At 39.3% G+C, this 288,358-nt stretch overlaps 4 protein-coding genes across 12 annotated transcripts; 2 read left to right on the top strand and 2 right to left on the bottom strand.

Moving 5' to 3' along the window:
• Window positions 1-55,500: 55,500 nt before the first annotated feature.
• COL8A1 (collagen type VIII alpha 1 chain) lies at window positions 55,501-162,722 on the top strand. 4 transcript variants are annotated; one of them, XM_083361339.1, is made up of 4 exons: window positions 55,501-55,552; window positions 133,773-133,887; window positions 158,806-159,100; window positions 160,571-162,722. In XM_083361339.1, exons 3-4 carry the CDS (start codon window positions 158,809-158,811, stop codon window positions 162,496-162,498), a joined length of 2,220 nt encoding a protein of 739 aa, XP_083217465.1. In that variant the 5' UTR covers window positions 55,501-55,552; window positions 133,773-133,887; window positions 158,806-158,808; the 3' UTR covers window positions 162,499-162,722. The 4 variants fall into 4 exon arrangements, with proteins under 4 accessions (XP_083217465.1, XP_083217462.1, XP_083217463.1 ...); XM_083361336.1 differs by having other exon boundaries at window positions 160,568-162,722; XM_083361337.1 differs by lacking the exon at window positions 55,501-55,552 and adding an exon at window positions 57,480-57,499 and having other exon boundaries at window positions 160,568-162,722.
• A 5,874-nt stretch (window positions 162,723-168,596) lies between these two features.
• ST3GAL6 (ST3 beta-galactoside alpha-2,3-sialyltransferase 6) lies at window positions 168,597-225,542 on the bottom strand. Of its 6 annotated transcripts, XR_014492349.1 has the most exons (13): window positions 225,345-225,431; window positions 214,473-214,512; window positions 212,029-212,062; window positions 194,909-195,008; window positions 189,212-189,271; window positions 181,077-181,180; window positions 179,937-180,000; window positions 179,048-179,146; window positions 176,375-176,564; window positions 174,389-174,526; window positions 170,848-171,000; window positions 169,155-169,778; window positions 168,597-169,108 (listed from the first exon to the last, which is right to left on the bottom strand). XR_014492349.1 is itself a non-coding variant. In XM_083361341.1 (12 exons), the coding sequence occupies exons 2-12, from the start codon at window positions 214,488-214,490 to the stop codon at window positions 169,686-169,688; spliced, it is 1,050 nt and encodes a 349-aa protein (XP_083217467.1). In that variant the 5' UTR covers window positions 214,491-214,512; window positions 225,345-225,518; the 3' UTR covers window positions 168,597-169,685. The 6 variants fall into 6 exon arrangements, 5 of the variants coding, with proteins under 5 accessions (XP_083217467.1, XP_083217466.1, XP_083217469.1 ...); XM_083361341.1 differs by having other exon boundaries at window positions 168,597-169,778; window positions 179,048-179,143; window positions 225,345-225,518; XM_083361340.1 differs by having other exon boundaries at window positions 168,597-169,778.
• A 9,441-nt stretch (window positions 225,543-234,983) lies between these two features.
• CPOX (coproporphyrinogen oxidase) lies at window positions 234,984-247,086 on the top strand. Its single transcript, XM_083361966.1, has 7 exons — window positions 234,984-235,665; window positions 238,033-238,176; window positions 239,293-239,403; window positions 240,085-240,226; window positions 240,540-240,758; window positions 242,729-242,833; window positions 244,677-247,086. Exons 1-7 carry the CDS (start codon window positions 235,170-235,172, stop codon window positions 244,762-244,764), a joined length of 1,305 nt encoding a protein of 434 aa, XP_083218092.1. The 5' UTR covers window positions 234,984-235,169; the 3' UTR covers window positions 244,765-247,086.
• An 8,225-nt stretch (window positions 247,087-255,311) lies between these two features.
• TTF2 (transcription termination factor 2) lies at window positions 255,312-286,311 on the bottom strand (the record flags this gene model as incomplete). Its single annotated transcript, XM_083361253.1, has 23 exons — window positions 255,312-255,552; window positions 255,828-255,902; window positions 257,137-257,219; window positions 262,648-262,801; window positions 264,941-264,993; window positions 269,905-270,075; window positions 270,171-270,313; window positions 271,380-271,456; window positions 272,733-272,824; window positions 273,913-274,066; window positions 274,500-274,690; window positions 275,305-275,407; window positions 276,042-276,192; window positions 276,557-276,667; window positions 277,815-277,896; window positions 280,109-280,266; window positions 280,578-280,726; window positions 281,074-281,204; window positions 282,094-283,056; window positions 283,798-283,864; window positions 283,969-284,055; window positions 284,634-284,745; window positions 286,284-286,311. The coding sequence occupies 23 exons, from the start codon at window positions 286,309-286,311 to the stop codon at window positions 255,408-255,410; spliced, it is 3,480 nt and encodes a 1,159-aa protein (XP_083217379.1). The 3' UTR covers window positions 255,312-255,407.
• Between the last annotated feature and the right edge of the window lie 2,047 nt (window positions 286,312-288,358).

Below are 288,358 nucleotides of genomic sequence, written 5' to 3'. Positions count from 1 at the left end.
AGCCCTAATAAGCAGGCATATACATAGAATGAAGGCTATTGCTAAGCACATTGATTTGTGCTTCTTAGATTGTAAGCCGCCCTGAGTCTTTGGAGAAGGGCAGGATATAAATGGGATTAAAAAAAAAATACTCCCAAATCAGTCAGCATGATAGTACTTTGTCTCCTACTTTCAGGAAGTAGAATCAGTTAATTTGCAGTGGCACAATAAGAAATAACAAGGAACACATTTCTGATATCAGAGTTCTGAAGCAAGCGGCAGTTTTGAGTCCCAGTTCCTCAGCAGCCTTTCCTTTAACATTAAGTGCAAACACTAGCTTTTAAAGTGAATAGGACCAATAATTTTTAAAAAACCAATTGTTGTTACTTAATCTGGTTGCATAAAGCCAATTTCAACACAATTCTCAGCCATTTACATCCATAAAAAGAAACTAAAATCATCATAAAATGTTAAAAGTAGCCAGATAATTAGTAAAAGCCAATATCACACTCTTCCAAAGAATGATGTGCAAACAGACCATTAAATTCTTGTCATTTTCTCCAATCCTTTGTTATATACAATCCAATGTCTGCTTGCCACAGAGAGAGAAAGAAAAAAGTGGAAAGCATCTGGGAGGAATCTGTAAGAAGTGAGGACCAGCAGAAGGAAATTGGCAAAAGAGATTGTTCAATTTACTCAGAGAAGAAGGGTGAAGGCATTTCCTGAGAAGTCATTGGTGGGGAGAGGGAGAGGGGGGTGGGAGAGAGAGAGAGAGAGAGAGAGAGAGAGAGATTGAGAGAGAGAGAGAGAGAGAGAGAGAGAGAGAGAGAGAGAGAGAGAGAGAGAGAGAGAGAGAGAGAGAGAGAGTGCTTTATTATTTTTCAGCAGAATAATAAAAAGCCAAAAGATGTTGAACAGAGATGAACAATTAAGGAGAAGTGAGAACAGAAGAGATGAACCAAAAGGTCCAGGTTAATAAAGCTCTTGTTAAGTTGAGATAAAACAAATCTCACTAAAGTGAGTTAAATTAAGAAAGAAAAATAACAAATTCTTAGAAATCTAAATGGTTGAGATTCAAATGTGACATTAATAGGAAACAATTACGGTACAGGACGAGAGGCTTGTTAGTGTATGTGGTAAAAAATCAGTAGAGTGTGGTAGCAGTAGTTTTCGGACTACAAATTTTATTAAAAGGCATAAACTTTCTGGAATAGCAGCTCATTTCATCAGATATGTAGAAAATGTAGAATAATAACTGATGTGGGGTGAGGTACAAAAAGGGGAAGTTGGCTGTGAAAGGCAGAAAATATGAATGAATACCGGTTAATAATAATATGTCACCTTGTTTTAAAAATAGGAAACTACAAACTTCAGTATGTGAACATCTATTTTGCATGCATTCATTTTGCAGCATTATTGTTTCACAATAAAAGTTTAACTGAGAATGCCTGTTGAATTTTTAGAGGCAAAGAGATTTCTTCTTTAAAGTTTTTCAGAAAGCATTAGCAGTCAGGACCTTATTTTCAATTTATTCAAATGTAATCATTTTTGTTTAGAGTGGTTCCATTGCACTCATTTTTATTGATTCTATATTTATGTGATTCAGATGATGAAGATCTGATCTGATTTACTTATATAGTTACAATATTTGCAGAACAACTAGGCCAACAAATTATTTTAATAAAATTTAATTAGAATATAATCTCAAATTTATAGAAATGAATTTACCTGCAGTATGAAGTCAATGACTGGATTCAGATTTTTTTCATTCATCAAGCATCTTCACTGAAAGAAGAATTTAAATTAGAATAAAGAAATACATAAGTGTATTATCTCAATTATCATATAGAAAGATACTGAACTCAAGACTGAATTCAAGACATATTGTAAAGCATAAAAACAGTACAGCTACAAACACCAGGTATGGTTGCAGTTAGAAGACATGACAAAACTCCTTCGTCTCATAATACATGGACAGACTGGGTTTCAAATGGGAAACAGTTAGCAGTTGAGATCAAGCCAAAACCAAAAATGCTAGGCAATTCCTTTAGCATTCAGACAAATCAGCCATCAGTAGACACATAGGAATAAACATCATGAACATATCATTCCAAAAAGATAATAGTATAGTTCCTGACTTGTGAGCTTAATTTCTTGTACTAAAGGAATTTTTAGTTTGATTGTAAAGATCTGCTTTCACCATGTCTCTTTTTGCATAAATATGATTCAATGGGAGAGACTCTTGTGAGAAACAAAAACCAAGTTTCTTCTGTTCAGGCATCAGTTATCAGATGCTCCAGGAAGGTATATTGTGCCATATCAAAACTAGGAGTTTTTTCACACCATTTAAGAGACAGTGCACAAATAATTATTCAGTGATGTGTTTTTCTGATTGGTTAACATCAGCTATCTGGGTATCTATCAATATCTATCAATATCAATATCTGGGTATCTATCAATATCTATCAATATCAATATCTGGGTATCAATTAGGAACAGGGCCTTAAGAATAATAGAATATGCTCCTGAAAGAAACACACAAAGCTTCAGCACTGTCTGTGTTTCTAAGCCCTACTTTTGAGTTGAATTATTTGGATAGACTGAGATATGTTGCCTCCTGTGGTGAAGGAAAGCACAGTCTCCCACACATGCAATTGTATAAAACAAAAACCAGCTGGATCAGCATTTAACAGGGCACATTTCTCCTCCACACACCATTGGTGGATTTGTGACCTTTCTTGAACTTGAAGGAAGCAAATCTCTTTAGAGGATGTACTTTGTAAACTGTAATGTAGGCATACAGTAGTCTATTCCTTAATACTCCCTCACCAAATCTAAACATCTGTTGTCTGCTAATCATCACATCTGTTCTTATGATAAGGCTAATCCCTGTTTAGTGTTTTACTATACTTTCGTTTCGATTTTGAACTTCTGTTAGTTTTGAATGTGGTCTTCTATTGTATTGCACTCTGTGTATTTCCCAGTTGTAGAATCTTATGCCTTATTATTTTAATATGTGTCATATTAGCTGTTTTTATTCTTATAATAAAAGAAGAAGCATTTGTTTTTTTAAAAAAGAAAACCAGCTTAAGTTTGATGTTAGCATTTTATTTATTTATTTTCTGCTGTAAGAGAAAGAAATAAGGTACAAGAAAATGAAAAACAGTACAAAACAAATATATGTATTTTAAATAAAGACTAGTTAAAAATAAACATTACCTAAAATAATTAAATGTATAGGTTTGAGTAAAGACAATGATTTTGTCACTTTTCCAAAAGATGGAAAGGGGTGTGTGTGTGTGTGTGTGTAGCTAATCTGATCAATCAGGACAAGAAAAAACTAAGCAAAGTTTAGCAACTGCCTCATTTAGCAATCATTTTCAGGTACAATGGTGATGAAAATGTAATTTACAACCAATGCTCTCATTTATGACCTTTGCCAGTCTGAAAAACCAAGGAAAGCTGAAGTGAAATCATAAGCACAGCAAGTGCTTAATTTAACAACCAAACTGCCAGTCCTCCCATAATGAGGTTTACTTGTAAACTGATAGAAGTTCTTGTCTCATCGGATGTCTGACCACATCCTCAAAACCTGAAAATAATCCAGCCTAGGAGACAAGTAGTAAAGAAATTCTAGAAAACTTCACTAGAAAATATACAATGTTCCACAATACTATGGCCCAACTTTGAAGTCCCAAAGTCATAACCTCATTTTTTAATCATGAGAATAAATAGAATCTGAAAATTCAGTCCTGTACTTGGAGTTGATGGATTGATTCAAGATTATTACAGTGCTATCAAATTGTTTTGGCAATATAAAAGCATTACTGGACATTTACAGCAGTCAAAAAGAGTAGTTAAGGGACTGATCCCCCTTTGTGCTCATTTCCATTCTGAGAGAGAAAGAATGTTCCCCTGGGGTGTGATTTAAGCTTCTTTTGCCTTTTTCCAGACATTAGGTTCAAAGCTGTCTCAAAAAGCTCTGCATAATAAATAAGCTTCTTCTTGCATTTTAATTATCACTTTTGCAAGAAAAGTTGCTGAGTAAAATGGTGAGGGAAACACAGCTTTCAGTAGAGAAACTATGATTAAAGCATCAAATGCAGCTGCTGATGCTCATGGAAGCTGGCAATCATCCTGGCCTTAATTTCTGGACCCATGAAAATAAAATTATTTATAGTAAGCTAGTAATATAGTAATATATAGTATAGTAATCAGGAGAGGCACAGTGAAACATGTCATTCAAATAATTTTTATTACACTAGTTATTTTCTGTTGTTGTGTTTGTTCATATGAGGGAAGTTAGAAAAAAGGAGAGAGAGAGAGAGAGAGAGAGAGAGAGAGAGAGAGAGAGAGAGAGAGAGAGAGAGAGAGAGAGAGAGAGAGAGAGAGAGAGAGAGAGAACATATCTGAATCTTATATGGCTCATCATTTCCAGACTTGCTTTTATTTACATTCATGCTTGTGATTCTGAAAATAGATTGTAGAATCAGTTTTTTGCTTTTGATAAATAAAATGAAATTTACAGAGTTCACAAATCCTAAGGATCAATTTTTGTAAGCTGAAATGTTCACTTTCAAAACTCATTGTCCCCATGTGAATTGCCCAGATAGACTGTGTGGCTTTCCTACTCATCTGTCAAAGCTAGTTATATAGTCAGACAACTTGTACACATTGTTAAATTTATAGGAATAACAATAAATGCATTTCAGACTATTCCTGGCATAATATCCAGACATACTTTGGGGGTTTTTTTATGCTATGCTAAATGGGTTCACTCTTCACCAATTCACAGACTTTACTATGTTACACTTTTTGATACAGTCCACACTTTGTGAGCATTTTAGGGTAATCAGATTCTGGAACACTTGGAGTCAACTTTCCTCCCTCCCATCCATCATGAGTGCGACCACTGTCTAGATCCATATACTCCGGCAGGAACAGAACTATTGTAAAAGAGTGGTCCCCACTTAGAACTTCCTAAGAGGTTGAGAAGAATACTACCTGAGAACTCTAGCAGAACAAGAACATTACCCAAGTCCTACTACTAGTCTTCTGCAGGAGCAACTAGTGCAGTTCTGTCTCATGCCAAGGACTGCAGGCAATTACCATAGATTGAGATAATTGCATCCTCCAGAGATCTTTATAATTTGCAATCCCCCACAACTCAGTAATCTGTTCCAAAAGAGAAAGATGAATATAGAACAGTAATTGTCTGTTAACATTGGATCCAAACAGTCTCTTGACTCTCCAAGGGTCTAAGAGAAAACAAAACCAAATACAAAAACTGAAATTAACCCAATATAAATTTCAAGATTATTTACATAAAGATGGTATTTATATACCAGACTGTTTTACTTTGTCATTAAAAAAACAGAGCACACATGTACAATAATAACATCATTTTTAATATAAGTGCCAATCACAAATTTGTAAGTATTTAATCCATGATCTATTTTAGCATTGCAATAGTTTATGTAGGTAACAGCGTTCCGTGCGCCTTTGGCATCTAGTCATGCCGGCCACATGGCCACGGAGACATCCTCGGACAAGCGCTGGCTCTTCGGCTTTGAAACGGAGATGAGCACCGGCCCCTAGAGTTGGAAATGACTAGCACGTATGTGCGGGGGAACCTTTACCTTTACTTAGTTATGTACCTAGCTAATTTTGACCAAAATCATCGTGCTACATTTCCTGAGAAATATATCTGTATCTGTATAAACCTGGATATTTTCTTGCTATCTTACATGATTTCCTATAGTGCTGAAAACAGTATCTAGACAGTCATGAAGGATTCAATATTGCCACTGAAATGTTGGAGATTACATTTTTATAAGAAATTTGATATCCATTGCTTCTCATACTTATCGGTGATTAAATGTTTTACAAAAAAAACTATTGGGAATACTAATTGGCTTTAAAAATACCATTTATTTGTCTCATACATATTGAATAGGACTAACTAATTAGTATGCAGCCATTGAAAATCTTTCATGTACCATAGTACTTGAAGCATTCTTATTCTTGGAATACTAGAACAGTGAAAGAAGACCACTTTGACAGAGCCATGCTGATCTTTTTTAAGCATCACTTGTTCTTCTATATAATAAATAGGCAATATAATGCTGATCATCATACAGATATGCTTTGGCATATACTAGGCTTCCTATCTCACAAGAGACATTCTCATAAGTTATGTTGATGATAGAAACTTGGCAGCTTCTTATGTACTCTAGAGCTTACCAGCTTCTTATTCTTTAAAAATATTTAACTTATATGTTTTTTTCTATTAATTTTCCCCAGTACTAGTTTTAAAAATATATAAGTGGAACGCTGGAAATCTTCCAGTTCCCAGGTACAGAAGCTGACCTTTAGAACATTATTGTTAAATCAACTATTTCAAATTTCAGTGCTTAAATAATTCTTGAACGGTTGCCATCTGCATATAGTACAATGATTTGTATACTTAATTGGTTGGTTAATGTAAAGACTTCAACTCATATCACTAGGGCTTGCTTCAGCAATTTAGTTTTTTCATTATAAGCCCAGCTATCTGCCGTAATAATAATAATAATAATAATAATAATAATAATAATAATAATAATAAACCTTTATTGTCAAAGTACAACATGTGTACATTGAGATTAGCTGAGCCTCCCCCTGTGCTACCCCATCATCATCATTACCACTACTACTACCACCACCATCATTTTACTTATTATTAGGTTTTATTCAATTTTTTATCCTGTCTTTAATATTTTATAAGCAAATCAAGGCAGTGAACTTTTGTAATTCTTCTTACTATTTTTCTTATAGCAACAACCCTGCAAGGTGGATTGGGATGAGAGAGAGTTACTGGCTCAAAGTCACTCAGCTAGTTTTTCATGACTAGAACTCACAGTCTCCTGGATTCTAGGCCAGCACCTTAATCGCTACATTGAACTGGTAATCAAATAATCTTTATTTATAATGCACTTATCAACAAGATGTGCAAAAAACGCAACAAATTCAGGAAGAAATTTAAAAAATCAGAATGTATAAGCTAATAATTATGCATCTGTATGTAATAAGATTCAAAAAAACTGCAATCTAATAAAAACCAAGTAATACACTATCAATAAAACCAACAAAACCAAAGAAGATATATATGATATGAAGTCAGATACCATAACTAAATAGACAATAACAATTAAAATGAATTTTAAAATTCTGCAAAAAATAAAAAAAATATTCTGTAGTGAGGGATAGACATAGCACCTAAGTTGTGCTTTCTTGTATTCTTACTCTCTGATGATATTTTAATAAGCTTATTATACAGCCATCCTCGTAGTTGGATTCCTCTTCTTCGTCTCACTGACTTTAATGTTTTTAAAACTAAGCTCCTGAAATTCTTTAATTTTCGCATCTCTTATATTGTTATGCAGTGTTTCATCATCATCATCATCATCATCATCATCATCATCATCATCATCATCCTAGCCATTATCTATCCATTGCAGGATGAAGGCCTCTTCCACATTTTTCCAACCTATACAGTCCTGAGCTTTCTTTTGCCAACTGGGCCCGCAATACTTGCTAATGTTGTTTGAGGTCTCTTTCGTGGATGCTTTTTATCCACCTGCCATCAGTTCTTCTTGTGACGAGCCCATTTTTATTTCAATTGTCACTCTTTTAATGATATTGTATACTTTCATTTGTTCTCTAATCGATTTGTAGGTCTTTCTATCTTGTCTTGTAATGCCAAGCATGTATCTTTGTGAGTTTAGTGTTCATGTTTCACTGCTTATGTTAGAACAGGTAACACATACTGACTGAAAACTTTTCACTTCAGGCATAGGGGGAGGTTGTTCTTGAAAATTATGATTAGTTTGTCAAATGCCTGCCAACCACATTTAACACGCCTTTCAATTTCCTTTATTGTATCACCTTCTACTGAGTTCCATTGCCCAGGGTATATGCAGTATTTATTTGCAAAAACTTTTGCTTATTTTTGTTTTTACTTGGCTACTACCTTCATTTTCTGAAATAACTCTTCTTGTCTCATCTCAGCTTCCTAATTAGTTTTGCTAACTAGCAACATGGGTTTCGTACTGGGATTAATATTATCTTGCCTGATACAATATATACGAATTAATAAACTGTGATTTTGAATAACCTTAAGTGTTCCAAAGTGCTTATTACTCACATGTTTTTTTCTTCCTTTTTTATGAAGTGTTCTTAATCTGTATGTGTATATACAAATCTAAGGATAATTAGCAAACTTGATTGCCTTGCTAAAGAGGAAACATTATGTATGCTTTTCATATATGAGTGTACAAATATGTTTTATTTAAAATATTCAAAAGTTAAAATTATAAGCACGATGAAGCTAAATTAATGTAAGGTCACATTGCACAGTCAAGCATTTTCATGGCTAAAATATTATCTGAACTAAAGATTTCCTGTTTCATCGCCATAAGTTCTCTTACTTTTGTGCTTCCTTTCATGACAGCTGTGTAATGGGGTACACAATCAGATTAGTTTATGATGCATGATTTGAAACAGTTAGAAAGCATTGTAGAACAGTTTTCTAGATTTACTTCATATGGTATTCAGCAATAGTAAGGGACTCTTATTGGTAAGAATAAATTAAGGTCAAACTCGCCATCAAAGTGTGTACTCCAGAATTAGGTAAAATAAAAGATGTCTGGCATACACTCTCTATATTTACAGATTTTGCCTCCTCTCTCTGTGTGTCTTTTGGTCCCATACTATGTATGTCACATATACCACATTCGTCCTTCTCTTAGCAGTTATAAGGCAGAACAGATCTCAGATAAGCTTCATATTGGAGAAAAGGGTCAGAGGCTGAAAGAAAGAAAAAAAGCATTGGACCATATTTATCCTAAGGCAAAAATATGCATGACTGAACTTCAGTATGAAAAATAATTAGGAGTATTGTACTTGAAATATCCATGAACTAGTGGAATTTTGTTAGGAGAATGTTTATTCTAAATCAGGGAAAGGGAACATTTTTTATAGATACCCAACAGAGTGTCATATCATGCAAGCATAATGCTTTGCAGCATCACACATTGTAAGTCACTGAATAGATGAAAAAGTGAAAGGTATAATGATAAAAACTATCATTTCTACTGGAAGAGGTTGAATGCAGCTTCTTTGTAGGCATCCAGACTGTGAGCTTTTCCATTCTTCTTTGTCCTGATACAGCTTGAAATCTTGTGCTTTGATCAACAATGCCATATGGCATTAGGAACAATACTCGGGGCTGTTTTTGTAGGACTGATGTAGACATGAATACCAAACAGCTTTAGAAAACCACTAAACCTTTAACCAGATGGTTGTCTACTATAATTATTACTTAAAAGGCCAAAGACAAATGTTTAGGAAATGCATCCATAGCTGTGAATGACTGGTTAATTTCAGTTTTATCATAAGAGGTGCCTTCAGTTATGCTTACGTTGTACAGAACAGCTTCTATAATAATCAACTTTTCTTTAGGCTTGAAAAACTTCTCAGGATGCAATGCTATTTAGGATTCTCTGGCATGTAATGTGCAGACCGTCTGGCCAACTTTAAGTTACTTTCCTGGATATTTGTTCTTCAGAATAATTTACCAGACATCCTTAAAATGGAATCACTAGTATGCCAATTTCCATTTCATGTCCCTTCTTTGCAAAACATAATATTACATCTCAAGAACAGTGGCTAGTTGATGTCTGGTATTCTGAAGACTTGTAATGCATTATAATAATAATTAAATAATTCAGTCATTAACCAAAGCAGAACAGAACAGACATAATTTACACTTACACGAGGTTGGTTTACATCTGTTATGGAAAAACTGGGATCTGAGGGCTATAATTAGCCCATTTTTAATGGGCCCTAGTACCCTTCCTAACAATGAATAATAAAAATTGGAATAAGGCTTCCCACTTCTTGAGAAGGAATTATGCAAGCAAAGCCTAACTTTGTGAAAAAGAAACCTGTGAGTCAACAAGTGACACCAATCCTGCATTATGCCAAATGAAGACTTACCACCTCTAGTTCAATCAATTTATTAAAAAGATAACCAGATATGTGAATACTTTGTTAAACTTTGTTAAACAATTAAGGTCGACTGGCGCCACTCCTGTCCTACAGTATATAACTGGCACAAACTACTTAGAATGAAGTTCTCACTTCATAGATTAGAAGTACATTATGCCCAAATTAAAAAAAGTATATACCTGAAGTCCTCTCAAAATATCTTGCCTGGAACTGCTTATAAAAGCCTGGAAACTTGCCTGGAAATGTTTATAAAACTATTTCTACAGTTTTGGAGATCCACTGGTCTAGAGTCAGACTCATACTCTTGAAATGAAGATGATTTGAGACAAGAATGATTTTTCCCAACAATGGCTATCCTATTAAAATCACTTTAAGAGTTCAGCATACAATTTCTAGGAAATCACAAAGAACTCCAGAACAACGTCTAATGACTTGCAAGCCTCCTTTACTTTGGCAAAAATCAGTGTTTATGATTCTAACTTTAGAAAAGTACTAGTCAAAAATGGATTTCAAGAGAAAATACTAAGAATGAAGCTATTGCTGACAAAAGGGATATTGATGCTTATTCCAAGTTTGTCTAAAAGCACTTAGATTATTCTCTATAGTTCTGCAAGTGTCAGAATCCATTTATATCATATTCATAAATGGAATATTTCAAACATATCCCATGGATTCTGCCATCTCCCAAAGAGAAGAGGATAGATGTGTATTGAACCGGCAATAGGCATTTCAAAGGAAAGGAGAAGCCTTTTGAACTGGGGAAACAAAAGGGGGGGCTAGCATCTGGCTTTTGTCACGGTAGACAGCAATAAACAAAAGGGTCCTAACTTCCTTTTTCCCATGAGATGGATGATACGAGAGGAAGGATGGGGGGACTGACCAAATGGGGATTAAGGGGGGTTAAACCGGGAACTCTTTATAAGGATTTACATCGTGGAACCATTAAGCCCTGTCTCATTTCCTACAACCAAGCATGTCATAGTAAAGATTCCTTTTGGACTAAAAAATTTGACTCCAAGAGTTTTTGTCTTCCTAAGACGTGGTTTGGGGTGGGTCCTGACAGCAAGAATGTTATATGTATAGACGAGTCAGTAGAATTTTTGGGACTACATGCTATTTTTATGCTTAGCATAAACCAAACAGTCCATTCCACATTAGGAACCTCAGTTTAGCCCTCAAGCACAGAGGTGGTACTAGCATAGTTTGATGATGCTTTGCTTTAACAATTCATGTCTTGAACAACTTATGATCCTACATAAGAATACCAGGCTATCTGTTCAGCTGTCTGTCTGACAGCAACAAATGATTTCAAGTATGCAAGCAAGTAGAATGGTTGAAGAACAAATTAAATATGTTGAACGAACCAAATTAAAAGTCCATCCCCAAAAAAAGTCCAGCCATTTTTTTGGAGTGGGGTAGGAGCATATCATGTGTTGTATTTGCTACTGCAACATTTAAGGGTAAAGCTCCATAGATTATATACCTATCCATCTCTCTCTCTCTCTCTCTCTCTCTCTCTCTCTCTCTCTCTCTCTCCCTCCCTCCCTCCCTGCCTCCCTTTCTCTTTCTCTATTTATCTATCTATTATCTATCTATTATCACATTTTGGAACTGCCCACCTCTCTCACAGAGGCACCCTGGACAGTGTATAATAAAATATTAAAACATAGAATCAGTATATAAAACAGTATACAATTTTAAAAGAGACAAAATGATTAAAACATTGTTAAAATGACTGCATTCTCCCTCCCTCAGAGCCATGTTTTCACATCTTTCTGGAAGGTCAGGAGAGTGGAGACCTACCTTTCCTCTGTGGGGAGAATGTTCTACAGGGCAGGGGCAACAGCAGAGAAGGCTCTCTTCCTGGACATGGTCTGAACATGCTTTCCCTGCCTAACAGGGTAGGAAGGACTGATGTAATGAGACAAAGAGGATTCCATAGGTAGCCTGGCCCTATGCCATTTAAGGCTTGTTAGATTTTGTTTTGTTTTGGTACCCTCAAATCATCCTTCTGGTGATTATATGGACATATCCATCTGGTTTTCTTGACATTTTCACAAGTGATTTTCTGCCTTCTTATGGCTGAGAGAAAGTAACTAGCCAGAGTTACCAGCTGCTTAAATCAGTGTTAGAACCTCAATTTCCTGCCTCCCTGCTTTCCCTGTCCAGCACCTAAACCATAGACCAAACAATCCAATATGTACCAAATCTTCAAATCAGGACCACATTGTTGGATAACATATCCGTGAACTTACATATCTCTGAAAAAATAATAAGCCAATCCTCAATGTCTTTGTATAAAATTTCAATTATCTTAATTTTTTACTTTCAAGTCAGCACTTTTTCAGGAAATGTATATGTCAAAAGAAAATTCATAAACAAAGGTTTCAGGTTTTGATTTCCTTGGATTTCAGAACTAGCTGAGTTCTGATTCTTTGTTTAATAGCACTGCCAGAATATATATAACAAAAACGTAGCTATAATGTTATAAATGATAAAGAAGTCTAGTCTGCCTTTAGTCAGTGCTATAAAAACTATTTCCAATGGTGTGTAAAATTAAAAGTGTGCATATTTAACAAATGAAAATATTTATGTACAATTATCCACTGAACATACCCAACCAAGTTCTGTGTAGTTACCAGTCACTTTGTGAATAGTAATAAACAGACAACATGCAAAATTAAAAGCCAACTGTGGGCTGACAAAGAGCACAATGTACAAACAGCTCTTACAGGACTTGTGTTCAATGTAACACAAGTCAGCAGCTCCTTTTCTGTCTGGAAACATATTGTATATATAGTGAATAAGTGTTTTTAGTCACTTCTAAGTTAAATAGAGAGTTATATCTACTTTTACTATAATTTGCAAAGCTATCAATAACACTGAAGAATACTGCTGATATGAAGGATTCATGTACAGTGTACCCTATCCTAGGTATCTTAATATCCCTTCATTCCCATGAAGTTCTTACAATGACAAATTCTTATTTTTTAAAAAATAGTACACAAATACACTTTATTCATGCAGTTTTTCTAATGTGAAGACAAGCTATTCTAATGTAAAAAGAAAACACCATACATACCTTCTGACATTTAGCTGTTAAGCAGGAGAAATCTGATTTTTTTTTTAAAAAAAAAGATGGCAATGCTATTTCAACATCACAATGACTGGTTCATTACATAGAGATTTAAAAGCTAAAGAAATAATCTTCTTTTGGGAATAAATAAACCTAGCGCTTTCAACTTCTTCCACACTCAGTTTAAAAAATTCTAACTCATTTCTAAAGAAATATATGCATGTTGGTAAATAATTATTTAAAAAATTGACTAAAATTCTCCTCCATTCTTGTGAGTGAAAAAGAAAACTGTCAATCAAAATGAACAGTCAGTTCAGAAACTGCTACCATAAAAGTTAAAGAGGTGAGCCAAATAAATATATTCCAAAAGAATCTAAGGTATTCTGGAGTTTGTTTAATCTAAGACTCTGCTTTCTCTTTAGTTACAAATATTCTTTCGACTTTAATATAAAATATTATGGATTTTAATTGTAAATATTTCTGTTGTTTTTCATTCTCTAGCAAAGGTTAATAAGTGAAATTTTGTCCTCAGATTATAGCCAAGTAAATTGGACTGATTCTTTAAAATAACTGGATTAATAGCCAGACCTCTTGAATTGCAACCAAATTATTTCTTTTTCCAAGGAATCAATTCTGTGAGAAGATCAGTGGGTTAATATGTGACTGTGTATATCTGGGTCTATCTCTACTGTGTATCTGGTTAGAAAAATTTCTGATACCTCATTTGATTCAGTTTCCAGAATTCACTGGTAAACATTATAAAGTAAACTGACTACGCAGAAATCCTCTTATTTGCTCTGAAGTCCAGGTCTGATATTCTAGAAATAAACTGCCCCACAGCTCCCAGGATTAGTCCATGATTTAGAAAAACCTGAATTCTGTTTTGGTTGAAAAATTTGCTCAGCAGCATTTTAAGAAATGTGAATATTTCCTGGTTCTTTAACTTAAAAAATAACCAGGACTTAGATTACCATTTTACTGACTAGAAATTGAAAGAAAGACTTCAGATGGTTCCCTCCTACAACTAGGTGAGTCTACTAGCTGCCGCTCACTCTTGAGACAAAAATGGAAAATTCCAAAGTGGCATCACAACCCTTATTTTTGTTGTTTGAGTTTTGCCCATGTACATTCAGACAACTTCTGCAATATTCTAAAAGTTTTCAAGAATCTTCTGCAAACAAAATTTAAATGAAAGCCTCGCCTCTTACTTGATTTCACTTTACTTATATCCAGTGGTGGGATTCAGCCAGTTCACACCAGTTCAGCAGAACTGGTAGCTAATTTTTTGTTGCCCAGGCCCAGAATTGACTTCTGGAAGCAGCATCCACACAGAGAACCAGTTGTTCACATATTTGAATTCCACCACTGCTTATATCATTCGGCTTGAGGGTCCCAGGATTAAGATAAAATCTTAAAATGGGTCCATTATTTTCACTCTCTTCTTGCCATGGTTTGCATATCTTTCTTTTAAAAATATATTTCAATTTTATAATTATTGTTTTATGTTTTATATGATTGTAGTTTAACTGTTTAATATACTCATGGTCTGTATTCTTTTTGACTGTATAAAACTGTAGCTACAGCCTTCTCAATCAGTTTTCCAAAGGGGCACTGCTAGAGAGATATTTTTTGTGGCAGGATTCTAGTCCTCAGGAACTCCTAGATCCAGACACATCCTTTTTCAAAATATAGATGCCAGTAAGTGTTTGTCCTGGAGCAATTTTTAATCACTTGAGTTCTATATGCAGATGAAATACTACAGAAAGTTTGAGAAAATATTTGTGATGAACAGATGAATAAAATGAAGAACATAAACTCAAGAAATATGGGGAAAGAAAAAAAGAAAGTTGCAGTCAGACAGAGTAAAAAATAAAAACCCTAACAGGCACCTATTTGAATTGGCTTCTGTAGATAGCTAATTTTAATGCTTTGCAAAATGCCAGCTATATGAACACTGGCTGATGTTCATATTTTCCTAGCTTGGAGTTTTATTTGACATTTTGAATTGTTGAAAGATGAATAAAATTCTTAAAGAGAACTTTTACTCTAAGTGCTAAATTGAACAGTTTGCTCTTTGAATTGTAGGTTGTCATAGATACTGAAGTTTCAGCAATTGTTTTTCAAACAAAAAGGAGAAAAGAAGAAAAGGAGGGGAAAGGGAGAGGAGAAGAAGAGGGTTGGTAGTTACTCCTGATTCCATCTAATTATAAACTCTCTTCAATCACTTTTGAATTCAATTCAATGTTAATATCTTTTGAAATGAATGAGGTGTAAGCTGTCATTTCTATTTGTCTTTCCTAACTTTTTTCTTTCTTTTAGCACAAAATAGCTTCATCAAGCTGCATGAGGGCCACGTAACTTACATTTTTGATAGACAAAACAATAGAATAAAATAGGTGGTTCTGATTTTAAAAACAGCTTAGTTCTTGTAAACCATTTTGAAAACATCTTGACTGGACTCTGCAAAAGTTTTGGGTCATCAAATCAAGTTAAACTTTTACTTTCCAGCACTACATTTGGCAGATCATTTATTTTGCTCATTGCTAAAACATTGAAATCAAAAAGCAGCGAAAACATTCAATATTTTAAAATTTCATTGATATTTTTTGAAAAGCAATGAATTATAAGTTGAATAAAAACACATGTGATTGTGAACATAAAGTAGGAGAAACTCCAGTTCAGATTTCCAACTGTTCATGTTTGCTAAACACTTATAAAGTTAATAATGGTTGATAGTGAGTTGTGTGATGATTTCTTCTGAAGTCCCCATATAGATCAATACCATATTGATCATTCAACCAATGCATCAGTTTTTTTACTTGGGGTTATTTTTCAAAATTAAAATCAGTTATGATTTGCGTTTCACAAAAACTCCTGTTGGAGCAAATATATAAGTATAAATCCTAATCCTTCACTGATAAATCTTTCACAGAGGCTGCATATCTTTTGAGAAAGCTCTAATTTGGATTCCTGAATTCCACAGAGTTGGATTCTATGGTTAAATGGATTTTGAAAATGCATGGAGATGAATAAAAATGCAGATGCATGAACTCTACGACAGTGTTTATTTAGTTGAAACATTGTTAGGTGAATCAGCTCTAAACTTTAGGATGTAACCCTAAACTTACTGATCTGTCAGTAAACCCTACAAAAACAAGTGAGATATATACTGATACTTCTTCCATTGTCCATAATTGAAATTTCAGGAAGCCACTTGAGAGATATAGAACACATATTTACTTATGCATGTGTGGCTACACATTAAGTATATAAAGCTGTAATTATTTTTTATACTTCTGTTATTTTTTGTATGCAAGTTTTAATATTGGCATAGTAGTTTAAATTGGCATAGTAGTCAACAAATACAGATATGCACACAAATAAGGAGAAAAACGTACATACATTGGACATTGCTACCTCTTATTCTGTTTTAATATTGTGTTTTGCTTAATGTAAAGAATATAATAATATGCAAGAAGAGATCCAGACAATCAAGATAACCCTGTGATCAAAGGCCCAACTCTTTTTATTGAGTCTGGATCTTTTTTGACATGCATGAACATTCACTCACTCACTCGCACACAAACACACACACACAAACACACACAAACATGCTGCAGATACCACTTAGGCACATCATGAAATTAAGGAAGCTGTTAACACCAAGAGAGGTTTTGTCTAAAAACAACAAAAATTAAGGCAAATGTATACACTTACATGTACATATTTTAATATAGCCTTTGTCCAGTTGCATGTAATCAGACAGATTCCATGGCAAATATTCCAAAAATTGATTAATATTCTTCAAACAGATGCTATGTATTTTGATTTCTACCCTCCATGCATTCTTAACATAAACCAGGGAAGCCACAGATAAATGTTTCCCAGGATCTCATAAATCAGGTGTTCTGCATAAAATAAATATTCTATCCGCCATCTTACTGCTTCTTGTGAAGAAAAAGTACAATCTTTTGGTATCAGTTTATAGCCTTTGTCATGTGGGTAGCTGCCATAATTGTCAGATTATATTTTCTATCAGCTCCAACAATAAGAACTAGGGATGATAATCTAATTCTGCACACAAAGCTTCTCCAACTTGGCCCTCTCCAGATTATTTGGAATAAGATTCCTATCTTTACTGTATGCATTTAGCTGATGTATCTTCCTACTATCTCTGTTCTCACTGGATTTTTAATTCAACAGGAATAATGGCCAAATAAGTCCAGTCTTTTAGAAAGCTATTTTATAATTCCAATTTGTTTATTTATTTATTGCAAATGGCTAAACACAAACCACTGCATTAAACACATTACTCTCTCTCTCTCTCTCTCTCTCTCTCTCTCTCTCTCTCTGTGTGTGTGTGTGTGTGTGTGTGTGTGAATGTTTGTGTGTGTATTAACACTTTATATTTAAATTGTTTGTGAAGTGAAGTGGGCCTTAGAAAAGCTGAGCAACAACAAAGCTAGTGGAGGTGACAGTATCCCAGCTGAGCTATTCAAAATCTTAAAAGACGATGCAGTAAAAGTGCTACACTCAATTTGCCAGCAAATTTGGAAAACTCAACAGTGGCCACAGGATTGGAAAAGATCAGTTTACATTCCAATTCCAAAGAAAGGCAGTGCCAAAGAATGTTCAAACTATCGCACCATTGCACTCATTTCTCATGCTAGTAAAGTTATGCTTAAAATTCTACAAGCTAGACTCCAGCAGTATGTGGATCGAGAACTACCAGAAGTACAGGCAGGATTTCGAAGAGGCAGAGGAACCAGACATCAAATTGCCAACATACGTTGGATCATGGAGAAAGCTAGAGAGTTCCAGAAAAACATCTACTTCTGCTTCATTGACTATGCTAAAGCCTTTGATTGTGTGGATCATAACAAACTGTGGCAAGTCCTTAAAGAGATGGGCATACCAGACCATCTTATTTGTCTCTTGAGAAATCTATATGCGGGCCAAGAAGCAACAGTGAGAACTGGACACGGAACCACTGATTGGTTCAAAATTGGGAAAGGAGTCCGGCAAGGCTGTATACTGTTGCCTTGCCTATTTAACTTATATGCAGAGCATATCATGAGAAAGGCAGGGCTAGATGAATCAAAAGTTGGAATTAAGATTGCCGGAAGAAACATCAACAACCTAAGATATGCAGATGATACCACTCTAATGGCAGAAAGTGAAGAAGAACTAAAGAGCCTCTTGTTGCAGGTGAAGAAGGAGAGTGCAAAACTTGGGTTGAAACTAAACATTAAGAAAACCAAGATCATGGCATCTGGCCCTCTCAATTCCTGGCAAATAGATGGGGAAGAAATGGAGGTAGTGACAGATTTTATTTTCCTGGGCTCCAAGATCACTGCAGATGGGGACTGTAGCCAAGAAATTAAAAGACGCTTGCTCCTGGGGAGGAAAGCCATGGCAAATCTAGACAGCACACTAAAAAGCAGAGACATCACCCTGTCAACAAAAGTGCGTATAGTCAAGGCTATGGTCTTCCCAGTTGCAATGTATGGCAGTGAAAGTTGGACCATAAGAAAGGCTGAGCACCAAAAAATTGAGGCCTTTGAACTATGGTGCTGGAGAAGACTCCTGCGAGTCCCTTGGACTGCAAGGCGATCAAACTGGTCAGTCCTAGAGGAGATCAACCCTGACTGCTCTTTAGAAAGCCAGATCCTGAAATTAAAACTCAAATACTTTGGCCACCTAATGAGAAGGAAGGACTCACTGGAGAAGAGCCTAATGCTGGGAAAGATTGAGGGCAATAGAAGAAGGGGAAGACAGAGAATGAGGTGGCTGGATGGAGTCACTGAAGCAGTAGGCATGAGCTTAAATGGACTCCAGAAGATGGTAGAGGACAGGAAGGTCTGGAGGAACATTGTCCATAGGGTCGCAATGGGTCGGACACGACTTCGCAATTAACAACAACAACAAATTTTAATTGTTATGTTGTGGTGAGGGTTTTTTTCCCAACACTGTCAGAGTACAAAGTATAAAGAATCACTACAGGAATTTCTAAAATATTCCTATATGATTAAATTAACAAGTTTGTTAATGGGGAGAAATAAATCCAGGTTTGGCAACTCTACTGATTATACTTTGCTACTGGAAAATGTTTCTATGAAGTTACCTACATGGCCCAATCCATTTTTAAAATGTAACCACCGCTTTGAATAATATAAAGAATAGTTTTGGAGAAGAATCTTGAAACACAAAAAATAAATAAATCTGGAGTTTCCACATGAGGTAGAAATGACTACACTCAAATGATCACATACATTCATCTGCTATTGACCTGGCAAGAAGTAGGATTGAAATCTCTTGAAAAAATGAGCAGAAATATTTCTGAAAATTCTTCTCTTTAATAGAGATCATCCAAGCCAGAAGTATAAAGTTAAATTTATAAAAGTATAAAGTTAAAACTATAAACATTTTCACATTTCAGAATATTTTTTTTAAAGTACAACTTTTCTCCCTCATCTCACTGATATTTTTGAGGGGCCTTAAGACTTATCTTTTTAATCTTCATCATCATCATCTAGATAGTGGGTGTTGCAGTAGCTGGACACAGCAGAATAAAAAAAAAGAACTGGAGAAAATCACAAACTTCAAAGATCTGTAAATAGAAGTTCAATGACTGCAGCAAAAGGAAGCAAAAGTAGTACAAATAATTATAGGTGCCTTGTGTGCAATTCAAAATCTGGAACACCACTTAAACATCATTGGCATTAAAACAAACCCTATTATTCAATTGCAAAAGGTAGCTTTACTTGGAGCAGCTTATATCCTGCAACGATACCTTTAACACTATTAAATAACAACATCTGTCTATCCTTGGGAAGGACTTGATAGGTGAATAAAAATGCTAAAGCCAGTTTAAACACCTGGCTGATTGTGCAGCCAAGTATAATAATAATATTGGTGTTGCTTTCATGTTGCAAGCCCCAAGATACTTCTGGGTTGAAAGGATTAAATGGTGACATCACTGTTGCCCAGGGGATGCCTGGTTGGGAGCTCCTTACATGTCCCTGTTAATTGCCCACCAATGTGGTACCTATTTATCTACTTGCAATTACTTGTTTTCAAACTGCAATGTGAGCAAGAGCTGGAGTGGATGATAGGAGCTCACTCCATCATACAGCAGCACTAGGGTCTCAAATGCAGGCTTGCTGATTGTCAGCCCAGTGTTCTAACTGCATGAGCCACTCTGCTCTTAATAATAGTATTGAATAATAATGTTCAATACTATTTTAAATAACATTTGAAATTAACTTATTTTATTTATTTTATTTTATTTTATTAAATATTATAAATAATAATAAAAATAATTTCTAAATGTTTAAGTTTATTTTTTTAAAATAATACATAATTAAACTTATTTTATTAATAATTAATTAATAATTTTCAGTAATTGTTATAACAGGCATTTTGTTTATAACATGGCTGATGTAATAGTTATTGAAAAGAAGAATGCTCAAGTGATGCATGGGAAACTTGCAGATAGAAGTTGAACACTTATGGAAAAGAAATCCATTGGTATACCAATCACATTACCTAAAGGATTTCCTAGGATATCTGGAAATACTGAATTTATCAGACCTTTACAAAAAAAAATTACTCTGCTTGAAATAGCCTATATTCTTAGATGCTACATTAAAAATTGATAGACCCTCCTGACATGAATTATTAAGTTTCCACTAGACTTAGACTGTGAATCTAACTTTATAATACCCACACTTAACAATGAATTTACAACATCATAGGTTCTTGGGAAGAACTCGCAAATGAAGTCAATACTAGCTGAGGAACTGATAGCTTTGATTTCACATTTTTGTGCATAAAATAATAGTATTAAGCCACATTTGCTATCAAGTACATTTCCAGCTCCCTACTTGGTCTGCAGTGAGTAAAGCATCCTGTGAGTTTTCAGGGGCTGCTGAGAACTGAGGAACCGTCTCCATACCAAAACAATCAAGCTAAAGACATTTAAGCCACTATGACCACCACTAGTTGGAAGCCCCAGGGGGTCCAACCAGATGTTCACCTGCAGAATACAAATCAAATATCTAATTTTATTGTTGTTCCCAGCGCATCCATCCTGCCAACTATCTTTATAGAATTGTATTCTCTACTTTCTCCTCACAGTTTTCCATGTGAGAGAAAAAGATTAAATGTACCATTCTTGGCAGATCTAGAGGTGGTGGGGGGAAAAAATCACAGAACAATGTTTAGGTCATTAAATACAATCCACTGCTTCATGCAGAAATCCAAATAAAGCATTTGTAACAGATCATTATTTAGCCTCCACTAAATTGAGTGAAGGGAACCACCATTTTTCTGGGTATTGCTTTATTTCTTAGGTTATTTGTTTTCCTAACATTCAGTTGGAATCCTCTAACATGAATCCATTAGTCTGAGTCAATAGATCTTGGCTTCCTTTGGGGCAGCTTCCAGATATTTGAATGCTATAATATCACCCTTAACAGGAAGAGATAGTAAAAAAAAAAAGTAAAGATGATTGTGCAAAGCCACTCTTTTGAGCTTTTTACCGCCACCACTGGGATCCCCTGGGCCTCAGGTGTCTCTTTTGAAGGCTAAACAGTTATTGTTTTTTTATTCTTATTATTTCCTATCCAAATACGTTGTTCCATGACCAACCTAGTTACTCTGCTCTGAGCTTGCTCCAACTTGTTTAAATCCTTCTTAAATGACAGAATTTGACTAAAGCAATGATTTCGCTAGAGAGCTAGAATAATCAGATTTTAATGAAATTAGGTTTATTCAAGACATTTATTTAAACACTCTTTTTAGTTGGGAAGAAAGTTAAGCAAGAAAATTGTGTTGTCATCAACGTCTACTGCCAAATTTAAGGAGCACAATGCTATGGACTGTAGGCCACAGAATGCCCATTGATGATGGCTAGCTCTCCTAAGTGTGCCTTGTGCCTTGTGCCTTGCAGTTTAGATTTTGCAATGACCAATACACCAAGATTTGCCACCAAACCACCTTTATATGATATTTAGCTCTGATGGAACACAATTTCCATTCAGCTTCTTTGGAAAGAAGGCCAAATATTGTTATATGCATTTGAAGGTAGAATATAAAGCAGAGAAAAACCAACTTCTTTATCGGTGTTGGCTTAGCAAACCAAAGACACAGTAAAAGTATACATTGCACATCTGACTCCTATTTCTTGCTTTTCACCGCCTGGCTGCATCAATTTGCTAAATTCCCTGAGTGTGTTGCTTTGAGCCACTCAGGAGTTTTATACATTCAGTGGTAATGAGCAGTAAAGCATTTTTCCCTCTATGGTCTAGACACAGAAAATCCAGATTTTGTTTCTCTTGAAAGGCGGCCATCCTTGAGAATGTACTTGATTGCCCATTGCCATGTGTTTCTAAGGCCAGATGAGGCTAAACATGATTTGAAGATTTTTTTATTCAGTAATTATTCTTTTCCTTTCTCTACTGACTAGCAGTTTGTTTGCTTTGTTCTGAGGAGGATGCCAACCATATTAAATGAAAAAAAAAACCAACAAAGAGGTAATTGCCAAAGTGGGAAAAAGAAAAAAGAGTGCCAAGAAGCAGAGACAGTGCTGTAGTTAGAACTGTGCCTAAAGGAAGTAAAGAGATGTATTAAGGTCTACCCAGGCTACCCATTGATAGTGCAATTCATGGGACAATTGTTCCTCCTGTTTGTGGCAAAAGAGTTTCTTCAAGCCAACATTTGGTTGTGTTCAAACTGCAGTATGTCATTTTTGGACAATACAGAGCATGGCAAAGCACTACATTAGCTGTTTTACTTTATTAAAGGGAAGGGGGAATATCCAGTATGCTCTGTTAGTGTTACAGTTGTGCTATTGAGAGCCCAGCATTAACAAATATGAACATGTAAACACTTGGAAAAAGTCTTCCTGAATGTTTATTGGAAAGCTCCAATATTCCCTATCTAATTGTCACTCAGCCTAGCAGAATTAAATACAATGAAAAAGTGACTTATAACTGCTTTTCACACTTACAACCATTGCAACATCCCCATTATCAAAATTTGGGCATTTGGCACTTAGATTTAAGTATTTATGACAGTTGCATTGTTAAGGGCTCATAAAATCTCCATTTGTTACCTTCCCAGCTGGCTTCCAACAAGCAAAGTCAATGGGGAATGTCAGATTTACTTAACAACCTCATGACCAAAGAATAACATGTGTGTGTTTTATCGATTACAAAAAAAGCTTTTGACTGTGTAGAACACAATAAGCTATGGGCAGCTTTGCATGATCTTGATGTCCCAATCCACCTGATCAGACTTATCAGATCATTGTACACTGATCAAGAGTCAACAGTGAGAGCATTCTATGGTGACACAGTTAGGTTCAGGATCAATAAGGGAGTTAAAGAGGAAGTATTTTATCACCATTTTTGTTCAATCTTTATGCTGAAGTGATCATGCAGACATTAGACCTGGAATTACCTGATTTGAGAATAAAGATTGGAGGAAACCATAAATAAATTGAGGTACACATATGACTCAACACTATTGGCTGAAAATAAGGAAGACCTGGAAAAATGTTCTGGAAAATTGAGAATGAAAGGGAAAAGGTAGGATTGAGTCTTATCATCAAGAAAACAATGATAATGACAACAGCTGCAAATGAACATGAGATGTTTAAACTCAATGAGGAACTTGAAATAATTTAAAAATTATCTTCCTTGGATCAAAAATTGTTCAAGGTAGAAATTCTACACTTGAAATCAAACACAGGATAACCTTAGGCTGCACTGCAATTGTTAACATGAATACAACATGGAAAAACAGAGATATAGATATAAATACAAAAAACAGGCTACTTAGAGCAATAGTTTTCCCTACAATGATGTATGGGTGTGAGAGTTGAACACTAAAAATGGCTGATCGAAAAATTGGTGCCTTTGAACCATGGTGCTGGCATAAAATATTGTATATACCATGGACAGCCAGAACCACCAACAGACATATGGTGAATTGTATAAAATCAGAAACATAACTAGAAGCCAAAATCACAAGACTACATCTGATTTACTCTGGCCATATCATGCGTGCAAATTCATTGGCAAAGTCAATGATGATAGGAATGGTTAGTGGATCAAAAAGAAGGGCAAGGAAAGAACTCACTGTCTTGATACCATCAAAGCTGATACAAAGATGAAGAGCCAACAACTGAAAGAAGCTTTGTCCAGCATATATGAGAACAGTCCTGTCTTTAAATTAAAGATTGATTCAGAAGGAATGCTTATGGAAGATAATGCCATTGGAACTAAGAATTTAATATTGTTTATGCCACTTGTTATGATTTACTTTCAATTCTCATTCAAGTTCTCTAGGGTTATAATGCTTGCATACTTACTTAGATTAAGAGATTAAAATTTTGATTTATTTTATCTTTCAATCTGTGTAGGACTGTTTCTTTTCCACTACAAGTAAATCTGTCATTTTTATGACTATTGCTTGAAGCTCATAAATGAGATGTTACCCAACAAATATCAGGACCACAACAGATTTATTTGTTTAAAAATGGGCCATGGGAGATTAACTCTGCAATCTTAAATATGCCTATTCAGAAATAAAGCTCCAGAGGTTTGTGCTGCCAATTTTTCCACCGGTATAAATCAGTTCTTGGATTGAAGATGTAGCTGAGTCTTTGGGAAAGTTCAACACAAAAATGTGGCTGGAAGTTCTTTGAAGTAAGATTCTAATACATCTGGATGACACCACTTTGGTAACAAGTATGGGACTGAGATGGAACTGCGTATTTTTAACATCATTCCTTGATTATATTAAATCCTTAGTTTTCGGATTGTAAACAATAAAAGTATTTACTGAAGGCATTCATCCTATGTTCCAATTATATTTATAAACCAGACATTTTCTTTTCTAAAAACAATATAATACTCTTTATTTGGAAAAATGAAATATCAATATTGCCATGTATTCCAGAATGCGTTGGGAGTTTGTAAGCTCTTTGTTGTGTATGCCACCCTACACCTGGTGGCATAAGTCAGGCGTCCGATTGGTTCACCTGTCCGGTGGGAAAAGTAGGACACCGGGTTGGGTGTCACCTGTCTGGCGGAAAAATAGAGCCAGCGGATTGGCTGACTGAGGGGATGTGGAAAAGCTATAAGAGGGCACCTGGGGAAGAAGGACTCAGTTCCATCTTGTATTCAATAAAGATATTAACCCTGACTGCTGTCTCCTGGTCATGACATGTGGCACCCACTACAGAACAGTGGCGACGAAGGTGGGATTCTCGCAAAGCGAGTAATCAGAACCCGGGGAGCCGGAGAGCATCTGCCGCATAAGCCTAGCAGAAGACAGCGCACAACACGGGAAATTTGAAAAGCCGTCATCGCCTGCCACCGAAACTAAAGACAGCGTGGAACGCAGAAAGATTCAGAAAATGGCACAGCTGGGCATAGTGAGGGACACCCCAGACACCCTGAAGATTGGGAAGAACATGTGGGCCAAGTGGAAGCCTACATGCTGGTCAAAGGCATCACAGATGACCGTAAGAAAGCAGCTGCACTATTGTCCCTCAGCGGGCCAGCCGTTTACCGGGCGGCTGTGGGGCTGTGCCAACCTGATCCAATCACCAGCGTATCGTATGCGGAGCTCACTAAGAAACTGAGAGAACACTATATGCCAAAACGTTCAGAGCTGTTCTGGAGGTGCATATTTGAACGGAGGAACCAGAAACAGGGTGAGTCCATTACCAACGTTGTGGCTGCAGTGAGAGAAGCTGCGTACCGCTGCAAATATGACAATCTAGATGTGCGGATACAGGACAGAGTGGTTTTGGGGCTCAGAGACGAACGCCTCCAAAACAGGGTAATCGCAAAGCCCACGGGGTCCCTCCAAGAAGTATTGGATGAGCTGTTAACCTATGAGGACGCCAGCCATCGCGACTCCCCCCACAATAGCAACAGTGCAATAGGGGTCAATCCACCAAGAGAGCCTTGTGGACGGTGGGGTGAGAGACTATGACTTTGAGGAGGAGATAGACGAAATTACACAAAAGGTTGAGAGAACAGCTGTTAAGAATGACCAGCGTGACAACACAGGCAGGCAAAGGAGACCGGCACCATTCAGACCACAACAAGAGGGAAACAGCAGGTGCAGAGAGATGGAACAAAAATGCGGCAGCTGCGGAGGAAACCACCCCAGAGCGGCATGCAGGTTCCAAAACGCTAAATGCAGAAACTGTGGCAAGATGGGCCACATCCAGGTCATCTGCAGGAGCCAAGTCCAGGACAGCCTACACGACCTGGAAGCATGGGTACCAGGTACTGTAACCCCTTCGAGTCGCGGCACCGAGTCCCTTTGGCCTCAGGCACGAACTTCTAACCCGGGGGAGGGGGTAAAATTCAGACACTCCGGGATCAATCAAGTGATAAGCCCAAAGATTAAAATCGATGTCCGGTTGCAGGGAATCCCCTGCAAGATGGAGATCGATTCCGGGGCTTCCGTTTCAATAATTTCAGAGGAAACCTCGGAAAAAATTGAGAGAAGGAGTGGCAAACAGATTCACCTCAATCCTACCCCCATTCAGCTAACAGACTTCCAAAGGGCACCAATTAAAATAAAAGGTAAAGCCATCATGGAAGTTTCTTTTAATAAATTTAAAGGCCCATTGGAAGTACTGGTAATGGAGGGGAGGAGAGCTAGCTTGGTAGGGCTAAACTGGTTTGGGGCACTAGGAATCTGGGTAGGGGGAGTTAACACGATCCAAAATAAAAACCTGGAATCCGTTTGCAGGAAATTTGCAGACGTATTCGATGGATCGTTAGGAAAATACAGGGGCTCCCCAATTAAATTTAATTTAAACCCCACAGTACTTCCCATAAGAATCAAAGCTAGGAGAGTCCCGTTCGCTCTCAGACAAAAAAAATTAGAATGATCTGGACAAGTTAGTGGGCCAGGGAGTACTGGAACCGGTGGAAGGGGAACCCTGGGAGACACCCATCGTTACCCCCCTCAAACCCAAAGGCGAAATTAGAATCTGCGCTGATTATATGGCAACCACAAATAAAGCTTTAAAACAGCATGCTTACCCCGTTCCGACGGAGAAGCAGGTCCTCGCCGCCATTCAGAAGGGCGCCATCTTTGCTAAACTGGATTTAACTCAAGCTTACCAACAATTGCCAGTGGCTAGAGAGTCCACGGATGCACAATCGTCACCCACAAGGGGGCATTCCGAGTCAACAGATTGCAATTTGGCATAGCAGCAGCTCCAGGCATCTTTCAAGAGGTGATGGAGAGAACAGTAAAAGGTATACCTGGGGTGTGCCCTTACTTTGATGATGTGTTAATTGCAGGTGAGGATGAAGAAATTTTGGCTGACAGGCTAGAGAGGGTACTGGAGAGGTTAAGAGAAGCAGGGTTGAAATTAAAAAAAGGAAAAGTGCTCTATAGGAGTGACATCCACAGAGTTCTTGGGCTATAAAATTGATGCTCAGGGCATTCACCCCACAGAATCAAAAATAAAGGCAATTAAATCAGCTCCAGCACCAAAGAATAAGGTTGAACTGCAAGCATTCTTGGGATTAATAAATTTTTATCACACGTTCTTGCCACATAAGGCTGCAATAGCAGAACCTTTGCACAGATTGCTGCTGCACATCTCCCAGGAAGAGGATCAACAATAACAACAACAACAACGCACGGTCCAACGACAACGGTAGCAAAAAATGACACAGTACCAGCGGGACTTACCTCAGCCAAATCTACCTCAGAGCAGTTGCGGGGAGAACATCAGGCAATGCCGAGGGAAGCAACTCAGGGTTGCGAAGTAGGGTCGGAAACGCAACAGGGAAGGTACCTGGCCAGGACTCACAAAACCCCGGCTTACCTGAGGGATTATGTGGAAAAGTAAAAGTAGTAGTTAGAAAATTGTAGTGTAGCATCATTCACATTGGGGGGGAGGGGTGTTGTGTATGCCACCCTACACCTGGTGGCATAAGTCAGGCATCTGATTGGTTCACCTGTCCGGCGGGAAAAGTAGGACACTGGGTTGGGTGTCACCTGTCTGGCAGGAAAATAGAGCCAGCAGATTAGCTGACTGAGGGGATGTGGAAAAGCTATAAGAGGGCACCTGGGGAAGAAGGACTCAGTTCCATCTTGTATTCAGTAAAGATATTAACCCTGACTGCTGTCTCCTGGTCATGACACGTGGCACCCACTACAGAACACTCTTAGTGTGCTGATTCAGTTTAATGTTCATTGCCAGAGAAATAAGACACTTCACATTGATTATGTTCATACACAGAGTCACAATAAAACAAAGGATAAGATATGTAATCATGCAAAACAACCTGAGTTGTCAAGGTAGCCTTAGTGTGGACCTGAAATGCCCTGTCATATTGTTGCTAAAATTTAGCAACATGTCCCAAATTCTGAAAAGCTGATAAAAATCACTGGGGTCTTTATGTACTTGTTTATTTTACTGTTTTATAGTTAACACAAATCAAAAGACTGGACCTGTTATTAAATGCTTAACACAACAACAATAATAGTTAAACTTCCTCAACGGTAAATGCCAATAACATTTAGTTAGAAAAAAAGGTTCTATGAAAAAACTGTCTTTGTTTATATTTCAAATACCATTAAAAAGAACTTTATAAATGTCCAAAATATGTGGGCCACCACAGAGAAGGACTGTCATTTTAACCATCTCCCCCTAACTAGAGAGGAATTACTTGATCAGTTTTTCAGGATTGTAACTCTAGATGGTTTACAATATAGTAAAAACAAGGTAAAGCATTAAAATATTAAAATCATAAACATTGATATTAAAAATTAGCATTAAAATTGTTAGCCGCCCTGAGTCCTTCGGGAGATAGGGCGGCATACAAGTCCCATAATTAAATTAAATTAAATTAAATTAAATTAAATTAAATTAAATTAAATTAAATTAAATTAAATTAAATTAAATTAAATTAAATTAAATTAAATTAAATTAAATTAAATTAAATTAAATAATTAAATTAAATTAAATATGGCAAGGAATGGAGCAAGGTACAGAGGAGAAGGTGGGTGGATGTAAAATCGTCTATCAGCCCGTTAACCTCCTCCAATATGACACACCTTCCTGGCCAATTAGCAGAGCCAGGTTTTAAGCCCCTATAGCCAAGAAGGTGGATAGAGATCTCACCTTAAGGGCCACGATGTTCCAGAGGGAGGGAGTCACAGCAGAAACACTCTTCTCTGGACTCTGCCAGCAGGAATTCCTTGACTAATTGTGTCTGCAGCATGCCCCCTTGAAAGGTCTTGGGATTATCCCCTTCTGAAGGAAAATTTTATATATTTTGATTAGGCAATATTTCCAGTTTTTTTCTGCTTTACCTGCCTTTCTGTGCAATGGGTTTTCTCCCCACAATTTCTTTCTTGGCTGTGAGTCAGTTGCATTATTAATCAGAAAGATCCTCAGTTCTTTCTCAATCTGAGTACCATCTAAAGGCCCATCATTCTGCATTGTAATATCAAACACTGTATCTTATGGTGGTTTGATAAAATATAGGAACAGTTATCATTGCCTTCTCTCATGTGGTATGAAATGATGCCTTTGCCATTGTCCCTACTTGTGTCCATCATCTTTATCAATGCTGCCCTACAGTAGGCTTTAGTTGGGCAATTGGGATCATATTTATGGCTGAGTATCCCTTCTGGGGGATAGTTTACACTAACAATGTTCTTCACGTATGCCTCCCAGGAACATCACCCTGCCAGAATGAGGCAGCATAGCAGGAAGAAGGGAAATATATAAATATATATCCACACATATGAATGTATGTATTGTACATAATGCATTAAACTGTGGTACCTGAGTGTTTTAATTGATTACTTAAACAGATGACTGGATTAAGTTGCACCTCTCCTGTAATGTATTGGGCTTTGTTTTACTGAGTGTATCACATGGGTTGGATTGCTGGAAGGTTGCTTAAGCAGGGAGCTGGCTAACGGCTCCCAATTCCTCAGACAACCCGTCTCCAGCGCCGCCATTGGCTGCTTATAGGGTGGCAATAGGTTGCTTTAAACCTATTGGCCGCCACCTAGAGGCCAGGGTATAAATAGCTGCATTCACAGCCCTGTTCCCCAGTTTGGTTCCTGCAAGCAAATAAAGAATGTTCCTGACTGAACTCACTCGCCTCATCTCTTATTTCAAGCAATATCTCCTGCCTTCAGAATCACTGACCCACTGTAAAGCGTAACCCTTAGTAACAAGAGCGACTTTTTGAGTATCAGCAGCCTACTAAAAAGGCTGCCTACTCTTTTAATACACCCACATATTTCATGAATCAAAGGAAAGTGTTCTTCTATACTCTCCTTATTCGTAATACATTAAACAATAGTCCTTTTTCCCGTTAATGTTAAAAATTCCAGTGTCTGCCTAACATTATTTGGAAGCATTCTTAAAATTTTTCATTCATTAGACTGTAATATTTTCACTTATAAAAAGGACTAACACAGTAATGTTAAAAATTACCAGAAAGGAATCACTGACATTTTTTAAATGCCCATATTTGTCCCTTTTCAAGTAAATGATAATATCTCAGTGACATATTCAAATTCCTTTGAGAAAAAAAATACTGTTTGTTTCACATGCCACGCAGGCTGGATAGGAATACCAGTTCTTACTTCTTTTGTCTCTTCTCATAGCTTACTGAGAAGAATTTTTACTCAGGATCCTATTTGAATATGTTACTGATTGATTTAACACCAAGAGATTAGAATTTCCAAGCAGGCTCTTTGACTGGATCTAAAATATTGATTTTACAATAATTTACAATACAATTACTTCCACATGCAAATCTGAGAAATTGTGATTTGCTGATGAATTTAGGCAGTGTGATTTTGAAATTCACCAGCAAATTATAGTCTTCAAAGGCCACTAAGAAAAGGAGCTATTCTAGGGATAAAATAAGTTCTGAAAGTTGGATAAACAGTATGGTCCATGGGAACTGTAGATTAACTTTTTCCCTGTAAGTTGTGAGAATTTAGTTATTTATTGCTTGCCCTCTGGGTTCTAAAACTTTTCTTTATTCTTAGAAATATGATCTAGACTGATAAGAAGAGTTTCCCTAATAGGCAACTGGTTGGTGGAATTATATTTAAGCATCTTCTTTTGTTTATATTGCTTTATTACTTCATTCACCTTTAATTTGAAGGATGTATCCTCAGTGTTCAATACATGTTTATAGTTTAGTTGTTAATTAAAATAACAACTATATACAGAGATATTAAGGTCTGATTCTGGAAAGTGTACTGTAGCTCCCAGAACTGTACAGAATATGGAAAGGCCTCACATTAAATCCTATACCTTTCCAACCAGAGCTGTCTATAAAACCGCAACATGCAATAGTTCCTCGAGGTGTCTACTTTCAAGCTAAAGCCTGCAATACTGAAAGGAACCATGGAATATCACAGGGTTGATTAGCAGTCTTGGAGGCAGGGCTTTTTTTGTCATAGAACGCTCAGAACGGAGTTCCAACACCTTTTTTGGACGGAACCTTGTAGGGTAGGCAAGGCGAGTTGTATGGCATGTGTGAGTTCCGGCACCTTTTTCTTTTACAAAAAAAGCACTGCTTGGAGGGCACAGAAAAATGACTCCCAGAAATATTTCTCTGGGTTTAGCAATAGGTTAATAAAATAAATAAGGTATGGCCAGGTTCAAGAAAATATTCTTCAATGTTTTATATAGGTACAACAAAGAACATGCAGTACTACTTGGGCCACTGTGCTCTGGCTCAGTTGTAGTTTACAAATGCTGTTCAAGAATAGTCCCATATCCAATCAGGAGATGACTAAGGCATTAGCAACTGTGAATACAGCCCGACATTCCGGAAGGAATCAAAACTAAAACAACATATGGAGTTCTGCAAAGGCCACTTACCCCATTACAGACATAGCTGCAAACTGCTCCATGAACAAATGCTGTGGGTCTGGAGGATTCCCAAGTTACAAGAGCCTTCGGCATAGTGAGTCTAACAATGGAATCTCTTTGGAATTAGATGGCACATTGATAGGGGACATTCTTACATTCAGTCTTTGAACTGAATGTAATGCATATAGTATATTAAAAATAAAAACAACTTAAATCCTTGAATTGCAAATTAATACTGAGGAGCAATTTTTGGAGCTTTTGCCATAGCAGCACAAATTGGATACTTACAGCCTTATATGTAGAACAGGTTCATTATCTGGTAAATGTCATTTGCAGGCAGATGTTGGTCATTCTTCAGTCAAATTGAAAGCAGATACTGTATATTTGCTGTTCTTTTCCAACATAAATCACTGAATGCTAACTGTCTTATGAAATGATTCCTGTGTGTAAGGGGCTCTCTAATTAAAAGAAATGCTATATTCATCCAGTTCAGCACTTTTCATGAAAAAAGAGATCTGCAAGAGGAGATGTGGCTTCCAGCCTTTAATTTACAGCTGCTATATCACCAAGAAATTTCCTGAGCAAATAAATATCCTGGTGCATATAACAGACTCTGTTTTATGTGGTGGTTTGAACCTTGCCAAGAGTGTTCTGCAAGATCATCTGATTGTGGTTTATTCAATGGTATATGGTTAAACAAACAATCATTTGTTTCTTGTGTGTATCCTACTTTTTCCCCATACCGATTACTATATTACATTATATGTAGACTAGCTGTGATTACTTCAGAATAGATTATCCTAAACAGTAGTTTGCTTACTTCCATAGTATTCTTCCAAATCAAAAACAAATGAAACAATTATTTGAAGAAATATTTTCTCACATGCTAACCTGACCATAACCAAAGTTGATGACTGCGTTCTCCTCCACTAGAAGTGTGGTCTATTACAACAAGGTAGTATGATTTTTAAAAATAATGTTCATGGAGGTAATTTTAAACCTCACTTTTGATTATTTATAGTTATTATTTATAGTATTTTAAAATTATTGAGTTTAATTTTCCTTCTTTTAAAAGTCAACTAGCTCTTTAGATAAAAGTAGTGCTTTTCTTAATCTCATTTAAAAAATTTTTTTGAAAGCACAAAGTCTTTGCTCATTTGTTATTTATGATGAACCTGGGATGGTCTGGAAAGCTCCACTTAACAATCAGTTTCCATGATGCTGGTTTTATCTTGTCTCCAGCTGGCCATAATTTATGCAGTCTTATCCTGTTGTGTTTTGATATACCACAAAATTCCAACCAGTCAAGAAAATAGTGAAGAGTAAAGTTTCTAGGGAAAATGTATACTGTATAATATTAGCAACTATACATTACCCCAGCAATAGCTAATTTTTGCTACATATATCTAAAGAAAAGCTCATATACAGGTTTGTCAATATTCACCTCTGAATATTGAAGCTGTTTCAATATTTCAACTTTCTAAGTATTGGTCTGAAATACTCTAAGGTTTGTATTGAAATCAAATTAACTTTAAGATTAAGAATTGACTTTGCTTGTGGGAAGTTGACAGGGATGGTAACCACTGGTAATCATGAGACATGGCTCACAATTATGACAAGTTGTCACAAGTTGCTCCAGTAAGTCATTCCCAGTGCTTTGTCTGGTGGATGGAATGTGCAGATGTTCTAACAATTATACTTCAGAAATGTCTTTGAAAACTGTAGTTACAAACAGAGATTAGACAACTGAAGCAACCATTGATGAAGCTCAGGGTGGGGAGGATTCCCATCCACTGCGTGGAGTAGCCACTTGGGTGCAAGGGGTTGGCTAGAAGAAAGTAAATATATACCAGCAATGCTTGAACCAGAAAAAGCTTGGAAACACTGTTTTCAACATCAAACAGAAAAGCACAAATGGAAGATGCATTCATAGTGGGATTGGAATGAACAATGCATGGCATCATTGTTTCCTGCCTCCATAAATAGGTGGTGACCAAGATCATTAAATATAATCTTTAACATTTGCTCATATATTAAATATCAACTGCTTTCCAAGAATTATAACTGGTTGCAGATGTATGGTAACAAGTTTTAAAAAAATAATCTTACCATCTGATTAGTTGCATTCCAGTAACAAATAGTGATAGCAATTTAGTACTGGACAAGACCTTTTAAGACATCTTGTCCAGTCTCTGCTTTACATAAGAGTCTCTTAGCATTCCTGCTGGTTGACTATCCAGCTATGTAAATAGACCAATAAACAATCTTCTGATTATAAAGTAGTCCTTGGTAGAAAAAACAAGATCTAGTTTTCTCTAATTCTTATCAGTCTTTAGCAATATGCCCAACATCCTTTTGGTTATTAGTACTGTCCTCTTCTTCTGTAACTTCTCTTAATCCTATTATTGTAAATGTGGAGTTAATATTAGTTAATATTAGTACCTTGCTTGATTTACACATAGAATGCTTTTGTTAAACTGGAAATGGATACTGGTGTCCAAATTAGGAGATTCATAGTTCAAACAGCATTTATGGGAAATTGTTGGGAAGCAGTACATATACTATAGCGTGTGCCTATCAAAATAGGAATGATTAATATATTTTACTAACAGAACCTCAGGCTCACTTTCACAGTAATATTGTAAATAAACATGCAATAAATTGTACTTTGTCACCCCACACATACTTACAGCTCACTTTGATTCATGGATCATGGAGGATGCTGTCTGATTGCTGGATCTGCATTTGATTTAAATTCATATAGTCATTAGAGTTTGATGAAGAGTTATTAAGACCTAAGCTTGCCTGTTATGGAATGTTTTCTTATACGGGATTTTAAATCTTACTATAAACGTGGTAAAAATTCTAAGGTCTGGCCCAGATTTGCTGATATGGTAGAGCAAAGCAAAATCTTTGAATTCTGCAGAATACACCCAAAGTATGCTTCCTTTCTGCTCCTCTATCATCTGCACAAATTCTTACTCTGCAAAAGTCAGCCCACTTGGGCACTCTCAAAGGAAGAAATTGTCTAAAACTCCTGCAGCTTAAACCTGTCAAGTAGCAATGTCTGAGGCATTGAAAAAGGCAATGATTTTTTTAAAAAGAAATTCTAATCAATTCATTTTTCTTTTTTCCATCAGTATTCCCATCACACTAAGGAATCAGGTTGATAATAGTTATTAAAATATACAAATGGAGTAATTTGGTACATATTTACCAAAAGGTCATCTTGATTGGAAATAGAACTATTGGACTTGAAAGGTTTGCTCAAAATTAATGCCAAGAAATTTTAAAGAATAGCAAAGCAAAGTTGCAAAAATTAATTTGCAAACCTCTAAATAATGTGTGAATATTCAGAGTAAATGATTATGACATAAAGTAAAATGTTCCACTTAAATAAAAATACATCAGGAAAAAACAAAATAGACTGAGGCTGCAGTTTGTTTAGGCATCTATTCTACCAAAATATAAGCAAAAGCTTAAGAAAAAAAATAATATTTTTAATAAACCCGCAGCATATTTCAAGCTGAGATAAGAAGAGAATGACTATTAACATTTCATGAGTTTTGCAACAACAACTCTCCATTATAGTTTTGGGGGACGTCAATCTACCATCCCTGGGAGGTTCATCTGAGCTTGCTCGGGAGTTCATGGCTTCCATGACGGCCATGGACCTGACGCAGGTAATTTCTGAACCAACTCATGAGGGAGGCCACACCCTTGACCTGATTTTCTTATCTGGACGGTGGTTGGATGATCTTGGTGGGGGCTTTCCATTTATTATGCCCCTGTCATGGACCGATCATCACCTCCTGCGGCTGGTCTTCCATTTTGCCACCCCCCGCCGTGGGGGTACGGAGCCAACTAGATGGTACCGCCCCAGACGCCTAATGGATCCTGATAGATTCCAAGCGGCGCTGGGGTCCCCACCTGCCTCCATTGCTCACAACTCGGCGGATGCCTTAGTGGAAGCCTGGGAAAGGGCAGCCACTGAGGCACTCGACCGGGTTGTACCCTTGCGGCCCCTGACCCGGCGCAGATCCCAGCAAGCTCCATGGTTCTCCGCGGAGCTCCGGGAGATGAAGCGTCGGAAACGGGGCCTAGAGAGCTGCTGGAGGTCCAGCCGATCTGAACCCGACCGATTGCGGTTAAGAACCTACATTAGGTCTTATCTCGCTGCGATGAGGGAGGCGAGGTGTAATTACTTCTCCACCCTCATCGCGTCCGCAGATAATCGCCCGGCCGCCTTGTTTAGGGTGACTCGCTCCCTTCTTAATCAGGAGGTGAGGGAGGATCCCTTGCAGGGTCGTGCCGAGGAGTTTAGTCAACATCTGTCGGATAAAATCGCTCGGATTCGGACCGGTTTGGACTCCAGCTGGGCAGAGTCTGGCGATCAGGACACGGGCGGTCTTGTCAATGTTATCTGGGAGGAGTTTGATTCTGTGACCCCTGATGAAGTGGACAGGATTATGGGGAAGCTGAGTTTCACCACATGTTTATTGGATCCGTGCCCTTCTTGGCTGGTTTATGCAGCTAGGGAGAGGACACGAGGCTGGCTCCAGGCGGTTATATCTGCTTCTTTGAGCGAGGGTTATTTCCCCACCATCTTGAAGGAGGCGGTGGTGAGACCTCTCCTCAAGAAGCCTGCCTTGGACCCAGCTGTATTGAACAACTTTCGTCCAGTCTCCAACCTTCGCTTTCTTGCGAAGGTTGTTGAGAGTGTGGTGGCGCATCAGCTCCCTCTGGTCCTGGATGAAGCGGATTATCTGGACCCTTACCAATCGGGTTTCAGGCCCGGGCACAGCACGGAGACGGCATTGGTCGCTCTGGTGAATGATCTCTGGAGGGCTCGGGATAGGGGATATTCCTCTGTCCTAGTCCTATTAGACCTCTCGGCGGCTTTCGATACCATCGACCATGGTATCCTGCTGCGGCGTCTCAGGGGACTGGGAGTGGGAGGCACGGTTTTTCAGTGGTTCTCCTCCTATCTCCTGGGACGCTCGCAGTCGGTGTTGGCAGGGGGGCAGAGGTCGACCCCTAGGACTCTCGCTTGTGGAGTTCCTCAGGGGTCGGTCCTCTCGCCTCTCCTGTTCAACATCTATATGAAACCGCTGGGTGAGATCATTCGTGGTTTTGGAGTTGGGTATCATCAATATGCTGATGATACCCAACTTTTCTTTTCGACCCCAAACCACCCCAGTGATGCCCTCGCTGTGATGTCCCGTTGCCTGGAGGCGGTTCGGGTCTGGATGGGGAGGAACAGACTTCAACTCAACCCTGACAAGACTGAGTGGCTGTACATTCCGGCTTCCCGGGACACCTGGGATGTTCCATCGCTTTCTATGGGGGGTGAGTTTTTACCCCCTGTGGATAGGGCTCGCAACTTGGGAGTCCTCCTAGATTCACGACTCACTTTGGAGGATCATGTAGTGGCCGTGACTAGGGGGGCTTTTGTCCAGGTTCGCCTGGTGCGCCAGTTGCGGCCCTATCTGGACCGGGAGGCCTTATGTACGGTCACTCATGCGCTCGTGACCTCTCACCTAGACTACTGTAATGCTCTCTACATGGGGCTTCCCTTGAAGACTACTCGGAGGCTCCAACTGGTACAGAATGCAGCCGCGAGAGTTGTCTTGGGAGTTTCCCGGTACTCCCATGTTACACCTTTGCTCCGTGAGCTGCATTGGTTACCAGTTGTCTTCCGGGTAAGGTTCAAGGTTTTGGTTATGATCTTTAAGTCCCTACATGGCATGGGTCCGCGATACCTCGTGGACCACCTGCTGCCGGCGTCGACTCCCCTCCGCCCTGTGCGCGCCCACAGAGAGGGCCTCCTCAGGGTGCCTCCTGTCAAGGAATGTCGACTGGTGGCTCCCAGGGGGAGGGCCTTCTCTGTGGGTGCTCCGGCATTATGGAACCAACTGCCGGTTGAGCTCCGGACGGCATCAGACCTCCGATCCTTCCGTCGCGGGTTGAAGACCCATTTATTTGAACTAGCGGGTCTGGCCTGATGGGGGTACATGGGTTTTTTATAGGTTTGTTTTATTATTCTTGTTTTAACTTGGGCATCGATTTAATTGTCTTTTAATTTTTGTATTGTCATTTATATTTATGCCCTGTGAACCGCCCTGAGTCCCTTTGGGAGAAGGGCGGTATAGAAATCTCAATAAATTAAATTAATTAAATTAAATTAACAACCAGACATGTATTGTGCTTGTCTGAAGGCAAGACTAAGCTTTCTCTTCCACCCATCTATCCAGTTCACATGGCTGCCCATCCCAACCTCAGGAATCCAACAACCAGCATTAAAAATATAAAATAACAATATCATCATAAAAAAACTTAATAACCATCACTACACCCTTCTCAAGAGCTCTATCACATATTCTGACCACCATGCCTGAGTACATAACTAGGTCTTTAAAGCTCCTGAATAGGCTACCAAGGTTGAGTGTAATCTAATCTCCAAGAGACAAAATTCTGAACAGCGGGTGCCCTGATGGAAGAGGCTCTGTTCCTGGGTCCTGCCAGTGGGCGCTCTTTAATGGGCAGAAAGAAATGCTTACTTCATTCTTACTTTCTAAAAAAATATAAGTTTCATTGACATGCGTTAATGGAGGCATTTTTCCTTTATCTTTTGGGAGGGGCATTTTCAGAATTCACGGTTATATTCCTAAAGGGCAGAGAGTTTAATAGAGCATTATCAAAACACTTTTTTTTATCAGAGTACATCTGAGATTTGAAGAAGTTTGAGATTTCTCATAGACTGTCTCTACAACTGAATATGATGAGTTAGCTTAGGGAGAAAGGATGACTTTTCTGGACTTGTTTTTCTTCCCGAGGAATAGGATTTAAGCAGGGAGAGGATAAGGTGCTGCCATGCCAAACTATTCCTCTTGTTCATTGTGACACAAGAGCCTTCCTTTCAAATGACCAAACAATGGAGCCTTTGGATGTACAAAGAGTTTGGTTTGAAGCCACTGATGGCAAAAGGACAGCATGCATATGCCTGGACAAGCACACTAAGGAGAAAAAGGGAAAGAAAAAAAAAAGACAAAAGGCAACCTTGTATAAACTACTTCAAAATAGTGAAAATCTTCCCTTTATAGCTTCGATTTCAATAGCTCTTGTTACCAATCTCCATATCTGTATAAATGATTTTGAATTATTGCCAACACTTTTTATGCTATACTATTTGAAAACATTTATAAGTCTCAATCTTAAGGACAAAAGATGGGATTTCCACTGGAATATCATTCATGTGTGAAACACAGTAAGGCCACTAATTTTCCAATTGTTGCTCAGTTGGGATCTGATAAACAGCTTTGCAAACAATCCACTGGATTAGAACATGAGTATAATTTACACATGCTGAAAAATGGGGAAAATAAGAGGTGCTAGAAAAGCAATTTATTTTGGCAGTGAAAATGTCCCTAGATTCCAGTTACTGCTGTTTGCCTTAGTTCAGTTTTCTGCCTGCACATGATTTATTCAATATTTAAACATTTTGGGTAGTTATTAAAAGAAACTGATCCCTATCTTGCCCACAAATATTTGGGATTCATGGGCACACTTTATTTCCTACCATCTCCTTTGTGTCTTGACCACTTATCAGAGAACCAAAGTTAATACGTTTCCTAATCTTTTAATTTCACAATGTTCATAAAAAATTTGCTGGTGTGATTTCTTCATATTTCTGAACTAGGTTGCATCTACTTTAAGCAATGTTCAATAAATAAAATGGCTGTTCCACAGTTACATAGCATAGTAAGTAGTACACGGAAGCCAAGATCCTGGAAGACCTTGGGAAAAATCACTCAAGGAAAAAAAAATCCACAATTTAAGAGAATATTATGTCAGAAAGATTAATTGGAGCATGTGGTAAGTGAGAATGAAGCACATTGATAGGATTTATTGCTAGGAAGGAACCACCTAAGTGTCATATTCACAGATTCCAAATTGCCAGAAGACACTCAACTAAGATGATCAAAGGCCTGGAGACTTAAACATATGGAGAAAGGCTGGGGGACTTGGGTTTGGCTGGCCTAAAGAAAAGAAGAAATAAGGGAGACATGATAGCAATGTTCCAGTATCTGAGGGGCTGCCACAAGGCAGAGGGTTGTTCACCAAAGCACCAGAGGGAAAGACGAGAAACAATGGTTGGAATTGATCAAAGAGAGAAGCAACCTGGAATTAAGGAGAAATTTCCTGACAGTGAGGACAATCAACCAGTGAAACAGCTTACCCCCAGAAATAGTGGGCACTCCATCACTGGAGATTTTCAAGAACAGACTAGACATTCACCTGTCTGAGACAGTATACATTTTCCTGCTTGAGCAGGGGGCTGGACTAGAAGACCTCCAAGTCCCTTCCAATTCTATTCTATTCTATTCTATTCTATTCTATTCTAGTCTAGTCTAGTCTAGTCTAGTCTAGTCTAGTCTAGTCTAGTCTATGAAAATGTAGGAATGCTTATTGTATATTAGAATGAAACCATTTAAAGTTGACCACTATCAACATGAAAGTGAATTCTCTTCTTTTGTCCATTGCAGTTTAAACTGTATGTATGTGGGGTTTTTTTTTCTTGTTCACCATTTCAACAGTTTAACCTTTAATGCCTTTTATTTTTCAGGCTTAGTGTTAGATGATAATTATTGACATAATTGGCATTTCTAGTCCTTAGAAACTCTAGTTTTGAAGTATACTGTATTGTCTACATTGGTATCATTCCTTTTATTTAATGGTTTTATGACCCAACAATTTTTACCCAAACATTCTTTTTAAAAGCTTGGGATTTCCCCAAATCCACTGATACATCCTTCTAATGCATAAATTCCAATAGTTTCACCAGTGCTTTTTTTGTAAAAGAAAAAGGTGCTGGAACTCTCACATGTCATACAACCCGCCTTGCCTACCGTACAAGGTTCCATCCAAAAAAGGTGCCGGAACTCCGTTCTGAGCGTTCTATGAGAAAAAAAGTCCTGAATTTCACTATGTAATAGGCACTAAAGAAACTAAGTTTGCATATAACTTACATATAATTTTGAATATTTCTATTTTATTTTGATACTGTATGTAATATCGAGATTATTGACTTTTAGTTCTTTTGTCTATAATCATACTCTGCAATTTTTTTAAAAAAAATATGGATTAGATATTATACCATATTAGATTATAATACTTTATCAATATTAACCTTTTGGGGTCCAGTTAGAATGAATAATCAGATTCAAGACTACTTTCATGCTCTTATATGAAGAAAATCAGCCAAATATTCCCATTCTTGAAGATTAAATCTATATAGTACTAAAATTCTGCCCCCACCGCACGCCAGTTAATTAACTGTACCAAATGGTGCATTATGCCAGAACAATTTTTAAATCAAGGTACCTCAAATCTGCTAACCTAAAAATAAAAAATCTTGGATCCATTACTGCTGGGGAATTGAAATTTCCACAATGTCCACAGCCCTTTTATTTGCAAAGTTCTGGCTGTTGCGGCATCCCCATCTTCATGTCATCATGATTTCCTATGCTCCTTGCCAGCTTCCCACATGCAAAGTCAATGGGGAGGCTTGCAGATAGTTGGAACTTGTTCACACTCCTGGTGCATTACACCGCAACAGTTTTTGAATCAAGGTACCTCAAGTTAAAGAATGCATAAAAATCTGGAACACCTGACTCTTGTGGTACTGAAATTTCAAACAGTCAAGACAAATAACATGAGAGAAGGAGAGGCAGAGGAGAAGAAACATGCATGTCTCCAGAAAAACAACAGGCACAAAAGGAGAAGAGAGGAAGAGACAAAAGAGCAGAGAAATGCACGTTTCCTGGATCAGAGATAAAGAATAAAAGCAAAAGAGAAGAAGAAGCAGAGGATAAAGGCTTGTATGTCTCCAGAATTACAACAAAAGGCACAGAATGAGAGAGAAGAGGCAGAGGAGGAAAAGGAAGATTGACCCAAGAATATGTGGCAAATGGTAATTTATGGTCTACCCAGGAGTCATAGGTTGTCTAGTAATCCACAGATTTCTGACATAAAAAATAAAATATATACTGTACAGGTGAAACTCGAAAAATTAGAATATCGTACAAAAGTTCATTTATTTCAGTAATGCAACTTAAAAGGGGAAACTAATATATGAGATAGACTCATTACATGCAAAGCAAGATAGTTCAAGCCGTGATTTGTCATAATTGTGATGTTTATGGCTTACAGCTCATGAAAACCCCAAATCCACAATCTCAGAAAATTAGAATATTGTGAAAAGGTACAATATTCTAGGCTCAAAGTGTCCCACTCTAATCAGCTAATTAAGCCATAACACCTGCAAAGGGTTCCTGAAACTTTAAATGGTCTCTCAGTCTGGTTCAGTAGGAATCACAATCATGGGGAAGACTGCTGACCTGACAGTTGTGCAGAAAACCATCACTGACACCCTCCATAAGGAGGGAAAGCCTCAAAAGGTAATTGCAAAAGAAGTTGGATGTTCCCAAAGTGCTGTATCAAAGCACATTAATAGAAAGTTATGTGGAAGGGAAAAGTGTGGAAGAAAAAGGTGCACAAGCAGCAGGGATGACCGCAGCCTGGAAAGGATTATCAGGAAAAGGCCATTCAAAAGTGTTGGGGACTTTCACAAGGAGTGGACTGAGGCTGGAGACAGTGCATCAAGAGCCACCACACAGAGACAGATCCTGGACATGGGCTTCAAATGTCGTATTCCTCTTGTCAAGCCGCTCCTGAACAACAAACAACGTCTTATCTGGACTAAAGAAAAACAGACCTGGTCTGTTGCTCAGTGGTCCAAAGTCCTCTTTTCTGATGAGAGCAACTTTTGCATCTCATTTGGAAACCAAGGACCCAGAGTCTGGAGGAAGAGTGGAGAGGCACACACTGCAAGATGCTTGAAGTCCAGTGTGAAGTTTCCACAGTCTGTGTTGATTTGGGGAGCCATGTCATCTGCTGGTGTTGGTCCACTGTGCTTCATTAAGTCCAGGGTCAATGCAGCCGTCTACCAGGAGATTTTGGAGCACTTCATGCTTTCTTCCACAGACAAGCTTTATGGGGATACTGACTTCATTTTCCAGCAGGACCTGGCACCTGCCCACACTGCCAAAAGCACCAAAACCTGGTTCAATGACCGTGGGATTACTGTGCTTGATTGGCCAGCAAACTCACCTGACCTGAACCCCATAGAGAATGTATGGGGCATTGCCAAGAGAAAGATGAGAGACATGAGACCGAACAATGCAGAAGAGCTGAAGGCTGCTATTGAAGCATCCTGGTCTTCCATAACACCTCAGCACTGCCACAGGCTGATAGCTTCCATGCCACGCCGCATTGAGGCAGTAATTGCTGCAAAAGGGACCCAAACCAAGTACTGAGTACATATGCATGCTTATACTTTTTAGAAGTCCGATATTGTTCTATGTACACTCCTTGTTTTATTGATTGCATGTAATATTCTAATTTTCTGAGATTGTGGATCTGGGGTTTTCATGAGCTGTATGCCATAATCATCACAATGAGGGCTTTTTTTGTCATAGAACGCTCAGAACGGAGTTCCAGCACCTTTTTTGGATGGAACCTTGTAGGGTAGGCAAGGTGGGTTGTATGACATATATGAGTTCTGGCACCTTTTTCTTTTACAAAAAAAAAGCACTGATCACAATTATGACAAATCACGGCTTGAACTATCTTGCTTTGCATGTAATGAGTCTATCTCATATATTAGTTTCCTCTTTTAAGTTGCATTACTGAAATAAATGAACTTTTGCACGATATTCTAATTTTTCGAGTTTCATCTGTACAACTCTCAGGAAGATCAAGGTCAGTTATTTAAGTGAGGGATCTGAGAGATCAGGGTATACAGTATAGTTGGATAATGTTGATGTTAAGGCCAATGCAGTGTAACCAGACTGCCTCTTGTATTGCATGACATTAACCCCTCAAAGAATGATCTATGTATGAGAATGCCTGTAGGCTGTAAAACAACAACAACCCTATTATACCTACAGCATATGAGAAGTCAATGCATTAAAAACACCTTTAGAAAATCAGGTATTTGTAAGCCAGTTACCTTATGACTTTGCATGATTTTCATAAACACATCTAATACAAAAGGAAACAATGTTTTGGAAGATGTGAGGCTTCATATAATTTGAGGGTGGGGAGGGTGGATGACCACTGTGAATAGTGTAACAGTGCAAACTGACTATAAACTGGCATCATCTTAGGGAATGTCATGGATCCCCCCCTGTTGTGTATGTAAATAGTTAGCAATAAGCCATGAAAGAGATTGCAAACACAGTGCAGCTTTGCAAGGTTTAAAGCGGGAAAATAAGGTGCAATCATTGGACGCCACAACCAAGGAGCGGGAAAACAGACTGTTTGTATTGGTTACAGTTCAAACGCTTTCTCTATAAAAGGGTTGCAACATTTGACATTTGACAGTTGACTTTGTGTATTCAATAAACTCGTTCAGTGTTAACCACTCTGAGTCCTCGTCAATTCGAACCAAACAACTGGCGACGAAGGTGGGATTGACAGAAGACCAGAGATTAGGAAGAATTGTCGTGAAGGCGGCAAAGTCAGAGCGAGTCACAGTCAACCGAGCGGCCGCGGCAGAATAGGAAAAAAAATTCTCCGAATGGCGCAAATCGGGTCACTGAAGGAATTTGACCCTAACTTCCCCGAAGATTGGGAAGAATACATTGGTCAGGTCGAAGGATTCCTGTTAGTGAACGGAATCACTGACGACCGGAAAAAAGCGGCGGCACTTTTGACAATTTGCGGCACACCGGTCTACAGAGTCGCTGTCGGGCTGTGCCAGCCACAACCAGTCTCCAGCGTGCCCTATGCCGACCTCCTTGCAAAACTAAAGGTTCACTTTACTCCCCGAAGGTCCGAACTTTTTTGGCGGCGCATCTTCGAGAAGAGAAATCAGAGACCGGGGGAGTCCATACAGAAATTCGTCGCTGCCGTCAGGGAAGCCGCAGTACGTTGCAAATACGATAATTTAGAAATTAGGATTCGGGACAGAGTCGTGCTGGGCTTACGCGATGAACAATTACAAAATAGAATAATCGCCAAACCTACCGGCGATTTACAGGAAGTGCTCGACGAACTCCTAACGTATGAGTCAACCGGGTATCGCGACCCCCCCCGCAGTAGCATGGCGACAGCACCTGAAATTAACCAAGAGGGCTATGTGGACTGCGGGGAGGTGGATCAGCAGTGGGAGGAAGAGATCGCCGAAGTCTCCAGGCGATTTGGAAAGATGGCACCCAGACAACTTAGAAGCGAGGGGCCTGAACCCGGCCGCCGGCAACAACCCGCAACACCGCAAAGACCACCGACCGGGGCACAACGACCGTGGCGGGACACCGCAACCAGACCGCGCGACAACGACACCCAGAACCGATGTGGCAGCTGTGGCGGCAACCATCCCCGCGCTTCCTGCCGATTCCGCACCGCCAAGTGCAGGGCTTGCGGCAAGACCGGCCACATCCAGGCCATCTGCAGAAACCGCGTTCGGGACTCCCGTCTGAATGAAGTCGATGTGTGGCCAGAGGGTAAGGTAACCCCCAATGCTAGTGGCAAGGAGACCCCTAGATCCCGGGCGAAATTTCCAAACCTAAGGGAGGTGGCCCGAGTCAATCGGAGACGGCAGGGAAGGGGGCACAATTTTCCGGACGGAAAATTAAAAATCACAGTCCTTCTGCAAGGGGTTCCTTGCAGAATGGAAATCGACTCTGGGGCTTCAGTGTCGATAATTTCCACTGAAACCCTTGAGAAAATTGAACAACTAAGCGGAAAAAGAATTCCACTTAGTCCAACAAATATTCAATTAATGGACTTCCAAAAAAGTCCAATAATCGTAAAAGGAAAGACCAGCCTTAGAGTAAATTTTAAGGGGTTTAAGGGGGTCTTAGATTTGGTAGTTACGGAGGGGAATAGGACTAGCTTAATAGGGCTTAATTGGTTTCCTGCCCTGGGAATTTGGATAGGGGGAATAAATTCTGTGATTAGAAATAAGACCCTCGAATCCGTCTGCAAAGAATTTGCAGACGTATTCGATGGATCTCTAGGCAAGTACAAAGGGCCCCCCATTAATTTTAACCTAGACCCCTCAGTAAATCCAATCAGGCTAAAGGCCCGGAGGGTACCTTTTGCCTTAAAAGAAAAAATCGAGGCCGAGCTCGACCGGCTTGTAGGCCTCGGAGTTTTAGAACCTGTTGAGGGCGGTTTGTGGGAGACGCCGATCGTCACACCCCTCAAACCCAATGGGGATGTGAGGATCTGCGCCGACTACAAAGCGACCCTCAACATTGGAATGAAAAAGCATGCTTACCCGGTCCCGACGGTGAAGCAGGTCCTCGCCACGATCCAGGACGCCGCCATCTTCGCCAAGCTCGACTTGGCGCATGCGTACTTACAGTTGACTGTTTCCAAAGAGGCGGCAGAGGCACAGACAATTGTTACCCACAAGGGGGCGTTCCGAGTCCACAGACTGCAATTTGGAATTGCAGCAGCTCCAGGCATCTTTCAAGAAGTGATGGAGAGGACCTTAAAGGGCATACCTGGAGTATGCCCTTACTTTGATGATGTCCTAATAGCTGGCAAAGATGAAGGAATGTTAGTAGAGCGACTGGAACAGGTACTGGGTAGATTTAGAAAGGCTGGATTAAAATTAAAAAAGGAAAAATGTAGCATAGGGGTTAAATCCACTGATTTTTTGGGGTTCAGGATTGACAAAAGCGGAGTCCACCCTACCCCTGAAAAAATTAAAGCAATAAAAGGGGCGCCTGAACCAAGGAACAAGGCTGAGCTACAGGCCTTCCTAGGCTTGGTAAATTTTTATCACACTTTTGTGCCACATAAGGCTGCCATTGCAGAACCACTGCACAGGCTTTTAGATAAGAAGACCCCTTGGCATTGGCAAGACAAGCACAAAGCGAGTTTCCAGACCTTAAAAGATATCCTTTCCAGTAGCTCAACTGTAACCCACTTTATAGAAAACAGACCAATCTACCTGGCGTGCGATGCTTCGCCTTATGGCGTTGGGGCAGTAATCAGCCATTTAGACACCCAGGGAATGCAAAGACCCATTGCTTACTACTCCCGCACACTAACCAAGGCAGAGCGGAACTATGCTCAAATTGACCGGGAAGCTTTAGCCATAGTGGCAGGAGTTAAAAAGTTCCACGACTACCTGTATGGCAGGAACTTTACAATACTGACAGACCACAAACCCCTGCTGGGACTGTTTACCACAGATAAACAGACTCCCCAAATTATGTCTCCCAGGATGCTGAGATGGTCCATTTTCCTCTCAGCATATTCATTTTCCCTCCAATACCGACCAGGTAAGGACATGGGTCATGCAGACGCTCTTAGCAGATTGCCCCTTAGCACAACAGAGGAGGACCCTGCCCCAGTGGGACAAGTAATGTCCCTACAAGATATTCCTGATCTGCCCCTAACTGCTAAAGACATAGCTGAGGCAACCAATAAGGACCTCATCTTAAGGAGAGTAATGGCCTGGGTCATGAGCGGTTGGCCCAACGCCAACCCGGACGTAAAATACAGTCCATTTTTCAGAAGGAAAGATGAACTATCAGTTCATATGGGTTGCTTACTTTGGGGAACTCGTGTAGTAATTCCAGAAATCCACAAATCAGCTATTCTATTTGAATTGCATGAGGGACACCCCGGAATAGTAAGGATGAAGGCCCTGGCTAGGAGTCACTTGTGGTGGCCAGGATTGGACCAAGACATTGAGGAATGCGTTGCCAATTGCCATCTGTGCCAACGTTCCAGGCCTGAACAACAACACATCCGCACACATAAATGGGAGCTAGCTAGGAATCCTTGGTCCAGGATTCATATTGACTTCGCTGGACCTTTCCAGGGGTTAACGTTCCTTGTAGCGGTCGACAGCTACTCTAGATGGCTAGAAGTAGTACCGGTCAGTTCAGTAACGGCAGGCAGAACAATACAGGCATTAAGGGGCCTCTTTGCCACTCATGGGTTGCCGGATTTAATAGTGTCTGATAACGGGCCACAATTCACATCTATTGAATTTCAGGATTTCCTCAAGGCCAACTCGATTAAGCATAAGACTTCTGCACCCTTCCACCCCTCCACCAACGGATTGGCTGAAAGGAACGTGAGGACCACGAAGGACGCGCTTAAAAGAATCATTCGAGGTGACTGGCATCAGAGACTAGCTGAGTTCTTGTTGGCTCAACACACAACCCCTTGTTCGGCTACAGGGAAAAGTCCAGCTGAAATGAGGTGGGGAAGGAAAATCTTGACCAAGTTGGACAGACTACACCCTGACCGACTCCAACCAAACATTGAATTAGACATTCCTAACAGAACATTTGAAGTGGGGGACTTGATTTGGGCCAGGAACTACGCCCAAGGGGATAAATGGATTCCTGGGGTGGTAACTGAAATCTTAGGTCATACATCATTGAGGGGGAAGGGAATAGGATCTGTAAAAGACACATAGACCAGCTGAGGAAAAGATCTAGTGGGTGTGTGCCAGCTGAGGGGGACCAAAGCTCAGTAAGGGCAAACAGTACAGATAACATTAGGCCAGAAAGTGGTGTAGTGGTTGGGCAAGATGACATATTTCCTGATGCCCATCAACAACAATTCAGTCCAATTGATTGGGAAATACCCCTGCGAAGTAGGCCAGTGACAACTGAATCCCAAACACAACCTAATACACAAGGCAGTACATCTGAAGCCAGTAACCCTGAGCCCAGGTCTAGTAGTAACCAGCATAGTAACCAGCAGCCAAGCAGTCAACCAGGAAGAAGGGTCCCTAGCAGCCAAAGTAACAGATACCCTTCTAGAATACATAGGCCACCAAAATACCTAATGGATTTTGTAAAGAAATGACACCAACTGGGGGGTAAGGGGTGTTGTGTATGTAAATAGTTAGCAATAAGCCATGAAAGAGATTGCAAACACAGTGCAGCTTTGCAAGGTTTAAAGCGGGAAAATAAGGTGCAATCATTGGACGCCACAACCAAGGAGCGGGAAAACAGACTGTTTGTATTGGTTACAGTTCAAACGCTTTCTCTATAAAAGGGTTGCAACATTTGACATTTGACAGTTGACTTTGTGTATTCAATAAACTCGTTCAGTGTTAACCACTCTGAGTCCTCGTCAATTCGAACCAAACACCCCCAGTTAAGGGTGTTGATATAGTAACTGGCTTGAATGTGGTCTATATATTTAGAGCACGGGTGTCAAACTCACCACGTCACGTGACATGTCACGACATATCATGACTCTTTTTGCATTGCCGGCAATGGGGTGGGCACGGCTTCGATAAGATGAAACCGGCCTGTGGGCCGGCAGTTTGACACCCCTGATTTAGAGTAAAGAAAGCTGAGGTTTATGTTTTCATTAACGATTAAATATAAGGGGTAAAAATTCATTAGTTGGTCTCAGGTGAGAACTCAACATTTCTTGTCTATTACAAAATATGGCAAATACATGAAACGTTTTCGCAAGGGCAAATTCCCAGGACAGGAAACATCAAGGCTGTATTTTCAACTGCCACATTTCTATGTCAGAGCAAGTGCTGAGTGATCACATTAATCATAGAAGCCACAGTCACAGCATGACATTTGCTTTTGGCAAAAGAGAAATCACTTCATGTGAAATAATAGTTTCTCACACGAGTGTTTTCAATTCAAACCAAGGAATAAGAAACAAGGATTAAGTGGAGTCCTCAAACCCAGGGCCTGGCTGGAAGGCCAGAAGTCAGAACAAAGAATCAGTTCCCTTTTGATGTGAAGAAAATCAGAATCCAGTTTAGTAGATAAGATCAAATTCATCTGGTGCAGGATACCAGTTAAGGCTTTTATTTTGTAATCCCCCTGTTATATTTATGGAAGTTTAGTGGGAGAATCCCATGAAACCATTCATATTGAATAAATAAATAAATATATGTAGAAAATATCCCTCTAAAATAATTGTCTTAATTGTTTTTTGTTTTATAGAGTTCCAAATGTATTCATTATCTATGCACTTTCCCCTCGATGTTTTGACTACTTTCCCCCTCCTCCAATATAGAGAATGTGATTATTCTGAGAGTGATGGAAGGACTTATTAAAGGTGCTATGACTTGACCTGTGTAGTTACTCATTTAACTTTAGAACAGTTTACAATTCATGAATACTCTCTGAAATTACAGCAGATCTCTGCAATGTGCTTCCTGCTGGGGAGAAAAATAACCCTTTGGGTGAATTTTTAAATGTTTTGAAAACATGTACCTAAGATTGCCCCTTAATGCCATATATTTCCTAATTTTCCTATTTTAGGGGCTGTTTTACAATTTGTAAATGTTTATAAATAAGTTATATACTTTAAAAATCTCCAGAAAAATTTCTGGGGAAGAGAAATTTCTGGGGAAGACAAATAATAGTGGTTTCTTTCCTAGTATTATCTGAAACAGCAATAGAGCCCCTACTGTTTTATAAGCACAGTGGATTTTTAAAAGTTAATGGAACATAACTGTGACTCTCCATTCAAATCATACATTTAGGAAGTAAGTGAAACTCCCTCTGCTGTCACCACTGATATTTTTCAGGGATAGATAAATGCTAACCTGACAGATCTATTTATCGGCAACGATAAGAGACAGAGCATTTTCTATAGCACCTGCTTTTCTTACAAAATTAATATCAAAGCATGTCTGTCTGGCCTCATCCATAATTATTTCTAAAAGAGTCCTAACTGCTTGAATTTTCAGACAGTTTTTTTAACTGATGAGACCCAAGGTTTATTTTATATACTGCTGTACTCACTATTGCTATTAATTTTAATATTTTATGTGGTTACATTTAGTTGCTTGCGTGCTCCATTCAATTATCTTACATTTTTATCTTGCACGTGACCCTGAAATAAAGGTGACATGAAATATGGTATAGATATACTTTAAATGATAAATAAATAAGGGGGAATTTCTGCCTGTTTTGCAAGTTCATTAAAATTTTTCAACATTCACTCTTAGTTGGGCAAAGTAAATTGTAGGGCCTAGTTGCCTGTTCCTTCTTTGAAACTAAAAGTCTAAAAGGCAATTTTTCCTTTACTACATCAATGCAAATAACGATTGTGAAATTAATGACAATTAATTAAAAGGGAAAAGAGTACCACATTTTGTGTTGTATTCATCTATTTATCTTTCTCTTTATGAATTTATAAACTAAATATTACCCGAAATAATTGGAAGACTCACCAGTGATTTCTTTCCATAGTCAAAGAATAAAATGAAAGAAATAATTTCAAAATGCAGAACATCAAAAACATCCTTGCATGTCTTTTAGAATACTCTATGCTATTATATAATAATAACAAAAAAATAATACAGAAGGCTTTTGGTTACTCTCTCAGGGTTATTCTTTTAAGTGATGAAGTCCAAGAATAATTGCTACTTACAGTGGATATAGTTTATTACTGTCATTCCCCAAACTCATTTATGATGTTATCGAGCAGCAGAGCTAGTGCCAGAGGGCAGCAAATTTTTCTAAGGCTCGTAATGTAAACGCCTTTACCTTGCGCTATTCTCAGAGTACCTAAACAGAAATAAATTTACTACCTGAGAATATTTTAAGCGCATATTCTCCCTTTTTCAAATTATGGCTGCTGGGCTGAAATCCAGAGAACCACGAAGCCAACATTGTTAGGGGATTATTAGAACACCATATTAATTTTCTTTCCTCTTTTATGTCACCACATTAGCCCAGACATTTTTTGTCTCAAAGATCCCTTCAACTTTCTTTGTCACCCAGTGTCTTCTTCATCTTGCTTGATATTCTTAGAATATCCAAAAAAAGCTTTAAATCTTATTTATTTATTTATTTATTTATTTATTTATTTATTTATTTATTTATTTATTTATTTATTACTTCTCTGGTTTCTTAGCATACATTCTTTCTACTTCAGGCAGTCATGACCATCTTTTGAAATATGTCTCCACTTTTCAACTCACCCTCGGTTTTGAGCAAGTCTGTGAATTAACTTTCATTTAACAGAGCACAAATATTGTTAACTCTTCCATCATGGATAAGGTCATTCGGCTTAATTTCTCCATCAACTTTCATTAATATAATGACTAATTAAAAAAGCAATTCGGCAACAAAGGAATATATTTTGACATATGAAAAATATACAGCCACACTGTTTTTTAAAATTATGGTTAGAGATACAAAATAAAGAATAAAGAAACAAGCAAAACCAGAAATAAATATAATAAATACAACATTTCTCCAATATAATAAATACCACCTCAATTTAACTGTAGCTAGGAATCAGGAGAGGTCTAGTAGCAACATTTTGGATGAACAAACTTTACAATATCGCACACATTTGTATGCGTTACAGCCCAATTGATCAGATGTATAAAGTATCTAAATTGATGTAATAATAACTTGGGATGGGGGCGGAGAAAGGAAAAGGCTGGTTGGGTACAGAGATGCATATTACATTGAGTGACATTATAAAAACCTTACAGATTAATAATTGTGCTTATTGAGATTTTCTGAAATTGTATGTATGTGAATTCACCACTTTGTCACTGTGTAAAATCTCGTTGTTCTAAAACAATTACTTTGAGGTATGTCATAGAGCATCTTGTGAGGCTGAAATATTCTGATTGTAGTTTTTTCATATGTTGTGTCCATTGGATTTGTGTCCACTAATTATTTTATGCAAAATCAATCCCATTTTTCCTATGCATAATCCAGAGAGGACATTGTTGGCAGATGACGGCATATATCACAGTATATGAAAAGCTGGTAAAAGCAGCTTTAATTTTCTGAAGTTGCTGGAGATTGGTTACTGACATCTGTACAAAACCCAAGCTGAAGTAAGTTATGGAACTAAAATACTAGGACAAAATTTCAGCATGAGAAAAATGTCAAATGGCTGTGCTTTATTATATCATCTCTGCAGTTAGAGATGTAGAGACATTTTTTTATCAGAACTGCATTAGCTATTTAGGAATGACTTAATTGTTTCTGGCCACAGCAGAAGAGAGAAGGATTAAGTGCACATTGCTCCATTAAGTGCACATTGTATTTCTAATTTTAATAAGCATCTATAATAAAATAAGGAAAATAACAAAACACTCAGAAGCATCTTTGGAAATAAAAATACTTTCCTTCCCCTTTTCTTTCTCTCCCTCCCCACTAGTATTTTGGTCACTATTTTTCTAATACACTTTCTTAGAACACAAAAGTAACAAGTGGTTGTGGCTGTGAAAAGGATAGAGGATAGACACAGTAGAGGCAATAATTGTAGATGAAAGAGGATTAGAATTTGTGTCAGAAAGCATTCTGATAAATTGTAACTTTGGAACTGGTATTTCCTACATGCCAGTTTATGAATGGGCAATCCCCTAACCTACCATTTTGCAAGAGTGCCCTTAGTTCATTCTTCACAATCGACATGTTCTCATCAGTTCAGAAAGATTGTATTAGATAATCTGTAGATAGTACGAAAACTATTTAGTGTAGTCATTTAGGAAATTTCCAAGGACACAAACAGAAAAACATTCCGAGACCAGTTGTGACAAATCCTTTCATTGAAAATGTTAAGGATGGAAGATGTTAAACTTCAGTGTCTGCACTGAAAGTTCTGGCATAGGATACTGCTGGACACCTTTGCTGTGCACCTGAGTTGGCAGCATCTCTCTTAGGATTTCTTTCAAGGCTTCTTTCAATGTAGACCACTTAGCCGTTTTGACATGTGTTAAGTTCTCCATATAATAGATGTTATTTCACATTACAAATATAACCAATAATAAAGATAATATGGTAAGGATAGTTGTAAGTTTCCAGCTGGTCTGGAAAATACTTAGCTATAATTTAAAATTAACAGAATCAATTTAATTTTTATGTTTTCTTTCTCTTCCTCCAATATAATTCCATCCTATTCTCCTTTTGTATGCCACAAGGAGTACTTTGAAAAGTGTTGCTTTGATTTGTGATTAAGCAGTTTTCCTGTTGCCTGAATTTAAATAAATTGTGATTACCTATGACTAGTGAAAACAAGCCAAATTTTATCTACTGTTTGGTCCTTACAAGATTAAGAAGGACTTACACTGTAATTAATCTAAAAAAAGATTAACCTTATGGAGACTAGGAAAGAGAAGGAGAAAGGAAAGGATGAACTTTGGAAGAAGCTAGAATAATGTTTGCAGCAAAAACCATTATTAAAGGCATAGGTGATGAGAAACTGGGCCCACACAACCCAGAAGCCATGTGTTATGGTGTAAGGATTCTGCTGGATAAGGTAACAACTATTTTCTTGACTGTCCTCCAGACATTGCTCCTTTTGTCAAAAGCACCATCAGGTTGTTGTGCTGCAAGGTCTACTCCTTTCATATTTGTCATAATTAAAGGGCTATGGCTTATGTTACAATGGGCAAGGTGGTTTTTATCATTCTGTACCTCACTCCCCCACCCACCTACACAAACATTGTGATCCACATCGGTTCGGCACTTTGTTTCTAAAGTGCTCAACCGGTCTCTAGGAAATTCACATGTATGCAAAAAAAGACATACCCTTCTGAAAACAGATAACATTTAGTTTTCAATAGCCCTATAAGACATGTTCTCCAAGAATTTAACTACTTCCCTTTTATACCAACTCAAAATGATGGTAACATGGTAATGAATCTTGTCACAATGAGGCACATTGTTCTCTGTGAAGGTTCACACAGGTTAATTCTGTGTGAAGGGTTTGGGCAGAGGGGTGTCAGCTTTAAATCTCCTCCCAGTTAGCGTCATTCATCAGCCTTGGAACAAGTAATTTGAGAAAGGGAGAAATCTCCCTAATTTCTCCATGTCACGCATAATTCCTCAGTCTCCTTTTTACAAACTACTGAAAAATATTCTAGCAAGGCAAGGAATATGTTTGAGTCAGTTTATCATTTTAGCTTTCTTTGGTTGCATTTCATTGAACAAACCATAGTGGCTTGGTTCTCAACAATCTGAGTTGTGAATCATAGTTCACAAATCACAGCTGCCAGGGGCTATACTTTATACTATGCCAAAGCCACCATTATAATTTAGTGTTACATGCAAACACAGCCAGTACTGTGTCTGGTAAGTCAGAGACTATAATAAAGGTCCTCTGACAAAAACAACTTGCTTTGAGCATCCCTAATTATTTTCTACCTCATATTTCCCTCCAACCCAAAGAATGGAGACTTGATATCATTGTAACTCTACACTGTCCTCATTTCAAAACAACAACTGAATCCAACTCTCATAATATCCTGGAGAATCTGAACCAAAGCAGGGTCCTGTATTCATGTATTTTCCATTGCCATGTCCTGAAAGACAGCAGCATCTGCTTGTCCTGGTGGCCTCTGGCTACTGTCTGCCTACTCACCAACAATGAACAGCAGCTCCTCCCTCCTGACCATAAAAGTCAACGGCATGCTACCGGCAGCTGATCAGAGCACTTTCTTCCTTTTCTACTGATCTGTTCTCTCTGGATTTTGCATGCTCAAGGTAAGAAATCACTGGCTCTCTCTCTCTCTCTCTTAGTTACTCTCTCAAATCCTTCAATTATATGCCATGAGTGCCCAAGCAGCCATCCTGATCTGCTGTTACTTTTTGAGGTACTGTTCAGTGGACGGGTCTTTTTCAATGGCAAGTAGCAAGCTGTTGTTTTAACAATGAAAGAGGATTGCTTAATTTACTGGAAAATATGTAACATCTGTGGCTACAAAAAACTGTTTTTCCTTTCAGTAATAAGAAAAAAAAGGGGTGGGGGGAAATCCTGAAATTGTTATTTAAGATTTTCAATTTTGCCTATAGTTTAATAAGAGCAAGAGTACACCTAGAAAAAGTCATGAAACATATGTACCATAAAGGACATTAATATTTTTCCTCTTCATATCAGAAAGGGCCTTATTATTGTTTTCTGAAATTTTCATTATAAGTTTGGGAAAGCACAACTTTCTGCATTTTATTGCTTTGCAAGACAGAAGGACTGTTCTGATGTCTCACTCAAAGCACACTAATTAGATAGATGTTTGTTGGGATAAAGTTTGTTGAACTGAACACCTTGATTGAGCCTGTGTTTGAAAAGCAGTATACGACTTTTGAAAAACAAGAATATTATACATATTACCCCTTGGATCTTATCCTCTCTTTCTTGCACTTTATAATATTCTGCTAACCAGAAGACTGTTATGTTTATAAATGACAGACTCAATATTAAAAGTGCTGGCATAAAATCAGAGACATTAAAAGGAAAAGATACTGGAAACAGTTTTTAAAATATACAACTCTGCCTTCTGTTCACAAGAATATATTCAATGGTGTTTTTATGCCAATGCACTCAATCAATTTGTCCCATGGCATTTAACCACAAAGTCCACTTTTAAAAGGAATGCAAATCCTAATCCAGGAATGCCTGCACAAAGTTCTGAAATGCAAGCAATCAGGAATTAGTGCAGTACAAAAAGTCACTGTTAATTGTGGTGCTGCATAGCTTGATACACACAGACACACATATACACACACACATATGTTAACATAAACATTGCATTTATGCACATTAAATATTAATATTTGGTTTGTTTAAATACAGAAACATAATCTTAAAATTAAATGTGGGTTGTCCCAAAATTACTATTACTTTAGCCAGTTTTCAATCATGTAAACATTTTTTAATATCTGAAATTATATCTCAATAGTAATAGCAGGAAAAAAATATAACAAGAAGTTACATATATGTCTGATATCTTTGAAATTGCTATTAAAGTAGAGAACATTTTGCTAAGCCTTGTGCTTTTTAAAGAAACTTGGATGGAGAAAATCTGATCCCTTTATTGAAAAACAAATGTACGTAATTTTTGGATCAAGAAAACCTTGTATGTTTTGCACTCAACTAGTATTTTAGAAGTCCTTTGCAAATATCATTTATCAAATTATAGTTATTAATACCGCCCACTCACCCATTTACCATAGTTAAGTAGTTGTAATTTAAGGAATGCACTGTCTGAAGAGTTCAGATTAAAATAATATTCTACTGTGAAATTCCAATTATTGTGCAAGTTCTTTTTAACAAAATACTTTTGAAAATGTGTCAACCATTACTTCAGAAAAAACAGTTCACAAAATGTACTTAAAACAGAATAACTGCATGTATCAAAAATGAAAGCTAAATAAATTAGGATTTTAAAAAATCTTAATTTCAGCTTTTCAACATAGTACTAATTCTCCTGCAAATTAATCTTCTTTCCTAGTGAAACAAATCACAAGTTTAATCAAATATTAGATAATCAGGTAAAAGTACAACTGAGCCACAACATTGTTAATATATCTTAGTTTTTAAGGGATGTGTTACAAAATCAGATGCAGTTTTTATTATTTATCTACAATAAATAGTTATCAATCAAATGTGCAATGGTGATGCATCCAGCTACAACAAAACCAAAGAACGGTTTGGTAAGTATGTATGACTTTAACAATTTCTAAGAATATATGACTGTTCAAAAAGTTAAATTTTGGCTTAATAAAAAAATCTTCCACATGTACAAGCCAAGGCTTTTAGTTTTTTCTGCAAATGCTGGTAACGTTCACCCTTCCTATAAATTGCATTTTTTTTCTTCTCTGGAGGTACTTTAACTTGGAAGATGGATTTAATGAGTAGATGGAATGGATCAAAGATGAGCACCTTCAGTTGTTCAAGAGGAAGGGTATTTTCTTATTCTTATGCTTCTAGACACTAGACACTAAGAAACAAAATCTTAGTGTCTTGTATTTAAAACATCAGCCTTAAGGAAATCTCTTTTCAAAACCTTCCTTATCTGTCTTGTTCTCCAGATATCATAATAGGATGCATTTGATGATTCTCAAATTTTTTGTAAGAATTCATTCAAGAAAAGTTACTATTTTGTTTTATTTCATTGTGCCATATAAACTCTTAGCTGAAAGTGAAAGGATGTTGCCACAACCAAATTCATAGCAAAATTGCTGATTTTTTATTTGTTATGCACTCTCTTGTGTTCTTGTATAATGTTCTGAACACCAGAATATGACTGCTACTGCCAGGTGGAAAGTTAAGTATCAGTAAAATAATAAAGGAAGTATGCAATAATTTTCAAAAAAAATATGATCATTACTTTTGCTCAGTAGGTATTCCAATCTTTGGTTCATATTAGTGTAATTAATTGCTGTAAGCAAAAAATCCTTTCAGCTTGACTGAAAAAAATGATTCGGCTTTTCCAGGGTTTTATTTATATGTGTCAAGACCTAAACTATGGTTTAGGAAAACAATGAGTGATGAGCTCATTGACTTTTAGAATAGCTTCAAGAGGATCACATGTTTTCATGACTATTTTTTAAATGACTGCAATTTATTTTTGTTCAAAACTAGAAAAAAATGTGAATCTATGTGTTTTGAAGGAAGCTAGCTTCAAGTTGGTGTATGAAGCTGGCTTGTTTTCTTAAACCATAATTAAGCTTAGAGTTTATCTGAAGATTGAGATTAAATTCTGGTTAATTAACAGAATTAAAAGTTTCTGGATCTCCTTGCAGCAACAACAGATGAGAAAGTATGTTTGACTTGAGCATGAAATTCTAAATCATTATACTGCGTTTCAGTACAGTATACCTTTATAATCTAGACATGAATGTATTCTGATCATATTTTTCATCAGTGGAAAGTTTAATGAGTAAGATTTGTGGGGGAGCAGAGGAGAAGAATCTGAATGTTTCTAGTAAGGATTATTGCCCCAGGTAAAATGGATGGTTTATTGCTTTTAGTAAGGTTTGCTTTCCTAAATTAATTTCTTCTTCAGTGATACTTGTCTGGAAGAATTCTTTGATTGTGGCTTTACTTTCTTAACTTGCTAGTTGTGCAATGAAAGTGCTTTAGAATGAAAATAATAGGTCCTTATTTAGATAATTAGAAACTTAATCTAATTTCTTCTTTGCCGAAATACTAAAGTTACAGCAACAATTTCTTCTCAGAAATTTCTGCAATTTGCTCAAGCTCACAATTCACCCTTATAATGCTTTTATAGGTCAATTGACGAGAGTACACGTGTGCTTTTTAAATCAACTGATTATTTGGCTGTATCACACGATAGTCTTCCATGCCATCTATTCACATGGTTTCATCAATCTTATTGTGAGTTCAGTGAAAATTTGAATTGGATTCTTCCTAGTCCCAATATTGTAGCTCTTAGATTATAGTTGACTAAAGAATCAAGCTATTAATATTTTTGAATTACCACTGTGCAACATTGTACAATATTCAATTTAAAGTAATTCATAAAGGATTTTGCTTGACTATTATACGTGAAAGTATTATTAGGTGAAGAAAAGAATGTTGTTTAACACTGCCTAAAGTTCTGTTCACCTGCAGAAGGAATATGATGCTTTGGATGTGTAACATAACTGTTCTTTGTTAAAAATCTATTCCTATATTTATATATATCTAAGAGTTTTCCCAGATCTGATACCCTCTATATAATTTTGGACTTCAACTCCCAGAATTCCTAGCCAGCCATTTGAAGGGTAATCCCAAGACATCTGGAGGAGAGCTTATATATCACCAGTGATTTACAATTTTTTAAAGGTTAGGAAAACATTTTAAATGCTACTTCCCACTGATTTTTCAGTAGTAAATTAAACTGAAAAGAAAAAGACAATGTTATCCAATGCTTCAGAAATCTCAGTGATACACATTTTAGTGACAGTGTTGCATTATCTCACTACAGCTAATAATAGTAAAGAATTTTGTGCGCAGCGTGACATTCATTTTTTGTAACTTGAAAAGCACTTGTTACATTTAAATCCTTAACAACTTTATAATTGTTCCAGCTGCTGTGCACAATTTCTGGGGTTCTAATGAGACTTTTCATGCTGCAAAAAAAATTCCACCTAGAAATTCAATAAATTTCCAGAATCTGAGATTATTGGTTTATATCTGGATTTGTGGATGGAATGTGTGTATGGCAGAATTAAAACATAATACAAAGTTATAAAGAGTTTGTTGGGATATGCAAATTAATTCCATGAAAGAAACCTTTTGTTGTTGGTAGTTTTTTTTCCTAAAGATGCCACAATTTAGAACTATGGTTTGTTGATTTTAAGCCTGACTTGAGATATAATTTATCTATTAGGCTAGTCCAGGTTTTATGCTTTCTCCATTCCTTTCAATACTGGCAGATGAAATGGAAAAAGCAAATAGGAATTGGCTAAATAATTCAGGGTTACGTTGCTTCTCTGCAAGATTGACTGACTTTTTCTTTTTTGGCTGATATTATCTATGAAAGCAGCATGTATGTGTTTTAACTTAACAGAGAACCACTCTATAATATTAACAAACAGTCATTTTATTTTCATGACAGTTGGAATCATTGTTGACTTTAATCTATATATTGCAGTGCCTTGACATTCTCAACCCATCCATCAAAAACATTTTCAGTGACCTTGGCTGACACATGTGTAGGGCATTCTTCATATGTTTGTATTTCTGAAATATAATTTTGTATACCACTGCTACTCACCTATAAGAGGAAGGCAAAAATGATAATACTAGTGACCAGGCCAGGACCTAAACTTGGTACAGGTGGAGTTGTCCTGATTCATCACAATTAGATCTCCAGAACAACAAAATAGGCATTGTGAATAGTAACTTCATTTTAAGACCTTATTTCTCTAGTGGATGATAAACCTCCCATGATAAATATGATGGCAGCAAGTTCAATAAGGTAGGAAAAAGAAGAATGAATTACAACCTACATCCTGAAGCATAAAGGGCATGAAGCAAAAGGTAGTCTTGAACATTCATATTACTGCACTATCAATTTATTTTTAAATAGGAATTTCTTATTTTAGGAGAGGTAAATCTCGGTTCACTGGACAACAATATGTCCAGTATTATTCTTGAATAATAGCCTGGGATACCCCCTCCTTCAAATTTTCAGAATCTTTTGAGATTCTGTATAAAATCTCATGACGTTTCAAACAAAATAAGCTATTTCTCTTGAGATATTGGCATTCTTCATCACATTTTAAGAAGAAGTGACTGAGGGAGTGATTGAGGAAAATGTCTTGTTCTAAATATTTCTTCCATAAAACCATCTCCTCCTCCTCCTCCTCCTCCTCCTCCTCCTCCTTCTTTGCAAAGGCTGTATATCTGACAATCTGCAGTCAAAATAAGGAACTCTGGTTCAGGAAAATAATGTCCCTAATTCATAGCTGTGGGTATAATCTGATATTATTTGATAGTCTGAACTTGTTTAAAGTAAGTATCTCCCAGTGTATTGTATTTCATCATTCTACATTTGTTTTGTAAAATCACTTGTCCTTTATATGTTACAAATACATCCTTGCCATCCATAAAGTAAGGCTTACCAAAAAATTACTGTGAAAGTAAAGATAGAAATGTTCCACTAAGAATAACTGCTAAATAGTTATTTAGTTATTTAATATTTATTCCACAATTCTCTCTTTTTATATAAATAATGCAAAATAGTGAACATACCTAATATTTCTTCTTCTTCCTGTTTTCCACACAACAACAACAACCCTGAGAGGAGGAGAGAGTGATTGTCCAAAGTCACCCAGCTGGCTTTCATTCCTAATGCGGGACTAGAATTCACAGTCTCCTGGTTTCTAGCCTGGTGCCTTAACCACTAGACCAAACTGGATAACTGGCTATTATATAATATGAACTGCTTTAGCTCAGGTAAAGTATTTATTAATTCTTCCCTTAGATTGGTATTCCATCTTTCCTCTTGGAGCACCCCCTCTTCTATTTCCCCACCCACATAGCCTGCCAGTAACATAGACTGGCGGAAAGAAAGTGGTTAACTAAGAGTTACTCACTGAGTTTCCCTTGAAGAATATGGACTCGAATCTGAATTCCCACAATTATAACACTACATTCACAAGGATAGGCAACTGTTTTGGATCCAAGAGTTGCAATGGTTGCTCATTTAGGGGCCATGCATTGCCAAGATAAACACAAATGTAAACTAAATATATATTTTCCTGTTTTTCTCTTACACTTTCCTTATAGTAACTTTCAACAGCAGGGAAGGAGAACAAAATCATGTAGCTTTTCCTCCAGGTAAGTAAGAGGAAAGAGAAAATCTAGTCATTTGCCATCTGGTGATTTTTTTAAAAAAAAATCCCTGATGTTCCACTGTTAACTAAGAGTGGGAAAATTATAATCTGCCTCCTGATAACCAACTGATCGTGTCTGATCTCTTGGCTGGTGGGAATGTGCTACATATTTTGCATCTGAAGGCCACTTTTGCCACCTGTGATAATTTTGAATGTCCAGCTTCATGTGACTAGGGACAAATCACTATGTGTCTCACAGGCTTGACAACTTCCTTAATCTTCCCAGCCTAAGCACTTTCAGGAAATTTATGGCATTGAATTAAGTAAAAAGTGGCAATAGGAATTGAAACATTGCTCATTTTCCTGCTTCTGAACCTTGCCATTGCTCAACCTGAAGCCTCAGCCCAGGTAACTGAAAATAGCTACCCCTTTTAGGGTTTCTCCATGATAGATCAGATAGAGGTGAGATAGATGATAGATAGATAGATTAGCAACTTCACTCTCCCCAATGATATGCTAATATATATGCAATTCTAATGACTATGCATCACAGAAGTGCCTTTTAAAGTTTATATTTAAGTTGTCTGCAATATAAATAGAATGCTTAATGGCTAGAACACATGTAAATGTTCAGATAGCTTTCTTTTACAATCCAGTCCATCATGAACTTCATAAACTGCTAGAAAAATATATATTTTAGCTTAAAGGGAGCAAAACCTTCTTGAATCAGAACTGAAATGATTTGCACATGATTCATTTGGGCATGATTCATCATCAAGGGCAAAGGTGATTTTGTTCACAGGATTGATATAAGGTCCTTTTTTAGCAAGTAAATGCTCTATTATTAATCAACATGTAAATGCAGGGTTTTTTTCATGTTAAGACCACGTTTTATAAATGGCTTTGTTTGCACAAGCCATATTGCATCAATTGGTATACTGCTCAGTTATAGTAGGCATTAAAAGATAATTTTCTATTTGCTATGTTTGGGATTAATGAATTGTTCATGTTATATAAATCCAAATAATAAATAAATAAATAAATAATTGGGTTTGAAGCTAATGCAGTTATTTTCCAGACAATAATTAAAATCAACACATGTAAGATTTGATATTTCATTTGATTGTTAAAATCAAATAAATGGATATTCTTGGATGGTACACAAATTGAACCATCTACATTACACAGTTATCTCACAATATCATTTATTTGTGGGTTTATTAGTTTCTTGATAAATGGAGTCTGCAAAATAGAAAGGGACATAGCACAACCCGAAAAACCTTTGATGTAGATCCTTTCAAGGCGTAACTGCCAAATTGATGATTAAAGTAATACAAAGGAAAATACACAAAGGGATTTAATTTCAGGCAAATTAAATTAAATCATATGTAGAGGCTATAATAACTCTGCATACTTTTTCAACTATGCCACTGAACCTCTACATGCAATTGGTTCAAAAATGTGAATTCCTGATTTAGAAATATGAATACCTGCCTTTGATTTGATTTGTACACAGGAAAAATTACAACAGTGTAATCACAGACGTAGACAATTCCATACAATTGTAGAAGGTAGTGCTTAGGAATCTGCTTCTCTTGGGCAACCTGCACTAAAATTACGGCTAACTTTTATGGTGGTGAGAGAAGAGAAGCAAGTTATACGCAACCATTCCTTGCTATGCCAACAGAGAGCTCTATATTGGTGTCACATGTGCTTGAAGAGATTTTTATTTTTATTTTGTGAAAAAGTAAAAACTCACCTAAAAAGCAAAATGAGGGTGTTACTTAATTCTCCAGAATTGTAAGTCAACAGTTACTCTCATAACTAGAATTGCTTTTGCAATATTTATCTGGGTGTGCAGGAGAGGAGAAACCAGTGTTAGGCATTAAGAAGTCTCATGTTTCTTCTATTATTTAAGCCTAGTTTGGGCATCAGTCTTTAAGCCTTAGGTTGAATAAGATTTCCCTTCTCCTCAAAAGCTTTGATGATACACTGATAATGGTGTGCATTGAAATAATTATTAGCTGAAGATATTCCCAAAGCATGTATTATTTTAAGCCAATGAGTCAAAACATTTTTTGCAGCAAGTCAAAACAAAATATATTTAAAATAAATGTCTAAACAAAACAACACATTTTATATATGCTTAAAAAAGCCATAATGGAATGTTTCATCTGCATTGTTTCTGAAATGTTAAGGTTTAATACAGAACTATTAGATTAATTTTTTTCAGCTAAATTCATTTAATGGAATGTAAAATATTATTTTCACCTTCACATACAGCGCAAGTGTTGGCCGCAAGGCATTTAATACATGAAGAATGCCCATTTATAGCTGCCAATTCTTCAAAAGAAGAAGAGTTCTCAACTGGTATTCAAAGCAACAGAATTTAGTGAAAGCCAAAATACTGTCTGTCTGTCTATGTCTGTCTAGCTCTATCTGTCTGTCTGTCTGTCTGTCTAAAAAGGAAGATAAAAACTAATATAAACAAATTTAAAGTAATAAAAGGAACTGTTATGTACTGGGCTCATTAGTAATACCACATGGGTTGGTGGAGCAGCTAACGGCTCTCCAGCAACCCAGACTACAAGTCTCCAGTGCTGCTATTGGCTTTCCCTAGGTGGCAATGGTAGCTTCAAACCTATTGGCTGCCACCTAGGGGCTAGACTATATATTGCGGCTAGTTGCAGCCATTTCCCCAGTTCTGACTCTGCACGAAATAAATCATGAGTTTTCCTGTACTCCGTTATCTTGTCTTCATTCCTGTGCCAAAGAACCTGCTACACAACAGGAACAGAGAAATAAATCAAAGATAAAGCTAAAAGTACAAAAAAAGAAAAACTAAAGGAAAAGAAAAATAGAAAAGAAAAAAGATACAAAGAAGTAGCTTCCAATCTTCTTTACAGCAGTTATAATTATAATTATAAAGTTAACTCTTGCTCAATGTTACAGCATAACTCTCTTCTTTCTATAATCTATCCTGTGTAATCATCAAACCATAAATCATATGTTCATTTTTTTCTGTTTTATACAAAAAGCCTATTAGGGATTTCTAGTCAGTTTTCAGACAAATGTTTTCTCTGATCAAAAAAGTCAATTTAGCCATTTCAGCACATTCCATCATCTTCACCAACCATTCCTTTATGGTCGGTAGGACCAAATCTTTCCATCTTTGTGCATATAATAATCTTGCTGGAGTTATCATATGTGAAAGCAAAGTCCCATGACTTTGTTTCAAACTGTTTACTCATCAGTCCAAGCTAAAAGTTCTGGTATATTAATCTTTAAAATCGTCTGAATCAGTGTGTGTATTTGAATCCAACATGTTGATGCTTATTATAGATGTATTGTTCTGTTATATTTTGTGGCAGAATTCTGTTTTCCAAGACCTGTTTAAATCACATGAATCCTGAAACTTTAAATAGTTTATCTTTTGTGGTTTCTACCAAAGAACTGGGTGTATATTTTCAGCAAAATAAGGATAATCTTATCCTTCACTCCTTCCAAAGATCTGAACCAACTAAATGTTAGAATTTATTATCAAGTTAGATTCTAACCAAATTAAAGAATTAAGCACACATACATACCTACTCACAAAGATATATATATTTTATATATAACTACATTCTAGCTGAAGACTTTGAACAATTTTTTCTCATTTTTGTGCATTTGCCCTAAATTTTGTGAATGATTGCTTGTTTCTAATGAGGATCATTAATTTGGACATATTTGTGATGCTACTAAAATTCCTTGCTAGACAGCAGAATTCCAGGGCCAAATCATTGCTCTGAAAATTAATGTGGGAAAAATAGAAATAGAATGGTTAGGCCACACATAGTTAGTTTATATAAAGTGAGTGAGGTTGTTACTGTTTGGAGCCATAGCAATTTAACTGTCGTGATGGCATACAGTATGAAAAATTCTTCAATCTGCTCCAAGGGTATTCAGTTATATTTCCCAACAAGCAATAGTGAGTGATGTTAATGATTCTTAGCGTTCTTCCTTTGATATCATGTGTCCTTTATTGTCTAGGTGGCTAACAGCTTGTAACCCTAATCAAGTAATCAGTAAGATGCTGGGTATTTTGCTTTTCTGTGTCTTTGTGGATCATTCTTTACAGGGTCTTGCCTATAATGGTACAGAGGTAATCAAACAACTTTTCCTTTACAGAGGATTTCTGGAGTTCAGAAGCATTCAGCTCAATTGACAGGCCTTGCCTGTTTTGTAACCAAATCAGCTTTTTGTTAATATTAATAGTGTTGAGCCTGTTTGCCACCTCTAGAAAGCCAGTGTAAAATAATTTATTATATCACTTGCTATGAATTTGTTTCTACTGTGCCTACTGTGCCTATTAACATTTCAGCCTGTAATGTATAAGTTTCTGCATTATGTCTTCTTCCTTGGATCTTATATTCTGATGCCTTTGTTGGCAGCTTTAGAACATAGATCATTATGACAAATGGCTTACAGTCACTCCCTGTTGCCACTGATCTACCATTCAAATTAAAAATAAAGACCCAGCAGACACCTGGGGTGGTACAATCCTTTCTCCAACACAGACTCTGTTGTACCAATTCTCTAGTTTAGGAGTTTAAAAACATGTCAAAAGAGGAGGAGAAGGATGAGGAGGAGATGATGATGATAACAATGAAAGCAGTATCAGATTGTAATGATTTTGGGACTTATAGAAATATATTTAATTTAATATAGGAAGAGGCAGTGGGATGCCTATCAGCATCAATGTGTTTGCAAATACATCCTTTAGTGTTGATCAGTGTCCATATCCCACTTGACTTTCTTACTGTACTGTCTCCAGCGCCGCCATTGGCTGCCTCTAGGGTGGCAATAGGTTGCATTCGCAGCCCTGTTTCTCAGTTCAGTTCCTGTAACCAAATAAAGAATGATTCTTGCTGAACTCACTCGCCTCATCTCGTCAATCAAGCAAGAAACCCAGTATATAACACTGGTGACGAAGGTGGGATCCTGCTTCTCCAACAGAGCTGAGATTCACTAGGGGAGAGGCCGAATGCACCTGGTGAGAAAAGCAATCCCCCCCTACGGTCAGCCTAGCACAGCTACGCTAGCGACCACACGCCCAGAGGACCAGTCCCTGGGCATACGAAGGAACAGGATAAGAAGATGAGTCCCAGCTGCGAAGACCAGCAGAAATGGCAAAGGTCGGAAAGCTGGAAGAATTTGATATAGCTCACCCGGAAAGATGGTCTTCGTATCTATCCAGGGTCGAGAACTATCTACGCATGAATCAAGTTGCCAAAGACGGCCTGAAGGCTGCTACACTCCTGTGTGTGTGCACCCCAGCCATGTTCGACATCGTGGAGAACTTGTTCGCGCCAACGCCATTGGAGTCCATAATGTTCACAGACTTGAAGAAACGGCTCAGCGACCATTTCCAGCCCAAGCTGTCAGTAATTGCTTGGCGCCACACATTCGAGCAGAGGGTTCAGCAACAAAGTGAAACAGCGCCTGAATTCATCGCGGCCTTGAGGCAGGCCGCACGCCTGTGCCAGTTCTCCGATGTAGAGAAGAGGCTTCGAGACCGGCTTGTCTGCGGTCTCCGGAATTGAGAGTTACAGCAAAAACTCTTCACCAAAGAGAGTCAGATATTCCAATTAGGAGAGGTACCTATAGCGTAGGGTTTTGCTCCAGCCACAGAAGTATTTGCCTCACAGGAGCTTGCCGCCCTATTAAGCCAAAGTTTAGACTTCAGGTGGAACTGCAAGGGGTCCATTGCAAGATGGAGCTGAACACAGGCTCAGCCATATCCATTATTTCACTTGAGACATTTAATTTTGTCTGCAATTGAAGCAAGAGATGGGCCAAGCTGAGGATATCTGACATTATACTAACCGACTTCCAAAATGCCAGAGTCGCAGTCAAGGGTGAGGCCACACTGGCCATCAAATTTAAGGGGTTTTCTGCACACCTGGACGTTGTCGTAGTAGGGGTTCAGCGAACAAGCCTGATCGGGCTTGACTGGTTTGATGCACTAGGCATCCAAGTAACCGGAATCAACTGGATGCAAGTCGCAAGTCTAGCGACAGTATGCGAGGAATTTGCAAATGTGTTTGACTCAGGTTTGGGGATGTACATGTGCCCAATAACATTTAAACTAGATCCTACTGTAGTGCCGGTCAGGATTAAACCTCATGGAGTGCCATTTGCTCTTAAACACAAGATAGACGCTGAGTTAGATAAACTTGTAGAACAGGGGGTACTGCAGCCCATAGATGGGGGTGAATGGGAGACCCAAATCGTCACACCACTAAAAGCCAATGGGGAGGTCAGGATCTGTGCCGATTACAAATGCACAATTAATCGTGCACTCAAACATCATGCGTACCTAGTACCAGTAGTAAGCCACATTTTGACATACTCATTGCTGGTGAGTCCACTGAGGTGCTGGCAAGGAGGCTTAGAGCCATCCTCCAAAGGCTGCGTGAAGCAGGCCTTAAGCTTAAGAAGAATAAGTGTAGTATTGAAGTCCCTTCAACTGAGTTCTTAGGGTTCCGTATCGATGCCGATGGCATCCACCCTGCTGAGTCAAAAGTAAAAGCCATTCAGATGGCACCCAGCCCTGAAGGCATTCCTAGGCCTCCTAAATTTTTACCATGTGTTCCTTCCTAACAAGGCCATGATGGCAGAGCTGTTACACTGGCTCTTGAACAAAAATACTGTGTGGAAGTGGACTTGTGTTCATGAAAGAAGCTTTCAGGAATTGAAGGATCTACTGTCGGTCAGTACAACAATAACTCACTTTAAGAAATTGATGCCGGTATGCCTTGCATGTGATGCGTCCCCATACAGGGTAGAGGCTGTCCTATGTCACTTGGAGAGAGATGGGACTCAAGTCCTGATTGCTTTTTATTCCAGGACACTGTCCTCTGCAGAACATAATTACGCACAAATTGCTAAGGAGGCATTGGCCATAGTAGCTGGAGTAAAAAAATTCCACGACTACTTATACAGCAGGGACTTCACGGTCTTCACAGACCATAAACTGCTATTGGGGTTATTCACTACAGACAAACAGACACCCCACATCTTATCCCCTAGAATGTTAAGATGGTCCATTGTTTTATCAGTTTACAGCTTTAAGCTAATTCACAAACCTGGCAAGGATATGGGCCATGCAGATGGCCTGAGCAAGCTTCCACTGCCTCAAATTGAGCCAGATCCGGTCCCAGTGGCCCACGTTTTGTCCTTTCAGGACTTGCTGGAGTTTCCCCTTCACGCAGGGGACATAGCCGCAGAAACGGCGGCAGACAAGACTCTAAGCAGAGTGCTATCTTGGGTCCACATGGGCTGGCTAGAGAAAAGCCCGGGTCCTGAGTTCCAGAGCTACTTCACAAGGAGACATGAGCTTTCAGCTCATAAGGGTTGTATTCTATGGGGGAACAGGGTCATTGTTCCCACCTCATTAAGGGACAGGGTATTGCAATCGCTTCATGAATGTCATCAGATATTGTTTGTATGAAAGCTTTGGCACAAAGCTATTTATGGTGGCCAGGATTAGATAAAGCCATTGAAGCTCAAGTACACAGGTGTTACACATGTCAGCAGTCTAGGCCTGAAATGCCGCATGCTCCTGTGCATAGATGGGAGGAGACACACACCCCCTGGTCAAGGATTCATATAGACTTCGCTGGGCCCTTTCAAGGACAGTTATTTCTTATAGTGGTCAACAGCCAATCTAAATGGCTGGAAGTTATACCAATCGCAAATATGATTACTGCTAGGACCATCCAGGTGCTTAGGAAACTCTTTGCAAAGCATGGGCTACTGGACGTCGTAGTGTCCGATAATGGGGCCCAATTTACTGCAGCAGAATTTCAGGTTTTCCTGAGGGCAAACCTCATTAGGCATGCAACATCAGCTCCATTTCATCCATCTAGTAATGGGCAAGCCGAACGAATGGTGTGCAGCACGAAAGAATCACTGAAGCGCATAGTGACTGGGGATTGGCACCACAGACTGGCTGATTTTTTGCTCTGCCAACATTCCACACCATGCACAGCAACAGGCAAAAGCCCAGCAGAGCTGCGCTGGGGGAGGCGAGTAATCACAAAACTGGACAGGTTGCACCCAGACCGGGTGGCAGCAGAGGCCTCTCGCCCAAAACCCCTGAGGGGGTTGCAAGTGGGTGACGGGGTGTGGGCCCGGAACTATGGGCATAGGAACTTGTGGGTACCAGGGAAAAATCACCAAAACATCGGGCCCTCTCTCATACAAAGTGGGCCTAGAGGATGGGTGAGTCATTCATCGCCATATCGATCAGCTTAGAAAGTGTTTTCCAGAACGGCCACAAAGCGATGACTTTGTCCCAGGTCCCTTCCATGGACTTCAAGCCAGCAGGCAGGCCAATCAATCTATATGCTCTGAGGCCCCAAACAGTCAGAACAATGGGGAGATGGTCATAGAGGGGCAAAGCCCAGAGTGCAACATGGGGCCCCTGATGGAGAAAGTCAACCAGAACACTACAGCCACTGTGCTAACTCTGCAGAAGGATTAGACTCTGGGGTGGGCCTACCTGGAATGGTCAGCCAGAGAATTCCGAGTCAGCCAGACTCTCTTGAATTTATGGACCCTGGTCTACCTAGCCCAGCAGGCAAGCTGGTGGACTGAGGAATGCCTGGCTCTCCCAGGCGTTTCACGAGGGTTCGCAAGCCTCCTGCGTATTTACAAGATTTTGTTCCAAAATAACTGAGCTATAATGTTGTGTCATTGAATTGCTACTAGCCAGGAGAGTCCCTGTATCAGCAAACAGAAAAGGTGTACTTTTGCATACTTCTTTGTATCTCTGTAAAACTTGTAATTGCTGTAATCATCCCTTTTGTTATTATAATGTGTGTACATTCTAGGGGGGAGGGGTGTAATGTATTGGGTTTTTGTCTTATTAAAGAGTATCACATGGGGTTAATTGCTGGAAGGTTGTTTAAGCAGGGAAGCTGGCTAACGGCTTCCAGCTCCTCAGACAACCCATCTCCAGCGCCGCCATTGGCTGCCTCTAGGGCGGCAATAGGTTGCTTTAAACCTATTGGCCGCCACCTAGAGGCCAGGGTATAAATAGCTACATTCACAGCCCTGTTCCTCAGTTCAGTTCCTGTAACCAAATAAAGAATGATTCTTGCTGAACTCACTCACCTCATCTTGTCAATCAAGCAACGAACCCAGTATATAACAGTTTATTTAAATGTTTGCTGACTTGCTGACTGAACCAAGAACTTAACAGTGGTATAATAGGAGACTGAGAGAGCACTTATATTAATTAATTAAAGAAATAATAATTCATTCAAACAGATAAAATTACAATAATAGAGTTGTAGCCACTACAATGTCTGAGGACCATTGAGACTTGTGTTAATAGAACTTTATTTATTTATTTATCAAATTTATAGCCACACGTCTTATGAAAGTGGCACAAACTACAATCAGGGGTCTACAACAAAGTTAAAAAATAAGTTTTAACTATTTTTGTTTAAACAAAAGTTAAAAAACAATAGTACAGAAAAAATATGCTTATTAAAATATTAGAAACTATAAGACACTGCTAAAAAATTAATGGGCAAAGAGATGTTAATAATAATGCAGCCAATGGTTTTCATTCCTCAAATTCAAATTCCATCTAGTATTTCTAAATTACTGAATTCCTTTCTTTTTTTCCCTAGTCCTTGATGGCATAATAGAATTTCCTTGATTTACTGAATTGCTGAAAATTTTTATTTACAAGTTTTTCTTATTAAAAATAATAAAAACATTTGCTAGTTTTAGCTCAGATTTCTTCTTGATTAGTTTTTATTGATTAAGTTTAAGATGACATACTTTGGTGGTTACTCCCATCAATTATCTCAGTCTAAATGTTTTCAGTCATATTCTACTGAAACAAAAAACCTCTGTTTCATTGCCACAAACTTGATTCAAAACTTTTGTTCTTCTGTTCTCATAATCTTGAATTTATGTCAGCACTCAAGTTCCACATGATGTTATGTTCAGACAGAAGAAAAGAAGCTGGCTTTTTGCCTCAGCTGGAAAATAAGCAAAAGTATTCAATGGTCAATGTTTTGCATGGAACTCAAGCGATGTCACTGAAATAAATAAGCCAGTAATGATTTCAAGCCTTACATGCTATAGAAGCCCTGGGCAGATTCTTGAAGTTGTTCTATCTCAATGTATGTAAAAGTGGACATCAAGGTTAGAACTCAAAAAAATGACAAGGCAATGAAAGCAGCTCATATTGCCAGTTCTTTTAATGAAAGGATGGGGAACATAAGGCCTTCCAGATGTTGCTAAAGTGCTATTCTGCATGCCTCAGCCAGCATGGCCAATGGGAAGATATGCTGGGAGTTATAGTTCAGCAACATCTAGAGAACCATCAAATCCCCACCCGTGCTTTGACTTCACTGCTTTGCGTGGTGGCATATCTTCACCTATTGGCAAAATTAGGCTTATTTGTTTCCTAAATCTTCATCCTTACTAGGGAATTTAAAGCTTTAGTATTAAATATCAATTTGCCACTTAGACAGCCTTTACCACAAATCTTTCAGTTCATTTACATTTATTACTTAGATGAGTTTCAAGTAGAATAATTTAATTGAAAATGTTATAAGCTGTTTTGGACAGGGTTTTGGCTACATTTATTTCTATTCTACTTTAGAACAGTTAACAGTTAGCCAATCCCTTCCATTGGCATCCAACTCTTATAAAACATATGCTTTAAAAGAGGAAAGAAATAATTCATTGCTCATTTCCACTTGGCCAGGGGATAAAATGTATCATTGTAGCATTCTTGTTGTTTGTTGCAGAAAACGTTAATTTGAACTTTTAGGAATACATCTTTCACATTTTAGCTGTTCCAGAAATACTAATACTTGTCAATGTTGGAAATTAAACCTCGAGCAATATTTTAGCATAAATTTTCCAAAGCAGCTTGGGCCAAAGCTGATTCTTTGACTTTTCATAAGTAATAAATTGTATCTGTAACTTCAAAGAGGCCATGGCCTCAATCACAAACAGAAATACTCAGGATATCAAAGAACTTTAAGTTCTTCATTAAATGTTCCAACTTTGTCCAGCCATGCTGAAAAAATATACAAGAAAATTTCTCCACCCTTGAAGAAGGATCTGGATTTTCTTAGGACATATAAGCCACGGTCAGAGAAGGTGTGAATTTTCCCAGGCCATTCCTTGGGTGAACTTTGATCAAGTCATATGGCATTTTGCAGCCCTGCATTTCTGTACCCAATCCCAACATGAAGAAGGTTTTTCTCCACTGCTTATGCTATCAGCATTAAACTATTGTGAGCAAGCTTATTATTTGTAAAAAAACTATCAGCAGATGTGTTCGGTAGGAATTGAAAATCTATAGCATCTCCCTTTCTGTAGCCCTCAAGCATTTTTCCTATTTCTATTTTTCCCACACCATGGGTAGAAAACAGATGGAAATTGTACAGTAGGCATATGACAATCATTTTTTAAAGATTCCCCCCCAACCTAACCTTGCCTGCCTATGTGGTATATCCTCACCCACTTTACAATCTGATCTCCTTAAAAGCTGGACCACTTACTCACCAAAGGTTTAGTACAGAAGTATAACATTGTTTTTTTTCTCATGACAAAGATTGGTTGAGTTTCTTATAGAATCAAAATGCACATAATAGACAAGATTACTATTTGGCTGATAGCAACAATTAGATTTGGGAAGGGAGTTCCAAGAGCAGTAGTGTAAAATAAATAATGTATATCACACTAGGATTTTCTCTTTTTTATTTGTTTCATCATCTTACTAGAGGCGTGGTGACACAGTGGCTGAATGACACTAGAGAGGTCTCAGCTCCAGTGAATCAAGTCCTAGCACTGCATGACGGAGTGACCTCCTGTCACTCACCTCAGCTTCTGCCCACCTAGCAATTCAAAAGCATGTTCTATGTCAGTAGATAAATAGGTACCATTTCAGTGGGGAAACAAGCCAATGCTATATGCAGCAGTTAGAATCCTGCCGGCACTGAATCTTTCCAGTCACAACACCCATTTGTGAGGTTGCTTTGGTGGAGGGAGAGGCCTTGGATGATGCTTCAGGAAAAGCCACTCATCTTTCTGGTATGAAACTAACATGCCCTCCTGTGGTGCACCTTGGGAAGCATGCAAGTTTGTACCTAAAAGAACTGGTAAACAGGCAAGTACTGCTATAACTATTAGCATTGTAGTTTCCTGATTAATGTAACAACACCATACGCAGAAAATAAATAAATAAATAAATAATTGTCCTACTAAGATTTTCTTCTTTTTTATGCGTTCTTGGAGCCTGTGGAGTGGGAGCAGTGCTGGGATTCAGCCAGTTCGCACCAGTTCGGCAGAACCGATAGCTATTTTTTTGTTGCCCAAGCCCAGAATGGACTTCCAGAAGCAGCATCCACACTGAGAACCGGTTGTTCACATATTTGAACCCCACCACTGGGTGGGAGTAGCTTTTCTTTGTTCTAAAGGTTATATGTATAAGATCAAAGCTTTGCTTATGCTACTGTTTCCTATATTGTAAAATCTCTCGGATGTAACGTGCTTCTGTACATGATTCTTAGCACATCCCAATTTAAACCCTGTATCAGTTTAGCCATGCAAGTGATGAAGTGGGCTGCAACTTATGGAAGTTTGTGTATTTTAAATACAATGTTATGAACTAGCACCTTCTGGTTTTCTGTGGATATAGTGGAGACAAATGTGTTGAGCAGATTCGATTTCACAGAAACCTCAATTCAAGGTTGGTTCCTGGAATGTTTGTATATCTAGGTTAAACCCTGTGTTTGCAAAAAGCAAGAAAAATACATGTTGAAACAGATGGGCCCAAGCGTTTATATGGTTGCTTTGTAGATGGTAATTGTCCATGGTCCCCTGCCAGCTTGCTAGCTGCACCCATCTATAAAAACATTTGTATAACTAAAGTATATAAATGGGAAGCTTTCATGCCTCCCGCAATTATACCCCATCTACATACCTTTAAAAAAGTGATTAGTGAAGATAGCTAAAGTTTATTTGGAATAGGGCTACCTGATCAAGGCCTGGAGAATTCCAGATGTCCAGCAGATAATAATTCTAAATTGTTGTTTCCATCTAGTGGTCATCTGGATTTTTGCAGCACAGACCTGATTGTTTTCTTAGAAAGTATATTGGGGAGTTAGAAAAAACATCAGGGAGCAGGCTCAGTAGTTTTCTTTTTGGGAAATGAATATTTTCTGATATGTGCCTCTACTACCAGAGAGAACTTCACTCACAAAAGGCATCGATCTAAAACAGAGGTGTCAAACTCAATTTCATTGAGGGCCACATCAGCATTGCAGTTGCCCTCAGGGAGCCGGGTGGATATGGCCAGGGTGGGCGTGGCCTACTGGGTGGGCGTGGCCAGCTCTACATCATTCGCATCAAGGGTGCCTATGGGGGGCCTGGGCAGGAGTGGGACAGATCTGAGGGTCTCTGGCAGAAGGAGGGTCTCTGGGCCAGGGCCAAGGCAGTGGGGGCCGTTCCCTCACTGTTTCCAGGATGGCTTCGCGGGCCACATGAAACCACTTCGCGGGCTGCATCCGGCCCCCGGGTCTTGTGTTTGACATGTCTGATCTAAAAGATTTGACTAAGAAGTATGAAAAACTACAGGCTTCACAGATACAAATGTAACCAGTTAAACCCTCTCTTGGTGTCTTAAGACTAAGTCTATGCTTTTTCCTGGAAACAAGTGGAAAGGCTAGGCATAGGCAAAAAGTAAATCTTCGATTAAATACAGATATCTCAATCGGCCAAGGAAAAGTTCAGATGCATGTAGGTAAGTCAGTACAATGACTAAAAACATTGTGTTATTTCAAGTTGCCTGTTCCTTTTTGTGCTCAGTATCGTAGCAATAGACCAGTCTTCCCCAAGCACATCGGGTGTCTTCCAGATGTGTTGGATAGCTATGATGTGTGGGAATTCTGGAAGACAGAGTTCAACACATCTGGAAGGCACCAAGTTGAGAAAACTTTAATACAATATACATTATATAATACAAGGAATCAGTAAATTTGGATGGTCTAAAACCATGATTCATGTTTCGCCAACTTTTTAAATTCTCTATAAAATCCAAGTGCTTTACTTATCCACTTTAAAAACAGGTGGATAACTAATTAATAGGTTTTCTTCATGGTTTCTTTTGAGAGGAAAGTCAGTGCTTCTAGTTCTCAGTATAAAAAAACTGGGACAGGATGTATTGCTGGCCTGCCTACGTACATAGTTTACAAAAGACAGATTATTAGTTGAAGGCGGGTCCAGTTTGCACTCTCTTTAAAGTTAAGAACCATGAAAAAAACAGAGCAAGACCATCAGCCAGCAGCATCATTTAGACAATAGATTGAGTAGATATGCAAGTCCCAGATTGTCACATTTTGAACTGCTCAAATGGATTTCTATTTAATTTTTTATAATTTGTAGCATATGAAAATTCTTATGTCAATCTATTTTTTAAATCTTCCTTCCTTCCTTCCTTCCTTCCTTCCTTCCTTCCTTCCTTCCTTCCTTCCTCAATGGTACTACATCCACATGGAGAAAAGTAAGCAGTGGGGTATCACAAGGTTCCATCCCAGGCCCAGTACTCTTTAATATCTTCATAAATGACTTAAATGAGGGAATAGAAGGGGAACTCATCAAATTTGCAGATCACACTAAACTAGCAGTAATAGCCAATACCCCAGAAGACAAGCTTAGGATCCAAAAAGATCTTGACAAACTGGAACAATGGTCCCTATCTAACAAAATGAATTTTAATGTGGAGAAAAGCAAAGTTTTACACTTAGGCAGGAAAAATCAAAGGTACAAGTACAGATTAGGCGAGACCTGGCTTAAAAACAGTAACTGTGAGAGGAACCTTGGAGTCCTAGTGGACTATAACTTGACTATGAGCCGGTAGTGTGCAGCAGCAGCCAAAAAAGCTAATACAATCCTGGGTTGTATAAAAAGAGGCATAGAATCAATATCATGCAAAGTATTAGTACCGCTTTATAAAACCCTAGTAAGACCACACCTGGAATAATGCAACAATTTTGGTCACCATACTACAAAAAAGATGTTGAGACTTTGGAAAAAGTTTAGAGAAGAGCAACTAAAATGATCCAAGGCCTGGAGACTAAAACAAGAACAGCTGCAGGACTTGGGTTTGGCTAGTCTAAAGAAAAGAAGAAACAGGGGCTTCATGATAGCAGTATTCTAGTATTCAAGGGGCTGCCACAAAGAAGAGGGGGTCAAATTATTTTCCAGAACACCAGAGGGCAGGACAAGAAACAATGGTTGGAAACTGAACAGAGAGAAGCAACCTGGAATTAAGGAGAAACTTCATAACAGTGCGGACAATTAACCAGTGGAACAGCTTGCCTTCAGATGTTGTGGGTGCTTCATCACTGGAGGTCTTTAAAAGGAGACTAGACAGTCACTTGCCTGAAATGGTATAGGTCAGTGATGGCAAACGTTTTAGAGACCGAGTGCCCAAAGTGGAATCCAAAACTCACTTATGTATTGTTGGGTGCCGGGGAGCATGGCCCATTGGGTGGGCATGGGGAATTGGGTGAGCATGGCCAATTGGGTGGGTGTGGCCAATTGGGTGGGCATGGCTAAAGTGGTAACGGCAGACTGGGTGGGACTGAAAAGTTCAATCAATCAATTCGAACATTGCGAGATCTTTTTTTTTCTCGCAAGAAGTTGAAATTGATTGATTGAACCTTTTTTTTTTTTTTGCATACGGCGGCAGGGGCCTAAAGCAAAAAGGGTTTATAAAACCCAGCTGAAGCCTAGGACTGGAGTGACGGCACATGTACCCACAGAGAGGGCTCTGCATGCCACCTGTGACACATGTGCCATAGGTTCGCCACTACGGGTTTAGGTTCTCCTGCTTGAGCAGGGCGTTGGACTAGAATACTTCCAAGATCCCTTCCAGCTCTATTCTATTCTAGTAGATTCTTTCCTTCCTCCCTCCCTCCCTTCCACCCTCCCTCCCACATTCCTCCCTACTTTTGCTACACAAAACCTCTTAGCTGCATAGTATATCTTCTTTTCTGTTCTGTTTGACTAGAATAATTTTAAGAAGGAAAGTAGCTGAGAGACGGATTTCTAAAGCAACAGCAGAAGTGAATCCATCCTCAGCAAATCATGCCAGGGCTAAATACGAGAGAGCTAAATGAAATAATTTACAGTACACTACTGAATTATAGGCACCTAACAGAAGTCCTGAACAGTGTAAACAGGAATAATTTTAAGCAACGTATGTTTGCAGTCGGGTCAATGTCAATAGCTCTATTTGAAAGATTTTATCCCTTCAATGGTATGGGAAAAGATCAAACAATGCTAAGGATGCATTGGAGCAACAGTTGAAAAACAAGGAGGAAAATTCAAGAATAGAACAAGAGGGAAGAAAATATGCAGGCACAAAAATGGTTAAAAAATAAAAGAGAGTTTTCTTCTTTCAGCTACAATAGCAAAAATGTAAATAATATACTAACAGTTTTTGATCTGGTGCTAAATAATTATTACCATGCTGGAATTTTCTTGATTTCGTTTTAGGATAAGATGTGATATGCAGGATAGTCATCTGATTAGGTAACATAATCTGTTTCAACAATAACTACATGATCTAAGATATCCATGTACTATAACAGATTGTGGAAACAGCAAATAATATTTTAAAAATTAAAATATGCAGACAAAGATTTATCTATTAGGATGAGTAAGTAAAAAATGCTGAAACTGATAAAATGATAAGAAAGGCATTGGCATTTCAAAGTTATATTTTACTTTTAATACAATTTCACTTCCCAAACATTTTATGGTGAAGCTTGAAATGAATGTAATCACTTTCATAGAAGACAGCCATTGAGAACAATAACATTACTTCTTTTTGCAATAGGCCTTGACATTAATCTTGTAGAAAGGCAAAAGGAAGGATTTGTTTAGTTGTATACTTTCTAGAATTTTGCTAGCTGGGGTCATAGGTGTCTTCCTTGTTTCTGTAACTGGAATCAAATCAAAACCATCTTTATTATGGTCATAAACTAGCAGAGATGTAGCAATTGGGTAGAAATAAAACTGTCAATGAGCATCCTTGTTGGAAATAAGGCCACTGGTGGTGGACTGTTGCACCAAACACCTGTTCTGCTCCATTGCTCTTCCTGAGCTTAAAAATGGACTGCAGCTGCAGTTAGCTGGCCCCAATGGAGATCAAAATATAACACTAGAATGATCTAACAAAAATACAGTATTATGCTTCTGTTAGTTCTAGAATAAGAGCAGCAAAGATAAATGGAATTTGCTAGTGCATCTTAGGATAATTTGCTTGAGATCAACATGTGTATACTTGCTCAACAATAATAACATCAAGACTTTTGGTGTGGATTTTGTTATATTGAATTCTTTTACTAGAACATTTTGAGGAATGACTCTAAGTATTAAATTAAATCTGGGATGATTTTTAGTATTACCCAGATATTTCTTGAGTTTTGATTTGTTCTGTTCTATTTGTAATATACCTGAATAAGCAATGTTAGCAATGAAAACCTTTGTCACGTGATGATGTAGTTTTATTAGTGTATTGCAACTTAGATACACTCCATGGACTGCAGCTGAACTTCTTATACACATTCAAAACACTTGAATTAAAAAAGATAAGCTTTTCATTATTTCAAATACCTTTTTATTAGTACTTTATTAGTAATTTATAAACAGAAAGTATCCTGGACTCATGATTTCTGTATGGTGAAGAAACACAACTCTGCGAATTGATAGATCTCCTTAATAACAATTATTACATTTTGTGGTACTTTAAGACCGCTGGGCTTATTGTTCTTGTCTGGAATGTGTGCTTCCTTTTCTATGGGGATGTATATGTATAGCCTGGTTTTTTAATTTCTTAAAACTTGCAAAGACAATCAAGTTGGCACTATCTATTTTGCAAATTGTGTGTGTAAATCAATATTGAAATAATATAGCTGGAGTGTCTCTTGCAGAAGTGTTGTGCTACATATTTGGGACATTATTTGGGTTGTGCATGTACAGTATGTGTGATTCAGGAAAGAAAATCCATGGTAATGTCTACAAACCATTACTCACCTTGTACACAGGTTTTTAAAACCTCAGTAAGTAGATGCAACATTTCTAAACTCAAGAAAGCTGAATTTGTTCCTTAAGCAAAGACCTTATTTGTTTTGTTTGACTTTGATATGTCAGCCAATCAGTTATAGATTGTAAAACATATTGATTGAATTTAGCCTATTGTGTTGGTTTCAAACCATGCTTAAGAAAACTATGGCATAGTGCAATCTTAGACACAGATCTTCATCAATGTACACACTAGGAGCTGAAGATCAAATTTCAAAATGGGAAGATTGCCTTAAAATTATTTTCTGATGATCTTCAAACAATATTTTCAATTCTCAGCAATATAGTTGGATTATAATGTTGTACATATTGTATGCAGCAAAATATCTAGGCCACTTTAGCTTGTTCACTGCCTTGCTGTTCAGTAATACCAAATGTTAAATGTATTATTAACCAAATCATTTAAAAAGTGATGTAATTACATATGAGTCAATGTGTTTACAAATCACTTCCCAGAGTATATAGAAATTGGCTATATTGCTCTACAAGTTCAGCTGGACCTTGTCTTATCACAGTTTCAGATAGTTAAGTTTATTTTGTTGTTTTGCAACGAAAAACTAAATTCAAATCGGCAGCAATTGAGTTATTTCAATTTACGCTAAGTATTCCCATGTCCTGCAGTAAGCACTGTCATTTCCCAGCATTTCTTAATATGTTGTTTCATGCTCAATTGATGGTTTTCCCCACCTGAATACTTTCCTTTGAATTGTATCACTTCCATGCAGCACAAAGGATATTTTCAAGACATCTGCGCAAGACATTGTTGAGCACCATTTGGCACTGTCCAAACCAGTTATAACTCATTTTTATATAAATGGAAAAATGTGTGAGCCTTCAAAAAAACTTTTCATTCCAGTTGTTATCATGGTGTGTTCTTTAGTAAAAGAAAAGGAAAATTATTAAATGCATGACTAAGCTATATTTTTAATTTAAATATGTAATTTGTCCTATGCTCTTTAATAGTTTATAATCCTATCCTATGGGTATAATTTGATGTGAGATTCAATAGCAAGGCTGGTGGCAAGGAGGGGAGTAACAAACTTGCCTTTGGCCTTAGGAAGCAAAATGTCAGATACTAATTGTCTACTATTACTACTGAGATGAAGAACTTCTGGTGAGGTTCTGTAGAACCATGGCTGTTTAGGACACTGATCATTTTAACATAATGTGGCTGAATTATAAATCCTTCCCAACCTTTGAAGATCTTGGCTAATGTTTAATAGATCTATGCCTTTCTGCCTGCCTGCTGGTCTGTCTGTCTGTTTGTCTGTCTATCATTTATGATCTATCTATTGTTATTGTGCCAGATAGTAAAAAAAAAACAACGGTTTGTTTAGGATAGTACCTCCCAAACTTGAAATGGCTGAGTAAATACAAACATAGTTTTCAAGTAGACAGTTATTTGAAGTTACAACTGCCAAAACATCTTAGGGAGATATTTACGTGAGCAAGATTCAAACAGCTTGATACAATGGTCAGATATGGGAGATTTCATGCTATACCCTACAATGAGCCTCTCTGCATTTGCGGAGCGGCAGAGGTAGAGGACCTGGCTCACATCCTATTTGACTGTTGCCTGTATAAGAGGGTGAGAGACAGGTATCTTGGTCTATATACCAAACGAATGACCCATTGGCATCCCCATATCAAAACAACTTATGTCCAGCCAGAACTTGAAAATAACATTTAACGCAGCACAGTACTTAAACAAAATGTTTTGGTTGAGATCTGCATATGTGGGACTGATTGGGGTAGATTGCAAGGGTGACTCCAAAATATAATTTTATCATATTTTATCTATATCTTAAATTATTGTACACTACTACAATATTCATTTTAGATTGTATTTTATTCCCATTTCATTTTAAATTGTATTTTATTCTAATTCCATTTTAAATTGTATTTTATCAAATTCCATTTCAAATTGCTTTTATCAAATTTTAGTAACAATTTGTTGCTGGAACTTTGCACTTTGATATGGCCCAAGGGCTAATCAATAAAGACTTATTATCTTTCACAGCCCAATGGAACATGTTTTGCAAAAAGGAAATCTATGAGAACCATTAAAGTGGGTGGGTTTAGGAATTTTTAAAATGTTTTTTGTCATTGAACATATCTCTACTGTCATCGTTAGATTAGATTTTTTTATAAAATTAGAATCCAAAATATAATTTATTGCTTAGGTGTTGCTACTGGACTTAAGGAAGTGCTCAGGCTGTCTTCTTTTACTGAAGACAAAACATGTGTTATGAGAAATAAATACAGCCAGCATATTAGGAACAAAGGAAAAGAACAGAGGAATTGTTTGATATCCTGGATCTGCCCAAAACCTGAATTTGATGCTTTTACAAATTTTCTCTTGTTTTATCTTCCATCTAGCTTCGGTTCAAATGAAATTGCTTAAAATTTCTTCTTTATAAATTTTATATCCATAGTAATTGTAATGTATTGGGATTTTTACTCGTACTGATTCACGTGTCTGTTTGAATGCTGCTTAGAGGTTGCTCAATGGTGTGTCTGTGTAATGCTCAATGACTAAGCCAGACTTGCTGTCTCCAAGAAGATCGTTGGTTGATTTGGGGTGGGAATGGGTTCCTTTAAACCTATTGGCCACCACCTAGTAGCCAACCATATAAGTAGCTGTACAGCAGCCACGGTTTCAGTTCTGTTCCTGTTTGCCTCAATAAAGCATGTTCCTGTTTGCAACCTTCCTTCTCGTTTATTGCCTGCAAAGAAGCGGCTACACAACAGCGACAAAGGTGGGATGCTGCTTCTTCGAAAGAGCCTGAAGTCACTAGGGGGTGAGGCCAACACAGTGCCTGGCAGGGACCGCGTTCCCCCCCCCTCGGTCTGCCTAGCAAGCTACACTAGAGACCAAACCGCTCTGAGGACCAGTCCCAGGGCCTACGAAGAAGCAAGCAGCATGAGGCAACATGAGACACAAGCCGCAAAGACTTCTCACCATGTCAAAGGTCAGAAAGCTGGAAGAATTCAATGTCATGCACCTGGAGAGATGGTCGTCCTACATCTCAAGAGCAGAGAACTACCTCTGAGCAAATCAAGTGGCCAAAGATGGCCTGAAGGCCGCAACACTCCTCTGTGTGTGTGTGGGCCTGCAACATTCAGCATCGCCGAGAACTTAGTTGCACCAGCACAGCTGGAGTCTGTTACGTGGACCTGAAGAAACGGCTCGGTGACCATTTCCAACCAAAGCTGTGGTGATTGTGTGGAGGCATGCTTTCAAACAGTGAGAACTACAACCCAGTGAGACAGCCACAGAGTTTATCGCAGCGCTGAGACAAGCATCACATCTTTGCCAGTTCATGGACTTGAAAGAAAGGCTTTGAGATCGCCTCTTCTGTGGACTAAGGAGTAGAGAGTTCCAACAAAAACTTTTTGTGAAGCTACAAGAAGCTTTAAAAGAAGTTATGGCAGATGAAGCCACAGTCAGGGCCATGAAGGCTTTGCAGCCCGCCAAAAAATACTCCATACGAAGAAGCTGTCCACCACGAGGATGCCGAGCAATGAGAAGATGTTGATTTTGACCACGAAGTTGACAAGATTCAATGGCACCAAGACAAAGAACAGAAGCCTCTTTACAAGGCAGTTCTCTTCCTTTAATGTTTCGAATGTGGCAGCCGCCACCAATGAGCAGACTGCCGATTCAGGGTAGCCACATGTCGGGCCTGTGCAAAATCCAGCCACATCGCAGCCATCTGTAGAGGTCGCCAGAAGGTGTTGTGATTCAGTGTCAGCCTGTGGTTTCGGCAGCTGTCTGATGATTCTGAAGAGGAGGAGGGGTTTGGAGAGCCTTTGGTGTCAGAGGAAGGTTCTGATGCACTGCAGGACTCTCAGCCTGGCCCCTCCCATCTTGTTCCTCTTCAGATTCAGCCGTGTGAGCATGAGGAATTGGAAGAAGACAATCCACAGCTGGCTCTGTTCAGGGACGCTAGGAGCAGGAGGCAATCCAGCAGAGCAGAACAGAAGAAGGCAATGAGGCAACTCGGCAGAAGGCAATGAGAAGCCACGCCTTGGGACTGCTGATAAAAGGGGAAGGTGTGGGAGGTGCTGGTTGCTGAAGGGAACCATTTGAAGATCTTCTGCTAGAGTCCTGGTCTGTTATTCTTGTTTAACTCTTGTTTGAACTTTTCGTTTAACTTTTGTTTGAACTCTTTGTAAATAAATTTGGTTGAGTTTTTTCCAACCTGTTGACTATAAAAAGGGGTTGTCCCTGACATTCAAACAGGGTCATAGGCTGGAACAGAACAGAAGGACCGCCAACTGGATGAGCCATTCAGGAGAGGTACCGGGGCCTCAGGGCAGCATAGAGTAAGGTTCTGCTCCAGCCGCAGGAATGTCTACCGCACAGGAGCTTGACGTCCCCTTAAACAAAAACTTTGGCTTCAAGTCAAGCTGCAAGGCATTCCTTGTAGGATGGAACTGGACACTGGTTCAGCTGTATCCATTATTTCACTTGAGACTTTCTGGTTTGTGTGCAACTGCAGCAAAAGATGGGCCAAGCTTAGGCCGTCCAACATCATTCTAACTGATTTCCAGAATTCCTGAGTAGCCGTCAAGGGTGAGGCCACTTTGGCCGTAAAATTCAAGGGGTTTTCAGGGCCCCTAGACATAATTGTGGTGGAGGGCCAGCAAACAAGCCTAATTGGGCTTGATTGGTTTGATGCACTGAGCATTCAAGTAACCGGGATCCACTGGACACAAGTGGCAAACTTTGAGTCAGTATACAAGGAATTCGCAGATGTTCTTGACACAAGCCTGACAGAGTACAAGGGCCCTCCGATAGCCTTTAAGCTTAATCCTACCGTAAAACCCATTAGGATCAAGCCCCGTAGAGTGTCTTTTGCACTAAAACACAAAATCGATGCAGAGCTGGACAAGCTAGTCAGTCAGGGGGTACTACAGCCCATAGATGGGAGTGAGTGGGAAACTCCCATTGTCACGCCACTTAAGGCCAATGGTGAGATCAGGATTTGCGCTGATTACAAGTGCACCATTAACTGGGCACTGCAGCAGCACGCATACCCAGTGCTAGTCGTTAGCCACATTTTGGGATTGCTGCAAGGGGGTACTGTGTTTGGTAAGTTAGATTTGGCACAGGCCTATCAGCAGTTACCAGTGGATGAGGCCACAGCAGCCGCACAAACAATTGTCACACATAGGGAGACTTTTAGGGTCAAGCCCCTCCAATTCAGAGTTAGCATAGCCCCAGGCATCTTTCAGGGAATCAAAGGTATTCTGGGGGTGTGCCCCTATTTTGATGATGTACTCATCGCCGGTGAATCCACTGAGGTGCTAGCAAGGCGGCTAAAAGTTGTCCTTCAGCAGGACTCAGGCTAAAGCGGGACAAGTGTAAGATTGGGATCCCTTCCACTGAATTCCTGGAGTTCTGTATTGATGCTGAAGGCATCCATCCTGCAGAGTCCAAGCTGAAGGCAATTCAGCTGGCACCCAGCCCCAGATCCAAAGGAGAATTCCAGGCATTCCTGGGTCTTCTGAATGTTTACCATGCGTTCCTTCCTAACAAGGCCACAGTGGCAGAGCTGTTATACCGGCTCTTAGACAAGAACACCCCGTGGAAGTGGACCAAGATCCAGGGAAATAGTTTTAAGGCAGTAAAATCACTACTGTCCTCAAATTCAGTGCTTATGCACTTTAATGAAAACTTGCCAGTCTGTATTGCATGTGACACATTCTCTTATGGGGTGGAGCCTGTACTAAGCCATTTGTCAGATGATGGGACTCAAGTCCCCATTGCTTATTATTCAAGGACATTGTCCTTGGCTGAGTGCAATTATGCTCAGATTGACAAAGTCAATTTGACTCACGTGAACCCAAGAGTCCTGGTCTACCCAGCCCGGCTGACAAGCTGGTAGACCAGGAGTTGCCTGGAACCCTCAGGCATTCTGAGCAGTCGCATAGACCACCAAAATATCTTCAAGATTATGTTATGAAATAATGTGTGTACATTCTAGGGAGGAGGGGTGTAATGTATTGGGATTTTTACTTGTACTGATTCACGTGTCTGTTTGAATGCTGCTTAGAGTTTGCTCAATGGTGTGTCTGTGTAACACTCAATGACTAAGCCAGACTTGCTGTCTCCAAGAAGATTATTGGTTGATTTGGGGCAGGAATGGGTTTCTTTAAACCTGTTGGCCGCCGCCTAGTGGCTAACCATATAAGTAGCTGCACAGCAGCCACTGTTTCAGTTCTGTTCCTGTTTGCCTCAATAAAGCATGTTGCTGTGTGCAACCGTCCATCTCGTTTATTGCCTGCAAAGAACCGGCTACACAACAGTAATTTTCCTGAAATTGATGGAGAAATGTTGTCATTCTCATAAAATAAAGAGGAAATATATCATGTATGTAAATTTCTTTTCCAAATAAAGTAGACTATGATAAGTTATTAATTTTGATTTTTTTCAAATCTGGTTTCGTTTCTGTCATTTAGATCTGATTGCAGAGTAACTTGGGTCATATCAGTAAGTACATAAATGTCTTTCTCTTGTCATTCAGCTGTTTAGTTTTACATTTAGTTTGTTAACTACCGGTAGTTGTTAGAAATTTCCAGCAACTTTAGCAATTAGTAGTCTTAATCACAAGTACATAAGTACATACATGGTCTTAGCAACCAGTGTGAAGATAATATCTAAAAAAAATACAGAAGCCCAAGCTACCAAGTTCTCATACAACCAGTGGTGGGATTCAGCTGGTTTGCACCACTTCAGCAGAACCGGTAGCTAATTTTTTGTTGCCCAGGCCCAGAACGGACTTCCGGAAGTGGCATCCACAAAGAGAACCGGTTGTTCACATATTTGAATCCCACCACTGCATACAACTGAAAGATATGAGTCTTAATATTTGATTTCAGTAGGATTTTTTGAATATAGGCTGTATTTGAATAGTTTACAAATATACTAATAACTAACTGACAAAATAAGTATAAGGAATGAGAACAAAAGTGGGCACAGGAAAATCTTAGTCATATTCACCACCATCACCACCACCATGCCCGTCTTCTCTTTCTTCCCTGTCCCTTTCCTCCTTGTCTAGTGTGGTATCATGGGAAAGAGCTCTCTGTCCTTTCTGGACTTTGGCCAAGGAATATGGCTTGTTTTCCTGGTATATAGACTACTCTGATGTTCTGTATAATATATTACCATTTTCCTCTATAAACATGATGCTACACAGTAATCACAAGAGATGCAGAAAAATATGGCTTGGAAAATAGGGTTCATTGATCATCCCACACATTATTTGTACTCATAGTGAGATTTTTTTAAAAGTATCTAACACTATACTTTAAACAGACATATAGAAATCATAAAAGAAACAGTGTATAAGTTCCTCAACAATAATCCTCAAGAAATAGTTCTAAGATGCATGATAAAGAGAATGTAATGGGGTCTTGGTTGGAAATATAGGTGCTAAGAAAAGTTAGTCCTGGAATCTCTATATATTGCATACCCATTAATGACACACAGTCTCTGACAGAAAAGCACATGCGGATTTGTGCTACCACGTTCCTACCATGCTGTGACAAAATATTGTTCCCAATAACTTTAAGGCCCAAAAGTAGACATCCAAATGTCATGCACAAAATTCTACTCATAGAAAAGGGCAAAGAACACTTTCTGACAAAAAGAGTTTTGGTTGTAAACCTTTCTAAATATGACTTACGCCTCAGGAGCCAGGAGGGATTCTGAACTATTCTGATAATTGGGCATATCTACACTGCATTCTTCAGCTACTCTTTTCCTATCTTGTCTTTAAACCTGTTTAGAAATCCTGTCTAGACTGCAATACTTTAGCAACAATTTGCAGGATATTCAGTCTGAGCAACAGACTAAAATGTTCTTCCATTGGATACTTCCCTTGCTACTGCTCCCATTTATTGTGAATGGCTCTGACTTCTGGAAGATGAAATGATAGATGATAAGTGATAGATAGATAGATAGATAGATAGAGAGAGAGAGAGAGAGAGAGAGAGAGAGAGATACAAGCACACAAAGTTGCAAACATATACACAAGTTTAAAGCTATAAAAAGTATTTATATGCATGTGGAATAATTAATTTAAAACAAAAAATCTTTTCTTACTGTCTGGTTGATTACTAATAACCTCTAATCTAGCATTACCAGGGAATGTTATAATAGCATAATGAGTAAAATATTGGGTTAGTAAAAAAATTGTTAATAGCTTGAAATCTAAAAAAAATGTTTTTAAAGTTACTATTAATTAAATTAATTAACCGTTACAAATTATTGATTAAATTACTATTAAATTGAAATTACTGTTTCTGATTCATTATTAGACTGAAATCATAATTTGGAAGAGTCTTAATATTAAACAATTCCTTCCAGCTTTAGCTCATTGAAATTTTGACTTTGCCTCCACCATGGGCTCCAGGTGATTGGTACAGAATAGCAAAGGGGACTGCAGTCAACAGGAAAACCACCAAAGAATTTCTTTTACTTGCTTCATTTTATGGAATCCTTTACTGGTTATCCTCGTACCAATGCAATTTATGATGTAACTTTTTTTTGTAGATTAGGCTAAACACATAAATATGTATGTATGCCAACTTCCCTTTCCTTGGGGTGGCCTCCAGGTGTGTTGTCCATGGACTGGAATTCTAGAAACTGTAATCTAACACATTAGGGCACCAAGTTGAGATTTTTTGATGGTGTTCAAATGATTTCTTGGATCAGAGTTTGCATTTCTAAGGAAAAAAGGATTTAAATCCTTCTTACAAATAAGTTTATGTGCTAAATAAGTTTAACATTCCACTTATCTCAACTAACCAACCACTTATATAGATTTATGCTCCAAGTTTTTCATATCAAATTTATTGCTTGATGACAAGAAATAGTTTAGCTTTGAACTTTAAGTTTTTGGAAATATGAATATGAAAAAGTGTTTCAAGAAGATTGAGCATTTTGGACCCATTTGTTTTACGTATAGAGAAAAAAAGATTTAGAAGCAGGTATTTGTTAATATTCAGTATGGTGTGTAACAAAACTACCATAAATTCTAGTCTTTTCCAGTGCTCAATCATATTGTGGAATGTTTGCAAAGTTTTGGATGATTGTAAAAAAGTCCTACAATACAGCAATTAAATTGTGTCTCTTTGTTTCATAGATTTTTTAAAAAAGAAATGTATTGCTTTTCTTGTTTATGGATTCTATCCAACCTATTGTAAATAGCAAGTTGATAAAGCTGCTAGGAATTCTGTTTGGAATCGTCTGAAAAAGGCTGATGAGGAAATAGTGAACATAGCTAGCCTAGCACAGCAATGAACAAAGGGAAGATCTGAATTATATTAAAAGTTCACTGGGTAGACAATCTACTAGCAGAAAATTGTGAAAAATTTCTGTCTCCTAATTTCTTAAAAATATCAGAAAGAAAGTAATTCTCCTTTAGCATACATTATACTGCAGAAATGAAAAAGCATTAAATAAGAAGAAATAAGGTTTAATATGTATGGGACAGGACAATTGTTCAGTTCCTAGCATTCAATAATCTGCCTAACATTCTTCCTCAAGTTTAAATAAATATTGTTTTTAAATATTGTTTTCAAAGAACTAAACATGTGTATATGAAAGCAGTGAAACTACTTATTTACCCAACTTAAAATCACTGAGGTGTCCAAAATTGCTAGATAACAACAATAGTTATAAATTTGGTGGCTCTTCTGGAAATATCTGGAAACCTGTCAGCTTAGAACAGGAAAACTGATAATGGATCGGATGACATACTACTAGGTCAAATTCCTTGTTGTACTGAAGGGGCAGCAGAAAAGCTTCAGAAAGCTTTCTGTTCATGGATGTTATTAAATTCATCTTATACCTGTTATACATAAACATAAACATGCTTCCATGAAACAGATAAAGAATACTTACTTAGTACTTTGTATATTACAAAGGACTCCTGTGCTGATTATATGCATGGATAGAGACTTACTTGAAACTTACTTAAATTGTCCTGGCCCTTTGTTTCCATTTGCACCATGTTCTCTCAAAACCAGATTAAGCCTTAATGGGCTAATAGATTATCATACTGTAGATCTGTAGATCAAAAGTTTGGATTTCAGAGGCACTTACAGAAAATACTGGCAATTTTCTTGTTCTCTCAGTCAAACTAGCAGGTTGCTTTTTTCTGGTTAATAAAGCCTTTGATTTTCTTTCCTTATGTTATCTTTTGGCATCCAACTATGCCTCTGCATTGATTTGTTACTGTTCCTTTAGTTTCTTCAATCTCTTGTAGTCTTCAGCTTTTTTGGACTCTTTGGTTAGCACTTCAAATCCTGTCCATTCTAGATCAGGATGACTAATTATCACTCGTCTTTCCCAAAAACCACCAACCCATATTCAGTAAACATTGTTGTATGTTCTGTTTTAGTTCTAGCCATTTTCTCCAAAATACCATTTCCAGGGATTTTAAAATAATAATAATAATAATAATAATAATAATAATAATAATAATAATAATAATAATAATAATAATAATAATAATAATAATAATTTTATTTATATACCGCCCTTCTCCCGAAGGACTCAGGGCGGTGAACAGGGCAGATATATAAAAAATACAAAAATACAAAAGTTAAAAGAAAATTAAACATATGCCCAGCTAAAATACAGATATTAAAAATGACATAAAAACCCAACCCATCCCCCTTCAGGCCAGGCCGGCTTGTTCAAATAAGAATGTCTTCAGATCACGACAGAAGGAGCGAAGGTCGGGCGCCATCCAGAGCTCAACCGGCAACCGATTCCATAGCTCCGGGGCGCCCACAGAGAAGGACCTCCCCCTGGGGGCCACCAATCGACATTCTCTGATTGGTGGCACCCTGAGGAGGCCCTCTCTGTGGGAGCGCACAGGGCAGAGGGAAGTTGATGCCGGCAGCAGGTGCTCCCTAAGGTACTCCTAAATCTCCTAAAAGAAAGAAAAATATTTTGAGAGACACCCTAGAAATTTATCTTGTAGACAAAACAACTCAAGAAAATATAAATTGTTCAAAAGGTCTATCCTTCCCTTCCAAAAAGGACTAGAATTGAAGAGCCAGTAAAGAGCATTTATTTGCCACTACTGCAGCAAAATAAGAATCTTGAAGTAAATATATGATTGAATTAGACAATAGTTCATAGGTTTTTGTTGTTATGCCATCGTTTATTCCTTCACAGTGAATGTGAAGGGCAGGATAATATAGATGAACAGCTGTGAAAGATACCATTAATTCCAATTCTAGTTTGAGGAATTTACTTATTAAAACCCAAACACTTGGAAGAGAATTATAATGAAAGTAAACTTGCAAATAATTCAGCAATAGAATTTGGATAAGTGCTACTGATCTCTATATACTTGTTCAAGACTTGGCATAATATCTGCAGAGATGTTTTAGGAAAACTTGCTTGTATGCTCTTTTCTACAACTTATCTATTATTTCATCATTCTTGAAAAGTTTTTCCTAAATGCTGTATATGGCATCATCTAAATGGAGATCATAATTGTCATAATCTTCATGCACCACTAGGTGTCAGCATCTATTTAGTTTTCAATATGAACAATGGTCTTTAATATGAGAGTCTTAACCATTCAACAATTTTAAACTTGTCCAAAATTAAATTTTAGCTTTCAAGTTTAAAATTTATTTCACTACCATATATTTTGATCCTCCATGGAAATTTTAATTCGCCGCTTCCGTTAGTATAAGGGTGGGGCAGAAGTTCCCCCTCCTTCACTTTCGGAAGTATTTAACTTCTTGGGGATCTTTTCAAGAAAATTAAGTGTAAAATAGAAAAGGAAAAATCAGATTCGTCATCCAGTTTCAAGCATGCTGTTTACTGTTGTGCTGGTTAGTTCTTTTGGACTTCGGTTGCAAGTAGCTTGGGCTGATCGGTGAAATACAGCCTTTCTCCTGTCGGGTTAGAAGGCTTTCCCCAAGATGAACAGAATGACCGCTATCATTCCAGAGTCACAGGGGCACCCTTCTTTCTTTGCCACCTCTCTGGGGTGGCTTGGACCCATTAGGGTCTCCAGGCAGGATGAATATTAGCTGCAGAGGTGTGGCAGTCCACAAGCCCACAAACAGTTGCTACTGCACAGGACCGGAAGTCCCTATATCTGACTTTTTCAAATTTGGTTTAAATTAAGTGTAATTGAAAACATGTTTTTGCAACTGTGCAGACAGAAAGGCAGGGAATCCAGCAGAACATGTTCAGAGCTGCATTCTTTGTGAAACTTCAAATAAAGTGTAGTTTCACATCCAAACTTTAAAAAAAATCCTCTGGATTAATATAAAATACAAAATTGAATGGCATACTATCCCCATCTCTAATAGCTTTTAGGAAACAACAAAAATTTAAATGTTCTTAACTTAAACATATTACCACCTTTTTTGTTGTTCTTGTTTGTTGCTTTTTCTGTCTTTTTTGGAGGTGTTGCGTTGTTATTATTACTTTTAATCATACCATGATGTTTTATTTATTGTATAGTCTTCAAGCCATCAAGAGTTATTAGAAGAGGGAGGGAGGGAGGGAAGGAGGGAGGAAGGAAGGAAGGAAGGAAGGAAGGAAGGAAGGAAGGAAGGAAGGAAGGACAAAACCCTATGCCAGTTTTGATTATAAATGTTATATAGTTTGTACCAGGAAATTTGGCAGAATTAAATAAACAGAATTATAGAGAAACTGACTATGGAAGAGTAACCCCCAAATTATCAGATTTTGTTCCCTATAAAACTTGATTTAAAGTTGTAATAACATTTCACTCTCATTTAATTTTTTACTTTTCATTTTGGTCAATATTTCTGAAAAGGTGAGGGGAATGTATGCTTATGAAGGAAAGGATAGAAAATAAAATAGCTTTCACTCTGAAATATTCCCAACTCCAAATATTCAGTATCAAAACTGGCTTATTTTATATGCTTAGAAATTCATTTCTCCTCTTTTTGTTTAGATTTGGTGCCTGAAAATTCACTGTCATTTTTTAATTTTCCCCTTTGAAATATAATGGCCAAGAACTCAGTTGAACATTTGATAGAGTTGATATGTGTAAGATTAAGAAACAGCTGCCAATTTTCTACTGGAAAAAAATCCATACTATCTACTTTAAATATTGTGATGTTGTTGTTAGTTGTGAAGTCATGTCTGACCAATCACGACCCCATGGACAATGTTCCTCCAGGCCTTCCTGTCCTCTACCATCTTCTGGAGTACATTTAGGCTCATGCCTACTGCTTCAGTGACTCCAGCCAGCCACCTCATTCTCTGTCATCCCCATTTTAAATATTAATGGCATTTAATTCCATTCTTTCTACAGTATTCTTCCTTCTTTCCATTTAGCTTCAAGTCAATCTCAGATTAAACTGAGATCTAGTAATTGGGCTAAGAAGCTTCATGATTGAAAAGGATTTGAATATTTTCCTTAGTCTGAGCTTTACACTTTATCTAATATAGCACTGTTCTCTAATTCTGTTCTACCAAAAAAAACCCCACTATACTGAGGCATAAATTTTGCATATTTTCTTTCAATTCTTGCTTTTTGAAATTGACATCAGAGGTACTGGAATTGTACTGTTGCAGTGAGCAATTCCAAAATTTTAGTAGACCAGTAATAGCAATAAGGTATTAGTATGTTTGCAAGGGACGCGGTGGCTCAGTGGGTTAGGACGCTGAGCTTGTCGATCAGATGGTCGGCAGTTTGGCGGGTCAAATCCCGAGTGCCGCGTAGCAGAGTGAGCACCTGTTGCTCGTCCCAGCTTCTGCCAACCTAGCAGTTCGATTCCAGGAGACAGAAAATTGTGAGGAAATCCTGGCTGTGATTCTGCTGTTCATTCACTGTACCTTATACATATTAAAATAAACCAACCGTATTAAGAGTATTTAGAGAGAGATGCTTAGACAGATAACACTTTTTATTAATATTACATGGTATGCATCACTGACTCAACTGTCCTCACAATAAAGAAAGAGAAAGAATGAAACACTGTGTATCTGTCTCCAATCAGGAAAAAACAGGTAAGTAACAAAGAAAGGACCAAAGAAGTCCATTGGTTGCTGATGATACTCCTAATAATCTTAGTGGTTAATATGATAAATTATATCATATTTGTGGTGATCAAAGCATTGGTTCGAGACCAGGAGCCATGAATGCTAGCCGTACTTTAGGCACAAAGCCAGCTGGGTGACTTTGAGCTAGTCACTTTCTCTCAGCCCTAAGAAGGAAATAAGAGCAAACCACTTTTGAGGAACCTAGCCAAGAAAAGTGCAAAGATTTGTGTAGGCAGTGTCCGAAAATCAGGCACAATTAAACAGAAGATTAAAAAACTGACACGACATAATACCATCAATATCCACCTCCTACATTACAATATAACCTGATTGATCAGAGAGCATGGTATTTGAATGTACCCTTTAAATTTAACCACATGTACCCATTTCAGCTTTTTGCTTTATACATTAAAACTGTGAATATGGATTTTTAGAAAATCTGTGTTTTATTCATTTATATGTTTTAAAAAGTAAACCATGCTCAGCTAAAAACGCAAGACTTCCTAAAATACTTCCAATTTGTATTGTTATAATTAGCTTTCATTTTCCTGTTTTTTTTCTTTAAAATCCTCCTATATAGAATATCTGTCTGGTCTTGCTGTCTTGCTGTTCATGTTTCCGGTTTGTCGGCAAAAAAAATGGAAGCATCCTGGTAAAGTGTTAACTTATTCCTTTGGGCTACATAGACTTATTTGTACTTTGGCAGTTAGGTAGCTCAACTACCTTTAGTCTGCCCAAGTCCTTTTTTTCTCAAACAGATAATTCCACAACAAGAAGGATTTCTACATGCAGCTGTACTTCACAGTGTTTAAACATTTCTAAAGAGGGGAGGCATTGAGTCACTCTAAATTGAAATTAAAGCACAAGTTTATAGACTGCTGTATCAAATAATTATATTGGTATAATATCCAGGTTCACTTCCCAAAATCTTAACTATACAGATACCCTAATGGGATTTATTAATAATCTCACTGTTTAGAAGTTTATAACACAGCATGTAGAGACATAAAAATGATTTCCTTTAGTTTTTCTCTTTCTTCTATCTTCAAAGACGAATCTCTGCAGGACCAGATGTTTAGTTTTATTTGTTTATAAATCCAGAACATCATGATGCCTCTTCCTTTGTTTGCTTAAAAACTGATAATTACCCTAAAAAGAGTCTTCTCATGGTCAATGGAGTGGAGTTATACAGTAAACCATTTACATAATTATTTATTAGCATATTTCAAACCTGTTGCTTTTAGATCAGTTGGGCTATAACTCTACACATTAATTTCTAAAACAGTATTTCTTCAAACAATCTCAAGCACCTCTCATCCGTGATCTGATTGAGGAGGAGCATGCGGACCTGGCTTGCATCACGGAGACCTGGTTGGGCCCAGAGGGCGGAGTCCCCTTGGTTGATCTTAGCCCATCAGGTTTCCGGGTGCTGCACCAGCCTAGGGCTCAGGGTAGGGGCGGTGGAGTGGCAGTTGTTGTGAGGGAGACCCTATGTCCGCGGGAGGCCACCACAGTCCAGATAGCCGGGTGTGAGTCCCTCCTCCTGAGATGTGGTCCCAGAGCTCAGTTGGGCTTGCTGCTGGTGTACGTTTCACCTAGACACGTGGCAGCAGCCCTGCCTGAGCTTCTCGATATCCTCTCAGGGTTGGTGGTTGAGTTCCCCAAACTTATTGTTTTGGGTGACTTCAACCTACCATCCCTGGGGGGATCATCTGAGTTAGCTCGGGAGTTCATGGCTTCCATGACGGCCATGGACCTGAAGCAGGTTATTCTGGGCCCAACTCACGGGGGGGTGTCACACGCTCGATCTGGTTTTTCTATCCGGATGGTGGTTAGATGATCTTGGGGGGGTTTCCCCAATTAATTCACCCCTGTCATGGACCGATCATCATCTCCTGTGGATGGTCTTCCGTTTTGCCACTCCCTGTCGTGGGGTTGCTGAACCAACAAGATGGTTCCGCCCTAGGTGCCTTATGGACCCTGAGCGGTTCCAAACGGCACTTGGGCCCCCACCTGCCTCCTTTGCTCACAGCTCGGTCGATGCCTTAGTGGAAGCCTGGGAAAGGGCAGCCACAGAGGCACTCGACCAAGTTGTACCCATGCGGCCCTTGACCCGACGCAGATCCCAACGGGCCCCATGGTTCTCCATGGAGCTCCGTGAGATGAAGCGTCGGAGACGGGGCCTAGAGAGCTGTTGGAGGTCCAGCCGATCCAAATCCGACCGGTTACGACTAAGGTCGTTTACGAGAACTTATCTCGCAGCGTTGAGGGTGGCTATGTCTAACCACTTTGCCACCCTCATCGCATCCGCAGATAATCGCCCAGCCGCCCTGTTTAGGGTAACTCGCTCTCTTCTTAATCAGGAGGTGAGGGAGGAACCCTTGCAGGGTCGAGCCGAGGAATTTAGCCGATTTCTGTCAGACAAAATCGCTCGGATCCGGACCGGTTTGGACTCCGACTGGGCAGAGTCTGACGAAGAGGATACGGGTGGCCTTGTCGATTTAATCTGGGAAGAGTTCGATCCTGTGACTCCTGAAGAAGTGGACAAGATCATGGGGAAGCTGAGCTCCACCACGTGTTTGTTGGACCCGTGCCCATCCTGGCTGACTTATGTAGCTCGGGATGGGACACGAGGCTGGCTCCAGGCAGTGATTACTGCCTCTTTGAGTCAGGGTAGTTTTCCCTCCGCCTTGAAGGAGGCGGTGGTGAGACCCCTCCTCAAGAAGCCTGCCTTGGACCCAGCAATTTTAAACAACTATCGTCCGGTCTCCAACCTTCGCTTTTTGGCGAAGGTTGTTGAGAGCGTGGTGGCGCAGCAGCTCCCTTTGTTCTTGGATGAAGCTGACTACCTAGACCCGTACCAATCGGGTTTCAGGCCCGGGTACAGCACAGAGACGGCATTGGTCGCGCTGGCGAATGATCTCTGGCGGGCTCGGGACAGAGGTTGCTCCTCTGTCCTAGTCCTTTTAGACCTCTCAGCGGCTTTTGATACCATCGACCATGGTATCCTGCTGCGGCGTCTCAGAGGGTTAGGAGTGGGAGGCACAGTTCTCCAGTGGTTCTCCTCTTACCTTCTGGGACGTTCGCAGTCGGTGTTGGCAGGGGGGCAGAAATCGACCTTGAGACCTCTCATTTGTGGAGTTCCTCAGGGATCGGTTCTCTCGCCTCTCCTGTTCAACATCTATATGAAGCCGCTGGGTGAGATCATTCGTGGTTTTGGAGTTGGGTATCACCAATATGCTGATGATACCCAACTTTTTATTTCTACCCCAAACCACCCCAGCGATGCCCTCGACGTGATGTCCCGTTGCCTGGAGGTGGTCCGGGTCTGGATGGGGAGGAACAGGCTTCGACTCAACCCTGACAAGACTGAGTGGCTGTTCGTGCCGGCATCCCGGGAAATTCCGATTATCCCATCATTGGCCATGGGGGGTGAGTTATTACCCCCCGTAGATAGGGCCCGCAACTTGGGGGTCCTTCTAGATTCACAGCTCTCTTTGGAAGAGCATATTGGAGCTGTGACTAGGGGGGCCTTTGCCCAGGTTCGCCTGGTGCGCCAGTTGCGGCCCTATCTAGACCGGGATGCCTTGCGCACAGTCACTCATGCGCTTGTGACCTCTCGTCTAGACTACTGTAATGCTCTCTACATGGTGCTGCCCTTGAGGTCCACCCGGAGACTCCAGCTGGTGCAGAATGAGGCCGCGCGAGTTGTCTTGGGAGTTTCCTGATACTCCCATGTTACACCTTTGCTCTGCGAGCTGCATTGGCTACCGGTTGCTCTCCGGGTGAGGTTCAAGGTGTTAGTGATGACTTACAAAGCCCTTCATGGCATGGGTCTGGATTACCTACGGCAACACCTGCGGCCGGCGTCAACTTCCCTCCGTCCAGTGCACTCCCACAGAGAGGGCCTCCTCAGGGTGCCACCGATCAAAGAATGCCGATTGGTGACCCCCAGGGGGAGAGCGTTCTCTGTGGGCGCGCCAGACCTTTGGAACAGCTTACCGGTTGAGCTCCGGATGGCCCCCGACCTTCGCTCCTTCCGGCGCGATCTCAAAACTTTCTTTTTCGAACAAGCTGGCCTGGTCTGATGGGATGGGGTTGGGTTTTTATAAATAGTTTTAATTGTAATATGTATTAATTTTAAGGGCATAATGTTTAATGACTTTTTAATTTTTGTATAATATTTTTATTGTGTATTGCCCTGTTCACCGCCCTGAGTCCTTCGGGAGAAGGGCGGTATAGAAATCAAATTATTAAATTAAATTAAATTAAATTAAGTTGTTCCTTCAGCTGATACCAAGTTCCAAGACAGCATTTATGTATGTTTTGAACCCACTGTTTTACTAATCTAACAATACCTTTTCTTCAGGGAATAATGGCAAAGTTTTCCTTAGAAATTGTTTTGAAACAATCAGAAGAAAATATCATTAGAATATTTCACAAAAAACTTCACAGAAAATAGGAGATTTTAACAAAAAGTCATTGAAGATTCTGTGTTCAATATACAGTCTAATTGAGACCAAATAATGAAGTGAATACAGATATTAACTTTGTTTCCATATACAAATTTATATATCTCGTAATTGATAGCAGACCAGAAAAGGAAGGAAGGGCTGTTATGTATTAGGCTTAAAGGAACATCTAAAGCACTTGTATAAGACTCACCAGCAGGAGGCGTTGAACTGTAACTGTTTTGGCGGGAAGCAGTTTCGGCGGGAAACAGAGGTTCAATCCGATTGGTTGGCTGTGTACCTGGCCAGGTACTGGCCAAGTATATAAAGAGTGCTGGTAACCCCTATTCCCCAGTACAGTCACTTCCACCTAATGAGCTGTTATGTTGTACTCATCGGCCTGGCGTCCTTCCTGCTCTCCAGAACCCACTACACAACAAGGGCAAAAACCTGTCCTGACTATAAACGTTACATAGTTTGATCTGGAAGGCACCAAGATGGGGGTAAGGGATATAAGTTTGTCTTTGTTCTTAGATGTATCTAAATTGAATCTATTTTTTGCCCTTTTGGGGGAATAAGGGTTGTTTTTGCTCAGAAATAATTCCTTATGGAGTTGACTTATTTCTAAACTTATGTATCAGCAATTCAAAGTCTCTCAACCTAGAGCCCACAACCTTTAAAAAAAAATCAAACAAACCATTGCACTGCATATCCTATTCTAAGTTATTTGAAGCTCAGTGCTCATCAATCACTACAAATGATTAGCAAACATGAAATTATGTTTTTAGGGTATCAAACCTTACTCCATCTCAGTACCAGATTCCAAATTAAAACATCCCCACCAGCCTCTGCTTGAACACTTGTGAGGAAGTAGAGCCACTTACTCCCTAGTATTTAATGTTATTCCCTAGTATTTAATGGGATTTTTTCCTAGCATTCAACCAGACCATTATACTCTGCCTTATACTTCGAGATGATAAGAACAGATATCAGCCCTTCAACTACTTAAAAAACAGTCACAACACACAAACACAAAACAGCCATTTCTCTTCATGTCTTTGCATAACACTTACAGAAATAGGTATTCTGTGAACACTCCAATTAGTAAATGATTTTATTGGAGATAAAATAAAACCAAAACAGCAATAACATTTTTATTAAATATATCTGATAGAAATTATAGGAGTTATAGTCTAGTACATTTAGAAAGCATCCAACTGGAGAAAGATAGGGTAGATTTTCCAACTGGGGAAATTCAAATTTCATTTAGCCATGAACCTTCCTAGTTGGTTGTTGACTAGTAGCCATCTGTCAATTTAGCCAATCTCTCAAGAGATGATGAAATGGAGTTTAAAAAACAATATATTAAGTTCTCTTAGGGATGTGTATTTATGTGTGAGAGAGGATAAGATATAAATGATTTCATTACTGTTGGATTTGTTGCAAAATACAACTACATTCAGAATATTAAATTCCAACTTTGATTATTCTAGGCAGAAAGAAAATAGATTCCTTCTTATCTTATTTTCCCCTTCCTAGCTCCTTATATAAGACAGTGAGAAAAGGTCTTCATGTTCACACAGCTGCCCTCCCCACCCCCTCTCCTTTATATGGAATTTGTTTTTAGACGGAGCCATGACAAATTCCTAGCCATTTTTTTCTCAGAAATCTGTCCAGGAGAAATTATTAGTGAGGTCAAATTTGCTCATGAACTGTGAGACTGAAAGATGAAAAAGGCACATGAGATCATATCACCTCCCTGCCAGAGAGACATTGTTCCTTGCAGTACGTTTTCTGGTGCTAAATTTTATGAGTCCTAAGAAATGGAGAGAGATTCTCATTTCCTTTGGAAGACAATTGCACAGCCTAACACCATCCAGGGACTTTCCTTGGCCCTTAGTCTAATATTTCATTCAGATCACCTTTTAGTACGCCCACTGATAAATGATGACCTCTTCTTTCCATTCAAATAGAAATATATATATAAGTGACCACAAATGCATCTACCAATACCTGTTAGTTAAATCCTAGAGGGCCATGGGGAAAAAAGAGAAAATCCCAATTTCAATATACCATATTAAATTAATTACATTTTAAACATGACTAAAGAAATCTCATTTCCTGTATGTGTGCATATTCTTTAAAACCTTGCTATCTTCATCCAACACTTACATCAATGACAAATAAATACAAAACCAGCCCATATAAACAACAACAATTCTGATTTTCAGTCATTGTCCTATTGTACTCCCCACATTCTCTCAGCAATTCCTTTACCTTAATCTCAAGAAGGTCCACAAATTGAAAGTACTGTATAACGAGTTATAGATAATTCAGTTTTCAAAAAATGAGTTATGTAATAAACAGATAAATGGCTACTAGAACCAAACTAGAACCAAATTCTGTGTTGGCTTGTTCCAGCTTCTGATTTTGCTTAATTAATTATAAACGTTTAAATGTTGAAACTTGCACATGGAGTGAGAATTCTAATCGTTTGCTTTCGTCCTTTTAGCAGAAGCTTTATAAAAGATAGTTTAGAAGGAAGAAAATCCTTCCTCAACATTATAACATATGAGATACTTGTGGTTTCTGGATCAAGGTGTAGATTAATGTAATAGCCATAGCAGCAAATTAGAATAACACCTAAAATAAAATATGATATGTATATGTATATACATATCATAGTTATATGTATATGTATACATTATTCTATCAAACGTTGGCTGAGATATAAATAATTTAATAATTTGGTGAAGTATACCAGGTAATCCTATAATTTACTAAGCCGCCCTGAGTCTTCAGAGAAGGGCGGGATATAAATGGGATTAAAAAAAAACCAGCTTGATTAAAATAGCTTTCACCACTAGGAGTGTTTCCACAGTGCTGTGTTATCTACCTGCTCTTCAGCTGGCAGAAAACTATGCTGAAATTGACTGGCCCTGTTACCATCCTCAGTTGCCTCTGTTTCAATTTCATAGCTCTTCAGGTAGTCCTCGACTTACGATCACAGCTGAGACCAAAATTTATGTTGTTAAGCAAGATAGTTGTTAAGTGAATTACTTCAGTTGCTAAATTAGTAACACAGTTGTAAGTAAATCAGGCTTCCCCATTGACTTTGCTTGTCAGAAGGTTGCAAAAGGTGATCACATGACCCCAGGACATTGCAAATGACATACATATGAGTCAGTTGCCAAGTGTCTGAATATTGGTCATGTGACTGTCAGGATGCTGCAATGGTTGTAAGTATGGAAAATAGTCACAAGTCACTTTTTTCATTGCCGTTGTAACTTTGAACGGTCAGTAAATGAATTGTTGTAAGTCAAGGACTACCTGTATTTGCAGCTATGGGAACATGTGAAGGAAGAGTCATAATGACAGACAGCAACATTATTGTGTATGTCTGTAGCATATAAAGTTACTAAATTTAAGAATGATTTAGTCTCATTTTAAAGTTTTCAAAACAGTTGTGTATTGTGAACTGCAGTCAGACTGTCAGATTTCCCATTCACAGTACTCTCCTTATTTTTCTCCCCTTCTCCCCTTCCTATATATTTTTCCTCTGAATCAACTTTTCTCACAGTTTTAAAAAGATGTTTGTTCTCATCATCAATTAACATTTAGTTTTGACATGTAAGGCTGGAAAAAACTACAGATACTCTTGTTTTTAATCTATGACATATTTTTCCCCAAATAGAACACTTGTCATCATTACATAGATGAAAGGGGAAAATATCAGCAAAAGAATTTGAAAACTGTGTCCATATAACTATTAATCTTTTCACATTTAATCCCAAGGATTAAGGAATAACCATGATTAGGAGGCTGGCTGAGAGATGGATGATTTGATTGTCAAAGTTTTATCACTGAACTAGACGGTTATTTAGGCTGGATTCAAACACTGCACTAAACTGTAGTATGATTTATTTGGTTTTCTATTAATACATAATGTGAACCCGGCTATTGAATCTGTAGATTATTTTTAAGATTTAGCACAAGATTTGAGTAGAGCTAGTTGTGGTTTATTCAAGAGAAATTGATAAAGCAATTAGCATGTTATTATGTAGTAATTCTTACAAAACTTCCTTTCCAGCTAAAAAAAATTGACATTCTTAATAAAAAATGCAATACAATACAATAGCAGCATTGCTTTAATTATTTATGTTACTTTGGTGTTTCTATGTAGACTTATTCAAAGAAAAGTTTCTTGGTTAAATGGAGTTATTTCCAAATAACTGTGATCTGTTTATAATAGAAAACATACAGATAGGCACAATATAGTAAGAAGAAATTCTGAATTCAGTGCAATTTTTTTGTTTTACTCAACAGACATAAAACTGTATTGTGTGGTATAGGCACATATACCAGAGATTAAAGTGTATGGAATTTATAACACTTATTTCTGAACAAACACTGCTGAGAATTACCGCTTTAGTACTATTGTTGTTTCTTGCCAATTTACAACTTTATGCACTTTGCCTGAGTTCAAAGTGGGCTAGTATATGTGTTTCAAGATTACAACAAAGTTTCTTTGTTGAAGTTAAGAAAAACCACAGGTTTTACAGCTCGTAGTCCACCAAAGTTTATGCCATTCAAAAGTGTTTAAGATGTTACAAGACTTTTTATTGTTTTGTTATTGTCGCTGCCACAGTTGCTGTGGGCAATTTTGGAAATAACTGAAATTTAAGGGCACCAATATAGATAGATAGATAGATAGATAGATAGATAGATAGATAGATAGATAGATAGATAGATAGATGATAGATAGATAGATAGATAGATAGATAGATAGATAGTTAAATAAGCCTTTTCTTCTTTAAAAATACCATAGATCTAAGAAATTAATTTATTAAAATTACTGAAATTATTTGATTAATTAGAGCTACCATATCTGGGCTATGGACATCTGGAATAATACTTTATAGTCATAAAAAGACACAGGAAAAAATAATTATAATTCTTCACAATTACAATTTCTTACTTAAGTGATAACTTGGCATTTATTATACTGTAATTCAGATCATGATCTCTACATAGGTCAGCAGAAGTCTGTTTCTTGTTAGATTTTCCCTTTATTTTTGTAAGACATTTAGTTAATATCCTGAGAACTGCATTGTTCTTCCGATGTTTTTCTCTCAATTAACAACATTCTCCTGTCTGTGGGTGGGTGTGTATCCCTCTCTTCCAATGTTTAGACTATTAGTGCCATTGCATTTCTAGCCAAAATAGCAACATTCACACATAACAAGTCTTGCAATAGGGGCAGTATACAAAACCTGTAATAAATAAATAAAATAAAAATGTCATCAGGCTGGACATAAACGTTGGAGAAAATCACAGGAACAAACAAGTTTCCACAGAATGCAATATAACTCCATAAAAATTCAACATATTCAATAACCTTGGAATGCTGTCTGTTGCAGGGAGAATGTAAATGACAGGATAGCAAGGCCAGAATCCTGAACAGCAACCCTGTACACTAAACTTTTGATTCCAAATCCTACTGATGTTTTCTAACTGTTTGCAATAGTAAAACATAGTTCCCTAGTCTGTTTCTAATCAGCATCACTGAAGGTGGAGGATGAAATAATCTAATTATCTTGAAAAGGCATAGAGCAGATTCAGATTGCAAAGGAGTTCAATCCTCATTCTAGCCAGAGCAAAACCACATGGGCAGCCAGATGGCTTGCAATATATATTTCCTATTCCAGACTGAAGCCAAGAACCACATGGTAGCATTTTCTAAAGGAGTGCAATCCACCTTGAGTGTGGGAGGCTTGCATTAAGCAATCTTTCTCATGCCATAACCTTGCCAAGGGAAACCGCCTATTTTTAAAATACTTCCTCTCAGCTATCAATCAGCTTCTCTTGCATTCCAATTAGTTTCTATTCCCCAGAAGAAAATCATCAGAAATTGCCTCTCCCAGAATGATGGTGAAAACACCTCTATCAATATTGACAAGAATCACTAGACTTTACCAGGATCTTAGCCTCAGCGAACCAAAGAGGTCTTTAGAACTCAGATGAAGTAAATTACTATTTGTAATAGTAATTTTTATTTATTAAATTTATATGCTGCCCATCTCAAGTCCAATGCAACTTTGGGAAGCCTACAGTGAAGTAAAAATAGAAATATAAAAAATATAAATATACACCCAATTAAAATTGCAAAGGCTTAAATACAATAAAAAATGCCAAACATGACTAAAGGTGGAGCGGGGTAATGCCTTCTCTGTCACTGCACAAACCACCCCAATCTACAGCTTCCAATCCATGTCAAGCAGCAGATTTCACCTTTGGTGGTAAGATGTTCCAAAGGGCCATGGCAGAAAAAGGTCTTGGCTGATGAGGTCCTGACTGAAAATTCTTTGGCTGATGGGGTCCACAATAGGCCCATTCTGCCAGAATAACTGGAGCAGGCCAACTCCACTGAAGCAAGATGGTTCCTCAGTTTAATCACTGAGAAACTATATATTTAGAAAAGTACATTTTCTACATATGAAAGTCAAATTTAACTCACACTTATTAATTCACTAAATTTCATCCTGTTATCAGGCTTTATTAATAGTCAGTTGAGCAATGCAACTTGAACCAGGTACAGTATATCTACCCATCTGTCCCTTTCTCAAAAGTGCTTTTTCAAAAGGCAGCTGGACAGTTTTTCCTTGAGGATTAAGATGTTCCACTTTTCATTTTCATCTTCTTTTTTTCTTCCTCAAAGAAAAAAAGATTCAGTTGCCTTTTGAAAAAAGCACCTTTGACACAACTGTGGTCTGGATGACTGAGAATCTCCATAGACATTCATCCATCCTTTGTTTTTAATCACTATCATCTGATTGTGAGATAGCAACAGCACTTAGACTTATGTACTGCTTCACAGTGCTTTACAGCCTGCTCTAAGCAGTTTACATAGTCAGCACATTGCCCCCAATAATCTGGGTCTTCATCGTACCTACCTCAGAAGGATGGAAGGCTAAGTCAACCTTGAGCCAGTGAAAATCGAACTGCCAAACTGCTGGCAGCCAGCAGCAGAAAAAAGTAGCCTGCAATAATGCATTCTAACCACTGTGCCACCATGGCTGATGGGCAGATGGGCAGCGATGTAAATTTGCTAAATAAATAATCAATTCTTCCTCTAGGATTTGATAGTTTCACTCAATTTAAAAAAAATAGAAGAAAGGAAGAGAGAACTAATGCATGAATCCCTATGTATTACTATGTACACAACTGCTCACTAGTTATTGTCTATCTGGAATTGCTGGATCAGGCATCTGTTGTTGCTTAAATGGGGTCAGTTCCAAGTTGAAAAGAGCTTGGGCAAAATGTCTTCATAACCATTCTATCATCAGTGTGTTGGGTCAAAACAAGCCTTTTCACTGCATGCACTAAAGATACATAAGGAACATTATGGGCAATTAAGCTGGGCTTAAAGAAGATGACAGCAAGAATCATCAGTGAGCCAGACTGGCTCAAGACATTTTTCTGAGGGAATCAAAGGTTTATTAGATTTACAAGAATTTAAGGTAATATTAATAGCACTGTGTTTTCCCATTTCCTCCAAATAACAAACCTGTGAGGTAGGTTAGGCTGAGAGTATCTGCTTGCTTATTCAGTGAGTTTTTGCGACTGGTAATGGACGAGAAATGGGGTTTCCATTGCAAAATCAGCATCCCAACTACTAGACCATACAGGTTCTGTTAAGGGTACTTCAATGACCATACAGGTTCTCTTAGGTAAAGTTAAAGGTTCCCCCGCACATGCGTGCTAGTCATTTCTGACTCTAGGGGCCGGTGCTCATCTCCGTTTCAAAGCCGAAGAGCCAGCGCTTGTCCGAGGACGTCTCCGTGGTCATGTGGCCGGCATGACTAGATGCCAAAGGCGCATGGAACGCTGTTACCTTTCCACCGTAGTGGTCCCTATTTTTCTACTTGCATTTTTACGTGCTTTCAAACTGCTAGGTTGGCAGAAGCTGGGATGAGTAACAGGCGCTCACTCTGCTACACGGCACTTGGGATTCGACCCGCCAAACTGCCGACCATCTTGATCGACAAGCTCAGTGTCCTAACCCACTGAGCCACCGCGTCCCTTACAGGTTCTCTTAAGGGTACTTCAAATACAATGGACTAGGTCTTGCTACAGGCTAGTTTGGAGAGTGTAGATGAGCGGGCAGTGTAATATCCTTACCTCTGTCTCCAAGAGATGGGAATGTATGAGGAACTGAGATGGCTTCTACCTTGCTTTACTTTGTCTAATGATAAGGCCTAGTCCTGTTAGGAAGAAAAATGTTCCACCTGATCAGAGCTATGGATCAGAGCCACATTCATGCAACCATTTTCTGCTATTGGAGCTCAGATGCTGCAACATTAAAATTATGATCTGGAGCTTCTCTTGCTTAAATCTTGCCCTTGCCATTTTCCAGCATCTGTGCCAGAGCCAGCGGCTTCCCTCTGCTTAATGACAGAATCAGTTCTGAAAATGCAGTGAGCTTAGAGGCTTTCCTTCCTCAAAGATGCTGAATTTGAAATATGACTATTCTACAATGGAGTGTAATTTCCAATTAAGGACTGGATTGCAACAAAGCTCCACTATTTGTATTTTGAACAAAAGTATGCAGCATGTTGTAACAAATTTGTCCCTCAAGGCCTGGAAGCCTAAGATTTGGGAAAGTGTAACAAGTGGCAAGTAAATTGCAGAAAATTGTTGAGGAGTACATTTCGTAATCTACTGTTAATGCAAAAATTCGATTTATTAAAGGAAATAAACACATAGCCCAGTGTTATGCCAATATCATAATACAATTTCAAAGATTGACTGCTCCCACTGAATTTTTATAGCCTGAGGATTATGTCTAAAATCCAGACAGATTCTGTTTCTGATTTGGAGCTAATCATAAAAATGAAGTAAGCATTTAAATGAGTCACATTTAGAGAAAGGCATGCATACAAAATCTACAAAAGTTACATTAAGTCGTGCTGGATTTTTTTAAAACAGCAAAATCCTATTAAAAACAAGCAGTCTGGTTCCTTTCAAACACTTTCTACATTTTAATGCAAAAACTATATATTTGGTACTATCTGTTTCTTTATGTGCCCCTCTCTGGATTCTTAAATGACACAGATAATCCTAAAGATCCGTAGAAAGAAACTTTTAAAAATCTTTCAGGAAAAAATTCCGATAATGTTCTGAACAAGGCCAAGAATTCTTAATGCTTACAGAATGTCACTGGGAGGGGGGGGGGGCTTGAAAAAAATGGAATAAAAAGTCAGAAAATGAACTGGTTGGCTGGTTAGTTGGCACTCAGGACAGCATCTTTTGTGTCCACAAATGAACCTTTTCGTGGGCCCTGGTTGTTCTGTTAACTTTTTATGATTAAAAATATGAGCTTGTTTTTAGGGGTTTTATATGCCAACACATGTTACCAGTTGTAACACTGACTAGACTGCTGCATCAAATCTGGCCCCAAAGAAATCTGGCCTGAAAGAAAGCGCAGCAGCCTATTAATCTTGTATCCAGCCACTTTCATGGTATTAGTGTTAGAGTACAAAGCCTTCAATAGCTCCAGTTCTTTAAGGAAAGACCTCCAGTTATACCAAGCTCCAAGGGATAGTGGTCGCCTCCAGATCTCCTGATTTTAGTAGCTATGCAGAGTTGTGCTTCTTCCCAGAGAGATCTTTCTGGCAAAATGATTTTCCACTTCTTTGCTCTCCCCACACTTATTTTCTATTATTGTTTTAAATCTATTTCTATTTTGAAATGTTTAAGGCACTAAGGATTTTTTAATTAAAAGTATATACCATAAGTGATCTTAATAAATAACAGTAAGAATAAGTTAGGCACCATAGAATCTCTCACTCTGCTTGTTATGGGTCCTGATCCCAGATGAGCTGCCAAGTTGTCCACTCCTAGTCTTCTTCTGGGTAAATGCCAAGTACACAAGCTTGGAGTGTTGAGACAAACAAGACCATTTGCCAACTCCTTGATAATTAGAATAACAGAGTTGGAAAGGACCTTGGAGTCTTCTAGTCCAACTCCCTGCTCAAGCAGGAAACCCTATACCATTTCAGACAAATAGTTGTCCAGTCTCTTCATGAAAACCTCCAGTGTTGGAGCACCCACAACTTCTGGAGGCAAGTCTTAATTGTTCTAACTGTACAGCTGTCTAACAGTCAGGAAATTTCTCCTTAGTTCTAGGTTGGTTCTCTCCTTGATTAGTTTCCATCCGTTGCTTCTTGTCCTACCTTTGGGTGCTTTGGATAATAGGTTGATCCCCTCTTCTTTGTGCAGCCACTTAGATATTGAAATAATCAGGCAATATATGCAGTAATGATTCTGTTCAATCTTTCTTATTTCTAACAAGTTTATTCTTCTTGGTCTCAGCAAGTAAGAGACACCTGTCAGGCATGATTTCAGACGATGCCTGCTAATTTCAGTTTTGAAACACAACAAACAAGAATTTGGCTTTTGTTGTGAGCATGGAACCTACTTTAATGCAGGCTTCTGAATTTGCCCTGATAGCTTGACTGAGAGAGTATGGATAATTATTACTGAAAGCTGCCATTTTCTGAGTTAGCCTATTGTCCACTGTGCTGTATATTGTATACTGTACTATAGCCTATTGTCTGTTGTGCTGACAATAAATTTCCAAGAGACTTCCATCTAGATTTCATGGAATCTTCTTCCCAGAATTCCCAAGAAATCCAAAAGTGAATCTAGGTCCTTCAGGAAGCAAGTAATGGCATACCACAAAACTAAGGCTTTCCCAACTACTGCAATTGATTTACTTTCACTGAGAAAACCATTATTCTGGATATGTGGTTTGGCAGTGCTGTTCTAGAGAAAAGTGTCTGTGCTATTATAAAAAAGAGAGAGAGAGAGAAAGAGCTAAAATAATTATTTCAATGTTGAGTATCCAGAAGTCTCTTCTGCAAAAGAAGCACATACAGCCATAGATTATATAATAATGGATATACAGCAATTTTTGATCATTCTGTAACCAGTTGAGCAGAACAGAAGGCATGTTTGGTGAGATGAGAAACAGGGCAAAATGAAAGTGCCAGAATAAACCTCCTCTAGGAATGCCTCATGGGAAGCCTCTCATCAAACGATATTAGTTAATGCATGAGAAAGACAATTAAGCAGTCACAACAAATTTCTCCAGTATGCATGATTTAGATATGAACAGCTAAAGAGGTCTTTACTGAATGGAAATCTTATTTTTCTTCTATCAACCCCAAAGTAGATCGTAAAGTAATGGAGAGGGAACATAACCAGGCATAACCAGTAAAAGAGCTACTTTTCTTAAAATGAATCATAGCATACAGGGGATCAGTCATTTTAGGACATCCTGTTTGCTCCATTCCCATTTGAAATTAGTTTAAGTTAAAGGAGTGTGTACAACTAAAGTGAAAATTCTTTGAAAAGCTGCTGTTACACTCTGTAAGCAGTCAGATAATCACCCTCATGTACTGCCAGAACCTGGTGGGAGAGAAAATGGCATTTCCTTCAGGATATTGTCCATATTGTAGTTTGGTTTTACACATACACATTTGCTTTCAAACTTGTGTGAAATTTTATATTGATGTACCGTATACCTCACATTCATAGTTTGTGAAAACCAGATGCTCCTGGAAAAGTTTATGGACATGACCTTTTCACATGTAGATATTAAATAGTTATGTGTGAAGCAATGTGTCACATGACATTCCATTAATACATATTTATGAAAATCACTCTTGAACCAAAGCTTTAGAAGAAATTTTTGTGCATGCAGGAAACTGTGTTCCAAGTTAGCAATATTGGGAATTTATACTTTCCTTTTTTCTGTCTCAGTCCTGCACATTAAGTCCACCTCTACATTATTGTATAGAGTTCTAGCCATCATACCTTTTATGTAAGAATACTATGCAGCTTGAGAACATGAAGAAAAAAACAACAACTTTATTTGGAGCAGTTTCCTATAGAAAAAACTATAGCCAGTGAGGGGGTTTAACTCTGTTTGAAAGCTAGTGCTGGAAATATATAATACTGTTCATAAAAATTATCAAAACATTAGATCTAAGGTTTATTGAGATGAAAAGGAGAAAAATTTTAGACTAATAAAAGTCTTTGTTTACAAAGTTCCTAGATAGGCTATGGATTTTGTTGCCATCTGATATTGGTGACAGCTAAAACATTGGATGGTTTTAAAACAGCTAAATAAATTCATGGGCAACAGGTCAACTAATAGTATAAATAGTTATATACAACAGTCTAAATCAGGGGTGTTCAACTGCTGGCCTACAGGCCAGATGCATCTCATGGAAGCTGAGCCTGCCCCATTGCCGACAATGGCAAAACAGTCCTGATACATTGAGCGACGTCATGTGACATTGCGAGTTTGACATGTCTGGTCTAAATGATGGACTTGATCTGTCAGGGCTTTTCTGATGTTCATTATATCTTTGGGGAAAAGGAAATCTTTGAGGCAAAGAGAACTGCTGCTGTGACATATTTGTGTTAACTCGGATGTGCCTATTACATTATTTCTTGATCTATTATTCCATTTGAAAATCTCAGCTTTTATGACCTTGCCAAATACTGCATTATTTTGTTCTAGACTGCAGTTACCCAGAATTTCTAAGGAAACTAGATCTTTCCCCATATGTTTTTTTTTTTGTAAGTGCTGTATATGAAGAATCTCCAACCTTGGCAACTTTACAAATTTTGGGCTTCAACTCCCAGAATTCCTCACCCACCATGGCTGGCTGAGGAATTTTGTGAATTAAAATCCACAAGTCTTAAAGCTGCCAAGGTTGGAGACCCCTGTCATATATAGCAGAGGTATTATATCACAAATAATTAACTTCAGTGATACTAAAACACTGAATCCTGAAATTACCTACGTAGACCTTTGTTCTAGGACTAATTTTCAGAGTCAGAAGTCAGGTGCCCCTTGTTTAGTTATTTATTATATTTTTATATGCTGCCTTTATTTTTATTTTTTCCTATCATGAAACCATTATCCTTAGCCAAACACATGCTGAAGAACTATGTCTTGTTCACAGCTACTTTTCTTTAGCTAGGGTGTTTTCAAAGTTTTCCACATGGCATCAGAGAGTAAGTATTCAAATGGAAGCCAAGTGTTAAAATGGTATTGAATTTATTTTGTGTAAAGCTCTTCCAAGTGCAAAGGGAGCCAGCTAAGTAAGTCTATATTGACATGTAGGGACAAAAATGCAACTTTAATGCGAAGGTCAAATAGGAACAAGTGATTTCAGGGATACTTTGTGACTAAAACGAATGGCAGATTCTGAAGTCTAAAGAACAGGAAAACCAAAATGGACCTCCAGGCCACGCATTTAATAGAACTCTTCTTTGGTTCTGGATTTTTTGAAAAGTTCCACTAGAAACAGGAATTGGGGAACATCCTGCGAAGAAGGCTGACAGCTTTGGATGGTGGCCTAAAGAAACAAAGAGGGACACTCAATTCTCAATTCTGGTGCAGCAATTCAAATACCAACACATATTACCTCTATGGAATTCTTTATTTTTGTCCCTGTATGTTAAATTTAAGGGATGCAGTGGCTCAGTGGGTTAGGATGCTGAGCTTGTCAATCAAATGGTCGGCAGTTTGGCGGGTCAAATCCCAAGTGCCGCGTAACAGAGTGAGTGCCTGTTACCCATCCCAGCTTCTGCCAACCTAGCAGTTCGAAAGCACGTAAAAAATGCAAGTAGAAAAATAGGGACCACTACGGTGGGAAGGTAACAGCGTTCCGTACACCTTTGGTGTCTAGTCATGCCGGCCACATGACCATGGAGACATCCTCGGACAAGCGCTGGCTCTTCGGCTTTGAAATGGAGATGAGCACTGGTCCCTAGAGTTGGAAACGACTAGCACGCATGTGTGGGGGAACCTTTACCTTTACATATATGTTAAATTTAAAAGCAATTTAAAAACAACAATAGCATGTTTTGGGATTCCAAACATTAACTGCTGTAGGATAAATATATTGCATGTGTGTTGGGGGAGGTAGCATCATTTAATTTCCAAAAGAATTATGATGAGTATTCCAGATTGTATATGTGGGGATCCAAATGGAGAAGTACACTCATATTCTTGGTATTATATTCTTTTGTTGATAAACACAATGAAGATATGGACATCTTTTAGATTTACGAATGTTAGCTGAGTTAGAGCCTTTCCACATCATCACTATAATGATTTGTTGTGATACCTTTAATTATGCACTGGGAAATATGTTCCCTTTTATCATAGGAGAAAAGAGAAGATTTGCTGAGAAACAATAAGTGCCACACAAAGAATATTATATAAGCAACATTATAGAGAAAAACTAAATTAAAACATGTACATATTAATCGTAGGATACCTTCTTAGATCTAACCTTTCAAATCTTGGGCATTACTTGCTATAATTGATTATAACTGGACTTGAAATCATTTATTGCAATATCATTTACAATAATAGGAAGGGCTATTTGCTTACAATGTATCCAAACAGTTCAGGAACAAGAACTATTTTAGAAATATAGCTAATACTTATGAGATTCAGAGTTGTCTTTTTCCAGAAATCCTTGGAGAGTGCCTAATGTAGGGTATTAGAATTCTGAATAGCATAGATGGTTGTGTCTATTTGCCACTTTAGAATCTTATATGCACCAATGATACTATGAGAAATTAAAATGGCAGTTAGAAAGGGGAGATAGGGCAGGCAACAATAACAGACCCATTTAGATATCTAATGTTGATAAATGCTCAGATATATATACAATAAAACTTAAATGAGTGAGAATCTCTTCTGTTACATCAAGCAGGAAGAACTGAATGGGGCAAAACCCAACAAAAGGAGATGTTAAAATGCTCTGGGGTTTTTTCCTTCCCGCTTCCAAATGAAAGCTGGTTATTTAAAACAAAAACCCCAGAGTTGTTGTCATGCACATCTGCAAAAGTTTTGTCAGTTCCAGGTTCCCAATCTGGTCTAGATCCAAGCTGGATGAGATTTCTTAGCAAAAAAGCTAAGCCTTGCCAACCCAACTGAGGTGACCTCACATCTAAAAGGTTCAATAAAGCAATCAATGTCACAGCATTAAAACTTGGAAGGAGGGGTGGACTTCCCTAAGAAATAGCTTATAAATAATAGAGAATAGTGATAGCAAATGAAGAATTTCAAAATATATTGTGAATCATAATTGAAGTCTACAAGAGGTAGCCTACAGCCTTCTTAATAGTTTTCTTCCTCGTGCATGGAGTGCAATGTGGAGATGTGTTATTCTTGTATTTTGATTATTTATTGCAATTTTACTATAAAAGGAAAAATCCCAAAGGACATGGAAGTACAAATCATTTTTCATAGACTATTCATGTAGTGAAATTATGTTCGAATATTTCTTTATGGCTATCAAGCATTGTTTCTTAATCTCAGCAACTTTAAGATGTGTGGACTTCATGATGGATGGGAAATTCTGGGACTGAGATCCACACATCTTAGAGTTTCTGAGGCTGAGACATTGCTTTATACAATGATTATACTGGTATTTAACATAAAATATAAAAGCACACTATACACTGTATATCTCTAATGCAGTGGTTTTCAACCTTTTCTTCACCATGGACTCCCTTTAAATACTTTTTGTGGCCATGGATCATGGGCATGGGCCCCCAAGACTTAACTCAATATTTAAATCATCACTTTTCTTCAAGCCTTTGCAGACCCCCTGTGATGACATTGTGGGTCCCCAGGGATCCACGGACCACAGGTTGAGAACCACTGCTCTAATATATAATTAGGATACTTCTGTACTTTTGAGCTAGAGTTCTATAGTATTTAGGAAACAGGAGTGATCCTTTTATAAAGAGCAGAAACATCAAAAGGAGAGCAATTTCTTTTTTCTTTTTTTTATTGAAAAGTTTTAAAATACATTTTATCTTTCACAATCCCCCCTCCCCCCACCCCTACCTATCCCTCCCTGCCCCTCCCCCCATTTCCCCCTCCCCCCCGACTTCCCAGAGAGAAAGACATTTCTTTCCAAGCTTAAAATCTCCTTATACGTAGTCACATCATGTTTGAAACCAACATTTATGTTTTCTATTGCGTGTTTTGGAATTGCCCACAACGGCATATTGTAACCTAACTTATGTCTATACTTCTTCCAGACTCTCAACAATGCCTGTCTTAAAATATGCACTTTAAACACATTATCTACCTTCTTATCATACAACAAATATGCATGCCAGCCAAATAACAAGTCATGGCCCTCAAGATTTAATAATCTCTCTTGTGTCAAATTAATCCAATCACTTATTCCTGATAACGCAGCAGCCTCATAATATAATTTAAGATTAGGCATTTTAAGACCACCTCTTTCACGAGTATCCTGCATAATCTTAAGTTTAACTCATGGCCTTTTCCCTGCCCAAACAAATTTATTGATACCCCGTTGCCATTCTTCCAAATTAGAATCTTTTTTAAGGACCGGTATCATTTGAAATAAAAATAAAAATTTAGGCAGGACATTCATTTTCACTGCTGCAATTCTTCCCAGCAAAGACAATTGCAATTTTTCCCAACTCTCCATTTCTTTTTGAATTTTTCCCCATAACTTTTCATAGTTATTTTTATATAACTTTATATTAGAGGGTGACAAAAACACCCCCAAATATTTAACCCTTTTAACAATCTCAAATCCAGTTAATCTTTCTAAAAGGGCCTTTTGCGATACTGTCATATTTTTGGCCAGAATTTTAGTTTTTTTGTGCATTAACTTTAAATCCAGAAACCTTCCCATATTGCATTATTATCAAAGGAGAGCAATTTCTACCCTTACTGGCATATTTGTCCTAGCACTGCACAACGCAAGAATAGAGCCACTGCAGAACAGAGAAGGTTTATGGCAAGAACTATGAGAAATATAAAAATGAAAAACATAATTAAATTTTAAAAATTGCAATTGAAAACAAATAGCATTTTGCAACTATATTTTTAATTACAGTGTCTAGTTTGTACTCATGTTGTAGAATTATACAGTTAGAAGATGCCATGTAAACCATAAAGCTGGCTCTAATTATCCAGTTCAGTGCTACCCAGCCTCTGCTAGAATCCATTAACTGAAATGGAAGCACAAACATTCTTGATAACTGACTTAATGTTCAACTGTTATTATTATTATTAGGGAGGATTTTTTAAAATATTTAAACATAAAATTTTGAAATTTAAAAAATGATTATGACTGTGTAGCAAAAGAACATGCTTTGAAAAAATACTGTAGCAAACTATTTCCTTATCAGGAAGGCTTCATGTAAGTGAAATCCCAAGGATTTTTCAACTCAAAGATTACTTAATTTTTATATTTGCGTTGTTAACAGTGCCATTGGAAATGTCATTATAAGAGGCATCAGGGATTACATAACATTTCTAGGTGACATTTGCAACAGCCACAAAATATTTCTTAATTTTAAAAAATGATTTAAATTTTGTAATTCAGTATTTTCAGTATTTAGTATTTCAGATTTCAACTCATAAAACTTTGGAGCAAGGGTACTGGCATTTCATATAAAATCATGTGATAAAATCCAGCTGCTTTCTAAGATGGCTGGGCTAATTTAAAAAAAAAGGCCATTCTTAACTACTACAGTTAAAATATAGTGTTATTTGCAAGACAAACATGTTATGTCAATTAAATGTCATAAATACCTATAAGAATCCAAGAAACTGGAGGCCATAGAGATAATGAGAACACTTTTGTCAGGATCCCTAGATATAGTATCTGCTCTTCCTCTGAACTGTAATTGTTAGAATTCTCTGAGGAAAAGAAAAGAATTGGCTATAAAACCAGTCTACATCTATATCACGATTAAGTCATTAAATGGCGGTTAACCATGCAGTTTACTTCCACAGGATTTTAACTGACATAATTATTTTAAGTATCTTTCCAAATGTCCCATATAAACAAACATTTAAGTCATTTGAGTAGGTTATTCAACCCTTTCCTGACTTACTCATAATAAAATTCTTGAAAGTTTAATCAGTGTTTTTAATGGAAAATAGATAGGTCAGTGCATATTCATATTCATATTTCAACACATCATTTTATTTTTATTTCTTTTTCTCATGTTTGTATTAAGGTTACATAGAACAAATGCCATATTTTTTCCTCATTATTGACTCCAACATTCAAGAAAAAATGCAGACTGACAAATATACAGCTGTAGAAAAACAAGTTTAAGCAAAGTGTGTTAGGCCCACAGAAATTTCTAACTAAAATAGATTACAATTTCATTTGTTGTATCTTTCTATTGTATGCATGCTAAAATATTTTGTTTTACATGAATATAAATTAGAATTATTGGTTGAAAATGCAAAATAGTAATAAAAAGATTTAACATTTTATTTTTAATTTTATATATATATTGTGTTGTTGTTTACATTTTACATTTTTACAGTGGCGTAGCGTGGGTTGTCAGCACCCGGGGCAAGGCAAGTAATTTGCGCCCCCTAACCCGTGGATTTTAGCACTCGAGTCTCTTCCACTAGCTCAGGAATTCTGGGAGTTGAAGTCCATGAGTCATAAAAGAGCCAAGGTTGCCTACCCTTGAGTTAGGTTCAAGGCAAAAAAGGGTCTCTGGAGAAGAGGGAAAATGCTAGTTTAAAACTGAAACAAGGCAACTTTAAGATGCCTCAGCTGTGATTTAGGATGAGACAAAGAGAGGACATGGCGTTGAAAATGGTTAATGGGGCATGTTTGTTCCACTCTTAGTGGATGTCAAGATAAACCCCACGAGAGAATGACCTTACAACAGATGTGAATAGGCTTGGACTACGTTTGTAGATTGAGTGCATACAGCACATGGAGCGATGATGGGCTTCATCAAGATTTATGATCCCACAATTGGCTAGTTTTCTCCATCTTGTCCTAAACCCTGGATACCAACCACGGTTTATGGCTTAGCATGTGGTGTGGGGTGACCCAACATGTTAGGCAACAAACAATGACTTCCAACTTACAATGCCTCAGCTTCCCAAGGTTATTCCAAAGCCGGAAAAGCCAACCAACCCACCCTGCAGCTTTGCCTGCTTAGGCTGAACCCCAGGAGTTCATACTTGCTGTGGCGCCTGACCTATTTTCTGCCCAGACGCTGCTTATCCAAGCCAAGCCGCCTCCTTCTCTTTGGCACCTCGCCCCAAAGATTCGCCGGACTGGCTGGAAACTCTCGCTGCTGGCGACGTGTGTCGGGGGGCGTCCCGATCGCCTCCTGCAGGGGGAACCGAGTGGCCACAGAGAGTCAATACGGCAGGAGGAGGAGGAGAAGGAGGAGGAGGAGGAGCAGCAACCTGCCGCAGGTGCGGCGACTGCAGTTGTTACCTTTACCTCCGGGAAAGGAGGAGATGGGGGCGGGAGCTAGGTCGGGGGGGCCGGGCTTGCAGGTTGAGAGCCAAGCGGAGGAGAGCTGCGGCGGGAGAAAGAGAGGGAGGCGAGATGCCGCCAAGCCTCCCCACCCCCACCCGAGAAAGGAGGCGATCCGCAGCCGCGAGAGGACGGGATCCCGCTCTGGCTGGGCGCAGCGAATGCGGTTGCTTTCTACGCTCCTCCCACTCGCTCGCTCCTCCGACCCTCGGCGAAGCAGAATCGTCCCCCTCCGGCGAGCTTAATGGGCGCCCCCCCAGATGTTGCGCCCGGTGCGGCCGCCCCCCCTGCACCCCCCACGCTACGCCACTGCATTTTTATATTTTATATATAGTATATTGCATATTTCAAATAGTAAGTAAAAATAATTTATTGGAACTCAAGTAAACATGCATTTGAAAAATCCTTAGTTTGGCCTGAAAATTCCCCATTGCTATTGGTAAACTTAATAGTAACTGATCAAAAATTTCTTTATATAATAATTATGAAGATTATGTCTGTGCAGAACTTTGTATATTTATGTTGCAATTATAACATTCATACTAACATATCCCGTATTTAATTTTTTAAAAAATATCTCAAGGTGGCAAACATCCTTATACTCCTTCCTCCTCCTATTTTTCCCATAACCATGTGGGCTGAATTGGGCTAACAGAGAGAGTGACTGGCCCAAAGTCACCCAGCGGGCTTTCACAACCTAATGCAGGACTAGAACTCACAATCTCCTGTTTACATGCCTGCTGCCTTAACAATCAAACCATCTGTTATACAGTATATCTAAATAGGACAGACACAGATGCATATTCTATTACTGATCATTACCCTAACATTCCCCAAATGTTATTTCCTTCTAATTCCAAATTAAACCTTGCCAAATATTTTGATATGAGGAAGCTTTTAATGATTGTACCCCCTTCATCTGGACTACAACTTTTTCATCACTTTTACCTCCCATTTCCATGTGTCGTGAGACTTTTCCTCTCTAATTTTCTATTATTGCATCTTGCCAATTGGTTATCTTTGTTGTTAATCTACAATGGGCTATTGCAGGGAATAAAATGGCAACTTGTTTACTTCTTTAGTGCTGTTCATTGTGTTCCAGATGTTTAAAAGAGCCAGACACTCAATAGTCATAGTTGTATTCAGGAATTATGCCTGAGCAGGAATCCATGCAAAAAGGGACAGGCCTACACACATGAATATCATGCCCAACGTTCCTATCTTGAACAGCCCCAAAAGATGGCTGCTAAACCTCTGCTGGAACACATATGAGGAAAGAGACCCCATCTTCTCCCTGAGTAACTGATGTCACTGTCACACTGATTTCCCAATTATGAAGGTTTCACCCCCAACATTCTGAATGTATAGGTAGTCCTCAACCTATTACCACAATTGGAACCAGAATTTCTATTGCTAAGTAAGGCAGTTAAATGAGTTACATCCAATTTTATGTCCATTTTTGCCACTGTTGTTAAGTGAATCAATGCAGTTGTTAAATGAATCATATGGTTGTTAAACAAATCCAGCTTCCCCCATTGACTTTGCTTGTCGGAAGCCAGCTGGGAAGCTCACAAATGGTGATCACATGATCCCAGGTATTGCAACCATCATAAATATGTGCCAGTTGTCTAAGCGCCCAAATTTTGATAATTTGACCATGGGAAATGCTGCAATGGTTGTAAGGGCAAAAATTGGCCATAAGTCATTTTTTTCAATGCCTTGTAACTTCAAACAGTCGATAAACAGATGGTTGTAAATTGTGAACCACCTATAGCCATCCTACAACTTAAATCCATTATTTTGTGTCCCTCTACTTACTATGTGGTCACAGAGAGCAGATTTTAATCTGTTGTGACATACTTTATGATAACATATCGCCACAAACTTTTCTTCTTAAGAATAAATCTTCTCAACTATTTGAGTACTTCTTTCTATGACTTTTAATTCCATGGCCATCCTCATTGGTCTTCACTGAACCTGCTTCTTAAAGTATGATGCTCACAACTGAACATAACACTCAAGGTGCGATGCAAAATAAAATTGAATGTTTTATAAGTGATAGTTCTAATGGTGCAGCCTAAAATTGTCTTTTCTCTAGTCACCTTATACAGATCATCCATTTTCAGTTTCTTCAAAATCTTTTTCATGAAAATCATTATCAAGACAGGTATTTCCCCTTAATATATCTGTGCAGTTGATTTTTTTTGCTTGTTTCCTATATGAAGAACTTCACATTTGTTTTTGTGCAGCCTGTGATAGCTTCTTCTACTGTGTCGACTTTTTTTACCCATTGAACTTCTTTGCAAATGTACTTTGAGTGTTTCCATTTGTTTCCCATTCCCATTCCCATGCTTTCCACTGACTTTTTTTTTTTTGTAGAACATAGAATAACAGGGCTGGATGCCCCCTGCTCAGGCAGACCTTATACCACTCCGGACAAATCAGAGGCATACACTGATGTAATATCACAATATAAACTACAAATGAAATCATAACCTCATGTTTTATTGGCTTTTTTAAAAAAAATCATTCGCTCCCTTTGGAAATTCACAGGAGACCTTTATTAAGTCACGTGTGGAAGTTGAATATGTCCTTTCTAAATGCAACACCCGCCTTCTCGTTCCAAGCCCTGCCTTTGCAACGCACGCAGCTCTTTTCCGGAAAACTTGACTTTTGTTGAAATGAATCCTGTTTATCATGCCCTAAGTTTAGTAAAATATTTCATTACAGTATCCTAACCCTGCTTTAAAATCTATTTCTCCTCTTTCTCTTCTTCCTAATATTCTTTCTACTATCTTCCCCATGGATTAACATCAAGTTTTCCTTCATGCAGTTCAAGAATTTCTTTGAAGGACTATACTAAGATGATCTTGTCTTCCAACAAATGTCTGGTAATTATTATTCCCTGTTCCTACTGCTCTTATCATGAAATTGTCCAATTTGTCTCTATGACCTTCTGAAGCCAAATCAAAATGATGGTTCACCATGCCAAAACAATTTGCCAGATAAATTTGCCAAACTAGAGTTTCCTGTTGTCATTTTATGTAGATAATTTTCTTTTTTACTCTATTTGGTAGATTTTCACTTAAAAACCATGACAACTTGAGTTTAGAGGATTCTATTTTATAGTTATTTTTTTCTGAAACATAATTGTTTTGGTTTTAGCTAATTAGTATAATGCAGAATTCAGATTTATATAAAATTGCATATGTTTGATTTCTCTGTTGATATTTTTAAAGTAGTTCCAGCAATGTAATTTATAATATACTTCAGAAGAATGGAGAAAGCTGGTCTATATTTTTATGACTAATTAAGAGTACAGTCCTTAAACCAAACATAGTCTTTCCTGCAGACTATCCTCTGAAGTGAGTCACATATAATGATAGATACAAGTTCTTTTTTCAAGGATTGTTACATGTATTAAAAGCCTGATTTACTTTCTATATCATTCATAGTACATAGTCTAAAACATTAAAATTTTGTGTTCTAATGTTCCAAACATTCTTTAGTGATTTACTTTACTAGATTTACTTTCTAGCAAGCACATTTAGAATTGACCAGTACAAAGTCAATTCTGCTATTGGCTGTTGTTTAACTCCTTCCCCCAAACCCAGAAAAACAGAAATATTTGTGTTTATAAAGTACCTACTGTAACAGATTTGCTGATAGGTAAAGAACATTGCAAACTCCAGAGGTATTTCTAGGAAATAAACATCATAGAATACTGTCAAAAATTCAAAAGTTGAACGCAGAAACCATAATCAGTCATGATGATGTGATAAGGGGAAAACAAAATGATTTTATGAAAATGTCTGTCTGAAGTAAATGCATTTAATTGCATTCAGAATTAGTGTAGCAAGATCAGTTTCCATATGTTCATAGCTCCCAATGTCCTTTTTATTGTTTGATTAAGTCTATAGCAAACAATTCTCTATTTTTATTTGAGAATAAGCGGCAGTATTTACACAGTAATATTTGAACTCTGAGACAGGAGAAGGTCAACATCTGTCTATTTATTAACCTCATCTTTAGTAGCTAGTCCCTACATATAAAGGTAAGTGCAAAGACTATCAAAATACAGCATAGCTGTGAAATGTCATATAAAATACAAAGTGAAGATGTGGACCACCTGTTTTATTTTATTTTTTAATAAGTAGCTTACGTTCAGTTTGTGATGGCTCTCAAATTGCTTTGCATGGTGTATCTAGCTTTCAGTTGCCAAATGACCATCTAGGCTGGGGTGGACAATATCAAAAACAACTACCTGTGTGATTTAGTGGCTAACCTAATTGATTAGGGAAAATCAGTTTCCGGCCTCCACTCTAGAGCTATTGTTTAATGCGTTGTTTCTTTCTGGATCTGAAACTGTCTTTGAGGGGACATAGTCGAAGATAATTTATTAGGCATGGGCACCAGTTCCAATCATATTTCTATACTGAACCCTGGAATCTATTAGCATTTAGAAGGTATAAAATCTATCTTGGTAGAGAGGCATAGGCATCTGGAGGAGGAATAAATGTGATAAAGGAAGAAAAGATATGACAATACAAGTTCTATCTCTTATAGACTTGTGTGTGACATAGTGAAACAAAAAGAAAAGGACTGATCTTGCATTATAAAGTTAAAATGCACCTTTTGGCATTAACAACAACAACACCAACAAGAAGAAGAACAACAACAATAAAAGTTGGAAGGGACCTTGGAGATCATCTAGCCAATCCTGCTCAGGCAGGAAATCCTACACCATTTCAGACAAATGGCTGTCCAGTCTCTTCTTAAAAACTTCCAGTATTGGAGCATTCACAACTTCTGGAGGCAAGCTGTTCCACTGATTAATTGTTTTAACTGTCAGAAAATTTCCCCCTAGTACTAGGTTGCTTCTTATCCTGCTTTCAGGTGCTTTGGAGAATAGCTTGACTCCCCCTTCTTTGTGGCAACCCCTGAGATATTGAAACACTGCTATCATAGAGATAGATTGAAAGGTAAATAAATGTCAGGCTCAAGGCACCAAGTATGATACAATGAGTTGTTCAAGTAATTTTTTATTGCTGTTCGCCCATAGACATAAATCTTGCCAGACTAAAGCACATTCTGTAGAACTACTGGATAAATTCTGTGAAAGGTTTAAGGAAGGATCCCTTCTGGGCCTCTTTCTGAATACCAAGGACTCAAGGCTGATTTGTGTCTTAGCTCCCTGAGAAAGAGCCTCTCCCTCCTCCAACCAAGTGCCAGAATCCACCACAATAAATGTTTAAACCTATTTATTTCTTACTCTTCAATGTACCATACTAATCAAGAACACAATAAGGTGAAATCAGACTGCATTCTCAACATGGGCAAGTATTAAGAAATGTTAATAAGATACTGCTCTGATTCCTTTATCAAAATCTGCACAAAGCACAGGAGACTGAAAAATTTTCTCTGGTAATTGGTTGTTCATGGCTTTCAGTAATAAGAAGTTATCTTTGGCAACAAAATCCTGGTAAAAATTGTATGTAATTTAATGCATATTCCCATGAATGTATAAATAGGTATAGTCCAGTGGTGGGATTCAAATATGTGAACAACCGGTTGTCTGTGTCGATACCACTTCTGGAAGTCCATTCTGGGCCTGGGCAACAAAAAATTAGCTACCAGTTCTGCCAAAGTTGTGCGAACCAGCTGAATCCCACCACTGGTACAGTCTAATGGCTGCAATATCAATTCAGTTACCAAAGTGTAATAAGAAATTGTCCTCAGCAGGCATGTGCTTCCCTCCTTCTCTAACAACCATAATTCTTGGCTCCTTAATCATTTATATTACTAATATGCAGTATGAAAGGGTCTCAGAACAAAGGTGGGATTCATTCTAAGGGCAATATAGGTCAGTGAATTAAAATTCAACTACTTAGTTTCCTATTCCTTGCCTGTAGCCAACTTAGCAGATTCATTTTGATAGGAATTGTATTCATCTATCACTACAGTTCTTTGAAGCAAAGCAACTAGATGTGACATTTGGTTTATCTTTCTCCAAATATTCTAATTCAGAGAACTTTACATGCATCCAACACCAGGAACCCCCCTTAATTCATCATCTGAAGAATGTAATCATGATTTGAGTCATCCCAAATGTGACTTCTATTATCCCACTTACTTGGTCTCTCTCTATATATATAATTTCTGTTCAGTCATGCCCAAGTCTCGAAGACTACCTGGACAAGCACCCACAGTTTTCTTGGCAAGTTTATTTCAAAAGTGGTTTGCCATTCCTTTCTTCCTAGGCCTGAGAGAGAATGATCTACTCAAGGTCACCCAGCTGGCTTTGGCCTAAGAGAGGACTAAAACTCACAGTCTCCCAGTTTTTAGTCTAATGCTTTAACTACTATACCAAAGTGTCTCTCAAACATGCATACATGCATACATATACATTGTTGTTGTTAGATGCAAAGTCGTGTCTGATCGATTGTGACCCCATGGGCAACATTCCTCCAGGCCTTCCTGTCCTCTACCATCTTCTGGAGTCCATTTAACTCACACCTACTGCTTCAGTGACTCCATCCAGCCACCTCATTCTCTGTCGTCCCCTTCTTCTATTGCCCTCAATCTTTCCCAGCATTAGGCTCTTTCCCAGTGAGTCCTTCCTTCTCATTAGGTGGCCAAAGTATTTGAGTTTCAACTTCAGGATCTGGCTTTCTAAAGAGCAGTCAGGGTTGATCTCCTCTAGGACTGACCGGTTTGATCACCTTGCAGTCCAAGGGACTCGCAGGAGTCTTCTCCAGCAGCATAGTTCTCAGTTCTTTGGCACTCAGCCTTTCTTATGGTCCAACTTTCACAGCCATACATTGCAACTAGGAAGACCATAGCCTTGACTATACGCACTTTTGTTGGCAGGGTGATTTCTTTGCTTTATAGTGTGCTGTCTAGATTTGCCATGGCTTTCCTCCCCAGGAGAAAGCGTCTTTTAATTTCTTGGCTGCAGTCCCTATCTGCAGTGATCTTGGAGCCAAGGAAAATAAAATCTGTCACTACCTCCATTTCTTCCCCATCTATTTGCCAGGAATTGAGAGGGCCAGATGCCATGATCTTGTTTTTTTAATGTTAAGTTTCAACCCAACTTTTGCACTCTCCTTCTTTACCCGCAACAAGAGGCTCTTTAGTTCCTCTTCACTTTCTGCCATTAGAGTGGTATCATCTGCATATCTTAGGTTGTTGATTTTTCTCCCAGCAATCTTAATTCCAACTTTTGATTCATCTAGCCCTGCCTTTCTCATGATGTGCTCTGCATATAAGTTAAAAAGGCAGGGCAACAGTATACAGCCTTGCTGGACTCCTTTCCCAATTTTGAACCAATCAGTGGTTCCGTGTCCAGTTCTCACTGTTGCTTCTTGAGCCACATATAGGTTTCTCAAGAGACAAATAAGATGGTCTGGTACTCCCATCTCTTTAAGAACTTGCCACAGTTTGTTGTGATCCACACAATGAAAGGCTTTAGCATAGTCAATGAAGCAGAAGTAAATGTTTTTCTGGAACTACCTAGCTTTCTCCAGCTTGGCAATTTGATCTCTAGTTCCTCTGCCTGTTCGAAATCCTGCCTGTACTTCTGGTAGTTCTCGAGCCACATACTGCTAGAGACTAGCTTGTAGGATTTTAAGCATAACTTTACTAGCATGGGAAATGAGTGCAATGGTGCGATAGTTTGAACATTCTTTGGCACTGCCTTTCTTTGGAATTGGGATGTAAACTGATCTTTTCCAAGCCTTTAGCCACTGTTGAGTTTTCCAAATTTGCTGGCAAATTGAGGGCAGCACTTTTACTGCATCATCTTTTAAGATTTTGAATAGCTCAGCTGGAATACTGTCACCTCCACTAGCTTTGTTGTTGCTCAGCTTTCCTAAGGCCCACTTCACTTCACATTCTAGGATGTCTGGCTCGAGGTCAGTGACCACCTCATCGTGGTTATCAGGGATGCGAAGCTCATTCTTGTATAGTTCTGTGTAATTTTGCCACCTCTTCTTAATCTCTTCTGCCTCTGTTAGGTCCCTGCCATTTTGGTTCTTTATCATGCCCATTTTTGCATGAAACGTTCCCTTCATCTCTCCAATTTTCTTGAAGAGATCTCTGGTCCTCCCTATTCTATTGTTTTCTTCTATTTCTTTGCACTGTTCATTTAAGAAGGCATTCTTATCTCTTCAAGCTATTCTTTGGAATTCTGCATTCAATTGGGTGTATCTTTCTTTTTCTCCCTTGCCTTTCGCTTCCCTCCTTTCCTCAGCTATTTGCAAAGCTTCCGCAGACAGACATTTTGCTTTCTTGCATTTCTTTTTCTTTGGGATGGTTTTGGTTGCTACCTCTTGTACAATGTTGCAAACCTCTGTCCATAGTTCTTCAGGCACTCTGTCTATCAGATCTAATTCCTTAAATCTATTTGTAACCTCTACTGTATATTCATCAGGGATATGATTTAGTTCATATCTGAGTGGCCTAGTGTTTTTCCTTACTTTCTTCAGTTTAAGCCTAAATTTTGCAACAAGAAGCTCATGGTCTGAACCATAGTCAGCTCCTGGTCTTGTTTTTACTGACTGTATAGAACGTCTCCATCTTTGGCTGCAGAACACATAGTCAATCTGATTTCTGTGTTGACCGTCTGGTGATGTCCATGTGTAGAGCCGTCTCTTGGGTTGTTGGAAAAGAGTGTTTGCTATGACCATTGTATTCTCTTGACAAAATTCTATCATCCTGTGCCCTGCTTCATTTTGTACTCCAAGGCCAAACTTGCCTGTTATTCCGGTTATCTTTTGGCTTCCTACTTTAGCATTCCAATCCCCCATGATGATAAGGACATCATTTTTTGGTGTTAGTTCTATAAGGTGCTGTAGGGCTTCATAGAACCGGTCAATTTCATCCTCTTCAGCACCGGTGGTTGGGGCATAGACTTGGACTACTGTGATATTGAATGGTTTGCCTTGGATTCAAATTGAGATCATTCTGTCATTTTGGGGATTGTATCCCACTATTGCTTTTCCTATTCTTTTATTGACTATGAAGGCTATTCCATTTCTTCTGAGGGATTATTGCCCGCAGTAGTATACCTGATGGTCATCTGAATTAAATTCACCCATTCCTGTCCATTTTAGTTCACTGATTCCTAAGATGTCGATGTTCAGTCTTGTCATCTCTTGTTTGACCACGTCCAGCTTTCCTTGATTCATGGATGTTACATTCCAGGTTCCTATGGAGAAAAATCTTTACAGCATCTGACTTTGCTTTCACCACCAGATACAACCACAGCTGAGCGTCCTTTTGGCTTTGGCCCAGTCGCTTCATTCTTTCTGGCGCTACTAGTACTAGCCCTCTGCTCTTCCCCAGTAGCATATTGGATGGCTTCTGACCTGAGAGGCTCATCTTCCAGCGTCATATCTTTTTGCCTTTTGGTGCTGTCCATGGAGTTTTCATAGCAAAGATACTGGAGTGGGCTGCCATTTCCTTCTCCAGTGCATCACGTTTTGTCAGAACTCTCTGCTATGACCTGTCCTACTTGGGTGCCCCTGCACAGCATAGCTCATAGCTTCATTGCATTATGCAAGCCCCTTTACCATGACAAGGCAGTAATCCATGAAGGGGTACATATACATATATAGTACAAAATAATGGAAAGCAATATTCTGTAAATTTATGATTTAAGATAATACTATACAAATAATAAAAAGTAGCGCAACAAAACTATGTCTGTCCTTTCTCTCTTTCAGTTAGTCCATGCTGTGGAATGTAAATCTCAAGTCAAGCTCCATCTCATGTGGTTAATTGATCCATTCATATTGAATTCTATCAGGGTGCCAGGGGTTGTGGGAAGGGTAAACAGGTAAAGATAGAATGTGCATTTACTGTAGATCTAGTCCTGTCTAGTACTTGAAGATCAACCATGGTTGACTAGATGCTGTCTTTATTAATAGTTTATATCAATAATAGTTTATATACCATGAGAACAAATGCAATTGAAATATGGAACAAACTGATGTTAAGTACTATGAACTATTAGTTTACAGAATGGATGATTTCAATTATTTGCTACAATTACCCTAGATTTGAATCTTTAAATTCACCCATTCACAGTCATGTTGCTTCTAATATCATAACATTTTGCAGTGTAATGTGTGTTTAAATTATGAATGTTGAATAAATAATATGCAAAAATAAGGTGTGAAAGTTTGAGGCTAACATTACTTCCTGCAAATACATAATTTTTGATTGCATATGGCAGGAAATGGATTACATAAAAACTTTGGGTCAAATTATATTTGGTAAATGCTCAGATACTTTTATTCTGAAACTTAATAATTAGCAGGGTAAGTAGGAATGGACTTTATGAACTAAATAAAAAGATTATTTAAAAAAACTGTTGCAGAAAACTATCAGTTTAAAATATTAACAATTTGTATTACTTACAGAATACTGTTTGTAATTGATTTCTGGGTGCAATTCAAGATGCAGATTATTTCCTTTAAAGCTCTAAATCACATGGGGCCAGGTTATTTCACTGCCACTCCCTGAGGTTATCAACAAATCCCACCCAATGAGATACAGTTTTTGTGCTCCATAGCTCTTCCCATCTGATGGGATCTTGGAGACAGCTTTATCTGTGGATGCCCCAGCTCTTTGGAACAGTCTGTATCCTGAGATTCAGATGCCCCCACCCTATTGGTTTCCAGAAGGCTATGAAAACCTCCATAGCCTACATAGAAGCATTTTACGATGCCTCTTCAATCCAGGCATTGGACTGTGGAAGTGAAAAATGTAAATGTAGAGTCAGTGATACGTTGAAGCACTCTGATGAGATATACTATATTGTTATGGGGGTTGGGGGTTATATTTAATCTGATTTTATGGAAGGTTCTTGTGAACCACCCAGTATTGTCATAAATAAGAAATAATTTTAATTAATAAATAAGAAAAGAAAGGGCAAGAAAAAAAGACAGGATACCCCAGTAGAATGAGCTAACTAAAGAAACATTGCAGGATTGTTCCCCTAACCAGAAAAATTCTAAGTGATCCAAACCAGTGCAAAAGATGGGTACTTTTGCTACAGACTTGAAATATCTGGTGATCTTAAGCAGTGATTTAAACAGGGTATTCAAAATTTTGCAGTCTGGTTCAGATTTTATAAAATTAACCATCAAAAATGGGATTGTCCTGCTAACTCTTTATAGGCTGAATTATTTCCAAAATCGTCTGACAATGTTTCCATCCCAAGTATTATTTTCTCTCTAAACAGTTTAATTTAGAAAGGAACCTATTGTATTTTGTTGTATTAAAGATGACTGTTTTGATGATTAAATGCGTTACTTGTAGAAATTGCTAGCATTTTCTATTTGCCAGATTATTTTATTAATTGTGAATATGACCCAACAGAGTTTAAACAGTTTACTAAGCTGCTATGAATATCACTTTATCTACAAGCTACATAATTGCAAACAGTCCATCTGTTATTTGTGTCGATTTATTATAGAATAACTAATGAACATAGTGTTCTCAGACAACAATCCTAAAGTTGCTAGTAATGTCTCACTACATGTGATGGGACATAGTTTTGAGTTCTGGACTGCACAGAATTCAGTTCATACTTGCAGAAATCACTGTGTGCTCACACTCCTGAATCTGAGAAATAAAATGAAAAAGAGCTGATACTAGGAAGATAACCTCCTCGATGCAAGACACAATTCTGTGTTATATTATAATAAGTCTTTGCAGACTATTTAAATAAAATTATAATATGTTGGCAATTTATCAAGAAGACACATTACTTAATAGCTGTAATGATTCCATGACAATAAAGGAAGAGATAATGTTTTCTAGAAACAGAATGATATTCTATGGAAGAAGAAGTAACAATGGTTCTTAATCTAGGTTTTGGGAGGTGGGGTGAAGAAATTATCCCTATTGGCAATGAAAAGCATCAGGAATATTAAAAGGGAAACCTAGCTTTGCTCAGATTTTGAGTAAGCTAATGCAGAGCCAAAAATAAATAAACAAGCCTTTCCTATAAGACAGATCAAGGGATGATTCTGAAATGAGACAAAGCTTCCTCGTAGAATTACTTTGACCATGCTGAATGGATTACAAAGTATTTCTACTTGGATCCCATTGAATCAAAGTAAAGATTTAAACAAGACATACTACTTTCAATGGTAATAATATTTACCAAGTTAGTTTACCTAATCAATTGCTTTTTAAAAAAAAATGATGCCAGGAGATGCAACAACCTCCTTGTATTTGTTGCCCTGTGATATTCTTTGTTTGATATATTTAATACTGCAAGTAAGAGGCCAAGCTTATGAATCTCACTGGGATTCACTTCTGAGGAGAAATGTTTAAAATCTGTTTATATTATTTGTACACAATACAATTGGCTTGTGAATGAAGACTGGCTTAACTAGCTATCTCACCAGCTGCAAAGTACACAATGACATTAATTCATTACTTTGCTTTAAAAAACCAACAGACTCAAAATAATGTAGCATTTGTATCTCTGGGTGGGTCTACATGGTGTTATGAACTATAGTGTAATTTGTTTGGTTTTGTCTTTGGTTTTGTGTATTTTATAAACAATGGTTTACAGCTTAGCAAAATTAAGCTATAGAGGTGAAGTAAAGAATTAACAAAATAAAATGCTTTGTTCTCTCTGACTGACTAAAACTTTTATATAAATTACATTTGAAATATTAGACAGGATTCTAATTAAATAATACTTCTGGATATCCTTCTTATGTTCACATTCTGAACTTTATAATAAGGTCTTCTGTCAGACAGAATACACAATTACAAATGTTTTTCTGGATTAAGAAAACCTCACATATGCATAGTACTGGCCAATGGATCAGAGTAATATTTCATTATTATAAACAATAAAACAGCACACGTTTTTCTGGTATACATGTTCCTTTTACTGTTACAATACTCCACAACTTTGTACAGGCAAGGGAGCATAATAAGAAATATACCAACTCTGAGGGGATAGAGCAGGGGTAGGCAACCTTGGCTCTTTTATGACTTGTGGACTTCAATGCTCAGAATTCCTGAACCAGCCATGCTGACTCAGGAATTCTGGGAGTTGAAGTCCACAAGTCAGTATCATGTCTTCTCAGAATTATGTGGTACAATTCTTCCTGTGCTCCAGGAAATATCAGGATCTCTTACCACAGCCTCTGAAACATGGAGGCTATTTCAGTGACTCCATATGCTTCTAAGATATTTGCATTCCTCCTTGGAAGGATCCCTATCAACAAGATATACATAATAAACACAAGAGGAAATATGCCCCCCCCCAGACAATCATCTAATTTGACTGAATGTTGGACTTGCTTTCTGTAAGATATGAAGCCGTCATAACAGTATTTTTCTAAACATATTTATATAATTATTTTAGCTCAGTGTTTACTTTTTAGGTAGTACTTAAGATTCCTGCCTTTTACATATAAGTGTGTTAGTATAATTACATTCAATGGAATTTTTCTTCATAAAAGTTTCAATAAACTAATTTTGAAGATAATTTACACATAGCCATTTCTACAACAGTTTGTACATGCAAACTTAATATAGTTCATTCTTTAAATCTCTGTGTCTACTCTCCTCCTTTTCTGCAGAAAGCAAAAGAAAGGTAATTGTTTGAGTTCAAAAACTGACACGTTTTCTCTTGCAAAATGATGCCATTATGGACATCAACAAATGATTAAGAATTACAGGTTTACATAGAAATCCAGGCATCCATCAATCTTGTCTCAATAATTTGAATAAAACAGGGTATATGAAAAGTGAATATTTATAAAATACTACATTACTGAGTGCATTATGCAGTAAATGAATATATTATATAAGTTGAAGACAACAGAGTATGTTGGGCATGCATAAAAACTATATATTTAGGAAGAGTGCTATTTAACAATATATTTTTTAAATCTTAAAAAGGCAAAAAAAACCTGATGTATTCTTTAACATCCTCCAGCATCTGCAAGCAGGGGGCTCTAAGAGCAGTTGCAGGATTGCAAATGAAGAGCTATCCTTTTGTACATGCTTTCGATATCAACAATGGTTAAAAAACAAAGCAGAACTTTGCACTGTCACAACTGCCATACTGCTTTGCCACCAACATGGATGCTGCTGGATGTAAAAAAATAATCAATTATTTTATATGATCCTGACACAGACCTCATTTAATTTAATTTCTACATTTCTACATTCATGCTATTATACTGTTCAAACTGAAATTGTGCACACATCATTTTATGTTTATCTGCACAGTTGTAACTATCTGATAGCCAGCTTCTACACTCACTTGAACAGTTCTTCATCTGAGTGATTCCTTCTTCTGACTGCTAAATTTACCTTCCAATGTTTTATTTATTTATTTATTTATTTATTTAATTGGATTTGTATACCGCCCTATTCCCGTAGGACTCAGGGCGGTTTACAGGGCAGTTAAAACCATGAATACAAAAAATTAAAAACAAATAAAACAATTAAATTAAATTCAAGCCCCAAGAGTAAATCTAAAACCCAGTTAAATTAACAACCCCACAGTCTGGACCAAACAGATCGAAGAGCCAAGTTTTCAGGTCCCGGCGAAATGAGCGAAGGTCGGGGGCAGTCCTAAGTTCTGTGGGTAGTTGGTTCCATAGGGCAGGCGCACCCACAGAGAACGCCCTTCCCCTGGGAATAACCCGCCAGCATTCATTAACCAGCGGTACCCTGAGAAGGCCCTCCCTGTGGGGGCGCACAGGTGTTCCCTTAGATAGTCCGGACCCAAGCCATTTAGGGCTTTATAGGTCATTACCAGCACCTTGAATCTCACCCGGAGGGCAACCGGAAGCCACATGTTTTTTTCCAGGCATGGAACAAAGCACAGGCATGTCAAGAGTTTTGATACAACCTCATACCTTTGTTTTGTTTTTGGAATCAAGTGGATAGTTATGCTTGGTGTAGACTAGCTGAGATGGTGTGGGAATTGCATGTTAAATAAATGGGTAGTGAGGAGACTGTTCTCAATTGCATGCCTACCAGTCTAACTAATAAATTAGTGGCCTTTTAAAAAAATACTTTCATTGGGAAAGTTAAAGTTTATCTGGATGGCAGGTTGTAGTTGATTCTCTGTATTGTACTTCTAATTGGCAGGCATAGCCTTATCTATAAAAGAAAGCAAGAAAAGTTTGTGAATGATGTTAGAATTGTGAACACAAAAGCTAATCATGGCTACTAGTGCTGGTGAGAATTTAAGTGTGAACATTTGCTGTCACAATGTTGACCTTTTAGAACACATTTAAAGTACAAAATCTCTATATTGGTTTGTTGAACTTCTTTGGAAGATTTTTTCCCCTTTTTTAGGATTTACCATATAATGTTGATTTCAGTATGCTGTGATCTGCTTTCTACATTACTTAATGGTTTTGATAATTTTTTTCACTTCATCTTAATTATAAATAATTAAATAAAATAATTTTAGCAATTTCTGGTTGGACATACTAATGTTTTAAAATTGACCATAATTTTATTTCTAATTTTCAATTTATTTATTTTTTTCAAAGGTAGTGGTGATAAAAATACCTTTCCTTGCTTATCAGAATCTAACAAAAGAAGCCAGACCTCTGAAAATCCTAGTGCACTGATCCATATCTCAATCCATTTCACCAAAGTTATAAAGTAAGTATATCCAAAAACTTTTAAAATACAAAATGTAAATGTAATTGGAAATTTATAAATAAATATAATGTACAAATATGATTTGTACAACTTCCAAATTTGACCTGGCAGCAGAACCTATTAATAAACATAAAGAAATTTGAATGAAATAGTTCATTGCTCAAAAGGCTTTTATAATCTTCATTCCATCTCCAAAATAGAAAACATGAAAATAATTCTTGAAAACCTGATTCCCATGAGGGAAACTACTTTTAATCAAGACAAGGGTACACAACATGTAAAATAGGGCTGTATACTCTCAAATACAAAGCTGTTATCTAATTGATTTAGTCTAGTTGATGCAAACCAATTGTTACCTTTTTTTTTAACAATGCCATCTGATCATACAGGGGTATGTCCAGATCCACTGTACTTCCAGTGATCGGCTGCCTGGTTATTTCTGGGCAGTCATCACCATACACAGAGGATGTTATAGGTCCTGGCAAGCCCAGGTGTCTGCAAAGTCCGGGACAGCCAATAATACTGCTTTTTTCCTCCTCATCCTGAAGATCTCATCCAGCAGCTATAACTGGACAATTCTGTACTGTAGTCTTTCTTATGGTGGGGCATGGTGGCTGCTCCCTCTGTTTCTCCTTTAGCTTTTTTTCTAATCTAGTTCTCCATAGTTCTCCAGATGATGGAGCCACCTTCTCAGCTCACACTTGCATTGTGTCTCTAAATAACCAAGCCTTATGACTATAGAAAGTCCAGAAACTATTGCTTTTGCCACTACCATCTTCATTCCTGAAACCACAGCTCTTCCTATCACTCACTTTGGCTACTAGTTTTCCCTAATTTAGTTAATACTTATACCCAAACCCTTTTTTATTACACAAACACACAGAGAGAGAGCTCATGTCTGTTGAATTGTTACACTTCTGTTTTGAAAATCGGCAACACATATTTCCTGCTTTCTTGAGTGACCCTATAAAACTATAGGCCTGAAATCTATTTACACGGGAGCTAAGAATGAAAAACAATTCAATGGCTCATCATCATCATCATCAATCATCATCATCATCATCATCATCACAGGATTAAGACAAAACAAAAACAAAAACACCTCTATCCCGTCCCTCAACAGCTCCATAAGTTTTTTTTAAAAAATATTCATTGCTGCTGTTTTGAATGAATGAAGATTAAACTGAAAAACAAAAACATGGAAATAAGGGTGAATGGATTTAGTAGAAGGGAATTATGGTTGGATGGAAGCAATAAAGCTGATGAAGAACAAAAGGCAAAGGATGAAGCAGTCCATGAAAGTGTGGGGAAGCAAAGCTGTCTTGCAATGTTAAACAAGTGTGCAGAAATACAAGCGACAGTGTTGGTGTAATTTTATTTTCTTTTATTTACTATTTGCCACTCAGTTTCTGCATTCTGTAAAACATGGCTTATTCCAAAATGGAATTTGGGTGTGTGTGTGAATATGTAATATAGGCACAGTATTTAGAGCAAAGAGAAAGAAAACAAGTTTTATTAGGCTTCTAAACAATATTGAACATAACGATTAGTAGCATTGAGTGGATAAGGAGCACTTACTTTACCAAAGTTTATTGTTGCTCAATTTTTTATTTTGTACTTAAGATGTAATAAACTGACAATTTTATAACTTGCTGGCTATTTGGAGAAAATAAGTACAGTGAAATTTAGTTTTGCAAGGCATTGGAGGAATTCTAGTATACAAATGTATGGAACTTATTTCTATGAAGTTGATTTTGTTCTATTTATACAAATACCATTTAGCTAAATGGGTCAACCTACCATATATGATGCAAGTCTTCTTTTTAAAAAAATATGATCCTGAATTATAAAGTTTATTTTATGAGCCATAATTTTTGAGATTTGATGAATCACTGTGCTTTTTATGTAGAACAGAAGAAATATCACAAACCATAATTACTTTTTTAAAAAAATTGTAATTGGAATACTTTAAATAAATAGACATTAGCTCATAGTGTCCGTAGTCTTTATAAACCTATGACTATTGTCTGGTCCTAAGTGAGACTTTTGGAAGAAACATTTATTTTGCTAAGAAAACACTTCCTATATTCTGTATCAGAGAGAGAGGGAACTAGAATATGTTGGAAGAAAAATACATATAATTTTCTTTTTCAGATACTGTACATTTCCTGCTTAATTTTATAAAGTCAAGCCTAAATACCAAGTAAGTTTGATGCACCTTGCTCCAAATAAGTGACACGAGCTATACATTTTATTAAAAAAAAACTTTTGTAAATTAAAACTGAAGATTGCAAATAATAACAGAAAACAAAATAAATGTTAGGCAACAATGCTACAAAGAATAAACTCCAGTGACCATGAGGGGTTCTTGGTGCTCTCTGAGCTTGGTTGTTTTCTTGCAGACATGTCATCACCCAAACTAGATGACATCAACTAGGGACCATATGAAGTCACCCTGTTCACATAGAAGGGAAGATCCTCCAACATTTGTCACCTTCCTGCAATTCCAAAAGTTATGCTTCTCACTTCCATACAGTGAACCAAAACAGGTCTTAGATAATTAAGGTGTTGGTGTTTTATTAGAGGTCTATTAGTGTGAACATGTGTTTATATGGAGGTAAATCTGTGTCCTGGTTGATAAAGAAAAATGCTGGTATGATACATTGTTTTAATCATCTGTAAAACCAATAGAACTCCACAATAATCTGAGCTATTTTTCTCTGATTGGGATTGTTTGATGGTATGCAAGAAGCAGATAACCAGCTGAGTTCCAGCAGTTAAATTACAATCATTTATTTGGCTTTATCCAAGGGCGTTACCATATTGTCACAGCTTCTCCTTCTTAATTCCTTAAAAGCTATTTAATTTTTTATTTTGTGCCCACCATAGACTTCTATAATATGTATATAAACCATACAATAAAAAGCCCACAGAATACTAAATTAAAAAAAACCATGAAAACACAATAAAACACTCATAATAAAGCGATTAAACGAAGATAAGCACTCAGCAATTAACATATACTGTAACCAATTACAGAACCAATAAAATAGATGCCAATATGTCCCACCCAAAACACTTTCTAGAATTCTGTTTTTAAATAATAATTCTGTTTTTAAATAATAATTCTGTTTTTAAATAATAATTCTGTTTTTAAATAATAATTCTGTTTTTAAATAATAATTCTGTTTTTAAAACATGAGGAAAGTCAGAAATATATATTTTACTGTTTGGATGAAGAGACATCCAGTTGACTAGGGTAGAAGCTAATTGTATAAATTGATAATTTAAACAACTGCAATGAAATGACTAGTATAACTGACATTGCAAGGCACTTAAAAGAAATTTCCAACTTTATACTACTGCAGGGCAGGCTGCCATAGGAAAAAAATCCAAAGGAAGTCTCCAGAGTGCCTTAGGATTTAATAAGGATAAGCTTTGAATCCCTGAATCAAAAACTCATTCCTTCATAGACACATCTCTGGAATGAGAGAAATATGTGTATTAAAATCAGCCTTAAGAAATTGAGAACATGCTGTTGATAGGAATTTATCCTCAAACCAAATCTTATAAAGCAAGCTGTATCTTCTAATCTTCCACAGTTCTTTTAGTGTTTTGGCTTAATAGTTTCTGCCAAGTGCATTTGTATCCAATCAAAATTCTGATCTTTAACCAAAAGCAACACTCAATTTGTCTCTGCCAAAAACAGGAGACTGCTCTTTTTGGATTTCCTGCATGTAAATCCCACCAACTTCCCTCAGAAGCAGACATTGCTGTGCTGTGCTTGATAAATAATTACAAGGGTGTGTTAAAACACCCACCTCCAATTTAGTGCCCTCCAGATATGTTGGACTGAAACTCTTATCAATTGTCAACTGATGGCTTAAGAATTATGGGAGCCAAACTCCAACCCAACCTTGAGGACAAAGGGTGTGAAAGGCAGCAGAGGAAATTGACAGACACAGAAAAATTAATTAGGAAATAAAACTGTCTGAAAGTAGGCACTGTGGCAAAATTAGGATGGTTTAACAGTTCTTAAAAGCCTAACACTTTTTTAAAAAAACCTCCATTGTGTGAAAATATTAGTCTAAGTGAAGGATTTAGATTTTTTACTAGAACAATGAAGTATTTTAAGAATGTGCTTGTATGAGTATCCATTTTTCCTGTCCATTTTTCCTGGATTCCTTTGCTGCAATCCAGGTTAGAACTAGCCCTACTTTACGTTATTAAATGGCTGTAAAGGTACTTTGTGGGAAAATACATGTTTTAGAAATTATTGAAACCAGCGGAAAAAGAAATATATTCAAGTACATTATAAATAAAGGAATATTTGTGATGTGCACTCCTGTTTCAACCACAATATGAAGGGAAATACTTATGGGAAACTCAAGGGTGCTTATTCAACAGGTTGGTTTTAATTATGGTATAATAAGGACAAGAATTTGTCTGTTTGGTTTCAACTATCAGTATTCTGTCATAATTTCTGATGTATCATAGCTTAAAGGTAAAGGTTCCCCCGCACATGCGTGCTAGTCATTTCCGACTCTAGGGGCCGGTGCTCATTTCCGTTTCAAAGCCGAAGAGCCAGCACTTGTCCAAGGACGTCTCCGTGGTCATGTGGCCGGCATGACTAGACGCCAAAGGCGCACGGAACGCTGTTACCTTCCCACCGTAGTGGTCCCTATTTTTCTACTTGCATTTTACGTGCTTTCGAACTGCTAGGTTGGCAGAAGCTGGGACGAGTAACAGGCGCTCACTCTGTTACGCGGCACTCTGGATATGACCCGCCAAACTGCCGACCTTCTGATCGACAAGCTCAGCATCCCAACCCATTGAGCCACCACGTCCCTGCTAAAGTTGGTTTAGAAACCTCAATTAATATAGAGGGTCATGTCAACCTGAAATCACAGTGAATGTAATGAGTCTCTTAAAGAATATTTAATTATAAATGGCTGGTTTACACAAATTTTTCTGTTGCCTGGATTTCTACTTGAGTAAAATCTCATGATGTAGGATAGAAGATTTGTTTCAGGCTAATATTCATCAGATTTAAATTTGAAAAAAAGAGGTTTGAAATGTCCAGTCTGCAGAATAATCCTTGAATTTATGTCAAATTTCTAAGCTTAATTTATTTCTTAACCCCAAGATTCTGTTTGACTCAAAAGTCAAGAGGAATTTGAATTAAGCCTAATAATGTGTTGTAACATGAATTTTGGACTAAAAAGGCAGTAATAGTTGTGCCTGCCTAGATGGGCGGTAGACACAAATTCCACTTTCCCTCTCCTACAAACAGCAATGTTCTCCCTTGAGCTTCCCCATGAACTTAGAGGTGACAGTTTCAAGAAAAGAGCTCAAAGTTTACTTAAGCAGTTTCTTTCATTCCTCACTTTGAGAAATGTTGCTAAATAAGTAATGGCCAAGAAAAAGTCCTGGCTAAGAGCCTGAGTAATGATGCCTAAGTATGCATCATGGGTAGTGAACAAAGTTCACAGTTTGCAGTGAAAGGTCATCAGGCATTCATACATTCTTAACATCCTTCTTCAATCAAGAGAAATGCATCAGACTTGGTGCCTGATATATCTATTCCAAAGCTCATGAAGAATAGGAGGATAAAGCAGATGACAGCAGTATTAAGTCTTTTTATATAGTCTGTATCATGGCAGCCAGTCAAACAATTATATTGAAAGAAACACCAAGGGACCATTCATTTTTATTACAGTACTTTATTCAGTCATTTGAAGGGCACTTTGGTTAAAAATGCTACCCTTCTTTCTAGCAACCTTTTAAAATGTTTAAACTAACACATGCATTTAGCATGCAGGCATAGTGGCAATGCTGCTGTGATTTAAATGAGTTTAAAAGGCAAAAGTACAGATTTTCAGAGAAAGTTTATCAGACTGGCAAGCAGGATTTCCCAAATGATAGAATAGGGCAGGAGGAACAAATTAAATGGAATATAAGACCTGTAATCTTCCTTGGCTAAGAAACAGAGATAAGCACCATCCCCTAGAGTCGGACACAAGTGGACATGAGAAACCTTTAGCTTTAACCTGAAGGCGAAGTGCTGAACTTTCTTAGATATACCAAATCTGGACTGCAAAAATCTAGACTATTAGGCAGTAACATAAAAATACAGAAATTGTAACCATTTGTAATCCTAATTTGGTAGTCCTAGTTTCCCAGTAAGTATGGTTAATAGTAAGGAAATGGATTCTTAATATGTTTACATACTGTATTGGAGAAAGATATTTCTCTTTGCATACTACTTGAGTCCCTGCTACTATCCATGGCAATCCCACTGTTGATGCTCACTAGCATTAATAATGCCTGCCCAGGTTTAATTTTACTTTTTTACTATTATGTTCATTGAAGGACCAGCCTTAAACATAATAGGTCAGTGATGATGAACCTTTTAGAGACCGAATGCCCAAACTGCAACCCAAAACCCACTTATGTATCGTCGGGTGCCGGGTGGGCATGGCCCATTGGGTGGGCGTGGCCCATCGAGTGGGCATGACTGCGGTGGTGATTGCAGATTGGGTGGGACTAAAAATTTCAATCAATCAATTCCAACTTTGCGAGACCTTTTTTTTCCCCATGAGAAGTTGAAATTGATTGATTGATTGAACCTCTTTTTTTTTGCACATGGCGGCAGAGGCCTAAAGCGAAAAGGTTTTATAAAACCCAGCTGAAGGCCTAGGACTAGGGGGATGGTGTGCGTGCCCGCAGAGAGGGCTCTGCGTGCCACCTGTGGCACGCGTGCCATAGGTTCACCACCACAGTAATAGGTACTTCCAATAATGCCTATGGATGTCCATCTTGGAAAATGAAATGGTGGGAAGCTGCAACCTTATTTGGAAGTATGTCTAACTGTCAGAAAAAAGACAGCTGAAGACAGCTTCCTAGGAATCTAGAGAAGTTAATAGTGAGGAATCTTACTACTTTTTCTTTTGATAAAAGCAGCATTATACGATTGGCCATATGTATCATGTTAACACATGGAGTACACCACCTGGAATACTGCACCCAGTTCTGATCACTACGATACAGAAAAGATGTTGCTACTCTAAACTGTACAATGAACAGTTGCAGGAATTAAGGATGCCTAGTCTAATGAAGAAAAGGACAATGGATGACATGGTAGCAGTCTTCCAATAGATGAGGAGCTGTCACTAGGAAGAGGAGGTCAACCTATTTTTCAAAACACCTAAAGGTGGGACAAGCAGTAACGTATGGAAGATTTTCAAAGAGAGACCCAACATAAGATTAGGGAGAAATTTTCTGACAGTGAGAACAATTAATCAATGGAATGGCTTGCTTCCAGAAGTTGGAGGGTGCTCCATCACTGGAGATTCTTAAGAAGAAATTGGACAGCCATTTTTTTTGCAATGGTATAGAGTCTCCTGCTCAAGCAAAGGGTTGGACTTGAAGACCTCCAAGGTTCCTTCCAACTCTGTTATTCTGTTAATGTGCACGAAAATGGTAATAATATCCTCAAATTTGCCCATAGGCAGTGCTTTTTTTGTAAAAGAAAAAGGTGCCGGAACTCACACATGTCATACAACCCACCTTGCCTACCCTACAAGGTTCCATCCAAAAAAGGTGCCGGAACTCAGTTCTGAGCGTTCTATGAGAAAAAAAGCCCTGCCCATAGGTACAAAAAAAAAATTGAGGAACTCAAGCTTCTAACAGGACCAATGCAGATGGGAAACATGCAGGGACTTAAAATAAGAGTGAAGCATTTTTTTCCTGTTACACTGTCCCCTGGGCAGCCTGGTCTGTGCTTATGGAAAGACTGTAAGTCTGAATTGACTAAGTACAGGAGGGCTGTTACATTCAATTTATTTTAAGTAGCACAATTGTTTAACTACAAGGTCATAAAAATGTCTTGAGATGTTTCTAAAACAGTATACTGGGATGTGATCAGCTGTAAACTTGACGTCTGTTTGGAGCATTAACAAAGATAATTCCCATGCCAAAAAGATGAGGTAATGACGGCTCTGCTCAATAGTCATTGCTTTAAAAAATGGTCCTGTGAATTTGCCCTCAGGGTCCTTCCCGCATTACACAATCCTTTAAAGAAAAGAATTATTTTTCTTAAAAAAAGAAAAGAAGCAACACGGTGTATAGTATTCACATTATGTTTTCAGTGTAGCAATCTTGTAATGTCTAATGTAACCAAGGGAGACTCAAACAATTATTTATTTGACTTAAGTTAGGGTCTTCCAGATGTTTTTGAGCATCAATTCCCAGAATTCTCGGCCATCATGGGAATTGGATGAAGACATCTGGAGGGTACTAGGGCTGAGCAAGGCAGCTCTATGACCATATTATAGAAGTCATTTCAAGCAATGTCTATGTGAAATTGAGTGGACCACAGCTACCATCTAGTGATCAGATTTCTGAAATTCAGTAAGGAGAACACCTGCCAGCAGTATACTCCACCTATTGGTGCAGTAGTTTCATAACAAGGAAATCATCCTGTAGTGCTAGGCTGCATTAACAGAGGGATAGAATCAAGATCACATGAAGTACTAATACCACTTTACAATGCTTTGGTAAGGCCACACCTGGAATACTGCATCCAGTTTTGGTCACCACGATGTAAAAAAGATGTTGAGACTCTAGAAAGAGTACAGAGAAAAGCAACAAAGATGATTGGGGGACTGGAGGCTAAAACATATAGGGAACGGTTGCTGGAATTGGGTATGTGTAGTTTAATGAAGAGAAGGGTGAGGGGTGACATGATAGCAGTGTTCCAATATCTCAGGGGCTGCCACAAAGAAGAGGGAGTCAAGCTATTCTCCAAAGCACCTGAAGGCAGGACACTGGAAGTTTTTAAGAAGAGACTGGACAGCCATTTGTCTGAAATGGTATAGGGTTTCCTGCCTGAGCAAGGGGTTGGACTAGATGACCTCCAAGGTCCCTTCCAACTTCTTCTTCTTCTTCATATTATTATTATTATTATTATTATTATTATTATTATTATTATTATTATTATTATTATTATTATTATTATTACCAACCTTTGTGTTCCTGTTTTCTGTGTTTCATTCCTTTCCATTGTAATGTTACCAAGACTGTTATGGCAGGAACTTCAACTTCAATCCATGCAGATGGTCTATTTTCAGTTCTATCTCTTCACATTTATGCTCAGCATCAGTACTTTATTTCAGTTGAAAATTAGGACACTGACATTGTGCACTTCTGTCCCTATTGCCTTTGGAGTTTAATATGTGTTCATGAACCATTCAACATCCTGGTGTTTGTGTTTGCTTTGCTTAGAAAGGATTTTTCTTCACACACTCTCCTCTTTATACTACCTGTTTGACAAAAAAATCTGTGCAACCTCAGAAGTCCTAGAAGTAAGAAGTATGGACGGGACAGTTACTCATAAGCTTAGAAGTCACACAGTTTTGATTGTGATCAAATATATGTAACTATTAAGGACTTCAATCAATCCACCACAGAATGAAAGCTTCATTACTGAATGTTATGGATCATCATCCACCATGCTAGTCATGTCCATGTTCATAGATACTTTTTAAAAAAAAAAAAAAAAACTTCCCTGGCTAGGACTAAAAAGAATGACAGGCCCAAAGTAATCCAGCCAGTTTTTTGTGCTCAAGGGAGGACTAAATTTAGATTTAGACTCAGAACAATTTTAAACAGGAGAAAACAATAGTATGACATGGAGAACAATAAACTGGCAAACTATTTAAATGTCTGTAGAAAAATATTTATGCATTCATGTCTGTCTGGAAGTCAGCTGGGCATATCTCTAAAAGGGGCACTTTCAGCCAGGTCTCTGTAATTCATGGCAGGTCAACTTTCTCATCCATGATGAAGTTACATTCCATGTGTGCAGCGTTCTACTCATCTCCAGATATATCTTCCCATACCTGTCACAACTGGGATGATCTAGTTCTCAAAACCTTGGCCATTTTTTTACAAATAACTCAAAGTAGTAAACATAGCTAATGCTCTTTCTTCCTATTTCCCCCAAAATCACAACCCTGTGAGGTGTATGGGGCTGAGAGTGGCTGGCCCAAATTCACCCAACCAGCATTGCATTCACATCTGTTTATTGCATCTTGAGGAACCCATTCATCCCTTTTATTCTGTGATTTAATAAAAAAATTGGCATCCTTTCCATTACTCAAAAGATTCAAATGAAAATGTCTGCAGATATTCTCTGTCATTCAGGCCATGGTTGTCCCTAAGGTGCTTTTTCAAGAGGCAACTGGACTTTTTTGTTTTTCTTTGAAGACTTCTCATCCAAGAAGCTTCTTCAACTCTGACTGGATGGTGGGGATTGGAAGGATTTATATTCCTTGCAGACATCTGGTCATTTGCATTCTTTTAGAGCAGGCATGTCAAACTCGCGATGTCACATGACGTTCCATAACATATTGCGACTTTATCCCCATTACCAGCAATGGGATGGGTTCCGTTTCTGCATGATTGCATCCAGCCCACAGGCCAGCAGTTTGACATGCCTGTTTTAGAGAGTCATTGAAGCCCCTTTGAGGTTTATCTGTGTCCTCAGGGTCACCTGAGCAGTGCAAATGTTTGTGGAGCCTTCTTGAAACTGCTGAAAGGACTGTGTTGTAGACTGGAGATTGATGATGTTGTATCCCTCCCCCTCTGTTGAGAGAGGGCTGCTCAGTTGTGACATAGATGGCCTCTTTGACCCCCTCATTCAAACCAGTCCAAAATGTGGACTTTGCAGTCTTTGAAAGAGTGGCATTTATATTTTAAATGCAGATGGACTGCTGAATCTTGTCCTGATGGGTTTGTTCTCCTATGTTGTGCCTTGTGTTTATGAAGTGGTTGTTTTGTTTCCCCAATGTTGAGATACCGTATTTTCCGGCGTATAAGACGACTTTTTAACCCATGAAAATCTTCCCAAAAGTTGGGGGGTCATCTTATACGCCGGGTCGTCTTATACGCTGGGAAAAAAAAACAAATCAGTCGAGCGTCCCCATTCTTGCAAAGCCGGGCCACCCCACGCAACCGAGCTATCTCCGGCACAGCTCCGGGACACGGCTGGGCGGGAGCGTCGGGCGGCTCTCCCCACACGAAGGCGGCGCTGCCCGTCGGCTCTTGGCCCAAGGGGAGAGCCTTGCGCCCGCCGGACTCACCTGTCACCAGCACCGCTCTCCCCCTGCGGGGATGCGCTTCCGCCAGGTGGTGCTGGCCGAGACGAGCCAGCAGGCAGCCGCCATGAGCGTGGCACTGAGGGGCAGTGGCAGGATGGCCTGGCCCAGCACCTGCAGGACGGCCAGCAGCCCCACACGCAGCAGCAGCCACCGGCTCAGCAACAGGTCTGAGTGCAGGAGCCGCACTGCCAGGCTGCCCAGGAAAAGCAGCCACAGCGAGAGGCTGCATGCCCAGTCCAGCTCCATGAGGGGCAGGGCGGGAAGCTGGCCGGGAAGAGGGACTGGGAGCCCGGGCCAAGCGCGCCTCGGCCGACAGTGAGAGGGAAGCGGCACATGAGTTCTAAAAAAGAGGCTTCGGGCAGAGCTGCCCTGCCCTGCGCCCAATGGGAGAAGTTCAATGCCTGGGGGAGAAGCAGGAGGGGCGCCGGCCATGGCGGGGTGGGAAACGCTGCGCCTCGGGGGCCGGCAGAAGCGTGGGAGCAGCGCGAGGGCCGGCGGGGCCAGTTGGGCCTTCGCCTCCTCTGCAACGGACAGGGAGGGCAGGGCATGTAAGTATTTTCCGGTGTATAAGACGAAAAACCTTGAAAATCTTCTTAAAAGTCGGGGGTCGTCTTATACGCCGGGTCGTCTTATACGCCGGAAAATACGGTATTCTTGCTTCTTCCATATCACCTGATTTTTTTTGTAACAGAGTTCCTGATTTTAAAAACAAAAACAAAAAATAAAGCATTATTTTTGATCACATTGGTGTCCCCAACAGAGGGAATATCTAGCTTTGGTGTTTGGTCCTTTCTGATGTTCATAATGGCTCTGCCAATATGAGATCAGTAGAAATATTTACTACATCTTATGTTTCCTTTTTCTCATCATATATAATTATATTTGGATTAATCATAAACCTGACAAAATGGATTACATCTTGTAACAAAACTGTTGTTTAAAAAGATTAGCACTATGCTTGAAAAAGGCAATTTACAAGATTATATGTCACAGAACATAATCAAATAGCTTATTTTAGTAATTTAGTAGAGTGTTTATTTTAAAAATGTGCAAAAACTTTAAATGTAATCTGAAATCCATCAAGTAAACAAATAATGGTATTATTTTCATGAAATTTTCAAGGCAGCTCTTGGAATAATCAAGTCAAAAATGATGTTCCCTTAAGCCAAGCCCTTTATGTATTTATATAGCTTGCAAGGCTGGGCTTTGAAAAAACCTTGTCCAATAAACAGCATTTTGTCTGAAGCAATTCTCTCTCAGAAATGTGTTTTATGAGAATTGTAATCCCTTTGAAGCTGAGAGAATCTGAAAAGCACATTTTTCATAATATTGACTAGTTTTTGCTTGAACTGTGGTTTTATTTGTAGGATTTTTGACTCCAGTGGTCCCTATTGACTGGATGGGTTTGAAAGCAGTAAAAAAAGTCAAAGAAAAAAGACATATTAGTTGAACAAAAAATAATGCATATCATGTTCAGCTAGGCAAACACAGAAGCATCAAATCTTCCTCAGCAAACCTTTTGGTTTTAGGGAAGATTTGGCAGGACTAGTTGTTGGTTTGACATTTCTTCACATACAGAGGGAATAGTTTCTCCATTCATTTCAGTCATTCTCTCTCTTTTCTGTTCTGTTAGAACATTCTTGCTAGATTAAACAAAATGCCCTCTCATTTGGCTTTCATCTTGACAATGGATTGTGCCCAGTATCCTCTGGGGAGCCCCCCTTTCTTGAAGAACTTTGGGAAGGCTTCTGGATCAAGAGCAGCAATAGACAGATGAGCTATAATTGGTTCCTTACTCTAGATAAGAGGCCATTCAACCCATTTTGTATGAAGTTGTATGCCTTGGGAGAAGGGGTGATCCTGGAACTGCCACTAGCATTTAAGGTTTCAGTGGCTTATAATGAGAAGCACTATTGTGAGATTCAAGATACTGGTAATGGTGTTTAAGGCCCTACATGGCATGGGTCCGGAGTACCTTAGGGAGCACCTGCTGCCGGCATCAACTTCCCTCCGCCCTGTGCGCTCCCACAGAGCGGGCCTCCTCAGGGTGCCACCGATCAGAGAATGTTGGTTGGTGGCCCCCAGGGGGAGGTCCTTCTCTGTGGGCGCCCTGGAACTATGGAATCGGTTGCCGGTTGAGCTCCGGATGGCGCCCGACCTTCGCTCCTTCCATCGCGAGTTGAAGACACATTTATTTGAACAAGCTGGCTTGGCCTGATGGGGGATGGGTTGGGTTTTTTATTGTTATTTTTAATATATGTATTTACTGTTTTTAGCTTGGGCATATGTTTAATTATTTTTTTAACTTTTGTATTTTTGTATTTTTTATATGTCTGCCCTGTTCACCGCCCTGAGTCCTTTGGGAGAAGGGCGGTATATAAATAAAATTATTATTATTATTATTATTATTATTATTATTGTCAGCTTCAGCCTTTTATGCAGAACAGTCAGGCCATCCAGAACTACTGGTATGTACAGAGGAACTCTCTGGGATCTTGCAGTGCATCAGTGGCCCCGGGTACCTCTATGACCATCCCATGGCAATTCATTGGCAAATTGTTAATTTTTCTTCCATTTTTTTATTTTGCAAAAAAATCTAAAAGTAAAATTTTTTAGCATGGCTTAATGCATTTCTAATTCCTATTCCTTTGGAATCATCATCATCTTCATTATATAATAACAGATTTCTTGCAGCCTTTGACTGTTCTATATAAAGAATTATAAATGTGCTCCTTCTCATGCAGAAAACATTAATAATAACAATAACAATAACAACAATAACAATAATGATAAAGTTGGAAGGGACCTTGGAGTTCATCTAGTCCAATATCCTGCTCGGGCAGGAAATCCTATACCATTTCAGACAAATGGCTGTCCAGTCTCTTCTTAAAAACTTCCAGTGTTGGAGCATTCACAGCTTCTGGAGGAAGGTTGTTCCACTGATTAATTGTTCTGTCAAAAATTTCTCCTTAGTTCTAGGTTGCTTCTCTGTTTGGTTAGTTTCCATCTGTTGCTTCTTGTCCTGCCTTCAGGTGCTTTGGAGAATAGCTTGACTCCCTCTTCTTTGTGGCAGCCCCTGAGATATTGGAACACAGCTATCATGTCCCCCCTCATCCTTCTGTTCATTAAACTAGACAGGGGTAGGCAACCTCGGCTCTTTTATGACTCATGGACTTCAACTTCCAGAAATCATGAGTCAGCTATGCTATGCAATGCTGACTCAGGAATTCTGGGAGTTGAAGTCCATGAGTCATAAAAGAGCCGAGGTTGCCTACCCCTGAACTAGACATACCCAATTTCAGCAACCGTTCCTTATATATTTTAGCCTCCAGTCCACTAATCATCTTTGTTGCTCTTGCTCTTTCTAGAGACTCTTTCTAGAGTCTCAACATTTTTACATCGTGGTGACCAAAACTGGATGCAGTATTCCAAGTGTGGCCTTACCAAGGCATTGTAACAAATCACTTGTACTAATTTGTTGTATCTGTTAGTGCAGAAGAAGCAACAAAAGATCTAACTGCAGTGAGCTATTATGAATATATGACAATTACAATGATGTTCTGTTCCCAATTCGCTTCCCTGAATTTCCATCTGTGTTTTAACTGCTTGTCTGATGGTTGCTTAATCTTGTCAACTGCATTGTACTTGACAGTGTACCACTGGTGTTTGTTTACCCAGCCTTCCAGATTTTGTTATAATATTATTGTATGATTATCATGGATTCATCACTGCATGTGCCATATTCAATTATGCAGCATGACATACTGTAAATATAAAAAAAATGTGTTTAATATTCTACCCCGTTCCAAAATGATGACAAGTCAGGGAGCATATGAGAAACTGAAATGATATTTAAACTCATCTGCTAATTGGGCTAAATGTTCTGAACTGAAAATAAGTAAATTAAATCCAGGGCAGGGCATGTGTCAGCAGGGAATCTTCTTTAGGATGCTAAGGGCATTGCATGATGTAGTTTTAAGTCTTCCCAGGAAACAAACTAAACACACAAAATCGCACTGCCACTGCCAAGTGCTTTTGCGTTTTTCATCACTCCAGGCTCTCTTGCTGGGATAGAGACACTTTGTGCAAAGTAGCTAATGGGAATGGCATTATTAAGTGATTAGCAGGGGGCTCAGTTAATTTCCTGAGTGCTGTTGAAGTCATGTCTGGTAATGCCTAAGGACTCTATAAATTAAGTGAGGATGCTGAGTACTGATTCTCCCCTTGTAGTTATGTCAATAAATGTGGGTATAAAATGTCATCGTTATACGACTCAGCACAATTTAGATTTTCGTTTTATCACAGGCCCTGGATTGGGATTTAGAAGAAATTAAATTTTGCATTAATTCCAAAGATTCCAAATTAGCACAGATTTGTTTTTACTCTGTGAATTAATTAGATTTCAGTGGAGAAATTTTATTATAGGTAGCTGCTTTATTTGACACCAAAATTAGTTCTTATCTATTGAATGACAGTTTTTCCTATAAGTACCTTACGTCTTTTAATCTTACCAAAGTAATGCAATGCTTTTGTTTCTACAGGCCTTGAAGCCCTACAGGTTCTTTGAGACCTAGAATGAGATTAGAGTATAATTGGAAAGTTCAGTTCAAAGTAGCCTAATCTACCTTAGGATGCGGAGTTGGGCTGAATCCATTGGTGACCTCTCATTGACAATACCAAAAATGTAATATACTTAGTAATTGTGGCTAATTTATAGTATTGACTAAAATCCGCTTTATTTGACTTACATTGTTTTGGCAAAGGAAGGATTCAATTATTAAACCACACAAAATATATGGAAAACATTTGTGTCTGATTCCTTTTCAACTTTATTTTCAATTACAAAACAGTAAAAGAGCTTGAAAAGAAAACTCATTGGAATTCTTGAAGCCCCATTATCCTCTCATCAGAACAGCAGGAGAAATTCCAAATAAAAGAATCTCAGCAATTTATAGTGTTGGTACTTGACTGATAATGCTCTTTCAAAAACCAAACAGGAAAAGCCTGTTCTTCAGGTATGGAATAGTCTGGCTACTATCATAATTCAATGAATTATGTGAAGAAAACTTTGCTTTGACGTTTTCAGTTCTAGGTACTAGTCCCATGAACTGTGATCAACTGCTTATAAAAAATATATTAAAACTATATATTGAGCTGAAGACATGTGGATGCCTGAGGCAAAAGACAAGATCGCATCGCTTTTCATTCCACATGCAGAAGTCTATTGGACTGGTAGACAGATTTCACTTCAACACTTGTATTGGGACAGTGTTCTTTTTTCACACTTGACAACAGTATCTTAGTATAGGATTGTAAAGCTACGTGGCATTCATAACTCTATCTTCTGAAAATTAAAAGCACACAGAATGCCTTAAAATATGTAGGGTATTCTTCTTTCTGTCCAGCAGTAGGGCGGTATAGGAAATAGCATCTGTGCATCTCCCCCCACCAGTTTTCTTTGCAAAGTAAGAATCAGTTATAAATCAGTTCTGAATGACACTTTTTGGCTCATTCACGGCTTCCTTTACCATTAAGTAAAAATTGGAAAAACCTTTCCAGGTCAAACACCGCACTTGGAGCAATTTCCTGGGAATTCCACTGCAAATATTTGCAGGGTCAGGACAACATAGTGGAAGAGGCAATGGTGAAACAGAATTTGCTTGAATTACATTTAAACGTAATTAATTGAAATAACCTAATATAGAAGATTATTATTTCTCATGTATTAAGTGATTTACACTTTTATATTTATGAATTACTATAAAATTATTAGCAACATTGAGAGGCTCCAGGGAGTGGGTATTTTTTGTGGTTTGGTGGCTATATACTGTATATCCCTGGAGCAGAAGATAGTGCTATTCTAGAACTAAGAAGGAACAGGGCGGGGGAACGTTTATGTAACTGAAATAATACATGAACAATTTTCATAGAAGCAGCATATTAAATCTTTGGTTTAATGGACCTCAATTTCATGGATTTAAGGTACAAACAAGATAATTTTTCTCTAAGTTCACCTCATTTAGTAGATTGCCCATTGAATTAAGAGTGGTTTGTTAAATCAAAGTTTTATTAATTTATTTATTTATTCTATCTATTTTTATAGTGGTTCATCTTATGAATGGCTTTATAGATGATAAGCAGCACTTTAAATTGCATTCAGTTTTTAAACTCACCGCTACCTCTACCCTTATATTCTGGGCCAGCTGTAGTGTCCAAGTAAGTGCATTACAGTAATTCATTCATGATCCAAGGCATAAATAATGAATAATGCTTCCCAATCCATGAAATTGGTACCCAAGACACAAAAACCCTCCTGGACACAGCTATCACTTGTTCCTCAAATAAGACCCATAAGTCCAGGAAGTTCTTTAAAGTGTGCACTAATTCTGTGTGGGGCACTGAGCGCCCAATGAAAGCAAAAGAAAGAAAATCTCCAAATCCAGGAGAGTTTAAAACCCAAAGCTTCATGGTCTTGCTAGGGTTGAGCTGAAACCTGTTTTCCCAATCCAAACCAGGAGTCTCCTGTATTTGGAGCATAGAAGTATACTGATGATACCAAACCCCATCCTGGCAAATGACCTCAACCAGAGGATCCATACAGAGGTTAAACACGACTGTTAGAGTTGTATTTGGATTTTCTTTTCTCTATCTTCTTTTGCTTACCGTTCCTTCATTTTTTTTCTTGCACTATGTGGATGACAATCGGAACTTGGGATTGCAGGGACAACAGATATGAATAGAAAAAGAGGCAAAAGACACTTTGGTGGGACCCCATTGCTTTTGCAGAATCCGCTCTGGCATCTGTTCTGGGTGATTCCAAATCACGTGGTCTTAGCAAAAGGTATCCCCAAAAACTGGAGCTTGCCCTAACCCAGCTATTGGGAAAGGGCAGTTTTCCCATACCTCTTCCTCTTGGTATCTGGTAAGGTCAAGCATGAGAACAATTTAGAGCAGGAGTGGTTCAGGAATTCTGGGAGTTGAAGTCCACAAGTTGTAAAATTGCCATAATTGCCACCCCTGCTTTAGAGCATCTTTCTATAATGTAATGCTCTCCATATGGGTTTGACTTTAATTCCCTTTATTCCCCAACCATCTTAACCTACAGTCTTGTGTTAGAGGATATGGTTTTCCTGTGTATGTGGACTCTGACTGAGGGAAGAATGACTTAGATTAGAACAAGGGTGTCAAATTGCCGGCTGGCCAGCCGGTTACATCATGCTGAGGCCGCACCCATCCCAGCTCTGGCAATGCAAAAAAAGTCAATATGTCGTGACACATCATGTCATGTGGCGAGTTTGACACCCATGCCTTAGAAGAAAGTGAAGAAGAGAGCAACAAATTGAGACTTAACAACAACAACAACAACCTATTCTGTATTGTTTTCTGCCAAGTAAATCATCACATTTCATTCGTTATTTGGGTAGACATAGATTATTCCAGAACTGGAAGGAGCTTATAGGCATGAGAATCAATCAATTTATTTATTGTTTTTATCACCAGTCACAGCAAATTATAGAAAGATTCTGTCTTTGCAATGGAAAAAAAAACAACCCTTCCAATGAAAATGGTCTAACTACAGGAGACATTTTCAAGAAAAATATTGTAAAAACATTTTTCATGGTTTAAATATCTCCGTTGGATTAGGATCCTGGGTTTCTAAAGAGCTATAAAATTAATACAAAGCAAAGAAAATAAGAGATGCTATTGTTTTGCATTCCCACTTGGAAAGGATAATCAAAGTACAGTGTAGTGAAATACTGTACATGGCAGAGAATCAGGCTTAAGATACAAACTTTAAGACAGCTTTAGTTTTTGAAGACAAATCGCCCATAAAGCAGCATGGTGGCAAGAGCTAAGAAAACACAGTGTGCATTGCATCAAAGTGAGAAGATGAAAGACCAATAACATATTTCTAGTTTTTAGAAAGCACAGGGAAAGACAATGTTTTCAAAGTGGGGGGAAAGCTTTTTTCCCCCCTTTTCTTTCTTTCTCTTTTGTCTTCTTTACTTTATATTAGTTTTTATCTTCTTGTTTAAACATTTCAATAAAAATTATATTAAAAAAAGGAAGAAGTCTTTTATGACAAAGCATCAGGCCATAAAACCACAGCAGACAGTCATAAAAAAGAGCAATATTAAATAATTCTAATCTAGCCTTATACATTGTATTTAAAAACTTGCTTCTGTGATAAATTTTGGATACAGGGAAGTTGAATGAATGAATGAACCTTTATTGTCAAAGTCCAACCATGTATACATTGAGATTGGCTATGTCTCCCTTCATGCCCCATCCCACAACTCACAGTGACAACAAACCCACCATCTTGTTACACCATGTGAGCTAATCGCACAACACACCGGCCTCACAAGTCAATCATACATACGTTATTTCCCATTCAAGAGCCTGACAGCCCATGGATAGAAGCTGTTCTTCAGCTTGTTGGTACGGCTGGCTATACTCCTATATCTACTACCTGATGGTAAGGGAGTAAAGAGGTACTGACCAGGGTGTGGTCAGTACCTCTTTACTCTATCAAGTTCCTTGATAGAATACAATATGGATTATGAAAATTATTTTCAATATACTTCCAAGTGATGAAGCTTGTAGCTGCAGCACAAATATTTAACTTTTTTCAATAAGGCATGAGCTCTGGAAACTTCAGATCTTCTACAACAAAAGAGGATTTCATTTCCCTGTGGGGTTTTTTTAAAGGATAGTGATATTGACACGGAAGGGGGAAAAAAACAATGTAAGCTCTAGGAGAGATGGATTGGATTGGACTGAATACTTCATTTGGCCAAGTGTGATTAGATATACAGGGAATTTTTTGCAAAGAGAAAAATAAAGTATAAGCTTTATATAGATTTCCCCAAAAATGTTAATATGTGTTAGGACATGCTTTGAAATTATTTACACCGCGTTTTACTCTGGAACTAACAGAGTAGACTTTATGATTCGGATTAAGTGTCATGTAGTCACAGAGCACACATATCTTCTGAATTTGCTTTTTTGCTCCTAGGGTACATTCATTTCACAATTACTATTTATTTAAATATGTTTTAATATGCAAAACAACCTACTGCCTGCAAATGAAACATTGAGCATGGAAATCAAATATGTGAACTGCCCTGATTATCTTTACTGTACGCTTCTTATTTTGTAAAGAGTTTCAGATTAGGAACAGATTAATGAATAGCCCTTTTTAAGGTCTCTGCATACTTTGGATTGAAAGCAAACATGTGCTTCCATGTGTGTAATAGCACCTGCCTGCAAATATAACACCTGCCTGTAAATCTTTAAATCAAGCACATTTTCCCAAGACTGTATGATAGCCATACAAACTTGAGAAAAGCTTCTACTTCTACTTTAAGGATTTGCAAAATGATGCTGTCTTCTTTCACAATACACTCCAAAATGCTGGTCAGTTATATTGCAAATATATGTTTTAAATGGCCAATCTATTATCATGCTAATATTATACTACACCCACCTGGATAACAAAGAATTTGTTTAAAAGGAATAATAGCTGGAAATGTAAATATCAAATGCATTTTCATGAGATATTCTAATTAAATTGTAATTTGCGCACATTTCTGACCACCTTTGCTTAGTAACTTACTAGCTGACTTTAAAGGTTTCCCTGCACATGTGTGGTAGTCATTTCCAACTCTAGGGGCCAGTGCTCATCTCCATTTCAAAACCAAAGAGCCAGCGCTTGTCCGAGGACGTCTCCATGGTCATGTGGTCGGCATGACTAGGCGCCAAAGGCGCACGGAAATAGTGGTCCCTATTTTTCTACTTGCATTTTTACATGCTTTCGAACTGCTAGGTTGGTAGAAGCTGGGACGAGTAACAGGCGCTCACTCTGTTACATGGCACTCGGGATTCGACCTGCCAAACTGCCGACCTTCTGATTGACAAGCTCAGCGTCCTAACCCACTGAGCCACCGCGTCCCTAGCTGACTTTAAACTGTTGACTAAAACCAAAGAATGAAAGCTGGGTGTAATTATGGATTTGCACAGTATGTGCTTCTCAGCTATTTTAATATGATATATGTGGGCCTCCAAATCCCAAGTTGCTTGTTCTTAACTTTCACATTTATAGAAAAATATGTGCCAAAAATGAATCTAAATTCCTGAGGTTTTAGTGCCCTGCCCATTGCAATTCATTGAAGAACATGATTTATTTGAAGTAAAACTATTCTGTTTGAAGCTTTGCAGTTTTTCCAGCTGTGTGATAAGAGGCTGTAATAATTGCAGAACAATATTTCACATAATCAAGTACTGAAATTTGAATGCTGAAGAAAATATTATTTTCTTGGAAAGGAAGTTTACCTTGAAGGAAGATATTGGAATGTTAGGCAGTTGGTAACAATTTCATTGTTATTATTCCATAAGCACACCTTGTTTTGAAATGAATGTTTGTTAAATAAAGGGATTTCGGGGATCTTGAAACAAACACTCCATCTAGTGTACAATTACCAATATTGCTTCTTAGTTTCTATTTTCTGCTGTCCATGAATTGTGAAAGATTCATAATCGTTTCTGTGTGGGATGTGGGCAGCTTATATTATCTGTATGTAGTATTTCACACGCAGGCCAGTTTTCGTTCAGAGGAAATAATTATTTCTGCTGAGTTTTACTGACCCTCTTGATAAGTGCTGAAACAAGATCTCTGTGTAGTTATCTGAGCTCCTGCAGGCAAAAAGAGTGTCTATTTAGAAAGTTGGTGACAACATAGAATGTATTCACAAGCCATGCTTAGTGATTACTTTAAACCAGTGCTTTTTTTTGTAAAAGAAAAAGGTGCCGGAACTCACACACGTCATACAACCCGCCTTGTCTACCCTACAAGGTTACATCCAAAAAAGGTGCTGGAACTCCATTCTGAGCGTTCTATGACAAAAAAAAGCCCTGATTTAAACTATATTTTGTAATAGCAGTTATCTGAGTTCATATACTGCACTAAGCCAACCACTGTGATTTAGTACCGTGTCTGAAGCCAGCCTTTCACATAGTAATTATTATTATACTTTAGAAATAATTCCATGTACCCTTTTCCTGAATATTTTTAAGGAGAGAGTTAGACACTAGGACAGATTAGAAAGACATGAAGCTTCAAAGAAGAGTTCCTCATATATTCCTGGTTAAAGTCTTCCTCACCAGGAAGGGTGAGTCTTCATATAGGAAGCTGTTCATGAATAAGCTTATTGTCATCACCAAGCAGTTAGGGAATAATCTAAGACTATTTAACACACGCCAAGGGACGCGGTGGCTCAGTGGGTTAGGACGCTGAGCTTGTCGATCAGAAGGTCGGCAGTTTGGCGGGTCGAATCCTGAGTGCCGCGTAACAGAGTGAGTGCCTGTTACTCGTCCCAGCTTCTGTCAACCTAGCAGTTCGAAAGCATGTAAAAATGCAAGTAGAAAAATAGGGACCACTACGGTGGGAAGGTAACAGCGTTCCGTGTGCCTTTGGCATCTAGTCATGCCGGCCACATGACCACGGAGACGTCCTCGGACAAGCGCTGGCTCTTCGGCTTTGAAATGGAGATGAGCACCAGCCCCTAGAGTCGGAAACAACTAGCATGCACATGCGGGGGAACCTTTACCTTTACCTTTATTTAACACACACACACAAGTTATGTACTACTAAATTATTTAAATTTACTGAGGATTTAGACAGGTTTAGGGGTGAATACAATTAATGGAGTCGTTTGCTGAAACACTGCAGCAGAAAAAGATGAGAAGCAAAGGGCTCCTGAAATGTCTTCGAGGAGTACCATAAGTGAACATTAAAAATGTTAAAGCAAATGCTTGAATTTATGACTGTTATAACTGGTGGTATACAAATCTCTGAATGCTTTTCAAATAACAAAAATTAGTTTTATTAGTCATCACTGTTTTTTGATTTTCATTAGTTTCAAACAGGGAACTATGGAATAAAATAAGCATGTTATGCCAGGAATGCCTGGCATAGTCTCTATGGTAGTTTGGCATGTTTTTTTCCAAGTGCCATTTTGAGACCTTTATCAGTTGTCATTTTGGTAATTCTAATGATCTTTTTCAGGGCCACAGGTCTATTAGAAGGGTATGCTTACTTGGGAGCAGACCAGATGTTCAAATGTTCAAAGTTTGGACAAACAAGCATGAGGCTGAAAACATAATATTCAGAGACTTCCTCTCTTTCAGAAAACAAAAAAGCAGTGCAAAAACATCCAGAAATATGTTTGCAGTGAAGGCAAAAATACTATTAATGGGACTGAAGATTAGTAACATTTATTACATGGGCTAATTCATGTTGTTTTGTGACAAGAAAGCCCTGTCTGATGATGCTAATATTGGTGTTCAAATATCAAATACTCATAATTTAGATGTGTAATGGCTTGTGTATCAGTTTTCAGTTATACATGTATATGTATAAGATTTGATGAAAACTGATTCACAAGCCATTACAAATTAAATTATTTGAACATACTAGACAGCTGGTCCTAAATGCTTGGTTTAATAAGAAGAGATCAACTTGTAGGACTGCCAGTGAAAATAACTCAACACAAACCCAATTCTTGTAGACCAATGAAGGGTAAGAACAACTCTTTATAAAAGCAGATTAACCAAAGTATTTATGTAATAGTTCATGACAATAGTATACCATTTTCTGAGACCATGTAAAATGAAATATGTATTTCTATAGTATAACAGTGACTTTGTAAAACAGACTAGATTTCCTGAATAATCTTACCATTTCTTCTTTGAAATTTTGGTCCTTTATCAAATTTACAAACATCAATACAGAAAACAAGACTTTAAGGGAATTTTTCTTACAAATACTGGCCCTTTATATTTTGTACTACCACATTTAGGCTCCAATCATAGGTATTCTTGGATAAATTGGAGAAAACTCATCTTCACAAGATGGTGTGTGCCTGTGATCTAGATGATGTATTTTTATTTTCCCTCACTTAAACATGGCCTCTCAATCTTGTAGGGCATCAGACCTGGGATGACAATTTCTGAAAGCCCTGAACTCTTCAGCTATACCTTATGGTTTCTTGAAACTGTTGTTATCCTGGGACAACAAAGTCTTCAGGAGAAAGGGCTCTCTCAGTGAAGAATTGTCCAGGAAAAAAATAACACAGGGATCCTTAAACAGAGATTCTTACTGCCATATACTCAGCCCCTAATAGATTCAACACGTGCTGCCATTTCAAATTTGTCAGTATATTCATACTTTCTTTTAATTTTATCTTATTTCATAATTTCTTTTAATGTTTTGTTATATTACTACACAAACCTTTCTATGAAATATCTGTATTTATAATTTCTAGGCATTTGTCTTTTCTGTCCCTTTTTTTCAAAATAACTACCGTACATTTTAACAAAAATCTTGAAAGCCCCTCCCCCTATTTTTTTCATCAAAACATCTTTGAAAGCACTGTTGTAAACACAAATTATATATTTCCACTGCAAAACATCATTTTACTATTCTGCAATGTAGTGGAACAATTTGTCCAAACCAATATTATAAATATAATTAGCAGTTGGTAGTTATCTTTATGCTTCCAAAGCTAAAATGTCAGAAATAGTATAGGGACCCATAAAAACTACAACCACCTCTGTTTGCTTTAATACTGAAGGAAAGATCCTTTTACCCATGATTTTTTTTGGGGGGGGAAAATAATTTTCATTGTCCAAGATTAAGTTTCTCACGTTTGTTCTTGCTGTTATTCTATTCAGAATGATTTATTTGTTGTTGCAGATTATGGCTCTATTGGTAGCAACTACATGGCTAATCATTTACCTTGGGCTACTAAGATCTATCCAAGCTGGTGCTTATTATGGGATGAAGCAGATGCCTCCTCAAGTGCCACAGTACCCACCCCTTGGACAACAAGTACCTCACATGCCATTGGGTAAAGATGGAGTACCAATGCAGCACATGGGAAAGGAGGGGTCACACCTATCATATGGAAAAGAATATATACCTCAGTATATAAAAGAAATTCCACAGATTCCCATGCTTGGCAAGGAGAGGATTTCAAAGAAACAGAAAGGTAATATGGGCAAGATTGAAGGTAGGTTGGGTTTCATGACTGGACCAAGGTGATGAGCTGATGAGCTTCCATAGCTGAAGCTAGATTTGAAAATGAGTTTTTCGGGTCCTAGTTCAGAATCCTAATTATTATATTATACAGAATGGAAGAGAAGGCAAGTTTCATATATTCAATATTACTTTGCCCGAATGCGTAGAATATATTGCAAAAATAAAAAATCAATGTATGTGAAGAATATTTTTTGAGCTTTTTTTTAGTTTTGGGAAAAGGGAAAACTGCTTGTGCATTTATTCTGAAACAGCTATAAGCTCAAGTTGGAGTTGGCAACAAGCCCAGATGCTTAAACATTCCCTTTTTTTCAGCTCCCTATTTCTAGTTGTGCCACCAAAATTGGTCATTTCCCTCATTCATTTCCAAATGTAAAGTTTATTCTACCCTGTCACCAAAATGTTCTTATACCTGCCTTAGGCAGAGTGAGATGGCTGCCTCAGACGCAGATTGTGCCAGGAAAATATGGAATCCCAAGACAGTCAGGCATGTCCCCCAGGTGGAAAAGGTGAACAAGGCTTGTCAGGTTTACCAGGACCCCCTGGTGCTCCTGGGATTGGAAAACCAGGTTTCCCTGGTCTTAAAAGTGAGAGGCCATTGGCAAGCAAATCCTTATGTGTGTCCCATAGCCTATACAGCTTGTTGTCTTTAGTGCAATAGAAGACATGGCCACTTTCACTAGAAAACTTTAGTGAAATACTGAGAGTGGCAGGGGAGTGCATCTCATCCATTCCCATTTTCATATCCTTATCTTCCAGATTTGGAGAAGTTACAAAGTGATCCTTTCCAATGTCATTTTTCTTTACTTTCTAGACTTTGCTGCAGAAAAACACATGAAAATGTCAACTTGAATATGGGTATAATTCATTAGGAACAATTTAGGAGAACAAAATAAAATGGGGGCCAGGAGCATTGATCACAAAATTGGTACTCTTTGAAAGGAGGTAGTCCATCTTTCCTTTTGAACATCAACTAGAGCCTTGGTGGAGCAGTGGGCTAATGCCTCCTTAAGTAACACCAGCTGCCTGCAATTAGTGCAGGTTCGCATCCCACCAGGCTCAAGGTTGACTCAGCCTTCCATCCTTCCGAGGTAGGTAAAATGAGGACCCAGATTGTTGGGGGCAATTAAGCTGACTTTGTAATAATGCCGCTTGGGGGTGTGTGAAAGCCCTAATAAGCAGGCATATACATAGAATGAAGGCTACTGCTAAGCTTGTAAGCTGCCCTGAGTCTTCGGAGAAGGGCGGGATATAAATGGAATTAAAATAAAAAAATAAAAATAAAACTATTCTGTAAAAATAATCCAACCAGTAAGTTGATACTGTACATCAATTCTTCTTGAAGCATATTGGTGACATTTAAGCAGTCAAGATGAAAGTTAATATTCCTTTATTTCTTTCTCTTCCTCTCTTTAAAAAGCAGAATTGCCATTGGCCAGTTTGAGAGGTGAACAGGGTCCTCCTGGAGAGCCTGGAGCAAGAGGCCCTCCAGGAGCTCCAGGGCTGCCAGGACATGGAGTACCAGGAGCTAAAGGAAAACCAGGACCACAAGGATACCCAGGAATTGGAAAACCAGGCATGCCGGGAATGCCGGGAAAGCCAGGAGCAATGGGGGCTCCAGGATCAAGAGGTGAAATGGGGCCAAAGGGCGAGAGTGGACCTATGGGAATTCCAGGACCCCAAGGACCACCAGGACCTCAAGGACTGCCTGGAATAGGAAAACTAGGTGACAGAGGATTACCGGGACAACCAGGAGCGAAGGGTGAGCCAGGAATGAAAGGGCAACCTGGGGTACCAGGCCCCCAAGGTCCAAAAGGAGATAAAGGTGTGGGGATTCCAGGGTTACCAGGGCTAAAAGGGCCACCTGGTTTATCAGGTCCCCCTGGTCCTGTTGGACTTCCTGGGATAGGCAAACCAGGAATGATAGGGTTTCCAGGCCCTCAGGGAGCTGTAGGCAAGCCAGGAATTCCAGGGGAACCAGGGCCACGGGGTTTAGCTGGGGTTCCAGGAATTCAAGGTCCTCCTGGTCTTCCAGGTATAGGGAAGCCAGGACAAGATGGAATCCCAGGACAGTCAGGCATGCCAGGTGGGAAAGGAGAACAAGGCTTGCCAGGTTTACCAGGACCACCTGGTACTCCTGGGATTGGAAAGCCAGGTTTCCCTGGTCTTAAAGGTGATCGAGGCATGGGTGGTGCTCCAGGCCCACTGGGACCTAAGGGTGAAAAAGGTCACATGGGCCCACCTGGCATGGCTGGGCCTCCAGGGGAACCAGGCCAACCAGGCCAGCCTGGATTAATGGGGCCCTCAGGTGTGATGGGATTCCCAGGTCCAAAAGGAGAAGCTGGAGCTGTTGGGCCTCCAGGACCTATTGGTCCCAAAGGAGGCCTTGGTTTGCAAGGTTTCCCAGGGAAACCTGGTTTCCCAGGAGAGGTGGGCCCATCAGGTCTGAGAGGCTTGCCTGGTCCAATTGGACCAAAAGGAGAAGCTGGTCACAAAGGTTTACCAGGCTTGCCTGGTGCTCATGGGCTGATGGGCCCCAAGGGAGAACCTGGAAAGCCAGGAACTCAAGGCCATCAGGGCCCTACTGGAATCCCAGGTATTACAGGACCAAGTGGCCCAATTGGACCCCCTGGACTACCTGGAGTTAAAGGTGAAAGGGGTTTGCCAGGCCCACCAGGTTTTCCAGGAATGGGGAAACCTGGTATCGCAGGTATGCCTGGACCACCAGGGAAACCTGGATCACTTGGTGCTCCTGGTCAGCCAGGTCTCCAAGGACCTCCTGGCCCCCCTGGCCCCCCTGGCCCACCAGTAATAATGCAACCCACACCGCCAGCAATGGGACAGTATTTGCCAGAGGTGGGGCCAGGAGTTGATGGAATAAAGACTCCATATGGTTATAAGGGGAAGAAAAGCAAAAACAGTGCTGCCGCCGCTGCCGCTGCCACCGCTGCCTATGAAATGCCAGCTTTCACAGCTGAGCTCACCACTCCTTTTCCACGGGTCAGGGTTCCTGTGATGTTTGACAAGCTCCTTTATAATGGCAGGCAGAATTATAATCCACAGACTGGTGTCTTTACCTGTGAAATCCCTGGGATCTACTACTTCGCTTACCACATACACTGCAAAGGGGGAAATGTCTGGGTGGCATTATTTAAAAACAATGAGCCGTTGATGTACACGTATGATGAATACAAGAAAGGTTTCCTGGACCAAGCTTCCGGAAGTGCCGTTGTCCAGCTGATGCACGGTGACAGAGTTTATATCCAGATGCCATCTGAACAGGCTGCAGGACTTTATGCTGGGCAATACGTTCACTCATCTTTTTCTGGATATTTATTGTATCCAATGTAAACTGCACACTCAGACGAAATGAAAGTTCTTTTTGTGTGTGTTTCCAAATCTATACCATTGAAAGGTGCATTTATTGATCATTTTTGGACCAACATGTACAATATTAAAATAAAATTACAAATTTAAACATTATATGTACAGCTCATTATAAGGAAGAACTATTGATAAGCCCAGTGTTAATTGGCTTGCTGCTGAACAAAGAATCTTTTCAACATTTGTCTGCTTCTTTGCATTAAAAATTATGTCATGTCAGGGTTTACATAAAGTGCTTACTGATCACTTGCTTCTAGGGTGAAACTTCCAAATGGAAGGCGACAGGCCAAGAAACAAAAGTTTATTCTATAATACCACTATAAAGATTCGTTTATAACAAAAACTGCAATGACTTAAGGAAGACTCCGTAATCATGTACCAACTTCTCTTTACCAAAATTTCTGTTTTTATGTGAAGATTTTAATCTGGTCATAGTGACAAAAATTGTAGAAAAGGACAAATCTGTGTTAGAAAGCAATTTAATTATTAGCAAATTGACTGAAATCCATGGCATTGCTTTTTTTCCCCAGCAAGCAATAGGTCATATTTATATTGCAAGCAAATGTTTACAGTATATTTCCAGATTGGTTTATGGAATATTGTAAATCAATGACTTAAGAGGTAAAAGGGTATTTACAAACCAAGTAATGTTAGTGCAGCACAGTTTAACAGTTGCATATTTGACTTATGGATCACAGAAAATAAATATAGAAAATGGCAAGATGCATTTGAAATCAGGTAAGGCTGAATTATCTGGTACACAAATAAGTGATCATTTTTCATTTGGAAAGCATTGTTGATCAAGAAATGATAGGACTGGATGTTTGATATGCTCAAAGTGGAAGCTTATTCATTGTTCATTTTCCTTTGTCCTTTAACAAAGGTGGCTACCAATGACTGAGAATAGCACAGTCCTTTAGTTTTGTAAATTTTGTAATCCATACGAGTTGCATAAAAGCAATGCCATATAATAGAATAACTATTTTCATTTCATCTATCTTATGGAGTATTCCTAAATGCCTATTTTGGCTTTTAAATATATGGAGATTAGAAATTCATATGTATGTGGGAGCAGCAAAATACTGTGACTATTATTATTTCATCCTGAATAAATCTATCTGGTTGCCAAGAATTGACACCAACTTAATATTACGTACATAATAACTTGTATTATTAGTGCCACACATATATTATGCCAATAATTATGACATCCTGGGTTCTTAAGAAGAACTCAGTGTGTATGAATGCCAACACAGCTAAAGAACTGGGATCTCACACTGTTGTGTACATAATAATAATAATAAAAAGAGACATGGCATGGCAAAGTATTATATTGCCAGTACATTAAAAAAATGGCAGACAAAGCAAAGAAGAGTAGGAAAGCTGAAGAAAGAGACACGGGGGTTAATTCTGACTTCGCAAGAACAAATCCATGCAATACTAAAATTGAGAAGCCAGCAACAGAAAGCAAATGTCACCTCTGCAAAGAACCTGAAGAAAGAGTGTATCTCTTAGTAAACTCCTAAACAGTTCACACAGGCTAACAACAAACAATGGCCTAACAAAATAGCAACAATGGTGCTTTGGAACATCTGCAAGAAATGCCACTTGCCTGTACACAAGAACTGATAAGAATCACAAAATACTAGTAATAAAATGTGAAGAAGCGTCTGAGATTTTAGAATTCAAATATGCAAACATACTTGCCCCAGTCACAACTGTTGATAAGACAAAACAGTCTGGATAGTAGATATTGCCCAGCAGAACAGAAGAGAAAGAACTGGAGAAAATAAAAAAAGAAGGATTTCCATAACTGTTTCAAAGTATTAGTAAATCCCAGTAGAAAATACTCCCAATTACCATTTTCAGTTAAGCTTTTCAGTTAAAACAGACTCTAGAAGGATACTTGAATGACATAGATGTACCTGAACAGATCATGCTGAAATCCTGTGCCTCTACTGAACAATATTTGCATGTGTAAGAACTGGAACTGGGATTATTCTGTTGATCAAGAAATTATCATGTGGATTGTTAACAGGAGGAAGTGCAAGGGACTAAATTCATCCTTTCTTCTGCTTAACAGAAATCTTGTGATGAAAACTATCCAAATTTCAAAAACATTATATGCAGTGCCACCTGTTTGATCCACATCAAACAGGTGCATGTGTAGGGCTGCTCAGATCTCATCGATTGCATGTATTCAAGAAGTGCAAGGACTCCTGGGGAGACTTTGTTAGAATGGGAATGTCTAATCTCCACTCAGGATTTAACCAAGTTAATCTCTGCTCTTGTTACTTGAAAAGTTATAGACAAAGGATAGCTTGAAACCTAACAAAACTAACTTTTATTCATGGCAGCCATATAGCTAGAGTAGCCCTTCATGGATAAAACACTCACTTGCACACCTTAGTCCTCATTCAGATTTTTGTTGTTGTTGTTGTTGTGAGCAGAAGCATCTATGGTAAAGAAGTTACTTCTAGCTGTATAGGAGTTGGGGAATTAATGAATTTGGCCCTTCTAGTTCCTTTGATAGCTTATGATTTCTCCTTGACAGGGGTGTTCATAGGAAAAGTAATCTACGAGTTATTTAACTTCCATGTGCTTTTTCAGCGTTGCATAACATATTTGTTTTAAACATTCCAACTAGACTAATCCTTATTGTTCCTACATCTTAAATGAAATTTTCATGCTTAACTGAAAGATTATCCTAATATAGAGGATGTATACAAATCAGAAGGGGAATTTCCATTATTTAAATCTTAATGCATTACAGCACAAACTATTTGAGAACAACGGGCAATTTAAAGATTTTTAGGCCGGATTACTAGGGTGAAGAAATAAAAAATGAAAATAGTTTTGTATTTAAGTTTTTGTATTGATTGCAAAAGATCTCATTAAATAATTTTTACAACATTCCAGTGTTTTATTTCAATTATTCCAGACATGCACAACAATACGTTTTCTGAAATGTGTTACTTGTGGCTCCTGAAAATTATCCTCTACAATTATTGACTGCACTAGTTTGGATTGCTCACATTACATACAAATAGCAATTATGTAGGGAGGATGAGGGTTGCATTAATTGACCTAACTACTCTGCCTGGCTATACCCAATGCAGTGCAGGTTCTGGGGAAAAAAAGAACAAATACAGTATTTTAAACGGTTAATTTCCCCATGAATGGAGTTTCTGCTTGTAGAAAACAGCAGATACTGCTCAGTTTAGAACACACAAACAGGTCAAAAATACTAGACAACAATAAGGATGCTAATTGTTATCTGCTGTGACAAATCAATAATAAATCAGTTGTGCTGGAAAACCTAGAAAAACCATGTTTTTCTTTCCATAAAGCACTCATTCAGCAGCCTGTCTCTGCCATCATCATAAGGGACACACAAACAAACAAAACAATAATCCTCATAAAAAATAATGTATGGGACAGTGAAACTGCTTGAAAAATGCATTTTTCTCTCAGGAATAAGATTGGATCCTTGAAACTGTATACTGGAGTTTCAGATCAGATGTTATTTATGTCATACGCAATTAAACTATAGAATTCACTAGCACAAGTAGGACTCACGAGTTCATTTTTAAAACTCACATTTTAAATAGCACAAAATTGCTTTATTTTAATTAAAATAGCATTATCAATCAATGTTCTAGCCTATTAAACATTTTAAAAGGCCTTTTTACAAAACTGTTTATTTTTGCAAAATCTTATAATGCTAATTTTAATTGTAATTCAAAACAAAGCTGTTTTGATTATTACCAAAAACCCCTTTGCTATAAAACTGTAAACGGGGTAATTTCTTCATAATTACCCAAGAAATATATTATGGGATATAGAATGTGAATATTATTGGGATATTATAGTAGAGATAATATTGTATTGGGGAGTACTACTGTGGGATAGTATAGTACTGACATAGTGTGAAAACTGTATTCATGTGGGGGATGCCCAATACTGGGTAACTTATGAGTTATCAACAGTGTAAATTCATCTATATTGATCTGCACAGTATTTCAAAAAAGTAATAAACACAAGCATATATTTTAACATATTTATTATAACAAAAATAAGTCTCTTTCACGTTAAGCTACTATTTTACACAAATAATTACAATGGGCTTTGAAATTTGCCTTTGGATATAAAAACAAAACAAAGTTGAATAGCCACTTAACATTATGTTACTCCGAAAGCATTTTCAGAAAGTAGAAATGGTTATTTAACTGTTAAGAAAGTTAAGGCCTTTGGGGAATACAAACAGCAAATATTTAATGTAACAAAAGTAATAATACTACTTTTAATTTTCAAATTAAATCATAACATTTTAGAGGATAATAAAAATTCAATATTAGCAAAAATATGATTCAGGCTAGTGAAAAGTTCAAGGGTGTAAATCTTCCATAGTTTGTTTCCAGTCTCATATATATATACTATTAAATTATAAAATAAAGAAAAAGTGAAGCTACTTTCAAAAAGAGTGAGACCTATATCCTTACTTCAATTTTAAATTATCAGTCAGAATCTTTAATATTTGTTTTTAATCTAGATAAAAACAAAAGTTAACCTTTCACGTAGTACTGTGAGATGATAAACAAGATTATAGAAGTATGGCTGATCACGTAACATAGAAAATAGGGAATGTACGGTAGCTGAATCCAAGGGGCAAAAGAAAAGAGAGGACTATATGAATGTGTGCAGAATTAACCCTGTGAAGGGATATGCAAAAGTGGGAAATGCAGCAAGTCTTGCTTGTTATGCATGATACACCAGCTGAAATGTCCTTTTCTTAACAACATTGAGTTTTATTTTGCATCAATCCTGAGACCACAGTGTTCTACATGTGGAATTTATAAAGCAGAATAAAAATAGAAATAAGCCTCAACATTGTAGGCCAAGTGCACAAGAAACTTTTGGAAAGACAGTCTATAGATTTGATGAACGTGCAAAGTAGCTCTATATCAGGAACAATTTATTGTTTTTAACACATTTCATAGGTCTATATCATAAGACCAAAGATATTCAAATCATTTAATGATGATAAATTATTTATTTTTAATAGAAATAAAGAAATTGATCTGTAAAACATAAAACCATGTTGTTGCGTATGTCAACTAAGTGGCTTTCCAATATTTAGGGCTATAATGTCTGAAATTGCTCTTTGATATTTATAAGAACTGTAGCTCAACACCTTTGAAACATATCCAATTTAGCTACCTCAAGAAGCTTCAGAAACACAAGTCATCTGCAGCAATACATTAAGCAAAATTAACAAGTTAAGAAACTATGTTTTCTAAAGAGCTAAATATTAAATTAAATAGGATAAAATAAAATCCAAATTAAACTCAAAGATTTAGGAAGACTGTTCTACTAGAAGAATACTATCATCTTTTATTTAAAGGGACTTTGGACCATTTGAATTAGCAAACTAAAGAATGTCAAATAGTTTTGATGAAAATATTATGAAAGCATAATATTTGCCATTTAAAGGTGAACAAGTAAAATAAGAATTTGATATCCTTTAGCTAAGCTATTCTTTTAAATAAAGACTGTTTTTGAAAAATGCAGATGTCTAGCTCTAGACTGCTGTAGGGATTCCACTTCTACTGACTCTCTGCTGTGTCTTTGACAAGAGTGCAATGTTGACCTTACAGGTAAAAATTGAGAGCAAAAAATACAATAAAAGTAAAAAAAAAACTGAATCTGAACAAGATCCAAGAGTAACCTTCTACAGTATGCTCCTTCTACAGTAACCTTCGCTCCTTCCGGCGCGGGCTGAAGACCCACTTATTTGAACTAGCTGGTCTGGCCTGATGGGGAACATTAGGGTTTTTTTAATGGGTTTTTACTGTTTTTATTGTTATTGTAATTTTTAATTGGGCATTTGTTTAATTTCTTTTTAATTTTTGTATTGTTATTTATATATGCCCTGTTAACCGCCCTGAGTCCTTCGGGAGAAGGGCGGTATACAAATTGAATTAATAATAATAATAATAATAATAATAATAATAATAATAATAATAATAATAATAATAATAATAATAATAATAATAATAATATTTTAAGGAGGGATATCCACTGGGAGAAGGCAGGAAGAGTGATAAAATATTTTGCATTTACAGAATTGCACTGTATATTTAAAAAATGCTCGTGGAATTTTGATCATATAATCACGGTCACCATTATAACTTTTTTTAAATCCTCCCTGTAGATACCCCTGATTTAAACATCTATTGGAACATCTTGAATAAAGGTAAAGGTTCCCCCGCACATGCGTGCTAGTCGTTTCCGACTCTAGGGGCCGGTGCTCATCTCCGTTTCAAAGCCGAAGAGCCAGCGCTTGTCCGAGGACGTCTCCGTGGTCATGTGGCCGGCATGACTAGACGCCAAAGGCGCACGGAACGCTGTTACCTTCCCACCGTAGTGGTCCCTATTTTTCTACTTGCATTTTTACATGCTTTCGAACTGCTAGGTTGGCAGAAGCTGGGACGAGTAACAGGCGCTCACTCTGTTACGCGGCACTCGGGATTTGACCCGCCAAACTGCCGACCTTCTGATCGACAAGCTCAGCATCCTAACCCACTGAGCCACCGTGTCCCTTTTACATCTTGAATACATACTAATTAATTCAAAGAAATTCAGAACAGAGTGACTGCTTTAGTTTTGCTGTTCCATTATTTAAAGTGAAAATTGCCTTACTCATAAGCCATTTTTTTGCATTGTTTGGTAGTTATCACTGTGTCACTTTAATCCATGCACACATCACCTTACTGAAAACATCATAGTTTGCAGTCTCATTTTAAACAAGATTTAAAAACTATATGCATTTCCAGCACCCTGTTATGGAGACCAAGTGTATAAATTTTTTAGCACTTCACTTTTTTTACTCATGATTGAAACTCAAAAGGACATTTTATATTGTTGCCTTAACATTTTATCTTGACTTCTAAATTAAATTAACATGTTTGTGTAAATGACTATGATAGTTACTTTCTGGGAAAACACTAACAGTATGGCAAAGACATTCTTAGAAGATATGTGAGATAATTTTTTTAAAAAAAATTGGCAAATTTCTATAAATACTTTATTAAAAAAATAATTGAAATAAAAATAATTCCCCATTCACTTTTACAAAAAATAGTGATTGTTCATTAATTTGGTTCTTCTGTGAGATTGATAACAATTTGGTGCTCTATAAGTTTCTTCAAAAATCTCTGCTCTGCATCAATGTCATGGTATTCATTCTGCAAAGAACAATAAAGGAAAAATACAAAACTCAGAACTAAAAACAGAAAAAAATAAACTTTAAATCAGGGTTTTAATCATGATTTATGACTGCAATTTCAGTCGTAAATCATGATAATCATAAAGCAGGTCACCACATGACTGGATACAATTTTGCAATCAAAATCCTAAAAACATTTTAAAACAAAAAAAAACCAATAAAAAAACATTAAAAAACTGAAAATGCTTGAGTACATACAAAGCAAGACATCAGGCCTTGTTTACAATATACCAGGAGGCAGGGCCCTTGGCACATGCAGCACCCTAGGCTTGGGAGTTCAGCCAGGCCTTTAAAACTTTATGGAAGGCTAAGAGGGTTGGGGTCCTTCTAATCTCCAAAGGGAGGATGTTCCACAGAGCAGGGGCTGCTGCAGAAAAAGCTCATCTTCTAGCCCCTGTCAATTGACATTCTTTGGCTGACAGGATCTGTAGCAGTAAATGAATGCTGCAGTCATTAAGTGAACCCATGTTCACTATGGGACAGTTTTTTGCCATATACTGAAAACAAATGCTGTTTTCCAGAAGAAGAAAAAACATTATAAATTACATTTACATGACCATGGAGGGGGGGGGGAACAGCAGAACTTCAAAACCAGGTCACCATAAGCTTTTTCGGGGCCCATTATAACTTTGAACAGTCACTAAGCAACTGGTTGTTAAGTCAAGAACTACCTGTATTATGTTCAAACTATGTTTTCAGAGCTTGATTTGTTGACTCTAAATAAAGCAGTTCATTGGTGTGCTAACTCTAATATGGACATAACAATAAATATCACACTGAGTAATGACCAATGATAGCTCAGAATGGTTCTGTCTCTTAAATTTCCTTTAAGTCCTGTTGCCCCTCCTCCCATCCGAAGCTGATCTGTAATATGAGATACAGCCTTGAGGACAGTATGAAAGAAGGGGTGGATATCTAATATCAGATCCCCAGAAAATGCTTCCTGCTACTACAAGCTGACATTTGATACAACCCAGTGAAAAGGAAATACATTACATGCATATAAAAGAAAGAAAATAGGGTATTACCTTAATCATCAAAGACATGGTGTCATTACCATAATAGTGCAAAGAACTGCTGTGATCCTGCAGGTTGTATTTGAAGCCTGTCACGTGAACTTCAGTACATATATCAAAGGCAAATGCAATGGCAATTAACCCTGTGGTGGGATGTTTTGGTCTCTAAAAAATCAAATTATAAATATATTTGATTTTTAAACAGATTCATATATGCCAAGCCACATTTGCATTTATAGGAAATAGGGCAAATTCTATACCAATGTCTGTATGCTTCTCTGTCTAGTGTTTATTTTAGTTGTTCTGTACCAGCCTGCTACCGGCCCTGCAGAAAAGGCAGGGACAACCCCTTTTACAAGAAGGCAAGAGGCTGGAATTACGCCTGCCAAATTTATTGCTACAAAAACAAATAGAACAAGACACGAACCAAGAAACAGGAGCTTTTCAAGTGGTTGCCTTCAGCAAACCAGCCCTCCCACGCATTCCCCCTTAAATACAGTTCAGGGCGTGGCTTCTCTCTGCCTCCTTCCGAGGAGCCCCATTGCCTTCCTCTGTTTACTCCTGATTGACTGCCTCCTGCGTCGGGCGTCCTTGAACAGGGCCAGCTGTGGGTCATCTTCATCCACGCTGTCAGGCTCACACAGCTGGGTCTGCGTCGTGACCAGGTGGGAGGGGCCTGGCTGGGGGTTCTCATCAAGCTGTCCAATCCCCTCAGCAAGCTCTTCAACACCCCCCTCCTCCTACTCCTCTGAGTCGTCCGACCCAACTGCCGAACCCACAGGCTGACCCTGAATCACAACATTAGTAAACCAGGCATAGGCCACCCTTTTGATGGGCAGATACTGTATTTTTTTAATTTTTGAGGCTGAGGGCAAAATAGGGAAGGAAAACAATGCTAAATGGATGAAAGCTCATTATGTAGTGGATTGACTGATAGCCTATTTAGGAAGCAGGTGTTAAGAGGGAAAAGAGTAGGTGTTTGTTTTTAATACACTTCAGTCTTTGATACCTACACAACACTTTTTATACGGTTGTTATTTCAAAATGGTAAAAGACTTCAATTTGGTAACTGAGAGGTCTTTGAAAGCCACAAATGAGAAGGAATAAAATGCTGCAGAGTTTGCTCCCCTGTAGTACACAGAAAGTAAAAAGTGTTGCGTAGGCATCAGCATTGTGCCTGAAACAGCTGCTTGTGTGGAAGTCTCAATGAAGTGCAATTGTTGGGCATTTCCCATTTTGCTTACAGTTTAACAGTTAGACGGCATAGCTGAGATGCCTCTGGGAGAGGCTTTCTGGGTGCTGAGACCTTTCCTAGCCTACTGTCTCTTTCAAGTGCCTTCAACGGTTTTCCTGTTTGCCTTGTTGATATCAGTGCCACCTGGCCATTTATGCACACCAGCAATGGTGGGATTCAAATATGTGAACAAGCGGTTCTTTGTATAGATGCCGCTTGTGGGAGTCCATTCTGGACCTGGGCAACAAAAAATCAGCTACCGGTTCTGCCAAAGTGGTGAGAACTGGCTGAATCCAATCATTGCACACCAATCTACCTGGTTATTGTTCCTGCAGCTTTCATTACTTTTGCACACTGTGAAGGGGCTTGCTTGCTGATCTGCAGAGCACTGCTGCTATTCCAGGTCCTAACCATGGCTAACAATCTTTGCTAGATGCTCAGGCATTGCTATAACTAAGCTGCAGCAACCAGGACACTCTTTTCCTGATGTTTCCCCACCCCCTCTATTGGCTGTGGGCCTCATTCAGACTGCTTTCTCAGCCTAATCCAGGGGTAGGCAACCTCGGCTCTTTTATGACTCATGAACAATAAAGCTATGCTGACTGAGGAATTCTGGGAGTTGAAGTCCATGAGTCATAAAAGAGCCGAGGTTGCCTACCCCTGGTCTAATCTAATGAGATATGATAATAAAGAAAAAATGGGTTGAAGAAAAATGGAAAAAGAAGCACTTTTTAACATAGGAAAAAAATGATACCCTAACCTTGAATCAGCAGATTATTGAAGCCATATTCAGTTGTTTTTTTCCTCTGGTCTTTTCCACGGAAGAATCATATTATCCCTCTAAACTAAAGCTACCTCACCTAGGCTGCAAAAATCTGGATGACTACTAGATAATAGCAGAAAATTTGGTTGAAGAATCTACATCAGGCATGTCAAACTCGCAACGTGTGTTGCGTGACGTATCGGAACTTCTTCCCCATTGCCAGCAATGGGGTGGGTGCGGTTCCAGCCCGCAAGCTGGCAGTTTGACATGCCTGATCTACATTGTCTGGATTACTTTGCAGAATTTTAAAAAATGTGGAAAAATGCATTACTCATTACACCAGTAGTCCCAATCTTATGTTCAATTCTGGGACAGTGATATATTGGAACAATTTTAGAGGAGGGCTATCAAAGATGTTGAGGGCTTTGGAAACAGAACCCTATGAGGAAAGGCTAACGGGCTATAGCCATCTTTAGATATTTCAAGGTTGTGGCACAGTAAAGGTAACAGGCGTTCTCTTATTATTTCAGAACCAATAGGTTAAACTATTAGGACCCAGATTCAAGCTAAACTTCAGAAAGACCTTCCTGACATAAACTACCAACTAGTAGAATAGCTTGCCACATGGGGTGATGAATCCTACTTTGGATGGTTGTCTGTGGATTCTGCACTAAGCAGGATCTTGGACTAGGTAACCTGTTTACTAAGGTTCACAAGCTAACTAACGACAGTGGAAAAGCATTAAGATTATCTGCTTGCGCTAAATGACCATTAACCACCAGTTACAGTTTTTTCCATCTAGCAGAGTAGCAGCACTGAATTTATTTTAGAGCTGGTTCAGAACATTGAGTTCACATAAAGAAAAAAAAACAGAATTGATTACATTCCTTGATTCCACTTTTAAAGTAGCCAATTATTATTTAGTATGGATCATGATTTCATCTATAATTTGATTTAATGTGTTAGTATTAAATGAACTGATCCCATTAAAGTTCAGTTCATTTTGTTATTCTACAAGCATCTCATTTAAAATGAAAACAATTATGTAAAACACATAAACCAAGCTAGCATTTAAAAATACAAATATATACTTTTCAGGGATTCCTGTTTTTTTTAAAACTAAAAGGTTCTGAAACCTGAAAGTGCTTGAAACCTTCTACTTTATATAACAATTAAAAGCTCTATTAAATTATAATTATATATTTATATTATATTACATATAATTATATATTACATTGAAATTATACTTCAAGGTTCTAATGAAAACCAATGAGATGTGCAAGTCTGAACATCAACAAGAAATATCAAGTTAAAATATCTTGAGCCAATATCCCACACTTTCTTTCAGACTACCCAATTTCCCAAGGTTAAGAGCACAGGGTAAAAATAAGACAATATTCACCATTCTCAACTTTTGGGAGCAAAAAGCAATATAGAAATATAGTAATGTCCTAATTTTGTTATAATAGGCAAGCTACAGGAAGCTTTGTGATTCAGTATTGGCGATTACAATTTCTTAACCAATATTACTGAAATTGTCACAATAAAATACTTACTCCTCGTCTAGGATATTTTCTGGGGAAATGAAGCAATTCATATGCTGTTTTTTTAATAATAAATGGATCAAGGATTCTGATTTGGTTAGGCTTATAAATCATCTTCATTGCTGGTTTCTTCCAGAAGACATCAGTTGCCTATGGAACAAAAAGTGTGCCTTTAATAGGTTAAAGCCATACTTCTAGTGGTGGGATTCAGCCGGTTTGCACTGGTTCGGCAGAACCATTGCCTACTTTCTCTTGAGTTTGGGGAACCGATTGTTAAAATGGCACTTGAAAAAAGTGGAGTTTGTATGCGCACCTGCCTCGTACTCACCCTGCGTCCGCCATGCTCTCCATGGTGTGCAGCAGCTGACCCAAGGCAGCCGGCCAGGCACAGGAAACAGTGGAGTCTGGGTGCACACCTGCCTTGCCTACATCAGCCATGCTCTCCACAGTGTGCTGCAGCTGATCCGAGGCCTGTAGAGCACAGCTGACAGGTGAGTGTGCAGCAGGCGCACAGACTCTGCTGTTTTCAGTGGCGCTTCGCTGCCTGGCCAGCTGTCTCGGGTCAGCTGCGGCATGCCACGGAGAGCATGGCAGACGTGGGGTGAGTGCAAGGCTTTTTTGGGTGCCCTCCCAAGAAGTGGCATGGCGATTGTTCAGCAGACACGCCACGAATGGGGATTTACCATCCCCCAAGCCCTGTCATTGCCAAAGTGGATCCCAGGCTGCAATGTAGATGGAAAGTGGAGCAGCAGGTGCGAGGGAAGGAGGAGGAGGGAGAAGAAAGAGGAAAAGCAGCCAAGAAGCGGGGCGTCCCGGCATCCAATCACTGCTGAAAACAGCAGAGTCTGTGTGTGTACCAGCTACACGTTCGCCCCGCATCAGCCATGCTCTCCACCCCTTGGATCAGCTGCAGCACACCGTGGAGAGCATGCCTAATGCGGGGTGAGAATGTGGCAGGCAGGCACACGGACTTCCTACTTCTTGTTTGCACTCTAAATTTCCATCTTAGCTCTGAGGCTACTCCTCCAAAGACATGTAACGCCATTCTGCCAGTTCCAGCTAATTCCATTCCACTATAAAAATTACGTACAGTATAAATCTTTGGATTTCCAAAAAATTATTTCTAGTAACATTAATTCTGATATAAATCTCACAATCTAGCACAGAAGCAGTTTATCAATATCTGAAGCACCCTGCTTTCAACAGAGGCAAGAAAGGGGATTTTTAAGGAATCTGCTCAAATGTTCTACAGTTTATAATTAGATTTACACCCCATCTCTATTTTATTCAACGCAAAGTGGCATGCATAATATTCCCACTTATTTTTTCCCTAACAACTCTGCAAGATTGGTTGAAAGCCCATCCAACCAGCTTTTTTGATAGCAGAGAACTTGAACTCTTGCTCTCCCACTTTCTAATCCAACACCTTAACCTTTACATCAGAATGATTTGTTCAAAGCTACCTTGTTTGTGAGCAAACCAGTCTTTTTTCTTCTTCCTCACCCCACCTTTTAAAAAAATATTCTTACATTGTAAGTGGATTTTTATAATATTAATTATAAAAATAAGAGTTATTACTATTTTATTTGGGGAAAGGGTAACATCATTATTATTATGAGATTTTTTAACCTACGTTTTTTAAAATATATTTGGTAAACTCAAGGACACATTATCAATATTATACACAATGTTTTTGTTTCACTCAGTAATTTCATCTATGTGTCACAACAAGTATGTTTAATTAATGCAGGAAGCAGAGATAAAATAATTGAAATTAAAAAAAACCCTGAACTTGCTGGCCAATTTATAGATATAAATTTGAAGGGAAGGTCAAAAATATATTCCAAAAATACCAACCTAAAAGAGATCATTCTTACTTAGGACAATTCCTCATGGTCGTACACAACAGTATATTCACAACCAGTACACACTGCGAAGTGCTGTTCCCCTTTCTGGTAAGGAGAAAAATTAGACACATTGCTAGCACACACGACTTACCATTACATTGTGGCCACTTAATAGATTTGAAAGCCATTTTAAGTCATGGTGCTTGAAGACAATAAAAACTGCAATTGTTTTAGGATCATAGTGAAGTGGATCTGAAAAAATTGACTCTGGATAGAAAAGTCGGAATGTCGTTCTCCTTCCAACATCATCTTCATAGCCTATAACAGGTCCATTATTCATTCTATTGAAGAAAAATATTAATAGTTACGAAAAATCCCGTTTTTATTTGTGAAGTACAACTTCAAGACAGTGCATTCAAAAGCAGAATTTGTTCCAATAAGGCTGCATATATGCAGATTTCACCTCTAAATACATAATAAATGCAATATGACAACAGGGAAGTTTGATTGAAATAATATTAGGTTACATGCCTTAACTCAACTGTTGGAACCTTTTGCTGTTATTTTGAGGAACACTTCCTGTGAGAGAAATTTGTCAAGAGACTTAGAAGAACCGAAATCCCCCTCTTTTCTCAACATTTCCTGCTCTTCCACTTTTTGTCTTCCTACCAAGCAGATTGCTAGAAGAGTAGACTATCTTTGTCAGAAGTCAAAACTGATACCACGCACAAGGTGTTTGAAATAGAAGCAAAACATTGCATGAAACTGCTGAAGAGTGCACATGATGCAAAATCTGGCAAGACACTCATCCTTGAATTTAGTTTCTATTTGTTTCAGAAGAGTCAGCATATAGATGAAGTTCTTCTGCAGAAGTTTTTCAGAAGCATGTAAGCTATTCTGTCTGAGCAATAAAAACAGAGAAAAGTTCCCCTTCAACTATGATACAGGAATATGGCAACATGCAGTTTCCTACTTCTTCTTTAGCTTTGACTTGGGAGACCGGTGTGTGGTGTAGTTGGTTCACATGGTGTGGTAGGATGGAGGGTTTGTTGTCACTGTGTGTTGGGGGGAGAGAGCACGGGGGGGGAGGCTCAGTTAATCTCAATGTACACATGTTGTACTTTGACAATAAAAGTTTATTTTATTTTATTTTTATTTTATTTTATTTATCTGAATCAGCTGTACTTTCTCATAATTTCTTCCTAAAATATTATGGAAAGTATTGAATATACAATCTTGGGAGTTATTTCTCCTACATAAACTTTTTAGTATGTCTTTTGCTTCACACCTGCCCCTTAAAACGATATTTTCCCTAGTGTATATTTCAATTAAGTTACGCATTATAACCAAATGTATGAGTCTGATTATACCTTTAAGGCAACAGCTGCTCATGAAAACATATCTCTATTAAACCTCGTTAATTTTGAAGGTACAGCCAGGCTCCATGTTTACTATTTTGCTACAGGCTAACATAGCTCTGTACTTTGCTTGTAGCTCCTTTAAAAATAAAATAAAAATAAAACAAAAGAAGTGGAGCAGGAAGGAGCAACCTAGGATGTCATCAAACATAAATGAACTACATTTAAAAAGTAATATTCTATTTTGTATAATAAAGTATCAGTTCTTAAATTTATCCATGAATTTATTACACAGTGTGCCATTACAGATAGTTCTTCTTGTCAGAAGCTGGGATAGAGTTCAAAAGTACTATATGAGTTTATATTATGCTGTTTACACAAGAATCTGTTTTACTAATGGTCAAGGCAAACTTCATGTTAGACAGTGCTTTTTTTGTAAAAGAAAAAGGTGCCGGAACTCACACATTTATTTTATTATTTATTTATTTAGATTTATATACTGCCCTTTCCCGAAGGACTCAGGGCAGTTTACAGGGTATTTAAAAGAAAATCAATACAAAAGTTAAAACAAATTAAAAAAGATTAAATGAAACCCTGAGAAAAAATAAAAACCCAGTTAAAATTAAAAATTAAAAAATTCTCAGCCTGGGCCAGAGAGCTCGAAGAGCCAGGTCTTCAGGTCCCGGCGGAATGAACGGAGGTCGGGGGCAGTCCTAAGCTCCGCGGGCAGCTGGTTCCAAAGGGCAGGCGCGCCCACTGAGAAGGCCCTACCCCTGGGTGTTACCCGCCGGCAATCTTCATGACACATGTCATACAACCCACCTTGCCTACTCTGCAAGGTTCCATCCAAAAAAGGTGCTGGAACTCCATTCTGAGCATTCTATGAGAAAAAAAAAAGCCCTGATGCTAGATAAGAGTCAATGGAATTCATGGGGGCTGGACTTAGATCTCTTGTGAGAGCAAAGTGGCTCCAAAAATAGTTTGACTCTGCCCTCGTTTCCTACACTTGCTTAATGACTACAACTGGGACAGTAACCCCACTGCTAATTACCCATCTGTAATTAAGTGAGACATCATATGTCTGCAATGGTCTTGCAACCTCACTTCCACTGTAATTGTTAATCAAATCACCCACAGTCATTAAATAAGACACCTCATAACTGCTCCTTGCAATTTTATTCCTGACTTCTCCATTGACTCTGCTTGTTCGAAGTCAGCTGTGAAGTGTGAAAATTGTGATCACCTGACTGTGAGAACAATGTAACAATTGTAAATGTGAAGACAGATCATAAAGTTACTTTTTCAGTATCTGTGTGCATTGCCTTCTGCTATATATCAGTATGCCATTTTCTGCCTCTTTTCCTCATAATTATAGGGGCCTATATGCATAATCATCAGGATGATGATGATACCCAAAAGAAAGCTAATGACAAAATACTTGGTTTCACAACAGAAAGTTTCTTTACCTAATTATCACATCGTAAGCATCAATTTTTTGACCCAGGTTCTTGTTTCGAAGAATTCCTCCATTGCCAACCACAATACATTTTTTACAGGATGAGCTGCTGAAGGATAAAAACACATCTATTAAGCACTATACAATAAATGTGTCTTTACAAACAGAAGGGCGATGTTAAATGTAATCCACTGAAAATATTACCATCAGTGTTCATATTCAGATGCCCTGAAGATGAGGAAGGAGACAAAGGGATTCTCTCTAAACTTAAAGGATAGAAAATCAACCTATTGCTGCAGATTAAGTCTATTGGATTTGAAATGGGTTTTCAAGCAGGAGGCAGAGCTCCCCAACCAACATCATTCCTGACAGTTTCTCATTTGTAAGCACAGTTTCCGAAGCTATTTTTCAGTTAAACTAGAGCAAAAAGGAAATGGAAAAGAGACAGAGGACACTTTGCTTCAGCTGCAAAAGATGTGCAATCACAAGATCCATTTTATTTCATTTTAGATTTTTGTTCATCTTGCACAATAGATAAAGATGATAGGCAAAAATTAGCTACTTTTAAAATTACATTTTCATGTCACTTAATTCACAGAGAGAGAAGGAAGAGGCATTATATAAGAAAGACTGCCAAAGCTTCTCTTTAGAAGTCTGCAGCTTTGGAAAGCCCCATAAACTGGCTTGCTAAGTAGTTTTCAATTAGGTCATCATTTTAAGTTTGACTGATTATACTATCAACTCAAGAACTGTCAAAAGCATCAAAACAATGCTTCTGTTAATGAAAAAAATCTGCTATTAGAATTCTATTAAGAAATACAAAAAGCAGTATTATATCATAAGATGCATGGGTTTTCTTACAAAGCTCTCTAACATCAGATAAAAGATACAATCTTCACCTGTTATCTTCTGGGAACAGGTCACAGCTTTCAAGTTTTGAAAGTGCTTGTTGAAAATAGATTTCTGTAACACAAACATTTTATTTAAAAAAAGAACCAGCATTTTATTGTCCCAACAAAATTTATCACAATTGATTTGAGTATAATTTATTGTTGCTGTAAAATTAAAGCGCATGCAGAACAGAGTTATGTGCAGGAACGTTTTTGGGGGATTTTTGGACCTAACACAAAGTAAGGCCACCTCAATCTAGATACCTGCATGAACATGACTTGCAAGCAGAATTTAAGCACCACATTCAACAATAAGGAATGTTATCCTGAGGCAACTCTCATTGCATCATATAAAAGACAGAAGCAGAATAATCTCTAGATATTTAATTACATTCCTAAACATATAATTGCAATCAGACCAAACACATTCTAAACATTTTATCCCCTTCTCAGCGAGTTTGATCTGCTGCTCAAATATATTTAGTAGAAGCACTTCATACGTCCTCAATTTGTTGACTCAGCCTTCCATCCTTCCGAGGTAGGTAAAATGAGGACCCAGATTGTTGGGGGTAATAAGCTGACTTTGTAAAAATGCCGCTTGGCGGGGGCCGAAAGCCCTAATAAGCAGGCATATACATAGAATGAAGGCTATTGCTAAGCACATTGATTTGTGCTTCTTAGATTGTAAGCCGCCCTGAGTCTTCGGAGAAGGGCGGGATATAAATGGGATTTTAAAAAAATATGTGCAAGTTCTCAGTGTTGGGGTAATGGTCTTGTTCAGATACATATGGTTTATCCTCAGTATACAGTATACAGATATAGGAAGGCCTTACCCAGTATTACAAATGAAGGGAGTACAAGAAAGCAGATCCTGCATCTTTTAATTTTACTGCCAAAGCATATTGTTAATTTATGTTTCATTCTATTTCTATGCAACACTTCTGAAAACACTATGCCACTGAATAAAATAAAGAACACATCTTACATAACTGAAGCTTAACCATATGCTATTCATGTTATACAATGGTATCTGCAGTGGTTCCCAACTTTTAAGGCAGCAGGCACCCGTTTCGTGGAAGACACTTTTTCCATGGACTGAGGGCGGGGGTGTTTTTCCCATGCACCATTAACATACCAACATTTACTTACCTGCATTCTTCACTCCATAAGGTAATTCAAACTTATTACTTCCACGATTTGCAGATATATCAATAAAATTATTTTTGCACAAGAAAGGACAGACGTTATCCACCCTAAAGAGAAGGGGAAAATGCCTATTTGTATTTATGTGGTTACTTTACGCTGCTTTTCAGACTACCCTATTTCTCACCAACTAAACTCTTAATTTAATATAATTAAACAACCCAAAAAAGGGAAATAACAATTGTAATAGATTCTTGACAGACATAAATACAAAAAATTACTGAAATAACAACAAAACTAAGATTTTCTGTAAGAACAGAGACACATTTTTGAAAGACTTATTCCAGAAATATAGCGTGAAAATTGAAAAAGGCCTTTTCTCTGATATCCATACTGTCTAATGAAATGTGATGAGTAAGATGGCCAGGCATCTTACTAGGATTTCAGTATAATGAAGCAGACCATCACATAAACATATGAATGTGCTTATTTGAATTAGCAGATCAAAGGAGAAATATAGTCCTTAAAACTGAAAAACAAAAGTTGTTCCACTGCTAATCAGAAAAAAGTGAAACCATCATAGAGAAATAGCTCATTAATCAGAAAAGACTAAAATAAGACATTTCAATCAGGAATTTATTAAAAACAAATCAATATAATTTCCAAAAGGTAGACTGAGCTGGGACACCATATCATGTCAGTTCACTAAAAGATTCTGGCAAAATTTCCATTGAGCATAGTTTAAAAGTCATAGCATCTCTAAACCAGTTTTTGAAAAATCCTACTGAATCTTGTATCATAGCTTCTCTTTGAAGATTTAGGATAGCATACTTTCAGTGCCCTATATCTTCTAATTCTCTTTCCTCAGAAAGTAAGAGAGTCCAGAAGGACCAATGAAAGGTCTAGGAGAATCAATAGAATCAATCTTCATATCACTGACAAGAACTATTTTTGTCACTAAACCAGACATGAACTATGGAATGGATCCAAATAAACAATTTCCTTTGAAACAGCATTGTATTAAGAAGATATTGACTGGTCTAAGAATTTGCTCAAAAATAGTACACCAGCTCCTGGGTAATACTTGTTCTGGTCAATTGTACAAATTAGGAATTCATTATTTCCACCTTCAAGACAAACAGATTCCTGAATGAAGCATATGAAATGCCCCACACTTGTAAGCAGTTTGTTCACATCCTCAGATGTACAATGTGAAATATATCTATAACCAGACCAGCTATTTTATCTCTGGCCCTCAGATAATATATATACATATATGCACACTTTTGAATGAGTGTTACTCATTATGACTGCCTCAATTAGTCTCTGCAGTTATCTTGGCAAGATCAAGCAATGTCAAGTGATTTGCCACTACCTTCTTCCTAGAACCGAGATCACCCTTCATGACTAATGCAGAATTAGAACATACTGTCTCCTGGTTTCTAGTCTGTACCTTAACTACTTCACCAAACTAGCTCTTATACGTTGGATACAACTATAAAATAGCTTTATTTCTATAAACTGAAGATGGACTTTTAGAACATTGTTGTTATATCAATAACTATGTCAGCTTATTGTTTGGGAAGTTGGTGACTTCCCAAAAAAAATTAAAAAATATTTTTTCAGAATAGGGAACACCCAATATACGATAAAGTAAGCATTTTCCAAACAGTTTCCTACTCTGATACAAAGTAAGAAGTAAGAAGTAAGTAGGAAGTCCACAGAGGCTTCAATATATGTTAAGAAAATAACTACAACTTCAAGATAAATATATTCAATGAAAACAATGCTAAAATTGTGAACATGTGTTTATTTAATTTATTTAGAAGATTAAGTATTAGGCTTTATTTCAGTACAATTATGTTTGCAATAAGCAGATGTAATAATATGGGATCTATGACAATTCACCATGGCCAACTCACTACGGGATAACTTTATTTATTTTAAATAATTAAATGGAATTGTTCCGCAGTGAGTTGTCCCATGGCAAGTTGGCCATGGTGAGTTGGCTGCAGCAAATTGGCCATGACAAGTTGTCCCATTCCCAATAATGCATTACGATATGCCCATGACAAAATAATGTGCACAAAGATTTGGGATTAAGGGGCAGAATTAAGAGTATATCTGGGCATGTCTGGCTTCTTTAACTATTTAAGGAGTTGACCAAATGTATGCAATTGCCAGTATTGGTGGCTCATTTTGCAGTATTAGCTGTTCAGTATTAGGACATTTTTATTCTGCAAAATTCAGTTTGTAAAATCATAGAAATATTTAGAAACTTACATTTCATCAGAACTTTTAATGTACATACCATACACATGTCTAGGGTGACAAATCAGATTTTAAAACATATTTTTTGTCACTGCTTATTTGTGTTTATTAGAACCCATATTTGAAATTATATTTCTAAACAGACGGTCCCTTTACTTTGAAGAAGAGTAGGCATTCTGTGGAAAAAACATGTTCTTATATCACTTACATAATGCAGGGTCCCTTTTTCTCTTGAATTAGAACTTCTTTCCTGAAATTGATTCTCTGACACTGATGTCTTTTCACCCTGACTTTTACTGCTGCTAATAGAACAATGGCACAATCTTCCTATCCAACTAATCTTCTATGTTTTTGATTTCATAGTGACTTGACACATATTTGCAATTTAAATCTGCATTTAATGTATCTTCTTTTTACTATGAAAAAGCAAATTCATTTGGAAATAAAATATTTCAGTACAGTAGTAGCAATATAAATAGTAAGAGATAACACAACCACTTTAAGTAATATGACATAGAAAGCCCTATCCCAATCAAGCCCAATAGTAAAATTAGAACATTTGCTTTATATGCACAAAGGGTAACATTTGATGTCCCATATCTTCAGGAAGACAGAAAAGATTTGCTATCTGAAATACTAAAAAAATTTCCCCTCGCCCCCCCTCCTCAACAATTTGCATTTTAGAAATGCATAAACCAAATTATCAATTAAAAAAATAAACTAAAAATGCACTCCTACAGGTGAGAAAAGTCTGCGGATGTAAAAAAACATTTGTACTATTAAAAGTCAGAAGTTAAACCTAGCAGTTACATATTCAAACCTTATTTCTAATACCGTATATACTTGAGTATAAGCCGAATTTTTCAGCCCACTTTTTGGGCTGAAAAATTCCACTTCGGCTTATACTCCAGTCAACAAAAAAAACTTACCAAGGACTTGTGCGCGGCCGAGGCTTTGGTGCTTCCGGGATCGCCCGCACCTCTCCCAAGCCACCGCCGTCCGAGACCTGCCGAAGTTTGGGGAGGTTTGGGGAGGTGCGCGCGCACCTCCCCAAACTCCGCGCCTTGCCTGCCTGCTTCTTTCCGCAGCGGAAAGAAGCAGGCAGGCAGGGCGCGGAGGAACGGAGACTTGCCGACGTTTGGGGAGGTTTGGGCGTCTCCCCAAACCTCGGCAGGTCTCCGTTCCTCCGCGCAGACCTGCCGACGTTTGGGGAGGTTTGGGCGCCTCCCCAAACCTCCCCAAACCTCGGCAGGTCTCCGTTCCTCCTGCCGACCTTTGGGGAGGTTTGGGCGCCTCCCCAAACCTCCCCAAACCTCCCCAAACCTCGGCAGGTCTCCGTTCCTCCTGCCGACCTTTGGGGAGGTTTGGGCGCCTCCCCAAACCTCCCCAAACCTCGGCAGGTCTCCGTTCCTCCTGCCGACCTTTGGGGAGGTTTGGGCGCCTCCCCAAACCTCGGCAGGTCTCCGTTCCTCCGCGCAGACCTGCCGACGTTTGGGAAGGTTTGGGCGCCTCCCCAAACCTCCCCAGGTCTCCGTTCCTGTTTGGGGAGGTTTGGGCGCCTCCCCAAACGTCCCCAAACCTCGGCAGGTCTCCGTTCCTGTTTGGGGAGGTTTGGGCGCCTCCCCAAACCTCCCCAAACCTCGGCAGGTCTCCGTTCCTCCGCGCAGACCTGCCGACCTTTGGGGAGGTTTGGGCGCCTCCCCAAACGTCCCCAAACCTCGGCAGGTCTCCGTTCCTGTTTGGGGAGGTTTGGGCGCCTCCCCAAACGTCCCCAAACCTCGGCAGGTCTCCGTTCCTCCGCGCAGACCTGCCGACGTTTGGGGAGGTTTGGGCGCCTCCCCAAACGTCCCCAAACCTCGGCAGGTCTCCGTTCCTCCGCGCAGACCTGCCGACCTTTGGGGAGGTTTGGGCGCCTCCCCAAACGTCCCCAAACCTCGGCAGGTCTCCGTTCCTGTTTGGGGAGGTTTGGGCGCCTCCCCAAACGTCCCCAAACCTCGGCAGGTCTCCGTTCCTCCGCGCAGACCTGCCGACCTTTGGGGAGGTTTGGGCGCCTCCCCAAACGTCCCCAAACCTCGGCAGGTCTCCGTTCCTGTTTGGGGAGCTTTGGGCGCCTCCCCAAACCTCCCCAAACCTCGGCAGGTCTCCGTTCCTCCGCGCAGACCTGCCGACCTTTGGGGAGGTTTGGGCGCCTCCCCAAACCTCCCCAAACCTCCCCAAACCTCGGCAGGTCTCCGTTCCTGTTTGGGGAGGTTTGGGCGCCTCCCCAAACCTCCCCAAACCTCGGCAGGTCTCCGTTCCTCCGCGCAGACCTGCCGACCTTTGGGGAGGTTTGGGCGCCTCCCCAAACGTCCCCAAACCTCGGCAGGTCTCCGTTCCTGTTTGGGGAGGTTTGGGCGCCTCCCCAAACGTCCCCAAACCTCGGCAGGTCTCCGTTCCTCCGCGCAGACCTGCCGACCTTTGAGGAGGTTTGGGCGCCTCCCCAAACGTCCCCAAACCTCGGCAGGTCTCCGTTCCTGTTTGGGGAGGTTTGGGCGCCTCCCCAAACCTCCCCAAACCTCGGCAGGTCTCCGTTCCTCCGCGCAGACCTGCCGACCTTTGGGGAGGTTTGGGCGCCTCCCCAAACGTCCCCAAACCTCGGCAGGTCTCCGTTCCTGTTTGGGGAGGTTTGGGCGCCTCCCCAAACCTCCCCAAACCTCGGCAGGTCTCCGTTCCTCCGTGCAGACCTGCCGACCTTTGGGGAGGTTTGGGCGCCTCCCCAAACGTCCCCAAACCTCGGCAGGTCTCCGTTCCTGTTTGGGGAGGTTTGGGCGCCTCCCCAAACGTCCCCAAACCTCGGCAGGTCTCCGTTCCTCCGCGCAGACCTGCCGACCTTTGGGGAGGTTTGGGCGCCTCCCCAAACGTCCCCAAACCTCGGCAGGTCTCCGTTCCTGTTTGGGGAGGTTTGGGCGCCTCCCCAAACCTCCCCAAACCTCGGCAGGTCTCCGTTCCTCCGCGCAGACCTGCCGACCTTTGGGGAGGTTTGGGCGCCTCCCCAAACGTCCCCAAACCTCGGCAGGTCTCCGTTCCTGTTTGGGGAGGTTTGGGCGCCTCCCCAAACGTCCCCAAACCTCGGCAGGTCTCCGTTCCTGTTTGGGGAGGTTTGGGCGCCTCCCCAAACCTCGGCATGTCTCCGTTCCTCCGCGCAGACCTGCCGACCTTTGGGGAGGTTTGGGCGCCTCCCCAAACCTCCCCAAACCTCGGCAGGTCTCCGTTCTTCCTGCCGACCTTTGGGGAGGTTTGGGCGCCTCCCCAAACCTCCCCAAACCTCGGCAGGTCTGCGCGGAGGAACGGAGACCTGCCGAGGTTTGGGGAGGTTTGGGGAGGTTTGGGGAGGCGCCCAAACCTCCCCAAACAGGAACGGAGACCTGCCGAGGTTTGGGGAGGCGCCCAAACCTCCCCAAACAGGAACGGAGACCTGCCGAGGTTTGGGGACGTTTGGGGAGGCGCCCAAACCTCCCCAAAGGTCGGCAGGTCTGCGCGGAGGAACGGAGACCTGCCGAGGTTTGGGGAGGTTTGGGGAGGCGCCCAAACCTCCCCAAACAGGAACGGAGACCTGCCGAGGTTTGGGGAGGTTTGGGGAGGCGCCCAAACCTCCCCAAACAGGAACGGAGACCTGCCGAGGTTTGGGGACGTTTGGGGAGGCGCCCAAACCTCCCCAAAGGTCGGCAGGTCTGCACGGAGGAACGGAGACCTGCCGAGGTTTGGGGAGGTTTGGGGAGGCGCCCAAACCTCCCCAAACAGGAACGGAGACCTGCCGAGGTTTGGGGACGTTTGGGGAGGCGCCCAAACCTCCCCAAAGGTCGGCAGGTCTGTGCGGAGGAACGGAGACCTGCCGAGGTTTGGGGACGTTTGGGGAGGCGCCCAAACCTCCCCAAACAGGAACGGAGACCTGCCGAGGTTTGGGGACGTTTGGGGAGGCGCCCAAACCTCCCCAAAGGTCGGCAGGTCTGCGCGGAGGAACGGAGACCTGCCGAGGTTTGGGGACGTTTGGGGAGGCGCCCAAACCTCCCCAAACAGGAACGGAGACCTGCCGAGGTTTGGGGACGTTTGGGGAGGCGCCCAAACCTCCCCAAAGGTCGGCAGGTCTGCGCGGAGGAACGGAGACCTGCCGAGGTTTGGGGAGGCGCCCAAACCTCCCCAAACAGGAACGGAGACCTGCCGAGGTTTGGGGAGGTTTGGGGAGGCGCCCAAACCTCCCCAAACAGGAACGGAGACCTGCCGAGGTTTGGGGACGTTTGGGGAGGCGCCCAAACCTCCCCAAAGGTCGGCAGGTCTGCGCGGAGGAACGGAGACCTGCCGAGGTTTGGGGACGTTTGGGGAGGCGCCCAAACCTCCCCAAACAGGAACGGAGACCTGCCGAGGTTTGGGGACGTTTGGGGAGGCGCCCAAACCTCCCCAAAGGTCGGCAGGTCTGCGCGGAGGAACGGAGACCTGCCGAGGCTTGGGGAGGTTTGGGGAGGCGCCCAAACCTCCCCAAACAGGAACGGAGACCTGCCGAGGTTTGGGGACGTTTGGGGAGGCGCCCAAACCTCCCCAAACAGGAACGGAGACCTGCCGAGGTTTGGGGACGTTTGGGGAGGCGCCCAAACCTCCCCAAAGGTCGGCAGGTCTGCGCGAAGGAACGGAGACCTGCCGAGGTTTGGGGACGTTTGGGGAGGCGCCCAAACCTCCCCAAACAGGAACGGAGACCTGCCGAGGTTTGGGGACGTTTGGGGAGGCGCCCAAACCTCCCCAAAGGTCGGCAGGTCTGCGCGGAGGAACGGAGACCTGCCGAGGCTTGGGGAGGTTTGGGGAGGCGCCCAAACCTCCCCAAACAGGAACGGAGACCTGCCGAGGTTTGGGGACGTTTGGGGAGGCGCCCAAACCTCCCCAAACAGGAACGGAGACCTGCCGAGGTTTGGGGACGTTTGGGGAGGCGCCCAAACCTCCCCAAAGGTCGGCAGGTCTGCGCGGAGGAACGGAGACCTGCCGAGGTTTGGGGACGTTTGGGGAGGCGCCCAAACCTCCCCAAACAGGAACGGAGACCTGCCGAGGTTTGGGGACGTTTGGGGAGGCGCCCAAACCTCCCCAAAGGTCGGCAGGTCTGCGCGGAGGAACGGAGACCTGCCGAGGTTTGGGGAGGTTTGGGGAGGCGCCCAAACCTCCCCAAAGGTCGGCAGGAGGAACGGAGACCTGCCAAGGTTTGGGGAGGTTTGGGGAGGCGCCCAAACCTCCCCAAAGGTCGGCAGGAGGAACGGAGACCTGCCGACGAGCCGCGGCTACACAGGGTATTCCTGTGTATTCAGGCTTGCAAAATGGCGGATCGAGCCTCTGCTGGCGGCAGAGGCTTGCAGAACGGCGGATCGGCTTATACTCGAGTCAATAACTTTTTCCAGTTTTTGGGGGTGAAATTGGGGGTCTCGGCTTATACTCGAGTCGGCTTATACTCAAGTATATACGGTAATAAGAGGTTCTTGTAGCCATTTCTGCAGAAAATGCACTTGGAATGTACTCTGTCAATATTATATTGGTTTAGGCATGGCACAGTTCAATTGATATTGGTGCTTTTTTAGATTATAGTAATCTATACTCTAGAACAGGGATCTCCAAACCTGCTGACTGAGGAATTCTGGGAGTTGAAGTCCACAAGACTTAAAACTGGCAAGTTTGGAGACCCCTGCTCTAGAATTTTAAGTTGCTAGGCCTTTGGATAAGTCTTCATTAGTAGGCAATTGAATTTAAACTCTCTGTGACTTGATAAGGGTCATGTGGATGGTTCTGAGCTTGTTCTTCAAGAGAATGTAGCCCTATCACTAATCTAAATATTTTCATCATTTTCTTTTCTTACTCACATTTTGAAAATAGAAACATTGGTTTTGAAACTGCAACGTTTTCTATCCAGAAGGGACAATCTAGAAAAGGAAGAAGAGATTGTATTAAAATAGACTGACAGAAGGTGATGATTCCAGTTTATATAAAATTTGATAGTTTAACCTGCTAATGCTTTTTAAAAAGGTAAAGGTAAAGGTAAAGGTGCTAGTTGTTTCCAACCCTAGGGGCCGGTGCTCATCTCTGTTTCAAAGCCAAAGAGCCAGCGCTTTGTCTGAGGACGTCTCCGTGGTCATGTGGCCGGCATGACTAGATGCCAAAGGCGCACAGAAGGCTGTTACCTTCCCACCATAGTGGTCCCTATTTTTCTACTTGCATTTTTACGTGCTTTTGAACTGCTAGGTTGGCAGAAGCTGGGACGAGTAACCTGCGCTCACTCTGTTACGCAGCACTCGGGATTCGACCCGCCAAACTGCCAACCTTCTGATCGACAAGCTCAGCGTCCTAACCCACTGAGCCACTGCGTCCCTTTTTAGAAATAGGTAATTGCACTGGTAAAATATAAAGAGCAAATTACCAGTTACAAACAATACTACTTATTTCTCCTAGGTCAGGGCTTTTCAACCTTTTCAGCCATTGTACCACTTTTAGGATATGGCAACATCCAAGTACCACCAGTCACCTAGCAAGGTGTTAAAAACTTGATGACCAAAAAAAAAAGAGGAAAAAAGTGATAAAGTACAGGTAGTCCTCGACTTACAACATTCGCTTAGTGACTGTTCAAAGTTACAATGGCACTGAAAAAGTGCCCCCCAAGCCACAGCCGAGCAAGACACCTGCCTGCCCACGTAGCATGCTTTTCCTCCTGTCCGAGGTTTTCATTGTTGTGAGCATTTCTGTTGAGGATTGGCAGTGGGGATGGGGTGGGGGGGAGTTTGGTTTTTATTCCTCCCCATCTGCTGGATGGTTGCAGCAGGTTTTGGTCACTTCACATGACCCTGGGACACTGTGACCGTCATAAATACGAAACAGTTGCCAAGCATCTGAATGTAAATCAGAAGATCCTGGAGATGCTGCAACATTCCAGCTGATCTGTGCTTCTTCAGGGCTCAGCAGAAGCGCCAGGATCAGCGCCGAGCTCCAGCTGGAGCCTGGCACTGATCCTGCTGCTTACACTGAGCCCTGACAGCCACAAAGAAGCGCCAATCAGCTGGAAAGCAGGACTGATCCTGGCGCTTCCACTGAGCCTTGACAGCCCTGCAGCTCCAGCCATTTCTCATTCAGGCTTGTGCGGTGCTGCCACCAGTTCACCTCATGCCCCTCCCCCACTACCACTTTTCTAGGATGGCCACGTATCACCTGCCAGGTGCCAATGTACCACAGGTGGTACCCAAAGCCCTGTCCTAGGCTACCAAGTGCAATGATCTCAGTTGGAAAAATTATACTTAAAATTAATTATCAATTTGGAAAGGACTGTAGAAATCATCTATTCAAACCTCTTGCTCAGGGGCAGGATTTGCTAAAGCATCTCTTATAGATAACAATCCGGCCTTTGTTTCAATACCCTTGGTGCTATTATTTAAAAGTGTTTATTTAAAAGTATTTATTTATATACCACATAATCCGATGGTCCTAGAAGACTCAAAAAATGCAACTGGAGCTATAATGTTTATTTACTATACTTGCCTGCTACTCATTCCTGAAGGCCCCAAGTGGCTAATGACAAAAAATCCCTCAAGTAAAAATAAAGCCATTATTAAAACTCTCAGCATCATCAGATAGGACCAAGGAAAAATATATAAAGTCATGGGTTCACCACTACACCCTAACTTTCACAGCATGCCTTCTACTTGGCCAGGTGGGAAAGTTGGGCATAAAATGCTCCTCTGAAACCTGGGGAAAGGACAGATCCTAGACAATTTCATTCATGATCTGCTGAAACTGGTGTGCAACCACATTTTCCACCATTTTCCCTAAGAAAGGGAGATTGGATGCTGGATAAAGATTGTCTAGCAATGGCATCTTACAAAGGGGACAAACCAACACCTCTTTAAGAGGCGAAGAAACAATCCCCTCTCTAGGAAGTTTGCCATCACCAGAACTCAACCACATGTCACTTCCTGGGCATCTTTAGCTAGTCAGGAGAGACATGGATATAATGAGCAAGTGGCCAAGCTCACAATTGCAAGGTACCTGTCCAGTTCCTTAGGCCCACAACTTCAAACCATTCCCAAATAACATGGAAGACTATGCCAAAGTATCTCCACAGGACCTCCACCAAGGCTGACATCTACTTGGGAATGAATCCAAGCAATTTTGTCTCATAGATGCCTTGCAAATTCCTTTGCATATCTGTGCAGGTAAATCTCCAAGTGACCTCTACCCAAGACCGCTTGGGTTAAACAGAGGCAGCAGACAGCTATCTGTGAACACAATAAGGATGAAGAAGTACTGATGCTTCACTGCCCTGATCTCAAGACCAAGACAGTTCTAACCCATGTTCAATTGAGTTCATCCTTCACTGATCTCCAGTGTCACTCTAGATGGTTCTTCTCCCATTTCCTTTGCCTCAACTATTTTATAAACCAGGAAGTGTGACGAGAACCCATAGGAGGAAAGCGGTTGCAGGGGTGCAAACCAATTCAAAGCTTTGTTACCCTCTCATGCCAAGTGATGATCAAGGCCAAACCTCATTTAGACCATACAGCAGACCATCAGGAACAACTCCCAGCTCTCTCTGGAGCACATCTGGGACCGTAAGTCACCAAGGGTGGACCAATTCAATAGGCCCCAGCACCCTATGGCAGGGGGCAGTGCAAGAGAATCTCATGGTTACCAGTGAATAACTGGACCATAACAAATGCAGTTTTGCCCCAATCCATCTTATACACTGGGTGCAGCTTAGTATGCTGACATAACTCTACTACTTTGGGAGATGTACCCACTCTCTAAAGACTTCTGGGTACAATTCAGGGGACTGGTTATCACCTATAAAATTCTCCCAAGTACAAGACTGAGTTATTTGTGGAGCTTCCCGTTTCCAATTGCCTCTGGTGGTCCCATAAGATCTAGCAGAACTGGACATTTCGGTTCCTTGGTGAGACCCCAGGAAGCATGCCTTTTCTGTCGCAGTGCTTTCCCTGTGGAACACCATTTCCTCTAATATCCAGATGGTCCCAACTCTAATGGCATTCCAGAAGGCCCTGAAGACCTGTTTTCAGGGATATTGGTCAGAGTGTGGGATCAGCCCGTTTAGAAATGTTGAATGTTCAATGCATATTGAATAGAATATGCAATGCCCGGCCTTGGATATTGTTACTGTTTTTCTCTTCTTGATATTTTTTTGTTTTTTTGTTTTTAATACCCTTATCTTTGTAAGCCACCCAGAGTTGGTTTTACAAATTGAGCAACTATATATAACCAAATGAAATGTCATTCATTTCTAAAAGGTGTTTCTGTCAAAGTCAGGCACCTGAAAGGAGGAGGAAAATCTCTGAGTTGGTACTACCTAGCACCTGATAAACAAATATAAGGAATTATGCGGGAATGGAGTTGCTGTCTGCGCTTGGGAAAAACAGCTGCAGCAAGGCAGGAACACCTCCCACTCCCAATTCAACAAAGCTAAGCTCATGCTTTCCCCCCCCCACAAAGGGCTGTAAAAGTTTAAAGCCCCAGAAACATGACAGGATATGGGATCAATGCATTCCCCCATTCAGTTTACTCACAAGCATCCATGCTGGTGTCCAAGCTGCCTGGCATATTGAGACAAACCCTGGTGTTTCAGGGACTTTTTGAGGTCCAAAGGCAGTTTCATACTACACAGCCCCTCTAGTCTACAAAAGCTCCTGGAAGGAGATAACTATCTATGAGCCTTGGGGTTTGTGTCATTGAGAAAGGAATACAGGTAGTCCTCAAGTTATAACCACAACTGACTCCCAAATTTACGTTGCTGAGTGAAACATTTAAGTGAGTTTGCCCATTTTATGACTTTTCTCGCCATAGTTGTTAAGTGAATTATTGCATTTGTTAAGTTAGTAGCATGGTTGTTAAGTGAATCTGGATTCTCCACTGACTTTGCTTGTCAGAAGGTCACAGCTTTTGTGAAATTCTGACAAGCAAAATCAATGGAGAATCCAGATTCACTTAACAACCATGTTACTAACTTAACAAATGCAATAATTCAAGAAAAGTCATAAAATGGGCAAAGGAGCCCAGAACACTACAGCCGTCATAAATATGAACCACTTGCCAAGCATCTGAATTTTGATCATGTGACCATGGGGGTGGTGCAATTGCCTAAGTGTGAAAAATGGTCATAAGTCTTTTTTTTTCAGTGCCATTGTAACTTTGAATGGTCACTAAATGAACCGTTGTAAGTCAAGGACTATCTGTACTTGGCAGGAGAAGAGATCTATAGTTATTTTTAGCTCCACATCAATCTTCTTTACATTTTTTAACTAGAGCTTTTGATTTCCATTAACTTATTTAATAAATCACTTTAGCTTTCCTTTCATTTATATGTTCATTGCCTCCTAGTCCCTGAATCTACTGTGGCAAAACAATGAGGCACTTGTTGTTTACTGCTAAGTCATGTCCAACTCTTCACAACCCATGGACCATAGCACGCCAGGCCCCCATGTCCTCCACTGTCATCCCAGTGTCCAAATTCATGTTCATTGGGTCAATGACACTAGCTAACCATCTCATCCTCTGCAATCCCCTTTTCCTTATGCCTTCAATCTTTCTCAACATCGGGGTCTTTTCCAATATGTCCTCTCGTTATTAAGTGCTCAAAGTATTTGAACTTCAGCTTAAGTATCTGACCTTCCAAAGAACAATCAGGGTTGATTTCCTTTAGGATAACTGATTTAATTTATTTTCAGTCTAAAGGACTCTCAAAAATCTTTTCCAGCATCTCAATTTGAAAGTATCAATTCTTTGGTGCTCAGCTTTCCTTACAGGCCAACTCTCACAGTCATACATTATTCCTGGGCAAACCATAGCTTTGACTGTATTGACTTTTGTCATTGAGGTGATGTATCTGCTTTTTAATAGGCTCTCTAGATCTGCCATAGCCTTTTTCCCAAGAAGCAAGCATCTTTTAGTTTCATCACTGCAAACTGCCATCTGCACTGATCTTGGAGTCCAAAAAATAAAATAAAATCTGTTAACTGTTTCTATTTCTTCCCTTTATACTTGCCAGGAAGTGAAGGGATGTGATACCATGATCTTAGTTTTTTAATGTTTACTTTCAAGACAGCTTTTCCACTCTCCTCCTTTACTGTCATCAAGAGGGTTTTTAGTTCCTCTTCACTTTCTGCCATTAAAGTATATCATCTGCATATCTGTGGTGTTATTTCTCCCGGCAATCTTAATTCTGGCTTGCGATTCCTCCAGCCCGGCATTTTACGTGATGTACTCTGCACATAAGTTAAATAAGCAGGGTGAAAATATATGGCCTTGTCGTATTTTGAACCAATCAATTGTTCCAGGTCCGTCTTCTTGACCTGCATACACTTGGCACTTAGAACAGCAGTAATTCTGCACTAAGTTGCATTTCATTTTTGTTCTACCCTTCCAACAGCTTTGCTTCCTAAACATAGCAACCTGCTTTCTAGCTCCTGAATGTCACAGGGATTACAGAAGTCTTTCACGTAATTTAGCCACATGTACAAATAATCAGGACAAAGATGGCTTATCTAGGAATATATTGACATTACCCCAAGCTGTTGGTCTTCCACAGGTTGCTGTGTAATACAGCATACATCACTCCAGCACCCAGGAGAATCATGAATAAGATCTGCTTCATGACCAGCATGCCTGAAACACAAATATTAAATGAGGCTTTTATCTCTAAAAGTTAATTGTAGGCATGAGTACAGTACGTAGAAAAGAACTCTTAATTTATACGATTCACTAGTTATTTACTGATGAATAATTTCTTTCTCAGACTTTCAAGTATAAGCAAATAATCTTTATTTCTATAGGGCTTCCATTATATAATGGTGTTTATTTACTCTTTGATTATGACTATGCTGTGCCATTAGTTATACTTACTGAGATTTTAAATCAAACACTTTTTTAAAAATGAATTTTCTCATGGGGGGAGGGGGGAGAGGGTAGGATCCCGAACACACTGCTGATCTATTATGTATTATGTTCAACCACAGCATATTATCCTATCCCATAATCATCTGTTCATGGACATCTTTTAACACAGAAACACCTTTTTCACATTTCTACTTACTCCATGGATTTAAGCATTAATTAATTTCTTAAATATGTTAACACTTAGAAAAATTTTCAGGATTCAGGGATATCTGGGTGGGTCTAAAAAAAGCCAAGATAGCATTATAATTGTGTTTTGCCTCCGTTGCAATGTAATAAAGAAGGTGGGTCTTTAACTACTGAGTTGCAGCCACTGTTTTGACTATTTTTTGATTCAGAATCAAATTATAATCATACTCAGCGTTTTTGTAGCGCTCTTGACTATCAAAAGCGTGTTATATGCATTGTTCTAAGATTCATTTAATCTAATGCAGGAAAAGGGTAAGAAACTTTGCAAAGTATTTGAGTCATTAATTATTGCAGCTATGTTGTATCTTTTTGTGAACAATCTTGGCAATCGAACTGTGGATACTGTCAGGACCCACCCCAAACCACGTCTTAGGAAAACAAAATTCTTGGAGCCAAATCTTAGTCCAAAAGGAATCTTTACTATGACATGCTTGGTTATAGGAATACAAGACAGGACTTAATATTGTTCTACAAACTAAACCCTTATAAAGAGTTCCCGGTTCAACCCCCCCTTAACCCCATTTGGTCAGTCCCCCATCATTTACCTCGTATCATCCCTCTCGTGGGAAAAAGGAACTTAGGACCTTTTATGTTTATTGCTCTCTTCTGTGACACAAGCCAGATGCTCCTACCCTAACCCCCCCTTTTGTTCCCCCAGTTCAAAAGGCTTCTCTTTTCCTTTGAAATGCCTAATACAGGCTCAATACAAATTCGTTCCCTCCTCCTCGGGAGATGGCAGAATCCATGGAATAATGTTTTAAACATACATTTATGAATATGATATAAATGGATTCTGACAGATACAACACTTACAATGGTTAGTCATTCTGTGATCATGTGATTGCCATGATTTGCTTAATGACTACAACCAGAATTGCCAGACCTGTCATCTTAAGTTAGCATGGTATGTGATTTTTTTTGTTTTAAAACCAGATCGCATAGCAATGGCCTCAATTATGATCATTAACGGAGGACTATCTGTATGAAGAAACTAGTGAGGGATGGTCTTATATTTGTATTGCCACAGGTGGATCTCCACTCTATAAAGAAGCAATATGAAAAGAAGTATTCTTGGATAAATAATGAAACAGAAAGATTAATTATCAAGCATGTTCAATATAACACGTCTCATTTAATAGAACATTCATACAGTCATGTCTCAGATAACAGAAAATGAATAGAAAAATTGTGTAGTAATTGATACATACTGCAATAGACTAAAAATAATAAGAAAATGTAGGGGGGGTTTCCATTTGAAGGAGGAGGAAAAGGAGAAAAAAAATTCAACTACAAGAATGATGTAACTACAGAAGTGACAACAATCTGTAAATACCACAATTATCCCAACCAAGATTTGAATTAATTTCACTATTTAATGAAAAGGTACTGGTATGAGTATTGAGAATACTAGAATAGACTAAGAGGATTGAAAGCAGAACATCTTATGCTAGTGGCAATAGAAAGAAACACGAGATACAATCAGTACACAAATTTCCAAATAAAAAGAAAAAGTAACTAATGTTGAAGCAGAGTAAAAGGGAACAGGTTTTTTGTTTTGCTTTATTTAAGGCGGGGTGGGCTCGGGGTAAAAGAGTATAAACTTCCTAAAATGGGAAGGAAACTTTAGTACTATAATGTGTCAAAGGCATTAGCTAAAAAAAAAGAAAAAATGCTAATGCTGCTCTTTCTGTATTTCAAATAATGAAAATAATGCAATATTACCTTTTCACCAGTTTTCCATCAGGCCTAAGCCTTCTTTTGCATCACAACACTCCCTATCCATTTGTCTAACAGCATGTTACCATTTGTGTATTTCATTTTTGTTAACAGTTGCAGCCAATTCACATATAATAAGTAGAATATTACCCAGATGTTCTACATACATGACATACAACCTTTTTTCCCTTCCATTGCCACTATGTTCATCAGGCTCCAGAATACAACAATGAATAATGTGTAAGCATGCGGGGCTTTTGTACACCTGAGTCTGCATTTTTTTTTAGTTTTATTCACATTTCAGCTATGGAATTTGAGTCAAAATCACAATATCAGTTTCCTGTGTTTTATAACCACGAAAGAAACCCTATTATCATCATACCAGTATTCTAATACTTCCTAATACTGGATGAAGTTGGCATTATTTAAATGCCATATTGTAACTTGAGCTATGGTAAACTAGTGATTTCAACATTATATTCTAAGTAGGCTGATAATAGCTTAAAATACCTGCCAATTGCCAATTAATTGCCCAGAGTCACTTGTCTGAGATGGGTAGCCATATAAATGAACAATAAATAAAATCTAGAAGCTTACTAAAGTAACTTTTTTCATTAAAAGTATTCATTTTGGAGGACTAAAAACAGAAGTGTTGAACTAGTTTCTAAACTTGATGTCTGAAATTCCTGAATTCCAGTGTTTTGGAAAAACATTTTAAAAAGTAAAATCAGGTATGTAGAATTCTCATATGCCTGCTTGCAATCACTGGGGTGTTTTAGAAAGAAACAGAAAAAGTGCTGTGAAGATTCTCACTAAAAGTGAACCAGTCCCACATTGGGGAAAAATTATTCTATGATACCCATATCTTACCTTGATATTGTCCAATGTGTGGAATTTCAACTCATAAAATAATGACAATATCTGGACAACATAGATGTCCATAATAGACAACACCTATTAATTTGCTGCAATTAATATTACATAGTATTGAACACTAAAAAGTCTACCTGAAAACAGTTTTGGCATCTTAATCGAATAGGCACCAATACAACACCCCAATCGTTTTTATGTTTAAAAGCAGCACAATTTCTATTTCCCATGACTGCAGCAACACCGAAGTTATATCTTAACTCTGGACTGATTTATTTAAAATACTTTTATTCCACATTTTAATAAAAGTATTCCCCAAATAACCACACCAAAATAATGTTATGCATTATATAATAAAAACATTATTAATATATATAATCTCACATATGGTGAGATGGGTGGCTCTATAAATTTCATTATTAAATTTGATTATTAAAACATTTATAGTTTTGGTAGTCTTTAAAGCAGGCATGTTAAACTTGCGATGTATTGCGACTTTTTCCCCATTGCAAGCAATGGGGTGGGCGCGGTTTCAGTACCATGCATCTGGCCTGTGGGCCGGCAGTTTGACATGCCTGCTTTAAAGGAATACAAATACATCAAATTACCAATTAGTATGAGATCACTAATTATTTTAGAAACGAAAGATGACCATGTAGTGTTTATCCAGGGGTGAGCTTAATAATAACAAATCCCTTTAGAGCTCATCAAAAATCTCTTTCAAGAAACAGCATTAGTCTTTTCTCCCAACCAAAGCATTAGTGGATTCAGAAACAGAACTCCTGTCACAATTCCACTTCCTGAACAAACTCATGTGGATATACTCACCTATCTTAAAGGTCAACACAACTATTTTTTTAAACATTAGAAGAGAACAGGCAGGTAGTGTAGCCGTTACAGGACTGGAATACTGCAGAATGGTCCATGCGCAACAATTTCTAGTCAGTTGCATTCTACTCTACCAGAAATTATTACCAAATTACTTTTAGACAGCTCAATAAATCATGTTACAAGTGACTTGATGTACCAAAGCATGTGCAATTGAGACAAACACTGCCAAACCATAAAAGGGTGACATCGAGTTTATTAATCTAAACTGGCAAAAACACTTTTTAGCAACAGCCACCACTGCCATCTACCTGGACAGCACAAATTCTATGAGAAAAATCTAAGCTGTGAATTTAGTGTTCAAAATAAAAATAGCTTTGTCCAGAATTATTCAAATGCTTCCAACCAATTTAACTTCCCTATCTATCTTCCAGTTTGCCTGAGATTAAATTTCAATATATTTATCCTCCTTCAATTTAGAACAGGGGTCCCCAAACTTTTTGGATTGGCAACCCGGTGGGAGAGGGAGGGGCGGGCTCCTTATGCATGTATGTGCAAACGTGAATGTGGCCACATGTGCGTGCATGCATACAAACAGGCTGCGAGCATGCGCACCATGCGAACGGGACTGTGAGCATGCGTGCGATGCTTTCAATGATGGCAGTGCCCGTTTGAGGCTTGTGGCGCTGCCGCTTGCAGCGATGCTACCATCAACGCGAGGCTTGTGCCACGGCCCGCAGAAATGCTGCCCCTAGCGTAAGGTTCACACTGCCGCCCCACATGATTGAGCCATGTCCTGCAGCAATGCCACCTCAGCATGAGCCTCGCGATGCCGCCCCCATGCAAGGATCACGCTCCAGCCCACAATGATCCCACCCCAGTGCAAAACTCATGCTGCCAATCCTGTGCAAGGATCGTGCTGCGGCACACCTGCCGCTTGCGGTGCTGCCACCACCCACACAAGGTTCATGGTAATGCCGCCACCTGTGTGTGGCACACCACTGCCCACCTGCCACTTGTGGCACTGCTGCTCCCTGTGCAAGGTTCATGGCAATACTGCTGCCCAGGCAATACTAGCGGTGCTGCCACTACTTGCACAACATTCGCAGCAACGGTGGCATGAGGGGGGTGAGCACGTGCACACATGTGTGCACTTCCCAGCTACTCACGTGGCCCGGTGTCCAAGAGGCCACAGCCTGTTAGAGGGCCATGGCCCATAGGTTGGGGACCTCTGTTTTAGAACATGAATAACCCTTTATATGATCTATAAAGAAGTATTACCTGCTCCTGAGTCCAGTGATGCACCTCAATCCACTAGTCAACCTTTTATATTATTAAGAAGTAAGTCAAAGCCCGGGATTCTTACCCCCATCAGTAATTTACTAGAATCAGGTACAACCTTTGTACTGCAATTACAAAGTTAAATTCATAGACACACAAGCAAGGCAAATGGGTGGGCAGAACTCTTTGTCAAACATGATACTTCAAGCAAAGTAATTATTTATTCAGAGCCAAATTGCTGACATTGCTTCCATTTATCGCTGTAAACTGGACAATGATGGTTGATGCTAATAACCAATGATTTCTTTGGATTTCTAAAATATTTTTGTGCATAGAGCAAAACAAACAATGCTGCCAGTTTATCTATAGAACACTGAAGTAGTTTGTGAGTTCAGCAGCAGCAACAATAGCAAACCATAGTATCTTTCTCTTGATTCCTAAAAGGAAGTCAGCAAGTTTCTGCATGTTTGGTTTGGTTTGTTAAGTGGCTTTGGATGAATGGGTGGAGAGACCGCCTGAGATTAAATCAGCCATTCTATAAAGAAGGACAAGAAACAGAGAAATCCAAAAGATCTTTAGAGAACAGCCAGGAACAGAAATAATAGGGTTTTTTAAAATTTTGTTTGAATATGTGTATTTGTTTGTCCATCAAATAATGGTTATGGAAGAAGGGAAAATAAGACCTGATTTAAGGCAAAGAATTAGCTTTAAACTGCAAACATGGGGATACTAAAGCTATTTCACTCATGAAAATCTATTTTTCTTTCTTAAATCTAAAGAACTGTGTCTTTTTTACCTATTTGTAGCAAACATTAAACAAATTCAAGGGCTACTTCTGAGTGTGTGTGTGTGTGTCAAAAAGCTTCCTCCGATATTTTTATTTGTCGGAAACAAAACCTGTACGCCAATTTTGGAAGAAAGATACTAATAATGTATTTATTGTCCCCTTAGGGCTCCTTGAAAAATGGCTAATAGAAAGAAAATCAGAGGAAGGTGGCTCTGCCTCATCAGCAGATGTGGATGCTTGCTGCTGTTACTCTTAATATGATTAGAGGTAGTCCTCGACTTACAACTGTAATGGAATCTGTCCAATTTTATGTATTTTTTGGTGGTCATCAAGTGAATCACCATGGCTGTTGAGTTAATCCAGTCATTAAATGTCACACTTATTAAGCAAACCCATTGTTCACTGTGGGGCATTTTTGACGACAACTAGAAGCAAATATCGGTTTTCAGCAAAAACTATAAATTACAGTCATGTGATCATGGAATGATGCAAATGGCTGTAAGTGCAGGCCGATTGCTAAGCCCATGAAATATGGTCATGTGACCATGGGAGTGTAGGAACTTTGGACCTGGGTGGTACCTTTGGGGGGGGTTGCATCATAATTTTAAACAGTCTCTAAGTGATAATTTATAAATGGAAGATTACATGTATGCTTTGTCACTATAACCCAGCCAACAAAGTTTCAATACATTCTTGGCACTTCCATTCAACAGGACTACTTCATAATCCGTTTCACTCAAAACTGTCAAGCTAGAAGTAGAGCTGAACCTGAATTTCTGGCTTCCTTGGATAGTCAATTGCTTTTAGCTAAAGCACATTATTTCAAAAGTCAAAGGCATTATTTATTGGTACTCTCCCCCCCCCCAAATATACTTCAATACAATTCTGTGTTTGTAAACATGTAAATCATATGTAAATCATATGTAAGCCGCCCTGAGTCTTCGGAGAAGGGTGGGATATAAATGGAATTAAAATAAAATAAAATAAATAAAAAATGTATTTCAAATACGCCAGAAGAAAATTCCATTCTGTGAGATAATTACCTACAGAAAAATTCATATACATCAGGGATGTCAAACTGCCATCCACGGGCCAGTTGCATCATATGGAGGACGCACTCGCCCCAGCTCCAGCAATGCAAAAGTAGTCACGATATGTCGTGACACATCACGTGATGTGGTGAATTTGACACCCATGATAGACAGCATTGCAATGAAGAAAGCCTTACTTACATATATATTTCAATACTCACATAAATACGATAGTTATAATTAAATATACACTGGTGTGTCCAAGTTCATTGAAGTCAATAGTATAAATATCCTTAATTTAGTATATTAACTTTAATTAAATTTAATCTTTACAGAAGCATGACTGTTATATAATACATCTACTTGATATCAGCTTCTGTTCTGTTGGTTTACATGTCTAGACACATAACTATAATCCTAAAAATTATGCAAACTGAGAGTTTTTTATTTTTTTTTTGTATTAAGCCTATTGTACATACATGCTCAAGCTTTTCTGAACAAGTAGGTTTTTGTCTCTTTAATAAAAGGTACAATTCTTACATCGTCATACAGGGCTGTAATAGTTTTTCTTAAGCATGTGTGTGTGTGTGTGTGTGTGTCTATAAAAGATGTGCAAATAACGTTTTCTTACCCAGTCTTGTATTCAGTGCAAGAAGCATGGGAAGTAGAAGGCACACCATGGACCAGCAATACATGGTGGTGATTGTCAACTTTAAAACTTGCATGGCATGGTTTCTGCTAATCCTTATGCTCGGGGAACCCTCAGTGAAGCAGTATGGTCTGGTGGGGGGGCTTCTGAAACACACCTTCTTCTGTCATGGTGTCTACCTTTTGAATAGTCTGTCCTCAGAGATGGCCCTGATCCTATTGGCCTTCAGAAAAGATGTAAAGACCCGACTTTTCCTCCAGACACTGGAATCAGGATGTTGACAGAGCTGGCATGGGGAGTTCTTGGATGATTGTAAGCTTTTACTGGAGCCTCAACAGCATTTATTGCTTTAAGTAGTTTTAACGTATTTGGCTTTTGTTTGCTCTTAGATTGCTAGATGGGTAGATAACGTATATATTGTACATCAGTTTTGAGTTTAATAAAATAAACTGTTGGCCTGGACTTAGGGTACCATATCAATTGTGAATATGTGCAGATGGCAACGCTATCTCTGGCCACTTGCAGAACCATGAACGCAAGGTCATAAAAGGACAGCAAAGGAAACACCCAATATCCTAACCCACCCGGAAACATATGATGTCTTGGGGAAACACCCAAAAGGGAACATTTTTAGCTACTACTGCTTTCTTCCTTCTTATCTACAGTGTGCCGCCCTTAAAGGGCAAAATCTTTATCTTGTGTGTGGGTGAATTGCTTATGTAATCAAAGAAGGTATAAAAATAAGGCTTTTGTGATATCCGGGATTTTTTCTGTCTTTTAGAGAAGCCTGTCTTTGTTCAGCTGAATAAAAACACAAAACTTGAAAGCAACTTCTGGTTTCCTGTATTTTTTTATCGAGCAAAACAAGAAGTAAACTTAATAGCTTGTGCCATCAGTAACCCTTTCTATGCCTGAAAATAATCTGAAAATTTTGAATTTTGTACTGAAAAAATTACAAGTTTGGTTGATTTTTGCTTAAATATTTACAATGTTTTAACTATAAGATTTGGGATTTATTCCATTTTTATTGATTCTAACCAATGTGTCTTTTGCTATTATGCTTTAATATTTTATTTTCATTTATTATACTATAATCATAATATAATCAGCATAATCATTACATTGCAATTCCTGTATTCAATTTTATATTGTAACTTTCACTTATTATAGTTTAATCATTATTTAAAGAATGAATTATCTTATAGCATGTTTTAGTGTTTTTCTATGACCTCACCAATTTGCTTGTGTGAATACATAATAAATTCACTCTTCTTGATCAGTTTTGATTCAATAGTTACCCTCCCCTCAGAAGAATCCAGAATAAAAGGATTAAAGTTTTCAGTTATACAAACACCATATATCAGGGAAGAAACTGATCATTTATTAAATAGTCTATCAAGTTTTCTTCCTTGTTAAAGAGGGTAAAAACAACAAAATGTAATTTTTTCAATTGTGGTTTGCTTCATACATTGTGCTATACAGTAGGCTGGGATTTTCAAACTTTTAGGTAATAGAATCTCCTGGAACTCCTCAAAAGGCAAAACTCTAGTAATAGAAAATTGGCTGTATTCAAATGAACTGGGGGAGGGGCACTTTATCACCTACAGTAATTCTCAGAAAACCATAGGCTTCTGTGAAACACTATGAAAATTCTTGCTATAGTGTAAGATTGTTGGATTCAGGCTCAGTATAAATTCAATCATGTATTCATGAATTCATGTAAATTCATGAATTCATGTAAATTCAATCTCAAAATCCATTTAAGGTCATGAAAGACATATTAAATCATGCCTTCAGGTTTTATGCCAAATTGCACTAAGACAATAATCATTATAAACTATACATGACTGTATCTTTTTCTGAAAGGAGAAATTCCAGGTGGCAGCTATGGCTGGGTGGGGGAGATGCTTTGTACAATATCATCTACCAAGAGCATATACCAATTATGCCCTTGCTAAAAGCCATGCTTATGATCATTTCAGCCCCATTTTATGGAATGACCATCGTCCTGATGCACAATTGGCCCTGACACAGCTGGTCTTTAAAAACACTGCCAAAACCTGGCACTTTTCCTAGACATTTGAGCCACAAACTTTTAAAGCCCCGATTGGTTTTGCGGTAATATTGCTGCTTAAACCAACATTTTGTTTTGTTTGTTGGCGTATGTATTAGAGTTCTGTTGATAGGCTTTGATGTTTTTTTTTTATTATAAATTGCCCAGAGTCAGTTTGGTTGATTTAGGCTGGCCCATAAATGCTTTAAATAAATAAATAAGATACCATATTTTTTATTTCAGATTGGTGTAGAACAGGGGTGTCAAACTACCGGCCCGTTGGCCCTGTTGCATCATGCGGAGGCCACACCCACCTCTGGCAATGAGAAAAAGGCCGCGATACGTTGCGACGTCATGTGATGAATTTGACACCCATGGTCTAGAATATGGATTTTCAACAATAAATCCTACCGTAAAATTAAAGCTGTCTGAATGGGTTATGATCCAATAGAGAGGAACTCCAGCACCAAAGATCATACCTGCTTCAAAGACCATGACAAAATAGGTGGAAAATTCCACACACGCTTCCTCATATGGTAAATCCCCAAATGCAGTGTTCCAGAGTGTGGCAGAGGATCAGAGTTCTTGTGAGAACAGCCTGGGTTGAGCCTTTCAGCTACAGTGCCTCAGAACTGACATGCAAATTTCCTCTCCCCATCATTTCAATGCAGAGAAACATTAGAAGAGTAACATCTGCCAAGCAACAAAGTATGATAAATTTACAGCCCACTTCCTTCCTTAGGGCCCAGTGTGAACTAGCTAGGCTCTGCAACTAGTAAATACAGGTAGTCATTGACTTACAACCACAATTGAGCCCAAAATTTCTGTTGCTGACACATTTGATAAGTGAGTTTTGCCTTATTTTACAACCTATCTCGCCACAGTTGTTAAGTGAATCACCACAGCTGAAAAGTTAGTAACCCAATTGTTAAGTGAATCTGGCTCCCCCATTGACTTTGCTTGTCAGAAGGTTGCAAAAGGGGATCACATGACCTTTGGACACAGCAACGGTCATAAATATGAACCAGTTGCCAAGTGACTGAATTTTGATCAGGTGTCCATAGGAATGCTGCAAAGGTCATAACTGTGAAAAACGGTCATAAGTCATTTTTTTCAGTGCCATTGTAATTTTGAACTGTCACTAAACAAACTGTTGTAAGTCGAGGACTACCTGTATTCTCAGGTTTTGTATTCCCTAACAGATTCCTTTTCTGCTTCAAAAGAAACACCACCTGTGTAGTAAACCATAGGCAAGAAAGATTTATGACTTGCAGAAAAGGCCATCCTTATCTTTTGTACAAACAGAATTCATCTCAAGTTGAGCAGAGATTGGTCAGAGAACCTTTAATTATACAAAATGGGAGGCATACAGATGCTGAATTTTATTTGATGTTACACTAAAAAAAATAACCCCTCTGTTCCAAAGAAGAGGGAGCCAAGCTATTCTCCAAAGCACCTGAAAGCAGGACAAGAAGCAACGGATGGAAACAAGTCAAGGAGAGAAGCAACCTAGAACTAAGGAGAAATTTCCTGACAGTTAGAACAATTAACCAGTGGAACAACCTGCCTCCAGAAGCTGTGAATGCTCCAACACTGGAAGTTTTTAAGAAGAGACTGGACAGCCATTTGTCTGAAATGGTATAGGGTTTCCTGCCTGAGCAGGGGGTTGGACTAGATGACCTCCAAGGTCCCTTCCAACTACTACTACTACTAATTATTATTATTATTATTATTATTATTATTATTATTATTATTATTATTAATAATAATAATAATAATAATAATAATAATAATAATAATAATAATAATAATAATAATATTAATATTATTATTATTATCCCCTCTTTAAATTCACTGCATAAGCTCAACTAAGGACTTAGGGAAAGAAAATGATGAAGAACCCAAAAGGAAAAAGACAGCAATTGCATGTATCTGAAAGGATGACTTAGGTTTTTTCCCCCCCAAAATTATTTTCTAAAACGGGAAGATCGCCTTAGACTCGCTGAGGATCGCACTGCGCGAAACTGGTCAAGGCGGGGGGGAGGAGTTATGGTAGCACATTATTTCCGTCTGGGAGGGGAGAGAGGTCTTTAACTTTTCGACTGGCGGGGGATTTTGGGGTTTCGACAAACTGGCCTTTTTTTAAGATAGTAATCGAAGAACTCCAAGGGAATAAACTCACCCCAGGATCAGGTGTGTTTCGTGCGAAAGTCTCGGAGCATTTGACCAACATAGAAGCGTACCCAAAATAGGAAAGCCCGCCGTATGCCTGGCACATATAGAAAACTACCCGAGCTACCGAACTACCCAACCACGTCGTCGGCTGCTGCATCTGCTTCCAAAGGAGGCTCCGCGGAAGTCTTCCTTGCCTAAGGGTGACAAGTCAGAGGCGCCGCAGAGTTTACGTGGGCGTTCGGGCAACAGGGGGAAAAACCCAAGGAAGCCGATAAAGCCTTCGCCAGCCAAGCAAAGTCCTTGGTAAGTTTAATGCAACTTACTTCCCAAGAAACAAGAACCGTAGCGCCGCAAAGCCAGACAAACATCTCAGTACGCGGCTCGGCCGAGATCCACCCAGCGCTTCCTCCCGCTCGCCTTCCACCGCGTGCCTTTGACCGGAAAACGCAGCGCCGCCTGACAAGCCGCGACGGGGCCACCCCCGGAGAGAACAATCTGGGGTCCCGTCGATTGGGCGAAGGGAGTCTCTCGGGCCCCAGCCGATTGGCTGAGCTGGAAAAGTCCCCCGGGAACTTTACCAAGATTTCCCCGGGTCGACGGGGCAGGCGGCTTTAAAACGCGGGCAGGGCGCCCACCTTTTCGGGGCCGATTGCCTATCCTGGCCGTTTCCGCCTGCAGCTGCACTTACCGTAGCTCCGCGCCCAGCCCTTTTCCTCCAATAGCCCTGCTTGGAAGCGCCGGACCTTCCCTCTAGTCTCTAGTTCTTCCACGTTCCTTCCTGGGCGACGGCCTTTCTGCTTTTGCTGGGGCGCCCCTTCTCCCGACCCTGCAATTCAGGCCTGTCTACAGGGAAGGGAGCAGGATCTATCTCATCGGACAGGCAGGGAGGCCGGTCGAGGGGAGCAGGAAGTTTTCACATGGAGGAAGGCGTCTGTCAGTCGCAGCTGGAAGCAGACGGCCAGAGAGGCAGCGGGGAAACTTAGTAAGAGCAACCCAGGCTTCGCCTGGTGGCCGCTGCTCAAACCTTTCCGCTAGGTGAGAAGAGAGGAAACTTTTTACTCGGGGCGACTCCTCCCCCTGCCTAGTCATTTCCCTGCAAATTGCCACAGCTGGATCAAAAGAGGGGAAGCGCGGCTGCATTAGGATACACGAGGCAATCTAGCAGCCTTACAATGAGATTGCTTGTCACCTGGCAGGTTTCTAGAACCGGAAGGAGGAGAGAAGGCAGCCTTTCCTTTCAGTTAATTTATTTTTATTTTATTCATATCCCCGCCCTTCTCCGAAGATTCAGGGCAGCTTACAATCTAGGAAGCACAAATCAATGTGCTTAGCAATAGCCTTCATTCTATGTATACGCCTGCTTATTAGGGCTTGGGGGGGGCCCAAGCGGCATCCCTACAGTCTGCATAAAGGCAGAGTTCTTGTTCTAGGGGTTCTCACAGAAACCCACTGTTTTATTTGAATCTTATATATAATGGAGTGTTGCCTTAACTGCCCTTAGAATTATTTAACAAGAATTTCTTAAACTTGTATATCACCTGGCTCTCAGCCACTCTGAGCAGCAGGCAAAGATAAAAAAATGCAATAAAAGATAAGCACGATGAAGCTCTCATTATCCTTGCCAAAAGCCTGGGTGAAGAGGCATATCTTAACAGCTCCTAGTCTAGAGAACATGGGGGGGTGGGCGCAGATCTGGATCTTGGAAGAGGGGTTCTCTGGATGCTTAAGCTCTTAAGGTGCCATAAGCAATTCAGAGCAGAGCCACCAATTAAATAAAAAATTTGAGAAGGTTTTCAGAATCAAAGTGGATGGTATTGTCAAAATTCATCCCTAAATTGTGTGGGCAAGCCCACAGCAGCATTCAGCAAACAGAGAGAATGGACAATGAATATTTATGCCAGTTGCCTCCCATGTTATGTAAACCATTGGGTGGTTTGTTTGGTTTTGGTTTAACAGTGTCATGTTAAACCCATCAATTGTAGCTTAATTCTACATGTGAATCAGGCCTCGGTTTTCCAAACATGCACTGACAAGATTTCAAATATTAGCCTTCCCCAGCTTTCTTCTGTTATAGAGGGTGGGGTGACTGGGAAGATAGGGTCATGAGCCACCCATCTGGTAGATATCACATTGATGATGGCTTGCATTTGTGCTGTGTAAAATTGGTGCTCCCAGATTTTTCAGCATTGCTTCAGCATTCCTTGTCTGAAAACAAGGGAAGTTTGTTTCTCTAATCTCACAATCTTATAAATGTTGTAATTCCTGTATTAACAATATAAAAATTAAGCAAGTGGATTTGGATTTATATTCCTTTTGCTATTTATTTGCTTTATTATTACAGCTGAAGCATGCAGCCTCCTTCCTGGAAAGGGTTGAATGGAAAATTACAGGCTTATCTTCATGTTTTACCAGTTGTGGCATAAAAACATGTTACTAACCATTTTTAATGATGTGTCGTCATCTTATCCCAGTCTGCTCCTAAGGCAGCCTAGAGTCATCTATAATTATTGTGCTGCTAAGCGGTGTTTCTCTTCTTCTTTTTTCATCACAAATCTTGCCACACAAACATTCTGCTGCATTTTGGTGATGATGAGGACAAGAGGTGACAACAACTCAGATCCTAGTGCCTGCTTAAGTCTGTTATGGGCATGCTTCAGTCAGCAAATAATACTCTCAATTACCAGTTTGCTTTGAATGAGAAAGAAATCAGACAAGTCTGTTTCGTTGGGGGAATGTGGATATAATACATGCAGGTCTTTCTGGAGACCAATATTCCCTCATCTACCCCTCTCCCCAAAATGGGATTTGAACTTAATAAATTGGTAGTCAGAGAAGGGTGCATGATGAACCTGGAATAAGTTCACATACAAATGGAGGTCTCCACCTTCTATTACTTAGGCTCCCATCTCTGGGAGTTTAGAAGATTAGAAAGGTGAGACTCAGTTCTTCCACCCCATTCCCCCCCCCCAAGCTTCAGTTGGCAGGCCTTGGAGAATGTTTATAAGGAGATGTCAGGCATCTTGTGTTCCCCACCCCAATTCCGTGAGAGAGCAGAAGGACACTGCTGCTTCCCAGTATACATACTGTATTTACATAATGTTGAGGCCACGAACTCCGTTCAATTCTGTATGGCTTATACTTTAAATGCAGGGATATTTTTTTTAAAAAAATAAGGAACAAATTATAGACATCAAAAAGAGAAAACTGAACAAAAACTACCCATAGGGGCTCAGCAGCACCCTACTGCAAACCTGGGAGAACAATCAAGATTTCAAAGGTTTTCAGTGTGATTTTTCTCCTGAGATAGTAAATTAATAGTCCTTTAAAAGAAAGGAAAAAGAAAAAAAAGAAAGGAAATGGTTTCTGACTGACACAGATATAATTAATCACTGCATCTTGCCTTACTCCGGGTTTTCTGCCCTCCTAATTTCAGTGTGGTTAGGAATGGGAAATATTTTTATTTATTTATTTATTTATTAAATTTTTAGACCGCCCTTCTCCCGAAGGACTCAGGGCGGTGTACAGGGCAATAAATATCAGAATATAAATACAAAAGTTAAAAGAAGTTAAAAGAATTTAATAATCATGCCCAATATAATACAATGATTAAAACTATATTAAAATTAGAGCCAACCCTAAACCCATCAAACCAGGCCAGATTGTTCAAATAAATAAGTTTTTAAATCGCGCCGGAAGCCAACTTGAGTGAGAGGAACTGAGGGGCAGATAAACTATTAAATTTGGTCATCTTAAGTAAAAGGAAGGAGTGGCACTGCCTTTTGTTCTCCCACCCATCTTGCAGTGGGCAGTGACAGGTGAAATAATCATAAATCCCAAGGTGAGGTGGCAATTCTCTCTTATTAGCAGAGTTTTAGAACAAAGAATCAGCCCCCAGAACCAAATTGCGTTATAAGTTGGGAAAGAATAACAAAGAGTTTCAGCTTGTAAACAAACTTATTTATCTCCCCATGTTAACTAGTAAAAATATGTTGGAGGTCAGAATATCCCTTCCAAAGGTTTCTTAGAAAACATCAACCTCTGTTGATGGCCCAGGTAGTCTAAACACTTGACTATCTCTTGCTTTCCCTCATTTCTGACATGCAGCCATTGAGTTATCATTTATCAACCAACCTGATGATTCTGAAATCAGTAAACATTAGCTGACATAAACCAAAGCCATGTTTAGGGTGCATAACAGAATAAGGAAGTACAATATCGGGTAAGCTGCACAAAACAAAATGCTGTAGTGGCCGAGAAGGGAGTAAGTATTGAGGACACAGGATATATTACAATTAAAAACAAGGTTTCTTTGTTGAAATTTCAATCTTACACAATTCCCAGGAAAAATAAGCCAGTTAGAAATAACTATGAGCAGGGACAATTGAGTTCTTTTCCTAAATCAGCTGCTATTTGTATCTAATAAAGTAAGCAGGAAAGTGATGCGTCTGATCACTTTTTGATAAAAATACTTACCTGTCTGGCACTTTTTTCTTCAAAGAGAACATCCCTTTAGCAACAGATCAATAAAACTTCTAAGTACGCTTATTGTTGCAAAACAGGTTGTATTACCTATAAATTGGGATCAGGAGGGAAAAAAAATCTATTCCAGTGATGGGAAAAGGAGACGGGTCTGATAAACGTGACGTGGTGGCTCAGTGGGTTAGGAAGCTAAGCTTGTTGATCAGAAGGTCGGCAGTTTGGCGGGTCGAATCCCGAGTGCCGCGTAACAGAGTGAGCACCTGTTACTCGTCCCAGCTTCTGCCAACCTAGCAGTTCGAAAGCACATAAAAATGCAAGTAGAAAAATAGGGACCACTACGGTGGGAAGGTAACAGCGTTCCGTGCGCCTTTGGCGTCTAGTCATGCCGGCCACATGACCACGGAGACGTCCTCGGGACAAGCGCTGGCTCTTCGGCCTTGAAACGGAGATGAGCCAAAGGCCTCTAGAGTCGGAAACAACTAGCACACATGTGCGGGGGAACCTTTACCTTTACCTGATAAACAACTTCCATTAAATAGCTAAACTCTGTTAGCTTTTATCTCTGAAATGCATAGCATCGGATTAAAATGCTTTCAAACACTGCTTAAATAATCAGCACAGAATCCCTGGTGTTAAAAATATGCTAAAGAATACATGAATTGGAGATTGCTCACCTATCATTTTGTATTGATTCCTAGCCTTTCGATACTGTGAATGACAAATCTTGTATTTAGCAGAGATTACGTTGTTGTCATCAGCTTTGCACATGAATCTTGGTTTCCAGGCCTTGAAGCACAACTGATTGTGTCTCGCGTTCCATTGAAGTAAAACGAGAAACCACCTACGCAATACTGAATGCTGCTGTAGGAAGCATCATATATAGATAGGGCAATGCGTATTAACAAATGAAATACAGTGCTGTAGATACTCCTTAATTTAGAAAAATAATCCTAGAAACAACTTTCATCTTATCATTTCTTTTTAAATGATAATAGTAAAAAGGATCGTAGTTACTATTATAATAGTAAAAGAATGTGGCAATGCAATTGACTAAAAACTAATCATATTCATTAGGGCATATTCCAAGTAAATAGGTATAGGATTACACTGAACAATGAGAAAAGAAACAAAACAAGATACAATAAAGTGCACTATGTATATGAGCAATATATTATATAAATCACAATGGCTTAATGACATAGCATTCTAAGGCAAAATCAAACACATTTGGGGTCACATAATAGGTGAATATTTTGATAATGAGTTCTAGTCTTGCTGTAGGCATGAAAATTATTGCATGACTTTGGGCCAGTCACTTTCTCTCAAACCACCCCACCCCACACGGTTGTTGTGGGAAAACAGGAGGACAAAGGAATACTAGTATGGTCACTGCCTTACTTATAGAAGTAATAAAGGTGAAATAAAAATCTAATAAAGAAATGAATATTTTTATTTTTAAAAGTTTGCTGCCTATTGTAAAGATGCTGGGACAAAACTGATTTGAGGGCCTTCCTGAATACAAAAAAGATGCTTGTGTCCCACTAAAAAGATCTGTCTTATAATCCAACTCCATGTATTATTATTTTTTTGCAGCGGGGGGAGAATTCGGAGCAGGCCTTCCTTTGGTGGTTGAACCAAAGGAATAGAATCATGCTAAGCAAACCATCCCCTGACACAACCTGGGTTGCACTTATAGGAGCTTCATATTATTACTATAATGGTGCCTACATAGGGTTGCCTTTTGAGGATACTAACAAACAGTTGATTCAAAAGGTGGTTGCCTGCTTGTTGACAAGTTAGAAGACAGATTAGAAATGATTTAGCAGGAGAACGCTATCTAGAAACACCATTACTAGCCAATAGGTTTCAGATTTAATGTGCTGGTAACATTATATAAAATCGTCTATGGTCCAGGTCTTGCTGCCTACAGGACCATTTGCTCAGTCCAGATTGGCATACTTCTGATTGCCTCCCTGTGAGATGTTAATTAGATTCCAGCTGTATGGAGCACGTTTCTTGCCAAGTCATGATGGCCCCTTCTCTATTATTTTTTAGAAAAGAAGTCGAAAATAACACCATTCTATTAGATTTATGGGACGCGGTGGCTCAGTGAGTTAGGATGCTGAGCTTGCCGATCAGAAGGTCGGCAGTTTGGCGGGTCGAATCCCGAGTGCCGCGTAACAGAGTGAGCTCCTGTTACTCGTCCCAGCTTCTGCCAACCTAGCAGTTCGAAAGCACGTAAAAATGCAAGTAGAAAAATAGGGACCACTACGGTGGGAAGGTAACAGCATTCCGTGCGCCTTTGGCGTCTAGTCATGCCGGCCACATGACCACAGAGATGTCCTTGGACAAGCGCTGGCTCTTCGGCTTTGAAACGGAGATGAGCACTGGCCCCTAGAGTCGGAAACGACTAGCACGCATGTGCGGGGGAACCTTTACCTTTACCTTTATTAGATTTTTAGAATACACAGGTAGTTCTCAATTTACAACCGTAATTGACCCCTTATTTGAAATCATAAAGCAGATCATCATGTGACTGACCAGTTTTATGACCTTTTTTCTGGTGGTTGTTAAGGAACACCCAGGTCATTTAGAGAACCGTTCTCTATGTTGCATTTTTTCCCCCAGAAACCAGAAGTAAATGGCAATTTCTGGAAGAAATATAAATCATGGACATGTGCTGCAAAAGGTTGCAAATGCAGGCTGGTTACCAAAATGCTGTCACATTGCCGCAAGGGGAAGGTGGATGGTGGAACTTTGAATGGAATTAATTGTAAGTCCATTTTGGACTGTCTGTTGTATCTTCAAATGGTTGTCAACTGACTGGTCTTAAGTCAAGGACCACCTAGTTGTTAAAGCTGATAACTGCTGTTTTACTAGGTGCTGGTTTTTTTTATGTATCATTTACTAGAGTAGAATAAATTTTCACCAGAATGAAAAATGAAAAAAATAAAACTTTTAAATCTAGGGTAATATGTCTACTCTTATGGTATATGTAGTTTTATTTGGATATGATATGCTATTGGTAAACTAGGAGTTTGACTTTATTTCTAGTCGAGGGAAATCACTGAATTCTTTTAGAATTTCATAAGAATAAAAATTAGGAACTGGGACCTACTTGTAGCCTTAGATGCATCAGAAGGGAAGAAATTCTGGACCTATTAGTAAAAAGAAGAAAAGAAAAGAAAAATCATGACATTAATAACAGTGTGTTAGCATTAAAATGTTAAAACTGATCTCTACCCTGCCTGTTAATTTATGGTTCTGTCTCTCTTCTTTCCTGTCCCTCTTTTCCTATTCCATATGCTGGTTTTTACTGCTACAAGCAAGTAGCAGTTACTATGCAATTGTTAAGAGAACTGCAGACATTCTGTCCAAGTGTGACCTTTGCAATCTAGAAAAAAAGATAACTGATCCATGTGACAGTACTGAATACTCAGCTTTAATTTTATATCCTTGATAATATGGTTTCATGATACTTGGAGCAAATCCCTATTTGCAATAGGTTTAGTTTATTTATTTATTTAGCAAATTAATATAGCCACTATCTCATAAAAAGTGTTTCTGGGTGGCATACAAGAGTTAAATAAAAATAATAATAATGTTTTAAAACAGGATTTTTAAGAATGCAAACCACCAGGCACAGGAGGGATTATATATTAACAGTGATGAAGCCATTTTGAAATGTCACTTGTCAAGATGCCAAAATGTTGCTTATCAATATTTCCATAAGCTTATTGCCTGGGTTCACAGAGCTCTGTGCTTGCCAAAAGTTTATTTAATGAAGGATTACTATTTGTTTAAAAAAAAACCATGTCAAACCAATTTATTATTTAGTACAGTGCTTTGATCTCCAGTTCATTATAGCTTACAATGCTTTTCTTACTCTTTTAAAAATAGCGTCCCAAATATATTTATAGAAATATTGGCATGGTCTACTCATAAAACTAAAGTCAAGGTTAAGTTTGGCATTCTGTGTCATAAGCAACCAAGCAGATGTATTTAGAAAATATACAAACATGGACAGAAAGGTAGCAATCCTGTTCCTAATAGCAAGTATCTTGCTCTCAGAATCTCCAATTTCCAAACCCCACTCTCAATACAGTAACAGCTGAGTCTTATTTCTGCAAACAGATAATATTGTTCTTCTGGCAAAGAGATATTGCTGATATCTCTGACATAAAGAAATTAGGAGAGTAGGTAGCAGACTGTCAGTACCACTTCGCTCAGCATCTGTTTCTTAATTTACTTTGCGGAACAATAGGGCCCAGCTTGCAATTTTCCACTCCCTCACAGAGATTAATAGTCACATTTGACAAACAGCCAGGGAAATCCACTCATACGTGACTTACTTTACATTTTCCACTAAAGTTAAACTATAATGGGATGTGTGAATTCAGCCATAAATTGTTATTGGCCCCAGGCGTGAAGGTATGATCCAAATGTACTTTAAATGAAAGTTTTGCCACAGTCATGAGATTTCACAATAGAGGGCAGGAAAAGTACATCTAAGAATATCATGTGAGTTCTACTTTGCCTCAAGTACTCTGTAGGCAAACTTTTTCGTGGTATTATTTAAATATTTGTTTACTTCATTATTTAACCTGAGATTCTACAAAAAAGTATTTGAAAAGCCTGACAAATTATTTTTAAAAGTTATTAAGATTTATGTGAGGCCTCCGTTGGAGCCTGAATCTGTGAAGAAAATGAGCTGGAACAGGATGCTATGGAGGTCGAGGGAGAGGTGTCTGGGGCTTCAGAGAAATGTGGCAGGCGAGGGCCCTTCAAGATTGGGACAGGATGAACAGGAGAGACAGAGTTCAGGCGATGAGCAAGGGCCACCCCCACCTGATCCTAGAGCACGGAGAGTGGAGAGAAGGAGAGAACAACGCAGGCAGGCTCAACTACTCAGGAGAGTGGCCTGCCCCTCTCCACAAGGCATACCTGGAGACTCAGATTTAAGGAGATGCTGTGGGGAGAGGCATTTGTCGGGAACAAATGCCGATTCCTTGGAGTTTTGTGTGTTGTTGTTGATCGCTTGTTCTGTGACTTCTGCTTGGAAACCCGGAAACTCTGGCCATTGGACTGACTGACAACGTTGCTTGGATGTTCAAAGACCTCAGACTGTATTTTGGCTTCTCTTCTGAAACTGTTCAGGCAAGCTTGTATTCACACAGACTCCTTAGGTTTATGATGTATGTGTCATTCCTTGTTATCTCCATGGCCTTGAGTAAATTCCCGTTCTAATCAGACTGTATGTGAAACTACTTGCAGCCAGAAAATTTGGAGCAATTAAAGGGCGGTTTGAATTGCCAGCTGACTGCATTGCCTCTGTGCTGTGCCCTTGGTCATCACATTTTAATTGAAAGAATCTGAACCAAACAACCACCAATAGTATTTGTATATTGTATAATACTTTGTAATAGCACAAAGCAAAGAAAACTCTTATTACCAAGCAAACTGTTTACTGTGATAATATACATACTTTGTTATATACTTTGTTAGCTCAGTAACAAGTTAATACAGTAAGTCAATATCAAGTTCTGTGTATTCAAAGTACACTGAATAGCTTTGTAAATAAAGAAATGGAGAAATATAATACCTATTACAGAACAATATATCTTTGCTGTGCCAAAAGATCCTGTCATGTTTTTGCTTCTAATGCTAACTCATTATTTGAATTTATTCCTAAACTAAATAACATGTTATTGTAAAATAAATGATCTGCATGATTTAACGTACCGTATATCAAACTTGGTTATTATGCTGCAAAAATACTTCTTGTAGAGTAAGAGTCCCTAACCCCAGGTCTGTGGACCGATAACGGTCTGCGGACTGTTGGAAACTGGGCCATGCAAGCGATGAGCTTCCCATTTCAGTGGGAAGCATGCGCAACCATCCCTTCCCCCACACACACACTGCTGCTTCATGGAGCCAGAAAGGTTGGGACCTGCTGTTCTAGAGGAGAAGTAAGGAATGGATGCTATGTTGGGGGGGGGGGATCAGTTTTACTAGGCTGTTATTATCTGAGTTATAAAAATCCTAATGGAGCTAAGGAAATCATGTAAAGTGACTTGCTGCCATCTAGTGGTTGTCAGAATGTTTGCAACCCAGATATGACAGCTTTAGCTCACACAATGGTAAAACTAACTTAGATCTTGGGAGTCCTACCTTATTCACTGGTTTCTATGCATTTTTAAGTAAAATAGCATTTTCATTCTTCTGAAGTTTTTAAAAGCTTGTTCTGTATCCTAGGATGTGTGTTTTGTACATTTTTTAAAAAGAATAATTATGAATATTGTAAAAACATCAATAAATCATATAAAATACTATTTGGAATATATACACTAATAAATATTAAAATATACCTTAAACTTCCAATTAATGCTAATTGGGAAGGGCAGCCACTCAAGCTGCCCACAACACACAAAAGTATCTCCCAATGGTTAGGGACTATGTTGTAGTGGGATTATAATGGCAGGTTTTATATTCTAGTCATCCAGTCGTCATGGCTTTAGAATGTAAAATGCTAAAAATTTTAAGTTTTTTCAAAACCAATAGCATTTGGTAACTCAAATAAATCTGAATGGAGCAAACCAAAGTTAAACTCCTAGGCTGGGTTAATTGATTGCACTAAGCCTTTGCTTGGATTTGGTTTAATGCATTGTTTGAATGAAGCCATTGAAGTTTCTAACCCATGATGTATGGCTTTGTGTGTTATGTGAACTGTGGCTTATTTCAACATAGAAAAATAAAACATAGCTTATTGCAATAGGTCAGGGGTGTCAAACTGCCGGCCCGCGGGCCGCATGTGCCACGCCTAAAGTGCGCCCACCCCATTGCCGGCAATGGGAAAAAAGTCACGATATGTCATGACACATCACGTGACGTAGCGAGTTTGACACCCGTGCAATAGGTGAACAAACCCTAAGCCTTTAATGTCTGTCATAAAGTTTACATAAGAAATAGGATCTTAAAAATAATTGAAAAAGTAATATCACATTTACATTGCAATGTTAGTGCATTTATATATTTTGCAATAAATTAACTATGAAGCTGATTTACAGTTAAAACTGTATGCAGTTAATACTGTACGACTTAGTATGTGCCTTTTATTCTTATTCAAATAAAGATTAACAAACAGCAAAATCCATATTAAAGTATTAAGAATAATTTGGAAGATCTAAACGCTCTAGGCAAAAAAGAATGACTTCGTCCTGAAAAAGTATCCAACTTGATTCCAAGCAGAATTCCCTAGACAGAATATATCAACCTTTGGTATCTGTCCCAGAGCCTTTTCTTTAGTTATCCTCCATCTCATCTTCAGGAGACTGGGTAAGGAAGAGAATTTAAACAGTAGTCACCAGAGAAAATCTTGAAGTCTATGCCTACTATCATGCTTGTTTCAACACAAAAACTTTTAATGATGTATAATTATTTAGTGTCTGTTATTCTAACAAGCTTAATATTGTCTGGAAATTCCACTTCTGTCTTACTGATACTTTGAGGGAATTGTTTTGGCTCACCTTACTCTGAAGACATTACAAAGACACATTGACCAAGATCTAATATAGTGTGATTTGTAAAAACCACCCTTTCTTATTCTAGCCTTCGATAAAATATTAGTGGATTGTACAGTAGGCAGAAGGTCTGGAAGTTAGATATTGGAGCAGATAACGCTAACTTTTTCCATCTTTACTGTATTAGAATTGAATCATTTTAACTCTCCAGACTCTTCCTTTCCCCCCCCCCAAGACTATACATGCTCCACATAAGAGGCCTTTTCCACTGCTCAGGTTGATGTGTTAGTCGGGGTAATAGTTGGAAGATATTATTTCCAATAAGAAAATTGTGCCTAAATTTGTTCAAGTGTAGAGTTCAAATCTGTATCACGTGTCTTCCCATTGTGCATAACCCTCTTAAAAGAAGGAAAATCATTGGTAAACGTATGACAAGAAACCAAAAAGTAGGGTTTTGCACATAACGCGCAGCTGAGGGATTGCAGAGCTCTGCACCCCAGGGCTGGTTTTGCCCTGCCAGGGGACCATAAATGGGTCTAAAGTCGCCCCAGAGAGACAACGAAGGAGGAGCCCCCTGTGGATCATGGAAAGACGGCAGTCAATCTGTTTGATCTGGGGGAAGCCCTACAACCCGACAGGAGAATGGATAGCTGCACACCAATGACTAGCCCAAGCAACCAGCAATCGAAGTCCAAAAGCACTAACTAGGACAGGGGTCGGCAATCTTAAACACTCAGACAGACATTTGAACCCATTTCCCACAGAAAAGAAAACCCTGGGAGCCACAAAACCCTTTTGACATTTAAAATGAAGATAACGCTGCATATATCATTTTTACCTTTATGTTGTGTATAAAAAAACCTATAGTGTGTTGCATTTATGAAACCAATGAACTGCTACAAAGAAAACAAATTTTTATTTCTGCATGCAACAAAAACATTTTGAACTCCAAGAAAAAGACGCTGAGTCAAAGGTTACTTTCAAATAAAATGCTCATAATAAAATTATCACCATACCTCATCTCTTAATTTTTAAAAAAATCAAAATATTTCATTAAACGTTCTTTACTAAAAGTCTAATAAGGACAACCACATATATTCATATTTTCCCTCTCTCCTTCCCTCCCTCCCTCCCTCTCTCTCCCTCTCCCTCCCTTTCTCCCTCTCCCTCCCTTCTCTCTCTCTCTCTCTCTCTCTCTTTCCTCTGCCTTGAGAAGAAACTGATTCACAGGCTGAGAAATTTCATTCAGCCAATTTTGGGGGTCTGGGAGAAAGCCCCCCTTGAAACCCCCTTTTTGGCAATAGACTCAGCTTCACCTGCAGCCAAATTGCTTCCCTTTTCACACCAGGGAAGGTTCCTGATTTGGAGGAGGGAGTCCAAAAACACCCATAAACCTTAAAACTAAAGTTCGGGTCATAAGAAACACATCCTGCTGCAAGTTGTCCGGCATTGAGTTGGCTGTGGCAAGTTGGGTCCCCCTGCCCCCCCATCCAGGGCACAACTTGCCATCAGGTAGTGGGACCCCTCCCCACCTCCTTCCTCAGGAATGGCCGGTTCCTGAGGCTGGGAAGGTGGCTGGCTGGCTGCAGGCAGAGGGTGGTCTGGGTGGGGATCTCCCACCGAATCCCCCCAAAGGACCCCCTTGAGGTCCCGCAAAATCTCTTCTGTCTACCTTGCTCCGAAAGGGGGATTTGGGGTTTGTCAGTCTTCAGTTGGGGGGAGAAGCTCTTCCTTCAGGGGATTCTGGCAGTGATGAGGAGCAAATGGCTGCCCCTCATTGGGGTCCTTTGCTCTTTCCTTAAAAATGTCTTTTTGTGTTGAAGCTGCCTAAAATTGTTGGGTTTTGCAGCCACCTCACACTTTGCACTTTTCCCCCTTGAATCTTCTGCTGGATTTTGCTTATTTGTGTATATTGTGGGTCACAAAGGCAAAAAAAAGGGCAAGTGAAAAGGAGAAATTTTCTTTCTCCAAATAAAACTTTTTGAAAAGTGATTGAAACACAGGAGAAAATTTGGAGAAAGATGTGCCTTGGTTTGAACCAATCAAGCTGTTCTTTTTCTTTTAATTTTCTTTCTTTCTCTATGTATTTAAAACAGTGTTTTTATTATTATTTTTCAAAAAAAGATATCTGTGAATTAACACGGTATTATGGAAGGCATAGCATTCTTTCTTCCAGCATTCTACAGAGTTTGTCCTCGCAGCCTTCAGCTTGCACCTTTATCAATTGATGTGAGCCTTCAGCTTGCACCTTTATCAATTGATGTGAGCCTTCAGCTTGCACCTTCATCAATTGATGTGAGCCCCGGGGAGGGGAGGTGGAAAGGCAGTGGTCATCTCAGAACCCCTCTTGCCACTCAGGGGCTTTGCTTCCCCCTGAGTTTCTGTGTCTGAGGCTCCTGGGGTGAGCCAGGAGTGAGGCTGCTGAACCAGCCTCTGCCAACCATCCGGTCGGTTTCAAGAGCGAAAGAAACTCTTGGGACTTTGTTTCTCCCAGAGCGGAACTGGACTGAGATTAAATCCACAGAGGCACAGAAGCAGCAGAGCTGGTTCTGGAGTTTTCGTGTGAAAACAGCCTGGCTGAAATCCCCTTTTTCCCTCAGACCTCTGTCTGCTCATCGTCCACCAATCAATTGCCTTCATTTCATTTTGGGAAGGATCAGAGGACTTCGAAGTTTCCCTGCATTTGGCCTGGGTGTGTCTGTTGTGTCCCAGGCTGGGTGGGCTCACATGCCTCCTTCCCTCCCAAAACTCTCTTCCTGTCTGAAATCTGGGATCCCTTTGATACCCCCCCCCAAAATCACCCCCATATGAGTTTGGGGGTTGGAATGAGAATCCAGACAGGTCTCTCTCTCTCTCTCTGATCTTCTCCTCACCTGGCCAGCCGGACCCATGTTCTCCGACAAGCTGACACCAGAGACATTCTTATTCGGCTGGAGTTGCTGGAAGGAGAGGGGGGAGAGCGCAAGTGCCTCTCTGTCTCTGTCTCCCTCTCTCTGCAAATGGCAGAGGAGAACTGGGAGCTACAGTAGAAGGTTAAAAGAGCAGCATGCGGCTCCAAAGCTGCAGGTTGCCGACCCATGAACTAGAACAACCGTGAACAACATGCTTGGAACTGGGTGAGAATATTGATCTTCTCTCTTCTATTTTATAACTGATTTCCTGGAAAAGATCCCCAAGAAGCAAAAAATCCTCTGAAAGTGAGAAGGGAGGGGATCACACCCCCACCCTTCCATAGACAGAAGCGGAGACTTAATAAAAATTTAGGGGGTACAGAAATATATTGAAATGAACTTAATAATACTACAATCTGGATAAATCTGAAAATCATGAAACCTGTTAAGACTTTACATCTGAAAGAGTATTAATGAAATTACAAAAAAATAACTTTTTGTTTTAAAAGTTGGAAAATGAATGGCTACTGACATCTAGTGGAGATTAGAATATAGAACAGCTGCATTGACTCAAAAATTGACAAGATGCCCAGAAATAAAGAACAACTTGTTCCTTTGAACCTCAGTGGTTTTTTGCCAAATAGACAACAGCTGGGAACAGAGGAAAGAAAACACACTGGGCTACCCACTATAGAGTGAAAACTATGTTTTAAAAACTGCTGACCTTCTGGGATTATAAATACTTAACTGAGCTGTGATTTCTAAGCTCAAGAATTGTTTGCAGAAAAAGAAAAACCTTGACTTTGGCTAATCTTCTAGGGGGGAATTTATTGGAAAGCTCCTAGGTGGTTAATCATTCTGGACTCGTAAATCTGACTGGCTGATAATTATAAGACTCCTGAATGGAAGAACTATTATAAACTACTGCTTTTAACGTGCTTTGATAATTGGAAACACATTGGATTATAAAAACCATATACGGTATAAAGATAAGAACTCACTAAGATTTGGTTGTTTGGACTTTAAGATTGGCTGGTTTGACAAGGCTAATTACAGAGACGAGGGTGGAGACAAAATGGATGTTACATACCTATTAAAAAGTGGCAGGAAACCACACCTAATATATCCTTCTGAAGACCCTAGCCTGGAACATCAAAGATCTGTAGGAGCAATACTTCAAGACAAGGCAAATATTTTCCAGGAGGAAATGTATGCATTGCTGAGATTCAAATGACAATGTTTCAAATTATGATGAGATTAAAAACAACTTTGACAACATAAATGAACACATCTTTAACTTAAATCTATAATTAAAAAATCTCAAAAAATAACAAAGAATAAACAAACCAGATAACAGAATACAAACTAGAGGACAGGGACCCAAAGAGGGAAGCTACAAATGAAGAGAACTACAGTCTAATAAAAACAAAAGAAAACTTGCAAGATTTTCCCACAACAGTGGAAATGGAAAAGATACCTTATTTTTCAAACCATCAAAATAAACTTGAAGATAGGAAAGATCTTACAAAATGGATTATAGAGCACCCAGGAGAATTATTAGAGTTTGGGAGACAAAAATGCATATTCTACCTAACTTGTCTTTTCTGTTCCCAACAACATTCACAAAAATACAGGAATAATCCCCTAGCAAGCTGAATACACTGACTTGGAAAACTACTTTGCAAAAGAAGAAAGGTAGAGTTAGATTCAGGAGATTTGATTTGACCTGCCAGATGTAGTACTATATGATTAAACGCTTGTTTTAATATGGTTAAAAGAATAGATAAATCATGGATATAAAGGGGCCCTACAGTAAGAGGGATAAAATAGATAAGTAGTATTCTTTATAATATATGAAATATAAAAATATTTCGATGGTATATGTGAATGAAGTTTGGATATTAAAAGGTAATTAATATTGAAAAGATTATGACTGATAAGAATGGTTTGAATATAGAGGAGAAATTAAGCTTAAATAAGAATCTTGCAAACAGGATATATAGTGACTTAATAAGATGAATTTTATGAATATAATTGAAACATAAGCGGATCAGAAAAGATGTTATATGCTGATATTACTGTTATTTGTACAAACACAAGAAAAATATTTATATTCAACTGTGTATGTATTGAAAGTATTAAGAACTATATTTGCTTAATGCTGATAAAAGGAGAATACTATTGGAAGAAGAGAAGATCAAAGAAATATATCATTAATAGATTAATTATGGAATTATAGAAATTATTGTTTTTCAAACATATGAACCCAGACAACACACTGTTCACTAAGCACTAAAGATTGTTATTGTAAAAAATTAATAAAATATATTTAAAAAACCAAAAAGTAATGTCATACAATTATAATTATGTTCTTGAGGCTAATATCCATACTTGAGGAAGGCTAAAACTATAGTTTATTTAGCAACAAGGAAAACATTTCCTGAAAGTAAGACCTACCCCCGAAAACAAGCTCTAGCTTGATTTTTAGGGATGGGCCTAATATAAGCCCTACCCCCAAAATAAGTCCTAGTTTTGGGGTAAGGCGCACACCTAAAAATCAAGCTAAGGTGGGGGGTGGAGCTGCCCCACACGCCCTGCACCCAGGCCTCCCATGAATCGACACCTGCCTCGCTGGCCTACTTCTTCTGCAGCTGCTCACCGCCGCTCGTGCGGGTCGCCCTCAGCCACCATTTCGCCATCAGAGGCATTTCCTGAAGGCTTCTGATGACGCAGAAGTGACCGGCTGGGCAGGGCTGTCATTTAACCTGCATCTTAATTCAATGCTTATTTTCAGATTATTTCATTTCTCTTAACTATCTTTTATAATTTTACTTAAAAAATATATTGCTAATATTGAATTAAGCCTTTACAGAAAGTGCATTTGCACTGTGGTCATGGGGAAAAGATAGCAGATACCTTCTACAATTTATTCCTCGTCTAAACCTCTGAAACAACAGAAAGTTGACAGATTTATAAGCAAGCAAGCAAGCGTCTTCAGCAGGTAATGCCACCTCTCTTCATCTATCCAGTAGATATGACACCTTAGTGTGGGGATTTACAGGCTGAGATCGAGAGTCAGCAACTTTTAAAGCTTTCCTCCTCTCTGATAGAGAATGCTCCCTTCCCCCCACGGGCTGTTGCTGTTTGCTCTGCCACACCGAATGGTTCATCCAGGAGGGATATGAGGACTGTGCTTTCAGTCTTCGTCTTACTGATTATATGTTAAAAATAAATTAGATTCTCTAAAATAATCCTTTGGAAAATTGAGAGTCAATCAAATAAAATAGCTCGCTCTACCAAAGCAAACGGTTTGGGTCTAAATTGTGCCCTGCAAACAGTGGCAGAGGAAAAGGAAACAATTCACCCCCAAATTCAGCCTTCTAAGGAAAAGTGATAGCAACAAACAAAAGGGATGAGTAAACAAGAAGTTTGTAAAAGGCAAATGTATCTTACAAACTAGTAAGATAAGTCTGCAAATCCTAAGCAATAGAGTAAACAGAGGCAGATGTGGGTCTAAAAAAGCCATCACCAAATCCTTAAGCCAGCTACTACATTGTGAAACATAACCAATAGACTTACAAAATATAGAATGGCTTCCTCTTAGAGGCAGTTACAGTCAGGTCCTGAACAGTCTGTAGTCCCCAGCATGTTCTTTAAAATGAAACCTTCCCAACTCATGCTTTCCATTCTGAGCAAGTCAGTCCATTTTTAATTCAGTGCAGCCATAAAGGTACTGTCATTTTAGTACACACTCAGACAACTTCAAGGACACCTTATCAACAAAGCCTCTGCAATGGAAAGATTTAAATAAACAACCTATCCAACTGCAGTAACACAGCTGTCTAATGAACCAGTACAAGAAAGTATAATTAACTCTTTCAGTGCCTTGTCAGAACACACCAGGCTGACATCATTACAAGATTGGACGACCTGTGAGAATCCTTAATGACAGCCTAAAAACAGCCAAACCACTAATAAATTTAGCTCTATTAACTACTCAGGATAATAAATTTCACCTTGAGAAACAATATGATTGTGCTTCTGAGGAGGAATAATTTAACTGCATCCTGACAGCTGCCTTGAAGAATTCAGATTCACAAAAATCCATGCAGAGCTTGATATTGACAATGTAAGACTCCTCTCTTTTTAATTCATGCTCCAAAATGCTCTGAAACAACTAGAATTTTCAAAATTATTTTTTTATATATATAGTTTCTCAGGCTGATGAGCAGTCGGAACTCTGAATCTTCAGAAGCTATGCTTATTGGTGGAACTCATCAGGTCCATAAAGTGGGCATTGATAGGTCAGAACTCATAATGCAGAAGACATGACAGCATGCAGGCCAGTACAAGATCAATACTTTAAACATTCTAACATGGAATCTTGCTTCTGGTAATAGAGGCTCCAATTTTTCTGTCCCCTATATGGCAAAAATATACACAATTCTGGTACAAGAAACATGGACAGTTGACCTCTTACTTAATGGGTACCACTCATATAAAATTGAGGCAGCTCAAGGCCAGGGGACAGAGTGGCTAAAAGGCTATTTGGGTATCTTCATTCCTACCTCTTTAAAGAGTAGTAGCTACAACCATCCCTGTTTTAAAGCAAACGACTATCACACTATTTCTCAGTTTGGTACCAGCTCATAGTTAATGTTCCTCCTTGGTATATTTTTATATACAGTCTAGGCACAAATTAATAACTGAGAAAACAACAACAACAATAATAATGTTGGAAAGGACCTTGGAGGTCATCTAGTCCAACCCTCTTAATCATTTAAATAATCTGAGGTGTGGGTATTTCAAATTTCCTATAGTTAAAGTAATCCTCTCCCCTCCCCTCATCTCTTCTCCTCTTTCCCTTCCCTTCCTCTTTCCCCTTCCTCTTGTTACAAGACTTACAAGACCATATATTTCATATAAGAGCCAGTTTGATCTAAATGTTAAGATACAAAGGCTAGAAAATGGTAAACGATGAGTTTTAGCCTTGGCCATGAAAGCCAGCTGGGTGACTTTAAATAAACATTTTAAATTAAATAAACATTAAACTAAATAACCATTTGGGTGCCTAGCAGCCTTGACTGTAGTTACAACTGCAGGGGTGCTTCAACTCTTCCCAGCTACCCATCCATCCATCTCCTCTCCCACTAAGCCCTTTGGGGCCCTGCCACCCTGTGCCCTATATCACCCCATCTTTGCCATCTTCTTGCTCTCACTACTGCATGCCAATCCTGGTGGCTGGGCTGGGCTGGCTTGGGCTTGAGCTTTGCACTGTGAATGAAAAAAACAAACAAAACCAAAACATAGACCCCAGAGCCACAGTGTTTCAAAAAGTCCCTTTGTAAAAAGCTGGGGTAGTCAAAGCTGGGCTTCTCATTCCATCAGCACCCCTAAAAAGAAGCCAAAAGCAACTCCTCTGCAAAGATCTCCTGGCTGACATTGGGCTGGAGCAGCTGTGGATTCCCTGGGTGTGGCCTCTAATCACAGAGTCCCAGGCAGCCAAAAGGGCAAAGATGGTGGGGGATAGGCAGGAGATGGGAGTTGGAAGTAGTCTTTTACCTTACTGAGGTTTGGAACTTGGAGGGATCAAACCCAGAAATGGCTTAGAGTGGTGGTGAACCTTTTGGAGACCGAGTGCCTAAACTGCAACCCAAAACCCACTTATGTATCTTCAGGTGCCGGGTGGGTGTGGCCTATCGGCTGGGTGTAGCCCATTGGGTGGGTGTGGCCCATTGTGTCAAGATAAAAATCACCTTTGTAGAGGGCGACGGACCGTGCTTCAGAGAATGCATGATACACTTGCAGGAAGGCAAGAAAAACACGACGCATAATCTTACTAAATACCTTTTACTAAATATATATTATACAGAGCTAGCTCACTACATCCTAACGTAACAGACAGTAACAGCAAAGAGAATAAAACAATACAGATAATAACTCTTGGAACTTTTTCTAGACATGCGCACTAAACAGACTGAAACCATAACATAACTAGTCATATGGGATTCACTATGGTTACCAGATAAGTTATCACAACAGGTGCAGAGAGCAGGGGAAATGTACAGTTAGAAATGAACTTTTCTGACGAACATAAAAAAACGTGCAGTGACATTCCCCTTCTTTCGTCAGCAAAGTGAAGACTCAAGTAAGGCACATCTTCTCACGCAGATACTCATGCTGGGCTGTAGGAAGTGGTTTGTTCAGCATGTCAGCGATTTGATCACGTTTAGGCACATACTGTAATGTCACAAAACCTTGTTTCACCAGTTGCCTTATGTTTTGATATCGGATGTCAATGTGTCTGGACCTTGAACCTGTAAAACGTGTTTCAGAAATATAAACCACAGATTCATTATCTTCCATCACTGTGATCGGTCGAATCGGATGTGTCCAGATATCTGTGACTAAAGCATCAAACCAGGTTAAAGAATTGCATGCATCAGACACACAAGCATACTCAGCTTCTGTAGAGGAACAAGAAACAAGATTCTGTTTACGCACATGCCAGTAAACAGGACATCCATTTAAGAACATCATGTAACCTGATGTACTTTTCCGTGACTTCTTATCACTCGCCCAATCTGAATCTGCATAACAACATAACTCTGCATAGTCAGTATGTGTTGGTTCCAACAACAACTTCATGTCTTTAGTGTGTTTTAGATACCTCAATAACATTTTAACACATGTCCAATGAAACTGTTTTGCCTTGCCTACGTGTCGTGATAAAAGATTAACACTAAGTGCAATGTCGGGTCTAGTCCAACTACTAATATACAGCAGCGACCCAACGACTGAGCGATATAGTGTTTGATCTTCGAACTCAGGACTTGGTTCGTGTGCCAAAATGTGAAAGTCAGTTTGCATGGGTATACTCACAGGCTTAGCGTCCTCCATGTTGCAGTAATATAACAGTTGTTCAATCTTCTCTTCTTGTGTGAGACTAAACCCCTTCTGAGTCTTGGCAATTTGAACACCTAAATAAGTGTTAATACACCCTAAAGACTTCAAAGTAAAAAACTTTTGTAAAGCTTTAGCAAAAACCTCACTCATCTGCTTATTTGGACCAATATAAACAATGTCATCGACATAAACAAGAATTATCTCATACCTATTACCGGATCTTTAAGTAAACACGCATTCATCTGTTTCGGACTTAATAAAGCCCATTGAATTTAGTTTGTCAGAAAGACATAAGTACCACATTAAACCAGACTGTTTCAGACCATAAAGACTTTTGTGTAGAAACCAGGTATCTCCTTCTTGCTGTCTGAAACCTGGAGGACCTTTCACGTAGATGTCCTCGTCAAGATCAGCGTGTAGATAAGCCGTTTCAACGTCGAACTGGAAAACCTATAGGCCAAGGATAGTTGCAGTGGCTAAAGCAATTTTCACAATTTCAGTCCGCACTGTGGGTGAGTATGTATTTGTATAGTCCTCAGGATAACGTTGAGCGAAACCCTGGGCTACGAGTCTGGCCTTGTACAACGACTCACCATTCGGCTTCTTTTTGATCCTGTAGACCCATCGAGTACCAATAACTTTCTTGTTTGCTGGAGGGCTTACAGGCGTAAACACTTGGAGCTTCTTTAGACTGTCCATTTCAGCCTGCATCGCCTCAAACCATTTATCTTGTTCTGATTCAGGAAGATGTTTGATCTGTGTGAACTTCTCAGGTGGAAGTGTAACATTACAAATCAAAGGTACAGGTGTTTTTGTTACTTGCCACGAATACCGTTTTGGAGGAATTCCCTTTGTGGACCTCTTGGAACGCCTCAGGCCAACCGTCCATTCTTCTTCCGTGTTGTCCTCGTCTTCATCATCGTCGCCAGCAGCAACATCGGCGGCTTGCGAAGACGGAACAGTAGGTTGAGAAGAACTCGTGGAAGGAACAATATCCTGTGAATCTTGATCATCAGGTTGCGTGGCATCAGCAACATCATCTCTAGGAAAATAAACTCCAGGATCGTTAGAATGAATCCTGGACCAGTCAGCATCTTCCTCAAAAGTAGCAGATTGTGAAACCACAATAACATGATGAGAGTCAATGTATTTGCTCCATTTTGAATTATCATCAATGCCCATAAATCTCATCCTTTTTGCTGCAGGACCCCCTTTCTTTCTTTGGGCTAAAGGAATATTCACCATAGCATATGAACCAAAAATATGGAGATGTGAGAGATCAGGCTTGTGTCCATACAACATGAAATAAGGGGTCTGATTTATCACACTACTCCAAGTGCGGTTGATGATATGGTTAGCATATTTGATAGCTTCACCCCAGTATGGAAGACTGAGGTTAGCATCTTCAAGGAGGCAACGCATCATGGTTTGCAGAACTCCATTTCTGCGTTCTGCCACTCCATTTTCAGCTGGAGTATAAGGAACGGATGTCTGATGTACTATCCCATTCTCACGCATCCAGTCCTGGAAACGCTGAGACATGAATTCAGCACCGCGATCACTCTGGATTCTGGCAATGTTGACCTCGAATTGGGTATAGACAAGACTAGCAAAGTCTTTAAAGATCTGAAAGGTCTCAGATTTTTCTTTCATAGGATATACATATCCATATCTAGAGTAATTATCAACGATTGTCAAGAAATATCTTTTACCACCAAGTGTTGGTGCAAAAGGACCAACTATGTCAGTGTGTACCAAATCAAAAATGCGTGTTGACAGGCGTGTAGCGCGTTTTGGAATTGCTGCTGCCTTAGATTTGGCTTTCTTGCAGACAGCATAGTCCAAGAACACCTTACACCCCTTTAGATCCAAACCTCTTGCGAACTCTGGCATCTTCTTCAGAACACGGAAACTGGCATGACCCAATCTTCTGTGCCACTTATGGATACACCTGGAATGCAAAGGTTTACCTGTTAGTGAATTCTCAACATTAGCATTTTTATTAGGAACCCCAGGCTTGCTGTGAGCAACCTGTGTCTTTTTTGTATTTTTATCATTATTAGGAACCTTTGGAGTAGCAACAGGATCTCTCTCTGGGACGTCTCTCTCTGGGCCTGTGCTCTTTGGAACGTGTATACTTGCCTGCTCTTGCTGCTTAGGCTTTGGTTTTAAGTAATAAACACCACCAATCAACATGGTTTCAGCAACAATATCTCCGTCTTTGACTATATAACTTGCTTTTTCAAGATGGTGGACCTGAAAATGAGAAAACCTAGACAAATGACTCTGACTAAGCAAATTACTACTGGCAGACGGAACATAGTAAACGTTTGGAATGAGAGCATCAAGCTCTTCAATGTAGACAGTTCCTTTTCCCATGACCTGAACAGGATGATTGGAAAAAGAGTAAAGTTCACGAAGTTCAGGTTCAGGCTCGTGCATCTCAGTGTAAAGCTCTTTTCTGTAGGTAACATGTAATGCTGCTCCACTGTCCAAAGTCCAAAGAAGTCGTCTGTCGTACTCTGGTTGAGGCTGTGGATCGTTGGTCAAAACCAATGTGGCAAGTGCAGCTTGTGGATCACGCCTGGAACCACGACCACGACCTTGTCGTCCGCCTCTACCTCTGCCTCCTCTGGAATCTGTTCCTCTGGGCTGGTATGTGACGGGCGCTGGAACTCGTTGGGGACAATCCCGGGTGGCATGTCCCACACGATTGCAGATGTAGCATCTTGGCATCCTTGGAACGTAGGTCCTTCCACGGAAGGCACGCCTCGCTGAAGCTCTTGATGCAGGTGGTTCCCTTAAATGTGGCGCAGCTTGCATAACTGCCTCTTCTTCAGCTAAAATTCTGCATACATGATCCACTGTGCGTTGAGCAATAGGCACTTGATTGATCTTGGAAATAGCATCTTTCCACTCATGATTCAAAGAATTGATGATAATGCTGATCATTTGAAAATCATCAATAGGATAGCCTTTTTCACCCAGTTCTTTTCTAATACCTTTCATTTTAGTCAAATGTGCTCCAATATGTTCACCAGGTTTTAATCTGGAACCATGGAACTCAGACAAAAGTAAACATGTAGACTCAATTGATGTAGGCCGATAACATGTCTCTAACTGAGTCCAAATTTGTTGGGCAGTTGCATCTTGTGAAAACGTGAGCTGCAATTCAGTGTCCATTGACATCAATAATGTTGTGCATGCTCTATTATCCAAGTCCCATATGTCAGGAGTCCATGGCTGGGCAGGAGGATTAAACACCATCATGTGAGTACCTTCTCTGCGTAGCAAAAGTCCAACCTCACTGACCCATGCCCTGTAATTCTGTCCTGACTTCTTTAATTTTGAATCACCAGCCAGTGGTACAATGGAAGGTGTTTGATGAGGAAAATACAATTGAGGTACTGGCTGTGCAGGTTGTGCAATCCGACCATAACCTGCAGGGGGCACCAGTGGCGTCTGTGCCTGGACATGCGGCAGTTGCATTGAAGCTGCCAGTAGTCTTGGTGCTGGCTGTGCCTTTGAGCTGCTATTCCACCCTGGCCAGCATGAGGCGCTGGCACTGGGGCTGGTGCAGTAGCATAACCTGCAGATGACACTGGCCTTCGCATATAAGAACCCGGTGGCAATTGCATGTGGGTTAAATATGGCTGTGCTCTGCCAGGTAGAGGGATTTGCATAGAAGCAATATTAACAGGAGAAGCAATAGTAACAGGAATCCTAGCACCATCAGGGACTGGAGCCTCAGATGATGGCAGAAATCTTGTATCTCTGAGCAAAGACTCCTCCATAGACAATTGCGAGAGTGAGAGCTCCAATTCATGTTTTAATGCAGCTTCACCAGTAGATGGTGCTATAACATTTGCTTCAGGCATCACTGTGGCTCTGTATGGCCTTTGAGACAGCCCATAATCATGTGACATAGGAGCCTCCGGTTCCCATTCGTCTTGCATGACACTCAATGATGGGCGTGACTTTGGCTTTGGGGAAGAAGGAGGCAATATGGCTTCTCCTTGTGGGTGTGGCAATATGGCCGGTTCATGCTCATAATTCCTCTCATATTGCTGAACCATTGACACATATTTCTTTGCCTGGTGCAAACGCCTTTCAAAAACCCCAATTTGTTCACAGTAGCCTTGCATAGCCCTATCTCGCATAGTTTGCTTGAGGCTTGAAGGAGCAGAAGAAATTTTCTTTGGCTGAACTTTAGGTTTCACTCCAAGCCTTTGAAATTCATCGTGAGCCCCTGGAGTGTGAACATTTCCAAAAGCAGCTGCCAGGGAGCTTGGAAAAGTAGAAAAAGGAGTGACTGACCTTGCATCGTCAACAGGAGCAGGTGCGTCTTCTCCAAGGCGTGTGGCCGAAGCTATCGGAGTTCTTAAAGTAGAAGGGAGCTGCCCCACAGAAAGACTCCTTTTCAGCCGTGGCTTCCTTCCTGACATGTTTCAGCAGTTAATCACCGCTGCCCCACTAGCACTAACTAACTGATAACAGCCGCAGAAACATGCATCTCCAAAAACATAAATCAAACCATCCTCGATACCAAAATGTCAAGGTAAAAATCACCTTTGTAGAGGGCGACGGACCGTGCTTCAGAGAATGCATGATACACTTGCAGGAAGGCAAGAAAAACACGACGCATAATCTTACTAAATACCTTTTACTAAATATATATTATACAGAGCTAGCTCACTACATCCTAACGTAACAGACAGTAACAGCAAAGAGAATAAAACAATACAGATAATAACTCTGGGAACTTTTTCTAGACATGCGCACTAAACAGACTGAAACCATAACATAACTAGTCATATGGGATTCACTATGGTTACCAGATAAGTTATCACAACAGGTGCAGAGAGCAGGGGAAATGTACAGTTAGAAATGAACTTTTCTGACGAACATAAAAAAACGTGCAGTGACACATTGGGTGGGTGTGGCTGCAGTGGTAATGGCAGACTGGGTGGGACTAAAAAGTTCAATCAATTCCAACTTTGCGAGATCATTTTTTTCCCCGCGAGAAGTTGAAATTGATTGATTGAACCTTTTTTTTGCACATGGCAGCAGAGGCCTAAAGCGAAAAGGTTTTATAAAACCCAGCTGAAGGCCTAGGACTGAGGTGACGGCATGCGTGCCCACAGAGAGGGCTCTGCGTGCCACCTGTGGCACACGAGCCATGGGTTCGCCATAGGTTCGCCACCACGGCCTTAGACTGAGATGGATACTTACTTGCCTTTTGCTGTAATGCAAAATTTGAGCAGCTATTTCCATTCTTTTTCAAGCACAAATGAAAATTGTAAGCATTTTAACTCTGACATAAAATCATTTTTTAAAAAAAAGCTAATTGTAGTTTCTAATGATGATAATAGTCATGATAATGGTAATAATACATTAGAACTTTTATTTTAATCAGATCAACCTATTTCAGTATGCTAGAATACCACCAAAGCTATGTTTTTTGTTTTCTCTTTAGGAATGACAATAGGAATTCACCTTTATTTTGCAATAAACTTACATAAAATTACATTCCAAATGGCTGTACAAATTTATTATAACTGGAAAACTATAAGCATATCTCCCATTAGGCAAAGGTATTAATCACAATTATTTCTTTTTTGCCCCTTACTTTTGATGTTTAACATTGCCATATTATTTTATTTTTTTTTTAAAAAGGCATTGAAGAGATTGTCTCTTAACAGTTTTGCCCTGCCTGGAGAAGGAGAGGTTAGCAGTTGGGAAGTTAATTCCCTTTGCCGCCCTTTATTACTTCTTGTCTGCTGTTTTTCTCTCGAGCGGGATTACACGCTCGATTCCAAATAAAATGTTCGGTCTCATTCAACTCTGAATCAAAGCAAAATTGCACAACTACAATTGTGTTTCACCAGGTAGAAGGGTGGAGAGAATTAATAAATACATTGTAGTCTTCTATTTGTTGCAACTAGGCTCCGCGCGATAAGGTTAAGCATTTTTGATGACGAGTCACACGCGGCTGAATTTGACAATCCTCGCTGTCGTTTCCCCGCCTCCTCCCCCCCCCCCCGGTAAAAGGTTAAGAAAACAGCCTGTTCATTTTTACGCCACGACGCTGCAATCTCCTCTTACGACGTGCCTCCGTCTCACGCCTCAAGCTCTTTCTTGCTGCTTTTTTTTTCCCACGGGCGCTGCTGGGAGTTGTAGTCTAAGGGCAACGTTCGAGATAGGCGCGATTGCCAGTGAAACTGTACTCCACGGGGTCTTCAAACTTGGCTCTTTTATGACTCGTGGACTTCAACTCCCAGAATTCCTCAGCCAGCCATGCTGGCTGAGGAATTCTGGGAGTTGAAGTCCACGAGTCATAAAAGGGCCAAGTTTGAAGACCCCTGCTTAACTCCCCACGAGCTATTGCTCCGCATTCCCCACCTCTTCCGGGACTGCAGCCGAAGGGGCGTGCGCAACGCGCTTTCCTAGCTCGGCGGCGATCTGGACTGCCGCTGAAGGAACTGGCCGCTCGCTGTCATGTCCTTTCTGCTGTGCGGGGTTCGCCACCTGGGCGCCCGGGGTTTCGTGCTCCGATCCGGGCCGCGCTGCTCCAGGCTGTTCGGTTCCGGCTCCTTGGAATCGCCGCCTGGCCCTTCTTCCCATTGGCGTGATGGTCGGTGGCAGCGATCGGCATTCGCCTGGACTGCGGGAGCCACGGTGGTGCTGGCCGGGCTGGGACTGGTCCGACGGGCGGAGATGAAGGAGCAGCCTCGGCGGCAGCAGCAGCAGCAACAACCACAACCGCAACTGGAAAAGCCGTGGGGAAAGGAGAACGAGGAAGATCTGGCAAGGCTGTGCGAGAGCTTCATGGCTCCTCCGGTGAGCGGACTGCGAGAGCTGCGCGACCGGCGCGCAGACCTGCGAAGTCGCATGGAGCTGCTCATCATGGAGACGCAGAGCCAGGTGTGCAACGCGCTGGCCCAGGTCGACCGCGGCGCCGCTTTCACCGTGGACCGCTGGGAAAGGAAGGAAGGTGACCCGAATTCCGGGGTAGAGTGGGGACCCGTTCCTTTCTCCGGGGCCGCGCAGTCGCACCTCTGCAGGTTGGAACTAATCCGGAGTAATTGCCCCGCCTGCCGATGTGGGACTGATCTGAAAATTGGCTTTTTTACTCCCTCCCAAGTTTCCCTGAATAGAATAGCATTCTTATTTTCTCTTTAGTGTGTTTGAGATCGTAATAAACATCTCAAAGGTGTTGGTTATTTAGAAACTTCCTTTTTTCCGGTTTTAAAAACAAGCAAGCAAGCACAAATGGAAGTGTCCAAGATTCTGCATGACCGAGAGATAGGTGTCAAAATGGCTAAGGGCTTGGAGGATAGTAAAAGCTGCTTCAAGAATCTTCAGGAATACAAAATATGTATTACCTACCATAGCTGATCCAGGAAGCCATACAGAGTGGCACTTAGTTAATACTTGGATAAGAGGTAACTAGGTAACCTCAAGTCTAAATATTTTTTAAAGCCTTGCGGAAAAAATAGCAAAACATTTATGTATTTTGTAGGTGGAGAACCATGTTGGTTTATGATGCCAAAAAAAACCCCCAGGAAAATTCTGGTAACACCTTTACAAATTACACATTTAATTTAAAAGGCATAGGTGCAACTCATAAAAGCATATGCCTTTCAATATTTTTTTAGTTGGAAAAGGTGATACCAGAAATTGGTATTGTTACTAAGAAAACTACATGGTCTGTCCCACAGAACCTAACGTCCTTTCTTTAACCTATATCAAGTGATTAAATCTAGATTGATGTAACTAATTTGTCAGATTCATGCTCTGACAAGATCGTATACATCAGGGGTGTCAGACTGCTGGCCTGTGGGCCGGATGTATCATAGCAAAACCACGCCCACCCCATTGCCGGCAATGGCAAAAAAGTCATGATATGTCGTGACATGTGATGTTGCGAGTTTGACACCCCTGGTATACATGGTACTCCTTCATCCAGTTCTTGTTCATAACGGCAGGTAAGCTGGGCTTCCTGGATCAACTGGTTCAAAATCATCCAGTGAACTTTTGTGGCTGAAAGTGAAGGTCCATCACCACACCTACCACACCAAACTGGTTCTACATGGAATTGTGTGCCTTTGTATCTGTAATGCAAAATTAGCTGCAGGGATCTGTTTGTGTCCTGAAATACCACAGTGATACTTTCATTGTGTGGTGTGGATTGCAACATTGCCTCTACACTCTTTTACCTGCCAAGTAAAGGTAAAAGGTACAGTGTCATTCCCCTACTTTTTTACAGATGAGTAAAGGAATCAGTGATATGTCATAGTTCAGGAAACCCAATTGATTTACTTAGACCAGGGGTGTCAAACTGCAGGCCCGCAGGCCAGTATCATCATACCGAAGCCGCGCCCACCCCATTGCTGGCAATGCAAAAAGAGTCACGTCATGTCACGTGGCGAGTTTGACACCCATGACTTAGACATTTAAATAGTATGTGTTTGATCAACAAAATTTATTATGTCCAGTATTTTTTACTAAGCATAATTTTATCTCTCTTAATATACAGCTTTAATGAGCCAGTTTGGTGTAGTGGTTAAGGCACCAGGTTAAAGATCAGAAGACCATTAGGAACCAAGCCACTTGGTGATCTTGAGCCTCTCTCTCTCTCTCCCCCCCCCCCAGGAAGGAGGCAGTGGCAAACAACTTCTGAAATCTTGCCAAAAGACAATAAACCGAAAAGAGTGACAGTGGTAGACTTTGAGAAGTAGATTATTCCGTATATATGTAAGAACTGCTGTATTACAAAAAAGAAAGGATGTCTGTTTCAGGGTATCAGCTCATACAATGTTATTGCTAAATAAAATATATAAACAACTGGTCCTTTGAGTAATTAACAGAAAGATTATGATTTATAACTTGTCTTATGCCTCAGTGGTTATGCTGTTAGGAAAAGAGCTGAATAGAATATGTCTGACCTCTACTTTTATTATTTTGACATTTTGGCACAGAAATTTTCAACTATGCTTGCTTTTCGCCCAAAAGAAGCAAAGAAAAGGTTTTGTTGGTTCTGAACAAATGAACCAGGCCTTGCCACAGACACTGCAAATGTAATCCATACTTTTACCTTCATCAGTTCCTAACAGCCTTCTAAAATTAGTTGCTGGGAGGCCATAGCAAAGAGTAACAGAATTTGATAAGGGATTTTCTAATTAGAGTTTTCTCTAATTCAATTACTAATCCTGGCAAAACTATGCTGGCTGCTGAATGCAACTGCCTGCATTCAAAAACAAAGGATCCTAGATAACTATCTGAACAGTTTCATAATTGAAAAATGTTCTAAACTTTGTAAATCGCTGTTGAAATAATTGCTGGTTTGTTTATTTAACAGGTGGCGGAGGCATCAGCTGTGTACTTCAAGATGGTGAAATCTTTGAGAAGGCTGGTGTCAATGTATCAGTTGTTTTTGGACATCTTTCTGAAGAAGCAGCTCAGCAGATGAGAAGTAGAGGGAAAACTCTGAAAACCAAAAATGGTAAGGGTTCATACATGAAATCTGCTAAAGAATCTAACAACTTCTGTTGGATTAAACAAAAGGTGAATCTAATCCATCATCCAGCTTCCCATAGGAGCCAGGAACAAATCCACTAAAGTCAACCCTACTTAGCTCGGTGTTATTTGTTCTGGTTAATGAGGACCATAGAAAAAATCTTGACACAAAAATAGGAAGTTTCCACAGGTCTTCTCCAGGCCTTATATATTCTGAATAGTGAGACATATTAACTTCTTTCTTGCACAATCTTAAATAGCAAATATGTCTTTTCTCTTAGAGATTGCAGATCTAGAGGTGCTTCTGGAGTGTAAAATGCAGAGTTGAGAGAACATTTAGAAAGCTTACAATTTTGTTTTTAATTGCTTTGATATTATTTATTATTATTGTTGTTGTTATTATTATTATTGTTGTTGTTGTTATTATTATCAGTGCTTTTTTTGTAAAAGAAAAAGGTGCCGGAACTCATACATGTCATGCAACCCGCCTTGCCTATCCTACAAGGTTCCATCCAAAAAAGGTGCCGGAACTCCGTTCTGAGCGTTCTATGAGAAAAAAATCCCTGATTATTATTATTATTAATCATCACACAGTCAGCCACATGTTCAGACTGGATTTGCATTTTTGTCTACCTATCGAGTCCTTACCAAGGACCTGGGATAGGCAGATGTGGATGTTTGATGGTATTATAGATATTGTCGCAGGATGGAAGCAGTTCCTAGTAAGGCCGCCTTTTGCAATTGACTAATGGTGAATTTGTCAGTGCCGATGATGGTGTTCAAGTGGTGCTCCAGTTGTTTTGGGATTGCACCCAAGGTGCCTATTACTATTGGTACTACCCTTGCTTGCCTTTGCCACAGTCTTTCTATTTCTATTTGTAGGTCTTTGTATTTTGTTATCTTCTCCAGTTCTTTCTTATCTATTCTGTGTCCAGGCACTGCCATGTCCAGTATCCACAATTTCTTATCGACAATTGTTAAGTCCGGAGTGTGATGATGATGATGATGATGATTATTACATTTATATGCTGTTTGATTTGCAGCAGCTCTGGACTTACGTTTTCATTGTTGACTAAGATATCCTTTCTTCATTGCTATTTAGGAAAATTGCCCTTTTGTGCTATGGGAGTGAGTTCTGTCATTCATCCAAAGAATCCTTACATTCCCACTATACACTTTAATTACAGATACTTTGAAATTGAAGATGCAGATGGTAAGTGCTATACCTTGACCTAGAATTATATAAATTATGCAAGGGAGAAGTTGAGTGTTTGAACCATCTTCTTTTCTGTGTACAGTGACATTGCATGCATGCTCAAACAGGGCTGAGGCTGCAGCTTGATGCTGCTGTTATCACTTTGTTGAAAGTACTGAGAGTCTGCAGATATCCCTGACATGTTGGTAATAGTAGAGACAGACAGGAGAATCTTTTTGAGTCAACAATAACCTGACAAATTTGAATGAACCTCTGTAATTCGTGTCATATTCACACACTCACAATTTCCAGAAAGTCTAGTACTATAGGGAAAAAAATTAAGGAAGTAGTTGTTGAGCATAAGATTTTATAATTAAGGTCTTATTTTAATAAGAGCCTTTTTTTTGTAGAGAGATAAATTGTGTGTCCAAGAAACAGAACTAGCAATTTGCTTTTTATATGCATGCTGTACTTGTTTGACTTTGTATAACATTAAACCTGAGGAGATCTAATATATTAAGTAACCATGCATGAAATGAGTCTCTTCAGTTAAATTACTTTAAGTCCTTAAGATCATAATAGCCCCTTTTCTATATTAGAGATGAATTGTAACTAAATGAACATGATGTTTCTTATTTTACAAGAGTATCTACAAAAAATTCAACAAAAAGAAATGATGGCTCTTTTGTATTCTCTTAGGTGCTAAACAGTGGTGGTTTGGTGGTGGAACAGACCTTACACCAACTTACTTGAATGAAGAAGATGCTATTCATTTTCATAAAACTCTAAAGGACGCTTGTGATCAGCATAATCCTGAACTATATCCTAAGTTCAAGAAATGGTACGTAGGAATTTCATATCAGAATATTTTTTTTGAATGGTTGCTGTCATTCTTGAAACTGATGGAAATAAATGTATGTTTATCTCTTGAAATTAATAGGCCTCTCTTCATTCTAGCCAGGAAAGTGATTGCAGGTCTTTCTCTTTTTAAAACGGTTTTAGAATATATTGCAATATTTTCTATTTAGTAATTATAGAATGTTTACTTTAGAAACGAAAGCGGTCACACTAGGTTGTTTTCTCATCTTCTGACTCAGTGTTTCAGACTTCTGTGTCTGCGTTACCCTTTTAACCAGCAATGTTGGGGTTAACAGGTGTGATGAATATTTTTACATCAAGCACCGTGGAGAACGGCGGGGAATAGGAGGCATCTTCTTTGATGACTTGGACTCGCCTTCAAAAGAAGAAGTTTTCCAGTTTGTGCAGAGTTGTGCCAAAGCTATTGTGCCTTGTTACATTCCCATTGTGAAGAAACACTCACAGGACAAGTTCTCACCAAAAGAAAAATTATGGCAGCAGATCCGCAGGGGGAGGTGAGTAAGAGGATCTTTATGAGTATCAGGATGGATGATCAGTATACCCTTTGGGGCCACTAGCCCAAACATTCTGGCTCTTTGTTTAGTCCATATTTTCCTGACTTAGTGTCTTGATTTTCTATTACTGTATTATGGGTTTTGGAAGACTCAGATCTAATAACTGCCATACAAATGCCCCCATCTTTTATTTTCAAGGCTAAATATTATAGAACACTTTTAAATTAATCCGTAACAGTTTAATATGATTTTGGAAAAAGTTTGAAAACTTTTAATGCAGTCAAAATATATATTCCACTTAAACAGCGTATTTTAAGATTTCTCTGTTCCCAAACTGCTTTATTTCACTTTTTTGAGTATTGGAACTAGTCACTAATCCCAAGCTAAGTAAGCATCTTCTTCTGATGATATGACAATTGTTGGTGTTACCAATTCAATTTAGATGGAGTAGATTTTTTTTTTTCTGGATTGGACTTCGTTTTTTTTAAAAATGGGATCTTTTGTGTCTTCTGATAAACCATGTAGGTTCTAACTGTTTTAGCCCCACCTCCACCCACTGTCATTTCTTATGGCTGGTCTGGAAGATAAGAATGAGGTTTTTGAAATGAAGTAACTCTCCAACATTTCATTTTCTGAAACAGATGCTGTATCATGTCATACTTAGTCTTTCTATGGCTAACCATAGAAATAACAATAAAACAGAAAAGAAGTTGGTAGAAAACTCCATAGGTCAAAATTGTACAAATAACATTCTATTTCTACCGCCATCAGTTCTTTATCTTCTTCCCAAATTTTAAGTTGCTGATTCTGATCTTTATGACAGACACCAATTTTTGCCATATATGAAGAAATTAATTGTGACTGCAATATCCTCTCCACTCTCCCTTTGATTTCTAGTTTTTTTAAAATACTAGAGAAATTATAATTGCTTAAATGTTATTAGGTTAGGGCAGGGGTAGGCAACCTCGGCTCTTTTATGACTCATGGACTTCAACTCCCAGAATTCTATGCTGACGCAGGAATTCTGGGAGTTGAAGTCAATGAGTCATAAAAGAGCCGAGGTTGCCTACCCCTGGGTTAGGGTGTAGTTCTTGCATAGAATTTATTTAAGAAATATCCCAGCCTTATACATTATTTCTGATTTATTTGTTTACTTATTAATTTTTTTATCCAGTCTTTCCACCAAACATGTTATTTCCTCCTTATGATTAACTGCTCTTTACCCTATATGATGATTAAACAATATTTTATAATTTTGGTAAGCTATAGAAATATATGCAGTAGAGTGAAAGGACCAGTAGGTATTATAGAAAATTGTGTTAAGTTCAAACACCTTACTAAATAATAGATTTAATATTTGTTCCAGTGAAGAAGATAAATGAAGATTTTTTTTAAAAAAATAGTGAAATATGTGCAATAGTTAAACTAAGGACTTTCTACAGAAGAGACAAGATGTATTCCCCTTATCCTCTTTTCAGAATTGTATAAATGGCAAAAGATAGGTAATTTACTTTGTAAGAATATAATACATTCCCCATACTTTTAGAAAGATGCTGTCTGAGCCATTATTGATATACAAATGCTACTGTAAGTTTCAGTGATGTTTCTGTTTGTTATTCAAGGACCTGAATGAAAAAAAAAGATAATTTCTAAAACTATTCTTTATGGTGGCAGTTCATTAATATGTGTTTCAGGATTCTGTGCGGCCATGGAAGTCTGAGCTATTGAGCACTCAGCTCAATAGTTCAAGATTTTTATGTGTGTTTTAATAGATGTTTCTGAAAAATACCCTGAAATTAGGTAAATAATGTTTTATGAAACATTGAAAGCCAGAGTAAAGGCTAAGCAGGATCAGTAATTAAATTGCAGTGTACCATATTGCCTTTGCCTTTCTCAGTGGTTAGCAAAATCAGAAGAACAATGCCATGTAAGGATACTAGAGGAATACTTTTGTTGTTTGTTTCCAACAGATATGTGGAATTCAATCTCGTTTATGATAGAGGCACAAAGTTTGGCCTTGCAACACCAGGGTCAAGAATTGAAAGTATTCTTATGTCTCTGCCACTTACTGCCAGGTAAGATCATAACTAAAGTAGCAAAAGAGATTTGTGGGATAGTTTAATAAAAAAGATGGGCTATAATTACAGTAAACTTAAAGCCCTTGTCTTGATCTGATTTCAAATACATTCGGACACTTTGATAAGTAGCACTTGATGAAAGTTGACTAGAAAGACCAGAGACAGTCATTAGATTAGGGGAACTAAATGAGTACCCAGTGATGAGGGTCATGCATATGTTAATTCATTTATTTGCTTATTTACAATGCTTATATACAGCTAGTTTATATAATAAAGCTGTATGATAAAACAACTCATATCATAATAAAGGCCTATCATAAGATCCATATATCCATAAAATCCACAACAATCATAACCATTGTTCAGAGATCAAAAGAACTGAAGTGTTAATTCTGAAGTGAACCCCTCTGTTGTTCAATAGGAGTGAATTGAATGTTTATTAGAAAAGAAAGTGGCACAGCTTTCAAAAGGAAGGGAGAAACAGCTATGTAGAGCAAAAGAAGTATTTTCTTAACCTTAAAGATTAGTTGTGTCAATTGTGTAGGTTTATCTTATTCTGAGATAGAGTTTGTTAGAGAAGCCATATTCTTCACCTATAGGCAACATTGATTCATAAATCACAGTTGATAAACCGTAACGCCTGAGCTCACGTATCTTTCGTCTTAGAACAAGCAATCCACATTGTAGCATACTGTGATATGTGAACCAAACCACTGATGCCTTAGTGACCTCCCATTTGGATTACTGCAATGTGCTCTACAAGGGACCTTGAAAATAATCCAGAAACTGCAGCTGGTTCAGAATGCAGTGTGCCATGTGCAGTTCACCCAAGTTAGCATGTGCTGTACTGGTTCCCAGTTGCTTTCCAGTGCAATGCATGGTGCTGGTTATCACTTTAAAGACCTACAAGGCACAGGACCGGGTTTTTTGCAGGACCACTTCCTTAGGGTATCCATCATACTTTGTTAAATAGGGTCCCTAGTTCTCCTCCTTAATTGTTGCCACCTTATGGGACCTCGGAGATGTGCTTTCTCATTGAGCTCTCTAGCCCTTTGGAATTCTCTCTGAGATCCCTACCCCTTTAGCCTTCTGGAGGGCCATGAAAACCTGACTCTTCTCCCAAGCATCAGACTAGGATGGGGGTTGAACTGAGTGTCAGTTTGGCTGGGGGGAGGGAGTTACTCTTTTTTTAGCCATGTCTTCATGAATTGTTTTTAGCCTCCTAAAGTCATCATATGAGATAGGCAGCCATATAAATCTTATAAATAAATAAAGTCACTGTGTGGCGAAACCAGAGAGAAAAGGGGATGATAGAACATAACGGGAAACAACTAAAATGGGCATTAAATTGAAAAAGAAAGGGAGGGAGAGAGACCACCAGGTAGGAGTTTTTGTATTCTGTATACTTTATCCAATTTCTCTTTTTTCCAGTGACTAATGTAGTGGCTGGTTCTGAGAGAAGCTACAACTATTGATGAATAACAGGGGAGTGAAATATGTTGTGGCCAATTCAAGAGACATTCAATAGGACATTCTAGAAATTCCCTATTTCTGTCTTACCCGCATACCCTGCTTTGCCTTGTCTTTCAGCCTCAGGTGCAGTTTGCTTTAGAAATTGTATGTTGATATTCTAGAGAAAGTAATAGAAAGTAAATCCTTTCCTCTGCCATAGAGATTTTTTTAATTGTGTAACATTTACAGTATTAACAGGAGTAAATTTGCAATAAGGTGAGTATGAAATAGATAATATTTTTTGCTTTGGACGTTAAAACCTTACATTGTAAATAGTGTATGGAGAAAAAAAGTACTAATAGCTGTTTTGTACACATCCACTTTTCAGGTGGGAGTATATGCATTCACCACCAGAGAATTCCAAGGAAGCAGAAATCCTAGAAGTTTTGCGCCATCCCAGAGACTGGATACAGTGAATAGAATCCTGACCATGTTCAGCAGTGAGGAGAGAACTTGTTCTGCTGCCCACTCCCAAATTCACCTGTCACTGCATGGCAGTTAATGAATGTTTTGCTATTCTTTCACCTCATGCCTTAGGAATAGTATTAGATTCTATCCTCTGTGAATTTTATTGCTCCTTTCTAGGTGTTGGTCATTTGTATTAGTGGAACTGTAGAGATCTGCGTGAAAATTATATTAAGTCAAGAGGACATGCACTTAACAACAGAATGTAGTGAAGTGCTGCAAGTTACTGAGGTGCAGACTACATGGCTCTCTTTCAGGGACTTAAAACACATTTTCTTACTTTTCACAAAAGGAACAGTTGTTGACAAACCCAGTTTAGTCTTCAGTTGCCTGCAGTGTTTCTGACTCCTTGCCAACCAGCTTCCAGTACCATGATTTTTGTAATTTAATCTAAAATGCTACTGTATTTGACTCATGATCATCTGTTAAATTGCAAAAGAATGTACTACATTGGCTACTATCATTTAGGGTGCAGTAAGTGGATAAATTATCTTGGTAACTCAGTCCCACCTCACAAAACTTTGTAATTATCCACACCTTGACTGAAGATGAATTGCAGCCCAGACTTTTTATCAGGGACCAAAGTTCACAGTTCTGCATTTGTACAACACCTGGCACAAGAGTTTTTTTAATGAATAATTACATTTCTGTAGAAATACTTTTAATAAATGTAGATTCTTATATAGTAAATGCATAATGTTTGAATAGTTGAACACATTGGAACTTAAATTCAGGAGGAGTGTAAGGTGGTATTGTACCTCAGGTTACCAGTTTTTTTTCTCACCTACTTTCTTGAAATATGTTTCTCATATGTTCTGTTCCAAGTGCTCATAATCAATTCTGCATAAAGTATCTGCATGTACATGCACAAACATACAATCTTTGCTGAGACAGTCATAGAGAAGTGTTTCCTTCAGTAAACTATGTACTGGGCAGCAGATTAAACTTTTAAGAATTAAGTAACGGGAAGGAGAGAAACAAGCTTCTGAGGAACACAGATATCTGATGCTTAATTTTGGCCAACTTTTTACATTTTTGTCAATAGAAACGTAAGTTCTCAGCTAATAATAATGCTTTCTTAAATCCATGTCAATAAAATGAGTTTGCAGGAGTACTGAATGGAACTGCAAGCTGCTGTATGTTAACAGTGGTTTAGATCTAGAAAAATGTAAAACTCATTCACAGCTGGAGTAACCAGATTACTTCTCAGCAAGCTGCCTGGGTCCTCCCTGGTCTGCTTCTAAGAAGATAATGGGCTGCAGTAGAATGAGGAAATGAAGGTGCTCCTGCTTCTAAAAGATATCTCTGAATCTAAACCACTGTGCTTAGGTTCAATTTGCGTTTTGAATATTGGCAAAGAATAATAAAAGTGAAAAACAACCAGCATTTAAGAAAGATTTGAGAATCTCCTTTGGTTTTGTCCACTAGATAGTTCTTTGGCATTATACAGAAACTGAAGGGAGAAAACCATGAGTATTTCCTTAAAAAAATTCAGCAACACTAACATTAATAGCAATACATTCAAAATGTATATGGATCTTTTTTTCCCATCTTCATGAGCTTGAGAAAGTCACAAGTTTTCATAGCGAACCCAACTTTTCATATTATTTCTTCATTATCTGTGAGCATCTTTATAAACTCCTCAGTGTTATTTGTGCAGAAAATATAGAAATCTATGAGTAGGAACACAAACAGGCATTTCAAGCTGTTGCAGACAGTGCTTTATTATGCAGACAGTAAATTCTCAGACGTGTGCTGAAGATGTTCCTTAACATGGGCTCCTTGGTAGTTTTCTTGTAGACATTCATTACCAAATTAGGTAACATCACTGCTGGGCACCAGTGCACTGATGACGTTACCTAGTTTGGTAATGAAATGTCTAAAAGAAAACCACCAAGCTCAGAGAGCAACAGGGACCCCACAGTTCAACCCTCAGCTACAAATATTCTCTTTGATCCTATGTTTCTTAGCTTGACATGCCTTTTCCAGCATCATATTCCTAAGAGTACTGCTAATAAATATGCGGGAGGCACTAACATGATTACTTTTAAAAATTTTAGATCTCTGATTTGCAGCAGCATTTTAAAACATTGCTTCAGTTTTGAAAAGAATAAGGATTTTCTCAATTTTTTTAGTTGTTTCAGAGTTTTGCAAAATTGAAAATATTTACTGTCACTATATGTTATTGATGTTATTTTTTGCTAGTGGGATCTTTATTATTTTTTTGTATTGTAATACCAAAACTGAATAAAAAACTTGGATCTGCAAACACATTTATGTAGCATTTTTACTTCAAGCATTATAGTGCAAACATTTCTGATAAGGCATTTCAGTTCATATTGAGAAATTTAACTCTGATCACCCTAGACTCCACACCACAAAATAATCTTAAAAGAATGACTGATGCCGTATAAAAACGAGGAGGGAAAAATCCTAACTATAATATCAATTTGAGAGGGGAATCAGTTCCAAGAGGATAATATGCTGCCCTTTGGAGCATTCAAATACTGGCTGGGCTGAATAATCCCTTCTGCCTGAGAGGCTTTTGTATATATTTCTGCTCCAAACATGGAGCTAGAGACTCAGTGGCCTAAATGGCTCTTCTAACTTAAATGATTCTGTAATTCAGCATTATAATCACACCAAGACGCAAAGTTTAAATATCTTAGCTGTTGTGTAAAAAAACCTTGGCTTTAATCACACCTCATACCATTCATAAATTACTTGTGATCCAAATATCTGCCAGCATCCATGGTTTTTAGACTCACTCTCAGGGAGATTTGACAAAACAAAGAATGGGGAATAAGCAGGGATGTTCAAAAATCAGGCATTGTGATAACCTGATCTGAAGATGGTTTTTAGAAACTGTACTGTACATGGTATTGGCCTTTACCTGGCCTTTAAGAGTAAAGAAAAAATAGTGCTCTCAGCTCTGACAATCCAAAGCCTGTTTACCTTGCCTTCTTCCCATTTTTTTCTCCCATCTGCAAACTTTTGCCTCCCAGCCAGCTAAAACACAGAGGCAGGAGACAAGAATTTTATTTAAAAAAAAAACAACTGGCTATAATTGTTTATGATACCAGTGGAGCCAGAAATTAATTTGGGGCTTTTCCCAGAATTACCACTCATACAAATATGAGTTGGCTTTCCTCGTTAAAGACAGGGTAGGTGGCTCAAAAAAAGCAACTGGACTTTTTTTCCTTGAGGAAGAATAACTGTTTCGTTTCTTACCCAAGAATCAGTTACTGATGAAGTTGTATTCTTCTTCCTCAAGGAAAAAAAACAGTCCAGATGCCTTTTGAAAAAGCACATTTGAGATAACTGACAACCTCCACAGGGAGGGAAGGCTTCTTCCCTTGTTTTATGCTGTGTTAATTCAATAGTCAAGGCTATGGTCTTCCCAGTTGCAATGTATGGCAGTGAAAGTTGGACCATAAGAAAGGCCGAGCGCCAAAGAATTGAAGCCTTTGAGCTATGGTGCTGGGGAAGACTCCTGCGAGGCGATCAAAGCGGTCAGTCCTAGAGGAGATCAACCCTGACTGCTCTTTAGAAGGCCAGATCCTGAAGCTGAAACTCAAATACTTTGGCCACCTAATGAGAAGGAAGGACTCACTGGAGAAGAGCCAAATGCTGGGAAAGATCGAGGGCAAGAGAAGAAGGGGACGACAGAGAATGAGGTGGCTGGATGGAGTCACTGAAGCAGTAGGCGTGAGCTTAAATCAGGGGTCTTCAAACTTGGCCCTTTTATGACTTGTGGACTTCAACTCCCAGAATTCCTCAGCCAGCATGCCTGACTGAGGAATTCTGGGAGTTGAAGTCCACAAGTCATAAAAAGGCCAAGTTTGAAGACCCCTGGCTTAAATGGACTCCAGAGATGGTAGAGGACAGGAAGGCCTGGAGGAACGTTGTCCATGGGGTCGCGATGGGTCGGACACGACTTCGCAACTAACAACAATTCAATGTGGGGGTGGGGGAAGGCGCAGATCAGAAACAGCGAATGGTCCAAGTTCCTCCAGTAAGCTTCATGGGGAAGGGTAAAAATGAAGCCGAAACTTCTCAGCAGAGTCAACCTAACGCGACTACTCGGCTCTTTTCAGACTTGGGGCTGTTGTGAACTTAACGTGAGGTCTTCCAAATCTGGTGCGCGTTGTCTTGAGAATGGAGGTCCAGTTTAAGATCCGTGATTGTTTCCCAGCCGCAAATAAATGCTTCGTTTTATCCACCGAGAGCCACCCCGTAATCCTGTGTCATTTTAAGGGCAAGACAGTAGTATCTCGAGTCCGCTCTTAGCCGTCCGCCCTGTAACATAATACTTGTGGCACGATAAAAGCCCGCGTGAGCATCAGGAATTCAGGCGCTTTTCCAAAACCCTTCAACCTATGAAAGTGTTGGCTTGAGGGTCTGTCTCGTTTTCTTGCTTAGTGCGAAGGCTTCAAAGGACCGGGCAGTTTATAGGTAGCCCGCTGCACGTGAGAAGCAGAGAGGGAGACATGCTCAATATTAAATCCACTTAATCGAAAGCAAAATATTCCAGATGCGTTGCTTGCAACTTCTGCGGGAGAGCTCAGTTGCTCTAGGCCAGGGGTAGGCGACCTCGGCTCTTTTATGACTCATGGACTTCAACTCCCAGAATTCCTGAGTCAGCTACGCTGACTCAGGAATTCTGGGAGTTGAAGTCCATGAGTCATAAAAGAGCCGAGGTCGCCTACCCCTGCTATATAAGCCCCTTTCCTCGACATTAAGGAATTTAAATTCAGTCCGCTGTTTAATAACCGAATTTAAAAGCCCAGATTTATGGAAATGCCTTTCTGAAATCGTGGTCTTTTTTTTCCCCCGCGCTCCAGACGTTGAAACGTGGCAGAAGAAAGCTAATCGGGCTGCCTCATTTTCAAAAGCCGCTCGCTTACCCGCCGTCGGGTTGCTCAGAGCTCCGGGGAAGACGCGGAATCTTGCCGGCTGTTTCATTTTCCTTTGCTTCCCTTTGCTGGATGACCCTCTTTTTTATTATTATTATTATTCTGCTTTTTAACACTCGCTTTTTTTTGCTTTTCTTGGAAAGTTCCAGAAAAAGAGATCTGGGAAGGAAGGAATACCAAATAATAAGACTCACGCTCCACTGTTAGTTGTCCCTTTAGAAAGACTGATGTATATGCTACATTACCAAAACTCCGCACCGGTTCTCCAGTGGCGTGCCGTGATCGTATAGTGGTTAGTACTCTGCGTTGTGGCCGCAGCAACCTCGGTTCGAATCCGAGTCACGGCAGTTCCTCCTGAAATTTTTCTCGAAGGTCCCATTTAGTAAAACATAATAGAACTAACTTAAAAACTAACGTAATTCTTTTCGGTAATGATTCCTTCTTCGGTGGAACGAAACGTGATTTTTCACTATGGGATTCAAAGTGCAGAGTCAGATGTTTTACGTTATGAAACTGATACAGATGGCTGTTTGAAATCTCTGCAAAACCTAAATTATATACTGGAAAGCAAACTGAATCGTGTGGGGGAAAAAATACGAAAAAAAAATGTTTTTGTTCGAAGAAACAGAAAACAGTTGGCCCGTACGGGGATCGAACCCGCGACCTTGGCGTTATTAGCACCACGCTCTAACCAACTGAGCTAACCGGCCCTCCGTGAGGAAGTTCTTTAAGTTTTCTCTCTTTCAGAAAATCAATTCTAAAAATGAGATTGTTTTAAATGTCTTCAGATTACTGTTTAATACACATATTTTTCATTAGGAAAGCAAACATTTTAACTGAATATGTTCAAGGCCTTCTCCAAACTAGAATTTTATATAAGTATTTTCTCTGTGAAGGAAAGGCCCTTCTAAATAATGCAAGTTCATTCTCCATGAATTGCTGGCTGAGTCTGCAGTAAATCCTAAACCACAGTGCAATATATAAACTGCAGTGTAAGGCAAACAAAATGCACTAGGTGTGCCATATGAATTCTGATTGGCGATAAAGACAATATAAAATATGACAATGTTATATGAGTGTGCAATGTGCATGCCACTCTCATGTATTTGATAAACCTGCTCGAGAAAATAGGATATTCAGTTAACTATTCCAGGTCACAACTAAGGCCAGTACTGTAGTTAGTTAAAAATATCCCCTCATTAATTGATGAAATCCAAGAATCCCTGAGGCAGAGTTTTTAAAGTTGCTAGGATTGAGAAACTGTGGTAGTTGCTGGAAAGGGCATCTAGGTAGAACTGAGGGCAGGATGTCAGGACAATGGCTATCTTTGAAGTAAAATTAGGTAAAACATTGCAAATTCTTGAGTCTAGTTTTGTGACGGGTTGTTTATGTTCTCCATGAGCTCTCTAACTCATTTTTTGCAACTTGGAGCTTCTTTCCAGCAGTCTTACCTCAAAGTTAGGAGCAAAGTGGTAGTATCTGAGCTTGCTATCTGAACAACTTTGCATTTTATTTTCCTTTGGCAATCCTGAAAGCCAAAAACAACTGTAAAGGGATTTTTACATTGTATTTTGTTTAACAAGAGCGATGCCACCGATATTATATCTGCAGAGAAGTCTAAAGTGTGTTAGCAAGAGTCTGTGTACTTAAAGTGAACACAAGAGTTTAGTAAAATCAACTCATATTTTTTTGTTGTTTAATATATGACAAAATGATAAGAAAAAGCAGTGCTGTGGATTTATTTATTTTTTTACTGACAACCATAAAGAAAGTCTGAGATAGCTCATGATAGCATTGTGGTTGGGTTTATCTGACCAGAATATGGAAGTAGCTCTAGGATAGACTTGCCACTCTGCAGGGTACGAGTTTTCCAGGGCGACTTATTGATCTATTATTTTTTTTAAAAAAAAGACTTTATTCTTTAGAGAACCCCCTGGAAAAATTTATGGTCAAGTTTGGGCGCCGTGGCTTAGCTGGTTAAAGCGCCTGTCTAGTAAACAGGAGATCCTGGGTTCGAATCCCAGCGGTGCCTATGATGTCTATCTCAAAGTTACAAGGTGTTAGTTTTGAACTGCTATACTGTATTGCCAGACATGTTTTGCGTCACATATAGACATTCTTTTGCATTGTAGGACAAAATCTTTTTGTTCAAAAAGAATGAGATGAAGCCCAACAAAAGAATCAGATGAAAAATCCAAAACACAATAGGAGACAAAGCGGAATATTTATATTGGACCCACTATCATTGAAGTTCTCCCATTTGCTGGATTTTCAGCAGATTATTTAAATTGCCACTCTGTTGATTAACATAACCCGAAAAACGAAAGCCACTTTCGTTTTTAAGAATGAAATCGAATTAAACTAAACATCTCGTCTTTTGCTTGCCCCTGTCCTAGATTGGCTTCTCACACCTCCAGGCATTTGGCGTTACAGGTCGTCTGAAGTAATAATAAATAATAATAAACCTTTATTGTCAAAGTACAACATGTGTACATTGATATTAGCTGAGCCTTATTGTACAAAAGGCCATCTGAGCTTCTGTAGAGTAAGATTCGGTTTCCAAGAAATTTTGAGCAACCACAAGATGAAAGAGAATAGAGCCTAGCCTAGAAGCCAGAACAGCCAGCAAGTTTTCCAGCAAACGCATTCACAAAAGCCCGTTTGCAAAACAGCAACAACAACAACAACCCGTGTAGCTCGTGCAGATTGTCCTCCGAAAGATTCGTCGGCTTTCCAGCCTTCTGATCGTCTTTACATCAGCCCGTGTCTCCTGCGTCCAGCGGCTACTTTCTCGAGATATAGAGGGAATGCTTGTACGTGTTTGCATGCACTAAAGAAAAACCTAGGTCAGGGGTAGGCAACCTCGGCTCTTTTATGACTCATGGACTTCAACTCCCAGAATTCCTGAGCCAGGCTGGCTCAGGAATTCTGGGAGTTGAAGTCCATGAGTCATAAAAGAGCCGAGGTTGCCTACCCCTGACCTAGGGTATGCTTACAATTGAGCGATCGCGTTCAAATTTGCAAAACAGTGCGTTCTTTGCGAGAAGTCTATATATATATTACCACGGCAGGAAATAAAAAGAGCTTTGTCAGAAGTGGGATTCGAACCCACGCCTCCAGGGGAGACTGCGACCTGAACGCAGCGCCTTAGACCGCTCGGCCATCCTGACATGCTTCCGAGTTCTTCCCCAATTGTTACTAGTAATGAATTTTACAACAGATGAGCTATTCACAAAGCTCTGAAAGACTGTTTTAGGGTTCGTGATTTTTATACAGTACTTTTGACTCCTGCTTAATTTCAAACATTTTAGATTATATTCAAGCAGTTCTACTGATGTTTCTACTGTTGCATGGATTACCATGCACAACACTTTTTCACATCTCAGACTGAATATATGGGAATTAAATTTACTAACTGTCCTAGGGCCATTACTTTTAGATAGGTTACATATAGTCTTGTCTAGTTTTCAGTGTTAAAACAAGTTACCAGTAGCTGTTTCTGTGTCAGCCTCCATTCATAATTCAAAACAGATGCAAAAGTTCCTCTTATTCAAGTTTCTTAAACTTTTTTTTCCTCAGGACTCTTTCCATTATTAAAAATTATGGAGAACCCATGTTTGTATGGATTATATTTATCATATGAAAAATTAAAATTATTGCATTTAACTGCCACTATCACTCCTCACAATTGTTTGATTGAATTTTAATACTGTAAGTTTTCAACATTGGTTGACCAATAATTTTGATTTTATGGACTCGAGTCTTGAGGAACCCGACTGAGGTCCTAGGACCAACTTTAAGACCAAACACTGCTCTACATTTTAGCTATTTAAACTATTTTGAACTGTCTTTAAAATGTAGCAAACTCAGTTTTTTAAAGTGGTGCATTTCAGAATTTATCCTGTTATATATTTCATAATGTAACCAGTTATAACATGAAATGAGCTTTAATTTTTTTTCACCAAGACACGGCATTAAGAGAGCTTAACTAAATCATACATAGTGAAGGAGCACATTTAAAGGACCACACCCTTAATATCAGCTTTTCATGTTACTGGCTATTAGTGTCTTGGATTATTCAGTAAATGTCCAAACTACTTCACTGGGCTTCTTTTGTCAAGTACCGATAATCCAAACATTAGACAGCTATTCTGCCTTCCCCTCAGCTGATTTTTCTGTGGATGTCTGACAAAACACAGGGGAAACTGGAGTTGCCATAGGAATGTATATAACAGCTTCTATATCTATCATTAACTAGTACAATTGAATGAAAAATCACTGTTTTTGAAAATTGTTAATCTTATCAGCATCAGGATGACCGGTCCTCCTCTGAACATTGAAGAATACTTGAGCCACATTTGCATGCAGAAATGTACGTCTTTCTGCATTTCTATCCACAATGTGCTTATTTATTTATGGAATGTATAAACAATCTAAAGACTAAGAATCATACAAGAGCTATAGCAAAAGCCAATACAAAATAGTAAAATGAAAGTACAATTATAATACATCCTATTGCATTAAAATCAATTCAATTTCTGGTGCAGTAGCTCCAAGTATGTTGTACCATATGAATGCAGTATATATTAACAAAAACATTTTCTGAATTTTCTTGACTTTATAGACAAGTCATATTGTGGGGGCCAGGATGGGAAGCAACAGTCGTCTGCTGAACCCTGGAAAGACAGAGTGGCTCCGAGTAGGGGGGTCCTCTGTATCCAGGGATTTATCATCTTTTGGTCTTGGATGGGCTTGCACTGGCTCAGGTAGACCTGGTGCAAAATCTGGGATCATGATTCCTGCTCAAGGAGCAGGCGGTACTTGAGGCAAAGAGGACCTTTGCCAATCGGTTTGGCATACCAGATAGGCCCCTTCCTGGATCAGGAGACCCCCCCCTTAAGTCACTCATGTCCTAGTCATCTCCATATGACCATTGCATATATCCTTTACATGGGGCTACCCTGAAGAATATCCAAAGCATCAGTTGGTGCAGAATGCAGTTGCCCAGGGATGACACATGTAACATCTTTGCTGCATGAACCACCTTGGGTGCTGGTTTTTTTCTGGGCACAGTTCAAGGTCTGGCTTATTACCTTACAAGCCAACATGATATGGGGATCATGTTATCCCCATCACATAAGTCCTTCCTTCCCATTTGGCCAAAGCAGGGAAGGTGTTACAGACCTCATCAGTTGAAGAATTTGGCAGGATAGGAAGAGGGCTTTCTCTGCCATTGCCCCCACCCTGAGGAATATCTCCTCCTAGAGGTGAGGTGGGGACACTATCTCCTGGCCTTTCAAAAGAGTTTGAAGACTTGGCCCTGCCAACTCACATGGGGCTCACAAAGTAGCATGCAACCCTGGGGGTGGTTGGCACCAGAAGGCCCTTCTCCTGCCTTTTATTTGAACTTTGTCTCTACCCATTTACTTCTACTGATGTACCTGCACTTTTAAATGGTTTTTATGCTTTTAACTGAATATCACTCACAATTGCTCTGACAGTGAGATGGGTGGTACCTAACTTTGATAAATAAGTAAGTCCTTCTTTTCATGGAATAGTTACTTACACATACAAAAGAGCTGTACCGTAATAATATTGGCCATTTTATTAAAGAATAGTGAACTTTTCAAATGCACACTTATTCTGTGTGTTGGAAGAAATTTTTAAAAAATGAACAGCTAAATGCCAAACAGAAGTCTGAGATCAGCCAGAGTGAGCTTGGCGAAGGACTCTCCTTTTCCTGATAACACCTTCTGGGCTAATTCTTTTTTCTTGGTTTGCAGCTCTGAGATCTTTTCTTCCACAGTTCCTTCACAGACAAATCTAAACCCAAGCAAAATATACAATTAGGTCAGTTTTTAAACCATCATTCCTATGAATTCTAACACACTGCCAGTTGGCTTTCAGCTAAGTGATAATTCTTCACTGGATCAAGTGACTGAACTAGTTAAACAATCTCAAATTGAAATTTCTACAATTCTTTAAAGATAATAGTTAAACTGAAATAATTTTACCCATGCAATTTTGAGCTCTGGACTTGACACAATTCCTCTATCAAAATGTATAGCAATGATGTAAGACATTTTGTGAAGCACTACCTATGGATCTTAACATCCTTCTGCTGCCCCACCCGATAAATGCGGTCACAGGCTTGGTCTTCTAGTGCTGGATTCCTGAAATTTAAGGAAAAGGTAACAAAGCACTTATAACCAACAAAAAAAGGTGAAAACAGAACCAAATGGCAAGCAATTGATTTCCCTTTCTACCTTGTTAGAACCATCTTTTCTTTAGAAGAATCATTTTTCTATCTATCATTTTTCCCAGTGTCTATTCATCTGTCTCTTCTTCTCTATTCGTTCTGTTGCACAACTAGTATTCTGTTCAATGCAGTTAATATGTAATATGGAAAGAGTAATGGATAATAACAGCCACTAGCAGCTCACCACCTGGGGCAGCAATTAAAAATAATTTAAAAGCCAGATGGTATAGTAGTTAAGGTGCTGTCAAAGAAAAAGTTAAGCTCTCTTAGGAACGAAAACCATTTATGTTTATGTTTATGTTTATTAATATTTCTATACCGCCCTTCTCCCGAAGGACTCAGGGCGGTGTACAGGGCAAGAATAAAACATAAAGTTACAAAAATTAAAAAGTTATTAAATACATGCCCATAAAAACAATAAATAGATTAATAAAACCCCCAATAAAATGATAATAAAAACCCCTGCAATCCCACCCTCAGGCCAGGCCGGCTTGTTCGAACAGGTATGTTTTCAGATCGCGGCGAAAGGAGCGAAGATCCGGCGCTGTCCGGAGCTCAACCGGTAGCTGGTTCCAAAGCTCCGGAGCGCCCACAGAGAAAGATCTCCCCCTGGGGGCCACCAATCTACATTCTCTGACCGGTGGCACCCTGAGGAGGCCCTCTCTGTGGGAACGCACAGGGCGAAGGGAAGTTGACGCCGGCAGCAGGTGTTCCCTAAGGTATTCCGGCCCCCTGAGATGTAGGGCTTTAAATACCATAACTAGTAACTTGAATCTCACCCGGAAGGTGGCTTCAGCCTGTCACTCACTCTCAGCCAAACCCACCTTAACATAGTGTTGTATGGAAAACAGGAGCCAGTAGTTTTAGGTATGTTTGCCATCTTCAGTTGAATAAATATATATAAAATAAGGCATGATGAAAATATGACAATAATTTAGAAGGTAATTGACAAATATAGGGAGATGTTAGATTCATTTCATTAAACAGCCAACAGGTATAGATTTAACATGTTATTTTGAATGACCAAAAGAATTAAGGACATAATTTGGGAACCTCAATTAATAATGCTATTCTTTTAATCACATTTAATTGTAGCTGGAAACAACATATTTTTTCTAACATGGAAATAAAAAACTGCTGTATCTTACCAGTGCATGTCTAGAAGGAAGAGGTGGTTTCCTCCAACCAGATTAAGGCCAACACCTCCAGCCAGAAGTGAAATCAACAACACCTATGATAAGAATAAGAGGGATAGTTGGTTTATTACTTCACAAGTTACTGATATACTATATATTCAAGGGCTGATTTATACTGCCATCCAGATGTGTATTATAATTTGGCTAGGATGACAGGAAATACTGGGAGTTGCAGTCCAACACATCTAGTGTGCCAGGTTGGAGAAGATATAAAGCAAAATTCCCAAAGTCCACTAAATTACAAGGTGGATTTGTCTTTGTCTTAATAATGGTGGCCCCCAGGGGGAGGGCGTTCTCTGTGGGCGCGCCAGATTTATGGAACCATCTTCCGGTCGAGCTCCGGATGGCGCCTGATCTCCGCTCCTTCCGGCGCGATCTCAAAACCTACCTTTTTGAACAAGCTGGCCTGGCCTGATGGGATGGGGTTGGGTTTTATAAATCGGTTTTAACTTTTTAATGTGTACTAATTTATTTACGGGCATTGCTGTTTAATTACTTTTTAATTTTTGTATCTTGTTTTTTATTATGTATTGCCCTGTTCACCGCCCTGAGTCCTTCGGGAGAAGGGCGGTATACAAATTAAATTAAATTAATATTAATATTAATAATAATAATAATAATAATAATAATAATGACGTATAACTCAACCCATTAAGATATAGTATTATAAGCAAACAAAGCCACAAAGGTCTTCTGACCTAAAAGTTAAAAGTCGTGGTTTAAGATCAAGCACGAATGCAGTCAGTTAAGTTCTAAATAGATGCTTTTCTTATTTGCTTTTCTAAATTCATAGAACACTCTCTGTAGCAGCGTTTCCCAACCTTAGGAACTTGAAGATGCGTGGACTTAAACTCCCAGAATTCCCCAGCCAGCTCTGCTGGCTGGGGAATTCTGGGAGTTGAAGTCCACGCATCTTCAAGTTCCTAAGGTTGGGAAACGCTGCTCTGTAGAACTATACTTTTTGAAAACATAGTTATATACAAGAATACTGCCACTCTCATGTGGAAAGGTGGAAATCACTTTTCACATCAGTTCTTTTGATCTTGCCTCCTAGAATAGGACTATCTATTTTTCTCCTCTGCATTACCCTGGGAATGCAGTGAGATTTTTGTAACATGGACAATATAAGACTTACAAAATTCAGAAACTCTTCACTTCAATGCAGATTGTCATTGATTTGGAATAATTGATTTCAGCTATAATGTAAAGGTAAAGGTTCCCCCGCACATGTGTGCTAGTCGTTTCCGACTCTAGGGGCCGGTGCTCATCTCCCTTTCAAAGCCGAAGAGCTAGCGCTTGTCCGAGGACGTCTCTGTGGTCATGTGGCCGGCATGACTAGATGCCAAAGGCGCACGGAACGCTGTTACCTTCCCACCGTAGTGGTCCCTATTTTACTACTTGCATTTTTACATGCTTTCGAACTGCTAGGTTGGCAGAAACTGGGACGAGTAACAGGCACTCACTCTGTTACGCAGCACTCGGGATTCGACCCGCCAAACTGCCGACCTTCTGATCGACAAGCTCAGCGTCCTAACCCACTGAGCCACCGCGTCCCTTGATTTCAGCTATTAGAGCTTTAAATTTGATTGAATGGACAGTCATACACTATGACTGTAATGACTTTCAGAATACAGATTTCTGAATCTAACCCTGCATGAAATACCAAAACTGTCTTATGAAAAGAATCAGTGGAAGGCTTTACTTTTACTTGCAGTTCAGACTGCAGATTGAGTTGCAAAGTGTAATCTATCAGTCTATCATTACAGACAATTCTAGCTGATTCAGAATAGTTAGGGAAAGGCCTTTGAAATCAGTCACTCCAATATAAAAATCAGATTAATTATTTTGCCAATAGAATAGTCAGTTAACATTCCAATTGCTATTTTGTGCAAAAAAAAAGGCAAATACCTAAAATTAGAAATAGTTACCGTATATACTTGAGTATAAGCCGACTCGAGTATAAGCCGAGACCCCCAATTTTACCCCCAAAAACTGGAAAAAGTTATTGACTCGAGTATAAGCCGAGGCTGGGAAATGCAGCAGCTGGAGGCTGGATCCCCCGAAAGACGTCTCTGCTGAGATGAGAGAACGGGGTGGCAAGCCGCAGAGAGAATGGGGTGGTGGAGTGCTCCGCCGAGAGAATGGGGCGGCTTGCTGTTCTCTCGGTGCAGCACGGCAGAGGCTGGATCTCACAAAAGAAGTCTCCGCTGAGCGAGAGAATGAGGCGTCTCAGCGCCCATTTTCTCGGCGAAGACTTCTTTCAGGGGATGCAGCTTCTGCCGTCCCTTTCTCTCAGCTGCCCAGTGGAACAGCTTGCCACCAGAAATCAAGAGTGCTCCATCACTGGAGGTTTTTAAGAAGAGACTGGACATTCACCTGTCTGAGATGGTATCGGTCAGTGGTGGCGAAACTTTTAGAGACCGAGTGCCCAAACCGCAAGCCAAAACCCACTTGTTTATCACAAACTGCCAAGGCAGCATCGGCATTCTGGTGCCCTCGGGGGAGGGGACAGGGAGGCGCCTCTGAGTGCCGCCTCTGGCACGAAAAAAAAGGGGGAGCAAAAAATGGGCCACCGTACCGCAAGGCACAAAAACGGCAACCGCCGTACCGCAGGGTGCAGATACAAGGCACCGCATCACGTGAGAACGGGGCTGGGCTAGTGAGTATCACGCAGGCACTAGCCCCGCCCCCTTTGCAGCATGTGCCTGCTCGTGGCCCCGTGCGCGCATGCACGCATGTAAAATGCTTCCCCCTCCCTTTTCTTCCAGTCCACCAACCAACAAGGACCTGCTGCTGGCAGCGGTGGTGGCGCACGTGCCAACAGAGAGGGCTCTGAGTGCCACCTCTGGCAGGCGTGCCATAGGTTCACCACCACTGGTATAGGTCCTCCTGCTTGAGCAAGGGGCTGGACTAGAAGACCTCCAAGGTCCCTTCCAGCTCTATTCTATTCTATTCTATTCTATTCTATTCTATTCTATTCTATTCTATTCTATTCCATTCACTTTCTATATTTCTATTCTATTCTATTCACTTTCCATATTTCTATTCTATTCTATTCTATTCTATTCTTATTACCATTCTCTATTCTATTCTATTCTATTCACTTTCTATATTTCTATTCTATTCTATTCTATTCCATTCACTTTCTATATTTCTATTCTATTCTATTCTATTCACTTTCTATATTTCTATTCTATTCTATTCTATTCTATTCACTTTCTATATTTCTATTCTATTCTATTCTATTCTATTCACTTTCTATATTTCTATTCTATTCTATTCTATTCTATTCTTATTTCCATTCTCTATTCTATTCTATTCTATTCTATTCTATTCTATTCTTATTACCATTCTCTATTCTATTCTATTCTATTCTATTCTATTCTATTCTATTCACTTTCTATATTTCTATTCTATTCTATTCTATTCTATTCTATTCTATTCTATTCTGTTCTGTTCTGTTCTACGTTCTGTTCCAATCCATTCCATATTTTCTATTCCATTCTGTTCCACTGTCAGAGCCCATCGGAGGCAACCCAGTCAGCCCAAACAGGAGTTACACTAAGGCTACGCAGCCTCTCCTCTCAACCTGAACCCCTCCTTACCTTTCCTTTTATCTGCATCCTATTTTTAACTGCCGGCTCTGCCCTGCCCTATTTTGTCCTTGAGCACTCCTGAGCTCATCAAGAACAGAAGGTAACCGTGGGGGGGAAAGGCAGGGCAAGATCTGCAAGATCCCCATTTGCATTTGACTTTGCCATCCCATCTGGTTCGAGATAACACACCACACACACACACACACACACACACACAGAGAGAGAGAGAGAAAGAGAGAGAGAGAGAGAGAGAGAGAGAGAGAGAGAGAGAGAGAGAGACGCACACCTCAGCAAAAAAGAAAGAAAGAAAAAGAAGTAGTAGAAGAGGCAGAGAGCCCCTGTGGGTAGGAGTGAGGATGGGGAGAAACAGCAAGAAGACCGGGTGGGGTGGGGTGGGTTAATCACTAAACCTTCCAGTGTTTAACCAAAGCAGCTTTTGCATTTGTCAAGCTCTGCTAGCAGGGCACTGGACGGGCCTGGTGGAGCTGCTGAAGGTGAACGGGAGAAGGTGAGTCTTCGCCGAGAAAATCTCAGCGCCCATTTTCTCGGCGAAGACTTCTTTCGGGGGATGCAGCTTCTGCCGCCCCTTTCTCTCAGCTGCCCAGCTAAGAGAAGGCGTGACAGAGGCTGGATCCTCCGAAACAAGTCTCCGTGAGACGAGAGAACAAGGCGTTGGAGCGCTCCGTGAAGTGTGGGGTGGGGAAGCTTGCCGCCCATTGTCTCAGCGACGAAGACTTCTTTCGGGGGATGCAGCTTCTGCCGCCCCTTTCTCTCAGCTGCCCAGCTAAGAGAAGGGGTGACAGAGGCTGGATCCTCCGAAACAAGTCTCCGTGAGATGAGAGAACAAGGCGTTGGAGCGCTCCGTGAAGTGTGGGGTGGGGAAGCTTGCCGCCCATTGTCTCAGCGACGAAGACTTCTTTCGGGGGATGCAGCTTCTGCCGCCCCTTTCTCTCAGCTGCCCAGCTAAGAGAAGGGGTGACAGAGGCTGGATCCTCCGAAACAAGTCTCCGTGAGATGAGAGAACAAGGCGTTGGAGCGCTCCGTGAAGTGTGGGGTGGGGAAGCTTGCCGCCCATTGTCTCAGCGACGAAGACTTCTTTCGGGGGATGCAGCTTCTGCCGCCCCTTTCTCTCAGCTGCCCAGCTAAGAGAAGGGGTGACAGAGGCTGGATCCTCCGAAACAAGTCTCCGTGAGATGAGAGAACAAGGCGTTGGAGCGCTCCGTGAAGTGTGGGGTGGGGAAGCTTGCCGCCCATTGTCTCAGCGACGAAGACTTCTTCCGGGGATGCAGCTTCTGCCGCCCCTTTCTCTCAGCTGCCCAGCTAAGAGAAGGGGTGACAGAGGCTGGATCCCCCGAAACAAGTCTCCGTGAGACGAGAGAACAAGGCGTTGGAGCGCTCCGCGAAGTGTGGGGTGGGGAAGCTTGCCGCCCATTGTCTCAGCGACGAAGACTTCTTTCGGGGGATGCAGCTTCTGCTGCCCCTTTCTCTCAGCTGCCCAGCTGAGAGAAGGGGGTGACAGAGGCTGGATCCCCCGAAACAAGTCTTCGCCGAGAAAATGGGTGGCAAGCTTCCACCGCCCCATTCTCTTAGCGGAGGCTTGCAGAGGTGGCGGCGGAGCTGCGCGCGCAGCTCTCCAAACCGCCGCAGCCCGTTTGGAGAGCTGCTGCCTTCGTTCATGTTTGATGAAAGCAGCAGCTCTCCAAACGGGGGTAGAAGTTCTTTTTTTTTTTGTTGACTGGAGTATAAGCCGAAGTGGAGTTTTTCAGCCCAAAAAGTGGGCTGAAAAATTCGGCTTATACTCAAGTATATACGGTATGCCGAAGCAGCAGCAATGAAAAATAATTACCTTGAAGCACTTTTTTCATACCTTGGTTCCTTTAGGATTGTTGTTGAATTCTTCAACGATATCCATTCTCTGTTTTGGGTTCACTGAACCATCCACTACAGCATGTTTCAGGCCAAGCTTGTCAAGATGTATTGCCACAATTTTTAGCATACTTGTCCACTGAGATACAACAACACTATAAAGGTAGAAAAGAAAGCCAAAAAATGTTGTTTCTGGTTCAAACCTTATGTTTCAGCAACAAAATCACCCATCTTCTTCAATATACACAAAATATTGGACAATCTAGCATAACTGGTGTAACAATAAATGTAATATATAAATACAGACTTCTGTAACACAATGGAGATGGCTATTAGGATACTGGGGGGGGATAATGGCAAACTGAAGACATCTCAACTAAAAGCAGATCTGATCACTGTGGTGGAATGAAGTGCCAGTTAAATAGATAATTCCTCTCTGGACAAGGGGAAGATGCGAGATCATCCACAAGTGCTCCACACTTCGTCTCTGGTGGGTTTTTAGAGTTCTAAGAATCAAGCGAATGGGCAAAAAGACACTGGTTTTGTGTACTTCCTTTTCTAATCACTTTTGGAAATTGCTCATTAACTATTTTTCAGCTATTAAGAACTTTTGGATCAACAGGTTTTACTATACCAGGTGATTTTCCTTCAATGTTAGAGAAAGAAATTTTAGATACATGTTTAAGAATGAAGGGTCCAGATGGATTTGAAATAAATTATAAGAATACCCATGGGAAAATGGGACCAGAAGGAAATAAACAATTAAAGGAGAAGAACACATAAATTTTACTGACTAATAGAGGACAGCAACATATTAAAGGTTATTTTTGAAGAATGGACCCATAAGTTAATTGAAGAATGTCTGTCTATATAAATAGACTGAGTTTAAAAAATGTTATGGAAGAGGAAAAGGTTTTACTGGACAAATTTGTGACTGAGAAGCAACCTAGAACTAAGGAGAAACTTCCTGACAGTTAGAACAATTAACCAGTGGAACAACCTGCCTCCAGAAGTGGTGAATGCTCCAACATGGAAGTTTTTAAGAAGAGACTGGACAGCCATTTGCCTGAAATGGTATAGGGTTTCCTGCCTGAGCAGGGGGTTGGACTAGATGACCTCCAAGGTCCCTTCCAACTTCTTATTCTTATTCTAGAGAGTGATCTGGAAGTGGATTTAGAAATGAGAGGCCACAAAAATGATACAGAAAAATATTATACACTTGAAATACAAAAGAAGCCCAGTGCTGACTTAATAATTAAAAGAGTTATATATATAACAAGCCCAGACAGAGACCTTGATATTTTTCCTATATTTGATTTACTTTTCCAAAGCTTTGAACAATCGAGAAGGGACAAAGCAAAAATGAAAAGAAATCAAGTTCTAGGTCATTATTTGAAGAGAAGAGACTAAAGATCAAAATTGCTAAAAGTAACGGAGGGAATATAAAATTGGTTTATTTGGTCAAGGTTAAAATAAACATGTTGATATGTCTGATAACCCTTAATGGACTTTTGCTGATCAGAACTGATATGACTAGGTTTTAAAGATTTTATAGATAAGAGATGGGATATGGAAAGAGACTGTCTGTTATATTTTAAGAGAAGTCAATAAGTTGTTAAAATTGTTTACATTTGATGTGATGGAGGAAGTCATTTCATTATATGGTTCTTTTTCCTTACTGCATTCTTATTTTTGCTTTATTATTTTCTCTTCTGTATTTTCCATTATTTCTTTAATTAATTTTTACTTTTGTAATTGTACTTTTTAATAAAAAGTACTATTAAAATGTTTATTACATATTAACATTCAAAAACATTAGGAATACCACACATGAACCTCTTAAGGCAAATATCTCTGTGTTATTCTATGGCTAGTCTTTGCTTAACAACCACAACTGGGAATAACAACTCTATCACTAAATGATGTGCTCTTTAAGTGAGACATTACATGATCATGATCTCACTTCTGCTGTGGTCATTAAGCAAATCATCCATGGTGATTAAGCAAGATATCACAGGATTGTAACTTGAGATTTTATTGCCGGCTTCTCCACCGATTCTGCTTGTTGGAAGCTACCTGTGAAATTGCCCATGTAATTTGAAGAGGGGCAGGTGTGGCCTTCTTGCAAAGCTTTCCAAAGCAATGCAAGAAGGCAGAATCCAGTTCAGAGAAGGATGTGCATGGCCAGCAGTTGGTTCATCGGCAAACGGAGAAAAAAAGACAGCAAACATCAATTGGGAGCAGCAAGGCCGGCAGAGAGGAGGGTAGCTGAGGCATCGTGCTCGGATACTCACCATTTGTGAGAATGATTTTGAATTCCCTTCAGTTCTTCTAATAGGTGAGAAATCTAAAAGGACGAGAGAGAAAAGAATACATAACCATGAGCCTGCCCAACTTTAAACCTGTTTAGTTAGAAGTAAGTTCCATTGCGTGTAAAGCCAAAAACTGGAAATTTATTGATGGAAAGCATTTTTATTTTGTTCTCATCTGAAAATACGAGCGCTTAAATGAGCTTAAATGTGTTGGTAATGACTTACAAAGCCCTACATGGCATGGGTCCGGATTACCTATGGCAACACCTGCGGCCGGCGTCAACCTCCCTCCGTCCAGTGCGCTCCCACAGAGAGGGCCTCCTCAGGGTGCCTCCGATCAAAGAATGTCAATTGGTGGCCCCTAGGGGGATGGCGTTCTCTGTGGGCGCGCCAGACCTGTGGAACCGCTTGCCGGTCGAGCTCCGGATGGCCCCCGACCTTCGCTCCTTCCGGCGGGATCTAAAAACTTAATTATTTGAGCAATCCGGCCTGGTTTGATGGGTTAAGGGCTGGGTTTTTAACATGGTTTTAATTACTGTTTATATCGGGCATAATATTTAATTGTTTTTTAACTTTTGTACTTCGTTTTTAATATTTATTGCCCTGTACACCGCCCTGAGTCCTTCGGGAGAAGGGCGGTATAAAAATTTAATAAATATAAATATAAATATATATATATAAATATATAATATAAATGGGTCCAATAGGAAAGAATATTTCTCTATTAGGTTTACTAATTTAAAAAGGTAACAAATGAGAAGGGAATGAAGGGGAAAGGAAAACAAACTGAATAAGTAACTACCGTATATACTTGAGTATAAGCCGACTCGAGTATAAGCCGAGACCCCCAATTTCACCCCCCAAAACTGGAAAAAGTTATTGACTCGAGTATAAGCCGATCCGCCGTTCTGCAAACCTCTGCCGCCAGCAGAGGCTCGATCCGCCATTTTGCAAGCCTGAATACACAGGAATACCCTGTGTGGCCGCGGCTCTCGGGGAAGCCCTGGCTGTCCGCTTCCTCGCTCCACGCTGCCATTCGGGGCCCGCGCGTTCCCCGGGCAAATCGCGGCGCCCAGCAGGCGAGGAAACACGCCCGCTCCAGTCGCCCCCCCTTCCCTCAGGAGACGCGAAGCAAGTGACCGCCCGGAGCTTACCGAGGACTTGCGCGCGGCCGAGGCTTCGGTGCTTCCAGGATCGCGCGCACCTCTCCCAAGCCGCCGCCGTCCAGAGACCTGCCAAAGTTTGGGGAGGTTTGGGGAGGTGCGCGCGCACCTCCCCAAACCTCCCCAAACGTCGGCAGGTCTCCGGACCTCCGCGCCCTGCCTGCCTGCTTCTTTCCGCTGCGGAAAGAAGCAGGCAGGCAGGGCGCTGAGGAACGGAGACCTGCCGACGTTTGGGGAGGTTTGGGCGCCTCCCCAAACCTCCCCAAACGTCGGCAGGTCTCCGTTCCTCCGCGCAGACCTGCCGACGTTTGGGGAGGTTTGGGCGCCTCCCCAAACCTCCCCAAACGTCGGCAGGTCTCCGTTCCTCCTGCCGACGTTTGGGCGCCTCCCCAAGTCTCCGTTCCTCCGCGCAGACCTGCCGACGTTTGGGGAGGTTTGGGCACCTCCACAAACGTCGGCAGGTCTCCGTTCCTCCTGCCGACGTTTGGGGAGGTTTGGGCGCCTCCCCAAACCTCCCCAGGTCTCCGTTCCTCCGCGCAGACCTGCCGACGTTTGGGGAGGTTTGGGCGCCTCCCCAAACCTCCCCAGGTCTCCGTTCCTCCGCGCAGACCTGCCGACGTTTGGGGAGGTTTGGGCGCCTCCCCAAACGTCAGCAGGTCTCCGTTCCTCCTGCCGACGTTTGGGGAGGTTTGGGCGCCTCCCCAAACCTCCCCAGGTCTCCGTTCCTCCGCGCAGACCTGCCAACGTTTGGGGAGTTTTGGGCGCGTCCCCAAACCTCCCCAAACGTCGGTAGGTCTCCGTTCCTCCTTCCAACGTTTGGGGAGGTTTGGGCACCTCCCCAAACCTCCCCAGGTCTCCGTTCCTCCTGCCGAAGTTTGGGGAGGTTTGGGCGCCTCCCCAAACCTCCCCAGGTCTCCGTTCCTCCTGCCGACGTTTGGGGAGGTTTGGGCGCCTTCCCAAACCTCCCCAAACGTCGGCAGGTCTCCGTTCCTCCGCGCAGACCTGCCGACGTTTGGAGAGGTTTGGGCGCCTCCCCAAACCTCCCCAAACGTCGGCAGGTCTCCGTTCCTCCTGCCGACGTTTGGGGAGGTTTGGGCGCCTCCCCAAACCTCCCCAGGTCTCCGTTCCTCCGCGCAGACCTGCCGACGTTTGGGGAGGTTTGGGCACCTCCCCAAACGTCGGCAGGTCTCCGTTCCTCCTGCCGACATTTGGGGAGGTTTGGGCGCCTCCCCAGGTCTCCGTTCCTACGCGCAGACCTGCCGACGTTTGGAGAGGTTTGGGCGCCTCCCCAAACCTCCCCAGGTCTCCGTTCCTCCGCGCAGACCTGCCGACGTTTGGGGAGGTTTGGGCACCTCCCCAAACGTCGGCAGGTCTCCGTTCCTCCTGCCGACGTTTGGGGAGGTTTGGGCGCCTCCCCAGGTCTCCGTTCCTCCGCGCAGACCTGCCGACGTTTGGGGAGGTTTGGGCGCCTCCCCAAACCTCCCCAGGTCTCCGTTCCTCCGCGCAGACCTGCCGACATTTGGGGAGGTTTGGGCGCCTCCCCAAAGCTCCCCAAACGTCGGCAGGTCTCCGTTCCTCCTGCCGACGTTTGGGGAGGTTTGGGCACCTCCCCAAACCTCCCCAGGTCTCCGTTCCTCCGCGCAGACCTGCCGACATTTGGGGAGGTTTGGGCGCCTCCCCAAACCTCCCCAAACGTCGGCAGGTCTCCGTTCCTCCTGCCGACGTTTGGGGAGGTTTGGGCGCCTCCCCAAACCTCCCCAGGTCTCCGTTCCTCCGCGCAGACCTGCCGACGTTTGGGGAGGTTTGGGCACCTCCCCAAACGTCGGCAGGTCTCCGTTCCTCCTGCCGACGTTTGGGGAGGCTTGGGCGCCTCCCCAAACCTCCCCAGGTCTCCGTTCCTCCGCGCAGACCTGCCGACGTTTGGGGAGGTTTGGGCGCCTCCCCAAACCTCCCCAGGTCTCCGTTCCTCCGCGCAGACCTGCCGACGTTTGGGGAGGCGCCCAAACCTCACCAAACGTTGGCAGGTCTGCGCGGAGGAACGGAGACCTGGGGAGGTTTGGGGAGGCGCCCAAACCTCCCCAAACGTCGGCAGGAGGAACGGAGACCTGCCGACGTTTGGGGAGGTTTGGGGAGGCGCCCAAACCTCCCCAAACGTCGGCAGGAGGAACGGAGACCTGCCGACGTTTGGGGAGGTTTGGGGAGGCGCCCAAACCTCCCCAAACGTCGGCAGGAGGAACGGAGACCTGCCGACGTTTGGGGAGGTTTGGGGAGGTGCGCGCGCACCTCCCCAAACCTCGGCAGGTCTCGGACGGTGGTGGCTTGGGAGAGGTGCGCGCGATCCTGGAAGCACCAAAGCCTCGGCCGCGCACAAGTCCTCGGTAAGTTTTTTTGTTGACTGGAGTATAAGCCGAAGTGGAATTTTTCAGCCCAAAAAGTGGGTTGAAAAATTCGGCTTATACTCAAGTATATACGGTAGTTCTTAAAAATGCATAATTGCAATCATCAATTTGAATACAACTGTTTTGGAAAATGCATTTTTCAGCAGAACTACTCACTTTTCTGCCTGTACTTCAGCCAACCTTACATTTTCTATTGTAATTAGAGAAGACTCTGGAGCCAGCCTAGCTACGTATAGTCATATAACTCAAATAAAAAAGATGGCCCTTTAACACACACACCCATCCTATTTTGCTGCCTGAAGCAACTGAAGTATTAAAACAAAATGGTAATCTATTTGACTTTTCTCTACGAATACAAATACATTATTTTAAAGCATGGATATACAATCTTGCTTTTGGGTTAAAAGCCATTTGTGAATGTATTAGGTCCATAATGAGAAAAGTGTGTAAGATCAATGCAGAAAGTAGCATATTTTATTTATCTGCATTATTTTTACAGATAACGCAATGTGCTGAACATATCCAACATACCTTCCTTATTTTCCCCACAACAACCCTGTGAGGTGAGTTGGCCTAAGAGAGAGTGACTGGCCAAAGGTCACCCAGCTGACTTTCATGGCTAAGGCAAGATTAGAATTCATGGTCTCCTGGTTTCTAGCCTGGGCCTTAACCACTAGACCAAACTGGCTTTCATATGCAAAAAGCATATGTAGCATAGAAGCCATTTTTTTCATTTTAAATTGCAACCATATTTCAAATATGCATTTTTTCATCTCACCCCATGCCATATCTCCTCACCTTGTGCATTATTAGAATCTCTTTAGATAACTTTAACTTACTTAGGAGTCAATGAAGGCACTCAACTGCACAAAGTTTTACTTACTTAAACAAATGAAAGTAAACTTCCTTTAACTAAAGCACTCGGGGCACCTGGCGAAGAACCAGACGCCATACAAATGACTCAGTAAAATCCAGCCCCTTGCCACACTGAGCAACAAAGCATGCACAAACTCTTTAGCTCCTACTCAGGTGAATACAATGCTCTGCACGATCGGGAGCTGATGAGGCCTCCCAACTGAACTAAGTTCTACTTGGTTAACAAAATCAAAATAAAATTCCTTGGAGACTGGCCATTCAAGATGGCAATCAGGAGTCTGAAATGAAGAGTCAGTGCTGATGCAGAGCAGGGAGTCAAAGCTACTGTAGTAAGACTCATATCGCTCCCCATAAAGAGGTTCTTTAACAGCCCGCTCGGAATGTAGTGATGGTCTGTCTGCATATTGATAAATATATATATATAAATAATCCTCTTTCCCTCTTTACTTCTGTTAAAAAAGACACCACATCTGGAATTCCCTTGAAAGGACTGCAACTGTCTTCCTACCTTGGTGCTCTGCTTGGTCATTTCAAAAAGATCAGCAACAAAAGCTGTTCCAAAGAGATTCACCATCGAGAATGGATCACTGCTATCAGATACTGTCAGACTTAAAGCCCTGAATTGTTCTTCCATTGACAGAGAGATGCCTTCGCTATTCATGTTAGCCTGGTCAAGAGCCTGAAAGAAAAAGGATACAGCCAAGGGTCCCCAATTTCTGAACTCAAATAATCTCCATCAGAAGGGAGGAATAGCTGCAAGCCTGCCATAGTTACCACTTTCAGCAAAGAAAGATGGCAGCAGCACTGACGAAGCCTCAGCAAGAGGGACAGGATGTGAATGGTGGTGGAGACGGGAGACCTGTCTTTCACCATCTTTCCTGAGGAATCCTGCTGACACACTTTCAACTGCTGTGCTCCTATCAAAGATAAATAAATAAATAAATAAATAAATAAATAAAATAAATAAAGAGGAAACTGCATACGTATCAAAGACAAAACTCTCAGAGCAGAATTCATTTCAGAAATGGGAAATCTGGTTTCTGAAAGCTATAATTACAATTTGAGGGTGGGAGGCCAAACCAGTGGAGAGGGGAATTAGGCCAAATGGAAAAGGGAAATAAAAATCATTTCTTTCTGTGGAGACGGGAACCCTCCCTGGCGCACACACTTGGGAGTTGGGAGGAAGAATTCTAAGTTTCATTTGAGTTATGTCTCAATTATTGCAATTGTAGCTGCTTCCAAAATGGCGCCGTCTTCTAGGATGGTACCACGTGGCTTTTGTATGGGAGTTCCCTTTCCTATAGAAAACTAAGTGGACTGAAGCAGAATGGGGGAGCAGAGGGGAAGAGGCCCAAAGGTGTAGGATGCAGCCAGGTGGGCAGAGAACACCGAGTGTCTCAGGGGGTGGGGGAGGTCCCGAGATGCCTGGGACAGGCCACTTGTGAACTGGGGAGATGCTGCAGTGCTAGTCTAGGACAGCACCAGGCCTCCCATACTCCAAGGCATCCCGTGCTCTGGTTAACAACCACAATGGGGAGAGCAGGGATTATGGTTGTTAAGTAAGGCGATCATGTGGGTGACCACTAACAGCCATAATTCTGGGGTCAGTTGTGGCCATACATTGAGGACTACTTGTAATCTAAGGCTATATTACAATTTTCAACTATTTATACCTCAGAGGGGGAAAAGAATTGCCCCGTTTCTGGCAACTGTGGCTAGAAAGAGCTTCATGGCATGTAAAAAGGTTTGGGGGCTGTAGAGTCTTGTGGCCTTAGGCTGCCAACCCATTGTTTATTTTTTTTAAAAAAACCAGATGTTTCTTTGGATGTTTCTTCAAGATAAGTGTACTGTTATTAGAACAAATTACTACCTTTTAATAGGAAACATGAGGTTACAAAAACAGCAACAAAAATCTGGAACAGCCTGGTCGGATTCCTATCAACACATTTCTACACAGAGTACAAGAGATATTTAATACCTTACCTGTATTAAATGGGTTGTCTCCAGAAGAGCCTGTACACAAAGTTTCCTGGTGTTTGAGAAAGGACTGCAGTGTTGACCTAAACATCAAGAAGGCATAATGAAGACACAGGTCTCTTTCCCTGTTTTTATACAAACCCAAGACAGACAAGCACAGATGCAATGACAGGAGGTGGGCCAACCAGCTAATCTGGTGCCATCAAGAAACCTCTGGCCAAAAAGAGAATGCAATTTATAAAGGGATTGATCACAAATCACTCCAACAAACTCAAAATGAACCATAAATACCAATGAAAGTATAAATAATATAAGACTTTTTCTGAGGAATATAACATGGAGAGCAAATGAAAATATTTCAAGTACAGGTAGTCCTCAATTTATAGCAGTTCAGGTAATGATTGTTCAAAGTTACAACAGCACTGGAAAAAAGTGAGTTAGGACAATTTTTCACACCTATGACCATTGCAGCATCCCCATGGTCATGTGATCAATATTCAGATGCTTGGCAACTGACTCATATTTATTGCTAAGCACATTGATTTGTGCTTTAAATTGTAAGCCGCCCTGAGTCTTTGGAGAAGGGCGGGATATAAATGGGATTAAAAATAAAAATAAAAAAAATAAGACTTTTGGAGTGTCCCTGGGTCATATGATCACCTTTTGTAACCTTCTGACAAGTAAAGTCGATGGGGAAGCCAGATTCACTTAACTGTGTTACTGTGTTACTAACTTAACAACTGCATTGGTTCACTTAATAACTGTGGCAACAAAGGTTGTAAAATGGGGCAGAACTCAATAACAGAAATTTTAGGCTCAGTCGTGGTTGGAAGGTAAGGACTATCTGTAGTAAACAAAGGAATTAACATGTATCATTTAGCAATTTCATATATTAAGGGAAAAGCAGAGAATTATGTCGGAAGCCATAACCTTTTAAAAAAAACCTCTCAGGAGACAAAAAATAATGGTGGGGCAGACCCAGATAAAAAAAGAATGCAACTATTTTTCTATCATTATTTATTTTATTCATTAAATTTATTGGCCACCTAATGTTGTTCATTGTATCTATTTCATTATTCATTACTTAAGATATTCATTATATCTTCATGATATCCGTACATCTAACCATCAATCTTTTGTGGGAACGTGTCTCTGAGATGGTAACTCTGCCATATAGACAACTGATTTCTCTGTGCTTTTAAACGGAATGCACACTAGAAAGAAAACAGAGCAAGATTAGGAACTATACAGAAATGCTTCTCCCAAGAAAGAAGCCGCACTGAAAATGTTAACTATAGTCTCATAATCCATGAAACTAACAGATACATTTATACATTTATGCCCTTATAGGTATCACACCTGGATCGTTTGAAAAGTACATCATATACTGACTGTTCATCTTCAGAGAGTTTCAATCTGTGCACCTGAACAGAACGCCGAGGCAGAGATATCTAAAGGGAAGGAAGAAACAGAACAATTTTAAAGACTGTACCAACGTGATCGGGTACTCAAAATTATTAAAGTGGAAGACTGTTCTACCCTATGAAAAATCCAGACAACACATTTTTCATTCCACTCCCAGGCCTAGAACTTAAGAGATGCCATGTGAACAAAATACTGGCACATTATATGCTGTTTTGTGCCGACACAAAATAAAAAACCTTGAAGCCCAACCAGGTAAGAATACATCTAATAAGGAAATTTTGTAAAATATTTAACATCTTAAGCATATTTATCAAAGCAACACAATAACAGTGTTGTGCATAAATGATTCAGAAGTCTGTTGCCTTACCATTTTTTTCTCAAAATTCTATCAATAGTCAAGTATAATAAAACTTGAAGACCAGTAGCACATAGTACAGAATTTAAAATCTCAGTTTGGCAGAAGCAAACAATGTAAAAATCTTGCTTTCAAATATTCCATCTTTTAAATTAAACTTTTACTGTTATGGGGAAGATGTGGTGGATGCTGGGCCAAAATGCTGGGGAACATAGAATGAATAGAGCATACGTGATTTGTTCTACTTCCTTTTAGCTATACTGATACACAGAGCTGCTATTTGTCACCAGCGTTTAAGTAACATTCAGTTTTTTAATACATGGAACTGGTTCGAGTCCCACCAGGCTCAAGGTTGACTCAGCCTTCCATCCGAGGTAGGTAAAATGAGGACCCAGATTGTTGGGGGCAATAAGCTGACTTTGTAATAATGCCGCTTGGGGGGAGGGGCGAAAGCCCCAATAAGCAGGCATATACATAGAATGAAGGCTATTGCTAAGCACATTGGTTTGTGCTTAAATTGTAAGCCGCCCTGAGTCTTCGGAGAAGGGCGGGATATAAATGGGATTTTTTAAAAAAAGATGGGAAAGAGAGCATTGTTCCTTTGTCTCACAAAGGAAAATTTTTGAGTGTAAAATAAAATTTGTCTAATTAATTAAAAAAGTAATATACCCTATTTTCACAGTTGAGCAAGAAAAACTGTAATTTTGTGATCTATTAAAGAAAGCAGAATGGCAAAAATAAATGGAAAAATGTTATTACTAAAGGCTTGCCAGATGAATCAAGCTGGTCTTTACTTCTTCGTAGTAAGAGACTCTTGGTTAAAATCATCAATCTCTCTCCTCCTTTTCTTGTATTATTATCAACTTGGCTCTTCCATACTTTAAACTCATCAAAAGGAGAACAACGAAGAAACCTGTGGGTAAAAGGCAGTAAGAGGAAGGCAGTAGAGACAGGTGAGACAATGCTGTCGAGGATTAACAGATTCAGGACAAATCACTTTATTTTTAAAGCTATGTGCAAAATACAAGCCCACTTTATTAACAAAAGACTTGTGTTAGGCCAGGGCTCTTCAAACGTGGCCCTTTTATGACTTGTGGACTTCAACTCCCAGAATTCCTCAGCCAGCGTGTCTGGCTGAGGAATTCTGGGAGTTGAAGTCCACAAGTTATAAAAGGGCCAAGTTTGAAGACTCCTGCGTTAGGCTTATATTAAGTTAGCCTCTCCTTTACAATTAGCAAATATGAGCATGTATGAGATAGAAAGAGGAAGACAACACCCATTTAAGAAAGAAAGAAGCATGCTTAATTTACAAAGCCTTTGCCTGGTCATTAATGAGATTAACTTACCTAAGCAAAGAATACATATCCAAGAGGTTGTTCTGAATGGGTGTTCCAGTGACAGCCCATCTGGCAGTAGCTCTCAGTTTACAAGCAGCTATTGAGGCCTGCCCTTTGGGGTTTTTGATATTGTGGGCTTCATCCAGTATAATTCGAGCCCAGTGTATACATACTAGAGGACAGAAAAGAAATGACGTATCCTAGAGAAGTAGATTTCAGCATTAGTCTGTGATGTTTGCAAAACTGCCAGCACATTTGTCTTGAATGAATGTACATCTTTTCTCAATATACATGTTCTAAAATGTACTGCAATATTTTGAGATGGAGACATCAGAACATTAAAAGAAGTATGAAGTTAATTGGATCCACAAATTTGTCTGAAAATTATTGATTGGGTCAATATGCTTTTTTAAAGATCAAAAGTATCTTAATCTGAAACATTAAGAAACCATTTCACTCCTTCAATTAAATGTCATAAAGTGTGAAAGTAATTTTTTAGAAATTATATTAAAATAGATGTAAATAAAATTATTTTTAAATTAAATTAATCTTTAAACTAACTTTTACTATTTGCTTTTGCGCCATATAATTAAGGCTACATTGAGAATTATTTAGGTAGAAATACAGACAAGCCAGAAAAGTCATGAATATAATCCACTGAATTGTAACAAGTGAATCTGTAACCATTCCAGCACAAATCATTCTATATCAAGGTTCACAGATCTGTCTATCTATTTATCTTTAAATACAGTCTTTATCTCAACAGAGCAATTCTTTGTTTCTATTTTAAATCAGTTTTGCACATTTCAATCACCTGTACTAGACAATCTTCAGCAACATCTATTTCTTCTTTTTGTATAGGAATTTCCTTGGCTAGAATACTGTAAGTAGTGATAACAATCTCATACTGAGAAAGGCTGCAAAGAGAAGGAGACATAGTTGGTAAAGAATCTGGCACCTCAGAATTACCATTCTGTTTTTAATTTTAATGTTGATGAATAATAAGTGTGGCTGCTTTCAAAGTTGCTAATGAATGGTATATTTCCATCCACTCTTTTCTTCCAGACATGGGGAAAGGGACAAACAAATCAGCGGGCAGCTGCTTCTAGTTCTACAACAAAATTACAGGCAGTCCTTATGGTAGTTGGCACCGTATTTTCATCAGCTTCACAAAGATGTACTAAAGATGTATTCAAACTGCTAAGAGCAAGTACACAGCTGAGTAGATCACAAATATTTTTATATGATAAATTTAGGGTACTCCAGATCAATTTTCCAAGGAAACTTTGCATTTTGAATATCCTTAGTTATATTCCTGAAAAGCTCTGACAAAAGAACTGTCTGTAGAATATGCTGAGATACTCATCACTAACTAATGAGGGCTGAAGACGACTGCAGAGATTGTAGGCCTAAGACCAGAGCCAAAATGTCAGTTTGTGCTTTTATTTTTTAACAGATTTACAGCCAGGCTTTTTTTTCCAGTATCCCAACATATTAAAGCAATAGCATAGGGCAAGATACACTGCATCTTAAAACTATCTTTGCACTTACCTACTAGCATTCTTAATTCGGTTAGGTCCATGGTATAAGTATACTTTCAGTTTGCCGTGTTTTACATATTTTTCCACTTCCTTTTTCCAGTGATGAATCAGAGATGCAGGACAAACGATTAAGGTGCCCTGTGAACAGGTATTAATAGAATCTGAAAATGCAAAAGTTACTAGGTGAAATGGGATCTAAACAAAATACCACAATGCATAATAGGTCTCTTCAGGGTTCTGGCCCCTCATATTTTCCCTTCCTAACATCAGCTTTAGATCTTTCCTAATGGCCACAAATCATGGCTAATCCTGTTTGTAGAGAGAAGGAACTCTTTTCCTAGCATTTCCCCCCCCCCTACAATTTTACTATTTCACCTAATCTAGTGATCAGTGCTGCCAATACCTAATTTATTTACAATAAATAGTTCATGTTCCATATTTCCTTTCTAAACAATTCACCAGAAAAAATCCAATCTAATTACACTGTGTAAATGAGTTGACAGATAGTAATTTTTATTTTTGTACCTTGTTTGGACATCCAAAGCTCTAATTTCTTCTCTTTTTCTTTTTCTGCACACTTTTGGGCCAGGATGAGAGCAATCATTGTTAAAGTCTTCCCTAAGCCCATATCATCCGCTGGAAAGGAAAAAAAACAGAATAAAACAAAAATATGGATTTATGTACATCTTCCATGTTTCCTGTTTTCCACAATTAATTACCGGTATATATTTTCCTCTTTTATGTAAAAATAATTAGAGAAATGAATGGATTAAATTTTATCTGGAAAAAGTGGCTAAAGTGCTGATTGGAGCTAAAACCAAATCCACTTCTGAGAATTAAAATTAAAATCTTACCATAAACTATATCTCCACAGAGATATGTAGAAATAGGAAAAGCTTGGTCTTTTTAAAAACTGAAGGGCAGAATTCAAGGAGAAACTTGGGAAACCCAAAGCATAAACCAAGGGGGAAGAGCTTGTTGAACCAAGGTCTAAAAAGGTTGTTTCATATTGCTATAAACAGCTTCTGACAAACAGTAGGAAATTTAACGGAAGAAATAGAACATAAATTTTCATTATTAAAAAACTAGTCAAGTTTTCAATTGTTTATTTTCACTGAAGCTCTAAGCCTAATTGTGTCTAATTCTCTGACAAAGATTAAATTTGGTTGTCGGCTTTCTTCTCATTCTTCTTCAGGCTAGACATGGAGGTACTCGCTTTATTTAGGATAGTCTGTGATCTGACATGTACATCGGGATCTTTGCAATATTTTTTCTCAGATCTGGACAGTGCTCACTATTTACAACAAACCAGTCTCACCCTGTGATTCTTGGAGCATTATATTTTTTGTTGCATTTTTCTTTTTAAACAAAGCAGTCTGAATGTTTGCATTTTGTTTATTTAAAGTTAGAATTTAGGACTTATTGTTTAGGTTGTTTAAAAAAAATAAATTTTATTTTATCTCCTGTGAGATAGATTTATCTTCCCTGAAGGGGAATAGGTAAAGCTGAATCTTTCAATCACATATGTACGTTGCCAGGAGTTTATCGCCCTCTTCTTTTTTTTTCTTTTGCATTTTGGCCTTTTAATTGCCAGGAGGGTTGCACAAGTTTGAAAGCTCACTCTCTTATATACACACTAGGGTTGGAGACTAGTAATGGCAGCATGAACTACCAAATCACTGTGCAGAACACGGGGCTATAATATGAAAACCATGAACTCTGGGCTTTCAGAGATCCCACCTTCCACCCTATCGGCACAGCTGTTTTGCTACAGATATGTTACCCAGAATTCCTCCACACGGCTTCTGATTCTCCCTCCACAAAAGCCAACTAAGGGCTTGTTTTTGATGCAGCAATAGAGGGACCTGAAAAAATAGAAAAATATGGAATCAACTGTTACCTTATTACAAGATCTAATTTTATTTTGTATTTATACATAAATATTGTAAGTTTTGGTAATCTGTGGTTCCGACGAATTCTTTTAAGGTCCACATTGGTCTACTCAACCCAATATATTTTTGCTTAATAATGACAGACATCCTATTACATTAAATCAAAATAGTAGCTTCTTCTGAAAAAAAATATTAACATGACTAATATTAAATATGTCCATCTTCTCTCCATCTTCTCTCAATGATTTAGACTAATGCCCACCCTGTAGATGAAAACACATCTACAACACATCACAAACAGTTCAAAAAAAATCCCATGAATATTTAGGATGCTGGACTGCATTTATCAGTTTGTATTGTTAAGAATTTTAATTCTTTGTTGTATTAATATATAATTTTAAGTATTAATAATTTTGAGTTAAGGATGGATAATACATGTAGTCCTAGGTTAGCAACTACAATTGGGACAATCAACTTATTATGCTTATGATGTTACTTCAATTTTCCTTTACTTTACAGACCTAAAAAGTTCATAAATGTAAGGACCGGGTAGTTAAGTTACTTTTTCATCACTATCATAGCTATGAAGGGTCACCACACAATTGTTAAATGCGGACTACGTGTGTGTGTGTGTGTGTGTGTCTATATGTAGCGGACTTAGGGTGAGAATGGGGCCAGCTGAGAGAATGGGCCCTGCCGATTAGGCAGGAAGATGAGGAGCTCCGGCAGCTGCCATGGGTCTGGCGGCAGGGCGTGGCTTGGAGGAGGGAAGAAAAAGGAGGAGGAAGCAGATAGAAGGGAGGAAGAGAGGCGGTTTGGTGGAGCTTGCTGTTCTGAGCCAGCTGAGAGAATAAGACAGAGTAAGAAGCTGGGGTTTTCACGTTTGCTTTTTTTTTTTTTTTTTGCTTTGTTACAGGCAAGCCGGATTAAAGGGGGAAGGATAGAGAGAGTGAAAGTAGTTGTTGGAGCTGTTTGCTTGAAGCAGGCCAGGTAGAGAGAGAGAGAGAGGGTGAAAATGGCTGGTTGGAGCTGTTTGCTTGAAGCAGGCCAGAGAGGGAGGGAGGGAGGGAGGGAAAGAAAGAAAGAAAGACGTGAAGTTTTATTGTTTCCTTCTCTTTTGTTGTGGGCAGGCCAAAGAGGGTAGTCTGGAGAGTTTTAATTCCTTTCCCTTGTTAAGTTAGGCAGAGGGAGACTTAGGGGAGAGTTTGACATACGTCTTTTAGTGGGAGGTAAGGTTTTTTTTTCCTTTATAGGATCAGCTGGGAGAGATAAAAAGGGATTACATGGAGTGACGTCAGAGAGGGGTGAGGACAGTGGACAAGGGAGGCTTCTGCCAGCACCAGAGATTGGTTGCCATCGTTCTAGGCAAGTTGTTATCAAAGATGGATTGACATTATCCTGGGCAAGTTGTTGCCACCAGAGACTGGCTGCCATTGTTTTAGGCAAGTTGCTGTCACCACAGACTGATCGCCATTGTTTTAGGCAAGTTGCTGTCACCAGGGACTGGCTACCATTGCTTTAGGCAAGTTGCTGTCACCAGAGGCTGATTAACATTGTTCTGGGCAAGTTGTTGTCATTAGAGATTGACTACCATCTTCCCTGTAAGTTCTTATTGCCTGAGATCAACCACCATCATCCCAAGTGAGTCACCATCGAGACAGAGCGACCATCACCGCCCCATGTGCGTGGCTGCCGATCATGATTGAATACCCACTGTGTTACATGACCTGTTAGGCGGAGGCGCCAACATTAGATACCTCTTTGGGCTGGTGACCACTTGGAGGGGAGGTCGGGAGGGAGGAGTAGCATTAAAATTAAGTTAATGAAATAAATGTGCCATTTGTTATGTTTGGGATCATACCATCTCTACAGTTTACTAAAATCCAGAGATATTTAATGTTGGTGTTGCAGCACTAATAATTTTATGAGACTCTTCAACATTCACAATTTAACTGCACAATTTCTAAGCACTCTTTCTTATCAGAAATGAAAACAAAGGTTTAGTGGGCTTTATTGAAACCAGAATATTGTAAGCAACTATTTAAATCCCATTTTCTCCTTCTTTGTGCAGAAACTGATCTTGAATTTTAGGGCACTTTATGAATGCTCGTTAAGTGGCATTGATGAGATATTGATTGAGAACATTACAGAAAGTAAAGCTTTATAATGTTTTGTTTTCACTTACTTTCAATTCAGGTGGATCTTCACTGACAGATTTCTCTGTGGGGCAACATTCAAGAGATTTGTGGAGCTGATTAATTGCATCACTTGTAGCATTTTGTATTGCCTGAAGTTGATCATTAATCATTGGGCCTCCATAAAGCATCTGCATTTTGAAGTCATCTAAAACTCAATTAAAGAAGTTATATACAATTAGCAACTTTAAACCTGTTGTGCCATAGTGATTAATATAGGACCAGTGTTCAAATAAATCAAGACAAGGTCTTCCTGAAAATGTTATTTCATGGAAAATGATGAACAAAAAACTATATTGCATTTATGCTTTTTCTTCTCCTTCCATTTATAAACTTGAGTCTCAGTTAAATGAGTTTTTATTTCCTTTATTATTAAGCATATATTCCACATCCATTTCTGATATCAGTATGGTTATCCCTTTCCTCACATATTTTTGAAAGTATTATGGCAAAACTGACCAGATCCCAAAGGAAGATGGAGTTCAAAACAACTAGGCATAGTATTCTTCTGGAAAAACTGTGGCTCTTTTCCTGTGACAGGGCCTGGCTGCATTAGGTTGACTTTGGTGAACAGATCAGGCTGTATCTTATGCTTCACATCTTCTGTTCTGCAAGAATTGGCTGAAATATGAAGAAAATAATTTTGGCTGTCTTTTCTGGATAGGCTAATTTCAGAATGCAAATGGAAAAGGCTATACTGCTAGTCACATGTCAACTATGACTGCATTCTGTAACATGGATCCAGGTGTTGTATTAGTGATGGGCACAACTCAAAAATGTTTCTGACTATCTAAACAGCTTTTTGGTTCAAGAGAATTCAACAGCAAACATCTCATGCAATATTACCCTGCCTGCTTTCCAAGGATTTATCTCTCTATCCAACTATTGTGGAAATATAGTTAAGTGAAGACTTAAGAGAATTGCGCAATTATACCAGTTGTGTTATTAAAAAGGCTTACCTTCCATTGTACATTCTTCTGCTTCCAGGTTAAAAGGGCTAAGTGCAGCTTCTAGTTCCTGCACTTGCTTTAATAATCGTTCACCTTTATCTGGGAGAGCTTCCACATTCACTGTTTTCAAAGTCCTCTATGGGCAAATTAAAAAAAAGAAAACCTATATTACTGATTACTTACCAATAAGCCAAATCATTTAACCCACTTTTATTTTCTCCATAGGTGGAATAATTAAGAACTATATAATAAATGAAATGCATTTATAAAAATAATAGTTATTTGCCCAAACTCCTATTCATGTCTGTTTCCCTTCCTCTCAGTCTGTTAACCAAGGAATTATTGCTTGGGCAAAAAGACAGCTTCTGAATGAAGGAAAAAAGGGTAAAGCAGTCATATACTTTGAGCTCTGGCCCCATGTATTACTTGTTTCAGCTGTACCTAAAAATTTAGCCTTTGGCAGATTATTTCTAAGGGAATGCAACTATTAAATATTATGCTTTCATTCTCAAGTAGACCACAGGGGTGTCAAACTCAATTTCATTGAGGGCCGCATCAGCATTGCGGTTGCCCTCAAGGGGCTGGGTGGGTGTGGCCAGGGTGGGCGTGGCCTACTGGGTGGGCGTGGCTAGAATGCATATGGCCTACTGAGTGGGCATGGCCCGCTCTACATCGTTCGCATCAAGGGTGCCTATGGGGGCCTGGGCAGGAGTGGGAAAGATCTGAGGGTCTCTGGGCCAGGGCCAAGGCAGTGGGGGCCGTTCCCTCACTGTTTCCAGGATGGCTTTGCGGGCCACATGAAACCACTTCGCGGGCTGGATCCGGCCCCTGGGCCTTGTGTTTGACATGTCTGACCTAGGACCTTTCAAGAGACTGCTGGGAACTGTAATTAAATAACCTTGAAGTGGCTTTATAGCCCAATCTGCTTCAGCAATTTAGTACAGACTAAGAAAGTAATATTTTGATACAGAAAATCTTTTGGTTCACTGAAAAATTAATACTTAAGATGCAAGAAGAGATTAGACCTGTTTCTGATTCAGCTGAGCTGACAGTTGACTGTGAAGAGTTTTATTATCCATACTGTTAGTCATCTGCAAAGAAGCTACTTCAGACAATACAGAAGGCATTTTTTTCTGAATGCAATCCTTTCCTTGCTGGGAATCAATTGCTTGCCCAACAGATGATTTGAATGACACAAGTGTTTCTTGTTTTTCACTGTCCAAATGTTTCTCTGTACACTTTTGCTCTTCTGGAGTTTTCCCCCTCTGAAATAGTATTGGTGTTTTTTCCATATTGTCTCTAGCATGTTCTTCTGAGAAACTTCTCGGTTTCTGAAGAGTCCCAAGCTCTTTGGATATCAGTCTTTTTTCTTCTGTTTTCCAGTTGCTACCTGTTTTCATTGTTACTATTTTGCTTCTACAGATTTCTGATTCATTTTTTCTAAGTTTCTCTTCATTAATAGGTTTTATGCTTGATGTGTGGCAGCTGAAGCTTGACAATGATTGTTTTTGATTTTCATTTTTCTGCCACTCATGTTCAGTAAATCTCAAAGATGAATTCTCTTGCATGTGGCTAGAGGAAATCTCAAATCTTTTGCTAGAATTACTTTTATGTCTATCCAATATTTTTGTGCTTTCAGTCTGAGGCTCACTCGGTTTTATTTGAGTTTTTGTTTCTTCTCTGGATAATCTTTCAAGTTTGTCTTCAAAATCTTTGTTTTTTATGTGCATGGTTGATGAAAATTCTTTCTTAACAGACAAAGTCTGTAAATTGGGCAGCTGTTCTTTGTCAGAGATATGAACATCTCTTTTCTGATTTTCTTTTTCTCCTGAATTTCTGTTCCCATTATCATTCATGTGTTTGTAAGAAAATTGCTTGTGATTCCTGTTTGAAACTTTAAATGGGTTTCTTTGATTTTTATGATCATGCAGCAATTCCAAAGCATGCTGAGACTGTGGATTACCTGGCAGTTTACTGGTATTTGAATCCTATAAAACAGCCACATGATATATTAGTATACATTTAAATTAGAGTATTTGCTCTGTTTTTTTTAAATACAAATTGAGAAGTGCCTTAATTTTTATATATCTTGCAAAGTCTCTAACCATAAGAAGAAACAGTAATTATTGATCATTCATAAATTACTCAGGTACTATTGTATAATGATTTTTCTACATTATGTGGTTCTACATTATTATCCTAATTCAGACTATTATAACCATCCCAACATTCTCTCATTTTCTTTTCCTTTTTATTTCACTATTACCCAATTCCAAAGCAATACAATCTGTTGGAAATCCGCAGTTATAAATACTTCCTTAGTGAATATTCAGATGAGTTTTTATCAGTTGTCTTCAGTTTTCACTAATATCCACTAAATGTCGTTAACATAACATTTCTTAATTAGTATAAACTAATACTTTTAGCTAAGTGCAATGTGAGAAATCCTATTATGAAATTTATGCACATTTATCAAACATTAGTACGACTCTGAAATCTTTAGATAATTAAGATTGTGCAGAATACTTAAGATGAGAAAATAAAATATTAGTTCCTTCCAGAAAAGCAAAATTTATTCTGCTTTTTTGTTTTAGAACTTCCCATAGTTAATCTGGAACAGTAGTTCAAATCATGATGAATAGAAGATAGAGAAATAGTAATAAAAAATAACAAGAGCTTAAGATTTCTAATTGCTATAACAGTGTAAACCTTAAATAACAACGGTATACCTGCCAGGGGACATTTCCACACATTTTCTTCCCTTCGGTTTTAGCTTTACTGCATCGATAAAACAATCTAGTTTAGAAAACAAAACATGGATTACCACTGGGTATAAATGCTGAGTATTAATTAATTGATGGTATTCTGTCAAAACATCAATTGTCCCTTTGAAAATATACCTGTACAAGTCTGGTTTTGCTTCCTTAATCAAAATTTGCAGCTCCACTGTATATTCTTCATGCACCAAGCAACGAGAAGGAGAAAGACTATGGAAAGAAAAGGCATTTACATAAATATTTGTCACAGAAAAAATAAATGTATATGCTACCTCAGTAGTATCAAAGATGGTGAAAAATATTTAAATCTGACTACCCTCTCATTATTATAAGGCGAATACAAGAATTAACATTCTTCTTCTATCTTTGGAACAATCACTTGTAAAGCCAGGTGCAGTAAAATGTTTTATAAAAAGTGCCTGGAAAGCATAGTAAAATGTAAAATAAACAGCACAAAAATCTATTAAAGGCTTAAATGTTTAGAATATTTAAGCCTTTAATAGAGCCTTTAAGCCTCTGCAGAAGCAGGCAACTAACATTTTAACTTCAAAGAAGATACTGTATAATTATGGGACAAATGTATTTCCAATACCTTTTTGTCACTCCAGCTAAAATTATAAACTAAATATAAAACTATTTCAGTTATGAATGGATATCGCATGCTACATATTTAAAAATATTTTTCTATATTAAAAGTGGCACAGTAATTACTTTCTGATAAACAACTGCTGAACAGTAGGTAAGCAACTGATAATACCCCAAGCTTGACTTTTTAAAATTCAACTTACTCAGTGGGGAGCACAAAGTCACATGGCTTCTGATTTTGGACTCCACACATATAAAAGCTTTTGCCTTTATTTGGGCCATCTCGGTTTCCAGTCTTCAAAAAACAGGGAAACTCTGAATAGAAAGGAAATGAAAGATATGAAGTTTAATCAGAGATAGAAAAGTACCAAGCTAACTATTTTTTTTAAAAAAAAAACTCACTTCAACTATTCAGAAGGCTCATATATCAATTTTACCTTTTCTCTGTGGTTCTTAGAATAAAAAATGCTGCTTAAATTATCAAGCCCAGCCTACTGAGGGCAGGAACCCAAACTCTAACTTTTCCCTCCAAATGTCTATCTAGACACATTGAACACATCCAATGAAAGGGAGCACAGCACCACACTAGTTAAATTAATTCTACAACCAAACTGCTTTTAATAACTTGTTTTAAATTATCCTATGATCTAACACATACATACACAGACTGAAATTTATTTCCAGGGTCTGGCTTTCAGGAATAATTGAGACAAGGCTGATGGTCTTTTCCTATATAACATCCTTTAGATACTTATTGCTATCAATAAGCCCCTCGTCAGGATTTGCAATTTTACTCAGTGCCCCATTTATCATCATGTGAGCAGTTAGACTGAAAGAATAAACAGACAAAGACTAGCATGCCTAGTGTTACAGAAAAATATTTCTATGCACCATGTGATGAATATAACTCTGAGGATTCCCGGGAACCTGCTTTTTGCTCTATTTGTAACAAAAGATACCCTCAATTTCTGAGCTGTATTCTGTTCTATGTGAAATCTTTCAACTACATTATTTTAATCCCTGTTTAACAATTAACCTCCAGCCCCCTAATCATCTTTGTTGCTCTTCTCTGTACCCTTTCTAGAGTCTCGACATCTTTTTTACATCGTGGTGACCAAAACTGGATGCAGTATTCCAGGTGTGGCCTTACCAAAGCATTGTAAAGTGGTATTAGTACTTCACTTGATCTTGATTCTATCCCTCTGTTAATGCAGCCTAGCACTGTGTTGGCTTTTTTGGCAGCTGCAGCACACTGCTGGCTCATATTGAAGTGATTGTCTACTAAGACTCCGAGATCTCTCTCACAGTTACTACTATTGAGCAAGATACCACCTATACTATATACTATACTAATTAAGAATTCCCTTGATCAATATCAGAACTCCAAAGTCACTTCCAACCCTGTTATTCTCTTATTCTCTCTTATTCTGCTTATGGAGCTATGGGTGAATGAATGAATGAACCTTTATTGTCAAAGTACAACCATGTACACATTGAGTTTGGCTGAGCCTCCCTTCGTGACTAGGAAAGGCTTTTACTTTCTGTAAATGGGGGGGGGAAGAGAAGAAGGGAGCCATTTATATAAATGTAATAAAATAAATAAATAAATTTATTGCTACCTATCAGGAAGCACATGTTTAGTGACCTACTCTAGAAACCAAATCGTTCTTTAACTTGCATATTTACGTATGTATTAATCCGCCTGCCTTTTTTCTGGCACTGCATAAGTAGTTCCCATAAGAAAAAAACTGACTGGGGAACCGCCCGATCACCTTTGAATTTTGCAAGCCATTCCTGACACCTCAGCCAAGGTTTCCTGCTCAGTCACCCCGTCCACCCTCCTACGTCCTCACCGTGAGCGGAGCACAACACTTTCTCCATGGTTCGCTTTCCAAAGCTCTCTAGGGATTCCCCTCACAGCAATCAAATCCTAACCGGACAAAAGGGAAGGACTCGCTCGCTTTCCCGGGAATCGCCAAGCCCACTTGGCTTCAAAGCAACCAATCCCCTTCTTTCTTTTCCCCCGGGTGGAAACCATCACAATTCCTCCCGCCTATGAAAAGCCGAGTTTTCGTCTCAGAGCGCCGAGCTAAGGAGGTTTTGCCCAGTTGCGGAAGGGATAGGAAAGCCGCCCAGTGAAGAAAGGAGCGCAATTGGTCAGAGAGGCAGCCAATATTTTCATACTTCGCTAACTTTTTCGCATTAGCGCGAAAAAGCAAGCTCAGTCAACTTAGCCTTAAAACGGTTGGGTAAAAAGGGTAGCGCCCCCTTGGCAGTTCAACGGAACAGGAATTACTTAATAGAGAAAGTCAAGTCGTGATCCCGTCTCTCGCTTTCCCATAAATAGGAATGTCCGTGGAATTCTGGTCAAAAGTTGTTATAATCTGAAGTAATGTTGGCTTCTGTCCCTAGTTTTCCCCCTTGAGGTTTTCTTTAACACAGGCACATATTTACAATAACCTTCATAATTATTCTACCAAGTATTAATTATGAAGCCATTTAATCTAACACTTACGGACAGAAGACGAAAATAAAACAGTGGTCTATTTTTGAATGCACTTATTTTATTTATATCCTATTTTAATTAATGGGCCCATTCAGTACTGTGTATGCCTCTCAGAATTATTTATAAAATTAATAATTGTATAAATAATTCTGAGAGGAATACACAGTACTGAATGGGCCCATTAATTACATTTCTTTTAATAGAACAAGTATCAACAGCAAAGTGAGATTACATCCAAATGTACATGAGACAATGTCAAGACAAATATGAACTGTCATTGTGACATCTGACGCAAATCAATAGTGATTTCACGTCAGGTTGTATTTCTCACTTTGCAGATGCCTCAGTAATGTTCTATGAACATTCCTGATTTGCACTATGACGGTATTCTTTACATCTCCCCACATTATGTTTCTGGCCAGTATCAAGATCTCATTTAATGGCATAATAAACTTTAAAAAATGCACTGTACTTTATTTTTTGACCCATAGAACAAATTTCCAGTACCATTATTTGATCTGGAATTGTTTGGACTACATAATGCCAGTTATTAGGTTTCCACAATACTGTAATATACATTTTGTGTGTATGTCTTTTAGTTTATTTTTGAGACCTGGTGACTGCTTGGAGAAGACCCTTAAGTTTACTTGGCAAGGTTTTGAGAAAGTTTGCCAATGTCTGCTTACTAGGGCTGAGAGAGTGACTGGTCAAAGGTCACCTAGCTGACTTTGTGCCTAAGGTAGAAATAAAACTCAGTCTCAGTTTCTAGTGTGATGCCTTAAATCACTATTCTAAATAATATACTTGCCTTGCTTTATAAATAAGCCACAATAGCAGCTATATATTAATTTAAAGCAATAAATGGATTCATATAATCAAAACATGCTGTGGCTTGGACCCCTAGCAACTAATCTTAGGATACATAATAGATGCAATATCATAAATGCAGTATGTTTGTATGTTTATTATTGAATTTATAACCCACATTCCTTGTATAAAACTCAAAGTAGTTTACAACAATATTCTAAGGTGCCAATTTGGCAGCAGGAGTTTAGAATTTTAAAAAATGTACTTCTACATTTATGTTGCTTTGAGTGTCAGCATTCAGTTTACAACTAAGGAAAAGTATTTAAAATACCATATTTTCTGTAGAAATGCAAATAGTATATGTTAAATATAATAAAAACAAATTACAGAATTAATTTTAAACATAGAATTTAGTACAATTCCAATGTTGTAAACAAGATGGTAGATAGCAAGAGAAAAGAGTGCAAAATTTAACTTCAGCTATAACTGTCACCTTATTACAGGCAGTCCTCGACTTACAACTGTTCATTTAGTGATCAGTTATAACAGCACTGGAAAAACTGACTTACACTACAGTATACCCATGGTCATATGATCAAAATTCAGGCACTTGGC

This window comes from Vipera ursinii (genome assembly GCF_947247035.1).
Source record: "Vipera ursinii genome assembly, chromosome: 4".
In the NCBI taxonomy this organism is placed as follows: domain Eukaryota; kingdom Metazoa; phylum Chordata; class Lepidosauria; order Squamata; family Viperidae; genus Vipera; species Vipera ursinii.
Note: the sequence above shows the minus strand (reverse complement) of the source record. Positions and strands in the feature narration are given on the sequence as shown.

Excerpts from the sequence above, each read along its gene's own strand:
- COL8A1 (XM_083361336.1), top strand. The coding sequence starts at position 158,809 with ATGGCTCTATTGGTAGCAACTACATGGCTAATCATTTACCTTGGGCTA. Across the intron at positions 159,101-160,567 it reads GATTTCAAAGAAACAGAAAG|CAGAATTGCCATTGGCCAGT; the intron begins GTAATATGGGCA and ends CTCTTTAAAAAG.
- ST3GAL6 (XM_083361340.1), bottom strand. Across the intron at positions 180,001-181,076 it reads TTATGGAGTGAAGAATGCAG|AAATCTATTTTCAACAAGCA; the intron begins GTAAGTAAATGT and ends TTTGTGTTACAG. Across the intron at positions 174,527-176,374 it reads TAAGTGGCCACAATGTAATG|GCAACTGATGTCTTCTGGAA; the intron begins GTAAGTCGTGTG and ends TTTGTTCCATAG.
- CPOX (XM_083361966.1), top strand. The coding sequence starts at position 235,170 with ATGTCCTTTCTGCTGTGCGGGGTTCGCCACCTGGGCGCCCGGGGTTTC. Across the intron at positions 235,666-238,032 it reads CCGCTGGGAAAGGAAGGAAG|GTGGCGGAGGCATCAGCTGT; the intron begins GTGACCCGAATT and ends TTTATTTAACAG. Across the intron at positions 240,227-240,539 it reads TATCCTAAGTTCAAGAAATG|GTGTGATGAATATTTTTACA; the intron begins GTACGTAGGAAT and ends TGGGGTTAACAG.